Source organism: Lepisosteus oculatus, chromosome 12, assembly GCF_040954835.1.
Source record: "Lepisosteus oculatus isolate fLepOcu1 chromosome 12, fLepOcu1.hap2, whole genome shotgun sequence".
Classification (NCBI taxonomy): domain Eukaryota; kingdom Metazoa; phylum Chordata; class Actinopteri; order Semionotiformes; family Lepisosteidae; genus Lepisosteus; species Lepisosteus oculatus.
The window spans coordinates 7,037,184-7,317,815 of NC_090707.1; the positions used below are offsets into that span (position 1 = coordinate 7,037,184).

The following is a 280,632-nucleotide window of genomic DNA, read 5'->3' on the forward strand; positions in this document are numbered from 1 at the left end:
AATTAAGAAATTAAAACTTTAAAATGTGAAATGCTTCCGTAACCCCCTTCTGTCACTCATTACGGACGCGAGTGGGTTAGGAAGTTTAATCACGACAAAGCGCTGAAAAGTAGTTTGAAGCGAGATCGCCGGAGCGGAGCTGCCGGTCTCCAAAACAGCTCCTTTTCCACTTCATCTCAGGGCCACAGTCCGACAGACCTCAAGATGAAGAAAGTGTTCGCCGGCAAGAAAGGCTTCAAGCTGTGATGCGAGCAGGGCTTTCGCCACTCGCGAAGTAAAAAAAATAAAATCAAATCAAAGTTACACCGCGAGTACTCTCTCGGAGAGGGAGACAATAAGACTGAAGAGCCAACAGCCGTAACCCGGAATCCGCTGTCCTATTTTTAAAGGAAGTGAGCGGAACCACGCACAGAACTAAAAATACAGTTCACGGAGAGAGAAAAAAAAATGACAAAACATCGCAAACTCTGCTCCGCTCAGCCCTGCCCGCTCGCCCGGACAGCGGACCGCCCGGAGCCCCCGGCCAGCGAGCGCCCAGTCCACAGCGTTATTCACTTGCTTTAATCATTATCGCCGGCTTTAATTACGCCGTGCAAACAGGTCTGAGAGCGAATCGCTCTCTCCCTCCGTCTCTACCCCCCCTTCTCCTCCTCCTCCTCCTCCTTCTCTCTGCCTCCCTCCTTCCTCCTCTCTCTTTCGCGACAATTTCTGCCTTTCGGCGCCGCATCGCTCCTGCAGATGTAAAAACCGCGGTCATAACCTCTCGCCGCGCAGCGCCCTCGCGTTAAAATGGTCTTTACCTGGTCGACGAGTTTTAACACAGCCATAACGGAATCAGCCTGAACGCCACATCCACTCGCGGGACCGCGATGCACCAAATCCACAGATAAAACGATGACAAACCCGCTGGTCCGATGATGATGTTTTCCTCTCCTCCCTCTTTTTTTTTTATCTTCTTGGGGTTTTTTTTTTTATTTTCCCAACAGCGGAATTATTGTCTTGCCCACCCCGCTCTGCGCGTACAGTATCCCGTGCGCTGCCGATGCGCCTCTGTCCCCGGAGAGCCGTCGCTGCAGGGCCCGGGCTCCGTCCCCCGCGCTAGCCGGCGGTGCACACGCAGTCGGCGGAGAGCTGCGCTCGCTGTAGCCGCTGCCACGCCGCGGGAGGAAGAGAGACAACAGTCCGCATTCAACACCAGGCGTCCAGCCGATCTCTTCCTCTGTCATGCAATCACACACACACACTCGATCCCTCCCTCTCGGTCTGTCGGTCGCGCTGTGAGCTCGGAGCAGGAGCCCGTGTGTGTGTGCACAGGCTTGCAGGCTGGCCCTCGGTACAGGAAGTCCTTGCCTCCCTCAATCACTCCGCCACTCGTCGGCACAGAGTCGGCCCTGGCATCACGCCTACCTGACTGACAGCCCGCCTGACAGGCTCGCAAGCGCCGCCGCTTTGGCTCCCTCCGGTGGCCAGAGCGGGGAACAGCAGCCTCCTGCATCCCCACTGTAAATAACGTCGCACCAAGCTGGCCTGATTTTGATTCTCCCTTGTAAAATAACATAACATCACATCACTTTATCAGCCCTATACAATTTCCTGCATTTGGAATTCGTCTCTTCATATACCCCAGTTTGCTCTCCATGAGACAGAGACACACAGACAGAGAGAGAAGCTGGGGGTCAGAGCGCAGGGTCAGCCATTGTACAGCACCCCTGGAGCACTTGGGGTTAAGGGCCTTGCTCAGGGCCCAACAGAGTAAGATTCTTCTGCCAGCTGTGGGATTTAAACCTTCCAGTCACAGGTGCAGATCCCTAGCCACAGAGCCACCACTCCACCCCTAAAATATTTACTCCCTCTTTGCATTACATTTTCCAACAAATCTTAAGCCTTCCTTGTCATGTTATTGAATTTCTAAGAGTTATAAACAAAGATCCCGGATTGTCTTAATGAGCAAACTGTCTCCAATTTACTTACGCAAATGTATAGAGTGCGTAAGAAGAAGGCTCCACGGCCGAAACGTTGTGTTTTCTTTCTTCTCTTTTCAGCAGGAATAAACCTGTGACTTGTTCCTTTGCAGCCTACGCATGCTGACGCAGCTGCCCACCTGAATGTACAGTGTTTACTACTGTACTTGAATAGATTCTCTTAATACACCAATACAGTTCTGAGTGTTTAAAGGGTGCTTTAAGTGTTTTTGTGAATTGTAGTTATTGCGTACATTGTGTTTTATTCATATACTGTATGTGGCATTTCGAACTTGCTGTGAAAGCTGTGTTCTTTAATGTGCAGAAGCGCTTTTCGCAACGTATGGTGCTTTTGTTAGGTTGTATTAAAGCAAGTCATCTGGAGTAAACATCCACTTCAGAGCACCACTAAGCAAAGAAATGGAAGAAATGTCTTATCATAAGATTTATAGTTCGCTGCAGTGCGATGTCAGAGATCTACAGCACTGCTAGTAAACACACATTCACTAACAGTCCTATGCATCTGTCGGTCTCCTCTCAGGGGATGTGTCTCCTGTAAGCCAGAAGCCTTGAACCCTGCAGCAGAGGCCATCCGGTCCTGGGATCAGCAAGATCTACACAAGCCCTTCCTCTTTTAGGTGCTCTGTCAGGCTGGGTGAGAGATCTGCCCCTAACCCTGCCTGCCACTACAGTTCCTCCCAGCAGGCCTTTCTCGGGCTGTGGGGGGAAGCTGAGGTCTCCCATGCACACTGTTTCCTCTGCTGCAGGTGAACCCTTGGCTGAGGCTGCTGGGAAAGTGGACAGTCAGACCTGCCCTGTGTGTGTGCGCGTGTGTGAGGCAGCACTGCTTGCCTCTGTCTCATAGCTCTGTGCCATCAACGCACCCAGATCAAGGAGTCCGTTCTGCGCTACATTTACCGTACTTTTCTGAGCTGGGGAAAAAGGGGGGCAGGGAGGCCAGAGTGATTATGTCAAATAAACACTATTCCCCAACCCCGGGTGTCATGCCACGAGGAAACAGAAAGTCAGAAGCTGCGTGTCGAGCCGGTATGGAGACAGTGCTGTGTGTGTGTCTGGGGCCACCGGGGTTTCAGGGCTGCTTCCTGTGTGAGCTCCACCCACCCCCCCCCACACCACCTACAGGCCACACCCACACATGGGCCACACCCACCACCCAGTCTCCAGTGCTCCTTCAGAAGGTCACATGGTCACCCAGCAGCCAATCCTCAGCGTGCATCCCCATGTCACATTCACACCCCACCAGCCCTCACTTCCTGTGGCAACCACAGGTTCAAGATTCAGGGCAGAGGAGAATTACCTAGAACTCACCGAACTCGTCATGAAATTCATTGACAATGAACTACCTAGAAGCAGTGCTTATTTCGGCTGGGGAGATGGTAAAAGCTAGAAGAATTTTTTTTTAAATCAAGCACATTTATTTATATGCCGTCTAAAGTGTCTGTGGGAGTTCGGTGCTTTGCATGAGTGGTTAATGATATTGTACCAATATAAATGGAACCTGTCATTGACTGTGATGTTTGTCAAAAGCTACTGCTCAGAAATAAAATACAAGGGGCAGGGGGGTCAATAAGTATAGTGGGTTTGATGCAAATGCACTAAAGCCGTAAGGAGACCACCTCTTCATAAGGCCTCAGACACCCTCCTGACAAAGTGAAGGTGTCCAGTATTGGCTGTCAGACACTCACTGTCATCACTGAGGCTCTGATCTCAGTAACCCTGACCGCAGAACCGGTCCGCTTGACAAGAGAGTTTGGCACGGAGTTCGCTTATATAATTGCTGTTGAACAGCCTCCCTGCCCCAAATATCCGTGAGACAGCGCAGCTCTGAGGGAAAAACGGGCCCGATCCAGACCGAGGCATTCTAGGAGTTTCGTTAGCACCACGCAGGCCGGCTGCCATTCGGAACCCTGCTCTAGGAAGTACCTGGTGCCCGAGGGTGAAATGAAAACAAGAGAGTACTGATTTCTCTGGCTGAAAAAAAAAAGAGAGGCTCAGCATTTGCAGGCTCTCAAAACCTCCCAAACCACAAACCTCCTGCTTTCCTGCACTTTGTAAGATCAAAATACTCCAGCTATCTGCTTGATGTTTCACTCTCTACAGCATGACCCGCAGTCCTAAACATACCCTATCCTTAACTTGTTTGGGTGACAGCTCCAACACTGATCATGCCACATGATCGCTTTCCACATATGCTATAAAGAAAAACTTGATGCGATCAAGGCAGTGAATTAGTCAGAGCTGTGCTACAGGTCATCCTCGCCCTCCTCCAGAGGTGACTCGAGGAAGACATCCGGGGCAGCTCGCCTGCCTCTTCCCCTGGGAGCAGGAAAGCAGCCCAGAGGACACCTCTCTCCCCGGTGTGGCTGCTGGGTCGCTCCCTGAGCTGGAGACCACTGCCTTGGGCAGAGCCGTTCCACGTATCCGAAGCCTCCTCGGAGCCCCGTGTCTTCAGTCTCACTCCCGTCCCTCATTCAGGAGGTCTGGCCCACGAGACCACAGCCACTCTCCCACCCCGGCAACCTCCACTTCCTCCATGGCTGTTGGCTCCTGCTCCAGATCTCCGTCTGCCACCGCGCCTCACAGACCACGCAGGCCCCGGCGACTTCGTTCCAAGCTCCACCGGTGCTTCCAGAGGCTCTCTGGAATGCTGAAACCTTCCTGAGCGGCACTGCTCATTCCCACCTGCTGCTGCAGACAGCTTCCTGAAGGAGCGCAGTGGTCGGCACACCAGATATCACCCCCAGGCCTGCAGGCTGCATGGGTGATGTCTCGCCTGGCCCTTTTGACAGGCAGGTTAATGGATCTGAGGACCTCACCCAGATGTTCCTTGAAGGCAGCCAAAGAATTTGTTCCATCAACACTCAGGTTGCCCATGCCATCGGTTTAGACTCATTTTCACCACGGCCCCTTCACACACAGATTCCAAGCACCGGCAGCCAGCATTCCTGGAAACACGGCTGAAGGATGGCCCTCATCACGCACACCAGTGTCAACAGCGGGTCCCCTCCCGGGGTGCGATCTTCCATGCTTTACTGCAACTGCAAGCATTTACACGAAGCGGAGAACACCCCGCTTCCCTCACGTGCTCTGGCGGATTTACAGTACCACAAGCTTGTGAAACACACAAAACTCACAATATATGTAGGAAGGCCCCGTCCGATAAGATCCTGCACATTCCGCACCTTGCCCTAAAGGCTCTAATGGAACGTGCCGGTGGAATGTTAAAAGATTCCCGGCATTCCTGAGTTCTGACCTCGCCCGATTGAGGAAAAACAACGCAGGCAGCAGACGGGAGTATTCAGGGGAAACAAGGCGATGCATTTCAATATACATTCGGGAGCACAAACTAAAGTACTTGAATGCGATTTGTAAGATAGGATGATAGCTTTTCGGGACACTGGTTCCATCACGCAGCGTAAAAAAAGGGAGAGTTTGGGCAGCAGACTCACACGACCCTGGATTCCTCCCCCATTACAACTAATCTGCTATTCGATCCCTGGCCTCATCAAAAGACTGTTAAAACTACGAGCAAATGGGGAAAAAAAACTGGACAAAATCTTTTATACACAAATGTTTATTCTGCCAAATAAAGAACATCCCATTAAGAACAAAAAAAATGGAATATCTCAAACAGCTGATCCACAGAAAAAATAAGTCATGATCATAGAGTTTCTCACCGACGCCTTTCACAGCGGTGGTGCCTAAGCCCTCTAGTGATCCGTTAAAAAAAAAAAACTACAGGTTCTAGACCCCTTTAAATTATTTTTTTGCTTTTTTCCACTTTTTTTAAAAACGGCTCTGGGTGGCCACCACCCTGGCCAAGTGAAGGACCAATCAAATCGGACACATGGAAAGACATCGGGAATAAAAGTTGGGAATTCTGCATGGGGGGGAACGGATAGATGGGGGCGGGGTGGGGGGGCTACAGGAAGTACTCGAGCTCGAAGCGAATGTAGGTGTTCTTCTCGTCGTTGTAGATGCGGGGGTAGTGCGCGATCAGCGCATCCTGAGAGCCGATGTAGATGGAATTGTAGATCTTCCAGTAGACGTCCCGCACCTTCCTGGCCGGGTGGAACAGACCCTTTGGGGGGGGAGACAGGGAGAAGGTCAGTACAACAACGCCTCTACGCGGCCCCCTTCCCTCTCAGCCCCGCCTCCCCCACCATCCCCCCGGAGCACGGCCTACCTGCAGGCAGTACTGCAGCATGCGGCAGGGGCCGATGGCGACGCGCAGCCCCTCCAGTGCCCCCATCACGGCCTGGATGACGTGCGGCGAGGTCTCGAACACGTTGGGCCAGACGTAGTTGAGCAGGTGGTTGAGGGAGTCCTCGCAGCCGAAGCCGTAGACGCCCAGGGACATGTGCTGCACCACGGCGCTCGCCGTCTGCCTGTGCACCAGGTCCCTGCGGGAGGAAAACGGAGCAAAGGAGAGTGAGGGGGTGAACGAGCGAGAGCCCGGGGTTTCGAACGTCAGGGAGGAAGACGCTTAAAGGGATTCGCGGTGAGTGAGAGCAGCGAGGAGTCCGAGACCAAACTGAAGATCCACAGAGTTAGCGCTGAGAGAATTTAAACACAGAGATGAGGGTCCACACTGATGGCTGGATTTGGAGCAGAGAGATGGAACAAACTCAGAGGGGAGGGGGTGTGAAAGTCATGGTGAAAGAGGGTGAAAGCGGGACAGAAAAAAAATCACCACTGTGCCAATGTTAAAATGCAAGGCATTGAAAAGGAAGCCTCACCAACCAGTTCAATTCTGACTCAGGAAAGAGGAAATCTGTTAGTGCACTGACTCAGAGAGAGGAAGCATCGTCTGCCCCCGCGTGTTCACCACTCAGGACGTAGGAGGCACTGGGTCTGCCGGAGCCCAGCTCAGGCTCACCTGTCCATCAGTGCGTCCTCCAACAGCGGGGTGACGGCATAGATGTAGTCCTTGCCCATCTCGCCGATGTACTCGAACAGGAAGGAGAGGGACTTGAGCACGCCGTTCTGCACGTTGAGCTCGGGCACGCGGTACTCGTTCATCAGCGCCGGCAGCACCGTGAAGGGCGAGCAGGTCTCGGCCACGATGGCGATGGCCACCGTCGTGCACACGCGGTTCTGCCGCTCCTGGACCTTCAGGTTGTTCAGCAGCGTGGCCAGCACGTCGTGGGGGCTGCAGGGCGGAGAGAGACCCGTTACACCCCAGAATCATTCATCTGACAACCCCCCCCCCCCCTGAACTTCAAGCAAAGAGCTCTGGGATCCTCCCAGAAAACAGCCAACTCGCAAAAGGCAAAATTCTTTTACCCTAGGGGGAAACAATCAAATATGGAGGCACAGGGATTTTGAGAAGCCATCTGTGGTTCTGTTCTCTACCAAGCGGGACACCCAACACACGAGTACAAAGTAGGGCACTATGTGAAGGGTAGAGGGCTGAATTTTGAAATGACCCTGCCCCCAGGGAGCAAAGAACAGGCCATGCACACTGACCCGATAGCCTTGGCGATGTAACCGAAGGTGTTGACAGTGGCTCGGCGGATGGCCTTCTTGTGAGCCTTCAGCAGCTCCAGCAGCTCAAAGCAGATCCTCATCCACTCCCTGGCCGACACGTACTCCGCTCCCCTGTGGACAACAGACAGGCACGTCACCGGCGGCTCCTCAACCGGGACATTCGATGCGTCGGGAAGCGCAACGCGCCCCCACACACGCGTCTATACAGAAGCCGAACTGCATGCAGCCAGTTCCCTGATCGGCACACGCAGACCGTGCCAGCAGGCGGCGCCCTACTGACCTGTCCGCAATCCTGCCCACCAGGTCGATGCAGTTCTCCTGCACCTTCTCGTGCCGGTTCTTCAGGATGGGCGTCAGGCGGGGCAGCAGGTCTTTGATGGGAGGGGTCATCTTGTGCATTCCTGTCGAGACCAGAAGCGCATTGAACCTGGGCTGAGGGGCAGGCACACTTAGCTGCACACAGTCCTGGACAGCTGCTACACACATGGGTACAGGAGGTGGCCCTGCTTATCCACCCCTCCTAACAACTACTGTAGGTATTAATCACTGTCATACTCATACTGCCTGCAGTACCGCGATGTGTATCATGATTTTTGCATTATAACATGCAAACTGAAAAGGCACAAATGAGATTAGAATCATACCCACACATTCTGCATAATACTGTGATAAAAGAAACTGCCATCAGAAGAAATATCCTAGTTTAGAGCCGTCAGAATTGCAGCTGTGAAATGAATTAGTAGAATCTGAAACCAGTGTGTTTGAATATGGAGGGGGGCTCTAAGAATTAAAACATCTAAGGTTGAAAATGTAGAAGTTCAAGTAGAAACATATTTGGAAAAAGATGGTTAAAATGGGGGGAAAAAAAGTGTAGGATATCCACCTTGGTAACAGAACAGAGAATGATCCAGCAGACAAGGGAGATTGGGGATAATGTTATGTTTGAACATTACAACAAAGTTAAAGAAAGTGACAAAAAGAAGATAAGATAAGCTTATCAGCAGACTGGAAGTTCAGCTGAAGCTGTCTGGGCCTACAGGAGACGTGCAGGTCATACCAATGACGTTGACAATGGCCTTGAGTGCTCCCAAGATGCTTCCCAGGACTTCTGGGTACTCCTCTCCCAGATACTCATACAGCACTACACCAAGATGACCCATCAGCTTTTCCTGCAGAGAGGAGGAAGAGGAAAAGCGTCAGCAGGCCGTTAGGAGGAAAGATGTAACCGACGTAAGCGAGGTTTCGGCGCAGGTGAAACCGCTGCTGTGCCGAACCTGCCAGGCACCACTGCTCATTTTTAAAACAGTTTTCTTTTCTCTGCGAAGAACCTGTTTTTTTTAAAGCTGTTTGCTGACAAGAGCCCCATGAAGACTGTAGATATCACCCCCCCTCCCTCCCCCCGGGGGTCCCACTAGACCTCCTGGCCTCTCACCTCTTGGCAGGTCTTCATGACGACAGCCGTGCGGGAAATGAGATCAGCGGCCTGCTGGCGGACTTTGGCGGATTTGTTGTTGAGTCGCCAGAGGACCGTACCGCAGATCTGAGGCAGGTATGGTTTCACCCTCTTGCCCAGGGCGTTCACCACTGTGCCAAACCCGTTCAGCATCACCGAGTCCTGGAAAGAACGCGAAAGGGGGAACGGTTAGATGTCGTAATAGAGGGACGATAAAAACCCCACCTAGTCCTTAAATCCAATCAATGCGACTGACATCAAGTCTCCACCCTAGATGAGCCGAATGGCTTCCTACCCTCCATTACTCCGGCAAACCCCTCGAAACTCCCCCTCACCTCAGTGGTCTGCTCCTGGAAGGCGTAAAGGATGCCGTCGATGAGCTGCTCCTCCAGCTTGTGGTCGATGTCGGCGGCCCCCAGGTTGCCCATGATCTTCTCGATGGTCTCCATCACCATCTTGCGGTACTGCTCCGCCTCATCCTTCAGGTCGTCCACGATGCGCGAGATGATCTCTGCGGCCCCCACCTTGTTCGCCAGCTCCACTGTCGTGTCGACCAGCTGGGTGAGGGAACAAGGCCCACGGACGTTAACAACACTGCCAACACCTCTCCCCCACAGGCACACGCAGGACTAGAGAAGAGAGCGCGGGGTTGTGGGTACCTGTCTGTAGTTCCGCCTGTCCAGGGCCATCCTATGCTGCCAGAAGTGCTTGAAGAAAGGGGGCAGGATCTCCGTCTTGATGTAGTTAGCCTCCACACCATCTGTGCCACAGCACTGCTTCACCACCTAAGGACAAACAGGAGAAGGTCAACCTGGGACCTAAGAACTCCGAAGTGCCCGTAGGCCTCTCCGACATTCTGCTGGGAAAACACTGGGATTAGGAGCCGCAGGAGTCACGCAGGCCAGCCCTGTGGATGTGCTCAATGAATAAGACACAGGAGGTAACCTTACAACAGACAGCTCTCACGTCCCGCTAGACGCCGCTTCGCACGGATGCGATACTTCACTTCAGACCACAGCGCCGGTGCCTCTTGCTTACCTTGAGCACAATCTTTTTCATCTCTTCGTCGGGGGACTGGAACTCTCGAATGAGGATCAGCATGACCTCACGGGTGTAGTAATTGGCGTACTCGGCATCCATCAGAGGGATGAGGTATCCAATAGCCTTCAGGAAAGCAGCCAGACCCTGGGGGCAGAAAGTCAAGCCTGAGGTTTCTCCGCCTCAACTACTGACATCGGCTCTGCTCTTTAAGAACTTGAGATGCAATATTTTAACCCGAGCAACCTTGCACATCATGGAATATTAAAGTTTGCACCAAAACAAACGTGGTTAGTTCTCCCTGCCATTCTCTGTATTACACTCAGGGTAACAATCCAAACAGGTGGGGATGGAACTGGAATGCTAAGCTAGCAAACATAATACGTTTAAAGACCATTTATTGTGATTTCTGTTTAACACTTCACACACACGCAACAGTAGTATGTATACAAAACAGTACCAATATATAATAGACTAAAGGCAATGGAAAAGAGGTTTCAGTATAGATATGCACATTAAGAGCCCCCCCTCCACAGAAATGAGAAAAGCCCTTTTTCTCCACAGATCGCCTTTACCTTGCCTCTGTGCTGTCGGATGCCCTTCCACAGGGGCTTGAGCACGGAGTCGAAGGACTCGATGCCGTAGGGGGTGGCGGCCTCAGCCAGAGCCGCGATGGCCAGGGCGCTGATGGTGCGCACTTTCTGCTGCTCGTCTACCAGACCTGCGGCACACAGAGCACACGGACCACACCATCACAACACGGCCGCTGACCGCCATCTAAAGAGCACGTCTCAAACCTGCACACCGGGGCCATGTTTTTTTAGAGACAACGATAAGAACTGTTACAAACGAGAGGAGGCCACCCCCCCATGGTAGTTAGGAGAATTTATTCTGAGTATGCCATCCTCGACAACATGCCTGGGAGCTTATACAATTTTCTCAAACCTTTTGGTAGAGGAGGGCATCCTGTTCTCTGAAGCACGCGTCCCAGTAATTTCCACTTGTGCCCTCTGAATCGTGTTCAACTGCTCATCCTGGTGAGCTTTCTTCGCTGTTCAAGAAGCCCACTGGACCGCCACTCTCAATGCTTGCATTAGATTATGCCCACTCTTAACCTCTGCTCTTCCCCTCCCGACTGGTTTATCTTCCGTGTTAATCAGAGAAGCGAGAGCCCCGAGCCACACACTCACCGTGCTCAATGATCTCCACCAAGCTGCGCAGATGGGGCAGGATGGCACAGCCCATGAGGATGGCGATCTGCTGCACGATCTTGATGCCGGTGTGCCTCGCCTGCCACGACTTCTTGCTCTTGCAGACAGCCTTGAGGAAAGGCAGGAGGGAGGGGATGCCGAGCGCCGAGGCCACGACGGCGAAGGCGCGGGCCGTGGTGTTTCTCACGTACTCGTCCATGTTGTCGATGTCGGGGCGCATGGTGGAGATCATCGTCGCCAGCCCAGCTGCCTGCAGGGGGCAGACAAGAACAGAGCCTCCTCACTTTTTGAACACTTGTAAAAAAAATAATAAAATAAAAGACTCCATGGCGCACTAGCATATAGTCACTATCCTCTGGAAATGGTGGCAGTCTGGCCCCTTCAGTCAAACTAACAATTCTTGTTTTCCGTGTACCAGTGGATGGACTGAAAAGCAGCAACCAGAAAATGCTATATACTCCACACAGGCCATTTTAATTCACCCTTATTCCATAGGACTCCAGTGTATATCCCAAGGCACAAAAATTAGGAACAACTGATGATGATGTTATCCGGTCAGTCGGATCCGACTCTCGGCGATTCTATATATATATATCGCCACGCTTTCTGGTCTTGGACTTTCCCTTTCAGATGTTCGATGCCTAAGCCAGTGTCCGTTTTGATGGCGTTGAGCCACCATTTTCTCCCTCAGCACCTCATACCAAGAAAAAGTTAAATGTTTTTAAAAAACGATGTTCCACACCACAGTGGGATCAACACCCCTAGACTGCAGCAGCAGGGACACTCACCTTCGCCAAGTTGGAGATGATTTCCCTGCCCTCCACTCTGGCATAGTAATCTTCATCAATCAGCAAGGGCTCAATCACCACCAGGATCTAAGACCGCAAAAAGCATCACGTCACACACAGCATCACAGCACGTGCTCTGCCAAGCAGTCAAGATTTTTTTTAGAAGAAAAACATTTAACCTAGATTTTTTGTTTGAACAAACTTCACAGAATTACTAATAAAGAAACACCGATTTAACTTCATATAGTTGATCACATTCAAAATAACATTTCATTTGGAGCACAGAGTTGAGGAAATCAAAATAGGAAAACCTGGCAGAAGCTACTAGGCTTGCTTGCCAGAACTCACCCGCACAGCTCAGACTAACCTTGTGCACATAAGGTCTGACCAGGTCATCCAGCTTGTAGAGGATTCTGTCAATGACCTTAACCAGCAGGTGGCGCTCCTGGTCCTCCAGTGTAGGGGACATGAGCAAAGGCAGGATCTGATTGAACAGAGGCCCAGCGCCAAACTCCCGTGCCTTGTCTGTGATCTGACGTAGCGCTGCCTATGGAGAGACAGAAACACATTTAGAACAGACATGAAGTGACATTTGGCAAAAGCCAAGCAAAAAAAGCGCTACATGGAGAGGGGCGTAGTGTGTGGGATGAACACAGGGAAACACTTACCTTTCGCATGGGAGGGGTGCCATTTTTGATCTTCAGCAAGAGCTTCATGATCTTTCGCTCTTTCTGCTCCTCGGGGCTTAGAGTTGACTCATCTACCTCCACCTGAAATACAGAAGAGACAGTCAGTCACCTCGTGGCTCTTACTGCCAGCACCATAGAAACCCTTTCTCTCCCGTTCCACGGGAATAATTTAAAATCATTTTCACCAGTCACTGGTCACCCGTCTTCAACTCATATCAGATCATTTATCTTTTGCAAGCTTAGCTGGTTAATGCAAATACCGGCAGCCTTCACAAGCACTTCTGAGCACTGCAGCCCTCTGAAAACCAGACACTACTCATCTTTCCCCAATTTATCATCTTTATCTTATCCCACATCCCCATTCTGAGAAATCCATGATCCCATAATCCCCACCGCCCTGCTCACCAGCAGCTTGTCGAAGTACTGGATGTCGTCGGGCTTGAGGAAGGGCAGGTTTCCGGACGGCTGGTCGTTGACCGCCTTCATGCTGCGGTCCTCGGTCTGCATGTGGAAGCCTGTCATGCCCCCGATGGGCGTGGGCGTGGCGGTCAGCTTGCGGGCTGGCGTTCGGATCGGGACGTACCCCGCCGGGGGGGGCAGCACCTGGCCAAGGGGAGGAGAGAAACTATTTAAAAAAAACGCCCTTCACGTAGACTTCCCGTGGGAGAGGAATGGTCAACAGGCAAAGGCCGTGCGACTAAAGTTTGCAATCTGCCGAACGGGATGGTTCCACGTTTGTTTAATGGAATGGGAAAGGTTTAAAAAGAAAACTAAAAAAAAGTCATGGCAGCTCATTCCGATTTAAGTGCTCATTTAAGTACTGAACTACCCATAAGAACCATCAAACACGTATCTATCAAGTAGGTAGCTGCCTTTACTTATGTCTCAAGCTACAAAGGAACAAGTAAATGTTTATTCCATGTTGAAAAGAAGAGACAACGTTTCAGCTGCGGAGCCTTCTTCAGGTGTAGCCTTTAGGTCCACAGCCGAAATGTTGTCTCTCTTCTTTTCAGCATGGAGCAAACCTTTCCTTGTTCCTACCCATCAGAAACACCCTGTAAAGGTGAAGGGTTGCCTCTCCGAGCTGTGCAGACTAAGATGTACCTTGTAGCCCTCTGGGAACATTGCGTCCAGCTCCTCGTCCGTGAGGGGCCTGTTCCTCTCGTCGATCTCCCTCTCCCAGCGCCAAGCCTGCAGCTGTTCCGGCGTCATGCTCATCAGGTGACCTGTGGCAGGGCAGGCAAGCAGCTCAAACAGCAGCACACAGTGACCGAGCACTACGGACTTCTGTGCAGCCTAAAAGGCTGGCAAATCGAATTTTTTTTTCGGCCTTGGATAATCACAGGCAGAAAACCGTGGCCGAGGGTAAGGGTTTAAAAAACTTCAGAAAAGTACATTCACAGGATTCAAGCGATCAGCCTAACTGGGTGCTGGAGACATTACGAAAATCACTACATTGGATATTTTATGATTAAAAATCTTTGTCATTCAAAGCTAAATCTAATTTTTGATGCTACAAGCTTTTGAGAAGTGGTACAACGGCTCCATGCACAGGCACAGAAGGGGTTCGGGGCTCAGGCGGCCTACCTGGTGTAGGGGTGGCCATGTTCATGGCAGGCGTCCCAATGGGAGTCTTTCCCGGGGTGAGCAGGGGCGTGGAGGAGCCCATTTGGCTGGCAGGCGTCTCATCCCAGCGCGACTTCCTCTTGCTGGCCCCCGGGGTTGGCGTCTCCCCCACGGAGTCGCCCCCTCGGTCGGTGCGGGGGGTCTCAGCCCAGCCGCTGCCGTGGCCCGGGGTCTCTGCGCCGGAGAGAATAAAGGGATACTGTAGGAAGAGCGGCACAGCAGCTAACAGTGTTCCGAGACCGAAATGAGAGGGAGAAGGGGGAGGAGTCCGGAGGTCATGCAGCAGGAATGCACGCGGCGCTTCTAATGTTACTCGGTCTCATTAAAAGTTAGAAACGACGGATCTAAAATCAGAATATAATAGAATAAGAACCGCAAAGACTAGCGACAACTCAATGAGCACTTTGCAAACAATGTGCCTAATACAGCAAAGAGTAATAGCAGTGACCAGACTGAACCTACGTCCCGCTGAACTGAAGGTAATGTTAGCTAAAACAGCATGCATTGAGACAATAGCTTACTCCAGAGTCAACACAGAGCTTCACACTACAGAAGAGCAATTCTATCAAAAGAACACTTCTGAAAGTCACACTTTCAGCTGCTAGACGTTAAGTCCCCCCCCGAGCGCTGACCTCTCTCGGTCTTCGGCGTCTCATCCCAGCGGTTTTTGCGCACGCTAGAGGAGGCCCCTCCGTGGCCCGGCGTGGCGTGCCCTGGCGTGTCTCCGCGGCCCGGCGTGGCGGCTCCCGCGGGCGTGTGGCTTGGCGTGGGCTCCCACATGCGCGTGCTGGGCGTGGCGCCAGGAGTCTCGCTGCCCCGGGCCCGGCCGGGGGTCTCGTCCCAGCGGCTCTGAGACGGAGTGTGCCCTGGAGTCTGGGACAGAAAGAGACAGCTCCGTCACCTCTGGACAAGCCACACTCTTGTCCAACATACAGACTTCCACACAAGCTCCCTACAGATGTGACAACCACCACAAAGAGCCTTTAATCACGCACTAATCTGAAAACATAATTCACCACATCTGTCAATCTGCAAAAGCCACCCTATTTCACCCGAGTACCCCTTCAGCCAGTCTTGCTATCCCTGCGTCATTCTGCTACAAAGATTTATTCTGGCTTGACTGTGATCTCTCACTCGGCCCTGGCATCAGGCGCGCGCTCTGGAGAGAGACCGGCGCCCGTCCCCCAGCGCCCGTGCGTACCTCAGAAGCGGTGTCCGCTTGGTCCCAGCTGGAGGCCTTCTTCGGCGTGGTGCTGGCGCTGCCGGGCGTCTGGTCAGCCGTCTGATCCCAGCGGCGCTTGCGCTTGGCGGCAGCCTGAGACGCCGCAGAGCCGTTCACGGCTTTCAGGTCCCCCGACTTGGCTTTCTCTGCCAGCTGCTGGCGGATCTCTTTCTACAGCGGGCACAGGAACGCAGAGCACACAGCTCAAGAGCAAGCCCTGCTCACGAAAGCCCGCCATGCCTCGCTTATAAGTGTAAGAACAGATTGCCGTCGTTGGCTAATCTTTCTAACGTTGTCTCCTACAATTTCATTTACTTATCAAAAATATGACCAAGACAAAAGACTCATATAAAGTAGACTTCTATATAAAGTGAATCTGAATTGCCGCGTTCAGAATTCAATCCCCAAAGTCCCAGACTGAGGGTATTAATAGCGGCGTGTTGGGAATGTCAAGTGGAGGTGTGCTGGCCAGGCTTGGGCAGCGTGGGATTGCACAATGGCCTCCCACCCCACCTGGCCCACAGGCGCAGAAGGGGCCGCCTACCTCCTCCTTCGTGAGGTGCTGCTCTCTCATGACGTCCATGTAGGTTCGCGCCTGCAGCTTGGGGTCGGGCGTTTTGCCTCCTGTGGGTGAAAAGAGCAGCAACAGGACACAAAGAGGTGAGGGAGACAGGACCTGTAATGCCACTAAAATGCACAACACACACGAGCATGAGTATTCACAAGAATAATCAGCTGCTAACCTAACTTTTCAGCAGTCCATTTTTACTTTTTTTTAAAAAAAATTACTTTTGCAAACAAAGCGGATTAGCTTTTTAAATAATATTGCATATCAAAGACCTAAATACATAAATACAAACATTTTAAAGGCATAAGACTTGTCATAACATATTGCAGATACAACAAAAATGCTGACAATTATAAGAGGAGATAAGGAGAGGATATAGCCATCACTGAAGCTGGGGGTCCTGGGCTGTGCTCTCCAGAATACGTACACTTTCTGTGCCAGGGTCCTTCTGCAGTGTCAGACTTCAACCGGCAGAAAAGAAGCCTAGAAAATTTATCTCTTTACCATTAGTAACACTTTGGAAAGGGTTTGAACTCAAACACACAGCATACCACCTGTTATGTAACTTTTGAAACAATTTTAAACCCTCCTTGCACTTAACCACAACCATACCTAATTTATTTTAGCCTAGCTTCAAATTCAAAATCTAATGAGAAACTGAAAGTCCATTTTTGTTTCCATATTCCAATCTAGCTACAGCTATACTCAAACTGCACTCCGGGCCTTTTTTTCTTTTGTGGAGAAGGACACAAAAATTACGGCTCATGCTTATAAGTTGTCCGATTGTCTGAAAATGACGAATCGTGCAAAGACAAATGCTAAAAATCGGTCCCAAGTAAAGGAGATGGGTTTGAATATGGAAAAGTCAGAGCAGACAAACCGAAGGTTACAGTTATCCATCTGACAACCTTAGGAAACCTACAGCCCTGAAAAGCCAGAGGCTGGTCTTTAAAGGACCTGCCCTAACAGCCAAAAAGTGGGACGGCAGGGGTGCGAGAGGAGACGGAAAGCACCCTGTGTGAACCACTGCGACCAGAGCAGACCAACATCTGCTGCTCGAGGGACGACTCTCCTTTTACACCAATGGAGCCTGAAGAAAAAAAAAACTTTTCCATCCATAAGCGAAGCAAGAGAAACGGTCGGGTGTCAAAAGGCTGGAATGACAAAATACGCAGAGACAGCGCTGTGTGGCGCTGCATGTCAGCCACAGATGTGCAGAAACACAGCCGCCTCTCTGGAATAGCCTGCCAGCAGACCGAGAGATCTCCCCTTTTCTCAAACTCCATTGCTGAGACTGTACCGAGTACGACAAGCTCAGCTACTGCGCAGCCGAAGTGCTAGACAAGAGCTCACTCCAATTTTATCCACCTTTGTGAGGCGGCAGAAAACGGGTTCTTCATTTATCCTGCCAGCAAACTATTCACTTCACATCCTCCAGGGTGAAATTCGGGCTTTTTAGATCCCGAGTTTAATGTTGGAAAAATATGAGTCCCAGACTTGTCCTTAAGTGGTTCACACAGGATGCCATACATCACCAATTACTAACAAAAGGTAATAAAAAGGTTGCAAAAACGTTAAGCTAACATTAGGTCTTTGAAGTTTTTTTAAACCCTTAAACACTCTTGAAATTTAAAAGAGATGAACTATTACCATTTTTATGATCAAACAGCTGAAGGGACTTATCTGCGTCTGCTGAATGAGTATATACACACTATCGCCCCACCATGATGGACCATGTTAACCTTGGTAGTTGTAGGAGAATACAGAGAAGTTGTGGCTAAGGAGGTATAGGATCCCCTGTCATGCCAAGTCAGTGAGCCCACGGGCCCTGACAAACTAAGAACACTCCCTTGGGGGCAAAATCTTTTTGTGTTCACCATAACCTACACAGGATGTGTTGCGCTGCACTCATAAGAATGCAGACAGGACTGGCATAGCAGTACTGCTGTAGGAGAGAAATTAAGGACAGTTAGTATGGGCCTGTGGAATTGTAGTACACAGTTTTATAATTTCTTTACACAACAGTTTTTTTGCTTGTATGACAAAGACAGAAGTCCATTATAAGCTACATGCAGGCTTAGTAATTTAACCCTACCCCAAAGTTAAAAAGCAGCTACCCCCTCCTGCTGCTGTTTACTGATCTAGAACTGTAGCCTTTAGGCTGCAGGAGAACATGAATAGACTGGCTGTTTCTTGAATAAAAAAATGAAAATACCTCCACTGTGTTAAAGAGGAATGCACAAACTTCTGATGTTACTTAGTCTCATTAAAAGTTAGAAATGATGGCTCTAGCATAAGCTATAGGCCATTACAACAGAAGGGCTGCTGAATTTTCGTACAGTACGTACTATACAAGATTGCTGAAACACCACCCATTCAAACTATTTGTACAGTAATTATAACTACAGTGGAGGCACTCATATGCTACCACACCTCTTAAGAGCCCTTTTCACACTGGCAACCGGACCCAGGTCACAGCATGGTTCTAGCTGTCTGGGTCACCCTGACCCGGTTTGGAAAAGAGCTGACCCGGCTCATCAGCAACCCACCTCAGCAAGCAGGACGGCGGCAGGCTCACAGTTAAAACCTGCTTTCCCCGTTCGCTATTTATGATTTTGAATTTATTTTACAAAGCCTGACACCAACAGGTGCGACTGTGTTATACACCCTAGCTGAAATGTCACTTTCTGTCGCTCCCCTCTCCATTCACTGCGTTTTCTACAACAGCAAGCTCCACACAGTTGGTAGGCATCCCCCCCCAGAATTCTCTTTTAAAAGACATGACACCAAACAACACAAATGAAAAACTAAAAAGAAAATTATATTTGAGCTAGAAAACCTATAATTCTAGAAATGTTAGATTAAACCTCTCTTGCTCACATTACACTGGTGTGCCCTTATCAGAGAATGCATGGTTCTCAGTTGCACTTCTGTGGCAATATACCAATGGGCTTTTATATAAACTTCTAAATCCTTCTGTGTACAATGTTTATCACAAAGCACAGTGACGTATAATTCCTTCAGAGCCCCACTTTTAACACCTGGGGTAGCAATTCAGTTTGAAGACATCAATGTGAGAGTCTAAGGTTAAAAAAAACTGTTCCAATAGGCTGATCCTCCTTGATTGACCTTTAAGTTGAGAGCGGCCTAACTGAACCACATGACACCACGTCTCAACCCGGGGCTGAGTCTGGCCCAAGCAGAGTCTGCTACTCAGTGTGAAAGGGGCTGAAGTGTGCTTAACAGACAGCTTAGAAATGCAAGCTGCATGCAAAGGTCTGGAAACAGGAGCCGTGCAGTTCTGCAGCAGTCTGAAGGCTATACCCAGACACAAAAGTGGACTGGAAACCCCACATCGTGAACCTGTACACCTCTCACTTCCTTCAATCCTAAGTTTGAGGCTCCCTTTACTCTGTAGTGGTGCCATTTGTGCTACTGATGTAAGGTAAAACATGTGAGATACCCCGAAGATGTCTGCAGCAAGAGATCTCCCAAGGCCTCAGTCACAGCTGGGTGAATAGCTCTGTGCAACATGGTGAGAACTCTGTCTCCACTAAGACTATCTTTATTGACTGACTGAATGGGACACTGGGACAAACTGACTATGCAAACACTTCATTCATCTGTGTAATGCAGCTACTTTGCTCTCTGCCAACGTTTTGACAGTTTATGTATCCTGCAGTTACGGTAACACACTACTTACTGGCTTAGAACTCTGCACCAGGTCTGTCAACCAAGTCTTGGCTTTCAGATTCCTGAGCAAGCAGGTTCCATCCCAGTCTTATTAAACCGAGAAAAACTGCACTGTTCTGAACTATACCAATCCATATGGACAGCTTCAGACTAAATCTAAAGCTAGCATTTCCCAGGACACTATATCACTCTGAATACTCACAATCCTCTCACCTTAAGTGGAAAAAAAGAGCACATTGCTGATGGCAGACTTGGCCTGCTACAAGTTTTTAAACCAGATGCGTGTCAAAGTCTTAACTGTTCTTGTCATCTGCCTTAAAGTAAATCAGAACTTCATTAGGGGTTATTCGTAGAACTCCTGTCATATCACCCTGCACCACCTGACTCCAGTCTGTGTGTCTGAAGTAAGTCTAGTGTCAGATCTGTGCTGCGCTACATTTCTGTGCTTCCACCTGCTGCCGTTTTCACTCCCTCCCCCTCGTCCCAAAGAGTCTGGAGCCAACCGGGAGTAATGTACCATACTGACCCCCCTTGCAGCGAACGCCGCAGACCTCGACCAAGACCAGGAAGAAAAGGTGGATCTCGCCACCAACTTTCCAAATCAAAATAGTTGGAAGGCTCACACTGAAATAACCCAGCTGCTGCACACATACTGATCTGGGCAGTAGGCAATATAGTGCCAAATACCCACAGCGGCGCCAGCAAATTTCTGCAGGGACAACTAGGCCTGAACATGCTTTTAATCGCTGGGGAGCCCAGACTAGGCAGGGGGCATCACCACAGCACAGGGGGGGTGGAGCTGCATGCTGCAAAGGTGGGTAAATTATTCCCTGAAGGTGACTGCAGAAACCTTGGGCGATTCACAAACCCACTTCATTACCAACGTTACAATTTAAAGGTACACAGCTTTTAAAACAAAAAAAAAAGACCTAGAAAATCTTTACTTTGTGGCACATTTTGCACACCAGAAAAAGGCCATTAACCCTTCGAAACACACTCCATGGCAACCCAAATCACATGGCGTTGGTATGAACGCTCGATTGTCTGCCTCTCAAACCCATTTCAACTGCTGTGGCCAAGTGGCCCTTGTTCATCGTCTCAGGACCTCGGGGCAGGCCGGATTAAGAGAGAGCACAGCGCAGGCTGCACCACAGAGCCCCCGAGAAAGGCCGTACCCAACAAGGCAGAATTACCAGAATGCCTTGCCGCGGATTTGTGGGGCAGCGTCACAGGATTTGCAAGGAGAAATCTTTTGTCCGGCAAGTTGGGCTGCAGGGTGGTGCTCGAAGGGCTAAAGCCCAAGCAGGCTGGACTGGCGTGTTTATCCCTGACATGGGAGGACTGGGAAGGGGCAAGGGGACCTGAGGGGAGCGGGATGGCGGCGAGGCATGGAATTTACCGTCTGCGAAGGGGTCGAGCCGCTCGGGAGAAATGATCATCTGGCGGCGGCGAGCTTTATACTCGTCCTCCCTCTCGGCGATCTTCTGGGGCCTGTGCTCCGCAAAGGGGTCATACTGGGGGGCAAAGGGAGAGGCGGTCACTGGGAGAACACGCAGCAAGACACCCCCCGAGGCACGAGGAGCAGGAGAAAGCAACATAAACAGAACATCTGCATCACCCTCCAGCCCACAGCTGGCTCCCCGCTGAAGCTCACTACGTGCGAGCCAGGTCAGGACCTGGATGGGAGACCTCCTGGAAGAGGCGTTAGTGGGGCCAGCAGGGGGCCCTCACCCTGAGATCTGTGTGGGTCCTAATACTCCAGTATAGTCACAGGGACACTATACTGTAAAAAGGCACCATCCTTAAAATGGGACATGTAACCCAGGTCCTGAGTCTCTGCGATCACAAAAAACCCCAGGGTGTTACTCTGCCATCCTGGCCAAATTTCCCCCAGGCCTTTACCAATCATGGCCTCCTCATAATCCCCCTCTCTGAACTGGCTCCATCACTCTGCTCTCCTCCCCACTGAGAGCTGATGTGGGGAGAGTACTGGAGCATCATCCAGGAGGGGCTACACACTGGTGGCGCTTTGAGTAGTGTGCAGAATAAGTATATTACCGTTATTAACAACACGAAGCTAAATAAAACGGGGGGTGACAGCGAGCCACCAGAGGTACGGACCTGTTCTGCAGACTGGGGGATGTCGTTGAGCAGGGCCACGGGAGCATGGTACCCCGGCTTCTTCTGTCCCAGCAGGCTGGTGGAGGAGTCTTCCTCGTCATCCTGCGACCAACACAGAAAAAGCAACAACCTCATCAGTCCGGCTCTGCGGCAGCCCGCCTCGAGAGGAGACATGACACCACCTCCAGCGCCGACTTAAACATCAAACAGGTACGCAAAGGAACAAGGAAAGGTTTCTTCCACGCTGGAAAGGGGAGAAGAAACGGCGGTGAAGGCCTTCTTCGGGTGATAAAGAAGGATGGTCCAGTTTCTTTTCTTCTCTCTTCAGCATGGAATAAACTTGTCCTTGTTTGTTTGCAGCCTACGCAGCTCCCTGCTTGAATTAAACCCAACGGGTATGTACACTTTCACAAATCTTACACGGAAACACGAGAGAGTCTGCAGAAACACTGCAGGGCCACGCTACACACAAATCACAGGGCACTTTGCGTCTTGCTGTTCTAAAAAAAAAGGCATCGGACTTGTAACCGATGACCGTCAAAATACCTGAAAACATAAAGAGATCCTGGGAAAGCACACACAACTGAACGGATAGGGAGGAGCATCAGACCTTGGACGACTTGAACTGTTAAAGATCGTGCACCGGCCCTTCATTCACGCATCGCGAGTTAGCCTCGCGAAGCAGAAAGTCACGATCGCCATTTCTCCCCACAATAATAAACGCCGGGTTCCCTATTTAAAAAAAAAACAACTCACATCCTCGTGCTCGTTGGCGGCGATGGAGGTGACGTAGCCAGTGAAGCGACTGTCGCTGCCGCCGTAGATTTCCTGGTCGTAGTAGCCAGTGGAGTCCAGGCCCACGCCCCTCTCGCCCTCCTCCAGCAGGGCCGCCTTCATGCCCTGGATCTCCAGGATCTGCGCCTCGATGTCTGAGGCAGGCAGGCAGGCGGGATGGGGGGGAGTTGTGAAAGCAGAGAGGAAGAACCGGATCATCAGAAAGAGCACAGATGAGGGGAGGCCACTTGGCCCCTGGCCATTGCCCACCCCAGCAACAGAACAACAGAAACATCCCATCCTGGCCCCTCCCTCCCCTCAAAAACAAAATCTTGTTTTTTAGCAAAAACCCATGCACACAAGGCAAAATATGCGAACTCCACACAGATGGGTGCCCCCATCTCAGAATCAGATCCCAAATCACGAGGCACTAATGTCCCTCCCACAACATCACAGTGCCACCACACCAACAGGGCGCTGAGCAAAGAGACTTCGCTTCACTTCATATTTCACTCTCTCAGCACATCACACCCCAGCAAAGGCTCTGATCCCAACAATCACACCTTAACAACTGAGCCTTGAATGTGCATCGGGAATAAAGAATGGTCATTGAAGCGCAGATTTCAGAACACACCGAGAGCGGATATCAAGTCGTAACACCCACTGACACTTGTACGACAACATACGCAACGCCTGTTTTGTACTTCATGCTTGCTACCATGTTCTCAATAACATTTACAAAAAATAAATTTACACGACCAAGGCCTTCTGACAGAAAAGACCTTTGCACATGCCACTGAAGGGGCTCAAGATGGAAGATCACAGTGGTGTTTAAGCGTCTAGTGGCGTGCAGTACAGAAGGAGGTCACTGCCCAGGAAGAACAGGAGACGCTCCAGGGTCAAGACTTCCCCAATACAGATGTAACGGTACAAGCTCTTAGCATAGCATCAGCAATTAACAAGACAAGGTAAGGGAGGCTTCCCGCGGAGCTGGGCTAGCTCTGCCTCGAGTTTAAGCGCGACTCGTAGGACCGGCTGGACTGTGGCTCTCCAGGCCCAGCGCTGGCCACTCCTGCCCGCACCTGCGCGGAGACCGCGGTGCAAAACCACCCGATTCCCATCTGAACCGGATACCAGACCGCAGCCTGTTTCACGCCAACTATTTCGAAGGGGGGGGCGGCGGTTCAGGGAATCGGGTGAATTTAACCCGAGAGCCGGACTGTTAGCTCTGGCAACGCTGCGTCAGGGACCGAGGACTTGGAAAGTTTCAAACTAGCAGCCTAGACCAGCCTCGTTGTTGAAATGAACGACATGTTGCCCCCCCTGGGGCCATCGACAATTAAGATACTTCACGGGCAAATTTAGTTCCATTCACAAATGCACCCGAGAGGCGAGCCCGCATGAGCATGACTTTGGTCGCAGCTTGTGCACAGCTGAGTGGCCCTGGCTGGCGTAAACACTAACACGCCATTTTTATTCAGCCGGCGCTCGCTGCACCGCGCGTCTGATGCCAACAAACAACCCCCACGCCTCTCGAGGGGCGATTACACGAATGCCCTCCGTTAAAAGACGGCCGAAACGGATGAGCTCGCCTGAGCATCTGCTGTTCTTTCTGTCTTACGAAACGATGCCACATGTCCGACGGGCGCCTCAATGCGCATTTCGGAATCGTAGGGCTACCTACCGAAAACGCGCATCACGCAGTTCCCAATCAACCCTTTATACATTCGCGTGCAGCTACGGATATCTAGTCTAAAATTACGCAGGTTTTCGTTTTGGACAGGTTAAAAAACAGCGTCGTTTGAAATCATAAACTCCCTGCGGAGGCGAGTCTGCGGGCGCCATTATCTCTCTCTCGGTTCACAGAGCGATCACACTGCGCGGCCGGCTCCCCTCACACTCGACAAAAAAAAAACACCTAAACCTGCTACACATAACCCGACTCTGCTTTCGCAGGGTGCATTAGGATCTTAACCCATCCATATGAACGATTTACAGCGATTTACTTTGAGGATTTCCTCTTATTCTCCTTACCTTCGTGTGTTTTGGCGATCTTCGCCATTTTCGTAAATCCGAGAGTCTGTCCGGAAGGCCAAGCTCGAGCAACTTCCGCTCTCGCTCTAAAGGAGAGGTTTATGCGCCTGCGCAACGGGGAGGGGGGGTAGGAGGGGCTTAAGGCGAAGTGCTCTCGCGCTTTGGGTGCAAGACGCCACCTTGTGGTGTCCTGCTGTATCGCCGGGGTTCAATCTGTTAATTGAATAACAACGATGTTGATGTTCAGATCAAAGATGATCAGAGAAGACCGGCGCTCAAGCTCCACCAAAGAGATATTACATAATTAAACAGAAATGTGTATGTTCTAATTCATAATTAAACATAATGAACAGGTTTTTGAACCAGGACATAATAAACTAACCAGGCTCACACCCGGAGGCTGGATACACTGCAGAGCTAAATAACGAGTCTTTGTCTGTACCCCGATTGGTCTCGTGAATAGGGTAGTGAGAACCCGAACTTTTGTGTTCTCTTGAGTTATCGAACCTAAGCCCTCATCTGAACATCGTATCTGGTTCACAATAATTCACTGAGCATTAAACTGAGTGTAATCACTTACTGGGTCATTAATTCATAATTAATAATAATTGCTTACACTTATATAGCGCTTTTCTGGACACTCCACTCAAAGCGCTTTACAGGTAATGGGGATCCCCTCCACCACCACTAATGTGCAGCCCCACCTGGATGATGCAACGGCAGCCATAGTGCGCCAGAACGCTCCCCACACATCAGATATCAGTGGGGAGGAGAGCAGAGTAATGGAGCCAGTTCAGAGACGGGGATTATTAGGAGGCCATGACTGGTAAAGGCCAGGGGGAAATCTGGCCAGGACACCAGGGGGCACCCCTCTACTCTTTTCAAGAAACGCCCTGGGATATTTAATGACCACGAGGAGTCAGGCCCTCGGTTTTACATCTCATCTGAAGGACGGCGCCTGTTTACAGTGTCCCCGTCACTATACTGGGGCATTAGGACCCACATGGACCGCAGGGTGAGCGCCCCCTGCTGGCCCCACTAACACCTCTTCCAGCAGCAACCTTAGTTTTTCCCAGGAGGTCTCCCATCCAGGTACTGACCAGGCTCATACTGCTGAGCTTCAGTGGGCTGCCAGTTGTGAGTTGCAGAGTGATATGGCTGCTGGCTCATATATATTAGATATATTAGTATATATATATAGCGTTTTAATCATTTTTCTCTCCAAACCTAACCACTCGGGGTTTATTAGCATATTGTGCTTATTTTATATTGTAATCTCTTGTAAATGTTTGAATCCTATCGCCTTCCCTTAATTGTTAATTATACTGGGGGCCTTTATTACCATTAACCGTGGTTATGGTTTCTCATGAACCGTAAAAACACTTTGAAAAACTGCTTACAAACCATGTATTAGTATAAGAACGAAGACCTGTTGACATTCAAAGAATGTAAAAAAAAAAAGAGAAGATTGAGCGACTGACGCAGGGGGGACTGACTTTTACACAGTCACATTTCACGCACAATTAGATAACTCCCCGTGCCCTCACCCCAAATTTAGCCATAACCTTTACTTAGAAAGGCAGGGCGCCCGGAGCAACTCAATCCAGCATCTCGTGACAGGCCGGGGCACACAAACACCGCAGGACACACACGCGCCCCCCCCCTCTCCAATGACGGGCGGCTGGAGCCGCCAATGACGAGTCAGCGCTCCGGACCAGGGGCCAATCAGAGCCCCGGCCCTGCAGGGTGTGCTCGGAAAGGGGGGCGGGCCGTCGCTACAGAAAGTGTCGCCTGCGCTGGGCCTCACTTTGTTAAAGCGAAAATGGCGAGAGGCTGTAGGAGCCTGCGGAGAGCTGTTGCCGAATGTATCAATCAGTTACCGGCCGCCGCTAGCCGGGAGAGGCCACCCAGGAATGGCGTCAGGTAGGGTGTCACCTTTTTTTTTTTCCAAAAAAAAGTTTCTTCGCTCCTGCAGTCTGTGTAAAATTTCCGACCTCAAACTCTGCTGGGGTCAAGACGGTAAAACACATTCGCATATTTTTTGTTTGTTTGTTTGTTAAGAGCCGACATATGTTTTAACGAATGTGTACTCGCATAACATCTGCGTTTGTCATGGCCACTGGTTAGACGTCTTCGGAGTATGGAGATGTTTAAGTTCACGAAAACTCTGTGCACTGTGTTTTATTAAATAAAGTACTAACAGCAACATAAGGGACACTTTCGTTTTTAGATGATTTTCTCGCTTCTCCTTGAGATTTCGGGTGTCTTTGCAGCGTTTCGGTGAGTTTTAGCCCTGTGTTGAATAGTTTAAAAGTCGACAGCTGTATCGCTTGACTTGATTAACTGTGCGGAGGGGGAAAAACACTTTTATTTTTCCGGGTAGCTGGAGGACAGTACTTCGGAGAAATAGTTTTAAATCTGCAGTCACCTCTCGAGGCGGGTGGGGGGGTGGAGATTATACAAGACCTCTGCACGATTAAAACAGCTCAGGCGTACAGACGCCGGCCGAAACAAACAAACAATACAGTTATAATCAATTGCAAATATGGAAGACAGAACTGCATTTTTTTTCTAAAGAAAAAGGCCCCTCTCCAGAGTGCTAAATGCCGTGCATAGTTTCTCAGTACCGCATCTGGGAACATCTCTCTGGGAGAGCACGGTGCTGTGAATCGGTGGAGGAAAAAAAAAATTAACTAAACGATCTTAATCGCTTGTAAGATTAACGATCCGGATCAATAGATATACACGCCTGAGATAAGGTGGGGTTCTGTTGCGGTCAAGCAGAGAGCTGACGGCTGCAGGGACAAGATATCGCCGTCCGGTCGGTCCAGGCTCGGGCTAGGTCCGGTTCCCCTCCCCGGACCCCACGGGTCGACAGGGCTGCGGTGCCCGTGTGTGTGGGGGGCGGGGGGTGTAGTCTCGGTGCCGGGGTTCCCTTTATTAAAAAAACACAGCGGCTGGGAGAGGCTGTTACAGACCGGTCCGGTTAAGTAGCCAGTAACCAGCTGGGTCAGTTCGCCAGGAACCGGAAACGGCACAGAACCCCTCCCCCCGACCAGCGAGGAACACCCCTGGATCAGGGGCTCCGCACTTGGAATTTTTTTTTGGGGGGGTGGTCCTGGTGTTGTGCCAGTGGCCAAGCTTGACCTGCTCTCTCCAGCCCTGTGTGTGTCAGTAGTGACCCAGGGGGCAGCCGGGTGGGTCACTGCGTTTGTGATGTCGGTTGGGCCGATGGGGGGGACCCTGGCTCTGGGCAGCAGGGATGGGGGCTGCAGGGGCCCTCCGGGACTCTTCCGGGCCTCTCTTTCACTGGGGCTGGGGGATTGGGGGGACTGACTGGCTGGCTGACAGGACGGGGCCTTCTGGCGCTGTGAGCTAGAGGGGGGTCTTCTCCAGAGGTCAAAGGCATCCGGGGAGCCCCAATTTTACCATCCCTGGGGGGCAGGGAGAGCCGAGGGGCTCCACGCGGAGCTGGGGCGCAGGAAGAAAGCCCGGGTGTCGGCCGGGGCAGCCCTCAGGTGTGTCGGGGGGGGGGGGTGTGAGGCTGAGGAGTGCGGCAGCAGAGGTGTGGGGGGGGGGTGAGGACAGGAGCTTCAAAGAGATGGGAATCAGGCAGGCGAATTCCAGTGGCCGAGCGGAGCCGGGGATCTGGGAGTGCCCTGGAGGGAGGAGCTGATCGTTAGCGCGAGAGCCGGGGGGGAGGTGTGATCCTGCTGTTCGGGACAGCCGTGGTTCCTGCCCCGTCTGTGAAGCAGGAGCGGCGCCTGGTGTACTGCCGCAGGTGAAGCGGCGACTGCGTCTGATGTCTGTGGATTAAGGAGAACGGAAAGGTCGCAGACGAGGGGGCCGTTCGGTGCAACGTGGTTGTTTGGTCGTTCGGGGCTAAGTGATCCCGGGATCCCAAGCAGTAAGTTCTTGCAGGAATCCGGGGAATCCCCGTTGACAATATGGCTGGCCGGTTTGCTCCCTGAATGTGGTCAGCCATGTGTTTCCCCCAGTCCTGAATTCTGAAGTGTCCTTCTGCGAGATCTTCTCAGCTGTCCTGTGCTGCTTTTGCAGTGTTTGCTAATCCTCCTGTTTTGTTATGTGAGCCTGACTAGTTGATGAACTACATCACTATCAATGATCTACAGTGATATCAACAGCAGTGGTCCTAGTAGAGATCTCTGTGGTACGCCACTAATTACATCAACCCTGAATTGAATGATCATCACTGGTCTGTGCTGTGTTTGTGTCCATTAACCAGTTCCCAATCCAAACATCCCCCTAGAACCTTATGTAACAGAGGTAAGACTTGTTGATTCATAGTTAGTCTTTGGTTTTTATAAGTAAGAGGTACATGAGCAGTTTGCCAGTTCAGAGATATGATCCTGGTCTTGAGTGACTGGATCGCATTGCTGCTTTCCTTTCATACAGCTGGTAGAAGAACATCAGCTTCTGGACGTGTATACTGTGCTTTAATACTGCTGGGTATAAAACTTTTAAAATAATACATATAAAACTCTTTCCTGAGCCTGAAGTGGCCTCAGGCATGTTGTCAAGTTTCTCCCTGGTAAGCACCTGAGTACAATAATCCCCAGTATTTTCTCTGGCACGCTTAAAGGGGAACTGCAACATTATTTTTATATTTCGGGGTTTGAAAGAATCAGCATTGATGAGTGCATTTCAAACTGCCATGAAAGTACACTAACTTGTAAAAGCCTGCAGACTACATTTCCAGGTATGCGCAGCGCCGTGTTCTGCGATTCAGAACGAGTCAGGAAAATGTCTGGTAACGTGAAGTGGCCTTATTACATTGGAAATAAGCAAGCTTGTGAAGATATCTTTTTTTTTTTTAACTCGGTAGAAATATTACTCTTGACTTCAAGATGGTTTTGTCGATAAATACTGTTTAACTCTTAACTCTGCACGCAGATCGTGTTGGAAACTTTCTGCTGTATAGCCTGTATTTACACACTCGTGTGTCACATTTCATTCGTTATCAGAGTGACTAGTGAGCAGGAGGGGCCACATCAGGTCACGATTCTCACAAGCTCTCCGGGGGTCCCGGGGTTTGTGACAACATGGTGACTTTGAGTACTTTCCGAAAGTTCTTGTTTGCTCTTAATTCGAAATTTATTTAATTCATTTTGTTACAGAGATTTAAGAACTGGTCTGAACATATGAGGGCTGCCGTATGCCTTTAATGCTTCACCATTGTTTTGAAGTTGTATACTGAGAGTGTTATCTCCCATCTCTCTTGGACTTTAATATCTTCATAAACCTGTGCTTGAAATTCTTTGTACTCCATTTCTTTTCCTGCATGGAAAATTCGATTCTATTTTTTTTTATCGTTTTACAAAGTGCTTCCTTACACTATGGTGGACGTGCAGTAAGCTGACTACAAGTATTTGTTACACCTGGGCTCTGGGCACCCGTGCACGAGCCCACCCCACCGGGCTCTGGGCACCCGTGCACGAGCCCACCCCACCGGGCTCTGGGCACCCGTGCACGAGCCCACCCCACCGGGCTCTGGGCACCCGTGCACGAGCCCCGTTGTGTAAATCAAAAGCCCTTGTGTGAATCGCACTTGCTTCCACAAGAGGTCAAGGGTCGGGGGAAGCTGTGGCAACATGCAGAAGAGCCCTCAGACGGACGCGTGTCCTGTGGACGTCAGAGAGTCTCTGGCCTCAGTCTCTTTCTATCTCTGTCGGTCTGTCAGATTGTAATATTAACCCACTCGGAAAAACACAGGCTGTAGTGTGGTTAGACCACAACATTTGCCCGGAAGACTGTTCATTGCATTGAGCAATACTATAAGGACAGAATACATAAGGTGTCTTCATGGGTGGTTGTGCAGGAATATATACATATATGGAGGCAATTAGGCACAGTAATGTGTCTTTAAGGTCATAATAAGGGGTAATGCAGACCGTCTCTGATCTTGGTTTTCTCTTGTGTAGCTGTCGCTCATATGCCGGCTCTGGAGTAGGAATGTATAATGTATGTGATGGTGTGCGTCTGGGGTATCCAGTCCTGGTCCCGCAGCTTTTCCAATTCAAAGCGACAGGTCTCTGCAGAGCTGGGAGAAGCTGTTGAGCCAGTAATTAATCTGCCCCTTCAGGACCAGGCTGGCCCATGTCTGGATACACACGGGAATCCAGCGCGAAGCGGGTGGCTCTGCTCTCTTCCACTCCTGTAGAGTCTGGAGGGCGATAGCTCTGGGCTTGACTGTGCATGCCCAGCTTGAACCCAGGGCCCTGCATCTCGCCCGTGAGCAGCCGGGGGTTCTCGGTGCAGCAGGCTGACGTTGGAAGCTCCGGTTGTGATTCTGCAGCTCTCGAACCCTGGGCAGGGCTGAGGGTGGCCTGCCAGTCCCCGTGACCGCTCACCGACTGTTCCTCGGTAGGTGAGCAGGCAAGGGTCAGTCTGCCTGTCCTAGCCCTGCGGCAGCAAGATGAGCTGGGGAAAATTGCTGCTGGTTTTAATTGCCCCGGCAATCCCTGGCTGTTGTTTCAGCCAGGAATGGATGATGGGTTTGGAGGTAGCTCCGGTAATTCACCTCCGCATGATCTGGTCTTCCTCTGTCTGCCTGCTGTCCAGGTACCTGTCCTCCTGTGGCATCCTGATGACCCGAGGGGCGCCCCTCCTGGCGCCGCCGCCCGGGCCCCCTGTCCTCGCATGCAGGCGCAGCTTCCTGAACCTGGCTGCGCCCCTCATCAACAAGAGGAAAGAGTACTCTGAGAGGCGCATCATCGGGTGAGTCGCGTCTCTGGGCGGCACGGCACTGAGGTGCTGTCAAGCAGTCCCGCCGCAGTGTGCCGGGGTGTGGCTGGTGAGTGCGCAGGTGTTAGCACAGCGTGCGCTGGGCTGGTGAGTGTGCGCGAGGCCGTTAAGGTGGTTGGTGAGTGTACAGGTGTTAACAGTGCGATAAGGTGTGTACAGGTGGCTGGTGAGCATACAGGTGTGTGCGAGGCCGTTAAGGTGGCTGGTGAGCATACAGGTGTGTGCGAGGCCGTTAAGGTGGCTGGTGAGCGTACCGGTGTGCGTGAGGCCGTTAAGGTGGTTGGTGAGTGTACAGGTGTTAACAGTGCGATAAGGTGTGTACAGGTGGCTGGTGAGCGTGCAGGTGTGCGCAAGGCCGTTAAGGTGGTTGGAGAGTGTACCGGTGTGCAGGAGGCCGTTAAGGTGGTTGGTGAGTGTACAGGTGTTAACGGTGTGATAAGGTGTGTGCCGGGCAGCACGTCTACAGGTGTGTGCGGTACCAGCTGTGTAACGGCGGCGCTCTGCCCTCTCTCCCCAGGTACTCCATGCAGGAGATGTATGACGTGGTGGCGGGGGTGGAGCAGTACCTGCACTTCGTGCCGTGGTGCAAGCGCTCGGAGGTGATCTTCCGCAGGACCGGCTTCTGCAAGGCCCAGCTGGAGGTGGGCTTCCCCCCGGTGCTGGAGCGCTACACCTCCCTTGTCACCACAGTGCGCCCCCACCTGGTCAAGGTACGGCAACGCAAGGCCCCCCCGATTCCAAGCAAGGTTAGGTCTAGGAGCCTCAAACCCAGTCCCCACTAGCTGTGGCCTTGTAATTGTGAGTTTGACTCTTAGAGGGCTGCGGGTTGGGTCTGCTGCTTATTGTGATGTATTACCTAACAGGATTCATGTTCTGGGAGTTGGCTCTATAGAGAGGCCTTTGAGCCCCAAAAAGAGAGGCGCCTGGCGCAGGAGGAGGGAGTGGAGGTTGTAGGGTGTGTGGGACAGGGGTCAGAGGTTGGGTCCCTGAGCCGCCGCCCAGCTGGCCTGTCGCGAGCGCGTTCTTGAGCTGCCCCTGCCTCGTGCTCACCCTTCCAGGCGTCCTGCTCCGAGGGCAAGCTCTTCAACCACCTGGAGACGGTGTGGCGCTTCAGCCCAGGGATCCCGGGGTACCCGCGCACCTGCACCCTGGATTTCGCAGTGAGTGCGGTTAACCGGCCGGTGGAGGTGTTACTGAGTCCTTACTGACGGGGCGCTCAAACACTTGCACGTGCCATATTCACGGTCTTATCATTTTGAGTATCTACAGAACTGTAAATAATTGTGCATTCAAATTTGGCAGAAAGATGTCATGCTTGTCCCATATGAAGGTTGTCAACCTCTTTTCACTTAAGAGATGCGCCGAGATGGACACTTTGACCAGGGGGTGCCTGCAGCGTGCGGATGCTGCTGCCCTTTGACCTCTAACCTTTAACCCGCTCCCATCCCAGGTCTCCTTCGAGTTCCGCTCGCTGCTGCACTCCCAGCTGGCCACCGTCTTCTTCGACGAGGTCGTCAAGCAGATGGTGTCGGCGTTCGAGCGGCGGGCCGGCAAGCTGTACGGCCCCGTGACCACCATCCCCCGCGAGCTGATGTTCCACGAGGTCCACCACACGTAGCCCCCCCCCGGCGCCCGCGGGGGCAGAGGGGGGCGGGGGTGGGGCAGGCAGGCGTCTGCAGCCGCTGTCCCGACAGCCACGGTGGGACCGGGTCCCGAGTCAGGAGGGGCGGGTGGGGGGTTCATTTCTGCTCCCCCCGAAGCCCCCCGCCCAAGTGCCTCGTTCGCCCCACACATCCATCCTCCTCTCGCGCCTGCCCCACGGCAGCGCGGTCCCCGCCCACTCCACGGGACCGCCGCCGTGCCGCTGTCCTGCGCCTGCACAGAGTCGGCACAGACCGCCGGCCGCCGGGACAGCTCCCGCTGAGGGGCGTGCCGGGGCAGGGGGTGGAGGCGCGGACCAGTCCCTGGTGTGTGGCGGCGGGGGCCGGCTCGTGTTTTCTGAGCTGCCGAAATTTGTAAATGAGTCAACAGTTAGTGATGGATATTTGGAGTGTTGTCTGATGGCAAGGGTTAAAGACCAGTGCTGACATGTTCAGGGTGCAGGGTGGGGCACTGTGGACCCCCCACTGGCCCTGGGCACCCCAACACACCTGCTGGGTTTGGCTCTACCCAATAAGATGTTTCATCTGTTTGTAGGAAGTTGCTCATTTAAAATTCTTACACTGCTGTGATAACTTCATACTTCCATACTTGAGCAGAGAGGGAGGGAAACAAATTGCAGAGGTCCCAGCAAAGCAAGGTTCGTTCAGTGGAGGGCTCTTGTCGGCAAGAGCTTGGCTGAAGTGAAGCCCAGCAGGTGTGGGGGTCCCTAGCCCCAGCACTGGGAGAGCCAGGCTGTAACTCATCACAGTTTCAGTGCTGCAGGCTGAAGGAGAGCTTTGTGGATGGAGAGCAAGAGCTGCTCTCGAGGAGGTGCTGGGAACTCGGCCCCAGGCAGGATTGTGTTTACATAAGCTCTAGTAAGTGTTTGGGACACCAGATATCACAGTTGCACAATGCATGTTTGCATGTTGAGTGTGGCGAAACCGAGGGAACGCTGACTGCTGAATGTTGAGTGTCCGGTGGTTCCACACAATGGCAGGTGTAATTAGTTTTTGTTCCGCTCGGGCACAGACGCTGGCTGGAGTCTGTGGATGTGTCGAAGCCTGGGGACTCAACGGTATTGTCAGCGCTGGCGTCTGGGTTGTGCTCAGGATGTCGAGCTGCACAGGGGAGGGTCTGAAGCTGTGATCAGAGGATTCCTGACGTTCTCCTTGCTGGGAAGGGGGGGGGGGCGGGTGTGACCGTGCTGAAGTGTGCAGGGTTCTTTTTAACGTTGAATTTGGTTTTATTCTTGTACACGTCTTTTACAAACCTCGTGTCGGCGCCCTGCCCCCAGTGACCACTCTGTGATCCACGCGGTGTGCTGATTGTGTACTGTACATCTGTTGTTGTAGAAGACCAACATTTTTTAATACTGTAAACCTCACCCCTCTATAAACCCTTTCTGCCCCCCTGCTTGTACCCTTATTTTTACTTAGGCTGTATCTTGGCACCTTTGTTAATTTATTTAGTTCTTGGACAGACACATGTATATACAGTTATAAAGCACAGATAAGAGAGGGAGGGGAGACATGTTTTGTTGCCAAACTGTTACCTTTAATGTAATTAAGATGTTATGGATGAAGACACAAATGCATTCTGGTTGCATGGTATAATAAACTATTTTTCTATTAAAGTCTCCATACAATTTTTTAAATGTAATATAATGCATGAGTTTCAGAGTCCTTATTTTCTTCTGTAAATGTGAATTCATGTAAACTGATATGAGTGGCTGCTTGTATGTGTGCCCTACCTGGACGACAGGGGAGCGCACAGGATTGTAATGAAGTTTTAATTTCTTATTTTCCAATTACATTTCTTTTAAAACTAAACTTGGGATGGGAGTTTTATTTAGCAAGATGTCTTTCATCTTCATACCAGACAACTGAAATGTTCCAATTGTCTTCATTTGTGTGTTGTAGTGAGGGGTGGCTTGTCTTCAGGCACCTGCATGAACAGCCCCTTGCACATGGGACAGGCTGGACCTATGCAGCCATCTAGTCCTATTTTACAGGTGGTAGCTTTCTGCGAGGGTCCCTGCTGCCCAGAAAAGGGCGTGGAGTATTGTCCTTGCCAGTGCCATAGCTGTCTGTATTAATTTACCCCATTAGCAGACTGCTGCTGGAAGTTCATTCTCATGAACCCCCTGCACCCTGGCCAGGGATAATCATACAATACAAATCATGTTCCAAAAGCATGAATGTGGAGTGGACTTGCACCAATCATGGGCCAGTTCACCGTGGACCAACCCAGTCAAGACATCTAGTCCAGTTGGTAGGTAGGTTCCACATCCCCATTGCTGTGCAGTATCCAGTGTGGCCCAGCTAAGGGCTTCGTCATGGATATGAAATCTCTTATTGGGTAACTGCTTGCTTAATTGGCAGCTCTATTGCATACATCTGTTACTCTCATGCATTGATTCCTACTGTATGACACCTGGTGGCTTTGTTGGTGTATGTGGCATCTACTTTTCCACGATTCTAAAATCCTCTGCCTGTTTATAAATGCATGTGTTTTAAAAAAAGGAAAAGTTCAATGCATTAAAAAAACCTCAGAGCTGAAGCAACCCTTTCCCCCCCAGCAGTACAGTGAACAGGATCTTAGTCTTGCTCTAAAACTTAAGCCTACTTTGTACAGTTCAGAGGCAAATATTCTTTTACATTGACTTTTAAAACTGCAGGGAACAATCCTCCAGTCTGCTGTCAGGGGGATACACTCAAAGTGGAAAAGGCCCCCTATTCCTGCAAGAAGGATTTGTTAGATTTGTCTTGAATGGGCTCTCCCAGTTAGTCACATGGCACAGCTGCATCCAGCCCCTCAGTTTGGGAACTAGTGCTGCTCTGTTCCATCTAAAGGTCTAAAAAAAAAAAAAAAACCATGGTTGAACTACAATAAAAGTTTGGAAGGGTGAAGCACATAACTGTTAACATTGTGAAGGTGTTGGTCTGCAGTTGTTTCCCACCGGACATCCATTCTCACATCCAGGTGGTGATCATTGTAGGAAAATAACACAGCTGGATCTGTCGCACATTATTTGAATTTTATTAAATAAAAAAAACTGACTATGGTACAAAAAAAGTTTCATAACTTGCTCGCTCCCCCCACCCCCCAAAAAAAAAGTTGAAAGAAGTTACCAACGGTCTGTCGTCATGAAGTTGAACATTCAGCTGCGATTCCCACCTCCTCCTCCACACACGCCCCCCAGCACAGGAAATGGACTGAGGTGGGCAGAGTGTACCGGGGCTCCGACACCTGCTCCACTGTCCCCTCCCAGAGCAAGATCTCACAGGGCTCAGGCTGGGACAAAGGGCAGTGGCCTCCCCAGCTCATGCAACCCCATCTCCTGCCCCCAGCCACAGCCACAACTCAACTCCCCTCCAGGACAAACATGCTGCCGGATCAGGGTTCCATGCCTATCAACCCCTGACACGCCCAGCAGTTCAGCAAAAAGCCTTTCCTGTCCTGTATGTGCCCAGGCCTATGAGCCGTCCATCCCAGCTCCAACACGCCTGGTCCTATCCCTCAAAAAAAGGTCAGGGTTATCATCTCTGGGTAAACTGCTCAGGCCAGAGGAAAGTTAAAACTTCGCTTCAGCAAAGAACTGAGGGCCCCTGATACTCTACAGGGGAGGTCTCTTTGGCCCACAGTCCCCCCTACTCTGCCACAGAAGCCTGCTGTACACACAGCTCAGGGGTCCTGCTCCACGGTACAGAGCTTTGAACAAACAAGTCATTCAATAAGGCAGCTCTCCAACCTGTGTTACAGGATAAACACATACTTCAATCCATGCGCGTAAACAGCAGAGATTTAATGACAACTTGTGAATTTTAAGTACCAAAGAAAAATTGGGACAGTAGTGCACAAAACAAGTATTTTTTTTTCATAAACAGACAAATATAAAAAAAAAGTTACAGAAGAGGATGAACCAGCATGGGCAATGGAGGACAAGCCATTACTGGGCACAGAGGATCAGCCTGAAACTACAGTCTCAACCAGAGGCCATTCAACATGATCAGGAGCAGGGAGCTGTACTGGGTCAGCACTGGCAAAGCCCTGGGAGGGAGAAGAGACCACCTGACCTGGGGGGACGGGGGGCAATCTTCCGAAGCAGTCCTGGCTCACGACAGCCCCCCTCGTCCCAGCAGGGGGCAGCAGTGGGAAAGCAGAGGTGCGCATGTGGGTTGAGGGGGTCGCAGTTCCCCAGCAAACTCTTGGCCACCACGTCCGACAGGGAGAAGGCCAGGGAGCGACAGGGTATGAGAATACAGACTCCCTAGCGACCCCTGGCCACTGCCCCCCCCAGTCCAGTCAGTCCATCAGAAAGCAGGAAGGGGGCCGTTCCCAGTTTAGAACATGCCCCCGCCCATGCCGCCCATGCCACCCATGCCCCCTCCCATCGCGGGCTCCTTCTCCTCCTTGGGCACCTCCGTGACGACCGCTTCCGCTGTGGACAGCAGAGACGCCACCCCGGCCGCGTCCAGCAGGGCCGTCCGGACCACCTGCAGGGGGCGCCAGAGAGACGACGTCATCGCCGTGCAATGGGTGTGCAAAAGGGGTAACATACCGTCCATGCAAAACGCCCTTTACCAACAGCAACCAGGGAGCGCATCTAAAGTGGGGGGTTCCCAAGTCCTGGTGACCCCACCAGGAGAAGGCGCGTTTCAGGTCAAGTAAAGGCTTCAGTGAAGAAGTTGCTTCAATTGAACAATGGCATTTTAGTTCAGGATTTTCCTTACAAAGTGAAAGTTAAAAGATCCAACATTTGTAAGAGCTGGGAAGACAGTTCAACGAAGGGTTTGGCTGGAACAAAAACCAGCAGGTGTGTGTGTGTGTGGTCATTAGGACCCAGGACCAGCAACCCTGTGACAGTCCCTTTTGGACCAGGAACCACGGCTCAGTGTGCTACACAAACCCGCCTACCTTCGTGGGGTCGATGATGCCCTTCTCCACCATGTTGACGTACTCCCCCAGCATGGCGTCGTAGCCGATCTCCGCCCCGCTCTGCAGGATCTTCTCCACCACCAGCGAGCCCTCCACCCCCGCGTTCTTCGCGATGGTCATCGCCGGGATGCGCAGAGCCCGCCGCACGATGTCGATTCCTGGAACGGGGAAAGGCGAGCGGGACGGGTTGGCGCTGGCAAGCAAGGGGAGGATTATGGGAAGGAGGGGAGTACGCTGGGGCTGTACGCGTCTCTCCACTCACCGATCTTCTGGTCCGCGTTGACTGGCTTGATGCCGTCCAGGGCAGGGATGCAGCGCAGCAGGGCACAGCCGCCCCCGGGCACGATGCCCTCCTCCACCGCCGCCCTTGTGGCGTTCAGGGCATCCGTCACCCGGTCCTTCTTCTCGTTCACCTCCACGTCGCTCGTGCCCCCAACCTGACGCCCCGACGGGAACACAGACGTTTGCCATCAAAGCTCCTGGCAAAATCCCTCACCCTCCACACCCTGTCCCCTCCCAGAATTCTCCACTCTTCTTTTCACCTTCCACGAAGCGAGCCCCCTTTCTCTGCCCCCCATCTCCCTGGGGTACTCCCCATCCCACCCCCCCCTCGTTTCTCTCCTCCCCTCACCTTTCTTTCTTTCTTACCAAAAACCCAAACACACATTGAAAATCTCCCTCTACCATACATGTCAAAAGCTCCCTCCCCATCATTTCTATCCCTTTATTTTATTCTGTTGATGCATATTTTTGCACATAACCTGTTACTTTTTTTTTGTTGTTTTGCACATCGTCTGTTGTTGTTTTTTGCACACTGCCTGTTGTCTCCGTCTTTCTTTTGCTACACAATTGTATTGTTGTTGTGTTTTTTTTTCCCTCTTTGTACTACTTATGTTCATCTTCCACGAAGCGAGCCCCCTTTCTCTGCCCCCCCCCCCCCATCTCCCTGGGGTACTCCCCATCCCACCCCCCCCTCGTTTCTCTCCTCCCCTCACCTTGAGCACAGCCACCCCGTCGGACAGCTTGGCCAGCCTCTCGTTCAGCTTCTCCTTCTCGTAGTCGCTGCTGGTGACCTCCAGCTGCTCCACGATCTCCTGCACGCGCTTCTCGATGGCGGCCTTGTCGCCCTTCCCCTTCAGCAGCATCGTGTCATCCTTCGTCACCAACACCTCCCCCACCTTGCCGAAGTCGTGCGCCTGGATGTCCTCCAGCGCCAGCCCCAGGGCTTCGTCCCCGAACACCTGGAGGGAGAGGGAGAGGGAAACAGGAATGAAGAAGTTACAGTCTCTTCACTACAGTACTGAAGGAACTGGGTGGACACTTCCGGACACAAACACCAAGTCAACAGTAAAAAGAAGGTTGCAGAGATACTCTGACTGAGAGAAGGAGTAAAGTGCAGAGAGATGAGAAATCAGAAGGCAGACGTGATGGTCAAAGAAGAGAGAATCCGCAGAATTACATTGAATGTTGTGTGAGCACAAAGGATTCTGGGAGAGAACAGACAGCCTGACCAAGAAAGGAGGAGGGGCCTGGGTGGGATACTCACAGTGCCCCCGGTGGCGATGGCCATGTCCTGCAGCTGGTTCTTCCTGTTGTCTCCGAACCCAGGAGCCTTCACTGCCACCACCTGCAGCCCCACCTTGAGCCTGGGAGAAAGATCACACCGTGAGTCTGCGGTGACCCCCCGACAGCCCAGTGGGAGCCCTAACGACCCGAGAGACCGACACTCGGGAGCAAGAGAGGGGTGGACAGACGGACCTGTTGAGCACCAGCGTGCTGAGAGCCTCCCCGTCCACATCCTCGGCCACGATGACCAGGGGCTTGCGGTGCTGGTTGGCGATCTCGAGAGCCGGGACGATGGACTGGACACTGGAGATCTTCTTCTCACTGAGGAGGAGATAGGCATCCTGGAACTCGCACTTCTGACCTGGGGGGGGCAGAGAGACAGGACATTGATAAGAACACACACGAGCGTTTCTGTCGCTGTGCGGATGGGCTCCCCGATGACTCCCGTTTCGTTTCTACTTATTATTACGAAAGACGCTCAAAAGAAAGGCCACGAGGAAAGAGAAAACAGCCCAAAACAAACAGTTTACAGTTCTCAAACAGAAGCCACCTTGCAGAGAGGAAGTGTGGCGGGGACAGGGTAGGGCCAGGGCCTGGCAGAGCGCCCTCACCTTTGGCAGTGTTGATGAAGTACGGGGAGATGTACCCACGGTCGAACTTCAGACCCTCAATGATCTCCAGCTCGTCGTGCAGAGTCTTACCATCCTGAAAACACACATCCAAGAACACGGCATCAGCCGGCACACCGGACCCATCACACAGCTCACACACCTCTCTCCCAGGAAAGACCCGCGACAGGCTGCTTCCCAGATCACCAGACACGGATTCCCGGAGCACTTCTCCCAACTCGAGAGCCACAGGCTAGTGGAAAAGCAGTCACCCCCCCCCCCCCCGTCTCACTTCACCAGCTCCTTTAGAGCAACAGCAATGCAGAAGCCAGGAACACTGCTGTCGAACTACCCCGATCCGCTACTCTTCCTCTGCCTATTCCTGCAGGATTTCCAGGCTCTTTAATACATCAACTCTTACACTTCAGGGGAAGGTGAACAACTGAGCAACACGCTGTTGCTCTCCAGATCTGGATTGAGAGCATCATTCTTTCCAGTGGCCAGTGCTGTGGCCAATTCAGTTCCCACTGGACAGTTCCTAATGGACCTAATGGACATTTACTTGGATCGAACCCGGGCATGGAGCTCAGAGTGATGCCCCGCCCCACCGCCCCCTACAAAACAAGCCCCCTGCAACCCACCTTGACGGTGATGACCCCCTTGCGCCCCACTTTCTTCATGGCGTCGGAGATGATGTTGCCGATCTCGCTGTCCCCGTTGGCAGAGATGGTGGCCACCTGAAAGAAGGCCAGGAAAGAGAGAGAGAGGGCCGTCAAGCGGGGTACCCCTCCCTTTTACCCTGGGGGCAACGAGGCGCACCCCTTCCCTCACGCAAGGCCTTACCTGGGCGATCTCCTCGGGCGTGGTGACGGGCTTGGAGAGCTTCTTGAGCTCGGTGATGACCGTGTCCACGGCCAGCATGACCCCGCGCCGGATCTCCACGGGGTTGGCGCCTTTGCTGATGGTGTCGAAGCCCTCCTTGGCGATGGCGCGGGCCAGCACGGTGGCGGTGGTGGTGCCGTCGCCGGCCTCCTCGTTGGTGTTGTTGGCAACGTCCTGCACCAGCTTGGCGCCGATGTTCTTGTACTTGTCCTTCAGGTCGATGCTTTTGGCCACCGTCACCCCGTCCTTGGTGACCTTGGGGCTCCCCCAGCTCTGCTCGATGATGACCGTGCGACCCTGCACGAAGGCACAAGGCGCTCGAACCAGGACAGAATCTCAGGCCTCAGGCATCCATCTCTGCACAACATGCTTCAAACCCACAATCCATACACAAACAACCCACCGCTACACATTTCCTGCTGCACACAAACGTGTACACGCGTCACTGCCAAACAATGCGTATCACACACACACACGCACACACACCAGGTGTCCCACCCCCTCCTCCTCCTCTTCCGACCCCTCTCCTGCCAGGTGTCCCCACCCCCTGCTCCTCTCCCTGCCCCCCCCACAAGGTGTCCTACCCCCCTCCTCCCCCACCAGGTGTCCTACCCGCCCCCTCTCCTCTTGCGACCCCTCTCCTGCCAGGTGTCCCCACCCCCTGCTCCTCTCCCTGCACCCCCCACCAGGTGTCCTACCCCCCTGCTCCTCTCCCACAAGGTGTCCTACCCCCCCCTCTCCCACCAGGTGTCCTACCCGCCCCCTCTCCTCTTCCCACCCCTACCTTGGGCCCCATGGTGACGGCGACGGCGTCAGCCAGCAGGTCGACGCCCTGCAGCATGAGGGCGCGGGCGTCGGCGCCGAACTTCACGTCCTTGGCGTAGCAGCGCGTCAGGTGGGGCGCCAGCGCTCGGCACGCCGGGCGCATCCGTCTCATCACGGTGGGCAAGCGCAGCATTTCCTGCAGGGGTGCAGCAGAGACGGGCCTGAGCGGCGGACAGACGGCGATCCCGCGGATCTTGCTTTCCAAGGAGCAACAGGGGGGGGGGCGCCTTGGCCTGGACCTGTTCCGGCTCCAGACCCCAGCTGTGTACCCCGAGACGCGCACGCTCACCCCACTTCTGCCACGGCGCGGGGCTGCACTGCAAGCTCACCCTGCCCGGCCTGTCTCCATGGCAACACAGCCTGAGCAGGCGCAGGGGCCTGCTTCAGCACTAACACCCCGGACACGCAGGGCCAAGGTCGTACCTGTAAGGACACGGCCTTCCCTCGAAAACCCACCGCCGGGAGAAGGGAATCTGTGGCGATTAGACAGCTGTGTGGCGACTGCCGGATTATCAGAGCTCTTAACCGTGAAGGCACACAAGGCCAATGCACTGTAAATGCACGACCGGGGTAATAGGCTCGAAGCGGGCCGCAGATTACTCAACCACGACTCCTTGAGCGCCTCCTGCGCCAGGACAGACCCGACGCCCTCTTATTTTACTGTGTAATTACACTTTCAGCAGGTGTAATTTTAAAAGCTAGAAGTCGATGTGGGGGATAGGGCGGCTCGGAACGCAGAACTGTTCTTTATAAAGACCGTGTGGGGGGGGTCCTAACTGTTTACAGACAAGAAGCCAAAAAAAAAACAACAACAATCAAATCCACTTCAAGTAAACGCACTACAAACCACCCCTCAGTCTTGTGACAGCGCCTAATCTTTCACGGCGTCTTTTCGGCATGAAGGTCCGTCCTTCCGCCCGCGTGCGTGCGTGCGGGGGTCACGCACCACAAGGTCAAAGCCGTGGCTGCGTCGAGAGCGTGCCGGTGCGCAGCGGCGCACGCGGAGCTCGCTAGAACTGAGCTTCATCGGCGCCCCCCGCTCACGAGGACATCCCTGCTCGCGGTGGAAGCTACTATCTGGACAGCGCAAGACGTAGCAGAGCTTACGACTAATCACTATCCAGTGATGTGTTTTTAAGTTGACTGTCTTAATGAGAAGAGTACAATAACCTCCTTAACAAAGCGCAATCTTTGAAAACGTTAATTCCAACATAAAACCCCCCGACTTCTCCGAATACATGCAGTTCATTATCCTTCTAGCAGTAGAGACGTAGCCGTCTCTGACTGGGATGGCGAGGTTCAGTCAGACGCTGACGAGAACAGACTGGAGCTCTCACAGCACTACACGGTTCCGCAGAACCGCTCGGCTCGCCCGTTTCACGCGGCAGGCGCTTAACGCCGTGCTGGGCGATATTCGAGATGTGCAGCGCAGCAGCGGGCAGACAGCAGAATCTCTCCCCCCTCCACAGCGTCCGTTACAGATGCAAGCGCTCATCATTCATGTCCAGTCCAGCCGGAAAACTACAGAAGGACAAACGAGCCACCCCCAATCCCTCACCTCGGGGTGTAAAGTGGAAAACACAAATAGGCACAGAAAAGCGGACGAGTTACACCCGAAGCGGCCAAGGGCAGGCCCACACGAAATGAGGAGGTTCACGGCCACAGCCGAGCGAACCACCGCTGCAGACACGCGAGCAGGCACGCACGCACGCCCGCCCGCCGCCTTCAGTCGGCTCGAACCGAGCTGTAGCGCTCCGCTCCGTCACGGCAGAGACTGAACAGGCTCCCCAGGAGCGGCGTGCGGAACCGTGCTCCAGCGGCGAGCGAGCGAGGAAGGGGAGCCCGGGTACTTACTGTCGGGGTGGATGGGATGAGGTCAGGAGGGAACAGACGACCGCCGCGCAGTGGGCTCTGTCAGAAGAAGTAAGACGGCGAGCTGCGCTGCTGCCTAAAAGCGCCTCCTCTCCGGCCTCTGAGCGGCGCACATGGGCATCTCCATCCGGGTAACGCTGGGGGCCGCCCCGAAACCTGTATAACTGCACACACTCGCCCCGCTGGGGGGGGGCGCGCAAGACTGTGGCGGTGAAGACCCCCCCACACACACACACCTCATTGGGGCCCGCCCGTCGCGTTACACGGCTCCGGGAACGTAACTTTAAACGCAGGTGGGATAGAGCGCGCCAGGGGGGGGAACCTCCATGCTCGTTCCGGGGCAGGCGATTTCCAGAAACTTCTCGGACGCCATTGGAGGAGGAAAAAAAGTTCGAGGGGTCGAAGGTGAATGTTGTGTAATTTTGATGCAATGGCGGGGGGGGCGGAGATGCACGCTCTGCTGCCAAATGCATCGCTTTGAAACACATTGCACCCGTGTATGAAGCAGTAATTCCGCTGTATGCACTCACAGGAGGCGGGGGCGGCTGTCGGTTTGCGCGCTGGCTGCAGGGCGCGCGGGGGATCGTGTCGGGAAGGTTCCAGAAGGCTCTGGAACCCGGGACAGGGGGAGGAACCGGCTCGGGGGGGGCGCGCATGCGCTGTCGGGCGCCCGTATTTCTTCACGTGGGGCGGCGATTCTGGTGTGTGAGAGAAAGCCAAGTCTCACGCGTGGAGAAGCCCCGAGCGCAGGACACAGGAGGGTCGCGGTGGAACCACGCTGCTGTGTGTAGAAACGTTCATAGAGACACGTCGGCATGGTAAGACTCTCTGCTCCGTACGCAGGCCGTGCCGTAGGGCGGCCTGCAATGGAGCAATTTTAAAATGTCTGGATATCCAGATCAGAAGCTCCGATGCGCCTTCTCTAGTACTTTCTACTCCGTGTAAGCTGAGCAGCACGCTGGTGAGCGCGCTGTAAAAGCAGGTCCCTTGGACACTTGGTATAAAGCGGGCTCTCACTGGGCGCAGAGGTGGGGATACTGCTCCATACTGACGATAGGATCGGCGCGGTCGCAGGTTTTTAACACCTGCAGCCGCACGGACTGGGCCGGCGGGCGGGCGGGCGGGGGACTCCGGCGACACCGGAGACGGAATTCGGGCTTTACCGAACCGACAGAGACCCGGGGGTCAAGGTCGGGGCCCTCAGACCGGTGCTAGTGAGCAACCCGGCGGGCTGTCTTGCCTTTGGCATTAACGTTTTCCTTTTGGATTATTTTCCGTGTTCCTTCCTAGGTGACCTGACAGAATCCGGCCTTTAAAGTCCGCCCTCTGCTTCCTCGGCGGAGGCGTTTAGTTGTTACGTCCCTGTAAAACGCATGCATGTGTGAACCCCGTAGACCATCGACAGACGTCTAAATAGAAGTGTTGCTCTCAAAGATGGCTTTAAGAACACAATTTTTAAAAAAGGGAACTTAATTTTGTGAATAAATACGTTTTTTTTTGTTCATTCTTTGTAAATGCGTGTGTTTAAAAGTCTTCTTGATAGCTGCCGTACGTGTGTCAGCCGGCTCGGCACGCGTGCCCTTGTAATCACGCAAGTTGCTACACGGAAGAACAAACTGTGGCTCCGGTTTATCTTCAATCACATCCGGGGCAGATATGAAACGTGAACTCGGCGTTTTGGAGGTCCCGCTCGTCTCGGAAGTGACCTCCTTGCTCTTTCCGAGATAGTCGCACATCTAGGCCTTTAATTGAAGCCTTCCCAGTCTCCAGTAGTTACAGGGAGTTACGATGATCTCTTCAATCAAGTAATTAGTTAACCAGATGTGCTCTCACGCAGCACAGAAAGTCTGAGGCTGGGCTAAGTCTTAACACCCCCGGAGAGGGGCAGAACTTTCTGGGTGGACATTTTTAAAACCTGTGATTTTTACTAAAACACGACTTGCCAGTTCCAGTGGTGCAATTTGCATCTGAAGGTGCATGTCGCCTTGGTGACCCCATTGCACTTCTGGGATGAGGTGCTAGTGTGCAGGAGAGGAGGGGGAGGCCCGTGTCTCTGGCAGGATCAATGTTCCCTGCCCTGTGCTCTGCTGACGGCAATCATTAACGATGCTTCCTGTCTGGCTGCCTTGACCACGCGTTGGGAATTAATTCCCTACAGAGCTCACAGGCTGTTGGCAGACGGGGCGCCCCTCCCCCCTGCTCCGCTGTTGTCCGTGCCCTTGAAGTGACCTTGATCCAAGGTCGCGCGCACAGCCCTCCTCCTCCTCCTCCTCCTCCGCGCGGGCCAGGGACAGGACCTCGTGGATCCCTGATCACACGCCGCTTTATCTGTCTGAGCTGCGAGACCTCGGGCGCTCTGCGACATTCCTCAGCCGGCTCCTTCCCCTGTCTTTGCTCCCGAATTCCTCGGCTCCTTCTGCCGACTCATCGCGAGTGACAAAGCTGTTGTTGTCGCGGGTCTCGGCACCCGTGATGCCCAGATCGTGGTTTCATCCTCGTTTTTAACCTGTTGTTCACACCTCTGCGTCGGCACCTTCGGAGGAGTAGCTGAGCAACTCGATGTTTCTGCTCCTCCTCCTGGGCATCTCTCTGCTTCGCCACCCAGATGTACCGCTCGCAGTGAAGTAAAGGCGTGAACACGTGCAGGACTTCCCTCCATGCCCTGGGCCTCTGGGGGAGAGGGAGTGTGCTCTGCCCCCTGGTGGCAGGACAGCAGGACTTCCGCCCTTGGGGTCAGAGTGGCCTGCGCTCGTTGCTTTCCCACTCGGGACGAGGATGCTCTCTCTCCTGCCTCTCTTCTCTCTCGGAGTCGCAGGGCATCAGTGGTGTGACCAGTGAATTAGTGTTGCCAAACCAGATACAATTAACATACCATTTGCAGACATTAATTATTGGACATTTGCATTAAACATATAAAACTTTATTGAGAGACAGGCTCACTGTCTGTTCCTCAGGCTGGGACAGGAGATCACACACTATTTATTATTATTATTATTATTATTATTATTATTATTGAGAGACGGGCTCACTGTCTGTTCCTCAGGCTGGAACTGGAGATCACACACTGTATAATTATTTTTATTATTATTATTAATACAGTGAGTGATCTGAGTGATCTGTCCAAGCCTGAGGAACAGACAGTGAGCCTGTCTCTCAATAATAATAATAATAATAATAATAATATTGAGAGACAGTGTCTGCTCCTCAGGCTGGGACAGGAGATCACACACTGTATTATTATTATTATTATTATTATTATTATTATTATTATTGAGAGACAGGCTCAATGTCATCAGATCACACACTGTGTTGCAGCTCTCTTGAGTTTCTTCCCTTTTCTGATTCCTGTGGGAGTGGGAATTCTGCGATTGGATGTGTTATTTCTGGGAATGGCGCTAGTCTCATCTCTCCCCCCCTCTCTCTCGGACCCTCAGGCGTTCAGGAAGTTCCTCCCGATGTTTGACCGCGTGCTGGTGGAGCGCTTGGCCGCGGAGACCGTCTCCAAGGGCGGGATCATGCTGCCCGAGAAGTCGCAGGGGAAGGTGCTGCAGGCCACCGTGGTGGCGGTGGGGCCCGGGAGTGTCAACAAGGTGATTTCGGGGGTCCTGCTGGGGCGGTCCCGGTCCGCACGCATGAAAGTAGCGCTGCTTCGCTTCAGAAGGATAAACTGCTTTTTTTAAAAAAAATGTCAAAAGAAAAAGACTGAGGAAAAATGACATAGTGGATGACCTTTTAATCAAATTGTTAGGTATTTTGTGTTTACAACCAGTTGAGTAAACTCACATTTTTTTAAGCGTGTTTTTTTATGTACATTCCTAATTCCCATTAGGCACTTGTCTACAGGAGGGGCCCCAGGGCATTATGGGATGTGGGGAAGAGGCATGCTGCAGCTCGCGCTGTTGTGCACCACTGACGCCACCCCCTCTGTTACAGGGCACCTGTCGCAGTGTTAAAATGTGTCGCAGCTGGGTTCTAATAGACGAGATTGGGGGGGGTACAGTTCTTGAGGTGTACTAGATGACCGGTTTCCTAGGCCTCTTTAAATCTTGGACAGCTTGAAGAGGTGAACTACAGCTGGGTCTTGAGCTTTTGGAGATGGGCGGAGATCTGAAGGTAGCCTGAGGGACTGCAGGCTGGATGCCCTCGTGTGTTAAGCTCTAAAGCGGTCTATCTGCCTGTGCATCAGTGCAACAGAGTGGGCTGGAGATGCCGATACTCCCCTGCCTTTCTGATTTTAATCCCGAGAGGAGTCCGCAGCAGGCCGTGTGGACACCGAGCGAACATAAAGTCAGCGTCTGTCCGTCTCTCTCTCTCTCTCTGGCCAACAGAGTGGTCAGCTGCAGCCGGTCGGCGTCAAGGTGGGGGAGAAGGTCCTGCTGCCCGAGTACGGGGGTACGAAAGTGACGCTGGATGACAAGGTGTGTCCCCGCGCAGCTGCAGTCCTGGGAGGAGGTCAGGGGCCGAGTCTCTGGGCGGCGCGCTCACTGGAATGTGTGTTTCTGTTTTCAGGATTACTTCCTGTTCCGTGATGGAGATATCCTGGGGAAGTACGTGGACTGAAACTCCCTCTCCCTCTCCCCCAGCCCCCGCACCCATTCCAGCAGAGAGGAAGAAGGCTGCCCCGTATTTGTATTGTTTGTTTTCTCTTTCACTCGAATGTAAATACGAATTGTGTTTTGTTACCATAATAAAGCAGAACAGCTGGACCCGGCTGTGTTGTCTGCAGTCGTTGAGACCTCAACGTGTCGTTGTTGCTTGGTTAACTCTCGCGATCCTGCACCAAGACCCTGTGCTTGTGTTTCATGCACAGTTGTCGATTCTTGAGGTCTGTTGTTTTCAAAGCCTTCGTCGATGTTGCAGGGATACGTCTGCACAGGCCCGCTCAGGAGTAGGGCCACACTGTCGGGGACAAAATAGCTCCGGTTTCCTGGAGGAGTGAGCACCGTGGGCAGAGTACAGGTGTTTATAACTGTAATCACTAGGACTGCCAGTGAACGTAGCAATTAACTGTGAGCTCATAACTATAACAAAATGCCCTCTTTCGTTCCTGCGCTCTCGCCACCACCAGCAGCTGCTGTAGGGCAGTGGTGACTATGAGTCATCCCTCTGACCCTCTCCTGCCAGCCTGCTGGGGCGAACTGGATGCTGTGGTTTAATTTCCCTTTTAAAAAAAGACATAACTGTGCTTTAACTTCCTGACCTCCACCTCCACTGAAGATGAGTGGTCTTCGCTGCAGAACTCTCAGCAGTTTCATTCCCAAAATGTTACTGGTGTTACTCCTGCATGTTGAGCTTTTATTCCAGGTCGCTCAGGAAGATTGAGTGAGAACATGAACAGAAGAGATGACGGGGAACCTAAGTCTGGCTAAAACAAACTAGCGAATTTCCTAAACGTACATCAGATACATACAAAAAGGATTTATTAAGTAGCATTTGAAAACATACTTCGCAATGCAAATAAGCTCCACCATAAGGCAAGGCCATCAAAAAATTAATTTAAACATATACTGTTCCCCTCCATGGAAATCTTGAGTAATAGGGACCTTAATTCCCTTCCCTTGCAGCCTGAGATCATGTTCTTCTTTTGGCTCCCTCCAGTTCTGATAAAAAAAATCTCACTCTTGGATTTATTCATCTTTGCAGAGGAAGCCAAAGAGAACTGATCACAACACTGAGGCGTGGTCAGAGAGGAGGAGAGTGACGTCATCCCGGTACAGGGACGTCTTTACCCCTCCTCCCCCACTTCCAGGCACTGGTATCCCTTTAATTCAATTCAGCTTTATTTGTCATTATACTTACACAGGTGCATAGTATAATAAAAAAAGTGTTTCTCATTAGTCCCTCGGGTGCAGTGTTTATAAATATATAGAACAGCAGACGACAATAGGCAGTAAATGCAATAGCAATAACAGTGTAAACAACAGTATGGTACCAGTGGCACAGCACCCATATCTGTTAAACTAACTGTGCAGAAGCACACGAAGAGAGCAAACAGTGCAAACTAATACTATGATTATCAAATAGTAAAACTACAATCAAGTACAGTTTTAATGGTGCAAGGCACAGGCTAAGGGCTCCATAACTAACATGAATAACAAGGGGGATAGTGGGCAGCCCTGCCTCACCCCTGAACAGAGTTCAGAGGGGCGTGACCTATAGCCATTTACCATTTTCTTACTGTTGCTACGTGTGTACAGCAAGTTAATCCATTTACTAATTATGGGGCCGTAGCCGTGGCCTAATTGGCTATCGTTGTCGTCAGACCCTCTTAGGGCTATCTACCGCTAAGTCTTTGGTTTATTAGCTAACATGTATATTAGCCAAAACAAATGCGTATATCTACGTTTTTCAAAAAGCCGCCTGTAGATGACCAGAGCTGTCCCGAAACAAACAAGACACATGAGATGTTACAAGTTTCGGAATGCATGAATAACATAAAGATAATAAATATAAGTATAAATAAATATAACAAGTGAACGACTTTACAGAGTTAAAATACATCCAAAGTATGTATTTGACGCTTTTATTAGCAGACCATTCTTGCAATTAAAGGATGAATTGGTTAGCACTCTAATGCGACTATAACAATTCAGTGTTTAAGTCTTGTGGGAAGTCACAAATTTCTAAATTAGGTGTCTTTTGGCATCGAAAACAGAATACTAATTTCGTGGGTTTCATACAAGTTTAAAAGCATCATGAAGGATCAAACAAGATCTTAATATTTTAATACCTTCGCAGTTTTTATTCTCATGACGCCTCACTCGATATTACCGTTGGGTCGATGCATTTACTCCAACCGCTGAATATTTAAAGGCAAGTTAAAGGCTCCGTGAAGTTGGCTCCCTACAGACAGCACAAACGACGAAACCCACTTCTTTCATTAGTGCTACGTTTGTGCCGGTTTGTGCCGTTGAAAGTACCGTTTGTGCTGGTTTCGTTCCCGAGATACAGAGCCTTGTGTTTCCGGTGATCACGTGACCATGCACGGTGACTTTGACCTCCAGTGACCCCGTCTGCCGAGTTCAAGCGTCTGTTAAAGTTTAGCTCGTACCCTTAACATTTTAAAGACAATCAATATCGATAAACATATGAGCCTCCTTAGATGTGAATAATACTAAAACATGATGCATACCAACAAGTTAACCATCTATGACATAAACCTGTGGTTGTAATGTATGTAAAATCACCGTGATTGTAAGATCAATTGTAATCAATGTAAGATCAAGATAAAAGATCAAGGCACGTTTTCCTTATATATATGGACTTTGTGTCCCGACATGGGATCAGCATATCATGTCCTGTCGCAACATATGGCTCCATGTCCCGACATGGGAGCGGGGCATTTTGTTGGGGAATGTCATATCGCGATATATGGGGCTTCATGTCGCGACATGGGCGTGACAGTTTCTGTCATATCGCGATATAGGGGCTTTCATGTCGCGACATGGGGGCGGGGCATTTTGCCGGGGTATGTCATATCGCGATATGCGGGCTTCATGTCACGACATGGGCGCCAATGACATTTGTCATATCGCGATATGTGAACTCCGTGTCGCGACATGGGGGTGGGCGTTTTGTCGGGGGGGGGGGGGGGGGGGTACGCCATATCGCAATATATGGACTTAATGTCGCGACAGTGGAGCCATGACAGTGCGCCAGTCGCATTGGATATCGCGATGTGATCGTGTTGCGCGCACTCCTATCGTGACATGCTATCGGAGTCGTGAAAGCGTTGTGGATGTCATGACACTCTTTGTCTGCTATTCAGTTTTGACCTCAGTGCGACTTCTCTTAAAATGAATGTGTTACTGTATATCCAGCGTGCTCATACAGCACACACGGTTAAAGTACAGTATTTGGACCAAGAAGAACGTCCATCACCTGTGTATCTACATGTTCTCGGAACTTCCGCTGTGGCGCTGTACCCAATCAGAGTGTCGATTCTCACTCTTCACCCAATCGCGACCCGAGCTGTTCGGGGGTTTAGCCAATCACGGGCCTGTGAGCTGTTCAAGCGAGCAGCGCCAGGTGGATCGGCTTGTTTACTGTCAATGAGAATCTATTTTTACAATGCTTTACTTATTTGAAAAATAACTACATCGGCTTATTTTTTAACGTCTTTATTGATTCGCAATGTCCCGTACTCTCCGAAATAAATACATTTTTTATTTACAATAGAACTGTCTCCGCTGCTTTGTGTAATAAATATATGGTATTTTAAAATTTTTATATTTAAGGTAGGGGAAAAACCTCCTGCTTTGTACTTCAAAAATGAATAGAAATGTAAAGTCTTTGATTTTTATATTATGCTCGTGCTTTCAATTTGGTTTTTTATTGTTAAATTATATCGATCTTGGAACTAATACCTGAATATGGGCTCTCGTGTTGTACCTGCGGTAATTTGGAAACTGGTGTCTCTTCACCAATGAAAAGAGTACACAAGAAAAACATTTTCGAGAACATGGTTAAAAATTTAAAGAAAACTCCTTACCCAATGAACTAACATAGTAACTCCTCCCTAAATGTAAGTGTTTATTCGCGTAAAGGGGTCAACTGATCCAAATATCACAACTGAAAGATCTGGTGGTCGTGACTTTGCTGTTTTGTACGTCACAGAGTGACAGAGGAAACATCCACCCCACCCGAGCAGACAGACTCGGAAAACAAATTGCCCCCATTGTTTTCATCACAACCAGGAGTTCAAGTGCCGAGTTTGTTGGTACCTATAAACTTTCTTGTAGATAGTCACGTGATTACCCGAAAACCCAAGGCGCTATATCTCGGAAACGAAAGCAGCACAAACGCAGCACTAACGATTGCGGTGAGTTTCGTCGTTTGTGCTCTTCGACGGGCGGGTGGGCAACTTCGTGGAGCAGGACAAGCAAACACGTCTGAGTCTTTACATTGCAGACTGCACGTGAATCGTAACACGTCCTTGGTGCGCGTGTTTATTTTAGGAGACAGTGAGAAACTGATCATTGATGTTTAAAAAAGCACACTGCTACGAAGTATTAAGACGTGCTCGTTTAAGCCTCTTGTTAGAACATGCAAATGTTTGCTAGTGTTCGCTTTTTGAGACTACACCCGCAACTCTTCTGATTAGGGTATGTGATATTCGTGACAAACTTAACTTTCCTGCTCACAGAAACGCACAAAAGACACTGATATCAAATGCAAAATCCACCGCCGCCCCCCACCCGGGCAAATAGAGGAACACAATTGCAGACTGTTCCTCTCGCACCGGTAACAGACGCTTGAACTCGGCAGACGGGGTCACTGGAGGTCAAAGTCACCGTGCATGGTCACGTGATCACCGGAAACACAAGGCGCTATATCTCGGGAACGAAAGCAGCACAAACGCTACTTTCAACGGCACAAGTAGCACTAACGAATGAGGTGGGTTTAATAGTTTGTGTTGTCTGTAGGGGGGACAACTTTACGGAGCTCAAGGTAAGCCCTTGCCTGGTATTTTAAATAATATTTCGGACAGATTTGGAATCTTGCGTTTTGCAATAAAATCTTAACTTCAGTAAAGTAACTCGTAAAACTACTGAACAATCTAAAAGCAGGCATACGAAATACTTAGAACTGTTACAAGCAACAGGTGAAAATGAGCTCTTGCAGCTTTTCTTCAGCTAAAGACAAAGTCCTCATATGAGAGACTTTTGCAAACTAGCTGTCATTTGAACGGGAATTTGCAGACTCTCTAGACAGTGAGGAGATTATCGCCATATTCAATTCCAAGCCCCGATGCCTGCGTCTGGTCTAGAAGACCAAAACCTCACAACAGAGGTAGGCACTGATTGTTTTTTTGTGCGTCAGCCGTGGCACGGTCGTGTTCGGCAGCCTAGGTAATTGTTGCTTAACCTGTGTGTGTGAGTGAGTGACAGTATATATAAGGTTCCGCTAATTCTGCTGTTTAATTATACCGCTGGAGGATTGCATTGTAAATTGGAGGGGTGCCCCTCTGCTGGCAGGACAGTCAGTTAGAGCACAGGCCCACCCAGAAATCAATTCCTGGCTATGCCCCAGGTACTGATGGACGGATGTCTCTCTGAGCTGCCCACTATTGGAGACACCAGGCTGTGGTCACGTCAGGTTTGTGTGAACTTCGATATCACGGCTTGTACATGGAGGGTGTCAATATTTTATAATATGTCTTTGTTGTAAATGTCTGTAACATGTCTGTAGATTTTATTTTACTTCTATTTTTTGTCTTGTTCCATGTTAATTTTATTATTTTTATTTGCTTTGGCAACACTGATTGTACCCATCGGTCATGCTAATAAAGCAACTTGAATTGAATTAAGAGGGTGTTTTCACGCAGAGTTTCTGTGGGGTGTTTATCCCCCTTTTATGTAATCCTGGTGTGAGTGGATCCCACACTTCACTGTCATACAGGTGGAGGGGGTGGATGACACGCTCAGATGTTTGTAGCCAGATTTTGATTGGCGGGTGATGTTGTAGTAGGACTCCCTGCTCGCCTGCTCCTTCAGCGTCCTCACGGCCAGGTGAAGTGATCGTCAGTCCGAGGAAGGCGCTGTTGCTCAGTAAGACGTAGAACCTGTCTCCCTGAAATCTCTTCTTCTTCCTCACCTTCGAGACACTCCGAGTCTTCCAGCTCGTACGGGCTGGAAAAGCCAGGGGGCAACACAAGCTCAGAAAACAATTTAAAACACAGTTTCAGTATTTTTTCCTGAACAACGGCCTGTTTCAACTATAACCTAGAAAAAAACCTCATGAAGCTATTCGATAGCTATCTAACATCATCATGTTTAAACTTAACTATATTTACTTGCATCTGTTTTTCACAATATCAGGAAGCCCCACCGCAAAGCAGGGCGATCAAAAGATTGGTTGAAACTCATATTGTTCCTCTCCACGGAAATCTTTAGTAAAAGGCGAAAGATTTATACGATCTGAAGAGAAACCAGAGTGTAATGCCACTGTTGGCGGGCCGGAAGAGTCAGGCCATCAGGACATTCTTACCCTCTCAGGGAATCACATTTTTTTTTTCCTGAAACCGATCGGCCAGTTAGTCCTCCTGCGACACAGCATGAACCGCAGACTTTATCTGCGAAGGCAAAAAGGTGTTTTCGATCGGAAACGTGTGACTGTTGGATGATTATTTATCTTAACATGCTCCTTTAGCGCCGAGAGAAGTGCACTATGGCAGATGTATGCAAATGAGCTCTTAAGAGCCTGCCCGAGTGACGTCATCTCTCGAAAACTTGCTTCACGCATTGATGTGGTACAGTAACAGTGAAACACACAGGATTTACTTATTCGTCGCTTTTTAACGTTGGATTGATTAATGTACTGCTTTGTTTTGCGTACACGCTTGTCTGTGCTATTTTCAGCTTCTGCCTTGTTTCATTGTAAAGCGCGTTTAGAGGTGGTCCGAAAGATGCAGTATAAATTGAAGCTTATTTCTCGCGTTTTCTTGTTATGCGACCTGAAGAGAAGTGAATTATGGCAATAATTCACTTTCGTAACTTTTGAAAGCAGTTGTCACGAAGACAGATGCTAAGCAATCTCGAAATCCTGCATCACAGGTAGTCACAACGCGGAGGTTAACCCAGAATGGAGAAACAGTGCCGGAATCACCAACATCGACAGCTCTCTTCCTCCGTCACCGGCGAAGGTCAATCTTGCCAACTTGCAAAAGTGTGAAAATGAACCATCTACCTAGTCCAACTACAGATCATAAAATGCTCACGCTCAATTAAGAGCAGCAGTACCAGAAAAACATAACAATATTAATTATAACAACAACCGGAGAAAGCACTACAGCAGGAACGTTGTTTCCTTTTTCTTCTGCACTCAGCATAGGCAAAGACTATTGTTCGTTTCTTTACATAACAATCAAGTGATGTTGTAGAGTTCTTAACATCTCGTAAAGAGCCATAATCCATCTTATTTTGCACAGCCCTAATATGCCCAAAATACCAAAACGAAAAACATCAAGTCTCCTCCCACACACAATTGTACCCCAAATTGCAATAAAGACTTAAGCGACTCATTAGCAAAAGCTCCAGTAATATATATTCCCAAGGCAGATACTAGGTACTAAAACTGAACTGCAGAACTGTACTCAGCATCAACACTTGCAGGGGAGTTAACGTATTTGAGAGTTGTTACCTCTCATGCCCTGCAACTGTTCTATTATCTTGTTTCTGTCTTTTACAATATTGGGTAGCCCCACCGTGAGGCAGGGCGATCAAAAAAATTGGTTGAAACTCATATTGTTCCTCTCCACGGAAATCTTTAGTAAAAGGCGAAAGATTTATGCGATCTGAAGAGAAACCAGAGTGTAATGCCACTGTTGGCGGGCCGGAAGAGTCAGCCCATCAGGACATTCTTACCCTGTCAGGGCATCACATTTTTTTTTTTCCTGAAACCGATCGGCCAGTTAGTCCTCCTGCGACACAGCATGAACCGCAGACTTTATCTGCGAAGGCAAAAAGGTGTTTTCGATCGGAAACGTGTGACTGTTGGATGATTATTTATCTTAACATGCTCCTTTAGCGCCGAGAGAAGTGCACTATGGGAGATGTATGCAAATGAGCTCTTAAGAGCCTGCCCGAGTGACGTCATCTCTCGAAAACTTGCTTCACGCATTGATGTGGTACAGTAACAGTGAAACACACAGGATTTACTTATTCGTCGCTTTTTAACGTTGGATTGATTAATGTACTGCTTTGTTTTGCGTACACGCTTGTCTGTGCTATTTTCAGCTTCTGCCTTGTTTCATTGTAAAGCGCGTTTAGAGGTGGTCCGAAAGATGCAGTATAAATTGAAGCTTATTTCTCGCGTTTTCTTGTTATGCGACCTGAAGAGAAGTGAATTATGGCAATAATTCACTTTCGTAACTTTTGAAAGCAGTTGTCACGAAGACAGATGCTAAGCAATCTCGAAATCCTGCATCACAGGTAGTCACAACGCGGAGGTTAACCCAGAATGGAGAAACAGTGCCGGAATCACCAACATCGACAGCTCTCTTCCTCCGTCACCGGCGAAGGTCAATCTTGCCAACTTGCAAAAGTGTGAAAATGAACCATCTACCTAGTCCAACTACAGATCATAAAATGCTCACGCTCAATTAAGAGCAGCAGTACCAGAAAAACATAACAATATTAATTATAACAACAACCGGAGAAAGCACTACAGCAGGAACGTTGTTTCCTTTTTCTTCTGCACTCAGCATAGGCAAAGACTATTGTTCGTTTCTTTACATAACAATCAAGTGATGTTGTAGAGTTCTTAACATCTCGTAAAGAGCCATAATCCATCTTATTTTGCACAGCCCTAATATGCCCAAAATACCAAAACGCAAAACATCAAGTCTCCTCCCACACACAATTGTACCACAAATTGCAATAAAGACTTAAGCGACTCATTAGCAAAAGCTCCAGTAATATATATTCCCAAGGGAGATACTAGGTACTAAAACTGAACTGCAGAATTGTACTCAGCATCAACACTTGCAGGGGAGTTAACGTGTTTGAGAGTTGTTACCTCTCACTCCATGCAACTGTCCTGTTAGCTTGTTTCTGTCTTTTACAATACTGGGTAGCCCCACCGTGAGGCAGGGCGATCAAAAAATTGGTTGAAACTCATATTGTTCCTCTCCACGGAAATCTTTAGTAAAAGGCGAAAGATTTATACGATCTGAAGAGAAACCAGAGTGTAATGCCACTGTTGGCGGGCCGGAAGAGTCAGGCCATCAGGACATTCTTACCCTCTCAGGGCAACAAATTTTTTTTTTTCCTGAAACCGATCGGCCAGTTAGTCCTCCTGCGACACAGCATGAACCGCAGACTTTATCTGCGAAGGCAAAAAGGTGTTTTCGATCGGAAACGTGTGACTGTTGGATGATTATTTATCTTAACATGCTCCTTTAGCGCCGAGAGAAGTGCACTATGGGAGATGTATGCAAATGAGCTCTTAAGAGCCTGCCGAGTGACGTCATCTCTCGAAAACTTGCTTCACGCATTGATGTGGTACAGTAACAGTGAAACACACAGGATTTACTTATTCGTCGCTTTTTAACGTTGGATTGATTAATGTACTGCTTTGTTTTGCGTACACGCTTGTCTGTGCTATTTTCAGCTTATCATTGCAATAAAGACTTAAGCGATTCATTAGCAAAAGCTTCAGTAATATGTTCCAATTTAAAATTGATGCCCTGAGAGGGTAAGAATAGCCTGATGAGGTGAACTCATTAGCAAAAGCTCTAGTAATATATGTTCTCAAGGCAGATACTAGATACTAAAACTGAACTGAAGAATTGTAGCCAGCAACAACACTTGCAGGGCACTTATCGTATTTGCAAGTTACCTCTCATGTACTATAACTGTTCTATTAACTTGTTTCTGTCTTTTACAATACTGGGTAGCACCACCAAGAGGCAGGGCGATCAAAAAATTGGTTTAAACTCATATTGTTCCTCTCCACAGAAATCTTTAGTAAAAGGCGAAAGATTTATACGATCTGAAGAGAAACCAGAGCATTCAGAATTTGGCGACCCGGAAGAACCCTTTCATCAGGAGGATCTCGCCCTCTTAGGCCTTCAAATTCACCGTTCTTTTTCCTGAAACCAAGGGGCCAGTCAGGCCTCTCGCAACACGAATTGCGGCCTTTTTCTGTGATGCATAAAATGATTTAAGTTGGAATACTTGACTATAGGATGTTTATTTAACGTAACATACTCTTGTAGGCCAGAAGGAAGTGCATCATGGGGGGATTTATTCAAATAACCTCCAAAAGGGGGCCTCCAGTGACGTCATATCTCCAAGCGTTCTTCACGCGTTGACGTCATTCAATTTCACAGAGATTCATTGGATGTTACTAGTCAGCACTTTTAAATGTCTGATAGCTTAGTGTGTTGATTCGTGTACAGGCTTGTCTTTTCTGTCTTTTCTCGTGGTTTCTTGTAAGGTGTGTTGCGAGATGGTGTGGTGAAAGACGCTGTATAACATGAAGATTATTTCTCTGCCTGGACTTGTTGTGGTAATTAAAGCACATTCTTCCTCAGCGCCTTTAAGCGCAGCTGTCACAAAGCGGCCTGCTTGCTTCCAGGGTGTTCGCCACACCTTGTACAACTGTACCTCTGGCCTCTTCTGTCTGCACTTAAAAAAACAGCTGAGCTTCTCCCTTCACAGCCTGGCCGCAGGGGAGCTGGGCAGCCACAGCGATTTCAGAAAGGCCCGAGTTCAACTTTAAAATCCTCAAAGTGCCCGTTGATGAAGGCAGGGCGTGCCGCACAGACAATATCCTCACAAACGTGGACAGGTGAGAGAGAGGTCAGAAATCATGGTCCATCCTTTCTCTAGTGATGGGGCAGCCACGATCTCTCCTGGCAAGGGCCAGGCACAGGTTGGGATACACCCTGCGCAGGTGCAATATATAAGTATTAAATCATACTTACTTAACCCCATAATCATGAGATGCAAGAACTTTTGCTTGAGCTAAAGTCCAGATGTGTGCTTTTGATAATATAATATAAAGTTCCCTTCAGCATGTTCATATCTTATTTTTAACACAGCTGAGAAGCCCCGCCGTGAGGCAGGGCGATCAAAAAATTGGTTGAGACTCATATTGTTCCTCTCCACGGAAATCTTTAGTAAAAGGCGAAAGATTTATACGATCTGAAGAGAAACCAGAGTGTTATCGATAAACGCGTGGGCAGGAAGAGCCCCCTCATCACAAGCGTCTCGCACGGTCAGGGCTTCAAATTCACCTTTTCTTTTAAACTGTGCGCATAGTCAGCTGGTACATCAGTCAGAGGAAAGTGTTTTAAATTAAGAAAAATTGCTTGATTTGTAAGATATTTATTTCTCTTAAAACTCTTCTCCGGCTCCGAACGAGGTGCACTGTGGGGGATTTATTCAGATGACGCCGTCAACGGCTCCGCGCCGATGACGTCACCCCTTTAGCGCGTGCCTTCACCCGCTGATGTCATACAAAATCCTACCGTGGGACCCGTGCAGGCGGCGCTGAGCTCGTCTCCAGTGAACCGCAGCCGAAACAAATCGCTTTGTCAGCTGTTCGAAGTTCATCTGTTAGCACTGTGGACTTCATGACTGATTTTCCATCGTTTAAAACCTAGTCGCATCCTCCTCTATGCAAAATCAGATCAATATTAGCATTCTGTTGGCTGTCTGCTTGATAACGGCACTGATTCATATCACCCTGCAGCTCACAGCTGGCAGCCCACTGAAGCTCAGCAGCTGTGAGCCTGGCCAGTACCAGGATGGGAGACCTCCTGGGAAAGTTGAGGATGGTGTTGGAAGAGAGTTTAGTGAGACCAGCAGGGGGTGCTCACCCTGTGGTCTGTGTGGGTCCTAATGCCTCAGTATAGTGAAGGAGACACTATATTGTAAAAAGGCGCTGTCCTTTAGATGAGTGTTGGGTGAGTAGTTATCCACAGTGTCCTGAACAAATTTCCCCTGGCCTTTACCCATCATGCCCTCCTAATAATCCCCATCTCTGAACTGGTTTCATCACTCTGTTCTCCTCCCCACTGAGAGCTGGTGTGTGGGGAGAGTACTGGTGCATCACCCAGGTGGGGCTGCACACTGGTGGGGGTGGAGGAGAGTCCCTATGACCTGTAAAGCGCTCTGAGTGGAGTCTCCAGAAAAGCGCTATAGAAGTGTAAGGATTATTATTATTTATTACCTTTGTACACGTTTAACACTGTAGCAGTTGTCACTTCATGCCAAGTTATCTATTTTTGTTCAAATATACATTAGTTGCATATATCGTGTGTAGTACCACAGTGTAATTGTGGGTCACTGTCAGCACGTAGATTCACCATCCTCTTAGTGTCCCTTCGGTATCAATTTCAATTCAATTGGAGAAGCTTTAGTGGCATGAACAATTAATCAATCATTATTGCCAAAGCAATACAAATACAATCAATATGAAATCTTCAGACATTCACAGTATAGACGCATCCTAAGACATTTAAATACAAATCTGGAGCATTAGCATTACTCTCGGATTAGAGAAACATTCTTCCCTAAATTCAGATATCTAATCCCAGATTAACACACCTGCCAGAATCACAACGGGTCCCACTCCTACTGGGGGAGGGAGGAGGGAGCTCAATTGAACTGGCAGCCCAGTATGTGATCTCCTGTACCAGCCTGAGGAACAGTGAGCCTGTCTCTCAAAAATGCTCCATATGTTTACAGTATATGTAAATATATGATGTTATGTATTTTTTGTAAATGTCTGTAATATGTCTGTAGATTTTATTTTGCTTTTATTTTCTGTTTTGTTTCATGTGGATTTTTATTTGCTTTGGCAACACTGATTGTACCCATCGGCCACGCTAATAGAACACCTTGAATTGAATAGTGGGAGACAGGCTCACTGTTCCTCAGGCTGTGACAGGAGATCACATACTGGGCGGGCAGTTCAACTATGTTCCCTCCTCCCTCTCCCAGTAGGACTGGGAGTTGTTGCGATTCTGGCGGCGGTGGGAGTTCTGGGAATCGGAGTCTTTTGACGCGCCTGTGCGGCGGCGAGGGAGCCCCTAGCGGAAGGAAGCGGCACTGCAGCGGTGCGGGGGCTGCATCCGGGGATTGCGGCGAGATGGTCATGGCGGAGGGCGCAGCAGTGCTGAGGAGGAACCGGCCAGGGACGAAGGCGCAGGTGAGGGTCCGAGCCGCCGGACCGGACCGAGCCGGGCGGAGAGAGGGCGCACGCAGAGTGGGTGTCGTGCGCCGCGGTTCGGGCGGCGGGGAGGGGGCGGTGTTGAGCGCAGAGGTCCGCAGGACGGGTCGGGCCTGTCGTGTGTGCCAGGCAACAACAGTGAAGAGATCTCCCTGTCGGCGCTGCCGCGGAAAGACGCTGCCCCTTCGCGGTGTTTGGTCCCTTCTTGTGTGTGTAAGCGGGCCCGGCGGTGCTTCGTGCACGGTGCTGAGCTGTGAGGGACGGCGGGTGTCGGACCTGTGTGTGCGGGAGTCCAGTAGCAGCGACTCGTCTCCGGGTTGCAGGCCGGGGGTGTGTTCCCCGCATCGCTCCGCTAACAGTACAGGGTTTAAACCCAGACCTTGACTGCCCAGCGGGTTGTTTTTATTGTGTGTGTGTGTTCAATTCCCAGCTGTTTGCGATACTCGTGTCCCCACCGCCTCCCCCATGCTGCCACTTAAACACTTGGCAACGCGTGAGTCTTGACCGGTGACTGGATCGTTTTTACGGATCTGCATTGAGCCTGTATTCCGTGACCGACACCGACAGCAGACGGCCCTGTCGCCAGTCGACTCGGACACAGAGCTGGGCTTTGTTGTGCGTCGGGGCTGCTCGGTCTTGCTTGTACTTGTGCGGCGTTTGAAAGCAGTTGACTCAGCCCCCTGCGGTCTGTCTGTCTGTCGGTCTGTCTCTGCAGGACTTTTATAACTGGCCTGATGAGTCTTTCGAGGAGATGGACAGCACACTGGCCGTACAGCAGGTAGGGTGATGGGGTGGGGAGGCCCTGAACCACATCAACACCAGCCGGTCCTGCTAAACCAGCACAAATCAGACTCAACCACATTGCAGCACAAAGCACGCGACCCTACCTAAACACAGCTCACACCGAAATGCTGCCAGGCCCTAGAAAGACACATACTTTGGCTGATTATCTGACCAGGGTATGACAAAGTACAGGCACAATGTCCACACCCTGGCCATTGACACTGGGGTACACAGACATCCAGGACTGTCCAGAGACGACAGGTTCAGTGACCACAGTCTGGTTATAGACACTGGTCACAGGCAGACCTGACTGTCCAGAGAGGACAGGCTCAGTGACCACAGTCTAGTTATAGGCCCTGGACACAGGCAGACCTGACTCTCCAGAGAGGACAGGCTCAATGACCACAGTCTGGTTAAAGAGACTGGACACAGGCAGACCTGACTCTCCAGAGAGGACAGGTTCAGTGACCACAGTCTGGTTATAGACACTGGACACAGGCAGACCTGACTGTCCACAGAGGACAGGCTCAGTGACCACAGTCTGGTTAAAGACACTTGACACAGGCAGACCTGACTGTCCAGAGAGGACAGGTTCTGTGACCTCAGCCTGGAGACAGACACTGGGCAACATGGACAGACCTGACTTTCCAGAGAGGACAGGCTTAGTGCCCAGAGCCTGGACACAGACACTGGGCAACATGGTGACTGAGAGAGGACAGGCTGTGCTTCCAATGCCAGCAGGAAGAAGCGGAGCCAGAGATCCACTTTCTACTGCACTGTGAGAAATACTCCGGGATTTCCTAAAAATATACCTAATCCATCCCAGAATTCCCAGACTTGCTGGAATTGGGTCAGTTATCAATCCCACTGAGGTTGGGAACTAAATAGAATTGCAGCCTAGTATGTGATCTCCTGTCACAGCCTGAGAGCCAGAGAGTGAGCCTCCCAGATAGTAGTATGTTCGTGTTCTAAATGTTTGAACATATTCGCTAACTGTTATTGCTGTGGTGGCAGTGTAAGTCATCAGTCATGGTGATAGAGCTTTGGATTTGAATTCGATTGGGTGGACTGTGAGAATATAATAGAAGTATGGACAGGAAAGTGAAGGATGGGGATGGGGTGCTCTGTTGTTACTGTGAAGAATTAAAAAGACTTCAATTCAAGGACGAGGTCTCCTCCGAGAGCCTTGATTGTTACTGTTGAGGCCTTGAGCAGGAGCTGGAAAAGGAAGGGTGAAGATGGCACTGCTGGAATTCTTCTCGTTCCTTCTCTCCCCTCCCTTCATTTTCCCTCTCTCTCTCTCCCTCCCTTTTTTCCTTATCCTGTCTCTCCCCCACCCCTTGTCCACCCCTCCTCCCTCTCCCAGTATATCCAGCAGAATATCCGTTCGGACTGCTCCAACATCGACAAGATCCTAGAGCCTCCCGAGGGACAGGATGAGGGTGTGTGGAAATACGAACACCTCAGGTAACGCGCGCGCACACACACACCCCTTGTGCAGACACAAACACCGACACAAAGGCACGCCTCCCCAAGCTAATTGTGGTTCTCTGCGTTTCAGGCAGTTCTGCCTGGAGCTGAACGGGCTGGCTGTCAAACTGCAGGTACTGTGCACCCATGCACGCCCGTGTCTGTCTCTGTCCCCCGTGGTGTGTGTTCAGTGACTCCCTGCGCTTGTGAGCGCTCACCTGCGCTCTCTCCCCCCCCGCAGAGTGAGTGCCACCCGGACACCTGCACCCAGATGACGGCCACAGAGCAGTGGATCTTCCTGTGTGCCGCTCACAAGACCCCCAAAGAGGTGAGGTTGCCGGGCCGCCAGCTTCCCTGCCCCACTGTGCCGGCTCTGCCCACCTGAGGCCCGGGCAAAGCGAGGGATTTAGCTGCCTGGAAACGGAGTGGATTATGGGGTTTCATCTGTGCGTGTTTAATAACCGCACGAGGACGTCTCCATGGGACGGTAGTTTGGGAAGTGTTTTCTGGGACGTGGCTCGAGACGACAAGTGGCTGAGGCAAAGGTTCAGGAACGGACAGGAATTCCTCCAGGATTCTCGTTTTCAGGTCTCAGTTCCTGGTTCCTAACTGAAACTAGTTTTTCTGTAGTTGACGAAACTGACACAGCCTCACTGCTCTCTTGTGCGCACGTGCGTCGTCCTGAGCTCTGTCCAGTAAGCTGTCCAGCTCCCGATGATCAGATGAGTTTCTTATTGCATGACCTGGTGGTGACGTGTGTCAGTGCTGACCTGTCGTGGACTGTTTTTCAGTGTCCGGCCATTGACTACACCAGGCACACGCTGGATGGAGCCGCCTGCCTGTTAAACAGCAACAAGTATTTCCCCAGCCGGTGAGTCCTTGCATCCGCTGACGTCCTCCCTCACATAGTGCACTGACGTCCACAGCGGCGTCACACTCCTGCTGGTCCACACTGACGTCCACAGCGGCGTCACACTCCTGCTGATCCACACTGACGTCCACAGCGGCATCACACTCCTGCTGGTCCACACTGACATCCACAGCGGCATCACATTCCTGCTAGTCCACACTGACGTCCACAGCGGCATCACACTCCTGCTGGTCCACACTGACGTCCACAGCGGCATCACACTCCTGCTGGTCCACACTGACGTCCACAGCGGCATCACATTCCTGCTAGTCCACACTGACGTCCACAGCGGCATCACACTCCTGCTGGTCCACACTGATGTCCACAGCGGCATCACATTCCTGCTAGTCCACACTGACGTCCACAGCGGCATCACACTCCTGCTGGTCCACACTGACGTCCACAGCGGCATCACATTCCTGCTAGTCCACAGCGGCATCACACTCCTGCTGATCCACACTGACGTCCACAGCGGCGTCACACTCCTGCTGGTCCACACTGACGTCCACAGCGGCATCACACTCCTGCTGGTCCACACTGACGTCCACAGCGGCATCACACTCCTGCTGGTCCACACTGACGTCCACAGCGGCATCACACTCCTGCTGGTCCACACTGACGTCCACAGCGGCATCACACTCCTGCTGGTCCACACTGACGTCCACAGCGGCATCACACTCCTGCTGTCCACACTGACGCACCCAGCGACATCACTATCCTGCTGTCCACACTGACGCACCCAGCGACATCACTATCCTGCTGTCCACACTGACGCACCCAGCGACATCACTATCCTGCTGTCCACACGGACGTCTGCACAGTGCTCAGCTGGCTAAGATCTGTCTGTCTGTGCAGGGTGAGCATTAAAGAGTCCTCGGTAGCGAAGCTGGGCTCCGTGTGCAGACGGATCTACAGGATATTCTCCCACGCCTACTTCCACCACCGCCAGATCTTCGACAAGTACGAGGTGAGGAGGGACTGACGACGGTCCCGTTGCCCTTGCAGAATCAGTCGTTAGAATAGATGCTTCCGTTTCACACAGAAGCCGACGCAAAAACCCTACTACCATTGCAGACATGCTATTCAGTTACTGTGTCAAGAAATGCAATTGGAAATAGAGATTTTTGGCACTTTTCTGGGTATAGAGGTCATCCAGCAGGTCCACAAACTCATCTCCTAGTGTCACACTGTGCTTTAGATGTTAAGAGGTTCTGACTCTGCTTTTCTTTTTTCTCTCCCCGCTTGGAGTGTAGAACGAGACGTTCCTGTGCCACCGGTTCACGCGCTTCGTGATGAAGTACAACCTGATGTCGAAGGACAACCTGATCGTGCCCATCCTGGAGGAGGAGGTGCAGAGCGCCGCCTCTGGAGAGAGTGAGGCGTGAGGGCGGGGGGGCGCGCCTGGCACACTAAACACACACCTGCAGGCAGACAGACACTCGCCCAGGCAGACAGACGCTGTCCTCCCTGTAGCTTTTCCCCCGGCTCTGGGTTCGATTCCTGTCCTCTCTCTCTGTCCTCCCTCCTCTGTCTCTCTGACTGCGGGGAGACGCGATGAATTCCTGACTTTCTGCATTATAAGTTATTCTCATTGTGTTCAAGAGGCTCTGTGTAAACACCACCCTGACTGTTGGGGCTGTTTTGATGGATTTTAATTTTTTTTTTTAATGAACTAAAAGTTTATTATTGTTGTTATTTTATCATTATATATCTGTTAATAAAAAAGGAATGAGTTACCCTGAATTTTGTCCTGGTGACTGAATTGAACTGGAGAACAGGAGGCTTTTCTATGTCATTGTGACAGAAAAGCTTGGAGTGATGTGATCTAGCTGTGGACAAATTGTGGGAGAGCTGGGAGATGGCATGCAGAACACAGAAGTCTGGATTAACAGAAACTAAAAGCCACCCAATGTAGGATTGGGAAGAGGACCTTTTTTGCAAAGTGTTAATGGTAATGAGGAACAAATACCCCACCCATACCACCCAGACTGAGGCAGCAGTTCAAGGACTGCTACTGAGGCTCTGGGATTGATATGCTGACAATGTGATGAGCCTAATGGTTTCGCCTGTACCTTTATGATTTTCCACATTTATTTCCCCATTCTTTTTTTTTGCCTCTCAAATTCAGTCTCCCTCTCAGCCCTAACCACTAGCCAACACTGCCTCCCTCTCTCTCTCTCCCAGTGCCTCAGCTCTAACCACTAGCCCACACTGCCTCCCTCTCTCTCTCTCCCAGTGCCTCAGCTCTAACCACTAGCCCACACTGCCTCCCTCTCTCTCTCCCAGTGCCTCAGCTCTAACCACTAGCCCACACTGCCTCCCTCCCTCTCTCCCAGTGCCTCAGCTCTAACCACTAGCCCACACTGCCTCCCTCTCTCTCTCCCAGTGCCTCAGCTCTAACCACTAGCCCACACTGCCTCCCTCTCTCTCTCCCAGTGCCTCAGCTCTAACCACAAGCCCACACTGCCTCCCTCTCTCTCTCCCAGTGCCTCAGCTCTAACCACGAGCCCACACTGCCTCCCCCTCTCTCTCCCAGTGCCTCAGCTCTAACCACTAGCCAACACTGCCTCCCTCGCTCTCTCTCCCAGTGCCTCAGCTCTAATCACTAGCCCACACTGCCTCCCTCTCTCTCTCCCAGTGCCTCAGCTCTCACCACTAGCCCACACTGCCTCCCTCTCTCTCTCCCAGTGCCTCAGCTCTCACCACTAGCCCACACTGCCTCCCTCTCTCTCTCCCAGTGTCTCAGCTCTAACCACTAGCCCGCACTGCCTCCCTCTCTCTCTCCCAGTGCCTGTTCTAACTGTATCAAACCCCCTTTCAAGAAAAGGATACACCAGATCAAATTTAAAGGGCTAAAAAGTTTATTAAAAATGACAAATTAGAAAAAAACATCACTTGGAATAAACATATATGTTACAGCACTTAAAAGTTACAATACTGATGCATCAGGTCCTTAATACTGCTCAATGATGGTCCGTTTGAAAAACACCGGTCCCATGCATTTGTGGAGTATAAAAAAAGAACAGAAAATTACAATACCTTGTCCAGCATCTTATTTCTAATCATACAATGTATTCAGGATTTTGCACTGCATCCTCTTCCTTTCTCCCAGTAAAAGATTCTGTAAACAGAAGGTCTCCTCCATGACTGTCAGTTTAAATGTCCATTTCTTCAGGAAGCCGAAGGGTCATTTCTGCGTGTGGTGTTTTAAGAACACACGTGGTGCCCCAGCTCTAGTCCAGCTGTGCGCCCCGAGAGGCCTCTTCAGGGTGGGGGGGAACACAGAGAGTCCGGGCTCAGCAGAGAGGGAGAGCGTGCCCACCTGCGTAGCTTCTCCTTGTCTGTATGCCCATGAGAGAGAACGTCTGCAGGTCTAATCTGTCCACAGAGGCGGCGAGTGTGGGCTGTGGCTCCAGGAAATGTGAGTATGTGTGTGTGTGCGCGCGTGTGCGTGTGCGTGGAACACACACCCAGGAGGTGAGGACTCAGGGACTGTGCCTGTGGATTAAGACGTGGTTCAGGTGCAGAACAATAACAGTACCCAGCCATGTTCCTGAAGCCAAGTCCTCCTACAATCGACAGCCTGATGGCCTAGGATGGAAGAAGGCGCCGGGAACAAAGTGTCTCTCCTTCATTCGTGATGTGCTCTACGTGCAAATCAGGTGTGCCAGGTGCCCAGTTTTAAAAGACTTTTAAAATAAAGCTGGTTGCGGAAGTAACTGGGGATCATAACTGGGCAGGGGGCGGCATGGGGAGTCTTTCTGAAATCACCCGCACAGTTCAGCACAGCTGCCCCCGACCTCTTCCACTTCTCTCTGTAACAAGTAGGAGTGTGCCGATACCCCTACACTAACTACAAACAGGGTTAAACAAAGTGGGGTCACACTCAGTGAAGCCGGGGAACTCCGGCCCCAAGGCCCCAAGACAGGGGCAGTCTGGGGTACTAATTACAAACAGGGCTAAACAAAGTGGGGTCACACCGATCAGAGTTGAGGTGCCCTGACCCCACGGCAGGGGGGGTGTGGGGCACAGCTGAGGAAGACTACAGTGATCACACACACTCCCACCCAGTATCTAGGTCCGACTCCGGGGTCTTCGTCATTTTGTTCCTTCTGAGCTCCTAAGGGCATAATTGAACTCATTACCTGCTTAAACGCTGGACATTGTAACGAGGACAGTGAAAGCTGCCTGTCCCCTGGGCGGATCTCGCGGGGAGCTGTGCGCCGCGGGCGATCGCTTCACGGCCAGAGGAAAGCACAGCTCCTCTGTGCGTCCGTGTGAGTGTCAGGCAGGCTGTGCACCTTCTCCTCTTTCCTTAGCGCCGCTGGAGGGAACCTTTGAACGACCTGCTCTTCCAGACGCACTTCAGCATCACGGCCGCCGCCGCCGCCCCCTCCGAAAATGCCGTGCCGACATCGTGCAGGTCAGTCCCGGCAGGCTAACCCTCCCCGGAGAGCGCCCCCTGCCTGTACTGCGGGTGACAGCATGGGGCACAGGCGAGGGACTGGGGGCTCCCGGGGTGTCTCCATCTGTCAGCACGTTCGTGTTGGGGGGGGGGGGGAGGGGTCACATACAGGTTACCTGCGCCACCCCCTCGTCCTGCTCGAAGCCCCCTTCTTCCAGCTCCGTGAGGACACTGGGGTAACCCCCTCCGAACCCCGGGAATCCTCCTGTGACTCCGGAGCAGGGAGAGAGGTCCTCCGCCTGCAGCGCCCCGTCTCCGGGGCTCATCGGCTGGGCAGACGCCTCGCTGCAGGGAGAGCCGGCCTGAGAGGGAGGGAAGAGCTCAGTAAAATAAAACAGGTTTTTTTCCCCACTATTTTCCAGCAGCAATATCTGGAACAGCCAGTAGATGGCAGTATCGCCTATAGTGCGCCACCGGAGTTGGGCTTTGTGATTGGCTGTGCACTGTCCTGCTCTCTCCCTCCCTTGTAGTTTCCAGCTGGGCTGTACTGAAACTGCATTTAATCCTTTACCTTCCTACATACCATTCTAGAAACTCTTCCCAAGATCAGATGAAAGCCATTCACAGGAGTCTATTTCTAATGCCAGTGATTCCTAATGCGAACTGTTCCAATCCAATCCACTACAACCTGTCTTCTGATTATCTGAAGCGCTTTAGTCCTCTATTGCAGATTTATTGTATCTGTTCCCCTCCACCCCCCACTGACCCGACTGATGTTTACTTTACCACTGGGTTGATGTCTGGCTCGTACCTGGGGCCGCCGTGGAGGGGGCTCGGAGCACCTGACGGGTCTCTGCAGGAAGACCACCTGCTTGGTAGCCAGGTTCCCCTCACTGCAACAACACGACATGTTGTATGGAGTGCGTCATAATGGGCGCAGTGTGAGCCGCTGTCTGTGCGCGCAGTGTGAGCTGGGCGCAGTGTGAGCCGCTGTCTGTGCGCGCAGTGTGAGCTGGGCGCAGTGTGAGCCGCTGTCTGTGTGCGCAGTGTGAGCTGGGCGCAGTGTGAGCCGCTGTCTGTGCGCGCAGTGTGAGCTGGGCGCAGTGTGAGCTGCTCTTGGCAAGGGCAATGGGACCTGCAGTCCGGAGGATCCATACCTGTCGTGCCGGATGATGGGAGTGGGCAGCACACAGGTGAGCAGCCAGCCGAACTCTGCCAGCGTGTGGATCAGGGGCCCATAGTCTGCCTTCACCTCTGACCCCTGGGCAGGAGAATTCAACACAGAGACATGTGCAGGAGACCGTCTCACACAGACAAAGCTGTGGTTTGTTGGATTTGCAAGAGGAAAGAGGTGTGACAGGTGGTGGTGAAGGAGCTCTCCAGTGACTCACCTCGATGACCGTCCACTGCTCCACCACGATGGTGTCGTTGGCCACTGGGGGCGTGAGGCTGGGGCCCGGCTCCTCGTACACAAACAGCCCCTCCAGCGAGCGTGGCACAGGCTCTCCTGACACGCGACAACAGCGCACTTGTTAACCGCTTGACAGCACTGAGCTGCAACTTACTGCAGCAGCACAGCTGTACGAGTGCCTCTCCTGGTGTGTGTGTGTGTGTCTGTATCTCTGTACCTTGTCGTACAACTGTCGACATGTGTGTGCGTGCCAGGATCTGTGCCACCTCATCTGTGCCTCTCCTGGTGTGTCTGCAGATCTACAATGTGGTGATAAAGTAAGTATACCCCCTTAAGATTTTAATGGATTAACCTACTAAGACGTATTTGACCTTCACCTAGTCTTCCCCATGTCCTAATATAGATAAAACTGACCTCATTTGACTAACACACAATTCCACATATTTTTCACCACGCTGTATGTAATTCTGTGTGTCTGTGATTCCTCCTCGTGTTTCCTGGCTCTCTGTGGGCACGACCCCTATGAGCCAGCGCCAATGGCAGCTCTAAACAGGAAGTGAGGTCACTGGGGCTGGCTGGGGCGGTATAATTAGTAACAGGAGGGGAAGAGAGCAGGGAGCAGGCTGGGGTGGGGTAGGAGGAGGAGAGGGGGGAGAGGGAAAGAGGGCTGGGTGGGCGGAGTGTGAAACGGGGGCACAGAGAACGAGGGCGGGAGAAGCAACAGAAGCAAGACGAAAGGCGCAGGATACAGAGAGGAGAGGGAGACAGAGGCAGGAAACAGACACAGCAGCCTCCCCACTTCTCCCTGGCTGCTGACAGCGAGCAAGGATTTCACGATACTGTATGTTTAGCTTCACAGGGCAGCAGCTAGTGTGACATTTAGCTCTGCTGCCTCCAAGCATTTGAGTCCCGGGTTCCAGTTCCCGATTCCACAATGGGGTGCCCTCTGTGTGGAGTCTGCATGTTTCTCTGGGTCAGGGCTAGATGGGCTTGTGAACAAGGTGTCTGACGCTATGGGCACTGGGGCAGTGGCAAATGCGATTGGACCGTCACCTCTTGGGGTGTCCCAGTACACAAAGGAGTCCACCAAGGACCAGCCCTTGCGGTAGTAGGCAGCGGTCAGCTCAAGCCAGTCAGCCTCCAGTGCACTGACCGTCTGGCCCTTGCGGGACACCCGCATGGACAGCGCCCCCTGGTGGTAGGAGCAGGGCAGCGCAGGTGGCGAGCCCAAGCCGGGGGCCCAGGAGTGTAACAAAACCAGCAGCCGCAGATCTGAGAAGGAAGCAGAGACGAGCCAAGAGAGAGAGTGAAGGAAGGGAGGTGTCATGTTAACCGTGACGCATGTACAGCACTTATTACACAGGAGGGGGCTGTCTTCAGCCTCCACTGGAGCGCAGCCTGACCTGGGTGACCCACAGCAGCCTGCTGGGGTCAGTGAGCTGGCTCATCTGAAACAGGACACCGTGAGGCTCTGGGATCCTGACTGTGAGCAAGGTGCCATATATCCATCCCCTGTCTCTGCTATTTGCTACACCTTGACATATGTATGGATATATTATGCCATTGTGTTTTCCAAAGTTATGCAGGTGTGGGAGAGCAGACCAAGTTCTTGCATCTTGGGTGCGATTTGGGACTGGGGCTCCTTCTGTGTGGAGTCTGCAGGTTCCCCCCCACAGGTACATGGATTTTCACCCAGAAACCTCCCGCTCGTGCTGGGATGGGCGCAGGGCTGCTCGCCGATGCTGGATGGATGATGCTGACGCTGAACTCCGCGCTGTTTTAACATCAACACTGCGAACTCCGCAGTGTTACTTTTTCCTCACTCACCCTGGCTGCAGGCTGGGCCATCCTCCTCCAGCCCCCCCTCGCCCAGCCGGGCGTGGGCGGGGCTCCTGCTGCCCCCCCGGGGACTCGAGGCCCCCCCGTTACAGCTGCGCCCCCCGCCTCCTCCCTGCTGCAGCACGGAGCCCAGGAAGCGCACCCCGAGCCGGGCGCTGCGGTTCACCTGCGGGGAGGGAGGGAGACACGCGCCGGTCAGGAGGCGCACGCGGATCTCCCATCAGGCACAGCGCCTAGGGCCTACGAGGCAGGGAAACACGAGCCGGAACAACATGCTTGTGACCAGCCCTAGGCGCGCCAGATCAATAATCCGACGCTCTCCAGCGGCTGTTCTAGAAACCAGGAGTATCGAAGTGATGGTCGCTCGACTCGCACCGGAACAGTTTGAAGTGCGTCACGTCAATCGACGTCCCCCCCCCCCTCTTTCTGCACATTCGGGAGCGAAAGTGCCCGGCGCCTACGGGCACCACAGTCCGGCCCCGGTCACTGACCCTGTCGATGAGCTCCGTCACGCTGTCGCTGGTCAGGGCGTCTCCAGGCAGGGGCCACTCCTCCACCAGCAGCTGGGGGGCGCCGGCAGCCCGGGGGCCGGCCTGCTTGCTGGGAGAGGGACAGGGATTGGGAGGAATGGAGAATGCTGCTCTGTGACTCGGCGCTTTCCAGTACAGCACTACAGATCGCAGATCGCCACTAATCAGCAGATCCCCGACACGTTAAAATGAAACACCCGCTGAGACCTCACCTCTGTCTGTCTAACATTCTGTGCCCCGTGTCCAATACTAAGCATGACCTTTCTGTATGAGCATCTCTGTCAGGCCCTGCAGGATATCACTGTGGTGTTTGTGCCAGCTCCGTGTTAAGCACGGTGTTGTGCTGTAGCTGCACACACAGGCGGCGGTGACTGACAGGGGGGTTACCTGGTATGGGGGCGCGCCAGCACGGCCCGGTACAGCAGGCTGAGGGGCAGGGGCCGGGAGCGCCCCACAGACAGGATGATGGGGTGCAGCGCAGCCAGCTGGAACCCCTCTCTGTAGTGGGGCTGCAGGGCACCGGGTAGCTCACACAGAGAACTCAAACACTGCACTGAGGGACGGCTGGAGCCTGGGAGAGAGACAGGGAGAGGAGGAGGGGAGAGAGGGAGAGGAGCGACAGAAGGAGAGGAGCAGAGGAGAGACAGGGAGAGGAGGAGGGGAGAGAGGGAGAGGAGGAGGGGAGAGAAGGAGAGAGGAGAGGAGTGACAGAAGGAGAGGAGCAGAGGAGAGAGGGAGAGAGGGAGAGAGGAGAGGAGTGACAGAAGGAGAGGAGCAGGGGATAGAGGAAAAGGAGATGAAGGAGAGAGGAGAGGAGTGACAGAAGGAGAGGAGCAGGGGAGAGAGGGAAAGGAGGAGTGAGAGAGAAGAGGAGTGACAGAAGGAGAGGAGCAGGGGGGAGAGGGAAAGGAGGAGTGAGAGAGAAGAGAGGAGAACCAGAGGGAAAGGAGCAGAGAGGAGTACATCAGTAAATGATCTGCAAGTAACCTGTTTTTCCCCTCTGTGTGAGCTGTGGATGTCCTAGCAACAGCCTCCCGGCCACAGCGTGGTTCCCTCCCCCCCCCGGCAGCAGGACTCATGCCCACCCCACCCCCACCCCCACATACCAGAGCGCCTGTGGCTTCCTGTGCCCACAAAGGAGCTGCTGTTTCATACACACAGGCTGGCACGCTGCCCCCTTCACACCGAGACACCCCGAAACTCGCCCCCTCTCACGCCAGCTCCCGCGACAAAAACAGCCCCGCCGTCGCGCAGCCTCCCGAGGACAAACAGCACGGCGGAGGGGTAGCCCAGGAACACCGGGTCTCCTTAACCCCTCTCGGGCCGCAGCGCGCACACAGCCAGGGGGGGGAGGAGGAGGAGGTGAGGGGCAGTGCGGGAGAGGAAGAAAAATCTCATCAGAAATGATGGAACGGTGGTAAAGCAGCACCGCCTGATGGGCGCCTGCAGGCAGTGGTTATGAAGGGGTGCTGCGCAGTTACAGGGGCTCGGGGTGACTGTGCGAGTGCTGTTTAAAGATCATCTGTGGGTGGATCTAATCTTATATTTGTTTTTACTTGTACTGATTGCAGGCTTTTTGTAAGTGTGTGTAAAACATAGCTGCTTGGATGTGAAACAGCTGACTGAGAAACCAGACAGTAAAGTATTTCCATACCATACCGTACAGCCCCCCCCCCTGCGCCCAGGCTGGTTTCCACAGCCCATGTGCCTCTGCAAAATGCCTTCTGCCCCCTCTTTCTGCCCCCCGGAGCCCCGAGGTGCAATTCGCAAGGAGATCTCAGCAGCGCGCCTCTCCTCTCTCCCCCTGCCCTCACGCTGCCCGGCCCGGAGGCCGCAGGGTCCGATCCGGATTCTAGTTTATCGGGCATGGGCTCGGTGGCCCGGTGCCGGCCGAGCGGACCACGCCGGCCCAGGAGACGCCTGGACTTTCGAGACGGGGAAAAGATCGCAAGGCAAAAGGATCCGAGCAGGAGGTCTGGGGGAGCAGGACAGGACAGAGAAGATTCCCGCATCCCAGCACCGCGGGGGTTAACATCCTGCGTCGGCAGGCTCCGAACCTGCCTGGGCTTTCCCTCTCCTCGGGGATTCATTTATTGAAAGGAGAGGAAAACGGATTCACTGATGGGAACCTTAATCCCCACACTGGGATTAACATCTACGGATTACAACTCAGTGGCACATGTGGCCCTGTTATGCCCTCCAACTTCAAAGGCTCAGAGGCGAAGAAAAATATTCTGTGTATTTCACTTCTCTCAGGAACCCACATCTGTCTGTCTCGCAGGTGGGTGATCTCTCTGTCTGGCATGTATGAGGATGTATTTCCTCCTAACAATTCAGGGCATCAGAAAGCAGAAGTGGGCTTTGTGCAGTTAGCAGGACGATCAGCGAGGCAGGCTGTAATTTCACTGACCCCTTGGATCATCCCAGCAACGTCCTTTAGAGCTCAGGATTATTCTGACAGCACACAGGTCTCGTACATCCAGCAGACACCACCCAGCGGATGAGCCCTCTGTCCCCTCGCCCGCTGGGCAGCGGTGACACAGGCTGTAGGGGTCGTGCGTTTCTAGATTTATTTTCCTTTATCTAGACTGATCTCCAGGGTAACTGCATCTCCCCGCACCCCACCAGCCCCGAGAGTTTCTGCACCGTCCACATCAGCAGGCCGATTAAAAATTCAGCCCGTCGTCCGCTAGGACCAATTCCATTTTTTTCTTCTAAATCGCTGTTGTGTCTCACGGGAGGGAACATGAAACAAAAGAAGAGACCAGGAAGGACCAGAGGGATATTTTCCTGGGACAGGAAGCCCACAGAATTGCTCTGCGAGCCGCTGTGCTCAGACACAAGCCCCCTTAGCCTGCCCACAGAAGAGCAGGGGACACAGTGGACAGCACACCTGCCAGACAAGCCAGGCGTGGCCAGTGATGAGTATCGTACTCATTTAGCCCGAAGATTTAAGGAGCTACAGTAAATGGCAACACGTCCCCATTCTGCTTCGTGCTGTATTGCTGTCTAGAAGAAATTCAATGATATCTCTATGTGGACTCAAGAAAATGAACAGGACACCTCATTTTGCCAACCTGCTGTTACTGCGAGTGAGTTTGATATAGCTTGGCTGTGCCGTCTCTTTCTCCAGCTCCTCACACTCACTTCCACACGTTACTTTTATAGACCCTCTTTCTGCTAATGCGCCCCGCGACCCAGCCTTAACCGTAACCCCCAACCCTCGTCTTCTCACTAACCCCAGTGGTGCAGAACGCAGGCTGACCTTGACCACACAGCCCAGGAGGCCCAGCGTCTGCTGTTCCTCTTCGTGCTGCGAGACTGCAAGGGCATGGCAGCGCACCGAGAACTGAGAACGGGAGGCGCTCCTTTGCCCAAAGGGTGGCGGGAGAGTGGCACAAGCTGCCCAGCCGTGACGTAGAGGCCGGGCGTCTCTCAAGGAACCAGGATCTGGATGAAATCCTGGGATCAATAACCAAGTACCGAACAGGCCAGATATCGGTGATCTCAGGAAACCCAGGAAGTCCAGGGTGTGAATGAAGAGCCACTTTCAGAGTCAGTACAAGAGGTGCACAAGAGAGAGTCTTTGAGGTGGAAGGCGCTATATAAACGCAAGAGGTCACACCTGCTGCTGCCCTCTGCCCCACAGTGGAAATGCTCAGCCCAGAGCACCATCGCCTGGGAACCACAGGCCTGTGGAGCCAGTATTCAGTCCCGCTGGGGGGCTGAGCTCCCCCTCGTGTGGAGGAAATACTATCCGGGACAGGCCTGTGTGTGTGACGGGTCAGGTATCGATTTCTCCCCTCCAATAACGGCCAGGACTGCGACACCTCCCTGGAGGAGATCTCGGCCCTTGATTTCAAGCTGCACAACTCGGTGGCTTCTCCGCGGCCGGCCTTGTCCTCTTGTCCCTCTCCCGGAGAGGACTGGGGGCGGCACGCGTGCAGCTGCAGCCCTGGGGGTCCAGACTCGGTCTCTTCCCGAACAGAACGGGGTACCGTACTCGTGTGCGAGAGGCCTGTGCGCTTCACCGGGTGTGTGTGTGTGTGGTCTCATCAGTGTGATCTCTCTCTCTCTGTGGGAAAGCCGCACGCACACAACCTCAGCTGACCTATTTCTGGGTTCTAGGAGAAGGCTGTCTGCTCCGTCGCTGCCCGATAAAAGAGGGCATGTTTCCTCTGCAGCCCCCCCCCAGTCCCACCGTCTCTCCCTGCCCTCCCCCCCCCCCTCACCACACACCGACCCCTCTGCCGGTGCTCGCGCCGAGCGGGGAACCCCGGGGAGAGGGCGAGACTGCGCGAGCGGTCTGCTGCCATCATTCCTGTCGCGTTAGTAAGCGCTGGGTGACGAGAAAAAGACCACAGTAAAAAAAAAACAGGAAATGAAACGCAGTCAATCGTCGTTCCTGGAGTTTTTTTTTCTTTCCCAAAAAAGGAGAACTAGACTGGCGTCTCTTTCAGGACAGAATTACCCGGTGATCACTTAGCTAACAGGATCTTCGACTCCCGAAACCATACCGTGAGAGACCAGTCCACACGGACGCGCACGGCTTTACATGATCGCAACAGGACAAAACGACGGAGTTTGAATGAGCAGAGAAAGTTTGTTTGTTTGCGGTCAAAAGAATCAGAATTACCCCCCATCCACTCACCCACCCAGCAACAAGCCATGAGCTGCGGTCGGCGTCCGGCTCTCGGAGAGCCGCCCCTACCTTCCAGGCTGAAGTCCAGCAGCACGTACTCGTACGCGCTGTCCGTGCGGGTCTCCACCTGCGGTCTCTTCAGGGAGGAGTAGATCTTGCCGGGGCTGCTGTCCTCCGGCTCCTCCAGCTTCCTGAGCCCGCAGCCCATGGCGGCGCGACGGGTCCCCTTCGCCGAGCCTAGCGGGCTGACCTCTCCATCACCAGCGCCGGCGGCGGAATCCGAGCTGCGGGCGTCCGAGAGGCGAGAGCGGGGGGCCCCACCTCCGTCTTAGCACCGGGAGCGATGGTAAAGAGCCCGGGGAGTCGACAATCTTTTTTTTTTTTAGGAGCAGGAGGAGGGTTTTTCCAAGTACGCTCAACAGAACTGAAACTTCTGCACAACAAAACCTTGCCTTTTGCTGCTGTGCGTGCCACGTCAGTCCCGACCCTTAAAAGACAAACACCCCAAAAGCTCCGAGAACAGAGGCTGCTACTTCTCCAAAACGTCCCCTTACCGCGAGAAGGCGAGAAATGAACACTACTTTGCAGCGCATCACGGGACTCTCCTAAAAGAAAGAAACAACACACAAAAAAATCTGCCACAGTCCCTCCCAGCCACGACTGCTTCCGAAAATAAACCCGGTTCGGTTCCGTGTGCCCCGGCTCCTCGCGAAAACCCGATAGCGGCGGCCGGGGGGAGGGAGGGACGGACGGTGTGGGAGAAGCGAGTGTTACTTCTCTGAGTGGTCCGGGAAGCGGGCCACACCGAGGGGTGGAGGCAGCGCCTGCGCCGGCTCGGACACTCAAAAGGGGGCTGACGGACAGTCGGCCTTGCGCGCTTACTTCCAGGCAGGAAATCGGCCCTTTTCCGAGGAAACGGATAGGGTCTGATCGGGGGGGCAGCGACATAACTGATCCGACAGTGCAGGAGCGCGAACTGGGTGGGCCGCACTGCGTGTCTGTGAAGCGGGTCCGCTTCGGGTTTGTATACGAGCTCCCCGTTCGTATAAACAATCCTTAGCTCTTTTTTTTTAGGGCCGGCACCTTGCCCCAGCCGAAATTCGAGCTAAAACACAAAGGTGTCAGGAGTTCAAAGGGACTGCAGTGGAGAGGGTCACCAGCTTTGAGATCCTGGGGGTTCACACCTCAGAGGACTTCAGCTGGACCCACCACGCCAACAAACACCGTGGTCGAGACAGCAGGGCAGCGCCTGTTCTTTCTCCGCAGGCTGAAGAGGTTCGGCACGCCCTCGCATATCCAGGCCAGCTTCTACAGGTGCGCTATGGAGAGCATCCCGACTGGCTGCATCACTGCCTGGTGTGGGAGCTGCTCGGCCCGGGGTCGCAGAGCCCTGCAGAGGGGGGTGCAGTCAGCGCAGCTCATCGCCGGCTGTGAGCCACCAAGCATCCAGGTGATCTACTCAGCTAGATGTCTGAAGAAGGCCAGGTCTATTCTCAAGGACCCCAGTCATCCCAGTCATCCCAGTCACAAACTGTTTTCCCTCCTACTGTCCGGAAAACGGTACCAAAGCATTCGGTCCAAGTCCAACAGACTACGGAACAGCTTCTACCTCCATGCAATAAGACTGCTAAACAGCCAACCTGCAGCTCCTTTACCAATCACCTGTAATGGCTACATGGACACACAATTCTCACTATATTCAGCATAGCTGCACTACATGTATATATTGCACACACCATGGACACATAACAGCTCTACTCACATTGAGTTTTATTCAATTTCAAAAATGTCACCTCAATTTTGTGATTTTTGTGTTTTTGTGATTCTTGTCATTTTTGTGAGCTCGCAGATGAAGACATTTCATTGCCAGCAACTACTGCTGCACGCCGGATTGTTGTGCACTTGATAAATAAACTTTGATTTGATTTGTTCGGATCAATGTGGTGATCTAGGTTACTGGCGTCCTTTCGGCCCCTGCGTGCACATGGCCGACCCATCTCACTGGCAGTGCTCAAGCTGGACAACTGCAGTCCTACTGTCTGTATCCCTCTCAGAGTCCACCCTCAGTCCACTGGGCCAGCCTGTCTCACTGGCAGTGCTGCAGTGGCACAGACAAGCTGGACAACTGCAGTCCTACTGTCTGTATCCCTCTCAGAGTCCACCCTCAGTGCTCTGGGCCAGCCTGTCTCACTGGCAGTGCTGCAGTGGCACAGGTGACTGGCACAGACAAGCTGGACAACTGCAGTCCAGGAAGTGACCAAGAGATGAGGGGGAAGGGGTTTATAGCGCGGTGTAGTGGCCGAGGCTCTGGAATCTGGACTGGAGGGTTGTGGGTTCAAATCCTAGTAGGCACACTGCTGTGGAGCCCTTACACTAGGTGCTTCTGTCACTAGTCAAACTGCTCTGGCATCTTCTTCGCTGCATGCAATGAGCACACTCCCCGTCATCACTAAACACGAATATGCTATAGCCTTAAATACAGAATAAACAGGGTTTGGAAGGATAGTGTCCTTCTATAAAAAGTAGCTTGGGGGACCGTGCATCATTCTCACCAGCCACTGCCAACTCACTGTTTTAATGTAGCACCTTTCATAAAAGGCTATTGACAATAGAACAGCTTAACGCACACAGCACAGTAACACAGCACATCCAAACCTTTTAATCAGTTTTAACTACCCTGTTTATAATGAAGCAACATCCTTTTTCATTTGATTATGCACACCTTGTATTATCTCATCAGTGACATCAGCTGGTACTACCTCGGCAACCCGGTTCAACACTGTTTCAGCAGCAGATGGAGAAAAAAGGATTTAGGCCTTTCCCTCTACACAGAAACTGGCATCCGGCTCGCTTCGCAAATTTTTTCCGTCTACTTGCACGAAAACTGTAAAACTGTGGCAGTTATTCTTTCCGGGGCACGGGGGCAGGGAATAAAATCATCCCGCTGACCAGAGACGTCAGTCTTTACACCATCATGTGCTCGGTCCTGGTGCCGGCTGGCAACGAGCTGTCTGGAGTACAACGCAATCCTGCCCCTTGGGGTCAAACCTCACCCTGCCGCCCAGCCAGCTGCCCCCTGCCAAGTGTGCAAGGGTGAGGTGCTGAGGCCCCTCCCGCCAGCGCTAATCCTCACCTCCCCCCCCGGCCGATTTTTTCCCATGGCATTCCTGAAGAGTTGCATCGTCTAGGAGCTCCGAACAGACCTGCTTTATCCCCGTTTCCCAGGAACTCTCCGAGCACTAGCAACACGGCCTGCGCCCACGGGGGGGGGCGACACATCCATTGCGAGCGGCCCCTTCAGACAGTTTTACACACAGCTCTGCTTTGTGCAGAAGGCCGTCCCTGCTGCTGGAGACGCGGGCCACTGCGTGAGCAGGTCTCTCTCTATCCCGGAGACCGGGAGGATCTTAGAAAGGTTTAAATTCCTTGTAGAAGTACCCAGGGTGAATCTCCAAGCCTTCCCCCTCTGCTACTGGGCTTTGCTGCGCAAGAGAGACGAGATGTCCGCGCAGCCGCAAGCCGGCGCTGGGAGGAAGAGGCTCCTTTTGTCGCCGTGCGTGGGGACTCGACCTGTGATAACGGGGGGGAGAAGACGCACAGAACGATGGGGAAAGAGACCATCAGCTGCAAAGGTCAGGGGGACGCAAGTGTCCCAAACACTGCGGCCCTGTTCGGAGCAGGCAGGCTGGGGAAGGCCGGGGAGGCCGATGGTAAAACCAGTGCTGTGAGCTGCCAGGGGACCCTGCGGCGGACCAGCGGCACAAACACAGGGGAACACGCAGCACAGCAGCAGGGAGAGCGACAGGGGTTTGGGCAAGACACTCCCGACAGACGGCCGGCCGGGAAAACAACTGGGGACAGACGGACAGGAGCGCCAGGAGGCTGGCTGGTGATTGGCTGGTGGCATTCCCAGTCCCAGCCCCCCCGGGGGCCCACATGGGGCACGGGTGCATGAGGGAGGCCCCCCTCACTTCCTGTCTGCTCCAGCTTTGCAGCCCATGAAAGAGCCCAGACACGTCCACAGCAGTGCTCACCCCCGTCGGCACGCTCCTTCCAGAGTCACAGGAGCCTGCAAACTAGACACAGTGCACGAGAATGTATTTTACTTGCACATTGTAACACAAGTAAAACACCAGTAATCACAAATGAAACCCTGGAAAAAAAGAGTTGGATAACTGTATATTTGCATATATACAAGTGATTTCAGGCACTTGGGCCACAAAACGGGTTATTTTGAAAAGGATGTGATGACTCTATAGACACCGTATACTAACCACACAAAAAACACTGGTTTCGATAAATTTAACTTTATTTTTCAGTGTACAAAACGTTTGTGCTCAACAATACAGAAAATACCCTAACACTGTATTCTTCCACTTATAAACTTCCTACTCTCTAGAACAAAGAGATAACGGCTACATCTAGCCTTGAACAACTACAAATGTCAAAAGCTATTTATTCAAACTATGTATTTTTAAATACGTACATATCACAAAGCCACTTCAATGAAAAGAGCTAGTTTTCTGTTAAAATAAAAAAAATGTAGAGACAGATGTGCCAATGAAATTAACTCACTTTACAAAATACCCTGATTTGTTTAAACGGTGACCTGAATCGTTCAGTTTCCAGGATTTTATTCCTTGTCCATGATCAGACTTTTACATGCATCGATCAGCCTGATTTTCTTTCAGATTTTTTATTGGAAGGGAGGGCTGTGAGAAACGACAACATGAACAATGAACAAGAAAAAAGGAAACTGCAATTTTGTTTAATGTCTGAGAATTTGGGAAAAAATGCTCTTTCCACACAAGGATAGTGTATGAAATGTGCTGCCCATGACCACATGGTGAAGATATTCTTCTTCAAGGACAGTTCCCTGTTCAATATCCCAGCATACCTTCTAATTGCTTCAAAACGTCTTACATGAATCAATACTGAATAAAATAATAGTTTATCTGCAATGTATGTACAAAACACAGATCACGAATTTCACCAGTTCAGTTATGGGCCAGGAGCGCTGCACAGCTGACACTCATCAACAAGTGCACACTTATTAAACACCTACAAAAGACACGCGCTCCTCCGAAGGGCTGATTCACCCTGGTGTTGGAGCACAGGGTATTGTTTAGTGGTTAAGAGAGAAATTAATAAAAATCTGTTCATTCCATTTATAAAAAACCTCTTCCCCCACACATTCCTCGTTAAGATGAACTCAAAAGTAATGCAGGTCAAGTTCTGGTACTTTGTAAAAAAACGATCTATTTTTTCAGGTGTGGTGACCGTCCCTGTGTTGAGACAGAAGCACTTGTGGACAGTCTTCCCCAAGCAAACACACAGACATGCTTTCAGCCTCTTGACTTTGCTCCCAGAAGCCCCACACAGAGCGGTTTCACTCTGTCCTGGCTCTGTCCCCTCTGAGCAGGTCTCGAAAAGGAGAGAGGGTGTTTCTCTCTCGAAAAACCATGTGCCAGGCTATCATAACAGGATTCAACACTTTAGCAGAGTTCAGATGACCATTCTTGTACCTCACTGCACTAAAGGGGCACTATTTTTTTTAATTTTCTGACTTTTTGTGTCGTTTTTCTTTTTCAAAGTGTTTATCATCAGGTGAGTGTGTGTGTTAAAGCACCATGATTCTGGGGACACTTTTTAAGTCGGGTGTAGAAATTGCACCTCAACTGAAGCATATTAAGATATGCAATCGAACACCCAAACCTCAATTAACGGGATCAGCATCTCTTGCAGACTGCACAGGGCATGGGAACCGAAAACCAGCTGGGCCTTGCTTCGTCATTGGCAGAGGCAGACAGTGTTTTAAACAGGGAAACATAATTGGCTGAAGTCAAATTAAAAGCATGTCCATGTGACAGAAACTTAACACTGACAACGCAGGATACTATACGGTATACACAGCATTGAAAAAATCTAAGATCCTTGATATAAAGAAGCTGTAAAGTTTCAAAGAGCAACTGCTTATTCTGTAACCATGCATGGCCCTGGCCACTTCGCTGTTCATCTGTTCTCTTCTGTGGACTCTACACTGTCACGATGCCAACTCTGCCACGGCCTGGCCTGGGACCGGTCATACAGCCCAGACTGACCTCCGCGCCCGAGCCAAGAAGCGCGCTTCCTCGCTCCCAAACGCAAGCCAACTTCTTTCGGAAGGACTGGTTTCCTGCACGTCTTGTATGAGGTCCAGACTGTAAGCCCCGAGCTCCGCTCCACATTATAAGCTGTAGCTCCAGAACACACAAGCCCACACACACAAAAACCACAAGACTTCTGCTCTCAAGATACCTGCCACGTCAAGTCTGGATATTAAGCATGTACGCAACTGCAGCCTTCCACTGCTTATTATCTCCCAGCCTGCAACATGGAGCAAGAGCGTGATGCACATGGGGCCTACTGACTGGCTCAGCCAGCACAGGAGCCCTGTGATCACGGGTTCGAGCCGGGGTCCGGTCACTGACTGAGCGATGCCTAGGGCAGGGTGGGATGAGTCAGCCAGGGCCCTCTGACCCCCACAGGCCCCCGAGGGTGGTCGGGTCGGAGGAGTCTGCCCAAACCGGGAGGGTGACACCAAAAATAGAAAAACCTGACCGTTCTATATTTAAGCCAAAAGTCAAAGGGGATTGCAGAGAGGCTCGACCAGTGCAGAATGTGCACCGTGGCCCTGCTGTTGCAGGTTCGAGCCTGGTTCCTGTCTTTAACAGGTGTGCAGCGCCACCTGGGAGGGGGTGGTATTGTTGCAGTCCCTTTCCTCTACTATAGTGCGTCATCCCAAGTCTCATAGGGGCCCACTAGGGAGTGCTGTTCTGTATGTTCTCCCGCGGGGTGAAGCCAAGTACACTTGACAGACAGGGCGACACAGTCGGTGAACTGTGGGCACGAGTGCAGCACTGGCCCGCGGGCACAGCCGAATCCTCCCGAGACACACGGCGTAGCGGGGAAGCCTCCCACGCGCCGGAATACCAGAGAGAGGTCAGTCCGGTTCTAGCTTCACACGAACTCAAATTCTCATCTCGCAAATCACCACCCAGGGAACTTACAGGTCTTGCAAAACGTGAGGGAAAAGTTGTAGTTGTTAACTCCAGTGGCTGTAAAAAAAAGTTCCTACGGATACATCAGATTAAAAAAAAACAAACAAACCTTCACTTCTGTCAAAACAGTACTACAAATCTACAGGTGTGGGGAGACTGCGAGTCCGCCTGCTGCCGTCCCCGAGCGGACACTGGGCTGGCCGCAGCTCGGGATCACCGTCCGGGGCGCCGCAACGCGGGTCGCGTTCCCACAGTGCCTACAGCACGCGGCGCGGGGTCACCCTCTCCGCCTCCAGATCGGCTGTCCGGCGCTCCGAGACGGAGAGAGAACCGAGGGGCTCCGGCTCACCGGGATCGGGGGTGGGGGGGGACTCCAGCGCCCCTGCCCCCCGCCTACTCGGACAGGCCCGCGCTGGGCAAGGGGGGCGCCCTCGGGGCGTCGGCGCGGCGCTCCTGGTGCCAAGGCTTAAAGGGGGGGCTGCGGGCGTGCCGTGGCCTGGGAGCGACGGAGGAGGGGTGGCACTGCCGCCTTCTTCCCGGGTGCGGCCTCTGTCCCTGGGAGGGGGAGGGGGCAGCAAAGGGAGACGCACTTAGGGAACACAAGCCAGAGAAGGACAGGGGCGACCCTCCCCACTGCACACTGGGGGGGCAGCGAGCAGAACGCGCCGGTTTCCAGCTCGCAGAGAGCCAGACCTCCGGCCCTTTACAGAGCGCCCAGGAGGAGATGGGAGAAATTCGCGGCCTCCTGAACTCCCCCGTTTTGGGCTTTACAAGGTCCCACTTAATCTGCACAAGAGCAGTTTTTGTAACCCCCGTTATATACTTTATTAGTGACCACGATTCACCCCTTAATGTTTCCCGATACCTCTTTATATCTCTCATAGATTACACACAAGTGATTTATATTTCATGTTTTTTTAAGGAAGGGACACCACTGCCCCCTGGTGGCAGGCCTGTGACAAGCAGGGAGCTCTGACAGAGACAGGGCTCTCCGCTGGGCCAGGGTCCCACAGCAGGACTCGAGGTGTCCGTCCCCCGGGACCTGCAAACAGGGAGAGGCTGCATGCAATGAGAGCAGGTCAACAAGGCAGCAGCCCTGTGCTACACAGGTGTTCAGCACTTGCATCTTCTGTGTTACTGGCCTGCAGCCGCAAAGCACGCTGTCTAAATTGGGTCTGCGTACACCGCATGCGCTGTGTGAGGGGTGCAGGGCCAGCGTGCGGGCTGGCAGCGGGCGACGCACCTGAGGAGCCTGAGGGACTGCGGCCTCCTGTATGGACAGAGCCGGGTGGGCGTAGCCTCCTTCAGGGGGCGCCAGGTCCACAGGGCAGTACCGCACCCCAGAGGAGGGCACATAAACCAACTGGCCAGCTGGCGCTGTGGACTGAGAGACCCTTACTTTACCACACAGGGCGCGCACACACACAAGACAAAACATGCGTGAGCCCCCGCAGGGCAGACAGCCCTGCCACACCAGCATTCGACAACTACGACGACGACGTAGCCTACTCCCAGAGCGGCCCTCTCGCGCGGACCCGAGTGGTTTCGCTTATTAAGAGAGAAAATGTTTTTTTCTCTCTTGAATCATACAAAGTGTTTTCTTCAGAAACAAACACGGCTGTGTGGGGACTGCATGGAGACTCAAAGGGCTATTACTGCACAATAACCAGCCAGGGCTGGGGGGTGAGGTTTTTCCTGTCCTGTTTGCCCCCCAGTTCCGGGTCCGCAACACACCCACACGTCACTCCGGACTCCTTCTGGGATTCTGCACACTTGTACTGGGGCCCCTGGCAGTCTTTCCTGTTCCAGGTGAAACGGGATCAGTTCCTGCCGTCTGCCAGTGTAGGGCGTTATTCTCTTCATCCCCAGAAGGTACGCAGCTGCTCTTTTCCAGAACAGCCATGTCTTTTGAGTAACGTGGTGAGCAGAACTGCCTACAGAATTCTGAACGGGGCCTCACTGGCGCACCGGGCGATTTTAACAACACCTCTCTTGGATGTGAGGTCAACACCTCTGACAATGACATATCCGAGCACCGATTGTCATTTTAAGTCTCCCCAAGATTTCGTCCCACAGAGGAGTCCAGTGACGTGTTGTTAAATCGCCCCCTCCACACCGTGAGTGCCCTGCGGTGGGCTGGCGTGCAGTCGCGTCAGCCCGGTCAGGCCCCCCCTCGCCGCGCCCCTCCGAGGACAAGGCCATTACCGACGAAAAACGGACGGACAAAGAATTTAAAGGGGCTTTTTTAATATCTTGAAAAACAGCCGACGGGAAAACAAAGAAAACATAAAAATACCGACTGGTCTTGCAAGCCAGCCACCCCGCCGACGGCCTCCCCAGTGCCCACGCCTCGGAGCGCCTCCTTCGAGGAGGGGAGCAGGAGCACCCGAGTCGAGCTCAGCGCGGGGGCAGATCCGACAGAGCACACGCAAAGAGTCTCACCCACCTGGGCCTGAGGGGGGCTCCACGGCCAGTGTCCCGGGACGCACTGCGCTGGAGCCTGGGGAGGAAACAGACAACCGCTGCTGCGTAAGGCTTGCGAGAAAAGCGTGAGGTGCCCTACCGCTTCACAAACACACGACGGCGTCATGGGCACCCCCGCCAAACGGCATCGCAATGGAGCATTAAAACACACCGAGCTGAAAAAAGAGAAGAAAAGAAACACGACGTTTCAGCCGTGGAGCCTTCCTCAAACCTGAAGTTTTGGCGTTTTCTTTTCTTGCCTTCTCTCTCCAGCGAGGAATAAACCTGCACTTGCTCCTTTGCAGCCTACGCAACTCACGAACGTACACGATCGGCAGGTGGTTGGGGTCGAGCGACCCCAGATGAGAGAGAGGGGAGGGGGGGGTTGGCTTTCTCTGTCAGAAACAGCTCTGCTGTCGGCACCTGCCAACGACCTGCTGCTCAACAGCAACGCCGTTTTCTAACCGATCGCTCTCGTCGTCGGAAGGCTGTCCCGCGCTCGGCGCCAGCAGCTCGATGGGAGGGCAGCGATCACCCCTGCGGCCGGGAGGGGGGGGAAGGGGGGGGCGCGTGTGCAGGAAATCCGACTCGCGCCGGGTCCCTCGGGAAGGCGCCCGTGGAATCCCGTGCGTCAGCAGGCTCCTGTGTCACTCCGACAGGCCTGCCCAGAGCTGCCGTTCTTTCCCTGGGAGCGACCTGCGGAGCCAAGGAGCCGTCGGCCTGGAGGGTACAGCCGGGGGGGGGGGGTCGCCCCCGGGGTGAAAGAGGGGCCCCCCAGTTCTCTCCCTGCCCTGGGCTGAGCTCCTGGAGGATTCTGGACTCTGGGGTCAGGTCCCCTCACGTTCTCCTCTGGCCTGCCTCACCACCCCTCTGCACACAGCGAGACTTTAGAGGGGGTCCCGGCTGGCGGGCTTTAGCACAGGGGGATGAAGAGGGGGTCCCCACCAGTGCACTTCAGCAGAGGGGGAATGAAGAGGGGGTCCCCACCAGTGCACTTCAGCAGTGGAGAAATGAAGAGGGGGTCCCCACCAGTGCACTTCAGCAGAGGAGAAATGAAGAGGGGGTCCCCACCAGTGCACTTCAGCAGAGGAGAAATGAAGAGGGGGTCCCCACCAGTGCACTTCAGCAGAGGGGGAATGAAGAGGGGGTCCCCACCAGTGCACTTCTGCAGAGGAGAAATGAAGAGGGGGTCCCCACCAGTGCACTTGGGGCTTCGGGGGCTTCAGCAGAGGGTGAGCAGCGAGGAGGGACTGGAAGAGTGAGGGATCGGAGCAGGTCTGGGAACGTCACGAGAGAAAGAGACCTGTCCGCAAGGAGCAACAGGGAGCCAGTGACAGGAGACAGATCCTGGAGCGGGCGAGACAGACGGGGGAGAGTCCGTTTCAGGCGGACTGACCTGATAGTGCTGACAGGGAGCCTGCGGCAGAACCGCCTGGGCCTGGTGGGTCACCATCACTGGAGAGGCCGACAGGGACTGCGGCTGCTGCGCAGACAGACGGGCACAGGGTGAGCCGGGCGCACTTCACACACACAGGCCCGCAGCCGGGGCAGGCAGACAGGACAGGCGCATGCGCATACGCAGGGGAACGCACAAACAGGGAGAGGCGTCTGCACACACATACAGGCGGATGCGCATGGAGCATCACGGACACAGAACAACCAGGAAAGACGAAATGGCGGAGGGGAAACGGCCATGCCTCCACACACACACACGTACCCAGATAGGCAGCGGCTGCGCTGGACTCACAGGCCAAGGGGGCTGCACAGCGCCCACCTCGGGCACATGGAAGTAGGCCACCCCGTTGTGGAAGGTGTAGGGGTACCCGGTGGACGTGGTCAGGTGCACGGAGTCCAGGGGGTGACACAAGGGGTCCTCAGGGATGACGCCAGGTGCCAGCAACCCGCAGTCTGCTGCGCACACGCAGAAACAAGGCGCAGTCAGAAGCAGGGGCCTCTGCGCCTTGAAACGCATTTCTGAAATTTCTGAATTTCAACACTAAGAATTATGTTAGAAACAGAGCAGGACAGGACCGCATGAACAGGGTTAAGGGACAAAGGGAGGGGGCTGGAGGCAGCAGGAGACAGACGTTTAAGATAAACAAAAAAGAGAGGATGATTCAGTGTGTGTGTGTGTGTGCGAGAGGGTGATTCAGTGTGTGTGTGTGCGAGAGGGTGATTCAGTGTGTGTGTGTGCGAGAGGGTGATTCAGTGTGTGTGTGTGCGAGAGGGTGATTCAGTGTGTGTGCGTGCGAGAGGGTGATTCAGTGTGTGTTCGTGCGAGAGGGTGATTCAGTGCGTGCGCGTGCTAGAGGGTGATTCAGTGTGTGTGACAGGGGGATTCAGTGCGTGTGTGTGCGAGAGGGTGATTCAGTGCATCAGTGCGAAAGGGTGATTCAGTGCGTCTGTGCGAGAGGGACAGTCAGTGCGTCTGTGCGAGAGGGACAGGCAGTGCGTCTGTGCGAGAGAGACAGGCAGTGCGTCTGTGCGAGGAGGTACCTACAGTGAGGGACCACATGTTGCCGGCGGATGGCCTGGCCAATAATCAGCCTCTTGTCCCCGAAGTTGAGTTTATCACACTGGAGGAGGAAGAGACGAGAGCTCTGTGTCTGCAAACCTCTTTTCCTCCCACCCCTCGAGTGCTCTGCTCCAAAGCAGTTTTCTGAAAGTCAACTGTACTGGTCTGTACGAGTACAAATCTGCTGAACAAGTAATAAATAAACATATAAAGCTGAACAAGACCCCCTACCATTCCTCTCCCAGCCACATCAAATCAGTTTTCCTTTAGCGTTTAAGTACTTTGAAACAGGACAATTTGGCGAGTGGTGAACTCAGACCTTTAACGAAAACGGACAGCTAAAACTGAAAAGTTTCTGACCCAGTCTTGCCCCGATATTCAGATCCCAAACAGAGTACCTGATCTGATCCCACCCTGCCCAGCAGATCCCAAACAGAGTACCTGATCCGATCCCACCCTGCTGTAAGGATCCCATATGGATTGCCGATCCCACGCAGGTTACCTGACCTGATCCCATTCCGCTGTAAAGATCCCACACAGATTACCTGACCCAGTGCAGGACTCTGCTGCAGTGCTTTGCAGGATTAAGAAACTGGGCAGAACCGGGAAAGGGGGGTTGGGGTGAGGCTTACATCGCGCAGTATCTTCAGAGCGTCCTCCTGCGTCTCGAACGTCACGAAGCCGTACCTGGGCCGGAGGAACCATGAACACAGGTCTGTTAGTGCTGAGCTGTACAGAGATCACACTTTCACAGCAAACCGCACCAACATTGGCAGAGCTATTTCTCACCCCAATGTGCTACTACACCGCCTTTACATCCAACCTGTTGCCTTGTATACTTGCATATCTTTGCTAATTAGTTTTAATTATGATTAAAACAGACAAATCAAAACAAATACCCCCCCCCCCCCATTTTTTTCTTTAACAAAACACAACACTTTCAAGTGGCATAGTAAAAAGGCCTCTTGTATGAAAGACCTAGTGTGTGTCCCTACTGAGGTGGAAGAGTTCTGAAATTTTTTTAGTGACACATGACATTTCTGTCCAGTTTAGAGGGAGGGGTCTACTGTGTGAGTGCAGACCTACAGTACTGCTTCAGCCACAGCCACTGCCATGGCAACAGAGAAACATCCCCAGACTGCATGACCCACCCCCTGTCACAGAACACAGGTTTAATAGATACCTACTTCCCAAACCACTCTCAAATCAGCAGGAGGGTAAGGGAAAGACTATAAGGCTATAAAGGATAAGTCAACATCTAGCTAGTGTCACCTGCAGTTCAGGGACCTTCAAGGCCAGAAAGGAACCTAGTTTGCCAAGTGGTTTACTGGTTTACTGAGGGAATCTGCTTGTTTACCTTAGGTAATTAAGCTCTTGTTAAATCATCAAAGAGTCATCCACAGTCCAGGACAAACAAAAAAAACAATAAATTATTGGCTACATCTAAAAAACACCAACCAAAACTCAACACTACACAAACAAGGCCCTGCTGATCCAAGAGCTGAGCCCAACAAAGAGCCCTCTGAGCCAGCTGGTCCTGAAGGTCACTGACCTGAGCCACACTGACACCAGCCAGCCTCAGGACAGTTTCACAACTCAGATTCAACCACATCACAGCACAGATCAAAATGCAATATCTCACACACTGGGACACAAAGACACACAAACACAACATAAACTGGAATGCTACAGGACCCTAAACAGACAATACACACTAGCCAAGTATTTGGCCAAGATAAGAAACAGCAAAAGAAACAGACCCTGACAAAGTACAGGCTCAGTGACCACAACCCGGCCACAGAAACTGGGCGACACAGGCAGATCTGGCTGCCCAGAGAGGACAGGCTGTGCTCCCACTGCCAGCGGGGAGAAATAGAGACAGAGGTGCACTTCCTACTGCACTGTGACAGATACTCTGGGATTAGAGAAACATTCTTCCCCAAATTTACAAATCGAATCCCAGAACTCCCACCCCCGCCAGAATCACAACAATACCCAATCCTACTGAGAGAGGGAGGAGGGAACTCGGCTGAACTGGCCGCCCGGTATGTGATCTCCTGTCACAGCCCAAGGAACAGTGAGCCTGTCTCTCAATAATGCTCCATGTTTGCATTTAACTGTATTTAGATGTGTCTGTAGTGCAAAATGTCTGTAGATTTTATGTTAATTGTATTTGTACTATTCAGTCGGCACGCCAATAAAGCTTCTTGAATTGAACTGAACTGAGAAGGGCAAGGGAGAGAGGTGAAGAAGAGAAGAACATGCCGTTCTGTTGTTTTTGGGAAAACTGCGCTCTCCTGTATAGAGATGCCCCAAGTTGGAAACGGTCTCTCCTGGTCAGTGGGTGAATTTTTGGAACGTGGAGTTAAGTCTCCCATTCACTCTGTAGCTCCCAGATTTATAGAGAGAGAGATTTAACCGTAGGTTGTATTCTGTTTGGTTTAGAAGGCAGCTGTATCCCTCCTGTTGGGCATTATAAAGGATCTCTGAATACTCGGTAGCGGTCAGGGGTTGTTCTGGTGGATCAGGATGCGGGCCCCTGGCACACCCTGGGTGTCTGGTTGCAAATACAGTAACTTGCATGTCGTGGCTGTGGTGTGTGCTGTTGAGTGTTACAGTCGATGTTCATAAGGACGTGTTTATCTAGCTTGTGCCTTTCGCCAAAGCCGTGCCTGAGAACAGAGAACTCAAGTGCCTCTACACCAACCACTTGGGTATATTCTCAGCATATCTTTTACAAGCTGGGGGTTATGATGATTTAATTTGCTTATCGCCTAGACATTTACAGTCATTTCTATTTCTCTAAGCCCGAGGACACGAATCTCTCAGCTGCGGCTCTCCTGTTTTTACTGCTGCCTTTCGCAGACGCTCTAGTGCTGAAAGAGGGGTTTCTGGCGGAGAGTGGTCAGTGCGGTCACCACTGGCTCCTGCCCACTCCACAGGGGTCCAGTGGACACGCTCCAGCCGGGCCGGGGGGACGCAGCAGAGGCAGAGCTCACTGACCCCTTGGACACTCCCGCGCGGTCGCTGATGATCTTCACCTCCTTCACCACCCCGTGCTGGGAGAAGAAGCGCCGCAGGTCACTCTCGTTGATCTGAGGAGACACGGCACACTGCCTCACTGACGGCCTCCCTCACCCTGCCTGACAGCCACACTCATACTGCCTCACTGACGGCCTCTCTCACCCTGCCTTATACTGCCTCACTCACGGCCTCTCTCACACTGCCTCACCGACAGCCTCTCTCTCTGCCTTATACTGCCTGATGGTCTCACTCACACTGCCTCACTGACGGCCTCTCTCACTCTGCCTCACTGATGGTCTCACTCACACTGCCTCACTGACGCCCTCTCTCACTCTGCCTTATACTGCCTCACTGACACCCTCTCTCTCTGCCTTATACTGCCTCACTGACGGCCACACCCGCACTGCCGCACCACAGAGGCGAGGCAGCAGGGGGAGGGAGGGAGGGCGTCTGACCTTGAAGTCGATGCCCCCGACGAAGATGCGATTGGGGATGACGGTGCCGTGGCGCGGGGCGCCCAGCGAGGGCACTGTCCCGCCGAAGAAGCCCGGCACGGCGCTGGCGTCGGGGAGGACCTGTGGAACAGCAGAGCGGGTCAGGAGAGGCAGCGGAGAAGAAGAGCAGCCAGAGGGGGTCAGAAGAGAGAGACGAGGGGAACCGGGGTAACAGGGGGCCACTGAAGGGCGAAGGGAGGTTAGAGAATGTAAGAACAGATACCACCAGGCAGAGCTCAGTTACCCCCACTGGCCCGTTTACTAGCTCCTAGCCAAGGGATCTGAAGGTCTCATACAGCGCCTGCTGGAAGAGGCCAGGGAGATAACTTGGCCTGTTCCACACTCCCACCACCCTTTCAGTAAAGAAGAGCCGCCTGCTCTTGGATTTCATCCTTGGAGCGATGGAGAGAACATGCAAATGAATTATAATGCCCCTCATCATTGCAGACCACAAGCTGCCAGCAGCCATGTCACCCCTCAGCCCCCAGCTGGTAACCCCACTGCTGGTCAGCAGGTGTGAGCCTGGCCAGCACCTGGAGGGGAGACCTCCTGGGAAAGCTAATGTTGCTGCTGGAAGAGGTGTGAGTGGGGCCAGCAGGGGGCGCTCACCCTGCAGTCTGTGTGGATCCTAATGCCCCAGTATAGTGACGGGGACACTAGACTGTAAAAAGGCGCCGTCCTTCGGATGAGACGTAAAACCGAGGTCCTGACTCTCTGCGGTCATTAAAAATCCCAGGGCGCTTCTCGAAAAGAGTAGGGGTGTTACCCCGGCGTCCTGGCCAAATTTCCCCCTGGCCTTTACCCATCATGGCCTCCTAATAATCCCCATCCCCAGTTCAGATTTTTACATACATCAGTTGTGGGTTTTTTGTTATTTTTCAAGTTGTTAATGGAATTGAAGTAACTGCATTTCCATATTATAAGCGTTCAAGGTGGGAGTGGGCTTAGATTGTTTTGTGAATGTGAAAGCTATCCAGCATTACCGCCAGCTGAATTATATGTAAAACTTAGGTGCCACTTTTATCATTTTTCCGTATTACATCTTGCAAAGCGTGACGTTATATCACACCAAAATCTCACATTCACAGTCAAAATCCTCGCAGAGCTCCCGGCTCCAGAAGGATGACGTCACTCGTGCGCGAAGGGGTCGCGCGCGGTACACAGTCGCCATCCCGCTGGGCTCGTGCGACTAGGGGGGGGCTATGACGTCACTCACCCCGGCGCCGTCCCCGCCCCGACCAGGTGCGACGCCCCGGTTCTCTATTACCGATCAAACCCCCCGCAGCCTTTCATCAGCGCTGTGACAAACTGCGGGGAGGAAAGCCTGTTTATTTTTCACCCACGCATCAGAAAACAAACAAAGCGCTGTCCTCCACAGAGTCTCAGCTCGCCCGGCCTCCTGCGGCACTGGGCGTGATTTCGCCTCTTGGCGCGGCCGGGCGGGTCACGCGTGTGGCCGGCGTGGGGAGGCTGCGGATACAGTACCTCTGGAAGCGAGGCGTTTCCTCCAGAGGCCGACACTCGCTCCCGGACCGCCGGAACCAGGCGAAACCCGCGAACCGGCCGCCGCCGTCGTGTCGCCAACCGCCAAACACGCACTGTGGACGGTCCCGCCTAAAATCCGAAACCTCTGGTCCTCAGAAACCCCCCGCCAGGGCTGCGGGACTCGCGGCGTGTACTCGGGTTTCGGCCTCAAGACACGTCACACGGTCGGAGCACTGCCACGATCGCGCCGCGCCGCTTTGACACGCACGCCATCAGCGCGACCGCGAAACGTCCCATCTTTTCACGCAAACGCGGTAATCACACAATTTGAAAATGTTCCTATAGAAGAGTAAAAGAGCCCGGAGTCTGAACTCGCCCGGTCTCCTAGGGGCGCGACTACCGGACACTCGCTGGACCACAACACAAGAAAACGCCTGCGAGTCCCCAGGGAACGGGGCGGTCTGGGCGGCCGACGCCGGCGACGCCCGTCCTTACCGTCCCGTCTCCGGCGTCCATCCTCTCCGAGCGGGGTCGCCTCTCCGCGGCGGGAAGACCGGCGGGCGCGTTCACACCTTCGCGAGCGGCGGGTGCGTGGCGCGGGAGCGAGACGGCGAGGGAGCTCTTCCCCGAGGAGCCGCGAGGACCTGATCGCGTGCGCCACCCGCCCTGCCCTGGTGTGCGGCTCGAGGCATCGAGGGACCTGCGGAAAGACGGCACTGGGCTAGACCACACCGGCACGGGGGACGGGGGAAGCAGACTTCTTAAAACACCTCCCATGTACGGCTTCGGCAGCGGCATGATTCTTTATTTGTGTTTATTTGTGTCAGTTACTAACCTTTTAAAAACAGGTGATGCTGACTTATTTTATTGTTTCTTTTTACGTCGTCTTTCTAGGCCCAACTCACACCCACTCCCCCCTTGTACCATCCCCGTGTGATAATCCAGCGGCTGTGTGTGCGGAGGTCGTTGCCTTTGGCGGGAGATTGTAGGTTATTTATTACCGAATCGCAACCGCGCAGGACGTTGTCTCTCTTTGTGCTCACCCACACCCTCCCCAAACACTGCTTTGTGCAGAACAATTAGTGGGTTAAGTTGTTTAAAATGTGAAGTCATAAGGGTATCGACTAAGCGGAGGTGTTCGTACTGGAGGGTCCATTTTCTTTTGATGGGAAATGCGAAGTTTACTTCAACAGGCCCGCGACCCCAAACATCGCTCGTTTTACTGTTTTGAGGTGGATTAAAGTTCGGGTGTAGATCAGGTTGAACAAATTAAGGTTCAAAGGTGTGAAGCTGTAGTTCGGTGGATATCCTCAGTGGTTGATCTACGAACTACACCCGAAAGGCGTGAAATTGAGTAAAGGAGAATGACATTATCGTCTCCACCCAGCGTATTGTAACAGTAATGCGCGAAACCTGTTTTATTTACAAATCCTGCTATTTATTCTTTGTCCACATTCTACAAAATAAAACGACAGACCGATTAAGAAACCGCACAGACTGAGGTCGAGTTGGGGGAGCCCCCTGTAAACAAGTGGATTCGACAGAGGCGTTAGTGTGGCTCAATACCGACGGAGGAATAAATCGATATGGGCATTTTCTACAAACATGTAATATGTCGATAAAAGCTACAGCTAGTCGACGAAGAAATTAAGACATTGACCGCAGACTGGCGATTTTCACAAGAAACATTAAACCGCCGATCGAAAGTGTCTCTGTAGTTAGTTACCGTGTATTATTTCTGCTTCCCCGTTCCCTAGACTCTATCACTCCATGTTTGAGACTATAATTATACTAAATCAGCCAGACTGTTGCCGTTCTGTTACGGCCGAAACAGCTTCTCAACGAGCCCGTGAAGCCGTCGGCGCCATGTTCACATCACCTCATCTTTGATATTAAGGGTTTTAACCTTAATCTCTTAGGCTCTTGCCTGTATGCGGTGAAATGTTCCCGTTATTCGTCGTGGTTTTTAGTTCATGGGAAGAGTACAGTGGCCATGCAGCACTGGAGACCTGGGTGCCGCCCAGGGTGTACCCTGCCCTGTGTGCGTACTGTACGTGTGCCCTGTGACGGACTGGCGTACCCTGCCCTGTGTGCGCACTGTACGTGTGCCCTGTGACGGACTGGCGTCCCGCCCAGGGTGTACCCTGCCCTGTGTGCGCACTGTACGTGTGCCCTGTGACGGACTGGCGTACCCTGCCCTGTGTGCGTACGTGTGCCCTGTGACGGACTGGCGTACCCTGCCCTGTGTGCGCACGTGTGCCCTGTGACGGACTGGCGTCCCGTCCAGGGTGTACCCTGCCCTGTGTGCGTACGTGTGCCCTGTGACGGACTGGCGTCCCGCCCAGGGTGTACCCTGCCTTGTGTGCGTACTGTACGTGTGCCCTGTGACGGACTGGTGTACCCTGCCCTGTGTGCGTACTGTACGTGTGCCCTGTGACGGACTGGCGTCCCGCCCAGGGTGTACCCTGCCCTGTGTGCGTACTGTACGTGTGCCCTGTGACGGACTGGCGTCCCGCCCAGGGTGTACCCTGCCCTGTGTGCGTACGTGTGCCCTGTGACGGACTGGTGTACCCTGCCCTGTGTGCGTACTGTACGTGTGCCCTGTGACGGACTGGCGTACCCTGCCCTGTGTGCGTACTGTACGTGTGCCCTGTGACGGACTGGCGTCCCGCCCAGGGTGTACCCTGCCCTGTGTGCGTACTGTACGTGTGCCCTGTGACGGACTGGCGTACCCTGCCCTGTGTGCGCACGTGTGCCCTGTGACGGACTGGCGTCCCGCCCGGGGTGTACCCTGCCTTTTATTTTCCACTTGCTCAGTTGCTCGCTGGGTTAGGCTCTGGCTCCCTGAACTGGAAGAAGCAGTTAGAACACGAGCGGATGGAAGAGTAAAGATCTGACACGGTCACCCCTCCTCTAGAGGAGGCGGACGTCCGGACGCCTGCCTACCACCGGGCACAGGAGTGACCCGAGGGCACAGGCGTCACCACGGCGCCCTGACCTCTGAGTCCGGGGCTCGGAGCGCCTTGCCCCGTCGTGGTTTTATCCTGTCATGTTCCCGGTCCCAGTTCCCTGTTCCTGTTTTTAATCGCCAGCGCTTGTGTGTGAGACACTGCCATGCTGTTCAGTGTGTGTGTGTGTCACACCGTCATGCTGTTCACTGTGTGTGTGTGACACTGCCATGCTGTTCAGTGTGTGTGTGTGTCACACCGTCATGCTGTTCACTGTGTGTGTGTGACACTGCCATGCTGTTCAGTGTGTGTTTGTGTGTGTGGTACTGCCATGCTGTTCAGTGTGTGTGTGTGTGTGAGAGACACTGCCATGCTGTCAGCCAAGGCTATCGGCCCCCTACCTGAGTCAACAGCCCCAGGGGAGGGGACGTATGGGGCAGGAGGCCAGTCCCAGGCCACGGGCTCCAATTGTGAGATCCGTCCGTGGTGGAAAGGGCTCAGTCCAGGCCTTCTCCATGGCCCAGGGAGAGAGGAGGAGCAGGAGAGTGAGAGAGACAGCCAGAGACGGGCCTCCCGATCCCCTCTCTCACTCACATTCCAGGGCAGTATCAGTTAACGGTGAAGTGAGACTCTTGGTGCACTCTCTCTCCCCCCTCTCCCTCCTTCCTGCCCCCCCTGTTCTCGTCCTGTCACTCTCTCGGTCCTCTGTCCCTCCCTGTGCTCTCCTCTCCCCTGCTCTGTCCCCGTCCACACAAACCCAACAGGAAGTGCACTCACTGAGCCTGCTCAAGGTGGGCGTCAGGTCCCTTGTCCAGCGGGTGATCTCCATGGGCAGGAAAGCGAGGAGTGCACCCAGCCTGGGGACCTGAGGGCCGTTCCTCTGCTGTTAGGAGATGTTGTCCTCTTTGCCTCTCCCGGAGCATGGGGCTGTTCAAAGGCATCGAGATCCCAGTCAAGGCAGCAGGTAGCCTGGCCCTGTTCATCACCCGAGAGAACTATTACCTCAGAGATCTGTGGAGAGAAGGGAGGGAGGAAGCAGAAAATCTGTGGGAAATAGAGAGCATAGGTCAATATCTCAAGAAACTGCGAAAAACATTATCATGGTTAAGTAAAGAATGTGATTTGCACCAGAAAAAAAGAAAATTGTTGCTATGTAACTGTTACCGTGTCAAAATGTAATGAGATGTGATCATATATACTGTTTTAAGTATGTATATTAATGTAAAACTTTCTGATTTGTGATGTCCTGTATTTTTTTGTGAAAAGAAAATAAAGTTCTTAAAATCGGTTCAAAAAAAAAAAATCGACTCTGATCTCCGGGGCGTGCTGGAGAGTCTGAGGTCATGACCCCGTCCCGGGAAAGAGGGGCTTGCTCTCTCCGGGTGGGGTGGAGGAGATTAAGCACCTCCGGGGTCCTGGTCACGAGAGAGGGGAGAGGGGATCGTGGGATTGACCGGTGGATTGGCGCAGTGGCTGTGGTGACACGGGTGCCCGCAGGAACTGCAGGAACTGCAGCCGAGTTTTCGGCTGAAGCTCTCAGTTTCCCAGTCGATCCCCCGTCCCTGACCTCACCTACGGTCAGGAGCTTTGGGCAGGGTGGAGAGGAGCCAGGAGAGGTGTTTCGGGTCTCGGTGTCTGGTGAGGATGCCCCCCTGGCACCCCTCTGGGAAGAGCCTGTTACCACTGCGATGATGATGATGATGATGATGATGATGATGATGATATATATCCAGGTGGGTCTGCACATTGGTGGTGGTGGAGGGGATCCCCATTACCTGTGAAGCGCTTTGAGTGGAGTGTCCAGAAAAGTGCTATTAAGTGTAAGCAATTATTATTATTATTATTATTATTATTATTATTATTATTATTATTATTATTATTATTATTATATAGTACAGAACTACTCATAACCGAGTCCTAGAGATTAACTGAGTGGATTTTGGTGTGTCAGTGCCATCTCCTGGTACGTCCGCGCAATGACGTGTGATTCAAAATAAAATCGCCTGGAAAATCTCAAACCCAGAGCGCCACCAGCAGAAACGTCAAGAACATGCAGGAAGAAGGAAATGGTAATGGTGTTTTTAAAATAAGCACTGTTATAATCGGTCATGGCCGAACATACCTGGATTGCAGCTGCACCTTGAAACCATTCCTGCTGCCTGTCGTTCTGGCTCAGCGCTGGTCCTGACCTTAACTGACCCCTCAGTGCTAAACCCTTAACTGACCCACTGACAAGATTAATCTGAACTCTTTATGATGGTTAGTTTCCTCCAGTGGGTGTGCAAGCCAGGGCTGTCCAAGTCAGTGTGTCTGCAGCAGGAGTGTCCAGTCCTGTCCTGTAGGGAGGGTTAGTGTATCTGCAGCATGAGTGTCCAGTCCTGTCCTGTAGGGAGGGTCAGTGTGTCTGCAGCAGGAGTGTCCAGTCCCGGTCCTGTAGGGAGGGTCAGTGTGTCTGCAGCAGGAGTGTCCAGTCCTGTCCTGTAGGGAGGGTCAGTGTGTCTGCAGCAGGAGTGTCCAGTCCTGTCCTGTAGGGAGAGTCAGTGTGTCTGCAGCAGGAGTGTCCAGTCCTGGTCCTGTAGAGAGAGTCAGTGTGTCTGCAGCAGGAGTGTCCAGTCCTGGTTCTGGAGGGTCAGTGTGTCTGCAGCAGGAGTGTCCAGTCCTGTGTGTGTGTGTCCAGTCTATGAAGGAGAGTGGAGTGTCCATTCTGTGTGTGTGGAGGAGGGCGATGTGTCCAGAACACTCTGTTCATTGGCACTTCTCTGTAACTTTTGAAACCACCCCTTGAGAGGGACTGCAGTTTAATTCACAGCAGGGTGAGTATGTGTATCTCGGCTCAGTGGGAAACTACGCTGGGTTCCAGCAGCCCCTTGTAGAATGTACACTGGCTTCAGACTGCAGTCCTGGGCTGCACACTGAACATACTCCCACTCTCACTCAACCTGCTGCTGAGAATGTGATCCTCGCTCTAGGCCTGGCCAGAGCCCCAGAAACACCCCCTCACTGGCCTTGCCAGGGCCCCAGAAACACCCCCTCCCGGGCCTGGCCAGAGCCCCAGAAACACCCCCTCATTGGCCTGGCCAGGGCCCCAGAAACACCGCCTCTCTGGCCTGGCCAGGGCCCCAGAAACACCCCCTCCTGGACCTGGCCAGAAGTCCAGAGCAAACCCCTCTAATGGCCTGGAAAAAGACCTGCTCCAGCCTCTGCAATCAAGCCTATTTTTTGTTTTTTTAAAATGTCTGCATTAAGAAATAAGATTCCAGCACTGCTTGTGATTCTATAGCATGAAGGCCTTTTTCTTGTCACATAACCAGTTTACCAAGTTTACCATTATACCAAGAACAGGAAATGAACCCCTATTCCAGCAGTGCACTCACAAGTTTGCATACGTATATACACCTGTATTTTAAACCGCAGTGCGCGAAACTGAAGATTGAAAAACAGATTAAATAGAGATTACATCAGAGCAGGAAAGGCTTTTGACAGTAATATCCTGTAACAAATTATATTTCGGCTATTTACACCTCGTGTGCCAGACAGAAGTTGCCTTCTGGTTTTGACCTCTCTGGGCATACTGGGAAGGCTAGATATTCCTTTCCTCGGGTTTGGTGGAGCATTGTGGACTGCCAGCCTGATGACACCCTCTCCCTGCACCAGGACTGAATCAATCTGTGGTTTGTGCCTCTGGAAACTGTGCCCGGGGAGCACACTGCCAAACATCATTACCAGCTTCGTTTGAAACAGCGATGGCGCCGGTAGGCGGGACCGCCCTTCATCAGATTCCCAGGAGCCCGGCAACACACGGTCTGCGAGCATGATCACTCACACGCCTGACCACGCACGTGTATATGGAGTTGTGGCTCTTTTCCCAGATCAATCCTGTCCTCATAGTCTGTCCAGGGAACGTAGTTTCAAATAAAAGTTCAGGCCCTAATCTCATCCCCTCCCACCTGCCTACAAATCAATATCACACTTCTTGCTGACTCACCTGTGTTTCATGTTCACATCCCTCCCTCCTCTGGATCTTCACCCTTGCAGCAGCTCCCTGGCTCATTCCGCATTAAAGATGGGGGGGGTGTCCGACAGCCCTCCTCCTCACAACACCACGGCACCCTCCTTGACTCCTCCTTCAGAAATGGAATGGGGTGGGAGGGTTCCAACTGCACCCCTCCTTTGGGGTGAGGTGAGTTACCTCGATAATGCTCACAATGCGAATTGTGCCCCTTCTCTGCCCTCTGCCTGAGGGGTTTGACCAAACTACGGAATGAACAGTTTCTCGGCAAAGTGGGGGAGCTGTGGGGTTTCTGCCCTGCAAAGTGGCGAAGAGACTGAGGGTGTTCAGCTGGAAGACGAGGGAGGAGAAAGAGAGCCCCCCCCCTTACCCCCACCCATCCCGCTCCTTCTCCTCAAGGGCACCCCATTCTAGGCTTGGGGAGATATGGACACCCTATATAGGATGATCATGTCGACGTCTTTTTTCCTTGATGATCTGAACACAACAACGTCGCACACAACAGATACCCATCCCCGTTCCTGCCACAGGCGATCAGAAATGAGGTGTTAACAACGGCAGTCAGGTAGGGCCGTCCTCCCTTTCATCTGCAGTGCTCTTGTCATCTCGTTCCTCCCCCACCCGGCTGGACAAGCGCACTGAGGCCTCTCCTGAGTGGGCCTATGGCATCTTACAGGTTCCCAGCCCTGGTCCTGGAGGAGCCCCGTCTCTCCTGGGGTTCTCAGTGGCGGAGGCCCTGCTCACAGGCTCCTTCGTGTCACATCTTCCTGTCGGGGGCGACTCACCCGCCGATTTGCTCTCCGCTCCTGAAGCGCTGCTGAGCCGCCGGCTGGGTGTCGGTCCCGGTCCGATTCCGGAGCTGAGGGTTCATGCAGGCCTGTGCAGTGAAAAGGAGTCCGGCCGGCCGGCGCAGAAGGGAGAGGGCTCGGAGTGGGCGTGTCTGGCGCTCTGTCAGTCTGTTTCGCCGGGAGCCGCTCGTCGAGGAGAAGCTGCAGTAGGATCTGTGACGGAAACCCCTGGAAACACTGGAAATGGGGTGTTTTCTGCACCCAGGACTGAGGGCAGACACAAGTTAACCCACGCTTGCCTAAAGAATAATAATTATAATAATTGCTTACACTTATATAGCGCTTTTCTGGACACTCCACTCAAAGCGCTTTACAGGTAATGGGGATCCCCTCCACCACCACCAGTGTGCAGCATCCACCTGGATGATGCGACGGCAGCCATAGTGCGTCAGTACACTCACCACACATCAGCGATCAGTGGGGAGGAGAGCAGAGTAATGCAGCCAATTCAAAGATCAATAAAAGGCAGCAGTTAGCACTGGAGGTTTAGAGCCCAACTGGAGAGCAACCCAGCCACCAGAGGGGACCCCAGGACTACAGCTGCTGTCAGCTGCAGTGTCTGCTCTCCTCCTCAGCTCTCTGTGTGTAAGTGTGCGACTGTGTGTGTCTGGGTTTGTGCGCAAGTGTGTGAGTGTGTGAGTGTGCGAAGTGAGTGTGCGTGTGTGCGTTTGTGTGTGTGTAAAAGTGCGTGTGTGTGCCTGTGTGTACACACCCACAGCCCCCAGTTCAGAGTCTCACTGCAAGGCGCGATATCTCTCTGTGTAACGATAATGAGCCTCCTGCTGTACTCACCCCCACTCCACTCCACACTGTCCTCTCAGATCTCCACTCCACTCCACACTGCCCTCTCAGATCTCCACTCCACTCCACACTGCCCTCTCAGATCTCCACTCCACACTCACACTGCCCTCTCAGATCTCCACTCCACTCCACACTGCCCTCTCAGATCTCCACTCCACACTCACACTGTCCTCTCAGATCTCCACACTCACACTGTCCTCTCAGATCTCCACTCCACTCCACTCCACACTGTCCTCTCAGATCTCCACTCCACACTGCCCTCTCAGATCTCCACTCCACTCCACACAGCCCTCTCAGATCTCCACTCCACTCCACACTGCCCTCTCAGATCTCCACTCCACACTCACACTGTCCTCTCAGATCTCCACTCCACACTGTCCTCTCAGATCTCCACTTCACACTCACACTGTCCTCTCAGTCCTCCACTCCACACTGTCCTCTCAGATCTCCACACTCACACTGTCCTCTCAGTCCTCCACTCCACACTGCCCTCTCAGATCTCCACTCCACACTCACACTGTCCTCTCAGTCCTCCACTCCACACCGTCCTGTCGGTGTCGTCTCAGGCCGAGGACCTGACAGAGGAGCAGCTACGTGTGATCTCCCCGCCCGCTCGAACACGCCTCTTACCCGCTGCTGAGGGACAGTCACGCACGAAACTCTGACCGGCACCGAGCGACTGAGTACAATGTGCTTTTCTTTTCAAATGCACGGCACGATTTCACAGACGTTGCCCTGCGGGTCTTCAAGGATACAACAATACTGCGGCTGTATCCTCAAGGACACCACAGCAGTGTCACGGCTGGGCTGCGAAACCACAACCTGCTGCTGAGACTATAACACAACACACATGAGACCTTGTGGATTTCAATCGTCCCCAGGCGTTGCATAAGTGTGCCTTTGATTTATCTGCAGGCGTCTGGCCGGCACGTCTATGCAGAGCCATTCATAAGGGTCAGAATGAGAGGACTGTCGCGGGGAATCGGCGCGGTTTCAGATCATGGGGGAATGACGCGCTCTGTGCAGGTTTGCCTGCTGTCGTCGGCCTTTTTCAAGCACAAGCGCTGGGCAAGGGCCTTCCTCGTCAAGACCACCCGCCGAAACTGAAAAGCAATCGGCAGCAGGACGAATTCAGCTGCTCTGTGTCAGTCGTCAATGATCTCTTTAAAAGACGGGTTTCCCGTCAGGATCTATTGATGTCTATTGATCTATTGACTCACTAATGTCGTACAACATTAACCCAACTCAACAGCCAGCAGAGCTCCTTCTTCGATTCGAAAGGCCGTAAATGAGGTCGCAAGCAAGCGGAGTTCGTTTGACCCCTCGAGCCCGCCTGGTAGCTCGTTGCTAAGTGGCCTGTGGGTCTCCTGCAGCTGTTTCTTGAAAGAAGCCAGAGGATCGGCTGGCTAGCCTGCTGTCTTCTCCCCGAACGCAAGGCAAAAAACATATTTGAGCCGCGTTTTTATAAGGACGGCACGGCCCATATGCCCAGAAAATGGTGAGCGTGCGTACAAAACAGCGCTGTGTCCCGTGGCAATACTCTTCAGGGAACAGGCTGTGCGTCTTGGAGCTGTCAGGGGTCCAGCAGCAAGGCAGGAGCCAGGGGGGAAGGGAGAAACGACCGGGACCCCAGCACTGCTCCGTGAGGGACACCTGGGAGAGAGAGACCACAGGTCGGAGAGGAAAGGGGTCAGAAGGGAGAGCTGGGGGAGTCGGTGGCAGAGAGAGGGGCAGTTTCTACAGAGCAGAGAACTGCTCCATTGCTCCAGGAGAAAAGGCCCTGTCCTTTCGGAGAGACGAGGATCTCGTACGGGAAGGAAGGGTGGGGGTGAAGACAAGGCATTTTGATGAGGGGGGGGAGACAGAGTCAAGCGATGTAAAAGGCCGGAGCAGGAGCCACAGACCGGGGAGGAGACAGAAAAGACAGGGCATAAAGGAGCAGAAAATACCGGTAAGCAAACACCCGTCTCTGCTCGTCTTTTCAAGCGTTACATTGATATCTGCATGTGAAGCAGATTCTTTAATCGTCACAGAGATTGCATGCTCTTATGACGGTGTTTGCGATAGAGAGAAGGGTTCTTTTAATGGATTTTGCCAAGGATTAACGTCCATAAAAAAAGTCTGTTTGCACAAAGACGGTGCCAACTCAAAGCATGCCGTCTCCTTCATCCTCGCTCACAAGCTGGGCTGAGAGAAATCTGCTGCCCAAGGCAGTTCCCCCGATGGCGGCGTTGAGCCCGGTGCACCTGAACTCCATGGCTGGTGCCATCTTCCAGCATGTCCCACCAAGCTCCCAGGGCCCACAGAGGCCCCCCCGCCTCTGTCCCCTCTATCTAATCTAAAGACTCGGATCAGCCGCCTGGTGGGCAAACCGCTGGACAAACAGCTGTGTAACGGGTTGTGCGTTTGCCGTCTGTCGCTCTTGGCCAAGGGGTCAGGATATGTCTGGCCTCGATCTCGCCCCCCAGGGTGGCATCCACACGAAACAGCTTGAACGGGACCGCGAGAAGGCCGTGCGGATCGCTGACCTGGCCGGAGCGGGGACGAGCCAGTGGGCACTTTCCCAGACCGGCAAGGAAAACCCCCCCCCGGGAGCCGGGCTCTCTGCTCTGGCTTCAGCCACGTGTCCGCAGACATCCCAGTTTGAAAACAAAACAGGTCCGAGTTCTCTCTCTCATTCATAGCCAGCGGCTAGATCACCTGCCAGCCCACTGCAGCTCAGCAGGTGTGAGCCTGGTCAGTACCTGGAGGGGAGACTCCTGGGAAACACTAAGGCTGCTGCTGGAAGAGGTGTGAGTGGGGCCAGCAGGGGGCGCTCACCCTGTGGTCTGTGTGGGTCCTAATGCCCCAGTATAGTGACGGGGACACTAGACTGTAAAAAGGCGCCCTCCTTCGGATGAGACGTAAAACCGAGGTCCTGACTCTCTGTGGTCATTAAAAATCCCAGGGTGTTTCTCGAAAAGAGTAGGGGTGTAACCCCAGCATCCTGCCCACATTCCCCCTGGCCTTTACCAGTCATGGCCTCCTAATAATCCCCGTCTCTGAACTGGCTCCATCACTCTGCTCTCCTCCCCACTGAGAGCTGGTGTGTGGGGAGAGTACTGGCGCATCATCCAGGTGGGGCTGCACACTGGTGGGGGTGGAGAGGAGTAAAGCGCTTTGAGTGGAGTGTCCAGAAAAGCGCTGTACAAGTGTAAGGAATAATGATAATAGTGATATGCCTGTGGCCATAGTCTTGCTCAGCGGTTGATTCTCTCGCTCATGTTCATGTGTATGGGGTTTTCTTTGTGTTGTCTGCTGCTGTGAATAATAAAGACACACTCTCTCCCTGGTGATAATAAAGACTCCCTCTCTCTCCCCCTGGGGAACTGCATATCTTCCATCCTTAACAAGCCAGACCAGGGACCTGATCCAAACAAAGAGTTCCCAGGGGGCAGCACGTCACAGCGACACAGCACACGAGTGGAAAATAACGCAGAAGGCGCGTTGAAAACACGAACGGGGGCGCGTCTTTACGCAGAGGGTGGTGGGAGTGGGGAACAAGCTATGCTCTGCCATGCTGTTGAAGCCGATACCCTGGCTTCTCTCAAGACACGACTGGAGGAGACTCCAGGCTAGAAACTACAATTTGGATAAAAAAAAGACAGCGGGGAAGTGAGCACAGAAAATGCGTGGGTAAAAAAAATGAAATGAAAAAATTAGAACGGGTTTTGCCAAAAAAAAAAGTTTATACGCAGTAATAGCCTCAAAGTTGGGAATCCCGTCGTTTTCAATCGGTTCTGGACTCGTGCGCCGCGCCCGCCTGTTTGAAGAAGCCGCATCCGCAGCACCCCGGCCTCGGGACGGTCCGGTTAGCCGCTGTCCCGTGCTCCCCGGGTCCTGGGAACGCTGGAATGCTGGAAGGTCTCGCGCCCCGCCCCTCTCCGAGATCGTCTCTTTCCCACATCGTCCTGCCCCGGGACGCCTGGAACCCCTCTCGCGCTATTATCCCCCCTCCCACGCGCCGCTCTGATCCTCCCCTCCTGGGTCAGTCGAGCTGGAACGATTCCAAAAGCGTGAGGCATTCCAGAACCTTTCGGCCAGCAAGGTCCTGTCCCCGCCTCCTGCCCGAGCGTGATTGGCCGGGGGAGAAGCCCCACGGGGGACGTCGGCAGCCCCGCTTCGGTAGCCGATTGGTCGGAGGAGGCGTCCATCGCGAGGAGTGGGCGGGGCGGACGAGGTGGAGGCGGGGCGGAGGAGGCGGGGGGGTGGCGCTGGCGGAGATGTTCCTCATTCTTGTCAGAAGCGGCTGGACTCGGGCTGATTCCTCGCTGCCTGCGCTCCGGTTGCTTCTCCTTCTGCGGGAAGGGCAGTGGCGGCAGGGAGGGAAAAAACGAAGCGCGGAAAGAAAGCACCTGATCTCTCTCTCACCCGGCCCGCGTCTGTGAGCAGCCAGCCCGGACTGAGTGACAGCTGACGGACCGGGCGCCGGTGGGCTCGGGTTGGGGTGACGGGGACACAGGGGGACGGGACCCCCCGCCACCCCTCTCCTGCCTGGGTGATGGCGCGGCGCGCCCCGCTCGCTACTTTCCCGGTGTGTCCTGCAGCAGGCACAGCCGAGCCGAGCCGGCGGGAGAAGACTTGTTGATCGCCTGGACGCGACACCGCTGGAACCGAGGATCGGCTGCGAAACCCCGAGAGCCGCCCGTCGCCCCGGCTGGAAAACTTCGGACCTCCCCCCCCCCCCCCCGGGTGTTGAGGTTCAGCGGGGGTCCGGAGCCGCACCCGGCAGCTCCCCGGAAGGCTCCCGGTTGGCGGCTAAAATAAACTTTAAAAAACGAAGAAACCCGAGGCTGCAGAATGACACGCTAGCGAGCAGGCAACCAGCACGACCATTAAGACGGGTCTCGGTCGGAGGGCATGCCCCGTCCGGGTAGCCTGTAGGCAGCGGCGCCTCTGAGCGGTTTCGGCTGGCCATGTCGGAGCGGGAGCGCCCGGGCACGGCGGACGGGCTGTGCGGAGACGGGCTGCCGGCCGAGCCCCCGCCGGCGAGGGCGCAGCGGGCCGGGCGGCGGAGCGGCGTGGCTGTCCACCTGCCCGAGCGGGGCGGCTCGGCGGACCCCGAGGCGGCGCTGCTGGAGGCGGCGAAGGCGGCTCCCCGGCGCAGCAGCATCATCAAGGTAGGAGCCGCCGGCGGGCCGGGCCGGGCTGGGCTGGGCTGGGCTGGGCTGCGGAGACCCGGGTCCCCCGGGCGTCGCTCGAGCCCGAGGCGTCAAGGCAGCCTGAGGAGTGGCAGAGCGGATCTGGGGTCACAGGGTGTAGTTTACTGGGGGAGACGGTGCACACGGTCTGGGCGAGGCGGCCGGGACAGGCGGGGTCGCCGAGGTGCACGGGTGGGGCAGGTGGCGAGCAGGCAGGGCGGCTCAAGCAGGCAGATGGGTGAGGGGAGCCCCGCTGGCGCCGTTGTTGTACGCGGCTCTGTGCGCGCTGTCGGCGCGAAGGACAGCGGGCACCGCCATGCCTGCTCTAAGCATGACGGTGTCCTGGAAGCTGGGTGAGTGCTGACGGACAGCCCCCTGCCCCAGGACCCCTGGGGGGCAGTGACACACGAGCCCCGTGGGGTAGAGCACACGCCCCTGTGGCGGCCTGAGGCAGAGGCCCAGAGACCCTGAGCACCCCTGCTCCAAACCCGCGTGTGGCGAGCTGGACTGCCTGTGTGAGAGCGGGGGTACCGGGGGGTACCCCTGTTGTGAGCCCCTGGCGGGGTGCTGGGCTCCTCTCCCTTCTGTGTGAGGGAGTGTGTGTGTGTGTGTGTGTATCTGTGCATGTGTAAGGGAGTGTGTGTGTGAATTGGTGCGTGTGTAAGCGAGTGTGTGCATGTATCTGTGCGTGTGTGTGCATGTATCGGTGTGTGTGTAAGGGATTGTGTGAGCATGTATCGGTGTGTGTGTAAGGGATTGTGTGTGCATGTATCTGCGTGTGTGTGTGTGCATGTATCTGCCTGTGTGTGTGTGTGCATGTATCGGTGTGTGTGTGTAAGGGAGTGTGTGTGCATGTATCGGTGTGTGTGTGCAGGTGTTGGCTGCGGTGTGATCAGAGGCTTCAGAGTGTTTTGGGGGGATTGCGAAGAAGCACCGGGGGGCCGTGGGGCTGCAGTCAGACGCTGGGGTCCAGCAGGTGTAATGGGGGTGGTCCCAGCGCTGCGCCAGTGATGCCATCTCTCCGCCAGGCTCCCCTCTGAGCCCCGGCGTCCTGGGGGCGGCGAGAGAGAGAGCTCCGTCCGGCCGAGAGTTTTATCTCCTGTGCGCAGGATGGGAAATGGCAGAGCGTCCCCCTGCTCGGCGCACAGAGGCAGAGATGCTTATCTCCGCGCAGAGACGGGGACAGTGCTCAGCTGTGGAGGCTTAGGCTGCTGGCTCACGGTGTGTGTGTGTGTGTCTTGTCCCGTCACTGTGCTTCTGATCTCTGTGTCAAGGCTGTTATCGGCCGAGCGCTGCGGGCCCGACTCTCTCGGCCCGCGGGCGTTTGTTTACTGGTATCCTGCTCTCACAGCGGGCTCTGGAGGGCGGCCAAGAGCAGGGACAGTCGCCGTGTTCCTGTCGGTCCCTGCGTCACGCTCCGCGGGCGGAAGGGGGGAGGGGGCATGGGAATGAGCACTGCTGAGGTACTGGTCCCAGTGCAGCCCAGTGAAACCAGCTCCTGCGGGGGAGGCGTTGCTCGGAGACGGGGGAGAGAGGAGGGCCAGAGAGGAGCAGTATATGGGCCGCTGTGGAGAAGTCAGGGACAGGACCTCCGGCCTCCACTGGCCCCCTCGGCCGGCTGGTTCTGAAGCTCGCTGGCGCCACCCGGCCTCAGGACAGCACGGCTACAGCAACACGGATCAAAGTCAACCAATTCGCAGCCCGGGCCCAACAGCACAGCCCCACTGGGACACACACAACCATGACACAAACTGGCCATGATGCCCTCAGTGCTGTACTGTATCAGTGATCTAGTGCCCTCAGTGCTGTCCTGTATCAGTGGTGCCCTGGTGCCCTCAGTGCTGGCCTGTATCAGTGATCTAGTGCCCTCTGTGCTGTCCTGTATCAGTGGTGCCCTCTGTGCTGTCCTGTATCAGTGGTGCCCTCAGTGCTGTCCTGTATCAGTGGTGCCCTGGTGCCCTCAGTGCTGTCCTGTATCAGTGGTGCCCTCAGTGCTGTCCTGTATCAGTGATCTAGTGCCCTCAGTGCTGTCCTGTATCAGTGGTGCCCTGGTGCCCTCAGTGCTGGCCTGTATCAGTGATCTAGTGCCCTCTGTGCTGTCCTGTATCAGTGGTGCCCTCAGTGCTGTCCTGTATCAGTGGTGCCCTCAGTGCTGTCCTGTATCAGTGGTGTCCTGGTGCCCTCAGTGCTGTCCTGTATCGGTGCCCTCAGTGCTGTCCTGTATCAGTGGTGCCCTCAGTGCTGTCCTGTATCAGTGTCCTGGTGCCCTCAGTGCTGTCCTGTATCAGTGGTGCCCTCAGTGCTGTCCTGTATCAGTGTCCTGGTGCCCTCAGTGCTGTCCTGTATCAGTGGTGCCCTCAGTGCTGTCCTGTATCAGTGTCCTGGTGCCCTCAGTGCTGTCCTGTATCAGTGGTGTCCTGGTGCCCTCAGTGCTGTCCTGTATCAGTGGTGCCCTCAGTGCTGTCCTGTATCAGTGTCCTGGTGCCCTCAGTGCTGTCCTGTATCAGTGGTGCCCTCAGTGCTGTCCTGTATCAGTGGTGCCCTCAGTGCTGTCCTGTATCAGTGCCCTCAGTGCTGTCCTGGATCAGTGGTGCCCTCAGTGCTGTCCTGTATCAGTGGTGCCCTCAGTGCTGTCCTGTATCGGTGGTGCTGGACCGAAGTGTGTTCAGCAGCCTGGGGTGAGAGGGTTGGGCCCCGGTGTGTTCAGCAGCCCAGTGTGAGAGGACTCAGCGGGTGTGTTCAGTGCAGTTCGGGAGAGTGGCAGGCTGTGAGGTGGAGTCTCATGATCCTGCATGACTGCTTTTAGCTCGCTGCTCCGCGAAGCGAGATTTTGATGCCGATAGCATACACCATGGCAACGCGTGTGCCCGTCTCCGAGCCAGGCTGCAGAGACGGAGAGGCTGGGGTACCCTTGGCCAAGATTCGAGATTAGCCCTGGTGATGATATTGCCTCTTTCCTGAGAGCGTCACGTGAACGCCAGAGGCAGATGTCCTTGAGGAGCTGTGGTCAATTAAGGTAAGAACAGACAGCGAACACAAGGACCTGTCTCCACCTCTCTCTCACTCTCTCACACCGGGAGGGAGGTGAGGGGGTTTGTAACTGCAGTGGTAATGGAAGCAGGCAGCGCTGGGGAGAGCACTGGGGAGAGCACTGGGGAGAGCACTGGGGAGAGCACTGGGGAGAGCGCTGGGCAGGGCGCTGGGCAGGGCGCTGGGGAGAGCGCTGGGCAGGGCGCTGGGCAGAGAACTGGGCAGTGCTGGGCAGAGAACTGGGCAGAGAACTGGGCAGCGCTGGGCAGGGCGCTGGGCAGGGCGCTGGGCAGGGCGCTGGGCAGGGCACTGGGCAGGGCGCTGGGCAGGGCGCTGGGCGGTGCTGGGGAGAGCGCTGCGCGGTGCTGGGGAGAGAACTGGGCAGTGCCGGGTGGTGCTGGGCAGTGCTGGGCAGTGCTGGGCAGTGCTGGGCAGTGCTGGGCAGTGCTGGGCAGTGCTGGGCGGTGCTGGGGAGAGAACTGAGCAGTGCTGGGCAGTGCTGGGCAGTGCTGGGCAGTGCTGGGGGGTGCTGGGCAGAGAACTGAGCAGTGCTGGGTGGTGCTGGGTGGTGCTGGGCAGTGCTGGGCAGTGCTGGCTCTGCAGGCCCTGTGCCGCGGGGTGGGTTAGGGTTAAGGCACGAGGGCACGGCGCTGGGCCCCCCTGGCTGGGCTGCGCTGGAGCAGCAGGAGACTGCTGTCCGTGGAGTAGAGTCTCGGATCAAGCCTCGCTAATGAGATCAGTGTTTAATCGCCTCTGCTGTCCCTGAGCTCTGTTAGCGGGCCTCTCGGCGGATCAGGAGGCGAGAGAGAGTGGGTGTGGGGGCTGTCCCGAGACCCCAGGGGTGGTGGAGAGCGAGGGGGGAGGCGGGAGCGTGCAGGGGTGTGTGCGAGAGAGAGAGAGGCAGAGCCCTCATATGCACGTTTTATCAGACAGGAGGCGGGATAGGTTCTGCTGCTCGTAGCTGGGGGCCTGGCTTTGACCCCCGCTGCCCCAGGCTCTGCGGTGGTGCACGTTACCCCAGGGCAATCTGCTTCGCTACAGCTAGAGTCACCGCTGGAGGTTCACGGGGTCAGCGGTGTCACCCCAGGGCAGCGTGTCCCAGCACCGCGGTCACGCCTGGAAATCAAAAGCAGGTGCACTTAGGATTGAAAATAGGAGTCTCTTTTTTTTTTTTACACACAGAGTAGCGGGGGACTGGAACAGCGGCACCGACCGGAATGTTGGGATTGATTTCTAGGAGAACGGGCCTGTGTACCGGCTCGTGCTCTTGAATACCATCGCTTTGAGGTTGGTGTTCAACAGCTTCGTCACTACAAAGCTCTGCGACATTTCCAGAAGGGTAATGAGCAGGCAGTACTGTCCCCTACCCCTCAGCCCACCCCGCTGCCTCAAGGCTGCCCCCTGCTGGCTGGACAGTAGGAGGAGACAGGCCTGGGGCCTGAGCTAAACCATCCAGTTATCGCGTCTGTCGATTTTTAGATGCTGTCAGTTCCTTGTTGCTTGGCCTGTTGTGTAGCTAGCTCTTGTTATTTACGAGGGGTGTGGTGAGTTTTGGAAGTTCTGTGTCAAAAAAGGAAGCGATTTCCACTGTAACAAAGAGCGCTTTGGACTGAACTGAGGGAGGGGGGGGGATGCGCACACACACACACACACACACACACACACACACACACACACACACTTGCGCTGGTGCTCTCGTCGTCACACGGAAACCTTTCTGCAGGAGCATCCCGCTGGGCGTCCCCGCAAGATGACGCAAACGACCTTGGCATCTTATTCATATGCAAACAAGGCGTAATTAAAATAATTAGCGGTTCTTTAGTGTCAGATGTTCCTTGGCGCGGCATGTGTGCGGCGGAGCGTGCTGCAGGGATCAGCTCACGATCAGGGGGCTGTTCATCTGATCTGAGCCACGCCGTCTTATGCACTCTGCTGCGGCCAGCCTGGCGCACGCACGCACGCACTCACACACACACACACACAAGCACGTGCACGCACGCAGACACACAGCTGCCACGGCACAGCAGGAGCTGACAACACTAGACCTTGGTAGAAACAGCGCAGGCTGGGTCTGGCTTCCACAGCATGGCATGTTCCATGCTCCCACCACCCTTTGTGTAAAGAAGCGCTTCCTGTTCTCGGGAACACCCTGCACTGCCCCCTTTTGTCTTGCTGTCGATCCTGAAGACGCCCGCTGGGCAGACTTGTCAGTGCCTGTGAGGTGTTTGGAGTTTGTGTACTTGTATCGGGAGTCTTCCCTGGTCGTGATTGAACAGGTTCAGCTCCTGCAGCCCCGTGGCTTCCTGTTTCTCTGTGGAGAGGGTGTCTGATGGTATCACTCCTTCAGGCCCGCTGTCTCCCGCCCTGGGGCTGAGAGCGTGGTGCCGCTCGCTCGGTCCACAGACACCTGGGCTCGGCACTGTGCCACCCGGGTCTCCGAGAGGGACTGGCAGAGACTGGGCAGCACTGGGCATTGCCGTTTCACACCAGAGCAGTCCAGAAGAGTCTCACACAGTACAGTCAAGCCAGGAGAGTGCAGCCTTCTCTTTTCCTTCTCCCTCTCTCTCCTGTTTCTCCCTCTCTCCTCTGCCTCTCCTGTCCCCTGGTAACAGTCTTTTCCAGTGGAGGCTGACTGTGCCCCTATTATGCAGCCTATTGACTATAGACTAGGTTAGCTGGGTAATCGAATCAAGCCAGCACGCACGTCACACAGGAGCTAATAATTGTATTATACCTGCTCGATAAGATGCGTCTTTCAAACAAGACATTGCCTGAAAGGCCAAGGGTTTGTCTTTTTTTTGTAAAGGCTTTGTAAATCCACCCCCCCCCCAGATCTATGTAGAAGTAAATCCAATTAAACAGCCCAGTAAAAGACAAAAGGCTAATCTACCCATCTGTTCTTCCAAGAGAAAGAAATCCACCGGTCCTCTGGGGCAGACCAGCGAGACTCCCCCACCCCACTGTCTGCACCCCACATCCCCAGCTCAGTGGCTGCTTGGCTGAGCCGAGACCCACACGTTCTCTGCGATCTCCTCTCCCTCTGCTGTGTTAACATACTGTAGGCCCGACTGTAGCTGCAGGCCGGCACTAAAGCAGAGTGTAGGGTGTCTGAACATGGATCCTGCTCCTCGATGTCGTCTGCTGCGTCCTTCCTTTTAGGAGCCCAATTCATCGATCGATTGTCTGACCCATCGGGCCGAGAGCCTTGTCAAAAACCCAGTCCCGGCCCGGCTCAGCCTGATCGCTCAGAGGGCTGGCTGTGTCCGACGGGTGTCTGATATCAAAGACCTCGGCACCGAGTTGGGTTAAAATCTGTGACCCACCCGATCAATGATTCCAGCACCAGCACCTGCTGCCGGGCACCTGCCTGTGCGGAGTTTCCTCTGAGCAGGCGTCTCCGATGTCATCCTCGAATAATCGGGCTGGCCTGTACGGCAGCGGAGGTCCTGCGGTCAGCTCTGCGGGGGTCCGGTGGCGGGGCTTGGACTGACCCCCCTCCGGCACCCTGCGGAGAGTCCTGACCTCTCTGTCCCCCTCTGTCCCTCTCCCTGGAGCGCTGCAGACATGTTATTGACATGAGGTGATGAGTCTTGCCCAGGTGACAGCCTGTACCCAGACAGAGTAAACACTCTCCTGGCAGTGCGCCTCGGGCCCTGGGGCAGGACAGCGCCGGGCTCGCTCTCGGTATCGGGGGTCCCCTCTCTCACGCCCCACCGAGGAAGGGCCCCAGGTGAGGCCCGTCGTCGGGTTCAGTTTCGGCGATCAGAACAAGGAGATAGTGTTACTAACAGCAGGACAGTCCCAACAATGAAGCGTGCTCATCTGGGAGGCTCGGTGTCTGTTCCTCACACACTGGGCTGCGGCTCTGAGCTCCCTCCCCCCTCTCTCCCGGCAGCATTGGAGGCTGTCCTGATGCTGGCGGGTGTGGGAATTCTGGGCTTAGATTTGTTATTTCGATGAAGGATGTTTGTCTAATCCCGAAGTCTTTCTTGCAGTGTAGCATAAAATGCATCTGTGCTTCTCCCTGCTTGGAGCACAGCCTGTCCTCTCTGCACAGTCAGGGCTGTCTGTGTTGCCTGGTTTCGGTGTCCAGGCAGCGGTCACCGAGCCTGTCCTCTCTGCACAGTCAGGGCTGTCTGTGTTGCCTGGTTTCGGTGTCCAGGCAGCGGTCACCGAGCCTGTCCTCTCTGCACAGTCAGGGCTGTCTGTGTTGCCTGGTTTCGGTGTCCAGGCAGCGGTCACCGAGCCTGTCCTCTCTGCACAGTCAGGGCTGTCTGTGTTGCCTGGTTTCGGTGTCCAGGCAGCGGTCACCGAGCCCGTCCTCTCTGGATAGCCGGGTCTCCCCATGTTGCCTAGTATCGAGAGCCTAGGCCTGTCTACAGTCCCTGAGCCAGTACTTCGTCAGGGTCTGATGTCTCTCACCCTGGGCAGATACCTGGCTTGTGCGTGTTGTTCCAGTTTGTGTTGTTTGTGTGAGGTGGTGTTGAGTGGCTTGGTGCTGGAGCAGTGCTGTCCTGGGGCTGGCTGGTGTCGGTGGGGCTCCGAGGCTGAGGGGGCCCCTCAGCAGGGCCTTGTGGGGGTCGGAGGTCGGGTCACTGCCTTCTAGGCATCGCCAATATTGCATTGCCCTCCTCTGTATAATAATGAGCAGGGGGCATCAGCCTAGCTCAGCCCTGCAATCCCTGCTTGGCGTTCCACACTGAAGACATCTCTCCGAGCCCAGATTCTCCCGAGACTGCTCCTGCGATTGGGCTCGGCTCCAGTTCTTTCGCTCTGCCCCTGCCGATCACTGCTCCGAAGGCGGTCAGTTTTATTTCTCTCTTGTCACTTTGCCCTTGGAGATCAACATTAAAAATGCAGGAAATGTAGCCTTTAAAACTTTAGCTTTAAACTGCGGTTCCGAACCTTGAGAGGACCCTGGGCTCCCCCAGGTCCTGCTGTCCTGCCGCAGTCTGTCGAGACGTCCAGCGCTGTGTGTGTGTGTGTGTGTGTGTGTGTGTGTGTGTGTGTGTGTGTGTGTGTGTGTGTGTGTGTGTGTGTGTGCGCGCGCGCGCGCGCGTGTTGGCGCTAACAATGTGCTCCGTTGTCCCTTGTCGGCAAGGCTCCGGTTTCCACGGCGATACTGCGGTGTCGCCTTTCTGCTTCGGGGCGCACCCCGCATCCCGGATTGAAATTCAGGCTCCCCTGTCGCTGCGGCGGGGAGACGGGGAGAGGCACGCCGCCTTTGCGACCTCTCCGGGGCCGGAAGTGTGACTCTTCCTGCTCGGGGGGGGCGCTCTCTGGCCCGGGCATCGGACCAAGGAGAACCACGTGCCACGCCCTCTCGCTGCCAGGAGCCGGGGAGTGCCAGGCACTGTGGGCACGGTGGGGTCACGCTGTCAGGAAGCACAGAGGGGTGCAGAGGACCAGACAAGGGCAGCCGGCTGCATTCTGCAGCTTAACGCAGCGCCCTGCGCTGCCGGGCTGGAGGACTGAGCCTTCCTCGTCTCTCTGCCCTGACGAGACGGAGAGGATACAGGCGCCCGAAGGCACTGAGCAAGTGGAAACGACAGGGAAGAGCCCGAGGCAAGGGATTCTCTTTACACGGGGAATTCGGCGAGCGTGGAGCGAGCTGCCCTGCCCCGTTGTCGAAGCGGGTACCCTGGCCGCTGGATGAGATTCTCGGGGCAGGGGCGACTGTTCCTGGGAGAGGATGAGGATGGCATGTGGTGACCCGCCCCTCGACCCTGGCCGACTCTCGAGTCCAGGAGAATGTGCTTGGCGGTGAGAACACCTGAGCGTGTACTGAACACCGGTACTGGCAGTGGGAAAACCTGAGCATGTACTGAACACCAGTACTGGCAGTGGGAAAACCTGAGCATGTACTGAACACCAGTACTGGCAGTGGGACTACCTGAGAATGTACTGAACACCAGTACTGGCAGTGCGAATACCTGAGCGTGTCTTGACACCAGTACTCGCAGTGGGAACACCTGAGCATGTACTGAACACCTGGCAGTGGGAACACCTGAGCATGTACTGAACACCTGGCAGTGGGAACACCTGAGCATGTACTGAACACCTGAGCATGTACTAAACACCTGGCAGTGGGAACACCTGAGCATGTACTGAACACCTGGCAAGGGAGAGTGAGACAGTGCTCCTCTAGGTGTCTGGACAGTACAAGCCGCCGGTGGAATTTAGCGGGACCCCTTGTCTTGCAGACTGAGCCCTGGGTCCTTTAATGACCCAGTAGCCTGGAGCTCTCGTCTGAAGGGTGGCGCCTCCTCCAGCACTAAGGCAGTGCTCCGAGTTCACAGCAGAGGCACAGGAAGAGAGGCAGGGAGGCAGTGCAGTTTAAGGCCCGTGCAGCTCTGTATTTGTGTGTGTGGACTCCACGCAATGTGGGAATATATGGCTGTTTACCATTCCCACGATGCTTCTTGTGCTCCCTGGTGTTTGCCATGGGGAAGGCACATCCTGCTGGAGGCTGGGAGTTCGTATATTGGTGCAGGGTCTGTGGGAGAGGCTGGCCCTGCACAGGCTGAGCACTGAGCACTGCAGCTCATCTCTCAGGGGAGGGGCTGGGCTGTGATGGGGGGCTCGCACACGTTACATAAGCAAATTAAATTACGTAATACTATGCATATTTTAAAGACGCAAAACAAAAGCCTTGCAGCTGTTACCTCTCTCTCTCTCCCAGTGCCTCAGCTCTCACCACTAGCCCACACTGCCTCCCTCTCTCTCTCTCCCAGTGCCTCAGCTCTCACCACTAGCCCACACTGCCTCTACCTCTCTCTCCCAGTGCCTCAGCTCTAACCACTAGCCCACACTGCCTCCCTCTCTCTCCCAGTGCCTCAGCTCTAACCACTAGCCCACACTGCCTCCCTCTCCCCTCCTCAGCTGTTGGCTCTGACTGCGGTGGCTGGGAGTGTGAGCACTCTCCATTACAGGGCAGATCTGAGCTGCGGCCGTGACCCAGATACACTCCAGCCTGAGCCATGTGCTCTCCATCTTCATTTCATGCCATCGGCATCAGCACCGCCCCTCTAGATGTGACTCTCTAGGTGTGTGTGTGTGTGACAGAGAGAGTGGGGGTGTGGATGAAAATATTTTCACTCCTCCCCAGGGCCCTACACCTGCAGCCCAGTGAAGGCGTCATTAACGCCTCTCGAGCTGGGCGCTAGGGCGCTAACGCTGCGCGGAGGGGCGGTGTAGAGGTGGCAGGAGCCGGGTCCCGCAGCGCACTAGCGGTGCTGCCCACCCCACGCCCGCGGCTCGCGCTGCCCCCGGTATCGCTGAGCCCGTTTCACCGCAGGGCCGGTCCTCTTCCGCCACTGATTTTTCACCGCTTTGTCCCGGCCTTTGAAATCATTATTTTTATGGTTATTACGTGTCCCGTGTCCCGGGCAGCGCTGGGCATGTCCCCAGACCCCTGTCCTGGGCAGGCTGCTGAGATCCTCTCCTGGGAGCTGGTGCAGACTTGGGTCCGAGGACCATCACCCGGGGTGCTCAGGCGCCCCCCAGTGGCCGCCCGGGAGCTGTCGCTTCTGACTTGAAAGCAGCGGCAGGCGTGTGGAAGGTTGTTTATGCAACGGTTGATTTCCCGACTCCTGGAGCTATTTACTGGCTGTGTGTTCCAGATCCCTCTCTAAAATGGTAACGCTGGAACTGCAGACTCCCTCCAGTGAGGGCCCGCCCCGGTGGAGCTGCGTCACGCTCACCAACGCCCCTGCCCTGCAGGGTAGCTTTCCATCTGGCGTGTCATGCCAATCGGGCCCGTGCGTTCTGCTTTACTGCACTCGTGAGCCTCTGAACGTTTCGCTCCGGTGTTTACATCAGAGCTCCGTCCCCCTGCTCTCGCTCTGCCCCACAGCTCCCAGTGTTCCCAGTACTGCACTGGAGCCGGGACTGGGAGCTGCCCTGCCCTGTGAGCGGAGCTACAGGAGCCAGACTGGTCGGTACGATGTGTGAGTGGCGCTACGTGTGCACAGGCGTTTGCTCCCAGGCTGTGTGAGAGGTGGTCGGTCTCGGCTTCTGTCCAGTGTCCCTCTGTGGTTCAGAACAATCCACTCGCAGCCGGGCCCGGGCCCTGGAGTGCCGTCCAGTCTCCCTCCCTCCCTCCCGGACTCTCAGGCCGGGCGGCTCCTCCGCAGCGCGGGAGAAGGAGAAAAAAACCCACTCGGCAGAGAGATTAAAGGATTAAAAGCGACGCATGCCCTTTTAAGCCAGATCTGTGCGTTAAGAGATCGGCTCTTCTGTGGAGAGCCCGGCTCGGGGGTGCGGACGTTGCCATGGTTTCGCAGCGCCGACCCGAGAGGCCCGGCCCGCGTGGAGCACCGGTCCGGCTGCAGCTGCCTGCGGGCCCGCCGGAGATCAGCTGCCCCAGCGCCCGCCCCTCAGAGCTCCAGACTGTCCTGCAGGGCTGCGTTTCTCAGCCTCTCGCCTCCAGGGATACAGAGGTCCTGCTGCACCCCGAGAGCCCTGGGGCAGGTTCCTCGGCGCAGGGCAGCAGGGCAAGACAGCCTGCTGGGAGAGAAACTCCTGCTTGGAGATGGCTCTCGGATGGCCCTGGTGTCTCGCCTTGATTGGCCATCCTGGGGGGGGCGGGCAGTGGCGACAGGTCGTTTTTAAAGACAGGTGTGGTTTAGAAATCCGAGGTGTCGCCTTCGCCCATGTGTCCACACCTCCTGCAACTTTCCTTTCGCCAGCAGGCCATTACCACTGTGTCTGCTGGATCAGTGCAATGCACCATGACCAAGCTGGTACGGCTACATTACCTACATAAGACAGGTCACAGACAAGAGGGGCCGTTCGGTTTGAAAGTGAGCGGCTATCCCAACATCTCGTCCATCTGCGTCTCGATCTCGGCCTCAACAACAGGGCTGAGCAGCCTGTTGCACACCCCCACCACGCTTTGTGTAAATAAGCAAGTTTTGAATGCTCTGTTATTTCCACTTGTGTCCTGTGATTCATGTTTCTATAGTGTATCTTCTTCAATCCAATGCAACATACGTACAGTATATATATAATAAAACATCAATGCGTACGTAAGAATTTGGAAAGTGTGTCCTTCTTAGCCAGGCGGTGTACTCATGTGAAAAGCACGCCTCAAAGGTGGCTGTTGTTTTGGATGAGCAGCGATCAGGGGGTCTGCTTACCACCTCTCCCACCCTGTTCGGAGGACAGCGATGGGGCCTGGCCAGTCTGGGGGCGCAGGGGAGCCCCGCCAGGGGGGGAGAGAGGGGCCGGAGGACGGGGAGGGGTTGGGGTGCAGGGGTTGACTGGGGACACAGCCCCCTCAGTGTGCCAGCGTGTGTTTGACGTCGGGGGGGAGAATGTTTCTTCTGAGCCCGAACGGAGGAGGGGCAGGGGGGCTCTGGAGCTCCTGGCACACCACGTGACCTCCTCAACAGATGTTTTTCCAAGCGGTTTTATTTTTTTGGAAGGAGGGGAGGGGTTGTTTTGTTTCTGCTGGTTTCATTCAGACGTGCAAAGACAGGCCGTGGCCCCAACAAGGAGAGTCCCGATAGCGATCGGGGAGAGTCGCCGCTCGCTCGTGGAGAAAGTGTCTGTGGCGCAGGCGAGCTGTGGGGGCAGGCGGCTGTGTGCAAGGCAGGAAACATTTAGATTTAATCACCAATGAATAGTTTCCTTGCGGAGCCCAGAGAGCCCCGTGTTGGTGGCGTTTTGGATGGTGTTCGGGGGCTTTTCCGCGCTCCAGCCAGTTAAAGAAACAGAGGAAAGGTGGCACTGCTTTACACAAAGTGTGGTGGGAGTGGGGAACAAGCTACCGATGCCAACACCCTGGTCGCTTTCAAGAAATTCCCGGGTCTATTGGCTACAAGCAGCCAGACGAGTTACAGGAGCTGGGGTGAATGGTGTCTTGCTTGGAACCTTTCTCCGCACAAAATAAACCCCCGGACACCCAGAAACAGCATGACCCCCTCCCTCCTGCGTGCCTGCCGGTTGACTCTGAGGAATGGGGTGGCTGGGACCAGGCTGGGTATCAGTTGGCACCCCTTCCTGGAGAGATTGTAGCGCGGGAGATTTTTTTGGGGAAAATGTGCAATCGCCAGTATTTTAACAACTCTGATCTTTGAGCCTTTCTGATTTTGAAGCGATTATGCCGCGACGTGTTGGGAGGGGGGAGGGTTAACGGCCCGGGAAAGCCAGAAACTGGGCTGGAACAGAGCCGGCCCTGGGTCACAGGCACAGCAGCTGAAGTTTAATGTGCGGTTACTCTAGAACAGCTTTTGCAGAAAAACGGATGTGTTGCGTGCAGGCAGGGAGAGCTCAGGCTTTGCACGCCAGGAAGACCCAAGAGTAGCAGGGAGGTCAGCTGGCAAAAAAACAAGTCACAATCAGAAGGAGCCATCAGGCCTGTTTAATAGTTTAATAGTAGCTACTTGACCAGAGGCTCTCTCCTGCAGCTGTTTCTTGAGAGAAGCGAGAGTATCGGCTTCAACAGCCTGTTCCACTCTCCCACCGCCCTTTGTGTAAAGGAGAGCTGCCTCCTGTTCCCAGTTCTCAGTGCACTTCCCCTCAGTCTTAGGTTCGGCGCTTCTCTGCATTACTCGGCAGCTGTCTGGTGTGTCCCCAGTCTCGAATTTTGGGGTTAGGGTTTTCAGCTTTTACAGTGCTAACTAATCCTCCTAGTTTACTAACTGTGCCAGGCTCCAGGATTTTGACATCAGCGCGTAAGTGCAGGTGGTCCTACTACAGCTCTCTGGGGTACACTGGGGTACTCTGGGGGTGTTTGTGGCTGACGCCAGCTGAAACGCACACGGCGGGCTGATGCCTAAAGTCGGAGTGTGTTTCCAGCACCAGTGTCGCGCTTCTCCGCGGGTTTTCACAGGCTCCTCCGCTGTCTCCTCCTGCCCCAGTGCCCGGCGCCACGGCGATGCCCGTCGGGGCCGTGAGGGACCAGCGCCGTCCGCTCGATACCGCTTCGGTCTCACCGTACCTCTCCCTCTCCCTCTCCTGCTCCCCCCTGACCCCTGACCCCCGACCCCAGGACCCCCAGGCCCAGAAGGCCGCGGGCAGCCGGAAGAAGACGGTGTCGTTCAGCAGCATGCCCTCGGAGAAGAAGGTCAGCAGCGCGGCGGACTGCCTGGCCTTCATGCAGTGCGGCTGCGAGCTGAAGAAGGTGCGCCCCAACGCCCGCCTCTACAGCCGCTTCTACACCCTGGACCCCGACCTGCGCTGCCTGCGCTGGGAGCCCTCCAAGAAGGAGGGGGACCGCGCCCGGCTGGACATCGCCAGCATCCGCGAGGTGCGCACGGGCAAGAGCACGGACACCTTCCGGCACCACGGCCCGGCCGAGCAGCTCGCCGACGAGGCCGCCTTCTCCATCATCCACGGCGACGGCTACCAGTCGCTGGACCTGGCGGCGCTGTCGGCCGACGTGGCCAACATCTGGGTGACGGGCCTGCGCTTCCTGCTCTCGCACCCGGGCCCCGGCGGCGGGGAGGCGCTGGAGGGCAGCCCGGGCAGCGCCATGCGCGCCGCCTGGCTGGCCGAGGAGTTCCGGCGCGCCGACGAGGACGGCTTCGGCATCGTGCCCGAGGACACGGCGGTGGGCACCGTCTGCCGGCTGTGCCCCGGCGTCAAGGAGACCAGGGTGGGTCGGCGTGGGGAAGCACTGGAGCGGGCACTGCGAGCACTCTCCTCTCTCTTACTCCTCTCTCTCACTCTCCTCTCTCACACTCCTCTCTCTCACTCTCCCCTCTCTCACACCCCTCTCTCTCACTCTCCTCTCTCACTCCTCTCTCTCACACCCCTCTCTCACTCCTCTCACCCCTCTCACTCCTCTCCTCCCTCCTCTCTTCTCGTCCCTTCTCTCCTCACCCCTCTCTCACTCCTCTCTCCCCTCTCTCACTCTCCTCTCTCTCACTCCTGTCTCACTCCCCTCTCTCTCACCTCCTTTCACTCCTCTCCTCCCTCCTCTCTTCTGGTCCCTTCTCTCCTCACCCCTCTCCCTTCTCTCCTCTCTCTCACTCCTCTCAATCCTCTCCCCTCTCTCTCTCTCACTCTCTCCCCTCTCACTCCTCTCACTCCTCTCTCTCTCCTCTCTCTCTCACACCCCTCTCTCACTCCTCTCCCTTCTCTCCCCTCTCTCACTCCTCTCTCCACTCTCTCACTCCCCTCTCTCTCACTCCCCTCTCTCACTCTCCTCTCTCTCTCACTCCCTTCTCTCCTCACTCCTCTCTCACCCCTCTCACCCCCTCTCTCTCCTCCCCCAGGTGCGCCGGAAGTTCAAGGAGATCCAGTGCCAGAAGGAGAAGCTGACCTCGCGCGTGACCCTGGAGGAGTTCCAGGAGGCGTTCTGCGAGCTGTGCACGCGCCCCGACGTCTACTTCCTGCTGGCGCAGCTGTCCAAGGAGCGGGAGAGCCTGGACGCCCAGGACCTGCGGCTCTTCCTGGAGACGGAGCAGGGCCTGGCCCTGGCCACGCCCGAGACCTGCCTGGACATCATCCGGCGCCACGAGCCGTCGGCCCAGGGCCGGGAGCGCGGCCTGCTGGGAGTGGACGGCTTCACGCGCTTCCTGCTGTCGCCCGAGTGCCAGCTGTTCGACCCCGAGCACCGGCGCGTGTGCCAGGACATGGGCCTGCCCCTGTCCCACTACTACATCAGCACCTCGCACCGCAGCCACCTCGTGGGGGACCAGGCGCAGGGCGCCCTGGACCTGGCGGGGCTCGTGCGCGCCCTCAAACTGGGCTGCCGCTGCCTGGAGCTGGCGGCGAGCGACGGGGCGGGCGGAGAGCCCGTCCTGGGGGACCGGCTCCACCAGCAGCAGCACCAGCGAGCAGGGGCCAGCGTGGCCCCCGTGGGGCTCCGCAGCGCCCTGGAGGTCGTCAACAAGTACGCCTTCCTCTCCTCGCCCTTCCCCCTGCTGCTGTACCTGCGCCAGCGCTGCTCCCCCGGCCAGCAGCGCGCGCTGGCGCGGCTCCTGCGCGAGGCCTTCGGCGGGCGGCTGTACGCCCCTCGCGCGGGCGCGGGCGCCGGGGCGCTGCCCTCCCCCGAGCAGCTGAGGGGGCGCGTGCTGCTCGTGGGGAAGAAGCTGCCCCCGGAGGAGGGCGGCTCGGAGGGCGAGGTGTCGGACGAGGAGGAGGAGGAGGAGGCCGGGGCGCGGGCGGGGCGCCGGCTGACCCTGCAGGGCGAGGGGGACCCGGGCGCGGCGCTGGTGGCGCCGCCCCCCCCGCCGGAGCCCCGCCGCCTCCGTCTGCGGCGGGAGCTGTCCGACCTGGTGGCCGTGGCGCGCGCCGGCAGCCGCGCCTACTCCAGCTCCTGCCCGGCCCCGGCCACGCCCTCGCCCCCGGCCACGCCCGCCGGCCCCGGCCCCGAGGCGGGCTGGGCGCTGTGCTCGCTGGGCGAGGGCGTGGCGCGGCGGCTGGCCAGCGACACGCCGGGGGAGCTGGTGGCCTACACCAAGCGCCACCTGAGCCGCGTGCGGCCCAGCCCCGCCCGCCTGGACTCCAGCAACCCCAACCCGCAGGACTTCTGGAAGTGCGGGTGCCAGCTGGTGGCCATGAACTTCCAGACGGCGGGCGCCATGATGGACCTGCACGCCGGCCGCTTCGCGCCGAACGGCGGCTGCGGCTACGTGCTCCGGCCGGCCGTCATGCGCGACGAGGTCTCCTACTTCAGCGCCAACTCCCAGGGCTGCGTGCCCGGGGTGCCGCCGCAGACCCTGCGCGTCAAGGTCATCAGCGGGCACAGCTTCCCCAAGCCGCAGGGCGCCGGCGCCAAGGGCGAGGTCATCGACCCCTACGTGGTGCTGGAGCTGCACGGGATCCCGGCCGACTGCGCGGAGCAGCGCACCCGCACCGCCGCCCAGAACCAGGACGACCCGCTGTTCGACGAGACCTTCGAGTTCACGGTGAGGTCGGTCGGGAGGGAGGGGGCGGGCTCGGCTCGACAGAGCCTGAAGACAGCCGGCTGTCCGGCAGCGGGGCTGGTTGTCTAATCGGCTTCTCCAGTTGGAACCAAAACTGGAGACGCCAACGTGTGTCCAGCAGGACAAGCCTTCCCTCGTGCACCGAGCCTGTAAGAGCCTGGCCTGCCAGGGTAAAGACATGTAAAAGGTGTTTGTTAACAGGCAGTGGAATGAAACACGTGCTTGATCAGTATGAGCTGGGCCCACGCAGCTCGTCGCAATAACAGTGACGACTTTTAACGTGGTGGTGCTGATGTCTTTTAACTGAAGGGCTCGTGTCCGTCCGCAGGTGAACCTGCCCGAGCTGGCCCTGCTGCGCTTCGTGGTCCTGGACGACGACTACATCGGCGACGACTTCATCGGCCAGTACACCATCGCGTTCGAGTGCCTGCAGCCGGGGTACCGCACTGTGCCGCTGCTGTCGCTCACCGGGGAGCCCCTCCCCCGCGCCGCGCTCTTCGTGCACGTGGCTGTGACCAACCGGCGCGGCGGCGGCAAGGCGCAGAGACGGGGGCTGTCGGTCCGCCGGGCGCGGCGCAGCCGGGAGCACGTCAGTCTGCGGCACACCGGGATCCGCCCTCTGGACGAGGCCTTCCGGCCGGCCGCCACCCCCCTGAGGGAGGCCACCGACCTGCGAGAGAACACGCAGGTCAGACACGGGGCAGGGAGAGGTCGACACGCAGGTCACAGGGCAGGGAGAGGTCAACACGCAGGTCAGACACAGCAGGGAGAGGTCGACACGCAGGTCAGACACAGGGCAGGGAGAGGTCAACACGCAGGTCAGACACAGGGCAGGGAGAGGTCGACACGCAGGTCAGACACGGGGCAGGGAGAGGCTCAACACACAGGTCAGACACGGGGCAGGGAGAGGTCGACACGCAGGTCAGACACGGGGCAGGGAGAGGTCGACACGCAGGTCAGACACAGGGCAGGGAGAGGTCAACACGAGGGTCAGACACAGGGCAGGGAGAGGCTCAACACGCAGGTCAGACACAGGGCAGGGAGAGGTCGACACGCAGGTCAGACACAGGGCAGGGAGAGGTCGACACGAGGGTCAGACACAGGGCAGGGAGAGGTCGACACGAGGGTCAGACACAGGGCAGGGAGAGGTCGACACGCGGGTCAGACACAGGGCAGGGAGAGGTCGACACGCGGGTCAGACACAGGGGCAGGGAGAGGTCGACACGCGGGTCAGACACAGGGCAGGGAGAGGTCGACACGAGGGTCAGACACAGGGCAGGGAGAGGTCGACACGCGGGTCAGACACAGGGCAGGGAGAGGTCGACACGCGGGTCAGACACAGGGCAGGGAGAGGTCGACACGCGGGTCAGACACAGGGCAGGGAGAGGTCGACACGAGGGTCAGACACGGGGCAGGGAGAGGTCGACAAGCAGGTCAGACACGGGGCAGGGAGAGGTCGACACGCGGGTCAGACACGGGGCAGGGAGAGGTCGACACGCGGGTCAGACACGGGGCAGGGAGAGGTCGACACGCGGGTCAGACACAGGGGCAGGGAGAGGTCGACACGCAGGTCAGACACGGGGCAGGGAGAGGTCAACACGCAGGTCAGACACAGGGCAGGGAGAGGTCGACACGCAGGTCAGACAGGGCAGGGAGAGGTCAGACACAGGGCAGGGAGAGGTCAACACGCAGGTCAGACACAGGGCAGGGAGAGGTCAACACGCAGGTCAGACACGGGGCAGGGAGCGGTCAACACGCAGGTCAGACACAGGGCAGGGAGAGGTCAACACGCAGGTCACAGGGCAGGGAGAGGTCGACACGCAGGTCAGACACAGGGCAGGGAGAGGTCAACACGCAGGTCAGACAGGGCAGGGAGAGATCAACACACATGGTCAGACACAGGGCAGGGAGAGGTCAACACGCAGGTCAGACACAGGGCAGGGAGAGGTCAACACGCAGGTCAGACACAGGGCAGGGAGAGCCTCAACACGCAGGTCAGACACAGCAGGGAGAGGTCAACACCCAGGTCAGACACAGGGCAGTCAGAGCCTCAACACGCAGGTCAGACACAGGGCAGTCAGAGCCTCAACACGCAGGTCAGACACAGGGCAGTCAGAACCTCAACACGCAGCTCATAGACAGCTTCCATTTTTATACTTCAGTGTAGGAAAAATCCATTCTGTTCATTTGGTTGACGCTACATATTGCCTCTAAAGTCTTATCCAGACATTTCCAGACAGGAAGTCAGCTCTCATTTTCCAGGTTTGCTACCTGAGCAAAGGTGGGCTTGGAGGGGAGCTGTCCAAGCAGCAGGGCAGCCTTCACACAGCGGGGAGCAGAGGTGCTCCTAAACACTGGTCATCGAGCACCGGGGGGTCCTAGAAGGCATTTGCACAGACACACACACAGACAACAGGCAGGCCTTCAGCAATGCTTAATTGTCCTGTGCAGCTGCTCTCCTTCCAGCTGGGTGATCAACTGTCTGTCTCCCTAATTGCACCCCCCCTCCTCTCCTCTCCATTACACAACACTGTCCCCAACTGACTCTGCTGCTTAATTAACACGCAGAGAGCAGCACAAACACACACACATGCACACACGTTCAAGGCCGGAACGGAGGGGCAGAATTAACCCCTTCTCAGAGAGGCCTTGCCGTGGACGTGTGTCTGCCCACCGGGAGTCAGGGCTGCTGGGAAGGGCTGTGCTGGACATTGATGCCTCTCTTCTTCCTCTGTCTCCCTCTCTGTGTGTCTCTGTGCAGAATGCCACATTGTGTTTTAAGGAGCTGTGTGGGCTCCCCCCAGCATCCAACTTGAAGCAGTGCATTCAGAGCCTGGCGCCGCGGCTACAGACTCCAGAGGGTCCCCCCTGTGCCACCCTGGTGTTGAAGGAGGGGTACCCCTGCCTGGAACCACTGGGCAGTCTGTCGGACACCACACGGAAACTGCTCACTGCCTATGACACGGTAAATACCCTGAGGCGCACTAAATGGTCCTCTAAGATAAGTAAGTAAAAGTAATAACCCATCCCTTCGTTGTAACCACTAGCCCACACTGCCTCCCTCTCTCTCTCCCAGTGCCTCAGCTCTAACCACTAGCCCACACTGCCTCCCTCTCTCTCCCCCAGTGCCTCAGCTCTAACCACTAGCCCACACTGCCTCCCTCTCTCTCTCCCAGTGCCTCAGCTCTCACCACTAGCCCACACTGCCTCCCTCTCTCTCTCCCAGTGCCTCAGCTCTAACTACTAGCCCACACTGCCTCCCTCTCTCTCTCTCTCCCAGTGCCTCAGCTCTAACCACTAGCCCACACTGCCTCCCTCTCTCTCTCCCAGTGCCTCAGCTCTAACCACTAGCCCACACTGCCTCCTCCTCTCTCTCCCAGTGCCTCAGCTCTAACCACTAGCCCACACTGCCTCCCTCTCTCTCTCCCAGTGCCTCAGCTCTAACCACAAGCCCACACTGCCTCCCCCTCTCTCTCCCAGTGCCTCAGCTCTAACCACTAGCCCACACTGCCTCCCTCTCTCTCTCCCAGTGCCTCAGCTCTAACCACTAGCCCACACTGCCTCCCTCTCTCTCTCCCAGTGCCTCAGCTCTAACCACTAGCCCACACTGCCTCCCTCTCTCTCTCCCAGTGCCTCAGCTCTAACCACTAGCCCACACTGCCTCCCCCTCTCTCTCCCAGTGCCTCAGCTCTAACCACTAGCCCACACTGCCTCCCTCTCTCTCTCCCAGTGCCTCAGCTCTAACCACAAGCCCACACTGCCTCCCTCTCTCTCTCCCAGTGCCTCAGCTCTAACCACAAGCCCACACTGCCTCCCTCTCTCTCTCCCAGTGCCTCAGCTCTAACCACTAGCCCACACTGCCTCCCCCTCTCTCTCCCAGTGCCTCAGCTCTAACCACTAGCCCACACTGCCTCCCTCTCTCTCTCCCAGTGCCTCAGCTCTAACCACTAGCCCACACTGCCTCCCTCTCTCTCTCCCAGTGCCTCAGCTCTAACCACAAGCCCACACTGCCTCCCTCTCTCTCTCCCAGTGCCTCAGCTCTAACCACAAGCCCACACTGCCTCCCTCTCTCTCTCCCAGTGCCTCAGCTCTAACCACTAGCCCACACTCACTACCTCTCTCTCTCCCAGTGCCTCAGCTCTAACCACTAGCCCACACTGCCTCCCCCTCTCTCTCCCAGTGCCTCAGCTCTAACCACTAGCCCACACTGCCTCCCTCTCTCTCTCCCAGTGCCTCAGCTCTAACCACTAGCCCACACTCACTCCCTCTCTCTCTCCCAGTGCCTCAGCTCTAACCACTAGCCCACACTGCCTCTCTTTCTCTATGCCTGTGCCTCAGCTCTAACCACTAGCCCACACTGCCTCCCTCTCGCTCTCCCAGTGCCTCAGCTCTAACCACTAGCCCACACTCACTCCCTCTCGCTCTCCCAGTGCCTCAGCTCTAACCACCAGCCCACACTGCCTCTCTTTCTCTATGCCTGTGCCTCAGCTCTAACCACATGTATTTGTCTCACTTGTCTCTTTAACAGCGTTGTTCACTGCTGTGCATGTGCAGCCACTGTTCTCAGACAATCAGGTCCATTTGATTTATTTAGCAAAAATCCTGAATATTTATAAGATCCCAAGAGGTTAAGAAGGAGAGGAGACGGCCCGGCCCGTCTAGTTCCCCTGCTTGCTAGTGGCCGATTGATCTCAGGAGCTCCTGCAGCTGTGTTTTGAAAGGCGCCAGGGTGTCAGATTCAGTACCGTGGCTGGGCTCTGTGTTCCAGACATCCACTTCTAGGTCTTTTGAAAACGCAGCTGTAAGTGTCAAGCTTCTTCTCCTTTGCTAATAAGATTGCATCCGACAGGCAGTGTGGGAGCAGGGAGCCTGAGAACGATTGCGACTTGGAGAGAGGGGAGAGGGGAGGGGGGAGGGGGGAGAGGGTTCGGGAGAGGTGTCAGCGTGGGAACGCTTCAGCTCTGAATTCAAGGGCTGGGCAGCACAGACGGAGAGCGCCAGAGCCGAGCTCCCGGCTGCCACTAGCTGGGGCCAGCCGGTCGGGCCATCCTGGGGCTCGTCCCTCTCCGTCCCGGTCCAGCTGGGAGATGAGGGAAGTTCTGGGAGGTCTGGAAGCAGACGCGGGTTATAGCGACAGTAATGGCTGCTTCCCATAACTCCCTGCCCGCAAGAGGGAGCCCAGGGAGCGCTGTTCCCGACCCGTGCCTGCTGCGTCTGAACAATCCCCGAACTCCACAACATCCCTTAGGGTCCTTTAAGGATCCTGCTCCAATTAGCGCGGAGCCCCGCCGCGTCCTCCCCCCGGAGTGAGAGCATCCGGGCATCGGAACAGCTGGATCCAGCTGCTCCGGCTCCTGCTCTCCTCCAGCAGGTGGAGAAGTGGCTCCTGTTCTCGGGCCTCGGACAGCTCTCCTCTGACTCGTTCGTCCGCGTGGCAGATCCAGCCCCAGCAGTCCGCGCGCTCCGATTGAAAATGGGCCATCGCCCGAAAGAGAGCGCTTGTGCTTGAGGAGACTTTTATGGGTTGTGGGAGTGTGTACTCATTGTAGGACGTCTATCGCGGAGCAGTTTATTTTGATAGGAAATAAACCCGAATGGCGCGCGTTAATCGCAGAGAGCAGACGAGCCCGCGGTTGCAGAGCTCGCTGGGAGACGCGTCCCGTTCGGGGCAATAGCGCGCTCTGTCAGAACGAGGCGAATAGAGACCGCCCCCCCTCTCGTAGAAGGGCCAGGCGTTCTGACTGTTGCCGTTTCGGCGATGATGATGATGATGATGATGATGGCCATGTCTGTGGTTCTCAGATGATCGCGGAGCACAAGCAGCTGATCGAGAACGCCGACGGCGTGTGGGAGAAGATCGCCCAGGTGCAGAGAGACGGTGAGGGGGGAGCGGGGCTGGCAGTGTTTGGATCACTGTGATGTGTGTGTGTGTGTCAGGTAGATGTTGTCTGTTCGCGTGTCAGTGTGTGCACAGTGAGTTGGTGTGTGCACAGTGAGAGAGTCATTTGCTTTGGCAACACTGATTGTACCCATCGGTCATGCTAATAAAGCACCTTGAATTGAATTGAATTGAGTCAGTGTGTGCACAGTGAGTGTGTGTGTCAGTGTATGCAGTGTGTGTGTCAGTGTGTGCACAGTGAGTGTGTGTGTCAGTGTGTGCACAGTGAGAGTCAATGTCAGTGTGTGTGTCAGTGTGTGCACAGTGAGAGTCAATGTCAGTGTGTGCACAGTGAGTGTGTGTGCACTGTGTGTGTCAGTGTGTGCACAGTGAGTGTGTGTGTCAGTGTGTGCACAGTGAGAGTCAATGTCAGTGTGTGCACAGTGAGAGTGTGTGTCAGCCTCTGTGAGCACAGTGAGTGTGTCAGTCAGTGCACAGTGAGAGAGACAGTGAGTATGTGTCTGTTGGTTTCTGTCAGTGAGTGTACAGTGTGTGTGTTTCAGTCAGAGGGTGCACAGTGAGTGAGTGTGTCAGCCAGCGTGAGCACAGTGAGTGAGTGTGTCAGCACACGGCACACGTGCAGGGTAAGATCTTTTGTCAGTCAAGTCCGTTGGAATAGTCCAGAAGACCCCCACACGTTGGATTTTGATTCAGCCAAGATCCCAGTTGGGTAGTCATAAACCTCAATTAACCTGATCATAGGATTCGTTTTCATTTCTTTTAACATGTTCTTGTTGTATGCTTTATTTTGCCCAAGGAAAAGCGCAGAGTTAGCAAAGTCAGCCTTCTGAAAAGCACTTTCGTTAGAGGCTCAGCCCTCTAATGAAGGCACAGCTGGCCTGGGTCTCTGTGCGAGGAGCGTCTCATTAGCTGGCGTGTGTCTGAAGCAGTCAGAACAGTAAACACAACACAGAACGCACACACACAGACGCGGAGAGGTTTGGGTGCCAGCTGGCAAGAGCTATTGCCCATAAGTGGGGAAAATATGAAAGTACACGCCGATTTTTTGTCAAGATAGCTGCTGTTCTGGAGCTGCAGACGTGGAAGCGAGGATTCAGGAGACCTCGGCCTGCTGTCTCAGCTGGTTTCACCTCCGCCTCTCAACTGGGCATCGGAGACCTCAGCAGAAGGGCGTGACTGCCCCCTGCAGGCGATATTGATCAGTGCACCCACTGAAAGCTGACACAGAAGCCGCCTGCAACCTAATATAACTGTCTGTATCTTATCTCTGTCCTTCCAGGGATGGAATTTCACGAGGAGCTCCAGAAGCTGGGGGAGAGGGAGGGGCTGAAGGAACGCAAGCTCAGCAAGGCTGTGGAGAGCTTCACCTGGAACATCACTGTGCTGAAGGTCAAATGACGTAAAGAGGCAGCGATCACTGCTTGTACACAGACAGACACAGGGCAACACAGACACAGGGCAACGCAGACAGATTTGAATGTCCAGAAGGAATAGATAGATAGAAGAGGTTATTTGCCATTTGTACACGTACAGTGGGATTCTTATTTGTGCCGTTCTCTCAGGACATGCACAGTACAACAGATAAATCCCACAATCCTACACAATGTAGACAGTACGTTAAAAAACGGTAAATAATAAATAGTGACTCAATGCACAGACACAGGGCAACACAAACAGACCTGACTGTCCGGAGAGGACAGGGTCAGGGACCACAGCCTGGACACAGACACTGGACACAGACAGACCTGACTGTCCGGAGAGGACAGGCTCAGTGACCACAGCCTGGACACAGACACTGGACACAGACAGACCTGACTGTCCGGAGAGGACAGGCTCAGTGACCACAGCCTGGACACAGACACTGGACACAGACAGACCTGACTGTCCGGAGACGACAGGCTCAGTGACCACAGCCTGGACACAGACACTGGACACAGACAGACCTGACTGTCCAGAGAGGACAGGCTCAGTGACCACAGCCTGGACACAGACAGACCTGACTGTCCGGAGAGGACAGGCTCAGGGACCACAGCCTGGACACAGACACTGGACACAGGCAGACCTGACTGTCCGGAGAGGACAGGCTCAGTGACCACAGCCTGGACACAGACACTGGACACAGGCAGACCTGACTGTCCGGAGAGGACAGGCTCAGTGACCACAGCCTGGACACAGACACTGGACACAGACAGACCTGACTGTCCGGAGAGGACAGGCTCAGGGACCACAGCCTGGACACAGACACTGGACACAGACAGACCTGACTGTCCGGAGAGGACAGGCTCAGGGACCACAGTCTCAGTCTGTTAGCCTCACTCTGCCTGTTCCACTCCCCCCAGGGTCAGTGTGATTTGCTGCGCAGTGCCAAGACAGAGGCCCTGGATGCCCTTCGCCAGCTGACACTGGCCTGCCAGTCCTGTGGCCTGAGAGCCCCTGCTGACCCTCCGGCCCACGGAGCCACAGCCGCTGCCCAGCACAGCGCCCACCAGCACTGCGCCCTGGACCAGGGGATGCAGGGAAACGGACGCGTCTGACCCGAGCCGGGCCGGGCCGAGCCGAGCCAGGGGCGACCAAGTCCGGGAGCCAGGACAGTTGCACGCGGACTGAGCTCCTGGCGGGGCGGTGTGCCTGGATCAGGGGGTGTCCAGGTGTGAGATACCCTGGACTGGGCCGGACAGGGCTGGTGTCTGGCTGGGGGTGGTGTGAGCTGGTGAGAGTGTGTGTTCGGACGTGTAAGAGAGAGTGGAGAGAGGAATCTCTGGGAAGAAACAGCACTAGCCCAGGAGTCCAGAGCGGGCCGTGAAGCTCTGCTGGACCTGCTGGACCTGCTGGCCCTGCTGGGGACGGGAGGGGGAGGGGGGGCTGTGTAGGGTGTCAGGGGGAGAGGGATGGCTGAGCAGGAGGGAGTTATACCTTCGGTCTTAACAATTAACAGCTGCAACTTACCAGAAGAGAGCCGCTGTCTCGTAGAATTCAAAAGTAGATTCCAAAATGACCGTGTCTTAATAAGATTGCACATGCTTTTGTCTCACTCTGTGCACCGTCCCACTGTGTGTGCAGCTGCTGTACTCTCCCACACTCCAGTATTTACACATGGTGAATACAGTCCAAGGTCGTGGACTACAGGACTGCTGTACAGTTGTACTGTTGTATGCAGAGCTACTTGTTCTTATTCTGGTAATCCCTCCCTCCACCAGGGGGAGCTGTAGTTACCCACTTGTTTGAAAAGGGAATTGCTTTATTACCTCAAAATCACTGCTGGTGATAGTGCTCTGGGGGGGGAGCGAGGGAATTAACAGGGACAGGTGGCACAGGCCCAGAATGCTTTGAGAGTTGTTCCGGCAGCGCTGTTACCTCACCCTGCCACAGGGTGGCGACGTGCGCCGGCTGCAAGGTTCTGCAGGGGGCTGTGGAGGGGAAGTGTTTCAGTGCCGCTGTGTGCGGCACAGGTGCTCTCACGTCATGGCTGTCCCTCTGTGCACTGTCAGGGGACAGGACCTCTGAGCGGACCTTTCTGTCTTCTCTAATTGATACTGAAACCAAGAGGGCAGGGTTTTGTATGTTTGTGTGTTTATACCAGGGAGTCTGTGTGCGTGAGTACGCTCTGTATTTATGTTGGAGAGTGTCCAAGTGTGTGTGGCATGTGTTCACTGTGTCTCAGTGCAGGGTTATGGCCTGGCTATGATGATGAAGACCAAGGTGCTAGGCTCACTAGTGAAGCACCTTGTCTGTCTTTCAAACCTCAACGCCATTCAGTCAGAGGGCACAACTCAGAACATGTGAACCAGGCCATTCTGGCACCACTTCTGTCTCTTTGGCGTGGGAGTTTGCCTAAGAGCAGTTTCAGAATACCACATTGCTGCTCTAGAATACCAGGGTATTGTTCTAGAATACCACAGTGCTGTTAGAGAATACCAAAACGCTGTTCTAGCATGCCATGGTGATCAAACATCTGTCGAGGGTCTGATTCCAGCACCGTGGCATGTTTCCAGGCCTGTCCCAGTCTCTGCACCTGAGGGCACCCATCAGCTTGAGCAAAGAGCAAAGACACTTTAGCCTGGGCTAGGGCTAGGGAGTCCCTCCGGGCTGTCCCGTTCTCTCCCTCCCTCCCTCCCTCTGGGAGCAGAGTCACAGGGACCCTCTGGGCTGTCCCGTTCTCTCCCTCCCTCCCTCTGGGAGCAGAGTCACAGGGCCCCTCCGGGCTGTCCCGTTCTCTCCCTCCCTCCCTCCCTCTGGGAGCAGAGTCACAGGGCCCCTCCGGGCTGTCCCGTTCTTTCCCTCCCTCCCTCCCTCTGGGAGCAGAGTCGGGAGAACCCCTCTGGGCTGTCCCGTTCTCTCACTCTCCCTCCCTCTGGGAGCAGAGTCACAGGGCCCCTCCGGGCTGTCCCGTTCTCTCTCTCCCTCCCTCTGGGAGCAGAGTCGGGAGAACCCCTCTGGGCTGTCCCGTTCTCTCCCTCCCTCCCTCTGGGAGCAGAGTCACAGGGCCCCTCCGGGCTGTCCCGTTCTCTCTCTCCCTCCCTCTGGGAGCAGAGTCGGGAGAACCCCTCTGGGCTGTCCCGTTCTCTCCCTCCCTCCCTCTGGGCGCAGAGTCGGGAGAACCCCTCTGGGCTGTCCCATTCTCTCCCTCCCTCTGGGAGCAGAGTCGCGGGAGTCACTTCCCAGCGAGCGAGCAATAATTAAAATAACGGGGATGACCCAGCGTCTGTTGGCGCTGGCGGCTCTTAAACCCTCGGAAGCCGGAAGCTGACTTTCCAGTTTCAGAAGCAGGCTGAAACCGGTCGCCTTTCCTGGAATTGCAAAATTCCATTTTCAGGCGACGTTTTCCGTGCAGAAGGCAGGAGTGAACGTAAGACGTCAATGAGGCAAGGCGTGAAGGAAGGCAGGGGAAAGTGAGAGCACCCCCAGAAAAGGAGCCTCCCCTCTTCCTCTTTAGAGAGGAGTTTTGGCGCAGTCCGTCGGCCCCGAGTTTCCCGATTTCGCTGTGTTTCCATGAGTATTGGCAGACCACCTGAAGGGGTCGTGGCTCAGCATGTTTTTTGTGCTGCGTGTGGCGAGAGAGCTCCACACCTGTTGTCATGGTATGCGTGTTCAAAGTGACGGTTGGAAAAGGGGGGTCCCCAGGCACCGGTAACCCCAGTACCGCCCCTGGATAGCGGGTGAAGACCTGCAGTGGCTTGTGTGCTGGCTGATCTTTTGCATCACAGTGTACAGCACTGTTGTAGCAAGGCCCTGAGGGAGGTGACTATAGGATGTGCACTTTCTAAAACATTAAACCCATTATTACTGATATTACTACTCTGTTTACATTTATTGGCATTACTTATGAAGTCTTAACTTGTCTGTGTGCTGATACTAGTGTGTTTATGGTTCCTGTGACTTAATCAGGGGGTCTCCCAGCCCTGGTCCTAATTAAACCCTTAATTTACTAACGAGATGCTTGATTTGAACCTAGGAGTGTTTTTTTTTGGAGACCTTGCAATTACTCATGAAACACTAATTAATGGTGAAAAGGAAGCCTCTGATATGTTCAGGAAACAATTTTGTTTAGTTTCTTTTTTAAAGAACTTTCCGTTTCACAGGTAGATACAGGTGTGTTCGGGAAACGAGCGCCTGTCCGGGTCAGTCCTGTTTGAGGCTTATTAAGGGTTCGGTTACGAGAGGGAGCCCAGCGGATGTGGGGGTTCCCTTGTGCCGCTGGTGGAACCCGTGTTGATTCTCCTCCCTGTGTGCCCCCGTCTTGTCCAGCTGATTGTGTGTCATGTCACGTGTTTGTGAGTAACAGAAGAAACACAATATTTATTTGAAACAAAAAAACAACACAGAATCGTTGCTTTTATTTTAAAAAGCTGGTTTGTATTCTATTTGGTTAACAAATGTAACTGACGTGCTCCTGACTAAATATAGTTACCTTTTCTGCTGACCTTGTCTCGTTTCATTTTCTCTAATGATGTGACCCCACGGTTGGGGATTTGGGGTGGGGGGGGGAGTTGGTCTCTGAGTCTTGCCACACGAGCAGACACAAAGCCAGGCCCACAACAGCAAAGCACAGATGGAGAGCAGAGCCCAGCTCGCCTGCAGGCGGGAGCCTGGTTGTGCTTTCTGCTATGCAGGGCCTGATGTCGATGAGGAGGTCTGCCTACCAGCACGATTATGTAAGTACCATCTGCACATAAGTCTGAGTCTTGCTGAAGCTGGGCAGTGGTTTGTGACTGATTCTCCAGGCCTTGAACACCACTGCCAGCTGACTTTTTATAAATCTGTTTCGATTGCACCCCAGCTCCCAGCTTATTCATCAATTCTTTTGCAGATATAAAAGAGAACTGCTTTCGGTAGCCCATTTAGCTTTTGTACAAACCAGCTGCCTGAAAAATGTAAATGGTTGAGCTGTTACTCAAAGTCAGTGTGCTACCTAATAAATAACTCGAAGTACTCAATTTCTTATTCATTAGGAGCATAAGTTACTCCACAGATCTTAAACTAAAAGCACAATCACATAGTCATCCGTTTTTCAACAATTTTACAAGCCCCACCGCAAGGCAGTGCAGTCAAAAAATTAGTTAGAACTCATATTGTTCCTCTCCACGGAAATCTTTAGTAAAAGGCGAAAGATTTATACGATCTGAAGAGAAACCAGAGTGTTTAACGTCTTTGATCGAGCTGGAAGAACCCCTGTATCAGCTAAGGCTTTGCTTGTCAGGGCATCATATTCACTTTATTTTATAATCATGCAGCCAATCAGACGTCCTGCAACAAAAACCACCCCTTTATGTGTGATGACATAAAATGTAATAAATCATACATGCGTGACCATAAGATGTTTATTTATTTGGACATACTACTCTAGCGAGAGAGAAGTGCATCATGGGGGATGTATGCAAATTCCTTAAAGAGCCCGCCCAATTACGTCACCTATTCAGAGTTCACGCGTTGATCTCGTACAATAACCCAGAGACTCACATGATCTTACTAGCAAGCACGTTTAATAGTTTAGTGTATTGCCTCATGTACTCGTTTGTGTTGTTTTTCTCTTTTCTCGTGCTTTATTGTAATGTGTGTTACGAGATGGTGTCGTGAAAGCGGTAACAATTATCAAGATATTTACAATATGACCATACCTCTCCGGACGGTCAGGTCTGTCTGTGTCCAGGCTGTGGTCACTGAGCCTGTCCTCTCTGGACAGTCAGGTCTGTGTAAACTTCATTATCACGACTTGTACATGGAGGATGTTTTTACACAGAGTCTCTGTGGGGTGTTTATCCCCCTTTTATGTAATCCTGGTGTGAGTGGATCCCACACTTCACTGTCATACAGGTGGAGGGGGTGGATGACACGCTCAGATGTTTGTAGCCAGATTTTGATTGGCGGGTGATGTTGTAGTAGGACTCCCTGCTCGCCTGCTCCTTCAGCGTCCTCACGGCCAGGTGAAGTGATCGTCAGTCCGAGGAAGGCGCTGTTGCTCAGTAAGACGTAGAACCTGTCTCCCTGAAATCTCTTCCTCTTCCTCACTTTCGAGACACTCCGAGTCTTCCAGCTCGTACCGGCTGGAGCAGCCAAGGGGCGACACGAACCAGGAAACGATTTAGATCAGAAAGAGCTCAAGCAAAATCACAGGTAGAAAAACTAGTAGATTATTAAGAATGTTATTAGTAAACATCTCAATATCAACAGAGTGTGAGTTTGTATTCCAAACGCAAGTTGTATCTGTTTTTCACAATATCAGGAAGCCCCACCGTGAGGCAGGGCAATCAAAAAATTGGTTGAAACTCATAATGCTCCTCTCCACGGAAATCTTTAGTAAAAGGCGAAAGATTTATACGATCTGAAGAGAAACCAGAGCATAATATTCAAATAAACGAGCCGGACAAGACCCTATATCAGGAAAAGTTTTTCCTGTCAGGGCATCATATTCACTTTCTTTATTTTATAATCATGCAGCCAGTCAGACGTCCTGCAACAAGAACCACCCCTTTATGTGTGATGACATAAAATATAATAAATCACAAATGCGTGACTATAAGATGTTTATTTATTTGAACATACTACTCTAGCGAGAGAGAAGTGCATCATGGGGGATGTATGCAAATCATTCCTTTAAAGAGCCCGCCCAATGACGTCACCTATTGAGAGTTCACGCGTTGATCTCGTACAATAACCCGGAGACTCACATGATCTTACTAGCAAGCACGTTTAATAGTGTATTGCCTCATGTACTCGTTTGTCTGTGCTGTTTTTATTTTTTCTCGTGCTTTATTGTAATGTGTGTCGGCAGATGGTGTCGTGAAAGCGGTAACAATTATCAAGATATCAAGCCAGAGGGCGACACAATCCAGGAAACGATTTAGATTAAAAAGAGTTCAAGCAAAATCACAGGCAGAGAAACTACCAGATTATCATGAATGTTATTAGTAAACATCTCAATACCCACGCAATATCAACCGAGTGTGCGCTTGTATTCCTAATGTATGCTTGTATCTTCTTTTCACAATATTAGGAAGCCCCACCGTGAGGCAAGGCAATTCAAAAATTGGTTGAAACTCGTATTGTTCCTCTCCACGGAAATCTTTAGTAAAAGGCGAAAGATTTATACGATCTGAAGAGAAACCAGAGTGTTACTAAAAAACACAGGAGCCGGACAAGACCCTATATCAGGAAAAGCTTTTCCTCTCAGGGCATCATATTCACTTTCTTTATTTTATAATCATGCAGCCAGTCAGACGTCCTGCAACAAGAACCACCCCTTTATTTGTGATGACATAAAATGTAATAAATCACATATGCGTGACTATAAGATGTTTATTTATTTGGACATACTACTCTAGCGAGAGAGAAGTGCATCATGGGGGATGTATGCAATCATTCCTTAAATAGCCCGCCCAATGACGTCACCTACTGAGAGTTCACGCGTTGATCTCGTACAATAACCAGGAGACTCACATGATCTTACTAGCAAGCACGTTTAATAGTGTATTGCCTCATGTACTCGTTTGTGTTGTTTTTCTCTTTTCTCGTGCTTTATTGTAATGTGTGTTGCCAGATGGTGTCGTGAAAGCGATAACAATTATCAAGATATCAAACCAGAGGGCGACACGAACCAGGTAACGATTTACAACGGAATTTCAGCACTGCAAGCAATACAACTGGCTGTTGAACTATAAGTATAGAACAAAAAGTCATGAAACCACTCTACAGGTATCGGATATCAACCGTGTTACAGTCAAATGTTTAAAAGCTACATCTGTTTTTTACGACGCTTGGAAGCCCCGCCGTAAGGCAGGGCAGTCAAAAAATTAGTTGAAACTCATATTGTTCCTCTCCACGGAAATCTTTAGTAAAAGGCGAAAGATTTATGCGATCTGAAGAGAAACCAGAGTGTTAATTGAATGTTGGCCGGCCGGAAGAGTCGGTTCATCATAGACAGGCCGCCCTCTCAGGGCCTTAAATGATAATTTTTCCTGATACTGAGCTACTAGTCAGATCCTCCTGCAGCACGAACCGAAGCCTTTATTTCTGTTGGAAAAACGTGTTTTAAATCAGAAATGCGTGACTGTAAGATATTAATGCACCTAAACACAATACTCTAGCTGCGAGAGAAGTGCACCATGGGGGATTTATTCAGATGGCACTTTCACAGAGACCGCGCCGGTGACGTCAACGTCTGGTAAGCGTTCTTAGCGCAGGGATGTCCTACAATAATCAACGGCGGAGTCTTGCTGGCGGCCATGAGCTCGTTTTAAACGTAAGGCAATTGAAATAAATATCCAGGCAGACGTACGGACATGGTCTCTTAGTACTGGAGACTTCTCTCTTTATTTAAACTTCCAGAATCAGGCTCGGTGTGCTCTGCACCAGCAGCAGAGCTCTGAAAGGATGATAAATATTCTTCTCACCAGTGAAGCGTGAAGCCCAGCGGTCACAGGGACAGCGAACAGGGCCTGCAACACGAAACCGCCCCCCCCCCCGTCCTCACCTCGTCTTCCTAAAGCCAGCCCTTGTCTCTCGGCTCGGGCTCCTCTCCGCCGCGGGGCTGGTTAAAGTTTTGCACGAGTTTATTTTATTCGATTTCTCTGACGTTGTTATGCAACCTTATTTGTTAACCTTAATTTTGTGAGTTTTACCCCCACCCCCCCAGTGAGCTCGTAGTAAAGACATTTCACGGCCAGCAACGACTGCTGCTGCACGCTGTATTGTTGTGCATTTGATAAATAAACTTTGATTGATTGATTGATTGATGGAAACAAGCGGAACTGCAGAGGAGAGGACGCCACCCAGCCTGGCCCTTGGCACGATTTCGATTTTTAAGAACTTTATTTTCTTTTCACAAAAAAATACAGGAAATCACAAATCAGAAAGCTTTACATTAATATACATACTTAAAACAGTATATATGATCACATCTCATTACATTTTGACACGGTAACAGTTACATAGCAACAATTTTCTTTTTTTCTGGTGCAAATCACATTCTTTACTTAACCATGATAATGTTTTTCGCAGTTTCTTGAGATATTGACCTATGCTCAGGGCTCATCCCCTCTCCGCCACCAGGTGGCAGCACTCGCCCGCAGACGCGCTGTCTGCCGGAGCGGAGAGTCTCGCGAGCCGGGGGGGTCTGTTGGTTTTGTTTGTTTTTTTTCTTGAATTTCCACAGACGCTCGTTGTCGGTGAAAAGCGTGACGAGTCCATTTCAAAACTGAGCGCAGCTGGGCGGCGGGGCGCTGCCCGGAGGAGGTGACGCAGGGCGAGCAGCGGCTCAAGTCGCGTGGGAGTGGAGGCAAGAGAAGGACAGACCCGGGGGTGTGGGGGGGGACCCCAGTGTTGGCTGGGGCTTGATCCGGGCGTCGCCTGACCCTGCAGGCATTTCATTCCGCACTCCGGCCACTGGGGCCGGTCGGATCAAGCCTGCCTCGTCCCTGGGAAGTGGGTGGAAACTCCCGGGGAAAACCCAGGAGCCCACGTAAACATGCAGACTCCACACCGGCTGGCGCCCCCTGCTGGTGGCCCCCTGCAGTGGCGCTGACACCTCTCCTGTCGCACTGCAGCACCTTCTGACGTGTTTGTCAGGAGTGGGGCGGTGGGGAACTGGGGGTGCTCAAAGGCATCGAGGCTCCCGTCAGGGCAGCAGGTATCCTGGCCCTGTCCGTTATCAGAGAGAGCCGTTCCCTCGGAGGTCTGTGGAGAGCAGGGAATCTGCGGGAAATACAGGGCAGAGGACTGCACCTCAGAAACCTGGGATATCGATTATCAATGAAAGGAAAAAAATGGCATTTGTCTTTTTGGGAAGTGATTCCTAATGACACGTGGAAAAATGCACCCGAACCAAAGTAATTCTCATTATGGAACTGTTGCCTTTTCTGAACCATATGGAGATGTGATCGTACAGTAGATACTGTTTTAGGTCTGTATAATAATGTTAGGTTTTCTGCTGTGTGATTCCCTGTATTGATTTGTGAGAAAAAAAAATCAGGTTCTTAAGAAATCGAAATCGGAGCGCCGCTGAGCCAGCACTGGGCCGGCGCGGTGTGGGCAGGTCCCCCGCTCGGGGCCCGAGCTGTGCCTGCTGCTGACTGGCCGCCCTGCTGTCCCGCTGTCCCGCTGTCCCCGCGGCCTGCGTGCCGGACTGACGACTCGCCCGCGGCGCCCAGGACGCTGCTGCAGTGCGGCTCCCGGGTGCACCTGGATGAGGGGGGTTGAGAGTGTGTGTGTGTGTGTGTGTGTCGGGGGGGTCATGCACCCTGTCACAGCGTCCCTCGAGACGGGGGGGGCGTGAGTCTGATAGGGCTGAGAGCGGTACATGACACCCTGTCAGCTGTAAGTGCACAGAAACATCTGGCTGCTGCTCTGCGTTAGAGCACGCTCGGATGGCCCGGCGCACCGGGGGGAGAGGGCGATGGCGACAGGAGCCGAGTGTGCGGGAGTGAGCAGCGTGTGTAACTCAATGTCAGTGCAGAGTGGGGTCAGTGAGGAGCTTGTGGGTGGCCCAGCTGCAGAAGAGCACTATGTCTGTGTCCTCATGAAGAGCTCAGGCCCTGTGGTCAAGCGCCTAGAGACTAGTGCCAGGGCGTCCCAGGGCTGCCTGTCCACAGGGCTCTGGAAGACCAGCAGGGAGTCGGACAGAATAAAGAACCGCACCGCCCCCTGTTGTTACGAAGCTGACCAGCGGATGAGAAATCGGGAGCTCCGTGAACAGACATCACAAACAATAAAACCCACCTCATTCGTTAGTGCTACGTTTGTGCCGGTTTGTGCCCTTGAAAGTAACTTCCCAGCTTCTTTCTTTCCCGGGATAGAGCGCTTTCTTTTTGGGAGGTGTGACGTCACTCAGCCCCCCTACAACGTCGTAGGGGAACCGGACCGGTCTCATTCGTTAGTGCTACGGTTGTGCTGGTTTGTGTCGTTGAAAGCAGCGTCTGTGCTGCTTTCGTTTCAAAGATATAACACCCTGTTTTTCCGGTGATCACGTGACCATGCACGGTGACTTTGACCTCCAGTGACCCCGTCTGTCGAGTTCAAGCATCTGTTGCAGTTTAGCTCGTACCCTTAACATTTTAAAGACAATCAATATCCATAAACATATGAGCCTCCTTAGAAGTGAATAATACTAAGACATGACGCATGCCAACAAGTTAACCATCTATGACATAAACCTGTGGTTGTAATGTATGTAAAATCACCGTGATTGTAAGATCGATGTTTTTTATTGTCTAAGGCACGGTCTCCTTTACTTTCCCAACCGTGACACGCTGTTGCCAAACGCGTAACTGTGGGATACCATCGCGACAAGACCTCCGCAGCAAGTCATGATAGGAACCCCATGTATATCGCATGTATATCGCGGCAGTGTATATCACGACTGGTGCCTTGCTTTCATGCCACTCTGGCACAGCTGTCGCAACAAACGTCTCATATCGGGACATGGTATACCCAGATAGGACGTGTCGTTATATATGGACTTTGTGTCCCCACATGGGGTCAGCATACTCTGTCAGGGTATGTCCTATCGCAACATATGGACTCCATGTTGCAACATGGGGGCAGAGCATTTTGACGGGGTATGTCATATCGCGATATACGGGCTTTCATGTCGCGACATGGGGTGCGGGCTCTTTGGCTGGGCATGTCAAATCGCGATATAGGGCTTTTCATGTCACGACTTGGGGCGGGGCACTTTGGCGGAGTATGTCATATCGCGATATGTGGGCGTCATGTCGCGACATGGGTGGCGGGGCGTTTTGTCGGGGTATGTCATATCGTGATATGTGGGCGTCATGTCGCGACATGGGGGGCAGGGCGTTTTGTCGGGGTATGTCATATCGCGACATGGGGGGCGGGGCGTTTTGTCGGGGTACACCATATCGCGATATATGGACTTAATGTCGCGAATGTGGCGCCATGACAGCGATGTGCCAGTCACAATGAGTATCGCGATGTGATCGTGATGCGCGCACTCCTATCGTGACATGCTATCGGTGTCGTGAACGAGCTGTGAATGCCATGACATTCTTTGTCTGCTATTCAGTTTTGACCTCAGCGCGACTTCTGTTAGATTGATTAGTAATTGGAACACAATGGATGTGTTACTGTATATCCAGCGTGCTCATACAGCACACACGGTTAACCGGGGCTACAGTATTTGGACCAAGAAGAACATCCATCTCCTGTGTATCTACATGTTCTCGGAACTTCCGCTGTGGCGCTGTACCCAATCAGAGTGTCGATTCTCACTCTTCACCCAATCGCGACCCGAGCTGTTCGGGGGTTTAGCCAATCACGGGCCTGAGAGCTGTTCAAGCGAGCAGCGCCAGGTGGATCGGCTTGTTTACTGTCAATGAGAATCTATTTTTAAAATGCTTTACTTATAATAACTATTATATGTTTATTTAAAGTTATAAATATTTAAATATGATCATTATATTATTATGCTCGTGCTTTCAATTTTGTTTTTTATTGTTAAATTATATCGATCTTGAAACTAATACCTGAAAATGTGAATATGGGCTCTCGTGTTGTACCAGCGGTAATTTGGAAACTGGTGTCTCTTCACCAATGAAAGGAGTACACAAGAGAAACATTTTCGAGAACATGGTTAAAAACTAAAAGAAAACACCTAACCCAATGAACTCATAGTAACTCCTCCCTAAATGTAAGACTGTTTATTCACGTAAAGGCTGCGAAGTCTGGGATCAACTGATCAAAAGATCAAAACTGAAAGATCTGGTGGTCGTGACTTTGCTGTTTTGTACGTCAGAGTGACGTCACAGCCAGGAAAAGAAGGCGCTATATTGAAATATATTGAAACATCCACCCCACCCGACCAGACAGACTCGGAAAACAAATTGCCCCCATTGTTTTCGTCACAATCAGGAGTTCAAGTACCGAGTTTGTTGGTACTGTACCTGTAAACTTCCTTGTAGATAGTCACGTGATTACCCGAAAAACCAAGGCGCTATATCTCGGAAACGAAAGCAGTACAAACGCTACTTACAGCGACACAAACCGGCACAAACGCAGCACTAACGATTGCGGTGAGTTTCGTCGTTTGTGCTGTTCGACGGGCGGGTGGGGAACTTCATGGAGCAGGACAAGCAAACATGTCTGAGTCTTCACATTGCAGACTGCAGACGACTCGACTTCACCTGAGGATGTAACACAGGCACCCATACCTGTGTCTTCAGAGGGCAGGTGTGCCCTCCCGCTGTATTCTACACCAAGGACTGGCCGGAAACACAAAGATACAAGGACTTCATCGCTTCATGTTTCTCGCATAAGACCCCTGTAAATACAAACACACGGATAATGAGTTTATTAAAGAATTCAGATATATGTTCACTTCTGTTATGTGAAAATAAAAATATGTTTCCAATATTGCCGCGGTCCGCAGGTGTGAGACAGTGGACTTTCCAGTGTTGCTTTTCGGATGTGTTATTTACTACCCGCGACAACCTTGCACGTAGTGCCTCTTAAAAACACCCTGGTTCTTTTTCACGTTGACGAATGTGCTTTGCATAAATAGTTCAGCAGCGGTCTTGTTGTATGTAAAGTTGCAGATTCAAGACTTTTTGAACACGTGGCTCGACTGACTGGTCGAATCTTTACACGTCCCTTGGTGCGCGTGTTTATTTAAGAAGGAGACCGTGAGAAACTGATCACTTCAGATTTTTAAAAAAGCACACCGCTACGAAGGTGGTAAGTGTGTCGAACCCGGGCCGGTCTGCTCTGTGTGTGGGGTGAGTGTGTCGAACCCGGGTCTGTCTGCTCTGTGTGTGTGGTGAGTGTGTCGAACCTGGGCCGGTTTGTTCAGTGTGGGGTGAGTGTGTCGAACCCGGGCCGGTCTGCTCTGTGTGTGTGGTGAGTGTGTCGAACCCGGGTCTGTCTGCTCTGTGTGTGTGGTGAGTGTGTCGAACCCGGGTCGGTCTGCTCTGTGTGTGTGGTGAGAGTGTCGAACCAGGGTCTGTCTGCTCTGTGTGTGTGGTGAGTGTGTCGAACCCGGGTCTGTCTGCTCTGTGTGTGTGGTGAGAGTGTCGAACCCGGGTCTGTCTGCTCTGTGTGTGTGGTGAGTGTGTCGAACCCGGGTCTGTCTGCTCTGTGTGTATGGTGAGAGTGTCGAACCCGGGTCTGTCTGCTCTGTGTGTGTGATGAGTGTGTCGAACCCGGGCCGGTCTGCTCTGTGTGTGGTGAGAGTGTCGAACCCGGGTCTGTCTGTTCTGTGTGTGTGGTGAGAGTGTCGAACCCGGGCCGGTCTGTTCAGTGTGGGGTGAGTGTGTCGAACCCGGGTCTGTCTGCTCTGTGTGTGTGGTGAGAGTGTCGAACCCGGGCCGGTCTGTTCAGTGTGGGGTGAGTGTGTCGAACCCGGGTCTGTCTGCTCTGTGTGTGTGGTGAGTGTGTCGAACCCGGGCCGGTCTGTTCAGTGTGTGTGGTGAGTGTGTCGAACCCGGGCCGGTCTGCTCTGTGTGTGTGGTGAGTGTGTCGAACCCGGGCCGGTCTGTTCAGTGTGGGGTGAGTGTGTCGAACCCGGGTCTGTCTGCTCTGTGTGTGTGGTGAGAGTGTCGAACCCGGGCCGGTCTGTTCAGTGTGGGGTGAGTGTGTCGAACCCGGGTCTGTCTGCTCTGTGTGTGTGGTGAGAGTGTCGAACCCGGGCCGGTCTGTTCAGTGTGTGGGGTGAGTGTGTCGAACCCCGGCCGGTCTGTTCAGTGTGTGTGGTGAGAGTGTCGAACCCGGGCCAGTCTGCTCTGTGTGTGTGGTGAGAGTGTCGAACCCGGGCCGGTCTGCTCTGTGTGTGTGGTGAGGGTGTCGAACCCGGGCCGGTCTGTTCAGTGTGTGTGGTGAGAGTGTCGAACCCGGGCCGGTCTGCTGTGGGCTGTGCGGGACTTTGTCACAGAACAGGCAGGGCAGCAGGTGGCACAGGTAGCGCTGGTGGCGTTCAAGACGGCAGCATTAATAAACCCGAGTTAATTTTAGTCCTCTGCGCGTGGAAGAGGCACTTTGTATTTAATTACAGGCTTCCTGGAGCAGTAATTTCTCTGCGATTGACGAAAGATCACTCTTAAAAGTCTGTAAATTACATCTTATTTTTTTCTTTTAACCACAACAAAGAGAAGCCAACAATAGCACTGTATGTTTCCAGAGTGGGAACCAGCAAATTACTGCGGCCATTATCTGTAATGTATTAACGACAGGCAGGGAGCCTGGCGCTGTGATTGAAAAGTTTAGAGACAAACTTTCCCTGACGAGCAGCGGCGATGACTGTTTTCCTTGTCTCCTTCCTCGTTCCTGTTCTGCATTTCCTTCTGCCTCTGCTCCTCCGGCTCTCGAAAGCATGCCCTGTGTGTTGAGGCCTCTGTGTGTGCGCAGAGAGAAGTTCAACAGCACAGCGGGCAGTGACGTCAAGCTGCTCCTGGACACAGACGGACAATTTAAGGGCGATTCCTTTGGTGTCAGGTTGCCCCCCAAATCAGGAGCAAGCACCTCTGAGCCTCTTGGGGTACAGAGCCTTCCGTTTTTCAGTTTTAACTGCTTGAGACCACCTACCGTGAAACGGACCATGTAAAAGTTATCATTCACGGCGGTAATGAGCTCTGTGACCACAGCCTTCCAGGTACAAATCCAGAACCTGACCACTGCTCAGCTTGTCCTTTTTAACAGCAGCTCCTGACCTCAGCGTCCAACCGGAGAACAGAACTTTATTTTCCTTTTACAAATAAATACAGTTAATCACAAAATAGAAAGCTTTACATTCATGTACTGTATATACTCAAAACAGTGAATATGAACACATCTCATTAAGCTTAGACAAGGTAACAGTTACATAACAATAATTTATCTTGTGCAGGTGCATTTCTTCCAAGTCATCACTTCCAAATCAGGACAAATCCCTTCGGTTATGTTTACATGATCATCTATGATCCCAAAAGACTCGCGGACTGGGTGGAAATCTGTCTTCAGGTCTTGTTTTTCAGTGAGTCTGTTGTGCACAAACACACTGGCTATGGTGTGAACCTGAGTGTGTGTGTCTGAATGCCCGGTGATGGGCTGGCGTTCCCTGCCTTGCTGCCCGGTGCTTGCTGGGATAGGCTCCGGCTCCCCTGCAACCCTGTACTGGACAAAGTGGTTTACAACAGGACAGGAGACGTCCTTCAAAGTCACATTTTTACATCTGCGGCCTCGCAGCTGGTGAGGAAGAGGAGGACAGGGAGGAGAGCTCACTCTGAGGCGAGATGGGCAGCAGTCCCAGCAATCAGCCTGCACACCGAGCGCCATTGTCTTCCAACACGCTCATAGTCGTCTTTATTCATCCCGCTTCTTCCTGCTTGTCCCATCACACCCTACCTCCGCCTCCCCCTCTCCCTTCCCTCTTCCTCTCCATCCCTCAGCCTCTGCAGCTCTGATTCCAAGCAGAGAGCCTGAGAACTTTATAGGCGCAACTTGTGAATGAAGGGGCTGTCAAAGTCATAAGCATGAGCAAGACAGTTACAGACATTTGCGAACACTGAAAGTACGACTTGAGAGGCTCACTCTCTGCACACAAGCTCGTCTTCCTGTGCGCGTCTCTCTCTTTTCCATCTTGCTCTGTCTCTCTGCATCTGTGTCTCTGTCTCTCAGGATCTCTCTCTCACTTGTACTTGTATTCCTGCCCTTGGGACTGGTCTTCCCAGGCTAGGGAATCAGCACACAGTGGAAAAGACACTCACAGACAGACACACAGACTCACACAAATCCACTCACAGACAGACACACAGACTCACACACATCCACACACAGACTCACACAAATCCACACACAGACAGACACACAGACTCACACACATCCACTCACAGACTCACACAAATCCACACACAGACAGGCACACAGACTCACACATCCACACACAGACAGACACACAGACTCACACACATCCACACAGACTCACACAAATCCACACACAGACAGACACACAGACTCACACACATCCACACACAGACAGACACACAGACTCACACACATCCACACACATCCACACAGACTCACACAAATCCACACACAGACAGACACACAGACTCACACACATCCACACACAGACAGACACACAGACTCACACAAATCCACACACAGACAAACACACAGACTCACATCCATACACACACAGACACGCACTTACACACACACAGAGACTCACACAAAGACACACAGACACGTGCACAAACACGCACTCCGACACTCACACAAAGACACACACAGACACAGAGACTCACAAACACGCACACAGAGACTCGCGCGCACACACAGACACGCACTCACGCCCCGTTGTTCTGTCCCAGTCCCCTCCCCCAGCGCCGTCTTTCTTTTTGAACACTTGTGAAAACGCTAATGGCGGCGCTGGCTAATTGGTGCCGGCGAGTGCCAGCTGGGGCTGGGCTGTGTTAAATGAACAGGTACCCCCTCATAATTACCGCAATCTTCCCGCGGCTCCGCTACACTTAGGCAGATGAAGTTGTGCGCTCATCGCTGGCGCAGGAAGCACCCTGCTGCCGCCACAATAAAGGAAAATGGGTAAAGAGAAAGAAAAAAAATTACACTGCTTGCTTAGCACACCGAGAACCACTTGTAATAACCAGTTGCTTGGCTGAGGGGGGCTAGGGGAGAGAGCTATCTATCTTTAATTAAATAGCAAGACAGGCAATTTGGGCTCTCTTCCTAATCAGACTGGCAGAACTTTCTCAGTGTGTGCTGTACTGTATGTGTGCTGTATGGCCGCTCCACACCACTGCACTGGGAAGTTGTTTATACCACGACTGCTCTCGGCTTTCTGCAGTACAGACAGTGGACTCTGCTGGTCCAGTCTTGCCCAGTAGTGGCCTGTAGCAGTGTTGTGGCCTTTGTCTGGCCTGGAGTTTGGAGGAGAACTCGAGAGGTTCTCGAGAGAACGCCGTACGCCCAGCGCGTTCCCTCTCTCCTCCTCTGCTCCTGAGCTCTGTCTTCTGCCACACCGTGTCACTGTCTCCTCACTCACGCCGCTGCAGCACGCTGACACAGCCTGCTTGTCTCCAGCTGTCGCTGCTGTCTGTCCTGAGGCAATGTGTCAGCACAGAGTCCTGTTTGCTAGGCCTGGGACAATGTGAGCTGACACCTGACAGCTGTTGTAGTCACACAGCACTGCGCAGCACTCAGACACACAACACTGTACGGCACTCAGACACACAGCACTGCGCAGCACTCAGACACACAACACTGTACAGCACTCAGACACACAGCACTGCGCAGCACTCAGACACACAACACTGTACAGCACTCAGACACACAACACTGTACAGCACTCAGACACACAACACTGCACAGAACTCAGACACACAGCACTGCGCAGCACACAGACACACAACACTCTACGGCACTCAGACACACAGCACTGCGCAGTATACAGACACACAACACTGCGCAGCACTCAGACACACAACACTGTACGGCACTCAGACACACAGCACTGCGCAGTACACAGACACACAGCACTGCGCAGCACTCAGACACACAACACTGTACGGCACTCAGACACACAGCACTGCGCAGTACACAGACACACAACACTGCGCAGCACTCAGACAAACAACACTGTACGGCACTCAGACACACAGCACTGCGCAGCACTCAGACACACAACACTGTGCAGCACTCAGACACACAGCACTGCACAGCACACAGACACACAACACTGTACAGCACTCAGACACACAACACTGCGCAGCACACAGACACACAGCACTGTACAGCACTCAGACACACAACACTGCGCAGCACACAGACACACAACACTGCGCAGCACTCAGACACACAACACTGCGCAGAACACAGACACACAGCACTGTACGGCACTCAGACACACAACACTGTACAGCACTCAGACACACAACACTGCGCAGCACACAGACACACAGCACTGTACAGCACTCAGACACACAGCACTGCGCAGCACACAGACACACAACACTCTACAGCTCACAGACACACAGCACTGCGCAGCACTCAGACACCAGTGAGACAGTAGAGATAATGTTAGCCACAGGAGCAGGAGATCTCAGAAATGTTCCCCAGTCCCGGGCTGTGAGGCAGAGCAGGCCGGCGTGTGTGCTGGGAGAGAGAGGGCCGGGCTGTGCAGGCTGCCCTGTCCCTGTGCAGTTTTAGTGCCGTGAGTGGGCGCTGACCGGACAGCTCCTATATACACACTCTGGTGTTTGTTTAAACAAGTGCCGGCCGCGGAGGAGCTGTGTGGAGCCGGGCGAGCCGCTGCCGGCACCAGATGGCCCGTGGAAATTGTTCCCAATCCTCAGAGGGCAGTCGGACTCCGAACCTGCAGACTGGGAGCGGGCCGGGAGGAAGCAATCACAGCGCCCTGCCGCTGTGCGCAGACCGGGGGGAGTCTGTTCTGTATGAGCCTGCTAGGGCCCTGCCAGTCACTGGCACACGGCTAATTTATTAAACCCGGTCTCTAATATAAACAGCAATTCATTTCAGCTGCTGACAGCAGGGGTCTGGATTATGTGAGGCAAAGAAATATGAATCATAAAAAGGGACTCCCTTCCACCCAGCACCCCCCACTTAACCCCCCAACACTTCAGCCGGCCCCAGTCCCCTCATCCCCAGTCCAGCGCCCCCCTCTGCACGACAAGGGAACTTCAGCCTGACCCCTGCCAACGCCCAGCACGCCTGTCCGCCTGGGTGTGGGCGGCTGGGGAATTGATGATGTACAAACCGAGGCGGCTTTTTGTTCCTGAGTCCTGCTTTTGAAACGCGTCCCATGACTTCAGTTATAATAATAATAATAATAATTGCTTACACTTATATAGCGCTTTTCTGGACACTCCACTCAAAGCGCTTTACAGGTAATGGGGACTCCCCTCCACCACCACCAATGTGCAGCATCCACCTGGATGATGCGACGGCAGCCATAGTGCGCCAGAACGCTCACCACACATCAGCTATCAGTGGGGAGGAGAGCAGAGTAATGCAGCCAATTCATAGAGGGGGATTATTAGGAGGCCATGATGGGGTAAAGGCCAGGGGGGAAATTTGGCCAGGACACCGGGGTTACACCCCTACTCTTTTCGAGAAGCGCCCTGGGATGTTTAATGACCACAGAGAGTCAGGACCTCGGTTTTACGTCTCATCCAAAGGACGGCGCCTGTTTACAGTATAGTGTCCCCGTCGCTATACTGGGGCATTAGGACCCACATGGACCGCAGGGTGAGCGCCCCCTGCTGGCCCCACTAACACCTCTTCCAGCAGCAACCTTAGTTTTTCCCAGGAGGTCTCCCATCCAGGTACTGACCAGGCTCACACCTGCTTAGCTTCAGTGGGTTGCCAATTGTGAGTTGCAGGGTGATATGGCTGCTGGCAGTTATCTGGACTGACTGTCTGGAATTTCGGGGCTGAAGCAGCAAAATCAGACTTTTTCACTACTAGTCACTACTACCTCTAGAACTATTTTTTTTTTCAGTAATTAGATCCTCAGACTCCCCACAAGAGCAAACACACACCCACGCCCTGCAGGGGTCTGTTGCGTTGCCGTGCTGGCTGGGGATTCTGAGCAGCTGCCCTTCGGAGACTCAGCCACAGGGGTAGTTCCGCCAGCTGTGATGAGGGAGACAATCATGGCCTCCCCCACAACTGGGGCGCACCCCTGTCCGGAGAGGGGGTCTCCCTCACTTGAACAGGGCCACTTTCCAGTCCTGCTCCCTCCAGTCGCACCCCCACCCGAGATCTCCCCCGGGGGTGTCAGTCGGGGCAGGAGGCTGGTGGGGGGTGAGGGACCCAGCTCTCCAGGAGACACGCGGCCGTTCGCTCGCCGCCAGGGATGTGGTCCTGAGGCACGATCCCGTCCCGGCCGACAGCTGGACAGTGGGCGCACGGGCACTGGGCCTCAGCCCAGCGGCGGGCCGCGGCCGCCTGCCTGTCAGCCGTCAGGCGCTGGCGGTAATGCTCTGTGACACGGGCCCAGCCTCTTCGCGCTTTTTGAGTGCGTGTACTGGCGTGAGACACTGCAAAAAGCAACAGATTCCGTTTTCCTGCTGCATGTTTGCAGCTCTGAAAGCTTGCTGTGGTAGGGGGAGCCCAGACAGCGCGCTGCTCATTAAAGCTTAACGACCTCCTGCATTCATCGTACATGACAGTCCTTTTACTTGGGGTGCCCGTGCCTAGAGATTAACCCGTCAACAGCGGGCACACCTGAGCCCCTGAGCTGGGGGGACAGTGGGGACTTGCTAGTGTGTGCTCATTCCTTGCATCTCTTCGGGGACATTCCCATAACGTCCCTCTACAAGCATCATGCTGTTGTCCACCCATCGGCCCTTTCACTGCTTAACAAACCCACCCTTCGCCTGAAAGACCCCAGTACTGGTGAGGGCTGCATCCACCTGGTACCCCTCATGGAAGCACAGGGCACATGGTGGGGCTGCGGGAAGCACACACACACACACACACACACACGCACACACACACACACACGCACACACGCACACACGCACACAGACAGGGATAATTGAGACGTGCCAGTTAAACTGGGCAGCGGGTCTCTGGCTGCCAACTGGATCAGCCAGAGGAAGCCCATGTGGACATGCAAACTCCACCCAGAAGGATCCGCGCCGCGCCTCACTGGTGAAGGCAGAGCCAAAGTTGGGATAAGGCAGCTGCGGCCTCGAGTGGTGGGACAGGGAGGTGCTGTTCCTAAAGAACTCCCACTCAGTGTTTTAGAAGCAGCCCTACACCAGGCTTCCGCTGTAGGTGAGCAGTTTGTGTGCGATGCGCCTGACTGACTGAAGCCAGGGTGACCACATTTCTTCAGGTCCACTCCACCTCCCGCTAGTCACTGGCCAGGCGAGGAGGGGACCCCGGCAGGCCCCTCTGGACCAGCAGGTGCTGAGTGCCCACCCTCACGGGTTAGCACACAGGGCTTGAGCCCCAGACCCCGGGGGACCTCCGAATTGGGGCTCAGGGAGCTGCAGCCCCCAGATCTGACTTCAAAACTAGGCAGCAAGAAATTAAAAACAGCATTTTAAAGGGGTTTCAGGATAAATCCGATTCTCGGCTGCAGGTGGCTGCTCCTCGCCTCTCAAAGCAGAGTCAGGCTGTGCCCCGGGCTGGCGAGGGGTGGGGGGGAACTGGCACCTCATGGGTTACAGTGCAGCAGCTCTCCGGGCCCCCTGCCTGCCTGGGGGCTGGGAGTGAGAGAGGAGAGAGGGGCTCTGTCAGCTGTCACTCCTGCACTCTGTCCGTGAGTGACGAGACACGAGCTCCTCTCTCTCTGTGTTCCTGTACTCTTATGAAATTTTAAGGGACATGCATGGCTGGGTCCTGGTGGAGGCACAGGACCTTTCCTTAATACCATATTTGACACAGCGTTGCTATAGGTCTTGCAACAGTCCTTCCTCTCTGCACCTGCTCTGTTGTAAGCTATAGGCTCAAATCCACAACTTAACGATTCTACTGTTTTCCCAGTGTGTGTGTTTGTCCAGGCTTATTCCTAATAACACCAACGCTCCTGTACGCATCAACAGCAGGCTGACAGGATTCATCCTGAGGTGCTTGTGCAGTTTTCCTGTCCTTGGAAGACAGATACACATGCAGGGGAACAGAAAGACACACAGACAGCCAGGCACACAGCCACACACACACACACACACACACACGCGCGCACACACATACACACGCAGGTAATTCTGTGGCGCAGGAAAGTGCCTTAGCTAGCTCGTCTCTTCAGTCTCCCTGCTGTGACAGACAGATTTTCACACCATGAGCCTTTAGATCCATTTCCCTCATCAAACCTCAATCACTCTGCGCCCCTCCGCTTGCTACAGCCCCCTACTGACCCAAGAGAAAGGGAGGGAGGGGGGAGAGAAAAACAACTCAGTATCAAAAGACAGATTTGTGCAGACTGGAAGGGAGCGGTCAGCCAGAGGCAGAGAACTGCAGACTGTAAATCCCCACAGAGACAAACACATGAAACCTAGTAAATGCTTGGCCAGCACAGTGGTGTGACAGCTCATACTATTGCCTTCTCGGTCCAGGGTTCAGTTCTGGCCCTGGGCGTCTGTCTGTGTGGAGTCTGCATGTTCTCGCTGGGTGCTCTGGTCTCCTCCGAGCTCCCGGAGGCATGCTGGTTAGGAGTGATGGTCTTTTCTGCACCGCCCCTGCCTGCTGCCCTGCACTGGGCGGGCGAGGGGAGCAGCTATGTGCCCTCAGTCCCATCAGCACCCTGGAAGAGTGCTTGACCGTACTGGAGATGTCCTTCTTGCCAATAAGACTTCACGTCTTCTGCTTTGAATTTGACTGCCAGGTAGACAGACAGAGGGATGGACAGATTGTACTGTATTGTAACCTCTATATTGTACTGTACCACACTGTACTGTATTGTACTATCTTATACTGGACTGTAGTGTCAGCTCTATACTGTACTGTACCACACTGTACTGTATTGTACTATATTATACTGGACTGTAGTGTCACCTCTATATTGTACTGTACCACACTGTACTGTATTGTACAATCTTGTACTGGACTGTAGTGTCAGCTCTATACTGTACTGTACCACACTGTACTGTAATGTACTATATTACAATGCACTACAGTAAACCCGGGGTCCTGGCTAAATTCGAGTCCGTGTTTGTGCAGTGCGCTCTTCCTTCGTTTCCTCTTCAATTCCCCTGGCCAAGCCGCGTCTCTCCTTTTGCGACAAAAGCCGTGAAATAAACGCCATGGATCGTGAAGCAGTGTGGCCACAGGCAGGGACCCCGCTCAGGCCAGACAGGCGACCGGGTGGCCAGGCGGAGGACGCAGAGCCCAGGGCAGCAGAGCCCAGGGCGGGGGATGGCCCCGTGACCCAGAAACCAGGCAGAAATGGACATCCTTAGAAAAGAAGAGAAGAAACACATTAAGGCTGTCACATACTGTATCTGTTTGCTTTAGTAAAATGAGACAAGGCTGGGTCACCGACTGACCTTGAGCGTCCTAAAAACGCTTCGGAGCGAAAGTACAAATAACCGTAACTTTGTTTTTTGCAACTTTTGAATTCAGCATAATCAATTGTAAAAAGAAAATGGGAGCTCGTCAAACTGGACGTAAAACTGTTTGGCTTTAAAACAAGATGCAGAGAGACGGATTAGACCGCGCGCGATGGGAAGAGGACAAACACGATCGTGATCAAGAGCAGTGCAACGATGAACCGCGGTCTTCAAGTCTCGACGTGTGTTACGCTTCTTTACCACAAGAGGGCAGTGTGTCAACACCGCCGGGGAGTAAACTGTCCCTTCAGCACGAGTGGTGGAAACGTCCGGACCGACCGGCCCAGTCAATCAGCAACACTGTCACACGCAAACGTTGGCTTCAGCCTGACTGTCTGGTTTGACCAGCCTAACAGTGAGAGGTGTCCTTTTGTCTTTCTTTGGTGTTCTGCGTTTCGTACGCCTGATCCCTCTCTCTAGATGTACATACGGCCCTTTAAATGGTCTCCTGTAGTGTTTTGTCAGCCCCTCAATGATCAATTGTCTGCCCTGCGCATATGAAGCCGGTCTGGAGTATTCTGTGAGCGAGTTGTGTGGCTCCGACTAAGTCAGACAGCGATTTCCTTGTGAATCGTCTGCTCTCGACCCCCGGCAGCAAGGCAGCGAGTTTCCGTGACGGAAGTGAACATTTCGGGAATGTGGGTGTCCTTGCTGTCATAACCAGGGATATACAGCCCTGGCTTCGAGGTGCAGGAGAGCCTCACTCAAGCCTCACTCGACTGTGTCCTTTATTTCCTTGTTTGCAGCAAATTCACACCTTTCCCTGGCCCATCTGCTGTCCATCTCCTTGACCTGACTTCCTTTCCTTTCATGGGTATGGCTGTGCAGGCCCGTGTGTGTGTGTGTGTGTGTGTGTGTGTGTGTGTGTGTGTGTGTGTGTGTGTGTGTGTGTGTGTGTGTGTGTGTGTGTGTGTGCGTGTGTTTCAGTGTGTGTCAGTAATTCAGTGTGTTTCAGTATGTCTGGATCAGTGTGTGTATTAGTTATTCAGTGTGTATCAGTATGTGTTTCAGTGTGTCTGGATCAGGGTGTGTATATCACTAATTGGTATTGTGTATTAATGACACAGACCTGTGCCCTGCTACACAAACAAACACACCGACAGATGTGACAGTCCTACACTCCTGTGCCCTGCTACACAAACAGACAGATGTGACACAGTCCGACACTCTTGTGCCCTGCTACACAAACAGACAGATGTGACACAGTCCGACACTCCTGTGCCCTGCTACACAAACAGACAGATGTGACACAGTCCGATACTCCTGTGCCCTGCTACACAAACAGACAGATGTGACACAGTCCGACACTCCTGTGCCCTGCTACACAAACAGACAGATGTGACGCAGTCCGACACTCCTGTGCCCTGCTACACAAACAGACAGATGTGACGCAGTCCGACACTCCTGTGCCCTGCTACACAAACAGACAGATGTGACGCAGTCCGACACTCCTGTGCCCTGCTACACAAACAGACAGATGTGACACAGTGCGACACTCCTGTGCCCTGCTACACAAACAGACAGACACACAGACAGGGTTTGTCTCAGTGGCTTTCAGCTAAACATCACTTACACAGGAATCTGTAATTAGCCGCTAAAATTACCATTTCTTTTTTTCAAACCATGGCTTTCTTTTAAGGACGGCAAAAAATAACGAAGGCATTCCTTTGAAAATACATCAAGAATACAATAATGGCACACAGATCTCCAATTAATGGTTTAAAGACAATCCCAGCGGCTGGCCTGCTGCACCCTGGCAGCCTGTTTCCTTCCAAACCTCCCTTCTATCAGATTCCTCTGCTTCCCAGACGTCTCTCCTCTCCCATCTCAGTGCTGCTCCAGTGACCAGACTGCCTGCTCCAAACAAGCACTTCACTATCGGGACACCTCTGTAACACTCTGTGAGAGAGTCTTTTCAGCACCTGCTTGGGAGGCCTGACAGCAGCCAGGTCTCCCTCATCTCTGCTGCCCTGACTCCTCATCCTCTGTGATGTCACTTCCTGAGGAGTGACCACTCCCAGAGTTCCCTCCTTCTTTCTCACTGTCTCTCTTCTGATTTGATCCCCTCCTCCATTTCCACCTGCGAGGGACAAATGCTGCTCTTGACCAGCAGCGCTGGAGTGGCATTATCCTGATGGATCTGACCTGGTTCTGTCGGAATACCCAGGAGCTCAGAATTACCCAGAAGGAAACGCAGGAGCGTGTCCGTCTGCGCCTGAGGGTGTGCAGTCTGGGGACACACTCTGCATCTCCATCTGCAGGACCTGGACACTGATCCGGTTTGACTACTGTTTTCCCAATTTTCTGGAAGGAACAAGAGGACCTCCTTGCCCTGCAGCTTGGTCAGTCACTTGGGATAACTCTATTATCGCCTATCCCATATCCCATATTCCATATCCCAATTCCATAACCCATATTCCATATTCCATATTCTATTTCTCATATCCCACATCCCGCATCCCACTTCCCATATCCCATATCCCATATCCCATATCCCATATCCCATATCCGAAATCCCATATTCCATATCTCATGTCCCATATCCCAGCCATCAGCGTCAATGGCAGGCTGTGTGTGGTTGTGTGTGGGGGGCCTGGGGTCTCCGCGCTGGGAGAGCACCGTCTCCGTCTCCAGGCGTCTGTGTTGGTGCCGGCGCTGGGGGTTGGTGCCCCGTGTGTGTGTGTGTGTGTTGGCACTTCCATAGCACCTGACCAACATGGCCAGTCACTGGGCGGGTCGGGCACAGGGCACACCCCCGAACACATGGATTCGTTGTGGGGGACAAAATGAAAAGAAGAAGAGGAGAGAGGGAGGGAGACAGGACAGCATGTGTTATTTATTTCCTCAGTAAACAGAGAGAGAGGCAGACGTAATCAATAGGAAACTCAAGACTGTAAATAGGCCCTTTAACAGTCTAAACACTCGTCACTACGGTTACACAGAGACATCACAGAGAGGACAGGCTGGGCGGCTGTCGTTCGCCAGCTCAGAGGGCGGAGGGCAGGGCCAGCAGGCCGGAGACACGCCGCCCCTGGTCCAGGGTGCGAGGGCGCATGGCCGAGCTTGTGCTTCCCCTGAGGTCCTCTCGAACCCGGGACCTCCGCGGCCGCCCCCCCAGGCTGTCCTCTTCATTTTTGGCAGCTGCTGATCCCCCCCAGCACCCTGGCGTCGTGGGAGCAGTCCTGACGCCAATGCAACAACAGCCCACAATCTCGGGCTCCCGGGATCGCGCGCACAGCGGGAGAGGAAGAGCAGACCCCCGGCAGGCTGGCTGCGCGTGTGCGGAGGTTTTGGGAATTGGCCACTAAGCACCACAGCCCAGGCAGGGAAAGACTCCGCACTCCCTTCAGGTTCTGGTTCCGGTCGGGCTCTGTCACAGTATCACATAGGATGCTTCCCCGCCTCCCGCTGGGACCCTGTCCCCTCCTTCGGTCCCGGGCCGATCACAGACCCTTTCGCTGCTCTGCACCTCCGCCCTGCCGTCTCTTCAGGTTCAGGTTCTGGTTCTGGTTGGGCTCGGCCACGGGATCATAATGGATCCATTCCCGACTGCCTCTGTGACCTCGTCCCTCCTTTCAGCAGTGTGCGGCTCTGACCGCGGGCCGACCCACTCTTCCCTACCTGTGAGCCGAGACTGCAGGTATCGCCAGGCCATGAGCATGTGCAAGAGCACGCCACTGGCACAGGCCACCTGGGAATTCTGCACAAATAGACATTAATATCGACGCACGCCAGCCTAAAGCTGTGAGTTTTAATTTCTCTGTCCACTCAACTTGACAGGACAGAGTTTACATCTGCCCAGCCAAAGAAGGATTGCTGTGACTGACATTAAATATCGGGCTGGCTCTTCTAACCCATTTGCACAGAGTAATCTGGGTACAGCTCACGAGCACGACAGTGATTCGAACCCGCAACCTCCCAGCCCAGGGCCCTCGACCGCTCCTGCACACTGCTGATGTGTGATGTGCCTGCAATTCGCTCTTTCTGTCCTCCGCCACTGGGTTGGGTTCCCAGCCCAAAACATGAAATGTCCGGCAGAAAAAGGATCCAGCGGTCTCCTCCCAAGCTCCCAAGACAGAAGTGCACACACACACACACACACACATTTAGATGTGCTCTCCCAGTGAGGAGACCATAGTACCACACACATACAGACTGGAGTACGCCCAGCTGGCCAGGGCTGCAGTCGTGCTCGTTGCTGGACCGGTCAGTGACGGGCAGCGGTGAGTCCCGCAGGCTGCGAGACTCGTGTCTGCATGCTGACGCGGCGCTGGTGCCCTGTGTTCAGCCTCTGCCTCTGCTGCCCCCTCTGGGGCAACAGTGTGGCACAGTCGTCACAGCACAACAACAGTGTGGCACAGACCTGTAATTGGAGGGTTGCGGGTTCGAATCCCAGGTGCAACATTCCACAGAGGAAGCCTCCTTTGTGAGGAGTTCAAGTGCGGAGGCGTGTGCAGAACTGATTGGCGACTGCTAGGGCTGCTGTTGAACAGTGTTCGGTATGAAGGGGGCTGTGGAGAAGTGGAACAAATCGGGAACAAGTGCTTCCTTACACTTCCGGAGGTGGGAGTACGGAACATGTTGCCAGGGCTGAAATGAGTGGATGAGGTTCTTGGATCGACTCACTGGTAGTTAGTTACAACCTATCAGACAGTCTCCACTTGTCTGCACCCTTCATTATGTTCTTTCGATAACCTCAATTCCTTGTTCTGGAGTGCCCCTGCTGCTTCTGGTTTTTGTTCCAACTGAGTTCTGGAGAAACGAGGCTTATTAAACGTTGAATTGAACTATTTGCTTTTTTAGATCAGCTTCAGGCCTGGAGCAGTAAGAGGGTCTGTGCCAGGAGCTGGTTTCCCAGTTCCTCACATGTGGGTTTATTGTTTCTAGGTGGAATTTAAACAATAGAGCCTGTCCATCACTGAGAATGCTTACAATCTGACACACTGTCCCTCCTGCCTATATATCATTAACTGGTATCCAGTTTTACAATAACTATTGTAGACTTTGTGGAAACAGAGTTCTGTTTGCAACATTTCCTGGGACATAAATTAAAGAGATTATTGCTGAACCCGGGACCTAGTTGCAGAATTGAGAAGTCCAAAATCAAACAGTTGCCTCGGCATTTAAAAATAAGGTGCACCAAGCTAAATGAAAGAAGAACTAAGCTGAAACAAATGCCGAAGGAACAGGGCTGCTCCAGAGCCTGGGAAACACTGCTCCAGAGCATTGGCCAGGTCTAGAGTAATCGTCACATTCTGCCACGTTCTGGTGCTCTAGGTCTGTGATCTAAACAGTCGGTTGTGTTTTATTTGCAGAAATGCTTTTATGTTGTTTTTTTTTACCATTTTCTTCATGCAAACCTGTTCTTCAGTCATGTTTTTCTCCTGCTGCACAATGCGAGGGTTGCCCACAGCAGCCTGCGTGAAGCATCAGTGGTGCTCGCTCTCCGTGTCAGGGGCTCTGCGCGTCGAGCTGCCCCCTGGGTGGCCAACAGAGGGCGGTAGAGGCTTGGTAAACAGCCAGCTGTCCCTGCTGCTGCAGGGCTTGGGCAGCACTCAGTGTGTGCTGGACCGGCTCTATCTTCAGACAGCCCGTCAAAGGCCCTTTTCTAACAGTCAGCTGGGAGCCCCAAGCGGCAGGGGGCCCGAGGAGCGTGTCTGCAAGGTGACAGGCCAATCAGAGCGGGGGACGGGACGCTGTGATGGAAGTGCTCAGCTGTGGTCTCGGGGTCAGTCTCGGGGACCGACTGGACGGATGCTTGTCACCTCCCGCGTTTTCTCCCCCTCTGGGGCGCGTGGGCGCTGGGTCCTGCCCGGAGCCCGCGCCGAGGTCCGCACCATCAAGGAGGAATGGAGGCAGGAGAGGAAGTCCCTCCCCCGCGGACAGGCCGGGCCCTATCCCCGCCAAGGAGCCGTCCTGGGAAGAGTCTGTCAGCACCGCTGTTTAGAGAGCGCGCAGATCTGAGCCACATGTCCCTGCCAGACCCACACAGGCAGCACTGTGCGCGCCGGAGCGGAGGGGGTGCAGGGGGGGAACCGGGCTTTTGTACATCAGAAACTGCTGGATTGTGCACACAGACTAAACACACACAGCGCGCTGCCCTACAGCAGAGAGTGGGCAGGCATCTCTGCTGGTGCTGAGGCTGGCTCCCCCCCCCCGGCTCTCCTCCAGCTCCACCCGCTCCCCTGACGTGGGGGGTGGGGCAGGGGTTCCTCCAGCCAGCGCAGGGCAGGAGGCTCCCCCCCCCCCATGGAAAAGCCTCGAGTGTCACACAGGATGCCGGGATTCTGCAGGGAGACTGGGGAGACTGTGCCAGTGGGAAAATGTCTTGCTGTGGTGTCTCTGCAGCCCGGGCTGTGCTGGGTATCGGCAGCTCTCCACTGCCTGCAGAAGGGGGGCAGCCGAACCTGGAGCCAAGCAGCCAGCGCAGCCCGTGGCTGCCCCCTGCGCAGACGCCGCCGACCTGCCCAGGTGTGCTGGCGTTGTGCAGGTTCTCCGAGATCCTTTCCCTCCGCCAGATCAAGGGGCTGCCCTGTCCTACAAGCCTGGAGCGTCTGCCCCAGTCACTCCTGGGGGACTCCTGTCCTGGCCTGTCTCGGCTCAGCATGGCTTACTGTGCCTTCCGAAAACACACTGTAGGTCACAGCTGGCCTCACGCACCAGAATGACATTCTTATTCTTATCATCATCAGGAGTGCTCTGCCAGGTTATCCAGAGAGCAGGCTGTGAAAACAGAATCTTCCCACTGTGGCATAAATGTCAACCTTTGATGTGAGCGTCTGCATCAGGCCCTGCTGCAAGAGCTCAGCAGGCGTGGATGCCACCGTGCTTGAGTGTGCAGATGCACAGCGGGAGTGCTGTTGTGGCGCGGGCGTATGTGTCAGGTCCAGGTACTCCCAGCAGGGCTCTGTCCACTGTCCTGCGCTGCTCCTGCGTGTGTCCGGCAGTCCAGCTCCAAGCAGTGGGCCCTGAGCCCTGCGGAGACAGAGGTACCAGGTGGCGGCGGGGGGGGGGCGTGGCGGCCCTCACGCGGCGCTGCGATTTCGCTGACTGGACAGCCGGCCAGCGGGCGCTCTCTTTTCCAAGAGGCAGTAACACATTCCGCTTCACAGCCACAGAGGGCAAATTACACCCAAATTACAGACAAATAAAAAAATAAAATAGCACCAGCAATTACCTCTCTAAGTATAGGAGGCGTCTGGGCTGGGTTTACAGCCCTGCGAGTGTGCCGAAGCGCGTTTGTGTGTGCGCGAGGCGGGTTCGCGCAGGTCCTACTGTGGCTGTGGAGTCCGGCGAGCTCCGGGGACAGGCCGGGGCAGCGGGCAGTGGGCAGCGGGCACTGGGCAGTGGGCAGTGCTGTGTGTTGTAGGGTGTCTCCAGCGCGCTGCTGAGGCCACATTCCGCCGGCTGGGCCTGGCGGGGGGTAGTGTAGAAACGCACTGCAGCGCAACCCTGCGATCGGGGAGCTTCCTCTTCCTGTCCGCCTGCAGAGCTGTGGGCTGCTGGCTGGTATGCTGGCTCATTGGCGTATGCCCCCGGTCAAGTGCCCCCTGTCGAGGTCAGGTGAGTCCCTCTCACCTGGGCACCGCTCACCTGACCAACCTGTGCCTGGACACAGGTGTCTGCACACAGGCAGGGGACTCCCCCTGGCCTCTGGACCGCATCGGTCCAACCTGCCTTCAGATCCTGCAGCCGGGAGGGAGTCAGCTGCAGCAGCCCAGGGTGTGTGCTGCAGTCCTCCACTGGGAAGCCTCTCCAGCCTGGCCGTGGAAAAGCTCCGGTCATGTGCCCGCTCCGTGTGAGGATTAGGCTAACGCTCAGATGTCGGGGTATGCTTCCGACTGTGGGTAGGGAAGGACAGGGCTGTGGTTAGAGTTCGGGCTGGATGCTCCAGGACCTCAATTCGAAAGGAAGGATACCGGGATGAATTCCTGAGCCACACTAGAGCAGAGGAAGTTGGAGGAAGCTGGGACTGAGGAAGTATTCCTCTTGTCCTGTCTGCTGGCGTGCTCTGGGCATCCGGGATCCTCATCCCTGCCTGCAGGTTCGCTCACTCCATTATGTCAATGCTCACAGGGCTCTCTCTCATTAGGCCCCGATTAGTTCTGCAAAGCTGTTCCCTGTTTACGGAACAGAGAACTCCGTGTGATTATGCTGTTATTCAGTGGTGGGTCAGATAATGATCGAGATGGTTTTTAATTTCAATGAATTCCATCACAGGAGCTCCCGAGGAAGATGTAAAAATGAGGAAAGGCAACTTTCCAGGTTTTCCATAGGTGCTGTGTCTCAGTGTGAGAGCGGTCAGCAGCTGTTTTTTCAGCGAACAGTTTACACCATAGAGATGGGTTCTTTCAAAACATCTTAAAAAAAGATCCATTTCCATGTCATTTTCAGCCATGCTCTCTCACTCTCTGCCTCTATCCATCCCCCAGTCACTGGCTCGTATTAATGGATAATGACGACAGTATAAAGAAAGAATGCTAAAACAAAGAATAGGCAAAGGAAAGCGCTTTTTTATTGCAATAAAACCGCAATCATTACTTCTGAGAATCCGGTTCCAATGGTCGAATGGTTTTGTACTTAGATCACATAAAAATAAAATGCACTCTCCTCCCTCCCTTAACTACCAGGGACCTTGAAGTTGGATGTTGAGGGCCATCATGCAACACACAAGAAGCACATGACACAGGACACACACAAAAAACAGGACACACACACTGTCCACAGGACACACACCACATAGGAGACACTCACTGTCCACAGAACACATACCACACAGAAGACATACATTGTCCACAGGACACACACCACACAGGAGACACATACCGTCCACAGGACACACACCACACACGAGACACATACCGTCCACAGGAGACACATACTTTCCACAGGACTCACACCACACAGGAGACACACACTGTCCACAGGACACACACCACACAGGAGACACATACCGTCCACAGGACACACACCACACACGAGACACACACTGTCCACAGGAGACACATACTTTCCACAGGACTCACACCACACAGGAGACACACACTGTCTACAGGACACACACCACACAGGAGACACACACTGTCCACAGGACACAAACATTGTCCACAGGACACACACCACACACGAGACACACACTGTCCACAGGAGACACATACTTTCCACAGGACTCACACCACACAGGAGACACACACTGTCCACAGGACACACACCACACAGGAGACACACACTGTCCACAGGACACACACCACACAGGAGACACACACTGTCCACAGGAATCACACCACACAGGAGACACACAGGACATCAGTGGGGCAGTGCAGAGTCTGATCCCTGCTCCTGCCTGTGCCCATCTCTGCCAGTGTGCGTGCTGTCTAGTTTCCCAGTGCCGATGCCCTGAGCGGCCCTAGTTGACCACCACACCCGCCACCCGCACCACCCTGACCACCGTGACTCCTGGCTCCCATGTTGGTGGCAGTGCAGCCTGCAGGGGTCGGTCCCGGGTTCCCTGCTCCTCCAGCGGGCACCGGCATGGCCTGAGGAGGGGTCAGGAGGTCAGCTCAGTGGGTTTCTGGGAGTTCCAGTGGCTGACATCTCTTCTGGGTACTGCCCGCCCCGTCACTGGCCAGTCAGGAGACATGAAAGTATAACCCTGCAGTACCGTAATGCCAATGTGAACAGTAGTCAAACACATTCAGGAAGAGCCAGCAGAGGAGATACAGTGTTGCAAAGGCTTGCAGAACAGCGCAGTGTGGGGAGAGCATCTCTCCAGGGCCCTGCTGACCGGAGGGCTGGCTGAGGGGCTACTGTGGGAGAGAGGTGCCTCTGATGGCAGAGATATCGACACTAATAGCAACACTGAGGCCAAACGAGCCCGGAGGAGCACATGACTGAGGCCGTTAAACAGGCCCAGTTAATGATCGGTGAGAACATTGCCTGCTTTATGGCCACTGCCATAAATTCCTCTTTAGATCTGTGAAGATAGGGTGCTCTGGGAGCCTGGCCGATGGGGTGATAAGGATCTCCGGGATTTATGACATCAGCCTTCACCAAACAAGACACCAGTGACCTCGGATTCATTCGGCTCAGCAGCGCTGCTCCAGTGGACTCTCCTGGCTGGCTTCTGGCTTCGCCCGCTGCCTGCACGCCCATTAATTCATTCTCATTTATTCATTTTTGAGTGATGATTTTTTTTTCATTTATTTATTTAGAGCCACATTCAATAATGCATTTATTTTCCTGTTTGATTTCGCCTTTATTTTTTAAATATTTCTCTCCGCTCCTCGTGGCGCGTCCCGCCCGTGCTCATCCTCCCTCGCTCCTGTCATCCCTCTGCCTGCGCCCGGGAGCCCAGCCTGGCCCCTGTGTGTTTATGGCACAGGCTGGGCTTTCTTCCCCTGATAAACGCGGGGGCCTCTGTGGTGATTATTGTAACACTGGAGCACAGTGCAGAGATGTGGGGATGCTGCCTCCCAGCCTCCTGCATCCCTGAATCTCCTGAAAGTCCTGATCCATCCATCTTCTTACCCAGAATCCAGTACAGGGCTGCGATTGAGCCGGAGTCTGTCCTGGCCTGCCAAAAGTCAACTAAAGAGGAGTGTCTTTAAGAGAAGTAGACATTTCAGTGATCCCTATCCGTATACAGTATATGTTACTGAGGGCCTCGTTAAGGCATCATTTTTAATCCATCCACCCATTTTCTAACTGCTTCTTCCCATGCAGGATCATGGGGGAGCCAGAGACTGTCCCAGCAGGCAACAGGCACAAGGCAGGCTACACCCTGGGGTGCCAGTCCATCACAGTGCACACACACACACTCACACCAGGGCTTCAGAAGGCCACCTTGGACTGTGGGAGCAAACTCAAACAAACTCCCCACAGACAGCGCCTGAGCCAGGTGTGGGGCCGAACCCAGGGCCCCAGCACTGCAGGGCACCACTGTGCCACCATGCCCTCTAGCTAGAATACACATATAATACAGGATGCGGTTTTTGTTCCACCATGCTGATTTTTTCATTTCAATGGTGGCCAGATTGTTTTCTAGTGCACGGCCTGCGGTTTGACGCCGCGAGGAGCTGGTCAGTCCCCGGCCCGGGAGCCGAGGCCGCCCTATAGCCTTTCGCCGAGCCCGCGGCTGTGACTCGACACGCCCCCCCCTCCCGCGCGAGGCCCGCCGGTCCTTGTTCTGCCCTCTGCCACGCGAGGGATCAGCAGGTCCCTGCGCTCTCACCTGAGAGAGGGTGTGAATCCCTGCGGCCGTATAACTACCGCAGTATTTTAAAAATGACTCCAATAAAGTTTTTTTTTTTATTATTATTTCTTCTATTTTACAGTTGCAGTAAAACTTACCGAGAGCTCTGTGCCCTTTGCAGTTTGCTTAGTTAATACGTTTTCGTTCTGCTATTTCCGCTATTTTATTGACACTGGAGAGGTGACCCTGTTCACCCTCTTCTACAGCAGCGGGGCAGTTGCTCAGAGGAAGAGAAAAAGAGCTGGCAGGGCTGACTCTCTGTATTGTAGCCCTAAAACGCAGCACAATAATGCCAAGTGTTTGGAGAGCCGCCCTGATGTGCAGAACTTCTCTGCACACTGGCCACAGCTCCCGCCCTCTACATAGCAACATAAGTGCAACATGCGTGTAATGTGTGAGCAACATCTGAACAATGTGCAAGCATTGTCTGAGAAACATGTGAGCAATGTATGTGCAACATATGAGCAGTGTGCGTGCAACGTGTGAGCAACATGTGAGCTACTAGAGCAATGTGTGAGTAATGTGGGCGCACTGTGTGAGCAACATATGAGCAACGTGACCAGTGCATGTACAATATGTGAGCAACATGTGTGCAACTTGTGAGTAATGTATGAGCAGCATGTGAGCTACCTGAGCAATGTATGAGAAATGGGAGTCCAGTGTGTGAGCAACATGTGAGCAATGTTTGTGCAACGTGTGAGCAACATATGAGCAACATGTGAGTCCAAGCTATGAGCAACAGGTGGTCGCAGAGTGAAGACGGCCCTTCAACTGAGGCTCCCACCTTTGGGCGGCAGAGAGGGGGTACTGGGGCTCACCACACGAGCACCACTGTCTCACTTCAGGGATGAATTGAGGGAACTTCACAGCAGCCAGGACCCGAACATCCGTGACAGCAAGCTCGTAGTCATTGCAAGGATTAAACTTTGCACTGCCTATAAAAATGTGGGAACGATGAATCCAGAGTCACTCACTGCACTCGTGAAACTGCTGTGTGACCAGACGGGGGCTCTGGAGGGGTGGGTCTCGTGACGGAGCGAGAGGCAGGGAGGGGTGTGGGTGGGGGGTCAGTTTTGATCCTGCGTCAGAGCTCAGATTCCCCCCCCCCCCCCCCCACGCTGCAAGGGGGCAGTAAACCGGGTTGCTGCGTGTCCTGGGAAGGCTCAGGAAGGCACGGGGTGCCCACTGCGTCGGGCAGGGCCCCGTTATCCAATAGGCACAGCGGGCGCAGTGGCTGGGGCCCATGAAAACCACAGGGCCCAAGGGACATTTTTCACCTTGCTTTTTTTCTGTTTGTATGATAGAAACTGTCACAAAGATCTCTTCTTGAATAAGTATACTATATGCAGCAAGGACAGGACACAAGAGAACGTTATCGGAGGTGATTTTGATCACCCACCCACAGAAATCCATTCGCCTCCTCCCACAGGGCCTGAGACACAGAAGGGCCCGGGGCCCGCAAGAACCTTCTCCTGGCCCTGGCAGAGTCCCGCTCACCCGGCCCAGCAGTCTCTGCGTCCTCCGCTGGGCGCTTTTGTCAGCTCACGCCAGGACTTCCTGTTGTCCCGGCAGGAAGGGGCGGCTACTCGTGCCCCTCTTCGGTGGGGGGGGGGGGGTGGGTTCGGGTCTCTCTCTCTTCCCAGCCCGCCCGGCGCGGTTCGGTCCAGACCCCGCCAGACTCCGGCGGGCAGCAGCGGAGCCTGCTGGGAGCAGATGCCGGAGTGTCGGCAGCCTGGTGCCGCCCGAGCGCGTCATTGGCTCCCGCCTCGCTCGGGGGGTTCTTGCGGAGCAGGGGGCCGCCCCTGGCTCGCGGGAGCGGGTTCGAGGCTGGCCCGGAGGCGGCCTGGTCCGGTTTTCCAGGTTTTGAATGTGACCTGGCAGGGCTCCGGAGCAGAGACCCCCTCTCCGGCAGACCCCCGCTGGGAGGCTTGCAGGGCCCTGTTTTCCTCTGCGAGCGCACTGCAGGCAAACTGCCCACTCCTCGCTAATTGAATTAGATGGGCAATTTGCCCAGCGTTTACCCACTGTGGAGAATCGGGCCCTCTGTTGTAAATGACTTCAGTTTGTCATGCACATTTTGTTTTTTAATTATGTTTTTTTTTCCTCATAGGCCTTCGGAGAAATCTACCGTTTTAATGAGCGGTTTTGTCACACATATGTAGGTCTGATTCAGATGACATTTGTTACCAATGTTATTATTATACTGCAAAATACTAGAGGTCTGTACTCTATATGTGGTGTATTATAATTATCATCATCATCAAAAATAATACATGTGCAATGTAAGAATAAGACATTTGTCAGGTTTTGGTCGATTTCAATTTCCAGCAATGCCTTTGGTAGTACAGATGGGGAGGGGGGTGTGTCTGTGCGGGAGATCACGAGGATGACCTGGCTGCAGTTATGATGTCATTCTTCTGTCTGACGTCATAGTGATGTGCTTGTTTTTGACGAAGGAGTGTGGGGTGTCAAACATGGTAAACCAGGACACATCAAGGGGGAGCTCTGCAGAACAGTGGGGCTCAAGGTCCAAGGTCACCAGAGTGAACACGAGTGTGTCCGTATACACACTGTATATGAGTGTGTCTTTGTTCCTGTATCCTCGTCATAGTGAGATGCACTACAGTTCACCATTTTTTTACTGTGATTTTGCTGGTGAATGCCCTGGGATATGCACTACAGTTCACCATGTTGTACTGTGATTTTGGTGGTGATTCCCTGCAATATGCAGTACAGTTCACCATGTTTTTACTGTGATTTCGCTGGTGAATGCCCTGGGATATGCACTACAGTTCACCATGTTTCTACTGTGATTTCGCTGATGAATGTCCTGGGATATGAACTACATTTCACCATGTTTCTACTGTGATTTCGCTGATGAATGCCCTGGGATATGCACTACAGTTCACCATGTTTCTACTGTGATTTCGCTGATGAATGCCCTGGGATATGCACTACAGTTCACCATGTTTTTACTGTGATTTCGCTGGTGAATGCCCTGGGATATGCACTACAGTTCACCATGTTTTTACTGTGATTTCGCTGGTGAATGCCCTGGGATATGCACTACAGTTCACCATGTTTTTACTGTGATTTCACTGGTGAATGCCCTGGGATATGCACTACAGTTCACCATGTTTTTACTGTGATTTCGGTGATGAATGCCCTGGGATATGCACTACAGTTCACCATGTTTTTACTATGATTTTGCTGATGAATGCCCTGGGATATGCACTACAGTTCACCGTTTCTACTGTGATTTCGCTGATGAATGCCCTGGGATATGCACTACAGTTCACCATGTTTTTACTGTGATTTCGCTGGTGAATGCCCTGGGATATGCACTGCAGTTCACCATGTTTCTACTGTGATTTCGCTGATGAATGCCCTGGGATGCGCACTCCAGCTCAGCACGTCTTTGCCACGGCCTCACCTGAGAGCAGGAGTCAGAGAGGCGCTGCGAGCGAGGCTGCTCGTTCTCGGGCTCGCGCGCCGCTGAGCTCCCACCAGCTGTGCGCAGGAGCGCGGCGCAGCGGAGGCGAATGCAGCCGGGCTGGTGCTGCGGAGGCGGCTGGTCCCGCGGTCTCAGGCCGGCTTGCTGGCGTCTTCAGCAGCCGGGGAGCCGCTCTTCGAGCCAGCGAGCTGAGCCCCAGCCCCCCAGCGCCCCGCGGAGGCCGCGGCGGGCTGCGCGGCTCATCTGGGCGGAAGCGCTGATGAGAGCTTAATGACGCGTTTATTTACAGCTGTGCAGCTCAGCGCATCTGAGTGCGAGAGCCCCCGCTCAAGGTGCAACAGTGGAAGCTGTTTGCTTGTTTGCTGTAATTCTTCCTGGAGCCTCTCTGCAGCTCCTGTGCTGGTACAGGACTTGAACCGCGTCCTGTAGCCTTTGGAGGCAGGAGCTCAGACGAGGAAGCCGGACAGGTAACATCACCTGGATCTTAAGTCTGTTTTAATTGGCAGTTAGTGGAGAAAATGCTTTAGCATCACCTGCAAAGAAGATGCATTTCACCCACGAGAAATCTATCACACCGTGCACGTGTTTGGCAAAACAAAAGTAAAGGAATTGTGTTCGACGTAGTTTTGACTGATCCCTCATTCCTGGCTGTGACACACTCTAACGTCTTTGACTGTTGCACCAACACCACATCACTCGTTAGTGAGAGAGCCGACTGTGCTCAGGTGATGAGACGATTTCACCTGGGGAGAGGCCAAACTGGGGAAAGTCAAGGCAGGAAAACACAGAGAGGGATCAGCATTGCATAGGTCATACAGACTCCCCAGTCTCTGAGGTGAAAGAAAGATCATATTCTCACGTGTTGAATCGATGAAGATTTCAACTAGGTAATTAAGTTCCATTGGAATAGATCTTTGTTTCTACACTTTAAGGTCTGCGGTCCTGGTTCTGCAGGGCTGTCGTGTTTAAAAGTGTTCAATCTAGCGGGTGTTAATGAGCAGAATCAGCTCGTTATTGTCTTAATTGGATTAGTTTAACAGCTTCTCCAGCTCTTCGGGTCGACCTGATTTTAAAGAGACCATGAAAACCACCAGTGAACCCAGCCCTCTAGGACCAGGACTGGATATACTGTAAAGAAATACTGTACAATACTTGTGCAATACATCCATGGTCATCATATAAATGCATTTGTATTTAGAAGATCAGAAAAGCTACAAATGAGAGGGGGCTTGTCTGGCCCATGTGTTAGTAGTTAACAGATCTAAGGATCTTATACAGCTGTTACTAGAAAGAGCCCAACAGCGTGGCAGGACAGCTTGCTGCAGACTCCCACAACCCTTTGGGTAAAGTAGTGCCACAGCTCATTTAGATGTTTCTGGCTGGTTTGACTTTGTCAGTGCCTTGGAGGATTCTGGATGCCTGAATCGGGTCCTTCCCTGTTCAGGAATGAAAAGGATCAGTTCCTCCAGCCTGTCAGTGCAGGACACTCTGTTAAGCTCTGGGTTGTATCTGCTTGCTCTTTGCTGGACTGATTCTAGAGCAGCAATATAATTTCTAATAATGTGGTGACCAGAACTGTACACAATAATCTAAATGAGGCGTCACTAGTGTGTTATACAAATTTAGCGTAAAATCCCTTCTTTGACATTCTGAGTTTTAAGTGGTATACCCTAACTTTTATTTTTCCTTTTAATTGATTCCCCTCGTTATCCTGAAGATGTGCACGATGTGTCAACATGACCACCCAAATCTTGTTCATCATCAGCCTCTTCCAGCTCAGGGATTCATATGTTGTGTTTATAGTCCGTTTTTGCTGCCTGTGTGCATGTTTGCCCAATTCTTCACAATCTTTTTCCATGTTATTTGCTGCTTCCGCGGTGTTTGCTGTAGAACTCGGTATCATCTTGACTGGTTTACTTCCAGCGCAGTGCCCGAGTCCAGACCGGTGCCACAAATCAGGAAGAGCTGTGGTCCTAGTACAGATCCCTGTGGTTCTCCACTCGTTACACCTCCCCAATCTGAGTATTCGCCCCTCACCTAGACCTCTGATTCCTGTTTCATAACCAATTCCCAAAAACCAGACACCTGCTTTTTCCTCAACGCCCAATGCCTGCAATTTGAGAATTCATCTTTTAATGGAAACTTTCTTCAGACGTCTTCAGAAAATCGTAATACACCAGATCACGAGCTCTGTGCGTATCCCTTAGGTCTACGTCCAGTTCAGAGAACTCTAACAGGTCGATCAGACAAAATCTGCCCTTTTCTCAAACCATTTGATTAATTTCCCAGGATGATATTTCTGTATAGGTGATCTTCTATCTTGGTTCTAATATTGTTTTTCGTGCAGCAGTCAGGCTTACTGGTCTCGAATGACTTGGTTCACTTTTCCCTCCCTTCCTATGGAGGGGCACCACAGCAGCTCTTCTCCGGCCCCGGGTGCAACCCCTGCTGGAAGAGTGGCGTCAGTGGCCTCTGAGAAACTGGTTTCCCAGAGTGCAGTTGGGAAGATGCCCCTGGGCCCAGCAGTTTATACACACATACTGTTTGTAAATATAAGTCTGTATCTGTGCCTATTGGAACATGCGAGCTGCAGCTCACTGGAGCCGGGCGAAGTGGGCTCCTTTATTTATTTATTCATTAAACTGTTGATTTTTATTTGTAAATAAAGCTAAGTGCTGTGATCAGGCGGGATTTACAGGATGCCGTTTGGCAGCCCGTCGCCTCCACTCTCCATTTATCAGCCTCGCTGGGGCCGCGCTGGAAGTGCAAAACCATGTCGCTGAGCGCGGGGCTGTTTACAGCGCGCCACACGCTGCCGGGTCATAAATAATCCACACAACAATCGGGGAGAGGGCCCTGGGCATCTGTGTGTGTGTGTGTGTGTCGCCCGTTGTGTTATCTCCACGCCTGCTTGTCCGCTTGGCGGTTCTTGGAATGACTCGGGGGACTTGACTCTTCGGCCCGCTCGCCGGGGGCGACGCCTGTTTCCTGACCCTCCGCATGCCTCCTGGCGAGCCGGCCCACCCTTCAAATAAATCAGCCGTACAGCGGGCAGGGGACCCACAGGGATCACCAGAGAGGCGGGAGGGGGTCCCACGCCTCTTGACGGTGCTGTGGCTACCCGGGACCCCCCGAAGGACAGAACTGGGGCCCAGCGGAGCCCCTCTCTCGTGACTGCAGCCTGCCAGCTCCGCATCGAGACAGATCCACAGAGCGGGGCAGGAGCCCCTGCAGACATCTGCCCCCCAGGAGACTGGACACTCCCGGGCCCCGGCTCGCAACATCGCCGCAGGACTGCGCTCTGTGCCGCTCGGCCACGTGGGCAGCGGTCTTCACCCATCCCGGTCAGTGAGCTGCCCTGTGTGTTGAAAAGCCTTGTGGTCCTGGCAGGATGGCTCCCACAGTGCCTCCGTCCAGAAACCGTGGGCACCGGTAAAGGTTGTTCTAGTCGTTGCGTTCGCGAAAAGTCAACCCTTGACTTCTGCTGTTATTATGAGCAAAGTCACTCTTTCACAGAGCGAAAGGTCACTCTTCTCTCAACCAGGGGACGGTAGGGTGGGGTGGGGACAGTGCTGTCAACTTCCACGGCTCCACTCTCTCATTTTAACACGCAGCCCAGCACGAGGGGCTGCGAAGAGTTAAATAAAACACGGAAAGGGCGAAAAAGGGGGATGTATCCCTTTATTGTTGGGTTTAATTAAATTTTAAGCTCTAATTACAATTAAGCCACTTAGTATGTATAATAATGTTTGCATCACAGAGCAGCACAGATGCAGTCCATCACCACAATTAAATATTAAACTCACAGAGGGTTTATTAATAGCTGTGTGCACCACCGAGCCTGCCTTAGCATGCCAGGGCAGCCAGGACACTCCTGCAGGGCTGTCTGGAGATCCGGCCCGCGTCGGGCCGCTGAGGTTTACGGTATATGACCTATATATTTGCTGCACACATTTAGCGGAAGGCACTGGAGAAAATAAATGCAGCCGAATATTCCTAACTGTGAATCGTTAGTCTAATGCAGGATTAGTGTTATGACACGAAATAATTCATGAAACTAAAAATAAGTGGATTTTAAGAGGAAAAGAAAAATTACTTGATGCCTCTATTTCTTTCTCTCTTTCTTCCCCCACTTGCCTCTCTCTCCTGTTCTCCCCTATCACGGTGTACTGCATTATTTACAGCACCCAAAATAACAAGTGACAGTTCATTGTGGCATGAGACTGGACTCTGCCTATTCTAATCTCCTGTCACCCCTGTAGTGTCCAGTCCATACTCTCCATTCACACACTGTCTCTCTGTCCCTCTATCTACACTGTCACTGTCCTCACACTGTCCCTCTATCTACACTGTCACTGTCCCCACACTGTCCCTCTACACTGTCACTGTCCCCACACTGTCTGTCTGTCTATACTCTTACTGTCCCTCTATCTACACTGTCACTGTCCCCACACTGTCCCTCTACACTGTCACTGTCCCCACACTGTCTGTCTGTCTGTCTGTCTACACTCTTACTGTCCCTCTATCTACACTGTCACTGTCCCCACACTGTCCCTCTACACCGTCACTGTCCCCACACTGTCTGTCTGTCTGTCTACACTCTTACTGTCCCTCTATCTACACTGTCACTGTCCCCACACTGTCCCTCTACACTGTCACTGTCCCCACACTGTCTGTCTGTCTACACTCTTACTGTCCCTCTATCTACACTGTCACTGTCCCCACACTGTCTGTCTGTCTACACTCTTACTGTCTCTCTACACTGTCACTGTCCCCACACTGTCCCTCTATCTACACTGTCACTGTCCTCACACTGTCTGTCTGTCTACACTCTTACTGTCCCTCTATCTACACTGTCACTGTCCCCACACTGTCCCTCTATCTACACTGTCACTGTCCTCACACTGTCCCTCTATCTACACTGTCACTGTCCCCACACTGTCCCTCTATCCACACTGTCACTGTCCCTCTATCCACACTGTCACTGTCCCTCTATCTACACTGTCACTGTCCCCACACTGTCCCTCTATCCACACTGTCACTGTCCCTCTATCCACACTGTCACTGTCCCTCTATCCACACTGTCACTGTCCCTCTATCTACACTGTCACTGTCCCCACACTGTCTATCTACACTGTCACTGTCTCTCTATCTACACTGTCAGTGTCCTCACACTGTCCCTCTATCTACACTGTCTCTGTCCTCACACTGTCTGTCTATCCACACTGTCCCTGTCCTCACACTCAGTTCTTCTGACAGTCAGGTCAGATAGATGTTGATTGCCTGTGGTCAGTGTTTTGGCAGGCCTGGAGTCGTGTGCGCCTGTACAATAGCGTTCAGTGTCCATGGCGGTGGCGCTTCTCAGTCACCGGGTACAGTCAGAGGCGTCAGCCAGGGGCTTCCTGACCGTGGGAATCGTGGGAGCCGTGCCTCCCGGCGAGCGGGCTCCGCCGAGCACACAGAATTAAACAAGTGACGCTGCGCTTTCTCTATCCTCCCGCCGTGGACCCTGGAAAGGGTCAGTCTGCTTCCGCTTCAGCTTCCCTGCTGCCCGTCCGGAGTCCCCGGGGGTCACGCCCAGAGCAGCCCTGCCCTGCCGCCACCTGCCAGGTGTGTCGCTACCGAAGAAGCCCTCCTCCCACTTCCTCTTTCCTCTGCGTCCCCGCGTCCGTCTTCTCGCCGGCCCCCTCTCCTGCTCCGCGCGCGCTCCCTCTCCCTCTCGGGCTGCTGATGCGAGGGATCTGCGTGTCCCTTGGCAGGACGAACCAGGGAATTATGGTCAGGGAAGTATGTGGCCTCTCGGTGATGTTCAGTGCAGTTCAGTTACGGTCTTGGCAGCGGCAGCGCATGCCTGCTAAATATAGAGGCCGTAGCTTGAGGGTAAATATATGTCTTTTTTCGGGGTAATAAATGGGTGTCGCTAGCTAAACTGCAATCGCACATAACTCAAGTTAAATATTCTTGAAAACAAAAAATAAATGGAGGAAAAAAAACAACAAACAAAAACCAATCAGGTTAATTTGGCAGGGGCAGACTCCCAGGCGCGGTGCTGCGCCGTGTGGCTGGGCGCAGCAGGGCTATGTGGATAGCGGGGTGCACGTGGCGGATGGGGTACAGTGACCCCAAGGTGAGAGGGCGCTAACGGAGTCTGAGTCCGCTTCGAGCTCCTAACGCATTGTGTGCGACTCTATACACAGGCCTCTCGGCACCTAAAAAATTCAGGTCTTGCAGATTATTCATTCATGGAGGCACAGCACTGCACAAGGGTTCGAGTGGGTGGGTTTCAATTTCTAGGACCCACGGCACAGCTGGACGGACTCTCTGACCGGGACTGGGGGCAGGGACACAGCAGTGACGGGAAAGCAAGGAGTCATTAAACCAGAGCTCTCAGCACCTTCATGATCATTCACTCATCACTTAGTCATTTGTATTTCCACGTGACAAGTCCTCCCCAGTGCCTTAGCTCTAACCACTAGCCCACACTGCCTCCCTCTCTCTCTCCCAGTGCCTCAGCTCTAACCACTAGCCCACACTGCCTCCCTCTCTCTCCCAGTGCCTCAGCTCTAACCACTAGCCCGCACTGCCTCCCTCTCTCTCCCCCAGTGCCTCAGCTCTAACCACTAGCCCACACTGCCTCCCCCTCTCTCTCCCAGTGCCTCAGCTCTAACCACTAGCCCACACTGCCTCCCTCTCTCTCTCCCAGTGCCTCAGCTCTAACCACTAGCCCACACTGCCTCCCTCCCTCTCTCCCAGTGCCTCAGCTCTAACCACTAGCCCACACTGCCTCCCCCTCTCTCTCCCAGTGCCTCAGCTCTAACCACTAGCCCACACTGCCTCCCTCTCTCTCTCCCAGTGCCTCAGCTCTAACCACTAGCCCACACTGCCTCCCTCCCTCTCTCCCAGTGCCTCAGCTCTAACCACTAGCCCACACTGCCTCCCTCTCTCTCTCTCCCAGTGCCTCAGCTCTAACCACTAGACTGAACTGTCACTGCCTTATTTCTGTCCCAGACAGAGATCCAGACTGAGATGAAAGTCTGAGGTGGAGGGAGGGGTGACGTTCGTGTGAGTGGAGGGGGATCATGGGTAGACACCATGACAGCGCTACATATTCTTTTTCCCCAGTAATGGGCTCCTGACAGCCACTCTAATCAGTAACCTGATTTCAGGGCAGGGATGGGGCTACCCTCAGGGGTCACAGCCCTTGACCCTAGCTCTCCCGAGCGCAGTGATGTTGGGGGCTGGGGAGGCTGCCTGCAGACCTCTGCACTAACACCCCCTGACAGGCGCTGACCTCGAGGCACCCTGCCCCTCACCTGCCTGTGGCCCTCACAGACGTCCTCTCCGATCCCTGGCCCCGCAGAGTCAAAGGGGTCCCGTCAGCTCAGAGACACGGCTCTCTGGTGCTGCAGGTTTCAGGCCTGAGCCCTAACTGCTGCCGTAACCTGTGCGCTGTGGTGCCATAGGCGATGTGCCTGACACCCTGGCATGCTGCCAGTGTACCCAGACTGATCAGTCTCAGCGCCCCGGCTTCAACAAAGCAAAGCCTGCCCGTGCGTTTCAAACCCGAGCCTGCCTCCTCATCTTCGCTGCCGTGCAGTGTTCCCCAGTGCCGTGACCCGAGCCCGCCTGTTGCCGAGGCTGTGGTGCTGTGGGCGGCCCGGGGCGGCTGGCCCTGCTAGGCGAGTGGTTGAGGCTGCTGCTGGAGACCCCACGGACCCCCTGCACGGGCAGAGGCGTGTGCCGGTCTTGATCGAGCGCAGGGGGGTGCCGAGAGAGGCAGAGAGGGGTGCTGTGTGCGTCCGTGCGTCGGGCGCTGGCAGGCGCTGAGACAGTGATGGGTTCTGACAGTGTGTGTGGGTGGGGGGGGTCGGGTTACACTGCAGGGCTCCGGGTCTCGGCTTTCAGGTCCCCTGATTAGACTGCCGATAAACCCATCTCGCCCGCTGCGCCCCCTTACATCAGATGACATCAGGAACTCATAAACACAGTTTTTAATTTAAACAAACAACAAAAAAAAAAATCAGGCCGATTAGCCATGCTTTCAGAGCCCTGTACACATTTCCCAGAGTCAGGTTACAGCCCACCACAGCCCCCCCTCCAGTCCGCAAGCACAAACACGCTGCGTCTGCGTGGGGTCCAGCCCTGCTTCGCATCACCCTGTGAGCCCCAGAGACCTGGGACGCAGGCCGGACCCGGAACTCACCGCTCCAGACCCTGAATCGGGGGGGCCGTGCCGCGCCCCGCCGGCTCCCTCAGCAGTGGTAGAGACACCAGGCCCCTGTGGTCCAACAAGCTCTGGCTCTGGTCTGGCTCTGGTCTGGACCTGGGCTGTGCCAGGGGCTGACTGTGACCGGTTCACGACCGGCCTGGCATCACGGCGTACAGGCGAGGGGTGCCCCTCGGACCCTTGTCAGGGACCCATTGACGAGAGCTGTGCCTGTGCTCCCTCTGACTCTCCGGCTCGCCCTGGGGGAAAGGAATTGCTTTGCAGTGCTTGTAGGCTGCTCCCACTTTCAGGGGAAAATGTGTTCTTTCCTCTCAATGCAGCCCTCGGCACAGCTGGTACTGGACGCAGACCGGCAGAGGCGATCCTGGGAAAATGAGTCGGAAGCAGGAAGGGCAGGAATATGCAGGATGGATAATAGCCTCACCACTGCGGGGAAGGCATGACTGTCCTGGGTGAGAGGCCCCTGGCCAGTTGCAGATGTTCCTGCGCCTGATCCTGATTGGGTCTTGATTTCACTAGAAGAGTGGAGTGGGGATACGGGATACCCTTTTCTCTTCCCTTCCCACGTTCCTCACTGGCCACTGGTTGAAGAAGACGGTGCCTCGGTTGGGCCGCAGTTACGGCGGCCGTGGTTAGAGGTGGCGTCTGTGTGGAGGATGCTGTGTCTTGGTTAAGAAATCTCTTTTCTCAGAGCTCAGGCTCTGCTAGTTTTCTTAAGTTTTTTTTTTTGTAGTCTACTGGAGCTGGCAGATGCCCATGTCTGCTCTTAATTAGCGCAGTAATCACCCCTTATCTGCACAGTAATCAGTGTCATCTGCTGCCTTATCACGCACTGCTCTCTGCTAATTCACGCTGTTCAGAGGGGCTGAGGTTACGGAGAGGGAGAGGGAGGCTGGGGCAGGGGCGGTACTGGGAACAGGTTACAAAGCTTCAATTGCTTGCGAACGGCACTGGTGTTGGTCGATCAGATGATGCCTCTCTCTGCGTCCCTCTGCCAAGGTAAGGCGATGGGACACAGGGCCCTGCAGAAGCAGGGTGTTGTCCTGAAGGTGTAGTGTTAAGCTCTTCTGCTTGTCCAGCCCTCGAGCTGTACTCGTTGATCTGAACCACCATCCGTCTCAAGCACCTCAGCAGGACCCTGAACACTGACCTCCCAGATAAGCTTCACACCGACAGGTCTCCAGGGTTAAGTCAACTCTGCAGGCTAGGACGTGACATCACCAAAGCAAGCGTTAAAAGTGTTAAACTGTGCAGGCTAGGAAGTGACATTACCAAAGCAAGTCTTAAACTCTACAGTCTAGGAAGTGACATCACCGAAGCGTGTTTACCCAATACAATGAGGTCATACGCACAACTGAAGCTTGCTTCCAGCTCTTGTGGCTCCAAGCTACAGTCCATAGAAGCACAGCTCTTTCCCTGTGGCTCAGGATACTGTGGAAAACATTGCACTGGCGATGTCTTGTGTTCTAGAGAACCATGCTGAGGCGATACCATGGATACCATCGTCAGCAGGGGGCCTGGCCATAGTTTTCGGACCCGTAAACGCTCAGCCAGAGGAGCTCAGGCGCGCGCGCACCCGTGTTACTGGAGCTCGTTCCCCCCAGGGCTGGTGAGCTGGCGACCGTGTAGGCTCGGGTCCGAGTGCTTGGGTTCAGCTGGCGTCTGCGCGAGTGCGCAGTTGTGTATCCGAGAGGAGAGCGCGAGAGCGCGTGTGTGTGGTGTGGTGTGTGCACTGTGGGGTGTGTATTTATTGTGGGGATTATCCTGATGGCACTGCTGTGGACAGCTTCACCGAAAGTCCAAAGAGCAGCTTCAGCCCTGGCACTGCTGTCCTGTGTCTCCTCTCATCATTAACCTATAACTACTTAATGATATTTTCCTTTGCTGGGTTTATAGCCACTGATGGCTTTATTTCCCACAGGCAGTCCTTGAGCAGAGAGAGGGAGAGCAAGAGGAGGAGGATGAGGAGGGGACAGAAGCTGGGGAGGGCGACACAGGTGGGGGGGTGGTTATGGCGCAGTGACCTCTGCTGCCGCTAGGGGGCGGTGTGGGCACACCGGCCTGTGCTGTGGCTGCAGGTTCCGCCTCAGTGCGGAGTCGGCACTCACACAGCTGAGCTCCACCAGATCCGCTGTCCTGCTGGCTTTTCCTCGGCCTCCCGGTCCCCCTGCCCTCAAAGAGGAGGTCGGGGCTGTTAGCCGATGTCAGTGTCCCACCTGCATCCCGGTTAATCAAATCCAAATCAAAATGTATTCATCAAAGGCACAACAATACAGGGTGCAGCAGCAGTAGTTGCTGGGAATGAGATGTCTTTTCTTCGAGATCATTGGGGGGGGATAAAAATCACAAAATTAAGGTTAAAAAGAAGGTTACATAACGATACATAATAGTACAATAGAAATTGAATAAAAAAAACTCTGACAAAACTCAATATGAATAGAGCTGGGATGTGTCCAGGGTGTATGCGATATATTATGTCCAAGTAGTGCAGTGTGATGAACACAGTGAAGACTGTGTGTCCGTGTAGCCGTGACGGGTGATCTGCTGAAGGAGCTGCAGGTTGGCTCTTTAGCAGTCTTACTGCTAGCCTGGAGGACTCGCCAGCACACAGCTTGTTTCAGAAAACTGAGGCACCTCGCCTGCAGTTGCACCCCAAGACTGCGCTGTAGCAGGCGGCGGGGTTCGGGGGTGAGGCCGCAGGCTCGAATCACTCAACACCCTCTCCCAGGCTCCCGGGCCGCAGTGTAGGCAAGGTCGCCTGTCCCGGAACGTCTTTTTCGAATTCTGCGTGCTTAAGTCACACATTTTCCAGCGGCCGCAGGCGGACGAGGGGCTTCCGATGAAAAGAAGAAAGGGCTGGCCGGTTTGTGCTCCTCGCTCGCGTTTCAGGCTTTTTTTTTCCCCCGGTGAAATTTATCCCGCAGGTCTTTTGTGTGAGCGGGAGCTTCAGGAGTGTCAGCCAGATCCCGGTCAGACCCGGCGATGACCGGAGGGCCCCGAGACTGACCCGCAGCCCCCCTGGTGTCGGGACTGGGCCGGCCAGCAGAGGGGCGAGTGGAGACGGAGCTGCCCGAGTCTTGGCACAGGCCTCCCAGCTGCCTGCCCGCTCGCTCGCGGCTGGGGCGCTGTAATTATGTCACTGTGTCGCCTCTGACCTCGCAGGGCTCCGTCTCCCGCTCGCTGGCGGAGGTGAAGGCCTGCCCCCCCCCGCAGGGCGCTATATTTATCCCCAGGCCGGGCTGGGAGGGGCAGGGCTGGAGACGCCGTAAGTGGCAGTTTGGTCCCGGTGTGGTCGGCTGCGCTGTCTCCTCCCGCACCGTTGTCTGCGAAAGGGCCACTGGGCCACGCCGCCGCCCTCCAATCTTTATTTCCAAAATCGCTCCTTACCTCTAATTACACCTCGCCGGGGCCGCGCGGCGCAACGCAGGGGAAAAAAAAAAAAAGCTTATTCAACAGCGCCGAGGACGACAACAACAACAACAACACAAAAAAAGAGAGAGAAAGAGAAAAGAAGGGGAAAGTAAAAGGAAAAAAAAAGCTTTTCCCACATTCCTATAAATAACAGCCCTCAGCATTCCAGAGAGGCTCTGTTTTTCCGCGTCGGAGCGGAGATCCTGCAAGCGGAGGATGTTGAAAGCTCACGCTGTCTCTAATTGGCAAGGGGGCTGGGCCTCAGCTGGCTCTCGGGGGTCTTGGCCTGGAGGGGTCGGGCCTCACCTGGTGGGTGCGGAGATACAAAGGTGACAGCACAAGCACAGGTCCTGCGCGGGTCTGGATGCAGATCACCGACTCCACAACCTCTTCAAGCTGCTTCCTTACGTATCCCAGTGAATCACCCTGTACTCTGGGCAGTCATCTGTCCCAAAAACACACCACAGAGGGCACAGGTGGAACCTACCAAACCAAAAACAGGAGCGAGCCGCTTCTTTACGCAGAGGGTAGTGGGTGTCTGGAACAAAGACAGCCATGTTGCTCCCCTCTGCCCCTTGGTCTAAGTGGAAATGTACGAACTTGTTTTAACAGTTTAATGGCCAGATCTGTCTATCTGTCTGCACATTTGTAGAGAGAGGTAAGAGTGCCCGTTCCACTGTCATACTTGCTCTGTGTGTGCAAAACATGCAGACAGCCTGGGCCACGCCCCCAGCCTTGTTGTCATGGTGACTGGAGAATGATGACTTGTGGACCTTCTAGAACAGCAGTTCCCAGCTGTGGCCCTGGGGTCCCCTCTGTTGGCTGGGTTGCTCTCCAGTTGGGCTCTAAACCTCCAGTGCTAACTGCTGCCTTTTATCGATCTTCTTTAGGCAAGCGTGGGTTAACTTGTGTCTGCCCTCAGTCCTGGGTGCAGAAAACACCCCATTTCCAGCTTCTCCTCGACAACCGGGGAACCTCAGTTCTAGAATATTCAAGAACGTTCAGCAACACAGAGGGCACGCAGGACGCTCAAGAGGAAGCAGGTCTGTGTTTTATTCGTGGGATTGAAACACAGGGTATGGAAAGCAGAAAGAAACTCACAGCTTTGAGTGTTGACATTCAACCAATCTGTCCCCACCGAGTGAGCTTCAAGTGGACTGAACAGCACACAGCAGATACCACAGACAGACACACAGAGACACACACACACACACACGGGGAGCGAGCAGCGAGCGAAGCAAAATATCCCTCTGTCTGTCAGCTGCTCAGTCGTGGATAATTAATCCGCAGATGTGAGTGACGGAGCTGATCCGAAGCAGTTTACTCACACGATAATTATTAATGCCAAAGACACATGTGCTGCCGTTTCTCTGCGCTAACTCATTCGTCCGTTCCGTTCGGCGCGAGTGTTGTTTACCGGAGCGCGGCCGGCGCTGCGGTGGAGCTCTGCGTGCTCTCCTGACCCCTGCTGTAGCGCGAGAGACGCACCTGCCTGCTCGAACCCGGGCCCAGCTCCCGTTCCTCAGACTTCCCAGGGCTTCCAAACTGGCAAACCTGTGAGGGAAATGTGTTCAGTCCACCCTGCAAGGAAAGGCCTGCAGAGGAGACCAGGGCACTGGGCCCATCTTGCAGAGGTCTGTTGCCTTGTGATGGGAGTCACTGGATCGGTTTCTTCTGCACAGTGAGGAAAGCTGCTCCATGCATCCACCACTCACTGGGTAAAGGGTTAGCCGTCCTGTGCCCCGTGTCCGGTTGGTCGCCCTAAAACTTGTTTGGGTGAAGGATATCGATCATTTCAGTGCAGCCCCTGTTTTTACGTTTCTGAAGGATATGGCAGAGATGATTGTGCAAAAAATCATTTTGCGTAGACTATTACAAAATGTGTTCCCCAACTCTTTACAGGACAGCTCAATGGGCTGTTGTCTTTTACAGGGTTGCAGCAGTCAGATTATTTATTTACTCATTTCTTAACGACTTGCTTTGCCTGCACAGCTCTGCGAGGTCACGCTTGTGGAGAGCGGCTCTGGGAATTTGTCTTTTCGCTCGTTCTGCTCGGCGTTTGACGCGGAGCGTGTCTCCGGAGTTTGCAGGACAGCGCTGATGAGAGTGAGCCTAAGCCTTCCCTGACTCAGCAGTGCCGGGGAAGTCGGTCCTGTGCTTCATCCCAGACTAGGGTGCCCTGTCCTGCCGGGGGTCCTGTCTGGCGGATGCGGTGGAGCTCGTGCACCAAGGGCGCTGCTACTGTGCATTTCTGGATGGGCTGACTCTTTCCCAGAGCCTGCTGCCTGTGCTGACTACCTGCCTCCACAGCTGTGCTGTCCCAGTGCTGGGGATTTTTAAGTGATCATTTTTACCCCCCCGCCTCCTCTGCCCTTTCTTTATTTTCTCCCGATCTTGTCCTCTGGCCCCTCTCTCTTGACGCCTGCAGGGATTCTCCATTCTTCTGCAACGCGGAGGTCTGTCCAACAAGGCAAGGGGCTCCAGTCCGACTCACTCTGCTGCTTGGATGGAGCCCTGAGGAAACTCTGCTCCTTGCCTCCAGCCCGTGGGCCAATAAACAGCATGTGCCACTTTCCCCACATCTCTCTGTATCTCTCTCCACCACCCTGCCTTGTCCTTGAGCCTCTGCTCCTCTCCCTCTTTTTTTTCTCCTTGCCCAGCTCCCTGCTGCTCATCGCTCCTCTCCTCCTCAGCCCACTCTCTCTATCCCTCCCTGCTCCCCCCTCCTTTCTCCTTCCTGTCCTCCATTACGGACTCTCCCCTTATCTCTGTGCAGAGCAGATGCCAGTGTGTTGAAGGCAGTCCCCGAGGATTCACAGTAACATATTGGTTTATAATTAATGAAATTAGTGGAATTATCTGTTGTGAAGATTGGAGCTCTGGTGCAGGTTTGTCTGCGAGGGTAAGGAATGAGAAGGGAAAGGAGCAGAATGATGATGGTGAGTGCAATGATTGGGAGTGCTGTTTATGGCCGACACCGACAGGCTGACTGACCAATCCCGCACAAGCCAGGAGACGTGGAATACACTCTGGTCCGATGTGCAAGGTGTGACCGGGCCCTGACCTATTGTGCCTCATCCAGTAGCGTGTCGGGCTAAGCACAGAACAAGCAGTGTGGTCAGCTCTGAACTGGAGTGTGGGTGTGACCAAAACCCATCCTGATGTGATGGTATGGCCACATTCCCTCTGAGTGGGTGTGACCAAGCCCTATACTGCTATGGAGGTGTGTCCAGCTTCCTTCTGGTATGTGACCAGAACCTTCCTACTGTGTGGATACGACCAAATGTTATTTTATGGTGTGTGTGTCCAACCCCTCTCCACACTGAGGTGTGGGTGTGGCCACAATTCCTCCTGCGGTGTGGGTGTGACTTGTACCCCTTGTTGTGTGGGTGTGACCTAAAAACCCTCCTGCTATGTGGGTGTGGCCTTTACCCCCTGCTGTATGGGTGTGACAAAAAATCCCTCCTGCTGTGTGGGTGGGTTTGGCCTATATCCCCCCTACTATGTGGGTGTGGCCTATGTCCCCCTGCTGTGTGGGTGGCCTATACCTCCTGCTGTGTGGGTGTGGCCTATGTCCCCTTGCTGTGTGGGTGGCCTATACCCCCCTGCTGTGTGGGTGTGGCCTATGTCCCCTTGCTGTGTGGGTGGCCTATACCGCCCTGCTGTGTGGGTGTGGCCTATGTCCACTTGCTGTGTGAGTGGCCTATACCGCCCTGCTGTGTGGGTGTGGCCTATGTCCCCTTGCTGTGTGGGTGGCCTATACCGCCCTGCTGTGTGGGTGTGGCCTATGTCCACTTGCTGTGTGAGTGGCCTATACCGCCCTGCTGTGTGGGTGTGGCCTATGTCCCCTTGCTGTGTGGGTGGCCTATACCGCCCTGCTGTGTGGGTGTGGCCTATGTCCACTTGCTGTGTGGGTGGCCTATACCGCCCTGCTGTGTGGGTGTGGCCTATGTCCCCTTGCTGTGTGGGTGGCCTATACCGCCCTGCTGTGTGGGTGTGGCCTATGTCCACTTGCTGTGTGGGTGGCCTATACCCCCCTGCTGTGTGGGTGTGGCTAGTACTCACCTGTGACACAGCTCCCTGCTGCAGGTCTCCGTAAAAAGTGCGCCATTGTCACAGACATCTACTATAAAGCGTAATGAGTGTTTTTATATTTTATTTTCAGCTAAATCTGTTCTGACCTGTATCGGGGGGGGGCAGGAGGCGAGCAGGGAGAGGAGTGAGAGAGAGCCGGAGGGGGCGTGGGGGCAGCGAGAGCCTCTGATGCTGTTAAATCAGGACACTGCACCCCAGCCGAGCCGCAGTGTTCGTGGAAATAATAAAAAATAAATTAATAACTGCGAAGCCGGAGTCTGGGCTGGAGCAGCTCCAAGCTCAAATCCCAGGAAAGCACCCTAATTGCTCCAGCCTGCCTGGATGCTAACCTCGTTCTGGCCTATCTAGTCCTCACAGTTAACTAATTGGATTACACATTATTTCAACTTCGCATTCAAAAACTAATATAATAATGGCTCTCCCCATGCCAGTAAGCCCATAAGCTAATTTCTCCAGTCTGTTTGGGAGCTGGGTCTGTACCTCTCCAGGCCTCGGCAGGGTGGGGGGGGCGGAGGTGGGTTGGAAAACAAACAAATTGAAGGAGCTTGGGGGCGGGGGGCTCTTAATTGATGATCATGGAATGGCGGCAGACTCCCACGCCCTGCCACTAGGAGGCGCTCTGCGAGAGAAAAAGCAGTGCCATACATTCAGAGCCCGAGGTCTTGCGCCGGGGGGCAGGGCCTGATGCAGACGGTCACTGGCACGGCCCAAGGGTGTTGCGGTGTGAGCGATTGGGGAAGGAGGAATATCCTGGCCACGTCCGCCAGCACGTTCCCCGTAGAGGATACGCAAAGCTGTTCCTCTTTCCTGCCGACCGGGCTGCAGTCGTCACCACCAGGGCACGGACGACAAGGTGATAGGGGGTGGGGGGAGGGGCAACGTTGTGTCCCATACAGGACCGACGCCCGCTGTTCTCGGGGTCACCCGGAAGGAATGGGGTGATGGGGTGACTGGGTGACAGGGTGATGGGGTGACAGTGTGACAGAGTGACAGGGTGGCGGGGTGATGCGGTGATGGAATGATGGGGTGATGGGGTGACGGGGTTAGGGTTGATGTGCTGATGGAGTGACAGGGTGACAGGGTGATTGAATGATGGAGTGACAGGGTGACAAGGTGACAGGGTGATGGAGTGACGGGGTGATGGGGTGATAGGGTGATGGGGTGATGGGGTGATAGGGTGATAGGGTGACAGGGTGATGGGGTGATGGGGCAGCAGGACTCTGCAGGATTCTCGAGGTGCTCCGGGACGTTTCCTTGCCTTCGAGGGAATCCTCACGGTCCCAGTATTCGATGACATCCGCCCCCCTTCCATGTTTAAGCCCCCAGTCCAGACCCTGACATGTGCCGACTTCAATCAGGAGGTCACAGGAGTTTATTTAGATTTTCTTGTGTGTATGTGTGTCTGATGGGGGGGGGGGCTGAGGGGTCTGGGGGAAAGGAGGGTGGAGGGAGGGCAGTTAAATGAATACTACATTTTTTTATTTAGTTTTTTGAAAAGCTTCTATAATTAATTCAAAACCTGGCGGCAATCCAAACCAAGAACTCCCCTTGTGCTGAATCGAGAGGGAGAGCGAGAGAGAAGCTAAACAAATACGAGGAAATACAAATGTAGAAATGAGTTGAAAAAACGGCATTCTTTCTGTCTCTCCCCCTCTGCGTTGGTCGCACGCTATTAAACAAACACTCTTAATATTTGGGCAGGCTGGCAGTTTAAATTTCATCTCATAAACGCATCTTGTTTCTCTCAAGACTCGACTGTTTTGACATTTTCTTCGATTAAATTATAAACAAGCAGCTCTCTTGATGGCGATGCTGGAGCCACTAATTTTCCTAATTGTTTGCAGTTGTCTGGGCTGCAGCAGGCCGGCCTGTGAGGGAGTCGGTGATTACAGGTCTAAAGACTTCCTCTGTGTGTTTACGCACCCGATAGGCTTCAAACACTGCGATTAGCCAAATTACAGATCGGGGCTCTCTCTGGGAGAGGGCTGGCCCTGCGCACTGCCATTCTCGCCAGGGCTGGGCTGGGCTGGGCCGGGCTGGGCCATGTTGGGTCGTGCTGGGCTGGGCTGGGCCATGCTGGGCTCGGTCGAGCTGGGCTGGGCTGAGCTGGGCCACGTTGGGACAAGCTGGGCTGGGCCGGGCTGGGCCGTATTGGGCTGTGCTGGGCTGGGCTTGGCCAGGCCGTGCTGGGTCAAGCTGGGCTGTGCTGTGCAGGGCTGGGCCAAGCTGGGTCGTGCTGGGTCGTGCTGGGTCGTGCTGGGTTGGGCCGGGCCGAGCTGGGCCAGGAGGCTGGGAGAGAGCACGAGATGTGTGTGTTCTGAAACGGCGAAGGACTGGGGACCTTGACTGCGTCTCACTGGCGCGGCCTGCGTCCAGGCAGCCCCCGCAGTCCCTGAGGGACGCGCGCGGCTCTGAAGGGCCAGGAGGAAGTCAAAACCTGCAACGCCAACGGCACTCTTCAAGCTGAACGCCCGCAGGCACGACAACAAATGTAAAAATGGACTTAGAGGTTGGCTCTCAGGAGGTTTTGAGACCAATCCCTCTCCCTCTCAGCCTGTCTCTTCTTCTCCGGCTCTGTAGCTTCTACACTCCAGCATCTCGCAAGAGAGACCTTTCCCCTCCTTCACCCTCCCCTCCGCTCTGCACGCCGGGATCATCCGCCCGTTAATGATCGCCGGGCCGGTTAGCCATGCAGCGCCGTGATTAGCAGTGACCGCGGGGGCTGGGCTAGGAGTGTCGCCCTGCGCGCCGCGGCCAAAGTCTGCGTGCCAGAGGCCGTGTCACTGTCGCACGCCCGGGCGACTCCCACACCCTGGTCCCCGTTCATCATTAACAGCCGGACCCCCGAGCCCCGAGCTGTGGCAGCCCAGCGGGTGACAGTGGGGGCCCACACTGGGGTCCCGGAGCCTGTTGGTGCTGCCGAAGCCCTCGGGGGGGGGGGGTGTCGAGGGGGTCAAGCTCATGGCCCAGTGCATGCAGGGAGCCCGCTGGCCACAGGAAGGCCTGCAGACGCAGCCGGGACCTTGTGCGCCCAGAGCTGTGGCCCATGGCACCTCGTCCACCCTCCCGGTCCCTTCAGTCCCATCTTCTCCACAACGGGGGGACGCTGCTGAAGAGGCAAGCAAAACGCCTGGATGGAGTTAAAGGTGTTGAATTTAATTCAAGGGATGTGATGTGGAAATTGTGTAACACACTACTAAAGCCTCGTTTAGAATATAGTGTACAATTTTGGTCATCATGTTATCAAACACTTTTTGATAATGTTTTCCTTAAAACTTTTTTTTTACTGTTTAACTGTTTTTTGTCAAGTGCTTAACGACAGTTAATTAAATGCTATTTTCGAAGGTGCCCGTACTTTACTATTATTATTATTATTATTATTATTATTATTATTATTAAACAAGTGGAAACTACATGGAAATGCATTTATAACCATTATAGAAGGCACTGACCCCGTCCTCTCTGGACAGCCATGTCTGCCTGTGTCCAGTGTCTGTGTCCAGGTTGTGGTCACTGAGCCTGTCCTCTCTGGACAGTCAGGCCTGCCTGTGTCCAGTGTCTGTGTCCAGGGTGTGGTCACTGAGCCTGTCCTCTCTGGACAGTCAGGTCTGTCTGTGTCCAGTGTCTATGTCCAGGCTGTGGTCACTGAGCCTGTCCTCTCTGGACAGTCAGGTCTGTCTCTGTCCAGTGTCTGTGTCCAGGCTGGTCACTGAGCCTGTCCTCTCTGGACAGTCAGGTCTATCTGTGTCCAGGCTGTGGTCACTGAGCCTGAACTTTTACAGTATCTGTTTTTAAGAGCACGGGCTCTGAACCACACGGCGCCCCCTGTGGTCTTCCGGGCTCCTGCAGGCTTGCGGTGCTGCCGCTGAGGTCGGGCCTCTCCGGCGATCGGCTCTCCCTGGCGCCCTCCGTGTGAATGGACGAGTGGGCGTGCACGTCTGGCTGCGGAGACACGGAAAAAACACGCACCTGGCTGTCCCCGATCGGGTATCACTTTACAAAAGTCATCTCCCTCGCACTCGTTTCCCGTGCGCCGGAGTTGTCCTCCAGTCATGCTGTGTGGGCCCTGAATACCTGGAGATGTACAGATCCCTCCTGCAGCTGCGGAGCTGTGGAGATGAAAGCCGCGAGGCGCCGGGTGGATGGTATCAGCGCTCCCATCACCAGACAGCCAGCCCCGCGGCGCTGCCAGCCGGGCCGGGGGCTCAATGCTATCGCGCGGCCCATCAGCGAGCGCCCGCCGCGCGGAATGCCCTCTCTCAAAGAGCTTCAGAGGCGCGGGGCTGCGCGCACTCATGGCTTGCTAATTGAGCGTGTAGGGGCAGGAGGGGGCGATGGCTCTGGTTGTGGGGCACAGGTGAGCCAACTAACATGCAAACAGTAACAGCTTCCCGCCTGTACTCTGTACTGCTGAGACCAGCTAGGGGGGCTCGCACAGGTGAGAGAGAACGAGCTCCCAGTGCACATCCCTCACGCCGGAGTGGTACTGTAGTTGTCTGCTGACGTCTCTGCCTGGTGTCTGATCCCCTGTGGCAGCTGCTGCACTAAGGCCTAGGATGCTGTGTAGGACCCAGAGAAACAGGGGCTCGGTTGCAGCCAGTGTGCTTTGCGAATTGGAAAAACCCTGCACCACTGAATAGCCGGTAAAATGATGAGACAGAGAGTGCTTCTTAAGTGAAGCAGCTCACAAACATTTGCACATGGGCCCGGTGAGGGGTTCAGAAGCACCCTGCACAGGCTCTGAGATAGCTGACACTCGGTTGTTCACCTCTGGCGCCGTCGACTAATTGGGTGCCACTGCTTGAGGAATCCTGATCACAGTCCGCTAATGACATAACCAAGACGTCAGCAATCTGTATTTCTTGCACAGCACTTTATCGTTGCAGATAACGAATGATTTAACGAATGAGAGCTATCTGACACAGAGTGCCTATGTGATGGAGCTGTCGGACACATAGCAGTGTGTGATGGAGCTGTCTGCCACACAGTTGCCATGTGTGATGGAGCTGTCTGCCACACAGTACCTGTGTAATGGAGCTGTCTGACACACAGTGCCATGTGTGATGGAGCTGTCTGACACACAGTACCTGTGTAATGGAGCTGTCTGACACACAGTGCCCTGTGTGATGGAGCTGTCTGACACACAGTTGCCCTGTGTGATGGAGCTGTCTGACACACAGTACCTGTGTAATGGAGCTGTCTGACACACAGTGCCCTGTGTAACGGAGCTGTCTGACACACAGTGCCCTGTGTGATGGAGCTGTCTGACACACAGTTGCCCTGTGTGATGGAGCTGTCTGACACACAGTGCCCTGTGTGACGGAGCTGTCTGACACACAGTACCTGTGTAACGGAGCTGTCGGACACACAGTACCTGTGTAACGGAGCTGTCGGACACACAGTACCTGTGTAACGGAGCTGTCTGACACACAGTACCTGTGTGATGGAGCTCTTAGGCTTTACTCTCCTTGTGATCTCTGACAACATGCCGTTGGCCCAACACAGGACTCCTGCAGCACTGCAGAATGGAACAGGCAGGAAAGACAGAGCTGACAGCCAGTGCCACACTCGACCACGCCTGGTAGGGCTGCAGGCCTCTGATTTCCGAGACGTGCTGTGATGACGAGGCTCCAGCACCGGTCCAACTATGACAGAGCTCGTGCACTCAGTGTGTGTGTGTGTGTGCATGTGTTCGGGGCTGCGCTGCGTGTGGGGTGAGGAATGCTCAGCTGGGCACGGCGGCAGTGTTATCGCTGGGATCTAAAGACATGAGATATTAATGCTTCTGCGCCGCCATGCTTATCACCAGACCCTCAGCAGGGAGAGCGCTCTGCCCCAGCCTGTCCACTGAAGCGCTTTCTCTCTCTCGTGCTGTGTGATCAGCTGTTAATACTGTCCTAGGACTGTTGTGACTCTCTGTTCTGTCCTAAGGTGTATTTGTTTAGTGGGGGACTCTCTGTGTTTCCCTTCCTCAGGAATCACCAGCAGTTCTATTGTTATAACTCTGGGAGTCAAATACAGGACAGAGGTCATTCGCACACAGTGGTGGACACATGGTGACCTGGCACTGCACGGGGTCAAACCAGGCTGCAGACAGAGGCCAGGCAAGGAGAGGAGAGAGCAGGGCTGCAACAGATTGTTGGCACATCAGAGACCAGGAGAGATGCCCAGCTGTGTACCCCAGTGCCACAGCAGAGACAGAGAGAAGTCCAGCTGTGTGCCCCAGTGCCCCAGCAGAGACAGAGAGAAGTCCAGCTGTGTGTCCCAGTGCCCCAGCAGAGACAGAGAGAAGTCCAGCTGTGTGCCCCAGTGCCACAGCAGAGACAGAGAGAAGTCCAGCTGTGTGCCCCAGTGCCCCAGTGCCACAGCAGAGACAGAGAGAAGTCCAGCTGTGTGTCCCAGTGCCCCAGTGCCACAGCAGAGACAGAGAGAAGTCCAGCTGTGTGTCCCAGTGCCCCAGCAGAGACAGAGAGAAGTCCAGCTGTGTGTCCCAGTGCCCCAGCAGAGACAGAGAGAAGTCCAGCTGTGTGCTCCAGTGCCATAGCAGAGACAGAGGTTTGTGTTTTGCAATCCCATCTGGCAACATCTGTTGGCCCTCTTAGGCCAGTGACACACCAGAGCCTGCAAGGAATAACGTGAGAGGTGAGGATGAAAATGGATCAGTATGGATCAGCCCAGAGAGATCGGATGCATGGAACAGCCGAGGCAGAAGGAGAGAGAGAATGCTGGAGATGGAGAGAGACAGAAAGGAGGTATAGAGAGAGTAAAGGCCCTCTGAGACCACAAAGAGGTAGATGAGAGAGCAGCTGAGTTCTCAGTCACGTGCCCACAGGAGTAGAGAGGCAGCCTAACAACTGTGCAACTGTGGCTTCTCTCTGTCTCTTTCCTTTGTACTAGAAATGCAAGAAGTGAATGTGTGTTACAGGACATGTGGGTGACACAGTGGCATGGAGTTCGGCTCTGCTGCCTCATAGCTCTGTGGTCCCGGGTTCGATTCGGGTCTCAGTCTGGTCTGTGTGGACCATGTATGTTTTCCCTGTTTCCATCCACTTTCCCAAGGCATGCTGGCTCCGTGCCTCTGACTGTCCTGGTGTAAACGGTCGCTCTGTCCCCTCAGTGACATCACTGCCTCGTGCGCTGTGCTTTCTGCTCACGGCTGGCTGAGCGTTTTTCTTGCACGCACAGTAAGTGGCATTAAAACAACGGGAAAACCCCTGTATTCACCCCCTGAGCCCGACAGAGCGCCAGGCTGATTCTCTCACAGCACCCACTGCTGAAGCACATTTCTGCCTTTGCCTTCATGTAGTTGACAGTACTGAAGGAGGCTTTATTTACAGCTCATTCTGAAAAAGTCTAAGCTCCGTCTTGCCCAGTCCTGGGGGTGTCCATGCTGCGAGTGAAAAGCCCTGTTCTGAGGATACCGCACCATGCCCTGCTGGGGCAGATTTTACTGCACCTCCCTCGGGCAGTGAGGAATAGGGTGGCCATTTGTCTGGGTTTTGAAGGCTCTGTCCTGCGTGGCGCCAAGACGGACACCAGCCTGTCCCTTCAGGACGGTTGTGCTCAGCTGAACGGGTTTGTTCATATTAGTGGTTGTTTCTCAGTGTTGTTGTTTCTTAGTGGTTGTTTCTCATGTCATCAGTGTTGTGTTTGTATTGGGCCTTCGGATGCCAACACCGGACACTGGACACATTTCTCTTGTTTTTGGTGACCTGTTACGTCTTGTTTATAACCCAGAATCATTTTTACAAGTCATTTACACAAGCTGGGCAGCGCGTGGGGCCTGGGTACAGTAGGAGCAGGGAAGGGCTGCCACAGTGACCCCCCTAAGCAGCACGGTGCCCCCTGGCTCAGCCGGGCACGGACAGCGGCGACAGGACTGGGCCTCGGACCGGGGACCGCAGGACCCAGCCCCGTTTCAGCCTGCGAGCAGCGGAGGAGGCTAATAATCACACAGACTGCCCCGGGGCCGTAATCCGATTTCGAGCCAAATCAGAGAATCAAAAAGATTGCGCTGGGAAATTCGGCAGTCCTGCAATAAAACAGAACGGCGGCACAATATGAAACAATATTTGTTGATCGCATTAATGTGTCGCTGCCGGCCGGCTAATTCGCTTTGGAGGACGACTGTGCCCTCTGCCAGCCGACGGGCAGAACTGCCACTGCTGAGGGCTCGGGGGTCCCAGCGCCACAAACCCCACAGACCCCAGGTGGGCGCGGCGCAGCTCTGAGGGTGCGGGCGTGCTGTCTTTTACCCATGAGTTCCCGTGCCTTAATAAAAGAGCTCCTTCCTCACTCTGAGTCTGAGCTGCTGACTCTGTGGACACGCCTGTACAGGCAGCACCGCAATCGCAGCACCCCAGTCCTGACACCCCAATCACTGCACCCCAGTCCTGACACCCCAATCACAATACTCCAGTCCTGACACCCCAATCACTGCACCCCAGTCCTGACACCCCAATCACAATACTCCAGTCCTGACACCCCAATCACTGCACCCCAGTCCTGACACCCCAGTCACAGCACCCCAGTCTGGACACCCCAGTCACAGCACCCCAGTCTGACACCCCAATCACAGCTCCTTTTCAGATAAAGGATGTTTCAAATCAGGAAGGAGGAAAGATCACATTCTACCTCTGCTCTTTTTCATCGCAGGTTGCAATGTTGGCCTACGTTGTTGAGGGCAGAGGTGGGAGATCCTGTATGTTGTAGCATTGCCTGTGTGCTGTGAGGAGTGCAGAGCGCAGTGTGGACCTTGTGGGGTGGGCAGTGCCAGTCCTGGGCACTGTGAGGAGTGCAGAGTGCAGTGTGGACCTTGTGGGGTGGGCAGTGCCAGTCCTGGGCACTGTGAGGAGGGCAGAGCACAGTGTGGACCTTGTGGGGTGGACAGTGCCAGTCCTGGGCACTGTGAGGAGTGCAGTGTGCAGTGTGGACCTTGTGGAGTGGACAGTGCCAGTCCTGTGAGGAGTGCAGAGCGCAGTGTGGACCTTGTGGAGTGGACAGTGCCAGTCCTGTGAGGAGTGCAGAGCGCAGTGTGGACCTTGTGGGGTGGTCAGTGCCAGTCCTGGGCACTGTGAGGAGTGCAGAGCGCAGTGTGGACCTTGTGGGGTGGTCAGTGCCAGTCCTGGGCACTGTGAGGAGTGCAGTGTGCGTCCTGTGCAGTTGGCAGTGCCAGGCTGGCTCCCGGCCCGGGAATGAAGCCCCTTGTGCTGGGGGCTCAGCTGGCGTCCCTCATGCGTGCAGATTAACCGGTGCTCACGTGGCGGCGAGCTCTGCCTCATCGACACGGCCCCTCCGTGTTCTCCGCCGTCACCCCATTAACAATTCATCAGCTGTCAGCAGCTGCCTGCTAATTGCTGTGCTGTCGATTGGGAGAGAGAGGGGAGTCGCTGCACTCTCTCCCTCTGTGTCTCTCAGAAGTATGACCAAAGCATTTAGGGAAAGGGCAGCATTACAGACTGTAGTTCATTTATCGAAACTTTATCTGAACAATGGTCCTACCAAAGCGAAACCAACTCTGCCCCAGCACCCTCTGTGTGAAGGGTGTCGCACGTCTGCTGTCCAAGGGGCTCCCAGGGGTGTCCTGAGACGGGCGGCCGGGGACGGGCTCTGGCGAGGGGGTCACGTCCTGTTAAATCCCTCTCCGCGGCAGGGCTGTGCTCCTGCAATGATTTACAGCCCAGAACCAAGGGCCCCGAGCCAGGGGCAGACGAGTGAGAGCAACACAGTGGGACCGAGCGAGGAAGGGTTTTACAGCACGGTGCGTAAACACATCGTTAATGCATCATCATTTTCAATACGTGGCCGGTGGGATGGAAAACGATTGAAGTAAGTTTGAGATTAATAATTAAACGCCACAGACAGGCGTACTGTATAGCCGGAGAGATTGACATTGATCTACAGATTGACAGGCAGGTCTGGAACAGGGAGGTGTGCTCACTGCTCACCCAACCACCTGCTGATACCGCCATGCGCACCTACGGCCACGAATGACAAACTGCAAACCTATTGAGTAACTCGTCCAGTACTTCATCGCTAATTAAGCAGAATAGGTGAGCAATGCATCAGCATCCTGGACAAATTTAAACTCGAGGGCTCTGCCCCCAGGGTGGAGTATTGATAAGGGGCCGGTCTCTGCGCTGGGCTGCGAATGTTTCCTGCGTCCTGGTGCCCACAGGTGCCCAGAGGTGCAAACGGGTCATCACCACCGTCACCTCACACGACGGGGAAGAAGCAGGGGAGCAGAGGGAGAGTGTGCTGCCCAGGCCAAACTGCCAAAGGCAGAGACACCGGGTCAGGGAGTCACCCCAAAACATCACCTGCACCAGGGGGGCCACAGGCCCAGCTCGAGAGGGCCACAGAGCAGTCTGAGCTGGACTGAGCCTGACTGCCTGACTGAGGTCATGCCCAAGTAGCTGGACTATGCTAAAAGCACGCGCTGGGCTTAAATGAGTGGCCATTCAGCACGACCGCCCTGTACGTACCTGGCCCAAAGCAGGCTTCAGGCCTCCTCCTGCAGGGTCGCAGTGCACCGGATGCCGGAGTGGTTGGGGGTTTAACTAAGACGCACATCACAGGTGCCCGAAGCCTGGCGGTTTCTGGGTGCCCAGTGGCGGGGGGCGCAGAGTGGGCACCTGCAGCAGGACCCGGCCCCACGCCAGCCTGTCAGGAAGCATCAGCAGCAGGCAGGGCTGACGGCACCGCCACGGGGCAGCCCCCCAGCGCCAGGCCCCCGACAGCTGGCGCACCGCTGGGCACAGCCCGAGGGACTGGAGGAATTCTGGGAGGCTGACAGGACGGCTCTCAGAGCCTTTTCACTGCCTCTTCAGTGCAAACCCAGCTCACTCAGTCTGGCAGCAGGCAAAGCCCCCGCTCTTGTTTAAAAGCCACAGAAAGTTGAGTTTTGTCTTAGATACTTTTGTCTTTGAATCTGAACGCCTCACTCTCTGGTAATCATTTTTAGAAACGAGGCGTCGGACTCGTGCCTGTCTGCGCTCAGCACCTGGAGAGCTCTGGTACCTCGAACCCGGACCAGAGGATGAAACCCTAAGCAAGCCTACACAGCAGACGGGACTCCAAGCCTCGCTGAGGTTACCCGGAAAATAAATCATTCTTTTACAGCTGCTGCCTGCTCCAGCTCTTTCATTAACTGCCTGTCTCACCCTGACTCAGTTAATAGACCTCCTGCTAGCTGCGTCCAGATGTGTCCACATGTGTCTCCCGAGATGCACATTCTGTGCCCTGGTCCCTGAACTGTGCTTTTCTATCAGTCTTGTATTGACATTGCTATGACACCGGGACCAAATGATTAGACGTTTTACCACTGGATTGCAACCCAAGTCTTCTTTAGGAAGCCAGCTCTCTCAGTTCTGTTGATCACTCTGTCCTGTGCAGCAGAAATGGGCTTGTGAAATACAATTATTATTTAGTGATGACAAATTAGTAGAAGTCAGTGACAGGTTAGCACTGTGTAATTACACGATGTCATGATTTACCTAGGTAAAAAAATCTTGGTTATCCTTAAAACCCTGCAGTTGTTCTAAATTAGTATCTAGGTTTATGTACGGTGCAGTATACTAGGCAGAACAGTGCAGTACTGGACCTGTAGTCCAATGTGTTTGGCGCTTAGGGTTAAACACCTGTCTTGTTCCTTTCCCTACCCTTTGTTTCTGAGAGAATTGCACAGGTGAAGTGTCTGTGTGTGTGTGTGTCAGTGTGACAGTCCGTCTGTGTGTGTCAGTCTGCTGTGTGTGTCAGTGTGACAGTCCGTCTGTGTGTGTGTCAGTGTGACAGTCTGTCTGTGTGTGTCAGTGTGACAGTCCTGTGTGTGTGTCAGTCTGCTGTGTGTCAGTGTGACAGTCCGTCTGTGTGTGTGTCAGTCTGCTGTGTGTGTCAGTGTGACAGTCCATCTGTGTGTGTGTGTGTCAGTGTGACAGTCCGTCTGTGTGTGTGTCAGTCTGCTGTGTGTGTCAGTGTGACAGTCCGTCTGTGTGTGTGTCAGTGTGACAGTCTGTCTGTGTGTGTCAGTCTGCTGTGTGTCAGTGTGACAGTCCTGTGTGTGTGTCAGTCTGCCGTGTGTGTCAGTGTGACAGTCCGTCTGTGAGTGTGTCAGTCTGCTGTGTGTGTCAGTGTGACAGTCCGTCTGTGTGTGTGTGTGTCAGTGTGACAGTCCGTCTGTGTGTGTCAGTGTGACAGTCCTGTGTGTGTGTCAGTCTGCTGTGTGTCAGTGTGACAGTCCGTCTGTGTGTGTGTCAGTCTGCTGTGTGTCAGTGGACATGGACAATTACACAAGTAACCTCCACACCGCCCCACCAAACAGCACCAGCTCCCTCCTGGGCACTATTGCCACTGCCCCGGCCTTCGTTAGCGTGTCTTTAACGAGGTGCGGCAATCGCTGGCAGGGCTGTGGCTGTTCCTGCCTGGGTCTGTGGTTGCTGAGCCGTTCTGTCTAATTATTCCAAACTCCTCATCCCGGGAATGTAAATAGCTGATCAAACAGGGCCTGTGATCCGTGTGGGGGGTGCGCCCCCCTGCCTGCTGTAGGTCCTGGGGAAAGGGAGGTGGTGCCGCTCCGTTTTGAACCCTCTGATTATGGGGCAGGGGGTAGCGGGGGTTGTTGTGTACAGCGCAACACCCCGAGTGTGTCGCTGTGCATTCTTGGGCTCAGCCACAGGCTCCGTGTAGGCCTGTGCCACAGCCAGGCTCTGTGGCACGACTGCAGCCCAGCCATCGCGCCCCCCGAGCGCTGGCTCTCTGTTCCGCGTTCCAGTTTCAAATTCAATGACGTTTCTAGTTCACAGCATTTTATTGACAGGATCCACATGGAAAAGTGTTCCCAAAACACTCTCTCTACCCCTCTGTCCCCTCTCTCTGTCCCTCTATATCTCTCCCTATATGTCTGTCCGTCCCCCGTCCTCTCTCTCTGTGTCCTTCTGTCGCTCTCTGTCCACCTCACACACCTTCTCTCCCTCCTGTGTGTCTCTGTCCACACGTCCCCTGTCTGCCCTCTCTTCATGCCCTGGACAGCAGCGCAGGACAGAGGGACGGCGCGTTAGTGATGACACCTCCGTCTTTGACTCATCAGATCAGCGCTTCTGCGCCGCTGCTCTCAGAGTGTCTGAGTCCCTGTCCAGCCTCTGCACCTCTGGGAGCAGAGCTGGGAGCACCTCTGGGAGCAGAGCTGGGAGCACCTCTGGGAGCAGAGCTGGGAGCACCTCTGGAAGCACCTCTGGGAGCAGAGCTGGGAGCAGAGCTGGGAGAACCTCTGGAAGCACCTCTGGGAGCAGAGCTGGGAGCACCTCTGGAAGCACCTCTGGGAGCAGAGCTGGGAGCAGAGCTGGGAGCACCTCTGGAAGCACCTCTGGGAGCACTTCTGGGAGCACCTCTGGGAGAGAGCTGGGAGGGGGGCCTCACAGAGGGAGCAGGGCGAGCAGCAACACTGGGTCCTCCTCCATTCAGGAGCTCCGGCCTGCAGCACAATGATGCCTTTTATTGTGTCCGTTAAACCATGGCCATATGGGCTCCAAAAGTTTCCTGACATGCAGTCGTTTGTGGTTTTTAATTATAAACAGACAATATTTACAGGGGAGCCTGGAGAGGGAGGAGCACAGCGAGGGGGTGGTGACAGTGGCAGTGGCGGCGGTGGTGGCACTGGGGTGGGAGAGATGCTTCCCCTGGCCTGCTCCAGCTCGGCTCCGCCACGCCCCCCTGCCCTGTGCCGAGCCCTTCGCTGTGCCCTTCAAGCTGCCCTGTGCCTCTCCAGTCTCTCTGCTCTCCTTCCCCGGCCTGGTTACTTACCTCCCTCTCTCTGCCAGGTTCCAGCAGGCCCAGTGTGTGACCCTGCGCTGCTCAGCCCAGCTCAGCCCAGCGCTGCTGACTCTCCTAGGCGCTGAGGCTGATGAACTGCAGCTGATCTCCCCTCCCCGAGCCCCCAGGGCAGGAAAGAGTGGCTCTTCGGATTCATTCCACTCCCCAGGAATGCAGTCCCACAAAGACATCCGTCACTGAGCAGATCCTTATCAGCCCAGTATTAAACAAACCGAGTCGCTGGGAGGAAAGGGGCTGAAGGGGAGACTGGAGCACCGAGGCACGGCAGAGAAGGTGACGAGCAAGAGGAGAATCAATCAATCAATCAATCAATCAATCAATCAATCAATCAATCAATCAATCAATCCCCCATCCTGAGCTTTATTGATTCAGACTCGCACACAGACAGATCCTACAGAGGCTTTTCCTTCTTCCAGGCCTGGCCACCCCATCACAACTTGGCGTGTCTTTTGCGATCCTCAGAACAGCGCAGGGAATGAAATGGCCATGAAGCCCTTTATCCCGGGTCCTGAGAAGATAGAAAAAGAGCAGAGGCTGAGCTCTACCGGGGGAAGGTCTGGGATTGGGATGCCAATCTCCCTCTTGATCCCGATCTCGATCTCGACCACTCTGCGTTCTAGTCTAGAGCAGAGGCACACTGATCCTCCTGTCTGCGCCTCCTCTCCTGGCGGGAGAGCGGGAGCCCTCAGACGGCCGGGAGACAGAAGGCCCTGCAGGTGGGCTGGTTTCCGATCTGGATGAGTGCTCGTGTACTTAGTAACCCCCAAACTTGACCTATTTGAGTTTTCAGTTCCTGCACTGTTATGTATTGGAAACTACATGCTCCTTTTTTGTAAAAAAGTTTTATACCTAATTTGTTTCTTTGTCAGGAGTATGTGGGGAGCATTTGAGAAGTATTATATGTCAGGAGTATGTGAGTAGTATACTAGGAGTATGTGAGAAGTACTCCCTGTTACGAGTATGTCAGGAGTAAGTGAGTATTATGTTAGGAGTATGTAAGGAGCATGTGAGAAGTACTGTATGTTAGGAGTATGTCAGGAGTACATGAGTAGTGTGTCAGGAGTATGTAAGAAGTACTGTATGTTAGGAGTATGTCAGGAGTACATGAGTAGTGTGTCAGGAGTATGTAAGAAGTACTGTATGTCAGGAGTAAGTGAGTAGTATGTGAGGAGCATGTGAGAAGTACTGTATGTTAGGAGTATCTCAGGAGTATGTGAGTAGTGTGTCAGGAGTATGTGAGAAGTCCTGTATGTTAGGAGTATGTCAGGAGTACGTGAGCAGTGTGTCAGGAGTATGTAAGAAGTACTGTATGTTAGGAGTACGTCAGGAGTAAGTGAGTAGTATGTTAGGAGTATGTGAGGAGCATGTGAGAAGTACTGTATGTTAGGCGTATGTCAGGAGTATGTTAGGAGTATGTGAGGAGCATGTGAGAAGTACTGTATGTTAGGAGTATGTCAGGAGTATGTGAGTAGTGTGTGAGGAGCATGTCAGGAGTACCGGGGGTGCAGGTTAAGCTGGCAGTCAGGTACTCATCTTCTAGTCGTTCTGCTCTGTCTCGCTCCTCCTGTGGAAAATGAGAGCAGTGCAGCATGGGAAGCTACACAACTAATACGTTTAGGAGCTCTTTGGGTTTTGCACACACAGCATAATATTTACTGTATTTAAAATGTGACCCAGGTTCATAAATAAATCTTCTAGGAAGGATCTGTTTTGCATACACAGCTGAGTTTCTCTCTGCAGTAATATTGCTCAAACCAGCCCAAAGCTATTATACACAGTAAATGAAATCCTGCAGTGAAGACACCACCAAGGAGTCCCACTTGCAGAACTTTTTTCCCTGTTCAGCGATGACAAGTGTCCGGAACTGTGGTCTGACTTTCGTCTAGGTCAGGGGTGTCAAAGGAAGCTCCCACAATGCCTAGCGGCTCCATCTCCTCAGTTTGATTGCGGGGGGGCAGTTTTTACCCCCGCACTATCAAACTGTTAAATTCCCAGCCTCTCTCACTCTCACTCTCACCTCACACTGTGATCTGAACCTCACAGTGCCTTCTTCCTTTCTTTCTTACCAAAAACCCAAACACACATTGAAAATCTACCTCTACCATACATGTCAAAAGTTCACTCCCCATCATTTCTATCCCTTTATTTCGTTCTGTTGATGCATGTTTTTGCACATAACCTGTTACCTTTTTGTTGTTTTGCACATTGCCTGTTGTTGTTTTTTGCACACTGCCTGTATTTGTTGTTTTGCACATTGCCTGTTGTTGTTTTTTGCACACTGCCTGTATTTGTTTTTTTGCACATTGCCTGTTGTTGTTTTTTTTGCACATCGTCTGTTGTTGTTTTTTGCACACTGCCTGTTGTCTCTGTCTTTCTTTTGCTACACAATTGTATTGTTGTTGTTGTTTTTTTTCTCTTTGTACTACTTATGTCCGAGAGCTAGCTAAATAGCATTTCGATATACCATATATCATGTATATGAGTGTAATGACAAGAAACTTGAAACTTGAAACTTGAAATCCTTGAAACTCCTCACTCCCTTAATCGCTTTGATTATTTGACTTAATGGAGAAAGTGATCAATTTCTACAGTAAGTACTACTCCTTACATAAATGATGTGTCAGTATTATGATCAATACAAGTACTGTATGTCAAAATGAAGCAATATCAAATGGCCTCAAAAAATGACTTTTTTTTAATCAGTTCAGTTCAGATTTTATTAATCAGAAACTATTTGAAAACTTGCGTTGGCATGAATATGTGAACTCCAAGAATACAAGTCTGTGGCCTTACAAGCACCTGAATTTTTAAACACTTTGGGAAATTAAGTTTTCATTTTCTTTTCACTGACACGATTATAGCTGTGAAGGACTGAGGTCTTTCTAATAAGCAACATACAGTATGTGCAATCCATCCATATTTTTAAACATGGGCATTTGTAAAAGTGATTTATAGCCATAAATTCTGAATCTATATGTTCTGCTCTAATAATAAAGTGCTGTATGCACTGTAAATACCTAAAGAAGATTTTCAAAGTTGATAACTTTGATAACTCTATGAATTGGCTACATTACTCTGCTCTCCTCCCCACTGATAGCTGATGTGTGGTGAGCGTTCTGGCGCACTATGGCTGCCGTCGCATCATCCAGGTGGATGCTGCACATTGGTGGTGGTGGAGGGGAGTCCCCATTACCTGTAAAGCGCTTTGAGTGGAGTGTCCAGAAAAGCGCTATATAAGTGTAAGCAATTATTATTATTATTATTATAACTTGCAAGAACTTGGCATCTTCCTTAGATTGTATGACACCTTTTGTTTTGTCCGATATTTGAAATTTAAGGTAAGCTTTTAGACTCTTTAAGTTGAAATGTGCAACTTTCAGTTGCTTTTAAAAACTTCTTTTAAAAGCAGATCTAGACTCATTCAATTAGATTGGTAATATTTTGAGAGATCAGATGGGACTAGAATCCTACAAATTACTGGATTTTATGAACCATTTTAAACCCTGATCCAGCGAGGAGAAGCTAATACGGCAAGATGTCCCATATCACAGTCCAGAAGAAAGAGCAGTGCTGAGCGAGATGATTTTCTACCCAGAATGAAAAATGACAGAAAAAGACAAAATACTATTGGTCAACTTCTGCTTTTATTATTGAATGCATTTCAGTTTAAACAACAACAACAATGAATGCATTTCAGTTTAAACAACAATGACAAAAAAAAACAATCTAAGAGCCTAACAATGCACATAAGTTAAAAATTAATTATCACTTAGTGATAACAAAGATGAGATTGATTTACATGGAGAAAGAAAGGACCATTCCAAACATATTAAATCCCCATTCACATTGTTGATAATTGATGATGATGATGTTCATTACAATTAAAAAAGATGCAATTTAATTGTCATCTCACGAAAGGAGGAGGAATATTGTGCTTTGTTGAGAGGCACTACAAGGAAATTAAAATTCTGCCCCTGGCCCTGCTCCTGCCCCAAAAACCAACTTCAACTTCTTAGATCTGCTGTGTGGACTGCATTGACCCAGCCTGTTCAGAACAGGCCAGTCATGCTGTTGGAACTGGAAAAAAACTGTATTTCAACATTACAAATCAACACACAAGACACCCGAGTGGCAATCCTGATCAAAACTGTCACGAACCTTAAAAGGGCTCAGCTCAGTATTCATATACTGTATGTGATTGTCTGTGGCTCAGAGACATCAGGATTCTTCAGGTCCAGTAGTCAGATGGTCTCAATTTCCTCAAGTCCCCCATCACTTCCCACACTATTCTGTCCAACCCTGCCTCACTCCCCATGTTATTCTGCCCAATCACCTGTCACCCCTCCACATTATTCTGTCCAATCACCTGTCACCAGCCATGCCTTTCTGTCCAATCATCTGTCACCGGCCATGCCTTTCTGTCCAATCATCTGTCACCGGCCATGCCTTTCTGTCCAATCATCTGTCACCGGCCATGCCTTTCTGTCCAATCTCTTCTCACTAGACACACTATTCAGCCGCTGTTCCACCAAATTAGTGGAATTAACTGCATAATTGTAACATTTCTAACTTGGATCCGCGACGATTTGTAGCTAACTGTACCATTACTAAAGTGAATGTTTTGAGTAATCGACCTTACATGTTTTGAGTAATGGACTGTAAAAGAAAAAAGAAAATCCTACATATGGGTGAATGAGGAAATACTTAGGTTAATTGTTTAATTGACTGTTTAGATTGGAACACAAACACGAAGACACAAGGCCCTCCAGGAACCCTGAAATAAGGTGAAACACATCAAGGACTGCTAAGTAACGTAATATCTGTTGTACATAAATGCAGTTTTACTTTCTGTCTCTCATGATTATTTCAGTTTTAATAGTCATTCCAGTAGTCCAGACTCAGACACCTCATCTGCAGGAGAGTCTAACCCAGGTCCTGGAGAGCCGCAGTCCAGTTAGGCTCATAGGTCACCTGTTTCTAAAGATAGCGAACAACAAAGGATTCATCTGTTCAATTAAGAGGATTCTGGTTCCTGGTTCCTTGAAGAGTGCTAAGTTATCACTAAATTATTTAATTTAAGTCATCAATTAATTGATCGCAATGGAATCCTCAGAGGTCAACTGGTGTTTTAATGGTGACCTACAAAAGCCGCTGGACTGGGGCTCTCCAGATCCAGGCTTGGAGATCCCTGGTACAGAGCATTAGGACGAAAGCTCTGTGCCCTTCATTTCTAAACCAGTTCCGCACATTTCTCTGGATTCCTCTGGACCATCAGTCCCGAGCTTCCAGGATTGCATCTGCTGTGCTATTCGGGCTTGAATACTAGCAGTCCTGTTTTTAAACAAGCTTTAATACTTTTTCCCATTTTCCACTGTACTTTTACTGTGAGGAGTCCTGAGTGGAGAACAGCATCACTATTTCAAGGGAAGAGGCAGAGGCTAATTTTGGGCCAAACAGCAAAAAGAAAACAAAAAGTATGGGCTGCCTGGGCTGCACAACTGAGGCGGCTCCACAGCCGCAGTGCTGCATCGATTCATCTTTCTGCTGCACTCAACGTGTTCTCTTGCAGCTTCACTAAAGAAGTTTCCGTGTCAAAACCTCCAAGACCGAATAAAGCAACAGGACATGAAGCCACAGGTGACTTGCCGGTCTCCGATTTGTAAATATAAATGCACCAATCAAATGACATTTCCACGCCATTTGTGTTTTAACACACAGGGTATATGATGGGAAATTGCTGCTGTCACACTGGAAGGAAACCAGGCTTAAAGCAAAGGCCCCTGTGAGTCACCGTGAGTTGTAATTAATTTTTCTGCACGGTACATTAGGCTGACAGTCTGGACAGATCTTTGGGGAATGTGTTCACTCCCTGCGCGACCCTGACTCTGAACGGACGTATGGGTGATCGGGCTCCTTTTGATTGATGAGGCTGGCCTGTAAATGCATCGCAACCATTAAAAATAAATACAAAATAAACAGCTGGATCAAAATGCAGCTGTGCTGGAGTGATCGGTGGACCGGTGGAGTGGCAGCGGGCTGGGGAGGGAATCCGGGGGCTTGATGGGAGAACCTGCGACCCCCGTGGGACAAGAAGGCAGCCCTCCTGGATTCCACACTGTCCTGGACGTCCGCAGCCCCTGGGGACCGGGCGGGGGTCTGGGGGTTTATACTCCCCGATGGCGCTGTGAAGGGGGCCACACCACGGCCACAGCCCCCTCCTGACTCGCCCGACAACCCGCCACAGACCCCCCGATGACCGGCACAAGCGGAAAACCGGGACCCTACCCATACAGACATAGTGATGACCGCAGCAGTGCTGCCCCCCTGTCCTGAGGAATGAGAGCAGCAGGGAGGCAGGACCAGTACTGAGAATAAATCCCTCTGCCCTTGGAATACCCCTATTCCTGTCTCCGATCGCGGCACGGACAGCTCCAGCTTCCACCGGAGAAGCTGAGACTGCCAGAGTGCCCTCACACGCATTTCCCCAGAGCCGGGATTCTAGTTATTGTTATTTATCACAAAACATTCCTGGCAGAAGAGGACGCTGCAGCGCAGGTCAGGCGGGTTGGGGAACACGCCCTCAGTCCTGAGCGGATCTCGTTACATGTTTAATATCTTTCCAAGGCATTCTGGAGTTGATTGGAGAGACGCAGGCAGGGTGAGGGATGCGGCTTCTAGAACCTTTTCAGGACTGGCAAGAAACTTTGGCTGTTTTAGAGCAATCAGGCAAGGGAGAGCTCAGGGACAATGAAGACTAAGCACTATGCGCCCTTCCGGGAACTGAACTGGACATCCCAGCACTGGACTGACCCCCTAACCTCTGACTCTTTCCATTCACTGGCAATTTTTCTTAACAACCCATTGACTCTTGTACCACCAGGGCTACAAACTCTGATTACTGTTTAACTGGAGGCCTTCCTTGACCCACATGACTACTGGACTTAAATGGTCAGGATGACCCCATATTCCAAGTATATAGTGACTGATGAATCAGTGAGACCTTTAAATACTGCAGCTGTCCAGGACCAGGACTGCACAACCCTGTTTTCAACATTTCTATCTTGGAAAGAAGGATTAATCACAGCTGTAAATTAATCCAGGTTACTTTGCGGAACTGTGCTGTTTTCCTTGTTTTACTCTGTGCAGTGCCGGAGACGAAGCGATCCCTTGCTCAACCAGCGCCTCAGTTACTGCGTTAACACTGCGCGGAGGAATTGACCCCCTGCTGGAGGTCAAAGACATGCCGTGGGAGAAAATAGACGGCTACATTTATCCTTTCCCAGGTGGGAAGAAACTGATTCCTGCATAAACATGAGAAAATTAATTGCTCATCAGCACGGGAGACCGATTACGCCCGACGCGATCCCTGGTCTCCTCAAGATCACGAGGTGGGTTTGGAAAAGTCCAGGATGGGATGCCACACTGGAAGGAGAGGCCCTGAATAATCCCCCTGCTAGTCAGGGTGTCTCCAAAGGCCTCCCGTTTCCCCACAATGCCTCTCTGATTCCCCATTCTTCACAGTGCTTGCTCGTGCCTCGCCGTGCTCCCCCAGAGCTGCAGAAAGCTTCAGAACCGAGCCCCTTAAAGAGGGGGCATCAGCGCTCATCAGAGCAGTTTGTCTGCTGAGTGGTGGGCACCACTGGGGGGGGTCAGGGGTGACCGCGGAGCTGCAGTTGTAATGAAGGGCCTCACGAGTCTCGCTTATGTGAATTTTGAGTGGCAGGTGTAAGTGCAGTTTGCGGGAGGCCAGCTGTGCAGGTAATGGGAGGTTTGGAAGTCTGAGAACAACAGTGGGGGAGCTTTCTGAGAATGAGAAGACAGGCAGGGCCCTCCTGCTACTCTCTTTGCCAGATGATACCACCTTCCCCTCAATAACTGTCTCTAAGTATTTCCAAAGTCCCTTGGGGCTTGTCACAGGTAGGCATTCCACACCTGATAGGAAGAGGCACAGTGCACCCAGAACCAATGGAGAAATGTAAAAGTCCCATACATGCATACTGCTCGATCTTGTGAGTTCACAAGACTGGAAACCAGCATGGTCAAATGATGGCGGGATCATGGGCAAAACCACGCTCTGTTCCGGTGAGTTAATGTAGATAATGACAATGAAAGCGTGGGCTTTCAAACACGAAATTCAGCTTTTCAGAATTTCTTGGAGAAAAGTGTCCTGAAGAGACCAGCTGGCTATTTCATTATTAAACACCAGAGAGCAGTAGACCTGTCTGGACCAGCCGGTCTCTGGAAATATTCACATTAAACAAGAACACACGTACTACCTGCACACTGGACTCACAAGTGGTCACTCAGCTGCACAACTGCACAGCTGGATATACATGGAAAGTCCATTCCAAGCTGAAGCCCTAGGAGCCAGGATATTAGCAGCAGTAGCTCCAGCAATAACATCCTACAGAGCACAGGCCCCCGTTCCTCTTCATCAGAGCTGTGCAGGAGCACCACAGGTATCGGCTCAGAACTAAGGCGCAGGTCCACATGAGAAATAGGCAAAAGTTGTTTCAAACCACATCCAGTGCCCGGGAAACATTCTCCTTGGTAGGGCTAGGATAGTATGAAGTACAAGACCAAAAGATAATTATTGTGCATGAAGCAAGATCTCCTTCATTTTAACATCTTTAAATAAAAAATAGACTGAGCTGTCTGGTGAAATAACCCCAACAGGCACGGCTACCGGACCAACACAGAGATCGAGATCGATATCCCTGATGGAATGACTGACAGGCACAGCTACTGGATCAACACAGAGATCGATATCCCTGATAGAGTGACTCCGTCAGGCACAGCTACTGGATCAACACAGAGATCGAGATCGATATCCCTGATGGAGTGACTGACAGGCACAGCTACTGGATCAACACAGAGATCGAGATCGATATCCCTGATGGAGTGACTCCGTCAGGCACAGCTACTGGACCAACACAGAGATCGAGATCGATATCCCTGATAGAGTGACTCCGACAGGCACAGCTACTGGACCAACACAGAGATCGAGATCGATATCCGTGATGGAGTGACTGACAGGCACAGCTACTGGACCAACACAGAGATCGAGATCGATATCCCTGATGGAGTGACTCCGTCAGGCACAGCTACTGGACCAACACAGAGATCGAGATCGATATCCCTGATGGAGTGACTCCGTCAGGCACAGCTACTGGACCAACACAGAGATCGAGATCGATATCCCTGATGGAGTGACTCTGTCAGGCACAGCTACTGGACCAACACAGAGATCGAGATCGATATCCCTGATGGAGTGACTGACTGGCACAGCTACTGGACCAACACAGAGATCGAGATCGATATCCCTGATGGAGTGACTCCGTCAGGCACAGCTACTGGACCAACACAGAGATCGAGATCGATATCCCTGATGGAGTGACTGACAGGCACAGCTACTGGACCAACACAGAGATCGAGATCGATATCCCTGATGGAGTGACTCCGTCAGGCACAGCTACTGGACCAACACAGAGATCGAGATCGATATCCCTGATAGAGTGACTCCGACAGGCACAGCTACTGGACCAACACAGAGATCGAGATCGATATCCGTGATGGAGTGACTCCGACAGGCACAGCTACTGGATCAACACAGGGATCGAGATCGATATCCCTGATGGAGTGACTGACAGGCACAGCTACTGGATCAACACAGAGATCGAGATCGATATTCCTGATGGAGTGACTCCGTCAGGCACAGCTACTGGATCAACACAGAGATCGAGATCGATATCCCTGATGGAGTGACTCTGTCAGGCACAGCTACTGGACCAACACAGAGATCGAGATCGATATCCCTGATGGAGTGACTCTGTCAGGCACAGCTACTGGACCAACACAGAGATCGAGATCGATATCCCTGATGGAGTGACTCTGTCAGGCACAGCTACTGGATCAACACAGAGATCGAGATCGATATCCCTGATGGAGTGACTAACAGGCATAGCTACAGGATCAACACAGAGATCGAGATCGATATCCCTGATGGAGTGACTCCGACAGGCACAGCTACTGGATGGACACAGGGATAGAGATTGAGGCTAATAGAGTACCTGTTATGGCCATAGCAACTGGAATGACACAGAGATTGCTACAGTCTCCAGGCCAGTAAACAAACTTCCAGTTATATTTATTTTTATTATTTAGAAAGAGAAAAGAGACCCATCTCTTTTAACAGGCTTAGCAAAGTATCGTCAAGTTCAAGTTGCATTTTTTGGATAAATCTTTCATCTTCTAAATAGCAACCGGTGCATTCTGTTCTCTTTGGAAAGATAGATGAAATTTGTTGGAATGAATATACAGAATATTAGTCTTTTTTTTCAGTAACAATCCTTTTCTGCCTTTCCTTCTGGCAGTGGTGATTGAGTTTTTTTTTCTTAAAATACCTCATTTATGTCCAGCAAAGCCACCAGACACCAGACAGGAAGCCACTGGGACACATCGAAATAAAAATAACATCATCAACGGCAATAATAATAAAAACGACGACAATAATAATAAAAATAATAATAATAATAATCGAGGATAAAGACGGAAATAAATAGGGATCAGGAGCGAAGTGCGGACTGTGGGGGGGGTCAGGGATTCTGCACTGACCTCGCTTCCAGCCTTGCAGGGGAGGCCTGATCCTGGGTGCAGCTGTGGCCTCTGCTCGCTGCCTCTGAGCAGAGCATGCTGGCTCTCCTGCACAACCACACAGGCAGTGCGAAGCAGAGAACTTTTCTGTGTGTACTAAACTGGGTCACGTCAGGAAGAGGAGGAAACCCCACATGTACCCTGACTGGGCTTGTAAGGAGAGCTGCTCTACGTGCCTCACTAAGGAGGCTCACCCCCTCGCAGTCTGCAGAGCCAAACTGCTGGCTTGTACAAGTTCTCCTGTCCTGCCATGCACGGTTACTGTACTGGTCCCCTTCGCTGGCTCCAGTTTTTCATGTGTCTTGTTTCTTTTCCTGGATATATTTTGTTTAATTTGTTAAGTGGCAGAGAGCAGACCGAGCCAAATGTGGATCACAGTAAGAGAGAGAGAGAGAGAAAGAATGCTTTGGCAAAATGCGCACAACCTTGTCATGCCAGTAAAGCTATATTGGAATCTAAAATGGTGAACTTGAAAGAGAGGTCTTTGTCTCACTGTGCCCACAGTTGGGCTGGAGAAGGGAGGGAGGAAGAGAGGGGGACGGGAGGGTTTTCCGGGGAAGCAGAGCTGTAGCTGTAGGGTGCAGATAGTGAGGCTGGAGGCAAGGAGTGAGGCACAGGGCCGGGAGCAGGATCTGAGGCAGGGAGTGAGGCCTGGGGCAGTAAGGGAGGACTGGGGTGGGGCAGAGCAGTAGGCCCAGGGCAGGGAGCTGGACATGAGGCCGGGAGTGAGGCCTGGGGCAGTAAGGGAGGACTGGGGTGGGGCAGAGCAGTAGGCCCAGGGCAGGGAGCTGGACATGAGGCCCGGGAGTGAGGACTGGGGCAGGGAGTGAGGCCTGGGGCAGGGAGCTGGACATGAGGCCTGGGGCAGGGAGTGAGGGCTGGGGCAGGGAGCTGGACATGAGGCCTGGGGCAGGGAGTGAGGCCTGGGGCAGGGAGCTGGACATGAGGCCCGGGACAGGAAGTGAGGCCTGGGGCAGGGAGTGAGGCCTGGGGCAGGGAGCTGGACATGAGGCCTGGGGCAGGAAGTGAGGCCTGGGGCAGGGAGCTGGACATGAGGCCCGGGAGTGAGGACTGGGGCAGGGAGTGAGGCCTGGGGCAGGGAGCTGGACATGAGGCCCGGGACAGGAAGTGAGGCCTGGGGCAGGGAGCTGGACATGAGGCCTGGGGCAGTAAGTGAGGCCTGGGGCAGGGAGCTGCCAGGCGAGATGCTGCCTCATGGATGAGAATGGTAGTGAAGTAAGGAAGTAAAGGGGTAGCACATTACTGGGGTACTGTTGCATTGGTGTACTGATCACAATGACCAGGCGCTGTGACTGGAGTCTTCAGAGAGCAATGGAGCAGCAGTGATATCAAAGATATCAAAGTCATATAATTTTTCATTGTTCCTTAGAGTTTTTAAAACAATAATTTTGGGGAAGGAAAGTGAAGCTCAGAAACATTGAGGTGCCTCTTCACTGGGAAAACAGCAGCACCCAAGAGGGCCGATGTCTTGGAGCAGAAGTAGGAAGCAGCCGCCTCAAAATGTCTTGCACAATCAGTGTTCCTTTAAAACAGGAGAATATCTCTGCCTCGATGAAGTCTTCTTTTGCTAGTATAAGACTGACAGCTATTCCCTCTCACCCCTCTAGCTACAGTATGAAAGGAAAAGAATAATGGGCTCCTAAATTATGATTGGCTGTGCCGACTTCCTGCCCACACTGAGATCCTGGCTTCTCCTGGTCAGTTACGTCCCAGGTGACCCTCAAAAGCTGGGATAGCCAATCAGAGGCTGGTGTGAAATGGGCGGGCCGGACCCTTGGTTTGGTGACAGCTGCCACAGAGATTGACTCCTCCTTGCAGAAAGGGCGGGAGCTGCAGGGGACAGGAGATGCTGATTGGCTCGTGTCGTGTCAGACATACCCCCCCCCCAGCCTGCATCATCGTGCATCTCCATCTCCAAATCTGTGGAATGCTCGATTTCCCCTCAGCCCCTCTCCCTCCTGCCTCTCTGTGTAACGCTACTATTTCTGTTGCAGCTGCTCTCTCTCTCTCTCATACACTCTGACTTGTTCCCTGTCGTATTTTCCATGTGGCTCATCCCTATCTTTAAGCGTCTGAGGTATCATGTTGGTGTGGCTGCCCTCTTCTCGGTCAATGCAGGGCAGGATGCTCAGCCTCGGTGTTTACTCTCTGTTTGGACCCCCAGCACCCCCTCCCCATCCCTCTCGTTCTCTCAGCTTCTGGGACTGGGGTGCAGTCCCTCCCTCCCCCCTGTGTGTCGAAGGTGTGGGGTATTATCTCTGCTGCTCCGTGGTGTCCCTGGGACTGGGGGAGGTGTTGCAGGGGGGCAGGGAGTTGGGGCGTGCTGGAGGGGGGTGTCCCTTGTCCTTGGCGTCGTCGGGCGTGGTGTCCAGGCTGTATACGTCCTCAGGCCCGTCCTCACTGGACTCGGTGTCCTCGGAGCCGGACAGCAGCTCCTCATCGCGGTACTCCGAGACGTCCACGCCGCCTGCGCCCGCGTGCTCCTTCAGCTTGCCATGGTGCTTGACGTGGTAGCGCTGGTTCTGAAAGAACTTGATGATCGTGTGCTTGGGCAGGTCCAGCTGGGCCGACAGCGTGTGGATGGCCTCCTGGTCGGGGTACAGGCCCACGTCGTGGATGAAGCTCTGCAGGATGCCCAGCGCCTCCAGCGAGATCTTGGTGCGCGACCGCGGTTTCTTGCTCCCGCCGCCCGCGCCCCCGGCTCCTCCTCCGCCGCCGACCATGCCCCCCTCCTCCCCGGCGCTTGGCAACGCCACCTGCACGGGGTCCTCGCGCATCGGGGAGGTGTCCTTCATGGGCTGGGAGGGCTGCCTGTGCAGCACCTGCACGGAAAGACAAGAACACAGAGCCGTCAGCGCGCCTGGCTCGGGCCTTCACAGTGCAGACCGGATCCACACGAACAATGGGCAAGCCTGAGCAGCTCGACCCAAATCACACACACGGGCCATTATTCACAGAGCGTGTCAAGCCGTTGAAGGCCGTTAAAAAAATCCTAATAAATTTAAAAGGCGGGTTTAAACAAGATACATTTGCAGCTCAGATGATTTGGAAAGATTTATGCAGCAGTTTAAAACTGCGCTGCGTGTGTGTGTGTGCGTCAGAGAAATCTTGGTGTAAGGGTAACACATCATGACTCATTTGCTCATTGATCTTTACTGCTAATTCTTCATCAAGAACACAGACCGGCCCAGAAAAGGAAAGATTATCCATCCCAGACCGCCACACATCTCACACTGGGAGAGCAGTTGGCAAAGGCGAGTTTAAAGTCACACGCGTCCCGCTTGCGCTCTGCTTGGTTTATTCAATCGCGCCAGTTGGCAGGGCCGCGGGGCGCTGGCCTGAAGCGCCAACAGTCTAAAGCACCTCCATGACAGAGGCCTGTCCAGGGCTGAGGGCAGGAGAGCAGCACCGTTGTCACTGGTCAACTAGGGTGCAGAGACTGGGCTCGCCTAGAAAAACCTACAATGAACGTGAACCACAATCTGCCAATTTGAAGAAGGGAGGGGGTGGGTTTCGGAGGGGCCAGAGGAGGACAGAGAGAGGGAGAGGAGGAGTGAGAGTCCTGCTGGAAGGTGAGACATCTCCCAGCCAGCTATCAGGACTGAGTGAGCTGAGCTGGTTTATTACCAGGGTGGAGTGCTCAATGCCTAAGCTCTGGTATGCTAAACTATAAATCTGTGGTACATTAAAATTAAAGGACCCACATAAAGATAATAGTAATTCTTTTTTTCCTTCAATAATAACAGGGTATTTTTCAAATAATATTGAGGTCAGGCCAGACCATGAAATATTTCTAATTTCTCTTCTGGGGGCTGGTAAGGCTAGCACTAGCAGGAAATGTGTAGGCTTGTCTTTTTTCCCTCTCCCTCTCTCCATCTCTGTCTCTGCTTATTATCTTTTTTTATGTCTTTGAGAAACAAACAGCAGTCTGGAGGAACAGGGGCTTGCGTGAGAGAGGGAAGAGGGAGAGAGGGCAAGGGAGGGAAGGAAAGAGAGAGGGAGAGAAGGAAGACAGGGAAGGAAAGAGAGAGGGAGAGAGGTTGGGAGAAGGAGGAATCGGCTCAAGTTCGATGCCTCCTTCCGTGTCCTTGTGGCCTTTGATGTTCCTCCCACTGCCCTCTGGGGAACCTGGGGACCTCACACACAGCCCGTGGATCCCCCAAAACGCAATAAAAAAATCAAGTGAAAAGGCTCTGGAGGCTTTCCTCTCCAGAAGGATTGCAGATCAGGATTGAAGGACAGACTGACTAAATGTTTGCTCTGGGAGGGAAGTGTGCTCTCCTCTTGGTTCCAAAGAGAGTTGGAGAAAGGTGGGCGAGAGGAGCTGAACACCACTGGGAGGTTCCGTGCACGTGGTGCGTCCCCAGGGCGACACCAGCAGGTCCAAAACGACCTCGGAGCAACGCGTGGGGCACGCTTTTCCCCTGATGAGGAACAAAGCTTCGGAGCGGGGCTGTCTGCGCGCCGGTCCGGGAGCGGACTGGAGGTGGGGGTCCGGCAGCTTCGTGAGCTTCTGGGGGTCTGGACAGGCCTCGCCAGGTGGCTCCGTCTGTCTCCGAGGGCCGCCAGGCTGCAGCGCAGACGCCACGCCAAGCCGATTTCGCTTGTGGTGTGCTGCAAGCCGTGCCTATTAACTTTTCGGAAAATGAGATTTTAGCATCAATTGAGGATGACGTGATCATGAGGCACAGAGACATAGCTCCCAACTTCTGCCTCGGTACTGCTGTACTTGTGTGTCCATGTGTTCTTTTTAAATTCATGGCTTGCAGCGCGGGGATGAGGACATCAGTAGTGTGCAGCACTGCGGGCAGAGCCAGCCAGGCTGAGCTGGGTTTCTTAGAGACGCTTCAGAATATTTTCTCTAATGCCGATTTTGATGAATCAAAATTGAGGCTCTTCAGAGAAACCTACATTGTTCCGCAGAGTTTTTCCGTACTGTAAATCCTACATTTTCAGCATTCCGGCTCCAGGGTAAAAAAAAAAAACGGATGCGGAAGAGAAACGTGTCTCGGCGTTTGGTGGCTCTGCTGCTGGAGGGGGAGGTGGGGGTGAGGGAGAGACACCATTAACGCGCTGATAAATACGTAATGATGTGGAATACATTTTTCTGGTTCCGCGTCACTTCATCTCCAATGTAAATCTGAGCCTCTGCAGCGCTCTGCTCTTCGGGCTTCCGAAATGCTGGGGAGGAGAGGGTCCCAGCTTGGTGTCCCTCTGGTCGGGCGCAGGGACAGAGCGCGCTCCTTGTGCAGCTTTTACTGGAAAACTCCCAGGTCTCAATGCACAGAGGAGGGGCCCAGCGCACTGAACACCAGCACTCAACACGTCCGATTGAGCAAACAATGACGGAATTATTCATTAGAGCTGGGGTGGCTCAGAGGAAAAATTAGCAAAGAACCGCACTCTTGGAGGCGCAGGACTAAAAAAAAAAAAAGACATAAATATAAAAAATAATAATAAATAAGTAAAACATTTTTACAGTGCTAGGTCACTCATGAAGAAATGCAATTTGCTTTCCGCATGTACATCCATATGGCCCATCACTAATTAACACCAGGCATCGGCCCAGTGCTGCTCTGCTCTCCAGGAGCGGCTGTGCTCAGATTGGGATTACCCACGTGTTACCCACTGACCTGAACACTGCTGCACGCACAGCCTGAGTATCGCTCACCACACACAGAGCCGCCACCCTCTGCATCCCAGTACACCCCAGCGCAGAAGATCACACTGTCCCCAGAAACAGAGCTCTGAAGCCGGGCTCGCATATTTTGATCCACCACAGCTGAGACTGCAAGACCAGCTTCCAGTTTAAAGAGGGGTGAATCCGGCACAGCTTCGATTAGGATCAGCAAAATCAGGCATCAGAAGGTATCGATGAGTCGCGTGATCTCGCTTGGTCACAGAGTGTACGAAATGAGATAAGCATGCCTTAAGGGGCACTGCGCTGTCCGTCTTACAGCGAGGAAAGAATCAGAGCAGTCTTTGTCCCTCAGCTATAATAACGCAGGGCAGTTCTGACAGCCTGAACTACCTTGCCCTTTTAACTCTCAGTCCAGAAAGACTGGCTTCCAATATCTCTCTGTGCAGAAGTTGCAACTTAAGACATCGGACACACCTTTTAAGAACAAAGTGATAGATGTAGGACAAAAAGGGAACACTTTGGAAGAAGAGTCACCTGTAAGCCAGGTGTTACGGATGAATGACATTCTATCCTTCAATCTGTTTATCCCAAGTCCCTTCATCCTACAGTGGGGCATGGTGAGCCCGAGCCTGACCTGGCAGACTGTCAGAGTCTGGGGCTGCACCCTGTACGGGCACAAGGAGGGACTGCCCTGAGAGAAGGGCACACACACAGGGACACAATCCAGAGACAACATTCATCTGGAGGGCGAACAGAAACAGGACCACCCAGAGGAAACCCATGTCTACACAAGAGAGACATGCAAACTCCACACAAAAGACACTTCAGCCTGTAATCCAACCCAGGATCCATGAGCTGTGAATGACATATTGCCAATTAACAAGTGATGGACAACAGCAGTGTTCAGTAATAAAGTGTGAACTGGCCAGCACTGTTCAGGAAGAAAGTGTGGACTGGTCAGCAGTGTCCAGGAATAAAGTGTGAGCTAGCCAGCACTGTTCAGGAATAAAGTGTGAATTGGCCAGCAGTGTTCAGGAATAAAGTGTGAGCTGGCCAGCACTGTTCAGGAATAAAGTGTGAATTGGCCAGCAGTGTTCAGGAATAAAGTGTGAGCTGGCCAGCACTGTTCAGGAATAAAGTGTGAATTGGCCAGCAGTGTTCAGGAATAAAGTGTGAGCTGGCCAGCACTGTTCAGGAATAAAGTGTGAATTGGCCAGCAGTGTTCAGTAATGAAGTGTGGACTGGTCAGCAGTTTTCCAGTTATGAAGTGTGGACTGGTCAGCAGTGTTCAGTAATAAAATGTGGACTGGCCAGCAGTGTTCCAGTAGTAAAGTGTGGACTTGCCATCAGTGTTCAGTAATAAAATGTGGACTGGCCAGCAGTGCTCCAGTAGTAAAGTGGTAATAGGTACCTTAAGGGGTTGTCCTGTTCTGAAGTGTTACCAATACAAAATATCCACAGTTAATGATAAAACACCAAGTGTCTCTGCTGCCTAGATGAGCAGGCACAGGGTTAAGTTCTGATTTTTTCCCACATAAAAATCTTCCTGTGAGCTTTCTAAAAAAATACCACAACCCGAATCCCACAGGATTCCTTTCACACAACAGAATAGAAGTGTTAGGAGTTGTGTAGTACAGTCTAGTGGCAGGACTCTTCTCGAGTCGAGGAGTGGAGTCCGTAGGAGTCACGCTCCGTTCTGCCGCGTCAGGAGGCCCCTGCCCGTCCCCTCTCGGAGAGCAGGGCGAGCGAGGGCCCCGTGCGGGCTGAGGGCCCGCTGGAGGGACCTGTGCATGTATTGCAGTGTGGACGTGTGCGTCTCTGTGACAGTGTCCCGCCTTGTGCTGTGTGTGCCGAGGCAGCTGGGAGCCATGTGTGTGCTGTGGTGGCAGGCAGGCTGGAGCCTGTGGGGGGGGGGTTATGAGCAGGGGAGGGGTCCCGATCAATGGGAAGGAAAGAGGGGTATTCCCAGGGAGAAACACAAGTGAGGTGGAAGGAGGGGGGAGGCAGTGAACCTCCATGTTCGCTTGGTACAGTAGCTGAGCTGAACTACACGGGCCTGTGGCAGGCGACACACATAGCCGCTCGGAGACGGGGTGGGTTTGCCGGCTCGGTGAAGCCGAGTTGCGAGCCTGGCCCCCTAAACCTCCGGCAACGAACGGGTTCAGGGCTCGGCTCAGACGAGGTCGGCAGCCGCCCTGCACTGCTCAGCGTCTCAAATAATAAACCCCTATTCCTCATCTCTCTTTCCATCGGTCCACTCAATTTCTTACACACTCTTAGGCTAGAGTACACTTAACTCTTGTTAATTTTCCTTTCCAGATCTTTCGTGCCATTCCCATCTCTCTCCCATGTCTCGGTGACTAGCTACCCCCATCCTTCCTCCTCCTCCTCCTCTCTGTCCCTGTCTGGGGCTGTGCGTCTCTGAGTGCAGTGGGTGCTGGGACACCCTGAGACTTTATTTTTAGCTCCTTTATGTCCTTCACAGCCCCAGTCTAGGCTCCGTGTCAGAGGAACAGAAGAATGTGTTAATGGGGCGACCGCAGTTTCCTTCCTAAGATGCTTATTTATTAAAAACATAAAAAAGAAAAAAAGAAAGCTCAAGGAAAGGGAGAGAGAGAAACCGGGGCTGGGATGTTTGGCTGGTGTCCCAGTAATTATGGCTAGGCTGTGTCGCCTGCTGTACGAGAGGCGTTTTTTTTACGCAGTGGCAGTGAAACATGGGATTTGGCTCCATGCTCTAGACAGGGCTGGGGCTCTGTGCACTGCAGCCTATGGGGTCTGGACACCCCACTGAGGGACAGAGAGGAGTGCTGGTGACCCCATAACTGTTCTTTTTTCTTTTTTTCAAGTGGTGCATAGCTATTTGATATGCAGATGCATTTCAGCCGTTGCACTCCCAGGCTGGGACTGGCGGGACAGGGGACCTCTAGGGCCAGTCTGCTACACCTGGCAGCTTGTCACCTGAGACAGAAGGCACGGGCTCGACCAGGGCAGAAATAAGGCTACAGCCCTGGCACCTGGCTCCCACTGAAAGATGCCCCTCACTTAATCTTTTCCAAGTGTTTACAGGAGGGTTTGGAAATGCCCCTGTTACGTGTGTGGGCTCTATTAGAGGACTAGAGGTCTTCTAGGGTGAACCTCACTGCTGTGCATGCGTGCTTAAAGGGTCTGTTTGCTCTACTACGTTCCTTAATTATTTTGCTTAATTAAGTTCTTTATTGTCTCTCTAAGTCACACTGTACTAGAAGCCCGGGGTGGCTTTGCTAGCCTTGGTACCTTATTTCATTGTGAGAACCCACCGACATATCTAGTGTCTATATTCACATTGGGGTAGAATTGAGGTGCTCACTGAGTCACAGGGCCAATTAATGTCTTAGAAAAGAGAGGTTGTTAAATGTTTTATGTAAAGCGCATCTAGAGGGGGAGCTGTGGGACAGTGTGTACAGCATTCTGCTTGTACAGTGTGGGAGAGGTACAGTATGTACATTACAGTATTCAGTGTGTACTGTGCCTGAGCAGTGTCAGGGAGGTGCAGTACAGTGTGTACAGTGTGAGTGTGTACTGTGCCTGAGCAGTGTCAGGGAGGTGCAGTACAGTGTGTACTGTGCCTGAGCAGTGTCAGGGAGGTGCAGTACAGTGTGTACAGTGTGAGTGTGTACTGTACCTGAGCAGTGTCAGGGAGGTGCAGTACAGTGTGTACTGTACCTGAGCAGTGTCAGGGAGGTGCAGTACAGTGTGTACAGTGTGAGTGTGTACTGTACCTGAGCAGTGTCAGGGAGGTGCAGTACAGTGTGTACAGTGTGAGTGTGTACTGTACCTGAGCAGTGTCAGGGAGGTGCAGTACAGTGTGTACTGTACCTGAGCAGTGTCAGGGAGGTGCAGTACAGTGTGTACAGTGTGAGTGTGTACTGTACCTGAGCAGTGTCAAGGAGGTGCAGCACAGTGTGTACAGTGTGAGTGTGTACTGTACCTGAGCAGTGTCAAGGAGGTGCAGCACAGTGTGTACAGTGTGAGTGTGTACTGTACCTGAGCAGTGTCAGGGAGGTGCAGTACAGTGTGTACAGTGTGAGTGTGTACTGTGCCTGAGCAGTGTCAGGGAGGTGCAGTACAGTGTGTACAGTGTGAGTGTGTACTGTTCCTGAGCAGTGTCAGGGAGGTGCAGTACAGTGTGTACAGTGTGAGTGTGTACTGTACCTGAGCAGTGTCAGGGAGGTGCAGTACAGTGTGTACAGTGTGAGTGTGTACTGTACCTGAGCAGTGTCAGGGAGGTGCAGTACAGTGTGTACTGTACCTGAGCAGTGTCAGGGAGGTGCAGTACAGTGTGTACAGTGTGAGTGTGTACTGTACCTGAGCAGTGTCAAGGAGGTGCAGCACAGTGTGTACAGTGTGAGTGTGTACTGTACCTGAGCAGTGTCAGGGAGGTGCAGTACAGTGTGTACAGTGTGAGTGTGTACTGTGCCTGAGCAGTGTCAGGGAGGTGCAGTACAGTGTGTACAGTGTGAGTGTGTACTGTACCTGAGCAGTGTCAGGGAGGTGCAGTACAGTGTGTACAGTGTGAGTGTGTACTGTACCTGAGCAGTGTCAGGGAGGTGCAGTACAGTGTGTACTGTACCTGAGCAGTGTCAGGGAGGTGCAGTACAGTGTGTACTGTGCCTGAGCAGTGTCAGGGAGGTGCAGTACAGTGTGTACAGTGTGAGTGTGTACTGTACCTGAGCAGTGTCAAGGAGGTGCAGCACAGTGTGTACAGTGTGAGTGTGTACTGTACCTGAGCAGTGTCAGGGAGGTGCAGTACAGTGTGTACAGTGTGAGTGTGTACTGTACCTGAGCAGTGTCAGGGAGGTGCAGTACAGTGTGTACAGTGTGAGTGTGTACTGTACCTGAGCAGTGTCAGGGAGGTGCAGTACAGTGTGTACTGTACCTGAGCAGTGTCAGGGAGGTGCAGTACAGTGTGTACAGTGTGAGTGTGTACTGTACCTGAGCAGTGTCAAGGAGGTGCAGCACAGTGTGTACAGTGTGAGTGTGTACTGTACCTGAGCAGTGTCAGGGAGGTGCAGTACAGTGTGTACAGTGTGAGTGTGTACTGTGCCTGAGCAGTGTCAGGGAGGTGCAGTACAGTGTGTACAGTGTGAGTGTGTACTGTTCCTGAGCAGTGTCAGGGAGGTGCAGTACAGTGTGTACAGTGTGAGTGTGTACTGTGCCTGAGCAGTGTCAGGGAGGTGCAGTACAGTGTGTACAGTGTGAGTGTGTACTGTACTTGAGCAGTGTCAAGGAGGTGCAGCACAGTGTGTACAGTGTGAGTGTGTACTGTACCTGAGCAGTGTCAAGGAGGTGCAGTACAGTGTGTACAGTGTGAGTGTGTACTGTGCCTGAGCAGTGTCAAGGAGGTGCAGTACAGTGTGTACAGTGTGAGTGTGTACTGTACCTGAGCAGTGTCAGGGAGGTGCAGTACAGTGTGTACAGTGTGAGTGTGTACTGTACCTGAGCAGTGTCAGGGAGGTGCAGTACAGTGTGTACAGTGTGAGTGTGTACTGTTCCTGAGCAGTGTCAGGGAGGTGCAGTACAGTGTGTACTGTACCTGAGCAGTGTCAGGGAGGTGCAGTACAGTGTGTACAGTGTGAGTGTGTACTGTACCTGAGCAGTGTCAGGGAGGTGCAGTACAGTGTGTACTGTACCTGAGCAGTGTCAGGGAGGTGCAGTACAGTGTGTACAGTGTGAGTGTGTACTGTACCTGAGCAGTGTCAGGGAGGTGCAGTACAGTGTGTACTGTACCTGAGCAGTGTCAGGGAGGTGCAGTACAGTGTGTACAGTGTGAGTGTGTACTGTACCTGAGCAGTGTCAGGGAGGTGCAGTACAGTGTGCAGCCTCTCGCTGTGGTGGTGTCGAGACTCCTCCTCATACACCAGGTCCCTGTCAGCCTGTGGCAGGCTTAGAAATCTGCGGATTGTGCAGAGATTCTCCCAAAGCGTGCGATTCTCCGGACTGGGGCTCTCCTTCCATCGCAGCAGCTCACACAGCCAGCCCTGAAACAGGAGAAAGAGAGAGTCCTGAGAGAGAGGAAGGAAGTGACAGATGAGCCATCTGCACTGAGGGACTGAAAGAGACACAGAAGGGGATAGTCTGCATTGGGAGTGAGGAAGAGAGAGAGAGAGCCTTGGAGTATAGTGCCCTATTCAAACAGAACACACAGGTGATGGGACCCCATTGTGAAGCATTGCTGCCCTGTTAGCCTGTCTTCAGGTGTGACTCCAACTCTCGAGTCTCATCTAAGTCCTCTGTAATTTTCCTCTCAGCTAAGACCTCTGTATGTGCAGGTAAGAAAGGAGAACGAGAGGGAGAGAGAGGAAGAAAGACAGCGGACAGGAAGAGGGGGAGTGAGAGAGAGTGAGAGAGAGAAGGAGCAAGGAAGAGACAGAGAAGGGGAAGATTTGATTATCTCCGCTAGAGTGGCCCAGGCTGTGACACCAGCTGTTGTGCATGCAGAGCGCGGTGTGTTAATAACCTGATCTACTCTCCTCCTTCCCCAGCCCCCCCCAGCCCCTCCTCCTACTGTAGGGGGGCAGCCAGCTGCAGCAGCTGGGGTCACTGAGCCGTGACCCCAACCCCGCGAGGGATCACCCCAATCTGGAGCCGAGTACACACACAGACGCGCCGGCACACACACTACAACTTCGCTACCACAGCTACCTCACACCACCTGCCTCCCTCCTCCCTCCTTCTCTCACAAACTCTCGCCTCTCTCTTACCCCACACTGCCTCCCTCTCCTGCCCTCTCTCTCAGCCTCCCAGATCATCTGTTCATAATAAATCCTATTACACAAACAAAAGCAGAACCTAAATCCCACAAATGTGTGAAATGCATCTTAAAAAAAGAGATATTGTGGAGTAAAAACAGCTTGTGAGGTTACTGTCAGCTCACTACACCCTGATAAAAATATTGATTAGAACAACTACAACAACTGCCACAAGACCAATATCTATTCATTATACCATAGCAGTAGTTCTGTAATAAAATAGAAATCCTCCACAGAATCTTACTGTGCGAGCAAAAATGACTCATAATGCATGCCTGATCTTTTCATTTTATAAACAGAACTCTGGTGTGGGGTATGGAATATATTTTCTCTCTTTGATGATATTCTGCTGTGTAAACTAGCCCCCCTTTGGTATTCAAACTCATTTTTATCTCCTGTTGCATCCCGGCTGATTGTATTGTTAATCTACGCCAGAGATGTGATCAAATAGAGGATTTCAGCAATGGGAACCCGCTCACAATCAGATAGGAAGTTTGAAAAACATGCCACTGTGCTGCTGTTATCTGTCGCTCCCTGTGCACCTTCCTCATAAACACTCGTGTTTATCGTATTCATTTGTATGCATTCAGCCCCCACATGCACACACTTGTGTACAGCATATACACAAAGACACTCTTGGAAGAGACTTAGTGACAGAGGACAGAGAGGAGTAGTCTAATCTGAACATGCAGCGTCTAGAAAAGGGAAGAGGTGGAAGAGCAAATCGTATTACAAAAATGCTCCACAGGCACAGGAATCTGAACAAAATGTAAATATTTCGATGTGCATATGGGCTGACCACATGTACAGGTAAGGCAAGGTGCTTATTCTGATGAGAAGGCTAGAGGCCACATAACATAGACACCAAGGAGAAGACTTTGTTGTACTGTACACTGTTTTTCTAGCAATGAATGTGCCAAACTAGAGACCATACGTGTGGGACACTTCAGCTTCCAAAACGCAGGTTGGAAAAGCGATTGCACATCTGACTGCATAATGGTATTTTTCAAATATATTTTAAACACAAAACAAAAAATATATTTTTGAGTCTACAAGCAAAACTTACATTTAAAAAAAAAATGATTCTGCAGAAATTACAGTTTCAGAAATTACATCGAGGTCAAATAGATTTAGTTCAGCAGGGAACAGAACGTTAAAACATAATTTAGAAGTACAGTGTTTGAGGCACAGAGCTCAGGGAAGGTTCAGTTCAGAAGTATGGAGAAAAAAAGTAAGACATCTACAGCAGCATAAAAGCACATTTGTAAATCGTGTAAGGGCACGCTATTATAAAGCAGCAGCAAACTGATGAAACAAAGTATATCAGAGAGTTTAAAAGTGACTTTTTTACAACCTATACAATCATATGACCGCAGAAAGAACAATAATAAAAGGCTTGTCTGAAAGCTCACAGTGCATTACTAATCCAGACTGTGGTAAAGAAAGCCCACTTGTTGAATTCCCAGTTCAACAAGTTCCCAGTTCCCAGTTCAACCAGTGGATACAGTGATACAGTAAGTGAATATGTAAAACAGACAAAGGAGCCGGCAGCAGGTAACCTCTGACCTGAGGTATACTTTTAAGTGGCTGGAGAAAAGGGGGATCGCCCCTGGATAACCTGAATTCCTGCATCCTGGGAACCCCAGCCTGTTGTTTATTCATGGACTGCCAAGCAGAAACTCTGCAACAGTGTGAGGCCCCTGACCCCTGGCTGACCTGGCTCTTGTTGGCGGCCACCTTGGCGAACAGCGCTTGTGAGACCTTGGCTCTCTTCATCTCTTGCTGGATCTCGTCATAGATGGCCGATGTGATGTTGACCAGGGACTCCACTTTGAGGGGCAGCTCAGGGCTTGGACCTGGGGGCTTCGGCTGAGGCGGAGGGGAGAGAGACAGAGCACACCATGAAATAAGACAGATCTCAAACGGCATGCGCTTTGCTACTACTGACCAGAATCGGCGATGGATAGAGAGGAGAACAGCTTGGCAGACATCCGCACACGATGCGACGGGCCATCGGCAGTTAATCGTGTGCAATGCTTTTCGAAGTGGATACTCAATTAAAACCTCATGCAGGCCTTTCAGGAAATGTGCCAGAGCATGAACAACAAGCCTTCATTTCAGTGGAATGTCATCCCTTCATGAGTTTCACACACACACCTGCGATAGTCTGGAAAATACAGTGGGTCTGCGTGACTGTGGAGCAGAAGCCACCGGTGACTCTGCTGGACGCAAAGAATTCCTGGCTCGGCTTTAATTGTCCGTGGGCCATACAGAACTCTGATAGCTCTTATTGCATTCTACAAACAGTGGACCGCTTCACTTCCTGTTGCAGGGGCATTCCCTTTCAAGTAAGTGGTGCCGTCAATGTCAGACGAATGGTAGACATACTACATGACTTCTGAGATGCCCGTCTTAAATAACTTGAATATCTGCCTCATGCTTTGAAGACGTAATGTCAGGCCACATTGGGAAAATGGAGGTCTGGCAGTAGGAGTCCGGGACCCATCCTGCACACTTAGCAGAGTGCCACCGGGTAAGGGTGCGAGTTCGCTCTGTGGGCCACTCCTGGAGCTCAATGGGCACCTGCGGGTTTACCATGATGCCTGCATGATGCCTGCTCTACTTGGCACTAGCTCCCCTGGAGGGAGCCACATAGCCTGCCTGCCAAAAGACCAATGTCTCTGATATGTGGACATGTGAGAGAACCATGTCTGCAGGTCATCATTCTCCTGTGCAATACAGGAATGGAGCCATAAAGCTGAGTATTGCACAGCTGGCAGCTCCAAACAGGGTAAATAGTAAAGTCAAATTTGTGAGGAAGGACTGTGAACTAAGGAGCTGAGCTCCCGCGCAGTAATCTGTTCCAGCAGGGACACAACAGAAATATTGTCCAGCAGGATGATGGGACCAGGATATCATACCAGGATACCACACCCAAAGAAGGCTACACAGCCAAAACGTTGTGTTTCTTTTCTTCTCTTTTCAGCACGGAATAAACCTTTACCTGCTCTTTTGCAGCCTACGCATGCTGACGGAGCTCCCTACCTGAACTACCATGCATCATGATCTGAAATTCCAGAACATCGCTCCTGACTTGTCCGTCTAATCATTTACCCACCGATGCATGGGCCTGCCTGTCCTGGAGTTTATAACCGAGCCATTCCATCTGTCTTTCCCATTGCCTGTTTCTCGAACTTTCCAGCTGTGATGGAGTGCACACACAGCCAGCACCCTAGGGAGCCTGTGTCTGAGAGCATGTCCCGGACGCAGAGACACATGCACGCAGAAGAGACACACTTGCGTTGTCCCGCAGACACACAGACAGAGCCGGGCACGGGACTGGGGCCGCGCGGTGTACCTGTGTGAGCCTGGGGCCCCCCGGGCTGGGGGCGGAGGAGGGGGGCAGCCCCGAGGGGGGGTTCATGCTACGCTCCCGCTCCTCCTGGTAGATGCGGTCCCTCTCCGCCTCCGGCAGGTTCAGGAAGTTCTGCATGGCCTTCAGGTTCACCAGCAGGGACTGGGAGGCCGAGCGGGGGTCCTCTTCCTTCCTCAGGATCTCTGAGAGCAGGCCCTGGCACACACAGACACACGCGCGGTGAGGGAGAGCAGCTGACTGGCGCAGGCCCTGAGGCGCTGGGCTTCCAGACTTAGCGGAGGGGGCCTGCTCTGTAAGCAATCTGCAGACTACAGAGTACTTGCGCGCACAGAGAGCATCTCTGGCTAGAACACAAAACCTGTCCATCCGACTGTGTGTCAGGAGACCAGTTTGTGGGAGAGTGGCTCGTGCGAGCTCTGACCCCTCGAGGAAGGAGAGCTAGCGAGCGTACGGGGAGCGGGGAATGTGCCGTGACGCCCACAGCGTGTCACACAGCCAGCCCCTGCCATGCTCATCGCCTTCCACCCGTTACAGGTCACGCTCGGCTGGCCTCTAATGAGGCGGAATTTATCCTTGCAGAATCTCAATACGCCAGGTGTGCATGCTGCTGTGTGTCTGCGTGCGCGCAAGGCCGTGTGAGCGCACGCACGTGTGTCGCAGAGCCTGCTGCAATCCCGCACTGGCTGTGTGTCCCGGGACAGGACTGGCTCCAGGACGAGAGGCATGTGCTGCATGCCTGGCCGCCGTCCCTCCTCTTGCCCAATCAACGCCATCAGCTCACTCTCCCTGACACTGAAGACACCCGTCCCCTCAAACACAGGCCCGGCAGCTCTGGAGCAGCAGGATCACTGCAGTTGTGTGCCTTACTGCTGCAGAGCTCTACAGCGCTTCACTGCACAAACACTATCTGTCCGTCCTGAGCTCTTCCAGCATGCTACGCTGCTCTGCACTAACGTACTGTGGAGCAGAACTGTGCACTTCGCTAACGCAAAGCAAGTTGCACTTACATACAAGTACAAATTTAGATTTCTTGAAATACTGTACAAAATAACTTTTGTACAGTACTCAATGTCCTGTACTGCAGGGCTCTACAAGGCTGCTTGATTACAGTCTGAGCTTCATGTCTAATTCCCCCCCAAAACAGCTCGGCACACAGGCGTGCTGCATATTTCATGAGCTTATCCTTAATTCCCCATCAGTGTGAGCAGTCCCATCACTGGCCTACTAGTGCCAAGGCTCGCTCACAGAGCCAGGCAGCGGGGTATAAGGAGGGCCCTCCGGGTCCACTGGGACTCTCCTGGGGGGAGCAGAGGGTCCCCATTCTCACTGCCTCCTACCCTCTGCCCACTGATCAGACAGCACACACCCCCCCCCCCTGGCACAGCTGCTGCCTTTCAGAGGAAAGGACCCACACACCCTGCTCCACATGGCAGAGCTGGATACGTTACCTCCCTGTGATCCCACCCCCAGAGCCCCGCCAAATGAAAATGAGCAGCTCTGACACAGCAGCCTGGCTCGGGTTTTTATTTCACTTCTTGAGTGCTTAGGTGAACTCAAGAGTTTGTCATATACAGATCAGCCGGGGGAACTAAATCTCTTCAGTCTAGAACAAAGGTGACCGAGATGAGATTTTATTCCAGAATATAAAATCTTAAGGACTGTAAAAGGGTCAACACAGGGCACTATTGCACTATTGGAAACAAGGATACAAGAGTCACAGCTGGAAACTCAAAGGAAACAGTCCGTCCTCCATGAGGTTTGGGTGTTTGGAACAGGCTTTCTTGCCAGGTGGTTTAACCCTTCCTTACGCTCTCAGGGTGTACAATTTGATTGAACTGTTCACTGGATTAAAGATATTTTTCTTAACGTTTTCTGGTCTAAAGCTTGGGGTCAGATGGGGCCAGAACAGTTTTTGTTTTTCCATCTTTTCTACATTATGTAAAACTGTGGAATAAGAGCCACAAAACTAGTTAAACGCGAAAAGCGTTCTAGTGGGTAGTCATGTAGCGAATGGATTTGAAATGAATTGATTCTCTGATCAACTTGTCTTGTTTCCTTGAACACACAACAACGTCAATCAAGACTGATCCAAGACCGTGATTTGATGGACTGCAGCAGTGATGACTTTTTCTACAGAAGACTGTCAAATTGAAATCCACAGATGAGATGTAATCAAGGAAAAAGTATTATAGATGGCATATTCAGAAACAAAGTTCAAAGAAGAACCATCAGAGTAATTCCCAGTCTCACAGAGATCACCTTCCTGCACAGAGCAGACCCACAAGAGAACCTGATACAGCAGTTCAGAATCCTCACTGTTAGAAACGCATGCAGGACTGGAGATGGAAGGAAGGCACTCCTTCACAGAGAAGAGGATTGGTTTCTTGAAATCAAATGAGCAAAATGGCCAAAAGGTCTTCTCTCCTCCTCTACCCAACCTTTGTTCTTAAATTAGCATTAACAGTGTCCCGAGTGCCAGTTTCACAACTGCCCTCTTGAGTTACAAAGTGACAGTTACCTGGTGTGTGACATTTATGCATCTGAGGCTCATGCTAATAAAAATGCTTACAATGGCTGTGTTTGAACATCCCTGGTACATCATTAACTGGGGACCTGTTAAAGGTTGTTTGCATAGCTGTAGCAGAGCAGCGATTTCTTAAATATGTCTAGGGCAGAATGAACAGGGTTTTATTTGACAACTTCTTCACATCCACGGCGAGGTATTTTAAAACCCAAGCAATTCAGAAAACAGTTCAAAAAGAGAAGATGCAGCAAAGAAGTCAAAATGTCAGCTAGGTGTAGTAGTCTAAGATAAGCAACCAGGGCACAACACCAAAAACAAAGCAGAGCAGACAAAGACAGCAGCAGGTTGGACTTGTCCTTATGTAGCTACACATGCACCCTACACACCTGTAATGTGGAAAAACTAAATGGTATTTCTGTTTCTTTGTATTTGTCCCAGGTGGGTGACAAGTTCTACCTATGTGGGTGCAGTGCTGTTCTGGGGAGGTGCTGTCATACCTGTGCAGGTGTAGTGTAGAATCACGACAGGTGCAGTTCTGTAACTTTGCAAGTGCAGTGGTGCAGCTGGCAATGTCCAGTGTTTTGCCTGGGCAGATACAGTGTTGTGCCTGTCCCTGTGCAGGGTTATGTCTGAGTCTGTGCATTGTTGTGTCTGTTCATGTTCAGTGTCGTGCTTGTGCAGTGTCATACCTGTGCAGTGTTGAGCCTGTGCAGTTTTATACCTGTACATGGGCAGTGCCTGTGCAGTGTTGTGCCTGTGCAGGGTTATGCCTGTGTCTGTGCAGTGGTGGGCCTGTGTCTGGGCAGTAGTGTGCCTGTGTCTGGGAAGTGTTGTGTCTGTGCATTGTTATGCCTGTGTCTGTACAGTGTTATGCCTGTGTCTAAGCAGGGTTATGCCTGTGTCTGAGCAGTGTAATGCCTGTGTCTAAGCAGTTTTTTGTCTGTGTACAGTGTTGTGCCTGTGTCTGTGCAGTGTTATGCCTGTGCCTGTGCAGTGTTGTGCCTGTGTCTGTACAGTGTTATGCCTGTGCCTGTGCAGTGTTGTGCCTGTGTCTGTGTCTGTGCAGTGTTGTGCCTGTGTCTGTGCAGTGTTGTGCCTGTGTCTGAGCAGGGTTATGCCCGTGTCTGTGCAGGGTTATGCCCGTGTCTGTGCAGGTTTATGTCTCTGTCTGTGCAGTGTTGTACCTGTGTCTGTGCAGTGTTGTGCCTGTGTCTGTGCAGTGTTGAACCTGTGCCTGTGCAGGTTTATGCCTGTGCCTGTGCAGGTTTATGCCTGTGTCTAAGCAGTGTTATGCCTGTGTCTGTACAGTGTTGTGCCTGTGTCTGTGCAGGTTTATGCCTGTGTCTGTGCAGTGTTATGCCTGTGTCTGTGCAGTGTTGTGCCTGTGTCTGTGCAGTGTTGTGCCTGTGTCTGAGCAGGGTTATGCCCGTGTCTGTGCAGGTTTATGTCTCTGTGCAGTGTTGTGCCTGTGTCTGCATAGTGTTGTGCCTGTGTCTGTGCAGTGTTGTGCCTGTGTCTGTACAGTGTTGTGCCCATGTCTGTGCAGATTTATGCCTGTGTCTGCAGTGTTGTGCCTGTGCAATGTTGAGCATGTGCAGTGTTATACCTGTACATGGGCAGTGCCTGTGTAGTGTTGTGCCCGTGTCTGTGCAGTGTTATGCCTGTGCTTGTGCAGGTTTATGCCTGTGTCTGTGCAGTGTTGTGCCTGTGTCTGTGCAGTGTTGTGCCTGTGTCTGTGCAGTGTTGAACCTGTGCCTGTGCAGGTTTATGCCTGTGCCTGTGCAGGTTTATGCCTGTGTCTAAGCAGTGTTATGCCTGTGTCTGTACAGTGTTGTGCCTGTGTCTGTGCAGGTTTATGCCTGTGCCTGTGCAGGTTTATGCCTGTGTCTGTGCAGTGTTATGCCTGTGTCTGTGCAGGTTTATGCCTGTGTCTGTGCAGTGTTGTGCCTGTGTCTGTGCAGTGTTGTGCCTGTGTCTGTGCAGTGTTGTGCCTGTGTCTGAGCAGGGTTATGCCCGTGTCTGTGCAGGTTTATGTCTCTGTCTGTGCAGTGTTGTGCCTGTGTCTGTGCAGTGTTGTGCCTGTGTCTGTGCAGTGTTGTGCCCATGTCTGTGCAGATTTATGCCTGTGTCTGCAGTGTTGTGCCTGTGCAATGTTGAGCATGTGCAGTGTTATACCTGTACATGGGCAGTGCCTGTGTAGTGTTGTGCCCGTGTCTGTGCAGTGTTATGCCTGTGCTTGTGCAGGTTTATGCCTGTGTCTGTGCAGTGTTGAACCTGTGCCTGTGCAGGTTTATGCCTGTGCCTGTGCAGGTTTATGCCTGTGTCTAAGCAGTGTTATGCCTGTGTCTGTACATTGTTGTGCCTGTGTCTGTGCAGGTTTATGCCTGTGTCTAAGCAGTGTTATGCCTGTGTCTGTACAGTGTTGTGCCTGTGTCTGTGCAGGTTTATGCCTGTGCCTGTGCAGGTTTATGCCTGTGTCTGTGCAGTGTTATGCCTGTGTCTGTGCAGGTTTATGCCTGTGTCTAAGCAGTGTTATGCCTGTGTCTGTGCAGGGTTATGCCTGTGTCTGTACAGTGTTATGCCTGTGTCTGTGCAGGGTTATGCCTGTGTCTGTGCAGGGTTATGCCTGTGTCTGTGCAGTGTTATGCCTGTGTCTAAGCAGTGTTATGCCTGTGTCTAAGCAGTGTTATGCCTGTGTCTGTGCAGGTTTATGCCTGTATCTGTACAGTGTTATGCCTGTGTCTAAGCAGTGTTATGCCTGTGTCTGTGCAGTGTTGTGCCTGTATCTGTACAGTGTTATGCCTGTGTCTAAGCAGTGTTATGCCTGTATCTGTGCAGTGTTATGCCTGTGTCTGCGTAGTGTTATGCCTGTGCCTGTGCAGTGTTGTGCCTGCGTCTGTGCAGTGTTGTGCCTGTGTCTGTGCAGTGTTGTGCCCGTGTCTGTGCAGGTTTATGTCTGTGTCTGTGCAGTGTTGTGCCTGTGCCTGTGCAATGTTGAGCATGTGCAGTGTTATACCTGTACATGGGCAGTGCCTGTGCAGTGTTGTGCCTGTGTCTGTGCAGTGTTGTGCCTGTGTCTAAGCAGTGTTGTGCCTGTGCCTGTGCAGTGTTGTGCCTGTGCCTGTGCAGTGTTGTGCCTGTGTCTGTGCAGTGTTATGCCTGTGTCTGTGCAGGTTTATGCCTGTGTCTAAGCAGTGTTATGCCTGTGTCTGTACAGTGTTGAACCTGTGTCTGTGCAGGTTTATGCCTGTGCCTGTGCAGGTTTATGCCTGTGTCTAAGCAGTGTTATGCCTGTGTCTGTACAGTGTTATGCCCGTGTCTGAGCAGTATTATGCCTGTGTCTGTACAGTGTTGTGCCTGTGTCTGTGCAGGTTTATGCCTGTGTCTAAGCAGTGTTGTGCCTGTGTCTGTACAGTGTTGTGCCTGTGTCTGTGCAGGGTTATGCCTGTATCTGTACAGTGTTATGCCTGTGTCTGAGCAGTGTTATGCCTGTGTCTGTACAGTGTTGTGCCTGTGTCTGTGCAGGTTTATGCCTGTGTCTGTACAGTGTTATGCCTGTGTCTGAGCATTGTTATGCCTGTATCTGTACAGTGTTATGCCTGTGTCTGAGCAGGGTTATGCCTGTGTCTGTACAGTGTTATGCCTGTGTCTGTGCAGGTTTATGCCTGTGTCTATGCAGGTTTATGCCTGTATCTGTACAGTGTTATGCCTGTGTCTGAGCAGGGTTATGCCTGTGCAGTGCAGTGTTATGCCTGTGTCTGAGCAAGGTTATGCCTGTGTCTGAGCAGGGTTATGCCTGTGTCTGTACAGGGTTATGCCTGTGTCTGAGCAGTGTTATGCCTGTGTCTGTGCAGGGTTATGCCTGTGTCTGAGCAGGGTTATGCCTGTGTCTGTACAGTGTTATGCCTGTGTCTGAGCAGTGTTATGCCTGTGTCTGAGCAGTGTTATGCCTGTGTCTGTGCAGTGTTATGCCTGTGTCTGAGCAGGGTTATGCCTGTGCAGTGCAGTGTTATGCCTGTGTCTGAGCAAGGTTATGCCTGTGTCTGAGCAGGGTTATGCCTGTGTCTGTACAGTGTTATGCCTGTGTCTGAGCAGTGTTATGCCTGTGTCTGAGCAGGGTTCTGCCTGTGTCTGAGCAGGGTTCTGCCTGTGCAGTGCAGGGTTATGCCTGTGTCTGAGCAGGGTTATGCCTGTGTCTGAGCAGGTTTATGTCTGTGTCTGTGCAGTGTTGTGCCTGTGCCTGTGCAATGTTGAGCATGTGCAGTGTTATACCTGTACATGGGCAGTGCCTGTGCAGTGTTGTGCCTGTGTCTGTGCAGTGTTGTGCCTGTGTCTAAGCAGTGTTGTGCCTGTGCCTGTGCAGTGTTGTGCCTGTGTCTGTGCAGGTTTATGCCTGTGTCTAAGCAGTGTTATGCCTGTGTCTGTACAGTGTTGAACCTGTGTCTGTGCAGGTTTATGCCTGTGCCTGTGCAGGTTTATGCCTGTGTCTAAGCAGTGTTATGCCTGTGTCTGTACAGTGTTATGCCCGTGTCTGAGCAGTATTATGCCTGTGTCTGAGCAGTATTATGCCTGTGTCTGTACAGTGTTGTGCCTGTGTCTGTGCAGGTTTATGCCTGTGTCTAAGCAGTGTTGTGCCTGTGTCTGTACAGTGTTGTGCCTGTGTCTGTACAGGTTTATGCCTGTGTCTGTGCAGGGTTATGCCTGTGTCTGAGCAGTGTTATGCCTGTATCTGTACAGTGTTATGCCTGTGTCTGAGCATTGTTATGCCTGTATCTGTACAGTGTTATGCCTGTGTCTGAGCAGGGTTATGCCTGTGTCTGAGCAGGGTTATGCCTGTGTCTGTACAGTGTTATGCCTGTGTCTGTGCAGGTTTATGCCTGTGTCTATGCAGGTTTATGCCTGTATCTGTACAGTGTTATGCCTGTGTCTGAGCAGTGTTATGCCTGTGTCTGTGCAGTGTTATGCCTGTGTCTGAGCGGGGTTATGCCTGTGTCTGTACAGTGTTATGCCTGTGTCTGAGCAGTGTTATGCCTGTGTCTGAGCAGGGTTCTGCCTGTGCAGTGCAGGGTTATGCCTGTGTCTGAGCAGGGTTATGCCTGTGTCTGAGCAGGGTTATGCCTGTGTCTGAGCAGGTTTATGCCTGTGTCTGAGCAGGGTTATGCCTGTGTCTGAGCAGTGTTATGCCTGTGTCTGAGCAGGGTTATGCCTGTGTCTGAGCAGGGTTATGCCTGTGTCTGTGCAGTGTTATGCCTGTGTCTGAGCAGGGTTATGCCTGTGTCTGAGCAGGGTTATGCCTGTGTCTGTACAGTGTTATGCCTGTATCTGTACAGTGTTATGCCTGTATCTGAGCAGGGTTATGCCTGTGTCTTAGCAGGGTTATGCCTGTGTCTGTGCAGTGTTATGCCTGTGTCTGAGCAGGGTTATGCCTGTGTCTGAGCAGGGTTATGCCTGTGTCTGTGCAGTGTTATGCCTGTGTCTGTGCAGGTTTATGCCTGTATCTGTACAGTGTTATGCGTGTGTCTGTACAGGGTTATGCCTGTGTCTGAGCAGGGTTATGCCTGTATCTGTACAGTGTTGTGCCTGTATCTGTACAGTGTTATGCGTGTGTCTGTGCAGGGTTATGCCTGTGTCTGTGCAGGTTTATGCCTGTATCTGTACAGTGTTATGCCTGTGTCTGTACAGGGTTATGCCTGTGTCTGAGCAGGGTTATGCCTGTATCTGTACAGTGTTGTGCCTGTGCCTGAGCAGTGTTATGCCTGTGTCTGAGCAGGGTTATGCCTGTGTCTGAGCAGGGTTATGCCTGTGTCTGAGCAGGGTTATGTCTGTGTCTGAGCAGGGTTATGCCTGTGCAGTGCAGTGTTATGCCTGTGTCTGAGCAGTGTTATGCCTGTATCTGTACAGTGTTGTGCCTGTGTCTGAGCAGGGTCCTGCCTGTGCAGTGCAATGCCCGTGCATGCGCAGTTCCGTACCTGCGTGCGGTTGAAGGCCACGCGGGCGAACACAGCCTGGGAGACGCTGGCCCTCTTCAGCTCATCGCGGACCTGCTGGTAGATGTCGGGGGAGACCTCCGTGGGGGCCGGGCTGGCCCCAGGCTCGCTGGGCTTCGAGGGCCGGGGCAGGGGAGGGTGGTTCAGGAACTGCTGGTTGATGGCCTGGGGGTGCTGGTGTGCCAGGAGCCGGCTGACCGCTAGCTGCTGGTTGATGAGGTGCGCCATGGCCAGCTGCTGCCGCACCAGCTGGGGACTGAGCTGAGGTGACAGCAGCCCCCCCGGCGTCAGCAGGGGCTGCAGGGCGGCTGGCGGCGGCACCTGGGCGCGCAGCGGGGGGCTGTGATGGAGCTGGTTGTGGGGGGACAGTTGTTGTTGCTGTTGCTGGGATTGCTGCTGCTGCTGCTGCTGCTGGGACTGTTGTGTCGGGGTCTGAGGCTCCCCAGTTCCTCCGGCCCCCTTGACCAGGGCCCCCCCACCGGCCCCCAGTGACCCAAGCTGTGCCAGGCCTGACAGGTGTGGGGGGCGCTGGCCCAGGACGCAGAAGTCAGCCAGGCTGTCCCGTTCCACTGCGAGAGGAAGGAGAGATGGGAGAGCGTCACACTGTCCCTCCACAACTGAACTCGATCCAGCATGCAAACGACGAAGCACCAAGGAACCAGATCTTCGAACGTTTCCTGGGACAGGCACTTGGGAGGGGCCGGAATCTCACCTTTGATCTCCGAGTTCTCCCGTCCAGACCACATCTTCTCCAGATAATCCCCTGAGGAGAGGAGAGGGTGAGACAAGGGAAGGAGCAGCAGGCACACGCGCAGAGCACCGCAGAGTCTGGGCCATGAGCGCAGTGCTTGTGAGGACCTCTCACTGACACTCATTATCTTCTCATTTGCCTTTCCCACTGGACCGAAATCCAGAGTGGTGAAATCAGACGACATCGTCCCGGCTGAAATGACTTAAATAATGCATGTTCGATTTGGAAGACCCCCAAAACTTTTTTTTTGTTAAAGTGAGGATGTTGCCTCTTCGTTTCTGCAGTTACTTACTGGAGAGCTGCACTGAGGGGTTTCGATGCAGCTACGGGGCTTGATAAAGGGGGGGGGTGTGATGGACTGGGGTCTCCCAAATTGTTCGTGGCCACGCAAAAATAAAAAATTACCCTGCGGCCACAGCTGTATCACGGCCATCAGCGGTTAGCTCCACACTCAGGGGAAGGGGCGCGATGTGCACCACACAGGAGGAGCGTCCAAGCCAGTGATTCAGGAGTTTTATCAGCACGGCGGAGGCTGACACGTGGGACAGCCAATGAGGTCGCACCAGTCGGGCCCTGCAGCTGCGTGCTCCAATGACACTCCTCCCCCCCCCACCCTCCTCCCCATCAGCCCTCACATCTGGCCCTGCGCGGCTGACAGCGCGGCGGGGAGGCCTGTTTTCGAAAGGCACAGACCAGAACTAATACTGGCGCTCTGTAACCCGACGCTGCCTGTCAGAGCGCCGGGCTTTTATTCTGTTTGGGGTTTCTGTACTGACTTTGATCTGCTCTGCTGCGCAATTGCTCCATTTTTTTTTGGGGAAAAGAAATAATTTCTAAGTCGAAAAAAAAAGAAAAGGCACATTCTTCAGCAGGCCGGCCTATATATGGCCGCGTGTAACAGGACCCCCGAGTTAAACTGGGGGAAGCACTGGTTTTGATTAGGGAGAGGAGCGTTTAGTTCCCACTGCTATATTAAGGGAGACATTAGCGGATAATGCAAACCAGGCCTATCTGGGCCCTGGCTGTCCTGTCTGCAGTTCTCTCTCTCTCTCAGAGCATCCCAGCCCCCCTCAGCTTCACGGGTCACCTCAGGAGAAGCAGTCAGCAGAGATGCCGTCAGGCCAGCAGTGCAGGTCACTCAGTCTGTCTGGTTGCCCCCGTTCAGCAGCCTCACCTTTGATTTTCTTGTACTTCTTGTACCATCGGCCAAACTCCTGGCACTTAGTGGAGGACACATTGGCGTAGTAGGTGCTGTTCACGATGGAGGAGATCATACTCTGGACAGAAGGAGAGAGTTGGAGTTGTGTGTCAAAGAGAGGTACTGCAGAGCGAGGGGGACATCCTGATGATTAATTCCCACAATAAACTCGAACTCTAAAGCTCTTACTACAGAGAACACATGCTGGCCAAACCCAAACATCAGTGTTGTTCAATCACAGTGTTTACAAACTGCCTATTGAAATAGGATGGTACAGAGCACAGTAGAGACAGAGAGAAGTCCAGCTGTGTGTCCCAGTGCCCCAGCAGAGACAGAGTGAAGTCCAGCTGTGTGCCCCAGTGCCCCAGCAGAGACAGAGAGAAGTCCAGCTATGTGCTCCAGTGCCACAGCAGAGACAACGAGAAGTCCAGCTGTGTGCCCCAGTGCCCCAGTGCCCCAGCAGAGACAGAGAGAAGTCCAGCTGTGTGTCCCATTGCCACAGCAGAGACAGAGAGAAGTCCAGCTGTGTGTCCCAGTGCCCCAGCAGAGACAGAGAGAAGTCCAGCTGTGTGCCCCAGTGCCCCAGCAGAGACAGAGAGAAGTCCAGCTGTGTGTCCCAGTGCCCCAGCAGAGACAGAGAGAAGTCCAGCTGTGTGCCCCAGTGCCCCAGCAGAGACAGAGAGAAGTCCAGCTGTGTGTCCCAGTGCCCCAGTAGAGACAGAGAGAAGTCCAGCTGTGTGTCCCAGTGCCCCAGCAGAGACAGAGAGAAGACCAGCTGTGTACCCCAGTGCCCCAGCAGAGACAGAGAGAAGTCCAGCTGTGTGTCCCAGTGCCCCAGTGCCCCAGCAGAGACAGAGAGAAGTCCAGCTGTGTGTCCCAGTGCCCCAGCAGAGACAGAGAGAAGTCCAGCTGTGTGTCCCAGTGCCCCAGCAGAGACAGAGAGAAGTCCAGCTGTGTGTCCCAGTGCCGCAGTGCCCCAGCAGAGACAGAGAGAAGTCCAGCTGTGTGTCCCAGTGCCCCAGCAGAGACAGAGAGAAGTCCAGCTGTGTGCTCCAGTGCCACAGCAGAGACAGAGAGAAGTCCAGCTGTGTGTCCCAGTGCCCCAGTAGAGACAGAGAGAAGTCCAGCTGTGTGTCCCAGTGCCCCAGCAGAGACAGAGAGAAGTCCAGCTGTGTGCTCCAGTGCCACAGCAGAGACAGAGAGAAGTCCAGCTGTGTGTCCCAGTGCCCCAGTAGAGACAGAGAGAAGTCCAGCTGTGTGTCCCAGTGCCCCAGCAGAGACAGAGAGAAGTCCAGCTGTGTGTCCCAGTGCCCCAGTGCCCCAGCAGAGACAGAGAGAAGTCCAGCTGTGTGCCCCAGTGCCCCAGCAGAGAGATACAGACTGGGACACAGTCCCTCCTGCCCTGTGAAAAACACAGATAGCTGAGAGAGTGATGCACCCTCACACTGGCAGACAGGCCAGAGCACATCGTGCCCCAGAGAAACCAAAGTCTCTCCAGGAAAAAGCGAGAAAAGAAGGAATTTGCAGCTATTAATACCAACCCCCCTTTTAATGTAACAGCTCCTTTGATTGTTCTGCTATTCCTACAGCACTTATCGCACCACCCTTTCAACCAGTAACCTTAATTAAGCCCTCACAAATGAGCCTGAGAAAGCAGAAGGTGAATGCTGGAGCGTTAAAGAAGGGAAGACCCCTGCAGAGAGAACGCGAGACTGAGGGAGGGGGGAGAGAGACAAGCGGTGACAGAAAACGAAGATCCCTGGTAAATGAAAGGATGGGCCACAGGAGATGCTCTCTCCGCTGTGTTCTGTATGACCAAGAGGGATCTCTTATCACACTGACTAGATGCCTCTCCGCCCATCTCTCTTCTCTCTCGCCTCCCCCACTCCCTGCACCCTCCTTCTCTGAAGCCAGGTGTCCGATTTCTCTGAATTGCTCGTGATGACTCTTATTGCACCAGGTGCCGACTACTGTACTGAACCTACACTGCAGCTCGTTCACAGCGCAGGCACAGTCAGTCTCAGAGAGGGGAGGCCTAATTGTCTGGGTGCAACTTCAGGAAGCAGTCAATTTATACCCTGTGGAGAGATCTTCCAGGAGAGGAAGTGCACTCCATCTATCAGCTGGACTACATTCCAGTCCTCCAAGACTAACTGGCCAGGCACAAATCAAAATCACTGGTTCTTATCAGAGTCCTGCTGTTGTTTTCGAATTGCCTGTTGGATTCAGTTTTATAATGCTGTTAGTTTATTCTGTATTTTCTGTTCAGTTTTACCAGTGGCCTGTGTGACATCATTCTGTTTGCACTGGTCTCTTGGTGTTAATGTGGGTTCTGCAGTCTTGGTCCTGGTCCAGGGCTCTTTTAATGCAGCAAAGCTTGAAGAGCTGGGAGATTCCAGCAAGTCCAGCTAAGTCAATGAGCTGCTCTTGGTTGTTAAGTGTAACGCTGGAATGGAAAACCAGCGGACCTACGGTCATCTTCCCAGGAATGGCACTGGAGACCCCGATTTAAATACTTCGACAATTTTGGCAAACGCCATGTTACACTTGTAAAACTCTTCTTTCACAGAAATCTGAAACTGAATCCTGAAGAACGTGTCAGAGCATCAGTTCTTTCTACTCTCCAGGCCCCTGGCCTGAGAACCCTTTGTCTTCCAATCCCTTCCATAAATACTTTCTCCACGTTTTTGCTTCCCCAAAAACTGACGGGCGCAGACACACAAAGATGAACATAAGCTCTGAGAATCCCTAAATGTCTCCCTCCTCCGTGTCTCTGTGCGCTTCAGTAGAGGCACAGTAGGTACAGTAAACCCTCAGTGAGGGACAGAGCTGCAGCACAGAGCAGACCTCACATGCCACAGCAGTGCGAGAATGAGAAAGACCGCATTTGGGATTCCTGGGAGACACTGAGCACTGTCCCACTCAAGTGATATATTAACCCCCACGGGAGGGGTCACCATGGGCTCTGCACATATGGTGCGACATTACTCAGAGTCTACGTGCTTCAGTGTTGCACTGATTAGATATTGAAGCTTAACCTTCTGGCTGCTCCACTTTCTCCATTTGATTATGATTGCTTCATTTATTTTTTAAATGAAGAACATACTTATATACTTGCACTCACTGGACTGTCACACTACACTGATACACAAGCACTCACTGGACTGTCACACTACACTGACACACAAGCACTCACTGGACTGTCACACTACACTGATACACAAGCACTCACTGCACTGTCACACTACACTGACACACAAGCACTCACTGGACTGTCACACTACACTGACACACAAGCACTCACTGGACTGTCACACTACACTGATACACAAGCACTCACTGGACTGTCACACTACACTGACACACAAGCACTCACTGGACTGTCACACTACACTGATACACAAGCACTCACTGGACTGTCACACTACACTGACACACAAGCACTCACTGGACTGTCACACTACACTGACACACAAGCACTCACTGGACTGTCACACTACACTGATACACATGCACTCTGCCTCACTACACTGATGCACATGTACTCTGTCTCACTACACTGATACACATGTACTCTGTCTCACTACACTGATACACATGTCTACACTGCAGTGACATACTACACTGATACACATGCACTCTATGTCACACTACATTCATAAACATGGATTCACTACAGTGACACACTACACTGATGCACATGGATTCACTGCAGCGACACACTACACTAACACACATGGATTCACTGCAGTGACACACTACACTAACGCACATGGATTCACTGCAGTGACACACTACACTAACGCACATGGATTCACTACAGTGACACACTACACTGAAGCACATGGATTCGCTGTCTCACTACACTGGTACATATTGTGAGAGCTCTGGTAGGGACCACATTCCCCAGATTCCTCTGAGGAATGAGCTGCTGTTCTGCCACCTGACCAGTTGCAGGAAGACATCTGGCCAGGTGGATCTTTTAAAGAGCAGAAAGAGGAAGCTTCCAGGGTCAGTCAGTCAGCAGAATGATGTGCATTTCCTTAAGGACTGAAGAACTGAACTGGGACCAGAGGAACTGTGTGAGCTTCTGGGAATGAAATTAAACAAACCCGCAGTTTTTCTTGAAACTTTGTGAAGAGTCTTGAAGAGAGACTGTGTCTGAGAATTGTTTGTTTTTGTTGCTGTTTAGCTGCTCGGCTGTGTAAGACAGGGGCTTCATGAAGAAATTTAGGTAGGAGCTCGATGAAGAGCTTAGGCTTTTGTTTTTTTATTTGGTTATGGTGTTTTGAGTTTCACTGCACTGTAAATAAAAGGCACTTCTAAACAGGGTGATTGTTTTAACCTCACAGCTGCATGTGTGTGTTTCTGTGGGCCTGGACCCGCCTGTCTTAAAGATCACGTTTATGACACACCCACGAGTACGTCACAACATGCATTCACTGCACTGCCGTCCTACCTACACACATGCATTCAGTGCAACACTACACGTGCACTATTCACATGCATTCACTGTTACACTACAGTGCACACATTCATTCAGTGCACTGTCACACTTCAAGAGTATCCGCATGCATTCACTACACACTCCACTTACACAGATGCACTCACTGTCACCGAACAATTATACACATGCAGTCACAGTACTGCCACACTACACTGCTGCGCGTACATTCCCTGCACTGCCACGCTGGAAACCCTAATATTAATGCCGGGTTAGTGTGTGGGTTAATGCACATCAGGACTATAGGACCCTAAAATAAATGATGCCCTGGCTTCTGCCAGGGTGCTAAGAGTCTGCCTGTGAACAGAATGCGCTTGCTCATGCCGCACCTGAGAGAGAGGGCACTCCTTGGCCAGTGTGCTCTGGTTCATCTCCTTCAGCAGCTCCTTCAGGGCGTTGCGCACAGTGGCATGGTTCCACTGCTCGGCTGGCAGGTCTTCGAGCTTGGCACAGCTGCAACACAACACCAGTCACTCCCTGTCCCTGGTACCCTCCCCCTCCCCGCCATACCCCAGTTTACACTCCTGCTTCCCCATGAGCAGCAGCAACTTGCTGCTTCCAGTTTGCACTTCCTGACTTACTCCCAGATCCCTTGATCCCCCTGTTCTATCTCCTTATTCTCCTCAGCCTGAGCCTGCGGCACGCTCCCCACTTGGTGCCCCTACAGTCCCATACCTGTCCCACGCCCCCACCCTGCCCCCCTCGGGCAACACCCCTGCCCTGCTGACCTCTGCAGCTGGATGCGGAGAGTGACCATGTGGTAGACGTCCAGCAGCATGTCAGCCACAGTGGCCTCAGGGGCATCAGTCAGGTAGTGGATGGGAAGAGGGTTCCAGCGCCCCACCTTGATGATGCCTGCGGGGAATCAGAGAGAGAAGGACAGAGCACGTCACCTCCGTGCAGCAACATCAGCACCGTTACATTCAGGCTGTGCTTTACCACGGGTCGCAAAGGCATTGCAGCATCACACCTTCAAAGCAAGGCTATAACAGCAACAGCTCACCATCATATCAAGTGGAGGAAGTGACAAATGAAAACACACTTTGCGTGTTAAAGATCCTGGTTCGCACTTTTGTGCTGCAGCAGTGATCCCATCATACAGGTCCCAGTAAAATAATTCCAGTGCCATGCAACAGGACTGAACCCTACTATTAGGGTGAACAACCACAACTCCTGGGCTAGGATAATCTGGAGAGTGTCCCAGTCCCAGTCATATAGAATTCTTTAAAAAAATTTTGCCTACCATTCATAAATCCATTTGTGGTTCAGGACTTTTAGAATTGCAGGATATATTGGTGACATTTACCCCTGCTTGAAGCAGAGGATTGGAACTCTGAACTCCCAGTAAAATTAAAAGTAATATATATCAATGGGACATGCCCCTACCCGTGCAGCCCCTCATCAGCAAATGCACAGATGTTAATCCTTTAGCACAAATTATAATAAGATGTATTCTTGAGCTGAACTAATTCTTAGGATAGTGGCTGCTGTTCGCATTTGTATTGCAAACCCCCTGGGTAGCCTTGCATACCCATATTTCTCTCCACAAAGACTTCGCTCCCACCTCTAGCTCCCGGGAACTGAGACTGCGATTGTTATGGCACAGTGGAGCTGGTCTGTAGACAAGGGTATTACAAAGGCACAGGAGATGCCCTCATACCATTCGGCAATGTATTTTTTCACTGACTTGGAAACTGTACTGTATGTATTATGGATACAAAACACCTTGGAGAAAGCCAGTAACACTCAGTGTCCTGTGCAGGCTGAAGAGATCCCAGTCTTCTCTGTTTTCTGCAGAAACTGCATGAGAGGCACCAACTTTCTGCACCCAATCCCTGCTCTCAATCTGAAGCTAAAAGACTAGAAACAACTGGCTGTTAACCTGCACTAATTTACTCCTTATCACAGGGAAGAGCCTCTCCCTTTGACACCTGACACACAGACTGAGACTTGCTGCCATTAACCATAAATAAGAGACCCAGTGACAGCGCTTTATAGCAGGAGAGATGTCCAAAGAACAATTGCACCCTTGAACAAAGACAGACAGTTCAAGGTTTAGTGCTACGTCACCATCAATTAATTGATGCTAGTAAATAGCTTAATAATTGCATAATAAATGCTTCCATAAAACCCTTCCTTGTCAGAACTGGCAATAGAATTTGCTGAGCAATGAGACGTCACCATCAATTAATTGATGCTAGTAAATAGCTTAATTATTGCATAATAAATGCTTCCATAAAACCCTTCCTTGTCAGAACTGGCAATAGAATTTGCTGAGCAATGAGCAGTCGGGGATGACTGTGCACAGACAGAAAGGTGCTAGAAAAGAGAGAGATCTGCCAATCTGTCAGGATCCTGATTCCTCCTTCAGGTCTTCCCCTCTTCTATAAGAAGAGAACATTGTGCTTCAGCAGTGCTCCCCTCACTGTGGGATAACCCCAGTCCAATACTGTTACTGTGGGAAACAACACAACTCAAGAGCTCGGGCAATTCACAGGCTATATGTCCTTAGTGCCGATCTCTATGGATCAGCCTTGCCACTCTTGTAGACGACACTGTGTGTGGCTAGGGTAAAGAACCACTTGAAAGTGATGTGAGCCTAGCAGTCTAGCAAAAACAGCAGACACATGTCCACTTTCGGGCCTATCTCATTTTCTCAAGTGTACAGACTAACCCTGACGCTTTGATTGGGCAGAGATAGTCAAAATTCCGCCCACTCTAAAACAAGCACACTTCACATAAAGTAGCAGGTAGGTCCGTATTCCAGCAGAGCTTGTCCTAGTTTAAGCTGAAGTTAAGGTACCTTGATCAATGAAAAACAGCGGAGTCTGCTGCAGGGACTTGAACCACACTTACCCACCATGCTACAAATGTAAAAATAACATGAAGCACAAAACTGAGAGGGCACAAACACCCTCTTACTGCAGGTCATCCAGGAGGCTGCCGTCCAGCGGGAAATCCAGACAATTCCACTATTGTTTGGGGGAGTTCTCATTTAAAACACTGCATAATGACGAGGTTCTGGAAATAGTCTCTCGGCATCTTCATTGTTGAAGTGGGACTGTCTGGTTCCCACGATGGATGTGCTGCCTGTCTGTGTGGTTGGAAGAGCCTCTGGCAGACAGGCTGAACTGCTCAAGGCAGATCACACAGTATAATACTGAACAAATGTTTAACTAGCTGAACGCCACCATTCAGATAATACGGCAGAGGGTTCAGTCATTGACACTTGTTCCACAGCCTCCCCTTGAAATCGGGAGGTTACAAAGTAGCAGAAAATATGGCTGACACCCTCTGCCCCCCAGTCCTGACTGCTTTTTACATGTTCTTTAGGAGCAACCCCCAAGGGCTTCTATAACACCCAATATTGTCCCCTCGGCTCAACATGCTGTGAAAGGTGTGAGTCTCACAGACCCTACATGGAGTGGCTGCGTGCAGTGATGACAGCTCTGCATAGCAGCGCAATTAAATCAGTAACTCTGAAGAGGAAAGCTGAAGGCAGCCCTCTTCCCTGGACTCTCCTGCTTTACTGGGAAGGGGGAGAACGGGGAGGAGAACTGGGATAGGGCGAAGAGTGCACCTGGATAAACACCCAGATACCTGTGCAGCCCTCACCAGCCAGATCTGACCCTGCAGCTAGTGGATCAACACAGACACTCCCAGACTGCAGCCAGCAGGGCACAGCAGATGTGAGAAAGAGCAAAAAAATGCCGTAATGGGAGAAACCGGGTGGTACAAACTATACTTTTAAAGATCTGAATCTCATTGTCCAAATTATTTCGTCAGAATGGCATTTTTGAATTTGTATACAGAGCATTCCCTGGCATTGCATGTCCCCTCTGAGACGGAGACTGGAACTGCGAAGCTAAACAACGCTAATCACATTACGAGCCGCTAAATCAAACGCAGGCTGGCTGGGGATTCTGTTTCACCCTTTTCAAAGAGAGACCTTCAGGATCTCAAGATCCCCGCTGGAGAAGTCAGAAGAGATGCACAAACATCGGGCACCCGGGACTCCCAGTACCTTTAACTTAGTGCGTGTGCATGACAAGCAGTGCATGCTTGTTAAAACGACACACCTGCAGACAGGTAAGCAATCCCTCTACAGCCCACCATCCTGTGTGATGAGCAGGGGGAGCTCCTGTCTCCAGGAAGCTCTGAGCAGGGTATTACGGTAAACATGAACCCACTCGGGTAATGCAATTGCATGGTTCACATGTGTTTGGAATGTGAAATATTTCTAAGACTATTTGACTTTAAATGTCTCTTGTGCCAAAAGCACAAATCAATTTAAGAGAAATTGACTTCAGTGAGACTCTTTTCATTGCACACAAGAAGCAGCATGCTAACAGGCACACTCACTGCTCTGACAGGTCCTTCTGCCTGTGTCACTCGAGTGCCAGAATTAGTTAAACTGATTGTTTCTTCATGCATTGCTATTGGCTGTGTCTAACAATGGCGATCATCTATTATTTATGCAATATATAATAATGGTGCGGCCAACTAAGCCCTGCTTACTTTTAGAGCTAGCTAGAGAGGTAAAACAATCTTTGCACTCTTCAGTTCTATGTCAAACTTTAACTTCGCAATCCGGCCTTGATTTTAAAATGGTTTGTGTAGGCGTGAGCCCCTAGAGACGGGGAGTCTCTGGAATCGTGTGTTTGCATGTCTTCTGAGGTCCAGTGTTATGTGTCAGTGTGAGCTGGCTGGTGGTTGGCAAGTGAGTGCGGGTGTTTTGACAGGGTGAGATGTCTGTTTCCTCCCATCACAGGGCAGCGACCGTGAATCACCATCAGCCGGGAACATGGTTATTCCGGACACCTTTTCAAGCTCGCACATCCCTGCACACTGCCGAAACACCCAAAGGGACAAGTATAGACCTCAGGGTTCCTTCCAGCAGCATAGCTCTGTAGCAGTGCCCCCTGCCCACCGCGCCCGCTGCCCCAGTCTTCTCCACCGAAGACTCCCTGTGAGGAAGCATTTCCCCTCTCGCTGTGGTTGCACAGCCCTGTCCCCTGGGGCGTTCTTCCTTCTCCTCCTTGTTGGAGAGCAGAAGCTATTGCGCAATTTTAAACACGCAGTCCCTGGCTGGCCAGCCACGCTGCCACCAACCCAGAGCCTGCCTGCCCGTTCTCTGGCTTAGAAAAAGCCCGTTCAATAAATCAGTGGAGCAATGCCGATAAGCAAACATGCAAATACCATCTTTATATAGATAGATAATCTACCACCAATGCCCGTTAGAAATACTCTAGTGTAAGGGTAATTAAAGGCAACACTTGTGAGTATCCAATACACCCCTTACTTTCACTGTGACAATGTCATGGTACTTGTACACTATAAAGGCAGGGAGTGGATACAGACACACCTCACCCCCCCTCCAAGTGAAAGACACCTCCCTGCCCTGGGCTTCCTCTATTGTCTTAACGAAGACCGAAGACAGACTGCTGAGCCCAATGTGTGCACGTGGCACGTTTGAAACTCTCCTGGTCTCCGAAACCTCCTTGGAGGGTTTCTGAATTGATCTCCCAAATGACAGAGAGCTCCATCAGTCGCCTCTCGCCGCCGAGCCAGAACGACACCTCCCAGAGACGTTTACAGGCGAGACAGAATTAAAAAGCAGCACGGACAGGGATCAAAGCAGCACACAATTCCCTTCCAGAAGAGAGACATATAAATAATAAACACAGATCTATGCACACTTACAGACTGTGTCTTATTTTAAAAAGGACAATGCCCAGTGTTGCCTTGATGTCAAACATATGGCAACAACAATGCACACTCAAGAAAATTATTACCAGTGTTAATTGTCTGAAGACTAAAAATATATATCTGTACATATGCTTCTATAAAAGCCTTTAGACCCTTATAATTGAAATAAACAATATCTCCCAGTTAATTATTGGCTGGGTTAATTAAAGAAAGGCTGAGCCGCTTTGGGGAGAGTTTAAAAATACCGCTGGGATGCAGTTATGCAGGACACAATTCAAACAGGGAAAAAATAGCAGGGACTCTGTATAATTTTGGTTGTAAACCACAGAGGAAAAATGTATAATTTAAGCCAGAAATTATTCATTTAACATAAATGCTTATTTTAAAAAACAAAAAGTATTCATTTCATAAGAATGGAGGGGCCGTGGGTGTAGCGGGGCAGTTTTATGTGTGTGTTTACAGGACGGAGCAGGAATGCAGGCAGGGGGCGAGTTCTCTTTTCTGCACTTCTCCTCTCGGCCCGCTCCTCGCTTGCACCTTCGCTCGTTGGGATTCGGAGGCGCCTGGCGAGTCCTCAGGCGTTTCTTTTCCTTCCCCACCCCCCCGTTTGAAAACGCCGCCGTGTCTTCCCAGTTTCGCGGCGCGCGTCCGGACCAGAACTCTGCCACACGGGGGGCCCCCGTCTGCTCTCCTCCACCCCGACCCCTCCAGCACAGAGCCGCCGCGGCTCCTGGGGTAGGCGCTGCCATCGCCACCAGCTTGCCAGGTGTGCCCCCTTGAGGCTGAGACGCCTCTGTCAGGAGAACAGCGGCCACAACCTTGAGCAATACTCTCAACAGCTTTGGCTTTGGAAGAGCAGGTCTCCAGTGTTTACCTTCCTGTAAATTAATAATCTGAGTGCCGATGCATGAGCCTCTACAGCCTGTTATATATTCTTTATTAGCATTGCAGCACTTACTTTTTAAACTCCCTGGGCCCAATTTTCCACGACGGGTGAACCTCTCACGTAATTCATTTACTCTGCGGGCGGACAGCTGGACCCCAGACTACAGGACAGTTCTCTTCACACGGCCTGGAGGTCTGCCGCTGAGTCCCGGAACCACTGACCGTGTTCCGGGGGGCTCCCTCTCCGGCACGGCCTTGTTTCAGTGTGGATTTACGCCGGGGACCTGCCCGGGAATCCTGAGCACAGTCGGAGTGGGATTTCGCTCTGCTCCCAGATCACTCACGCTGTCTCCAGAACCCGAGAGTCTCTCTGGGGACTGGTGTAGTGCCAGCCGCAGAGTGAAGGGAAGATCTTCTCCCCACTCCCCTCCTTTCTCCCTCCCTTCCAGCCCCTCCCTCTGTCTCACCTTGGGCCTGGGCTGCAGAGCTGTGGGAGTACCCCAGGGCCAGCAGGGCGGTCTCTACCAGCTGGGTGAACAGCACGTCCTTGCGCACCAGCACGAACTCGGCGTGCTCCTCTCGGCCCTCCATCTCCCCGGCGCTGTCCGCCTGCTCCACCACGCAGAACACGGGGATCATCAGGCCTGCCCAGAGAGCCAGGGAGGGAAAGAGGAGGGGTGTTAGCCACAGGTCACAAAGGGGCCTGTTTTTACCAGGCATGGCCTCCTCTGCTGTGTTCTGTTTGGACTGAAGACCTGAGGAAGGAGAGAGACAGCTTGACACACAGTAGCACACTGATAATGCTACAGTAACAGAAGGGGTGAAGAAAGAGAGGAGACAAGGGAGGCAGGGTGACAGATGAGACTGCATACCACAGTGTATCACGCTGCGATATGGGTAATAGCGAACAACGCAGTGCCCAAGACCTGACTGCTTAGGTTCTGTTCACCACAGAAAGATCAACGAGCCAGAGGCACCCAGCTACGCATGGGGCTCAGGGCTGTCAAGAATCCAAAACTCACAGGGTCATCTTGAGACCAGAAGAAAGACTGCTGGGCCTTCCTGGCTCACTGAACTGCTGCTAATGATAAGGTGTGGGCAGCCAATATGGCCGCACCGTCCCGGGACTCCTGAGTCACCCCTCTGACTGCGTCTCTTTCCCAGCCAGTCTGCACTACAGAGCAAGTCTTCTCACTGCAGGCACAGTCCCGCTCCTTGGCGCCGATGCCCGGAGGAAGGACACTACTGACGTCTACCGGGCATGACCTCCTGCTCAGCAGGAAGTAACAAGAGGGAGCAGGCCCTGTCTGTCGTCGTCAAACCCCCCAGCATTCACAGCTGCTCCTGCTCACCTCAATGTGGACGCAGCCCAGCCACAGAGCAGCCAGCGCCGGCTCCAGGCCCTCACTGCCTTCTGCTTTCAATTCCACCCTGAGATCTTAATTACCTAATCGTTCTAATTCTTTGCTCCATTAGCCCAGTTTAACCTTTCTCTGCCCCAACGCCTGATGTGGCTGGCCCCGTCCCCCCCAGGACCCAAACTGAGGACCCCAGAGGGGCCAAGGGGGCAGAGGGGCCACAGCTCTGGACGGCAGGACCACGCCGAACACAATGGCAGGCAGAGGTATAAAAAACAGGAAAGGAAAGAAGGATTGATGCCGTCATTAAAGGAGGTTAATTAACGTTTTATGAAACCAGACCACTGAACTGTCTGTTTTAGTAAGTAATGGTTTTGTTGTCATAAAAAAATCTGGCTAATGTACATAATCTAAATAGAAATGCTGTTTTGTAGAGAACACCATCCCGACACTGAGCTCCAGGTCTGCTCCATGGCACAGAGCCCTCGGGGACTGCAGCAGGGCACTGCTCGATGGGCACACAAATGCAGATCGGGCCTCCGAGCACAAACAGAACAGAAATCAACTGAGCCTAACAAAACCCAAACAGAGGAGTAACCAGCTCTCAAGCACTAACATGCCTTTGAAAGCAAAGACAATAAATGTAAACGTTCCAAGAATACATGCTGAAAAATATGGATACTAAACCATATGATTTAGTCCGAGCTGTCAGAACAATATCTGATGGACAAGTGAACAATATTAGAATGTTATCGTAGAATGCTATTATTTTGAAATGACAAAGTTTTCCACTTTAAAGAAACTAAACCAAGTCCACTGGTGGAGCATAATAACAAATGGATAGATATTAGAGGAATGAGTATGAATGAACTCTTGCCATCTCACTTTCTACATATATAAAGTGAAAGTCAGCAGCCACAGACAGCTGGTACTGCCCATCAGCATAACATCACTAACTTCAGCCAGAGAAATAGACACTTTTCACAACTGTGGTGGCTTGAGAAAGAGCTCATTAATCTTAATTCATAGCAACTGCATTCTCTTAAAAAGACACCAAAAAGCACAGTCCTTTTCAGACAGATACTGTGCCTGAGTGCGTACGCATGGGCAACACTCAGCACATTTCTGGCATCCAGTGGATATAAATGCAGTGCCTGATCCACCGATTTGAATAGCAAAGCCCTGCAAGTCTGTGGCCTGTCTGTTGTCAGGGTTTATTGCAGTGCAGACCTGAGAGACCTGCAACAGTTTGGATTACCTAGTACTCACACATCATCACAATGAACTAACCACAGAACACTCTGCTCCTTTCCCTCAGCTCTAACCACTAGCCCACACTGCCTCCCTCTCTCTCTCCCAGTGCCTCAGCTCTAACCACTAGCCCACACTGCCTCCTTCTCTCTCTCCCAGTGCCTCAGCTCTAACCACTAGCCCACACTGCCTCCCTCTCTCTCTCCCAGTGCCTCAGCTCTAACCACTAGCCCACACTGCCTCCCTCTCTCTCTCCCAGTGCCTCAGCTCTAACCACTAGCCCACACTGCCTCCCTCTCTCTCTCCCAGTACCTCAGCTCTAAGCATGCTGCTGAGGGATGGGCTGATGTGCTGTTGTAATGGTGTGGCACGGTATAGTACAGTGCCATTTGGTGTACATCTCTGTAAACAGCTCACATTCTTGATATCCCCCTGTTTAGAAAGGGTGCTTTGTTCTGCAGCCTTCTGTCGACTTTCAATTAATTTTAGTCCTTAAAAAAACCATAGAAGAGCAAAATATTACGAGTCCGGCACCAATAATAAAAACAGAATGAAATGAACAGAGAGCCCCCGCCTCCCTGTTTTAATCAGTCAATTCCTATATTTCTGTTTCCTCCCCATTAATCATCCCTCTCCCAGTTCAGAGCAGTGTTATGGAGTGAATTACAGACTGGAGGCCCGTGCCAATTCAAGTAAGTGAATTTCCCCCAACAGGGAAATATAACTGTCAACACGAGCCGCTCTCAGTGGCTCGCTCTCTCGTTCCTCACCACCCTCTGCTCTCTCTCGCTCCCTCTCCCCCTCCGGTGGTCTGCGCCCCACTGTCCCCCCACTCTCCCCGGCGTCGTCTCCCTCTCTTTCCTCTCTGTCATCCCCTCTCTCTCGCCCTCTTTCTTCCCTTGCCGCCCCCCCCCTCTCTCTCCGTTCTGGCCTGCCCCTTGCTCACGTGAACATTTCTATCTTCCGACACGAGCCCTCGTGCCTGCCTGCCCACCCGGTGCTGTGGAATTATCCCGGGTGCAGACGGGCTGCGTGTAGGAGTGCCCTCCCATAGCCTGCTTGTGATTGCCTCTAACACTGGGCCGAGCTGCGCGCAAAAAAAAAACATTTTTTATGGAGAAATCGTCGATCAGAGGACAGTCGCTCGATTGGGGTGGTAAGGGAAATATGAAAGCACGGGGCACGCTAGACGGATTCCTTTCACCATTTCCAGTCCTGGTGCCGAGCACCAGCAACCTGCACCGGGCACCCGGTAGCCCCGTGCATAACATCCAGTGCCAACGGGACGGGACAGCTTCCAGTTTTATCAGCTCCCTCCATCCGTGAGATTGCAAGATCTCGTTCGTCTTGTCCAATTCAGTCACAAACTGAGCGCCCGGGGGGGATGGGAGCCGGAACTGCCAGTGGCTGTGTCTGATTCACGCTGGGAGGCAGACCCTTTGCAGGCCGGCTCATGCGCGCTCATCACGGCACTGACCGCGCTGGAGCTGCTCCTGTGTGCACTCAGACAGGGCTGCCCCCTTGCCCAGAGTGCAAAATCCACTGCTATATTCATATCTATATTAATAAGATCCAGTATCTTTATTGATAGGATAATAACAATAGGACATCCTGATATCTGTCAACATTCCCCTCACCCACAGGTGGCTCTTATCACACAGCCGCCTCTACGAGGGCTGCAGGGGGGCTGGCAGTGTGTGGTCTGCTCCCCACTGCTCCGCGCGGCCGCCCAGCGGCTGTAAAGACACAGGGAGTTTCCTGAACTTCAGAGGCAGCTCCCGTGAATGCAGTCAGTCCACACGCGCTGCCTGCAGGCCTGCTGGAGCTGGGATCTGCTTCTTAATCCCCCGTCCGGAGCACCGGCGCTAGCTCTGCACACAGCGGGCACGCGGGGATCAGCGAACCGCGGGCAGGGACAAGAGGGGCTTTCCTCCCTGGTGCAGGAAGAAACTGTCCAATGAGAATGATGTCATCAATCCTTTCTGGCGTCCGGGAAGAACTGTAACCGTGCTGGACCAGGGTTACAGGGTGGAGAGACTGGCGATGAACGTGTCCTGACACAGCTGTATTAAGAGGACCCCTCTCCCCATGTTGTTTCCTTAGAGGTCAGTCATTCAGCTGACAGTCATTCAGCTGTAGCACTACACTACACTACACTATACTGTGTGACACTGAAATGTACTGAATTGCTAAGGCAGCCTTACCTCCGAGTGGGCGTAGTGTGGCCCCATTGTGCCGGGTGCGTGGTCCTGGGGGGCTCCCGTTCTGCTCCAGCCGCCCCATCTTTCCTGGCGGGGGGCCACTGAGGTCTGGGCTGCTGCCCCTGCGCTCTGGACTGTCCCGCAGGCGGGGGCTCTCACTGCGGCGCTCCATCCCCCGCCACCCAGCAGGGGGTGCTGCCACCAGAGAGTAGGGGCCTGCCGGGAGAGAACGGGAGAGGGTGAGGGCCCGTGGCGTGAGCAGCAGCTTGCTGACTGAACGAGAAGGAGGAAGAGGTGTTCAGCCCAGGGAGCCTCACATCCCAGCAGCACGCGGAGCAGAGCAGCAGCCTGGGCAGGCGCCGGAGAGAGAGGAGAGGAGCACGAGACATAGGGATGTGGACGGCATGCGTCCACGCGTCTACATGACTTAGAGTGTGTGTGGGGCTGTGATTGGAGACAAGTGTGCATACCGTGCTTAGAAAAGCCTTAAATAGCCCATCCCCTATTCCTGCGCCTGCTGAGAAGGTAAAGACGTGTTCAAGCAGTTTCTCTTGATTCATTCTTGCCTGGGTGTAGTACAGAAAGGTTTCCAGGTGTCCTCACTCAGACCAAGGGGGGGGAAAGTGATGTCTACTCGTGCGCTGGCCACTGAGCCACAGTGGGAGAAAGCTCTGCTTCCTGGACAGCCTCCTGTTTGTTTTTACAAGCCAACTATCGAGAGCAGATTCACTTCTCAACAATAATATTTTCAAACTGCGGTCTCCCAACTGTTGCTGTTGACATTAAAATACTTTTTCGGGTTATTTTTGAAGTTAAAGAACAGCAACTATAAAAAAAAAAAATTCCCCTTGGGCCCACAGCGCTTCTTTTCTCTTTTTTTAAATTTTTAACAACAAGTGAATAAATGAAAAACATTACAGCCGGTGCTTGATGGAAAGTTTAATAATGGGCTGCCGATGAACTGGCTCAACACGTGTGAATTAAGGCAGGGCAGAAAGTTCCCGATGGGTGCTGGCCCTCGCAGACACACTGCCGCTCTGGAACTGATTATTGATTATTGATTATTGCTACGAGGAAGATGGGACGGGAATTACTGCCAGACCGGGGGGACAGTGAACGATGGGTGGGAGAAGCTCTCTATCAGATTGTGAGCTCACGCACCCCACAATCCCACTCACTCGCACTCATCAGTAAGATACTGTACGTCTAAAAGCTTGTAAGAGCAGCACCACTAGGCTCTTACAAGCCACTATCTATATTACAATCGTCAATCACCAAATTTTTGCATTACACAGATCAGAAGGTGGGCTAGCGTGTGGCCGATTGCATCTCTGGTTCTGGTGCAAGACAAGAGCTGATGATGGGTCTAGGGACCCCAGCGTACAGGAGCAGGTGACTTGACCGGACTCTGCACCACACAGAAGGTGTCTGGCCTCTTAATGAGGTACCAGCGAGAGGGAAGCCGTGGTTGTAATTAAACAGGGCAATCTGTTAGCAGGACTTGGCTCCCACCCACTCAGTAATGACCACGGCCAGCAGCAGTGACTCTCAGGGAAACTGAACACTGAGAGCCACAGGGAGAAAGAGCGCGATAGCTGCACTTTACCACACTGCTTCCTGAGCTGAGACCTCCAACATCATCCTGATGCTGTGGTTTGATTGCCAGCTCAGTAGGCAAACACATGGGCAGCCCTATTCTTTTCTAGTAGAAAACTAAAAGGAGAATTTGGCATCAAGTATTTTAGCTTCTGTCTTCCTCAGGGCATTGTGCTAACACTTGTTCCTTTTAAGGTCATTCACGTCGCAGTGTTTTTATGTTGTTTTAATTGAACCAAACCCAGATATAATTTGGGAGAGAAGTGTAGCGTGCATGTGTAACTAATACTTATAAATCTTAATAACTTCGACTAGACGCAGTTTTTCAGAGACAAAGAGAGTCTGCTTTTAATAAACACGTTTGCACGGCATTTAGAGATCCCAGGCCGTGAATTAGTGGGCTGTGTTTTCCCCTCTGCAATAATAAAGCCATTAATAGCTATAAATGAGTCCCAGGCGTGCCTTGGGAATCCTCTGCTCTCTCACAGGATTGTCGCCCAGCACATCAGCCACTGCGCGTTCACTTCATGTCTGTCTCTGCTCCACAGAGCCTCACTTTGTCATCCGATACAGGAGAGCAGAACCGGGCCCTGGAGCGCGGGCCCACTCCCAGGTAGATTTCAATCATTCCCGTCCTGCTGCAGACCATGGGTATGTACTGCGGCCCTTTGTCGCAGAAATGGACAGGCTGGGTTCTGGCCTAAACGGCTTCGCCCTCCTGCCAGGTGGTGGACAGTCTCCTTCTTGGAGCGAAGGTTAGGATTTATCTGGATTCTACCAGTCTGAAACTATGGCGCTGAAACTATGGGCATCCTCCCAGACTCTGCAATTAGCTAAATGAATATGAAAAGAATAAAACAAATACCAAATAGCTCAATAAAATGATATTGGTATCTGGGGAGGAGCTGAATTCTCTTCTCACTAATTAAATGATCACTCAAAAGGAGCTGTCTCAAAAATGACTAAAGTTGCACACTGTTCAGACTTAACATCTTTTTGCTGTCCATACAAACTGCCACATCCTTTTATCAGCCTTACCTAACAGGAGAAACCTCTCTCATCAGTCATTCATTATTGGAGAGCTGCATATTCCTGGTAAGGAGCTGTCTGGACAAGGGCAAGGTTACAGTCCTTTGAGGCCCCAGAGAGCCCCAGAGAGCCCCAGAGAGCCTGGGCTTTTCCTGGTTCTTGCAGTGCTGGGAGATCAGAGAGTATAAATCTCTGTTAGGATGGGACCATATAGTCACTCCCAGTTCTTATGCAGTCTGGCTATCTGAAACAATCTAGGTCCAGCACTTTAGGAAGGATTGAAAGTTGGGTCTTGAGCTCACAATCTGCTGGCAGTGGGAACAGAGCCTTTAACACTACTAGTGCTTAGACCCACAAAGTTCTACATCACCACACTGTCCTGCAGTACCACACAGTGAAGCATCACTGCAGAGTTCTGGATCACCATGTTAACCAAGACTGGCAGTGGGGAGAGCAATGTGTTGCATCCCATGGCTTCAGTCTAGAATATTAATTCCTTTGGAGGCCATTCCGTTAATTGTGGCTGCTGGCAACAGATGTTGTATCAGATGTTATAACACGTTGGCATTTCTTACATTTTTACACTTGTTCTTTGCTGAAGATCAAATCTATCCAATAGGATCTCCAACAATACCAGTCCCGTCTGCACGAATTAAGCTGGCAGCCCCTGCCCCTGCACTCTCCCACACTCCTTCAGCCTGTGTCCAGCTCAGCACAAGGCACCTCTCTACCTCCGGCACCCAGATCTACCCCTGGAAATAGATTTTACACAGGTCCTTGGGTCTGCACATTCTTTTCAGCAGCCGCCTTCCGAGTAAACCTCAGCACGCTCAAATTCGCAAACCCTAACACTCAGGCTCATTCTCACTTCTGATGGCAGGCTGAGCGGGATCCTGCCACAGGAGCTGCCCTGCTCCCAACAGCTGTGCGGGATTACTGCACGGCCCCTTTGGAAGCTTCCCAAAAGATATCGACCCAATCTTGTACCTTATAATCACATTGCTTTCTTACACATCTCTCTGAGCTCGACTGCATTTGCACCACGACTGCACCACGGGCTGTACCACGGCGTACGGGGGTGAACTGTCCCGATGCCTGCTGGGGCAGACCTCGGGGCCTGGGAGAGTCTCCCCGCAGGAGGGAAAGCCCCAGGATACTCTCCAATGGATTGGGAAACGGGATCCGTTTCTGAGAAGAGATGCTGTGTGTTTATTTCCCTTCTGTACAGAGTTTGCCAGACCGCAAGAGCAAGTCAAGTTATACATATTAGTTTATATAAATAATAAATACAGATCTCTTATTTAAACTCCAGGCTGGTCCGTGAAGGGCATTAAATATTTACACAGCATAAGAATCTCAGAGCTGAGTACCGTGAATCTTTACACAAATCAAGTCTTTTGACGTTACTTTTTAAGAAGTGAATTTGTAACTCCAGAATGCAAATGGCCTCTGTAAATAAGCAGGCTTCATCAATGTTGAACACAGTAAATCCACATAGTAATTTCACATGTCTACCATGGATTTTAATTTGTTTACTGACGTAATTACATGCTAACACAACAACATACTGACACAAGGACATACTGATCCATGGACACATTGACACGAGACACACTGACTCAACGATGTGCTGACACAGTGCCACACTGACACATCAACGCGCTGACTCAAGAGCTTCAGGAGATGACAGTTCTTACTAACAACTAGCCTTAATGTATTCCTCTGAGACACAGTACCTGAAATCCTTAGCAACAAAACTTTTAAAAACCTCTGAAGAAGAAATGGCAATTGTGTTGAGGCATACTCTAATCCCCACACAAGATAACATTTTAAAAAGATTTCAAACAAAAAGAAAATTAATGAAAATACCGTGCATTTTACATTGCTGCATAAAAGGTCAAAATCAGACAACTGGCCATTAAATAAGCAAAATGGTTGAAAATTTACATACGTTCTTATTTTAGAGTTCTTCTGGCAAAAAAGATAAACGTGTTGCATCTTTAACTAATTCCGGACAACAATGTTTTGTTTTTTTCTTTCATTCAGATACAAAAAACTCACAAATGTAAGGAGTCAAAGTGTTTTTGCGACTCCTTTATTATTGTTGATGTGTTTGCTACTCCCTCTAGTTTAGTATAATCAGCAGATTTGACAAGTTTGCTAGCTATCGAGATCCAGAATGTAGATCGCTGATTGTTGATATACTGTAGATCAGGAAGAGCAATGAGCCTAAAATGGATACCTGTGGCACACCTCTACTCACCTCTGCCCAGTTAGAGGTTATACCTATTAACACTCAAAGACCTGAACTTGTGTCACATTAACACAATAGCAGGCTTTTCACTGTCCAGGATCAATCTCTGACATGAAAGACTATAAAAGACAAGATCTTTACCAACATGTCCATCATCAAGAACTTGAATACAGACAGATTTCTGATGCAATGTGCAATGTTTCAGCTGTTGAATTTAGCTTCAGAAAGACAGAGCGAAGGGACAGACAATAGAATAGCTGTCTTACCCAACACTATACAAACTGTGCTGTAAAGAGCGCATGTCAGGAGCATGCTATACCACACGCACCGATATGACAGCAACTAAAGCAGTACTTTATCAACCTCCTCAAACACCAAACACACAAAATCCCATCACCCAGAACCATAATCAAGTGAGAATAATTGTTAAAAATATTTCTCATTCTGTTTATCAAATCTGGCTCCTTCTAAACCTGCACTCTTAAGCTCTTAGAATGATCTTGAGGAAAGAGGAATTGTTTGCACCATAATGGTATAAAGAGTGCTGTTTTCTTTGACAGCCCTTTCTCTACAAGAGCACAACATCTCACCCTCTACAGCCTCTAATGGACAAAGCTGAACTAGCTTTCAGTCATTACACCAGTAGTATAAACAGTTTTTCTCTCTATATATGAGTTTAAGTTATAAAGTTCATAAGAGTTCATTAATTTATTCAACCCTATAAAGGCTTTTAAAGTAATTAAAAAAAAATACTTGGGATGGCTCTGTTGCAAAGTATTTGGTTGTAAAAGGGAGTTTGCTTATTTTATCCAGATTGGTGAAAATACCCTTAAAGGATTAAAATAACCTTGAAAAAGGAGGGATTTCTCCCAATGAGCTGATGCTGCATTGTAACTGTAACTATTGTAATAACTCATATTGAGCAGAGGAGCTCGAGGAAAGGCCTGAATGTCCTCCTGTCTCAACGGGCTGCTTTGAGTCCTATTGTAGCGACAGCAGACGTGTGTTAATTGCTGTGACTGGTCCCTGCGAAGGTACCGGTCACAGAGGAAAGTTGGGAGTGGATGTGGAGGACAGGGAGAATGTGGAGAGGGTATAATCAGTGCTCAGGGCGATTACAGCAGGACTGTAAATTACAGCCGGCCAGCCTTGTCATCTCCGCGCAGTGAAATACACAGTCATCAGAAACCATCCATTTACCAGGAAAAAAACCCCCAACACGTTTCATTGCATATTGTAATAATATATATTCTAATCATGGGTTATTATGGGCAACAAGTTTCCCAGGCATCCAAAACTGCCATCTCTGCCTGTCCTTAAAGAGCGGCACTGTTCGCAAACCACTGTGGCTTTACTGAACCTGAGGGACACGCAGGAGGCTCCTCTCCCCTTCTCTGTCTGTCCCGCAGGCCAGGAAGAACGGACACGGTCAGCTGAGCCCTGCCCAGCTGCCTCTCTCACTGAGCACACCACACCACCGCCACCCCTCGCCGTCTCTCCTCGGCTCTGCACAGGCCGAGATTCGACCCCCCCCCTCACCATGGCCTCTGCCCTATGGATGGAGGGAGTTTCACAGTGAGGGGACTTCTCTCCATACTCTCGCGAACTGCTTTTGACTCCTCCACAAGGAGGAGAGCTCTCTCCGCAGGCGAGCTGAGGGAGCTGTGCTGAGCGGGTGGGTTCGAGGGGCTGTTTCTCAGCGCTCGGCCGCGATGGTGCTGCCCTGCTGTTAACGGCGACTGTTGCCGCGCCGTGTCGCCGGCGGTAAACGGCGCCGGGCTGATATGCGGGCACTAGGAGCGCCGTGCCAGCCGCGGAAGAGGGAGGGAACGACGGGGTACACCCCTGCGCCTCGAACTCTGACGCTCGTACCTTCTTGAACCCGGGACCCCTTGCCACTCGGTCTCCAGAAGGATCTGCAACACACTCTCGCGGACCCTGCAGGGGAGAGCAGCCTCCTACCCTCCGACTCCAAAGCACTTCATAAAACTCATTTTTTAACACGCCAATATCGATCAGTAAGTGAGCTCGTTCACTCACGAAGCTGGTGGGAGACAACAAGCACTAAAGAACACTGTTGCCCTTGATTCAGTCTACCAGTTTCCCCTTCCGGAAGGGCTGCTGTAGATTTTCAGCTGGCGTGGCTGACAGGGCTGATAGCTCCTTATCAAAGTCTTAGTAAACCGCTGGCACTGGAGAGCTCTGGTACACACGATAGTGCCCCCGGCTCGGCTGACGACAGGCAGGGGACTGCGGGAAATGGATCGCGAGGGAGGAACGATTAAGATTTAATAAGGAAATGCGGCTCGGCTTCATGGAAGGCCATCCTGACAATGTGCTGCGACTGCCTCTGACTTTCTGTTCCGTGCTCCACAGGAATGCTGTGGGCTTGTGTGTGTGCCCACTTGTTCCTCCGAGGGAGTGTGTGAGCATGTGTGTGTCGGGAAGGGGGTGGGGTGGGGTTACTGCTCCTCTGGTGAACACGTTTAGCTCCCTCTCATAAACTTCAAATTTGATAATAAAAGATAAATAGTTCACAGCAGGTCTTTATTACTCAGCGCTGCGGCCTCGTCTCTCCCTGCCCCCCCAGGCCCTGCCAGGGAAACACCGACACCACACACAACGCCGGAGTGCCAGACCCTCGTGGAAGCAGCAGAAAAGCACGGGGAGCCTACGGGGAGGGGATCGCCGGAGCTGTCCAGAGCACCTCCCTGTGCCCCCTCTGCCCAGGGTGCTCCCAGCGAAAGCCTTTCTCAGCAACAGCAGCGTGCTCTGGGGACACCCCCCCCACCCTGCAGCAGCACAGAGGGTGTAAGAAAGAGATGGTCCTCCCTTCCACAGTGCACTCTCCACACCTCCTCCCTGAGCACCCACTGGGCTACTGAAAGCACCTCGTTCTGAAATGGGTTCAGATGAGAACGGCATCCAGAATGTCCTCCCAAGGGTGTTTGCATATCGCTTTCTCTGCCAGCATTATGAGAGCAGTGAAGTAGAGCTCATTTTCCTTCTTGCAGCTTGTGGAGTAAGAAATGCAGAGTGGCCAGCTTGGGCCAGCACTTTCAATCTGGAAGTATGGGCACAGATTCTGAACCATCTGTCAGTTATGCCCACAGGAGTCTGTGCCTGCCTGAGCCGAGCCCCGGCTAGCCACAGTCCAGGCTGCGTGTTTCGCCCTCATTCTGACAACAGCTAACTCTGTTTTAGCAGGACCTGTTCACTGGAAACCCCACCTGTGCCAAGCTACAGCCCCCTAGACCAGGCGCTATCATCTCCGGCGTTCTCCTTTAACCCTGAGCTGGGAAGCTATGGCTGAAGACGTTACAGGAAACAGAAAAAAAAGCTTTAAAAATGTTGATGTGCATTCCAATAACAAACAGACCAGACTGCAACAGGGTTTCTGTTTTGCTCATATCACCGGATGCGATTAGCATAATCACAATGCACTGCACATCCCAGCACTGCCCTCTCTGACAAGCACATATATTCCAGTCCTTTTCTTCCCTGGTTTTAACGACATGTCCAATCTGCAGGTGCTGTATATCTTAAATTCACTTGCACTGGCCCTCCTGAAATGCATTCTAAAAACATGACTGCTGATTTAGCATTTGAGATCTATGGGATGCCATCCTATTTAAATGCTTACAGAATTCCTGGAGTAAGTATCAATCATTATTTTTATTTCGATTTATTTTTTATTTATATTCTGCAAATGTTTTGGAGAGGCTATTTGAAGTCGCCTTTCTCATACTGCTTTACAAAGTCACAGTGAAACGAAACTAGCTTTTACTTAGATAAACAAAAGGCCAGAACAATAAACACTCAGCTCTTCCTGCAGAGACATATTTCGACGTATTTTAATTTCTATAACTTTCTGAGTTTTGAATCAGAAGACTCAATGTCATCACACTCAAAGTCTACTTAATGCTGGAATTGCTATTAATTTCAGTTTCCATTTTTAGTGTGCTATTTTGCTAGAATTTGTAATTGTATTGCACAGAAAAACTACTAAAACAAAGTGTGGCTGGGATTGTTACAGTAATATATTAGCCATATTTGTACTTCAACAAAAAACACAGAAAAGTTTTAAAGAAATTTTTTTTTTCAAAATTGGTTTGCTTAAACAGCCATGCTTGGATACCCATTTTGTAATAGGCTGGGGAAAATAGTAGACATAAGTAGAAAATCTAGAGTATATCAGATCAAACCTAATGTACTCTTAATGCAAAAGAGTTTTTTGGCGTTATAGAGTTTGTGTCTCACCCCTCCACTGGTAATCTGCACTACTCTCATCTGGGAGACCATTCTCCAAGGAATAAATGAACTGGATTTAGCAAATATTTATTCCCCCTGCGATTTAGCTGTCAATACTATAAAATAATTGTCTTTTACATTATTACAGTTTTCATGGGATATGTTTCTGACTTATTGTTTATTCTGACCTTTCAGTGAGGGTTTTTAGCTGGATTGTTATATCGGACTGTGCTGCAAAAAAAACTCTTCCCTCATCAGAACGTTTTAAGGTTTGAGTGTGGCTTGATGGTCACTTATTGGTCAAGTGGCCTCCTTTAAAATGGCGAGAGCTTTTACAGAATGATAACGGGACGTGCACAACACCTTTTCAAGTGATCTGGCGTGTCTGGAGTGAACGGGGCTCAGTGGCCCATGCTAGTTGTACGATTGACATACACTTCAGCAGCCTGTTGCTCTGCGGCCAGAGGAAAAGGGAAAAGGAGGCTCAGCTTCCCCAGGTCTCCCTCCGCGAATCTTGAGATCTAGCTTCAGCTCTCCTGGGATTCCATTGCACAGTGTGAGTTTGTGCCACTAGGTCTTTTAACCTTGAAATCCACCTTTTAAAAGAAGGCTAAAATAACTAATGACGCACTGATGGAGAAAATAAAATAACATGTGTCTTTGCACGGCCACATTGAAGATAAAGGAATGGTTTTAGCAGCGATGATGACAGACTCGAAAAATTACTGAGGAATTTTCATAGCTTTTCACTCCAGAACGAAACTTCCTCACTGCCTTTTTTTTTTTTCTAAGGTAAAGTGCAGAACTTCACAGATGCAGTTTCAACAGGGGACAAGGAAGTTATGGAGAAAGAATTAGTGAGTTCTTCTGCACACACGTACATGGTGGAAAATGAACTGGAATTTATCTGGAGTTATAAAGAGTGGAGCAAAATTCCCAGCTGAAGTCTTTAGCCCCAAGCAAGGGATTGTTATCATTCTTGACCATTCTCAAAATGCCTTTGACCTCTGTGAGTAGCCTCAGAGCAGGGGAAGATTAAATTAGACTCTCACTTGTAGCCTCATCCATTGAGAAAAAGGGAGAGGAAAGGGGGTGGGTCATATTTTAATTTAAGACCCCTTCACAATTTAACTAGTGCTTGCTTCTGAGTTTCTTTTAATGATCCATCCCAGCCTGATGTTTATCGTACCAGACATGGAATGAGCCTGTGAGTCTTGTAGGTTGACACAGCTTGTGCTGTACACATGGCAGTCCTGTGCACTCTTTACACAACAGGGATAAACTCATTACTCACCCCGAACCACGTCTTTGAGGAACAGAAACAGTGCTTAAGATGCACGAGCATCTGTATTGATGTAACAGATCTTGAAAGCCATGAAAATAAATCAGAACTGATGCCTGCTGACAGAGAAAGCCAACTCAGCCCATATGCACACTTCCTTACTCTGGCCATTTCCTAGAACAGCCTCCACATTGTCCATTCTGTGCTCAGAGAAGCTGCAAATCTCTGGAATTCAGAAAGTAACCTTGCAGACACCAGACTCGGGGAGGCCGACAGACGGAGTGCAACTGAGATTATTTTTTTTCCCCCCAGGCTAGATTCTTATTTTCCCATAGATTCAACGCAGAGTATTAATTATGACTCCAGGACCTGTTGGTAATCATTTTGAACGATCAAAATATCAAAATATCATTCCGCTTTTCTTTCTACTTGACAAAAAAAAGGTAGTTTTCGTTTTAATTTCTAAACATGTAGTGCCCCACACTAATAACCCTGCCCTGTTGTTAATCTAATCTGCTGTTTAATAACCCTGCCCCACCCTGCATATCTGCTCACAGATAGCTCTGCTGAAGCACACAGGGATGAAAGAAAGGCAGAGAGAGTGAGATAGAAACAGAACGACAGACAGGACAGGGGGCGCAGTGGGATGCCCCCTGACGCACTGTCGTTCAGGCGCAGGCGGGGGACGGGGGCTCTGTTCTTTCAGGATGGACAGGGGGCCGTGGCGGAAACTCAGGACGCACTCTCCTCCGAATCTGCCATTCTGTGTACGTACAGCTAGATCTCTGTCCTCCAAGGCCAACCGCAAGGGTGGACAAAAGACAAACCGAGCAAGTATAAAATAAAGGCAAAGAAAAGAGCTGAAAGGGCCACAGAACTGGGAATAGATCGTTTCGAGTTAATCATTAAATTGTCGTGTTTTATCTCTGTTGTTTTCTGCACATTAATGGGCATCTTCGTACCACTGAGTTACAAATTGAACAGAAGGCTTTCCTGTGAGTGGCTTTGAGAATTTCCTTTCCATATTTCCATTTCACATCCTGGGCTAACTGCTGGAGATTATCTGTGCTTTCGGATAATTGGAGACAGTGATTTTAAAACTCTTGTGGACTTTATGGTTAACTTTGGGTCAATTGCTGTTAACTTCTTTCCTGTGCTGAGGGCTGACTCAGAAAGCCGGGACCACGAAGCTCGATTTACACTATTTTTTGCACATACTGTATAATGACAGTTACTTTCATATATATAAAACGCTTCAGTACAAATGCCCTCAGCTACACAAAGGGCTATGAAAGAATGCAAAAGGAGCCAGAGCCAAATCTCACTCTCTAGCTTCAGCTGCTGGCACTCTGCTCACATGCACTTTCTCAGGGTTCATTTATTTCATTCAGACATGGCAAAACACTTACTGAGGCAAACGCGTTATTTTTTTTTTTAATAAAACGGATTTCTGTTTTATGGAAATGTTCATTTGGCAGATTCCGTATTAGTTGCACACTAACAGGAAAACATCTGAAGACTTTCCTCCAGGCCAGAATTTACCAAACCTCCTCCTACTCCAAATGTAACTCCAGATCATTTTTCCCAAACTGCATTCGAGTGAAGAGAAATCATTATGTCATTTCTCTTTCCCGCTGCTACACTCTGTCTGGATTTGCACCTTTCAGCTTGAACAACTTTTTTTCTATTTATTCAGAAAATGAGGAGCAGATTTTGGACTCGAGGGGTTCTTATAGCGCCGGCTTGAAATCTCATTTTCGGAAAAAAAACCAACAAATCCTCCTCATTATTTTCAACTGAAGATTCACCGAGCAAAATGAAATGCCTATAAGTGCTCTTGAAGTGCTGACAAAAGCCCCAGCAATTCTACACAATACTAAAGTCTCTCTTAAAATGGTGAGTACTGTACCGAGATCTGTACGGTATGTGCGGCTCATTTAAAGCGCCGCAGCGGTAGATCTGTGCTGGGCTGCGATTCCTGTATCTCTGGAGCTGCGCGAATCCACAGACGGGTTCAGTTTGCAGGAGCCGGGGGGCGGCTCCGTACTTCGGTATATTGCAAAGTACATCAGCCACTGCCCACAAACACTCATGGCATTTTTAATGTCATGTTCGTTCTATCCGAGGGAACAAGTGGTCGCTGTTTTAATTTTAATTTTATTTTTTTGTTTTTGTTGTTGTTGTTACAGTCCTAGCGTTCCGTTGAAAGGGGCGATTCTAGTGTCAAGTACAAACACACGGAATCACAAACGCAACTGTGCCGGTGATTCCAATCCTATTCCGGATCTCCCTGTTCCCACGCACGAATATAAACATCATGTTGAATTTATTTTTGGATTTCTTCAAGCGGAATTAAGTTGAATTTTTAAGAGTTTTAATTCTTGAGACTAAAAAAAACCTAAGTAACATTTACTGGAAATCTGTCGTCGCACGAGAGCTGGTGAACTGACGCCTAAAGAAAAGAAAAGTTTGCTTTGTGAGCGGAGGTCAAAATTATAATGACTTCATATAAACAACTGGTGCCTGTGACACTGTGGTTTTGATTTATCGAACTTCAAATACGGATTATTTTTCCGTCAAAAATTAGAAATGTGATAAATGTGATAGAGTATATTTTTATTTTTTTAAAAAACGTCTTTGTTGAGGACGCATTATTACCTTACAGGCGATATTGTGTTATTATTTGTTTTAACGGAAAATAGCGTCAGAAGAAGAAGATTCGTTTTGGTGACCGGTCGTCTCGGCGCAGCAGGCCGCCAGTGATCCGCGCTCTGTATCTTTCGAAAAACAATAAGTAATTGCTTATATTTATTAATAAGTTAATAAACCATTGAAGAAAATTCACCACCGATTCGGAAAGTTCACTTCTAACTGTAAGAAAAGCCCGGTGACTACAGGAGATCCGGTCTGTCGAGCTTGCTGTGACCTGTCCACGCGTTTTTGTAGACAGGGTCACACGCGTGTTCGGACTCCCGGCACTGGTGAGCGCACTGCATTGTAAAATCACCCACCTCACAACAGTCCCTGCTTACAAAACCTTAAAATGTTTGACGGCGCGCATTCACACGCATTCGATTCCACCCGTGTTGAATTTGATATTGGAAAACTTGTCGGGTATTTTATCTGAACCCGTAAGGGGTGTGTTGGAAGTTCTCCTCTACAAAGCGCTTTCCATTCTCCTGGGTGTGCTATAAACACTGTAATAGTTTCCTGCTAACGATGCTTATTCCAAGGCATCGTTATTGTCCCTTGAGTCACGACGAACCTGGAGTTGGAAAGTCGGGGCTACACGCCGACAGCACCCCCAGAGCGCACTGGCGCTCGGAGCCTGGGCTCGGGGACACCCCACGGGGTCCGCCACGCGCGACTGGACCCGCGCAGCCCCGCCGCCAGCACGCGTGAACACACGCAGTCAGGCGCTTCCACTTCAGAGCGGAAAACCCGTTCTCTGAACTTGACAAATACGCGTCCGGCATTGTTGTCTGCCCGACAAATCCCACATGTTTTTTTTCCCTACCCTCACAGTCATTTCGTTGTTTAGCAGAAAAGCGAAACCAAGATTTTCACGAGCACGCTCATAAAATCGAGTTTCAGCTCTTCTGTCGCGTTTTCACAACCCGTTTCCAGTTGATAATAATAATCCATGATTCAGTTCTCAGGTTGTTACGCAGTTCTCCGCTTGTCCAGGTGTCGGTAATAATAATAATAATAATAATAATAATAATAATAATAATAATAATAATAATAATAATAATAATATGTCGTGTGCGAATTTATACAGAAATATAATACTGTAACGCTTAATACTTAAGGTTTAAGGTTAGACGTGTAACAGGTTAGAAATAGGAAGCCTGTTTAGTTCTAATTAGTGCTAATAAGAATTTCCATATTTATATTCATTAGTGATTCCGATATTCCGTCTACATTCTGCAAGGCATCAGTCTAACCTGGCTGTTGAAGGTAGTAAAATACCAGAACTGAGCACTGCGAGCAGTTCGCTTTCTGGGGGGACTGTGCTGAGTCGTGGGCTACAGAGCTGAACAGCGTCCGCGTGTTCCCCGTTTTCTGAAACACAACCATTTCCCATCGGCTGTCGCGATCGGCCGACAAAGCCCAGCTCGGTCCCTGTGCCAGTAATCTCACCCGGGCTCGCCGGTGCCGAAGAAGGCCGGGGGCCCGCTAGCCGCCGCCGCACGACGCTGGAGAAAACGCTCATGAGAACACACCTCGAGTGAAAATACAGTATTCCGAAATAAAACCTGGTTACGGCCTAAAGGAGCAGAGGTGATCATGAATGTCCTGACCCCTGTAACGCTGCGAAATGCTACAGAACTCCTGTCTGTATAAGCCTGTGCCTCAGGGGTGTAAATCTGACAGAAAATGTCTTTCTTATGAAGAAACCCTAAGATTCGAAATTCTTCTCACAATTCTTCGGAACACAAACTCCGGAGCTACAGGCGTGTGCGTGTGATTTAGAAAGTCCAAGTCCAGTGTGCGATTCTATCTCTAATCTCTATCTCTATCTCTTTTTTCCCCTCTGCCTTCGAACCCGAATCCGGCCGGCAGCTCTGGGTCGCCGTTCCCGGTTTCTCTCGCCGCCCCTACCCGTACGGAACGCGTACCCTCCCGGCCAGGAGCCGCGGCGAGGCCCGGGCAGGGCTGGACGGGACCCGGGCGCTCACAGGCCATCGGCAGGTAGATCCCTGGCCGTTTTCGATATGCAGCCGATTTCGAGAACATTACTAATTTCGTTGAAAGCCGCAAGTGCAGACTATTAGCGCCAATGACCGAATCGCGGGGATGCGCGATGGATTGGTCTGGTAAAATTAGTTATTTTAGATTTAGCTTTACAGCGCTGTACTGGGAGGCAGCAGGTCAAATGTTTTGATGGATGGCGCGCTTACTGACTGCCTACTGCGCCGCAGTATAATCGGCGAGACTGTGGTGTCTTGTTGTAGGTGCAGTAGCTGAAAAACAAGCGAACCGTATCCGGAAAGGGGAACCCTAGAACTGGGAAAGCGGGGGACACCAGAAATCCAGCCCTGACCGAGTGCTCTCTCCCCGGAGCCTTCCGGCCTCGCTGCAGTGAGAGACTTCTGTTTACTCCGAACGGGCTGTGTACAGTAAGTCACTAATAAAAACAACTACATTGAGGGAGTAATAGATTAATTAATTAGGAATCCGTTAAAAGATCCGAAAACTTAAATTGTTAAATTCCAACAGGTTCTCTGTGGAGATACACATATGCGCTGAACGCCAAATATGCAGTCCGATATAAAATGAGAGGAAGATTACAGAACATTTATCTCGATCTATCTTGACCAATTCTCAGTTCAGGAAAAAAAAGGGATTTTTCATTCTGTAGCCTTTAGTTAATCTTAAATTGTAAAAGTTTTAACAGCAGGGCAAGCTGTTACTAAATGTATACTAAATGTATGACTAAAATGTGTAATAGCCCACCGGTATTTCAGTAGAAAAGTTCCCGACTGCCAGGTTCACAGGTTTACCGTTTTATTTCGCTTGCAGTCGAAATGTAATGAATTCGTTAATAATAATAATAGTATTAATAATACAATTATGATCTATTTGGGTATTAAGGATTGCAAGCGACTGAATACAACCTCTTCTGAATTCCCTCTATGCATTATTTATACCGATCAATAAAGTCGGAAACATGTTTCTGGGATTTCTCTGTTTTCATGACTGAGTGCCAGGGCGTCCAGCGAACAAGTGGAAGAGTGAACGATCACCAAAAATAATATTAGCGTTAACCAACACAGAAAGACCCGGGAAAATAAGTGGGGGAAATAGATGCGCAGATGTTAGGAAAAAATCCGCATTAAAAAAAAAAGGTCTCCTTCTTACTTACTGCTTATGGTGTGTCTGTACCTCGGCTGGTTGGGGAGAAGGCTCTGTCCATTGATCAGCAGTATTGAATCCAGGGCTGGGGTTCTGGTGAGGTTGTGGCGGATCTGCTGGGCTCCCGAGCTCGACGCTGCTTCTCCGTGCAGTGCGCGTGTCAGCGGGTGTGTGAGCGAGAGAGAGAGACAGTGTGCACGAGTGTCGCTCGGGCTGGCGCGGCTCCGGGACGCCTCGGGAACACACACACACACCGCCGTGAGCGCGCAGCCTGACAGGGGTCCGGCCGGCCGGTGTCGGTCGCTCCGCGCTCCTGCTCTTTCACTTTATTGGGCTGTCTTTGGAAACGGCCCGGGGGACGAGGGCCGTCTTCCTCTTCCTCTTCTTCTTCTTCTTCTTCTTCTTCTTGGACTCTCACCTTTACCGGGAACAATAGGAGACACAATCAACACATCAGAGCCGGAGGAGCGAAGGAGGAAACGGAGGCAGCCAATGACAGAGCCGCCGGCTCGGGCTCGGGCACGGGCACAGCGCGGCACGCACCGGACAGGGCTCGGGCAGGCGCGCCGTCGCTGTCGGGGAACCGAGGGCAGCAGCCGGGACCGGACTGTTGTCACTTTCAATCTGTCTCCTGTGCCCCGAGCGTGGACTGACAGAGGGCTCCCGGGCGAGAGAGGGAGAGGGAGAGAGAGGCAGAGGGAGGGAGAGAGGGAGGAGAGACCGAGTGTGCAGGCTGGAGAGAGAGAGAGAGAGCGAGAAAGAGAGAGAGAGAGGGAGGAAGCGGTTATAATTATTAGTTACGTTGAGCAATTCATTGCAGGCTCGGTCCCTCAGACTGAATTAATACTTTTTGCTTCACACATGCACGAACGGACGCAGCCTTTTTCAAACCAAAGTACTCAGGCGGCACCTATGCGCTCACACGCAAGAGCACGCTAAAACCCCGAACATCAGGAGACCGGCAGCTTATGCTGCGTTTCTGAGCTCAAATACACACACACACACACAAAAAAACAGGAACAACAAAACAAAATCTCATTTGTTCGATTTTCTGAGAATAAGTGCCCGTGTTCCCCCTCCCGCCTGAGCCGTGCAGCCAGCAGGAGTGTCTCTTGCCTATTTCTATCCGGGCTCGTAAGGTCTGAATCGGGCTGATCGCTGGGAGACTGCGAGAGGGACTGCAAAACGTTCAGGCATTTATTACAGATAAAGGCACCACATGGTCGAATAATTGCGGCCTGTCTGGGATTCTCAATAGGGGAAGATCGACGCTGTAATTATTCTTTGACCTGGATCCAACCTTTTCTCCCGCTCTGACGTTGCCGCGATTGCAAAACCGCTCTCGCTTTCTGTCCTGCTTTACCTGGCCAGCCTCGCAAGAGCCTGCATCAGGGGGACCCACATAACCATTCTGAAAAGCCTTTGCAAAAGTTCACCGTCACCTCTGTAAGAGCTGTAAGGACGCCGTGTTAATGAGTAATTCGGCGAATCTCCCTCGCCCATGACTCTTTTATTAGATGTCTTGTATAAATAAAACAAGTGCACTGTCAGGTACAATTAGTTAATAATAAACCGCATTCTTGATAGACAGATGTCATTGGCTTTTAATAATTTATGAGACTAAGTTTATAGGGAAGGTTTCTCGTACCCCGCCAGAGAGGGGAGGCAGAAGCCGGCGCTCATAATTACCAAACCTGCTCTCTTAATATTTAATAAAGCCCCGGTATTCCTGTGTCTCTCCATGCCGGAATATAAATACAGGTTTGATTAAATTAGTTACAGCTGCGGGTCTTGCCTAACGCGCTGTTAGTGTTTAGTTGGGATCGGAAGGGGAGGCTGCGGGGAAAGGCAGGTCCTTCTTAGAAAGTTAATTCTGTGGATTTTACGAGGGTTTCCGTAATAAACGTTCGCAGGAGTAGAGGAAAAGACGGCAGCCCGCCTCTCTCGTCCCTGGAAGCCGGGGAGTCTCGGTGCCGCTCGGAGCCCGTCCCGGCCCGCTCCCCCGGCCACACGCTGTCCACAGCCTCCTGAGCGCCTCCGGCTCCGTGCTAACCGTCCTCGCTTCGGAGCACGACAGCTCCCGGGCTGAGCTGAGCTGAGCTGAGCTGCGCGGCGCGGCGCCTTTGACGCGCTGTAACCCAATACACCGCGTGGTTTAAATTATTCGCCTTAAAGTCGCTGGCTGCACCTTCACTTGTAAAGCGCCCTGGATAAAGGCGTCAAACAGACGGATAAACAGTGATAAAAACTCACATTATACGGTATACGCGCCTCTGGACTTATTCAAAGCGAGCTGGGGATCTGCTATTTTTTTTTGCCAGTCGTTGTCCATGAACTCCACTCGAGACGGTATACATGTGCAGATAACTTCTTCCCCCGTGGGTTACTTTAGCCTTTACACCCTGTTTCTCTGTGGCCGGAGCAGATGTGCACGACACCTTTAAAACCGTAAAGCGAGCGGCGGAGTCCCTTCCATGACATAGAAATACAGAATTTAAATCACTAGAAACCGAGCTTCTGGAAAGCACTGCGTCGGAATTCCCTCGCGCCTCTGGCTCCGTGGGTCTCATTGCCATCCACGGCGTGGTTATCTGTCAGTGCCCCCGCATGCAGGACCCCCCAGACAGAGCTGCTGTGTCAACACCCACACCCCGCGCTCTGTCCCGCGCGGGACAGTGACAGTCGCGCTCGAGACCCCCGGTGTGCAGGGTGGCGCCAGAGGGACACGAGGAAGCGAGGACCGGAGCCGAGAGCCCCAGGCCGATGTCAAAGTCCCGCTACACCAGCGTCGGCCGGGGCCGGTGGGCTCCCTGCAGGACGTGATCGCTGTCGCGCGTGGGAGGAGGACGCGGGCTCGGCGGAAGCGCACGGCGGTAAGGACTCCGCTCGGTCGCCCCCTGCACCAGCCTGCGTGCCGGGCTCTCTCGGCCAGCTGCCCTCCGGCAGGCGCGATCTGCGGGTCTGTGAGGAAGACAGACAGCTGTTGCTTTGAGGTCGCCCGCGCAGCTTCGGTCACGGCGGCTGTACTGTTCATCTCGCTCTTACTTAAAAAAAAACCGACCAAATTCAATATGAGCAGCCAATCCATAGTTCGTCAGCTGCTCGCTAGTAGGGTAGGTGGTTAAAGAAGTGATGACCGACCCCCCTCGTGTAACCGATAACGTGGAAATATGTAAATGCAGAGTGATTTAGAGTGTAAAATGCATCTATCACTAACTGCGACGAATTATACACATGGCTAGAATATATCGACCAAGAATATTACGATTCGGTGTCTTCAGCGACTGAGCCTTCACGTGCTCGTTCGGACGGCACGCGAGGGCGAGAGACCCGGGAGACGCGCGCCCGGTCCCCGCGAGCAGAGCCAGACCAGCGGGGTATCGCGCGCGGCTTACCTGGTCTAGGGGCAGGGAGCTCGAGCCTGGAGCCGGGCGGGCAGCGCGAGGTCCCCGGGCTGGACTGTGATCTGTAATCACCGAGCTGCGAGGGAAAAGCGAGCTACCCCGGGACACGGCGGCCTCTCCGCTCACCTCATTCGTCACTATTATTATGTATGATAATGACGATGATGTAGATCGCCTGTGGGCAAAGTGTGTGTATGTGTGTGTGCGTGTGTGTGGACATACTTGGTGTGTCCCGAGCACACCCCAGAAAACAGTTCTAAAATGCGCCTGGGTATAGAAACTGAAAATCGGTTTCTCACAAACTGTATACATGGCACACGTGTGTGTGTCACCTGTAGAGAGCTCCATCAGAAATATTAATTGAGCCTGATGGCAGATGACTGGTGTGAGCATCTCTCGCAGTGAGTGTCGGGCCTGGACAGGGAGAGGGGCGAGTTGGTCACTCGTGTTTGTGTTTCCCCGTGTCTGCCCTGCCGGAGCCTGGCGTGCGTTAGTTCACACGGGCCGGTCATGTGAGAAAGACACTTTTAAACTTGGAATTGTCTTGTTCTGCCACTGGCCCATTATTATTATTATTATTATTATTATTATTATTATTATTATTATTATTATTATTATTGTTGTTGTTGTTGTTGTTGTTGTTATTATTATAGGTGAAGCTGGGACTTTGCATTCGCCTTTGATAATGTCGTTCTTTTTTCATTCGTAGTGGAATGACTTCATCAAGCCTAGAACACGTTTCACTGTTGCGAAGTTAAAACAGCGCTTTTCCGATTTACTGACATGGACGGCTAGAACTTTCGCCCCCGACCTCGTATCGCCATCCTCTTGTACAACACACGGTGCATATCGCTTTTTTTTTAAGAGAGAGAAAAAAACATTTACTGGGGACTTGTCTGGGGCTCCAACACGAATTAATTCGCAGTCTTCTCGGTTTCAGTTGGTTTCCGTTCAGACGGTTCGCAGTTGAGACGATATTTGCGCACCGTACTAATAACGTGTTTAGGATAAAACACAGGAGGGGAAGCGACTCCACTTGTGCGACATTTCATCCGACGCCCCGCGAAGCTGTTTATAATTAACTATCTGGTTTTATTTCTGATCCGGGATCTTTGACACGTTTGTCACGGGATCTGCGATGCAAGCATATTAAAAAATGAATTTAAGCTTTCCACACACACAAAAAAATGCTTTTACCAACGTCCACAACTACCAGCAACAAAAATAACAATTACTGCGACCACTAACTGCACTCGAACATAAAATAATGCAAGGCGGAAGAAACTGCACTGTACCCTGCCTTTCATAGAAGCTGGAAATCGTTTTTTACTTTACAATTAGAACGAAATTGTCCGACATGAGTCCAGACCTTCTCGCTTTCACAAATATTATTATTCCAAATAATAATTACAATTCAAAAGGAAGAGTTCTAAAGTCTACGACATGATTATTATGAATTCGTATACAATTTAAAAACGACCCTCGTCGTATTCAAATACCAACATTTATACACTTCATACAATTCGTGGTATTTTAATTGTAATATGTATTTTCTTTCTGATATTTAAATCTCTTTCGCCTGGTTCCTGCAGCGACGTGCGGTTTCGGTCCGAGCGCTTTTCCCGGTGATTCTCGGCGGCGGAGCGCCGGGTTTCGGCGAAGTTCAAGTCGGCAGAGGTGTTCACAAGACAGGCGGCTTTTCGGTCCGCGGGGCGACGACTGCTTTTATTTCTAGAAACGCAGAAAGCGACGAGCTGTAAATATTTCATACAGCACCGAGGCTCTGGACGTAAGTGCGAGCAAAAAACGAGATCAGTAGTGAGACGGTCGCTCCGTTCCTAGATCAAATGTATTGTGCAAGTGTTGTTACTTAAGAACAGTTCGGGCTCCACGCGTTTGTTTGTTCGCTTGCCTGCTCTTGCTAGTTTTAACAACTCCACGAAAAACGGTTTCAGATTTGCAGCCAGCCCGCAAGTCGCCTCGTCCTCGACCAGGAGTGTGAGCGACACGGTGGGGAAAACAAAACGCGAAATAGCGCAGGCCTGGCGATTTCACTCGTGGGAGACTGCCCTGTTGGGAAATAAAGAGCTGCCCCGCAGGAGCAGGCCGGTTTTTTTTTGGGGGGGGGGGGGTAGACAGCAGAAGGACCGCAGGGGAGAGAGACACGGAGGACGCCGGTGTCAAACCCACGCAGCCGGTGCGCCTGGTGACCGCGCGGCCGCCCGCCTCGCCCCGTCCGGCACGCCGGGGCTCTCAAGTTCACTCCCGGCCCAGAAGCAGCAGGAACCCCAGAGGTAATTAAAACCCTTTGCTTCCTCGCTGCCCTAGCACGTGGGCTCCAAACGCACTTTTTTTAACTCCTGGTGCCTTCAGACGATTAAACAGTTGCCCGTGCAATTAGCCAGCCTTGTTTTTGTTTTTGTTTTTTTATTTGAACATGCCGAACCAGAGAAGGGCGCATCTAAATGATCGGTGTGCAACATTCCCTACTCCTGTCGTGTTTAAGACAGCGGTCCGGAGGACACAGGGGGGGCCAGAGGTGTCAGGCCGGCGGGGCAGTAGGACCCCTGCCCCTGTGCCCACGGCCTCCTGCTCGACCCCTGAGCAAGAATAAGCGCTTTCTTATTTCAGCTTCACAGCCGCGCGATTTTATCGGGGGTGACGTGGTGATTCTACCCAGATCTCCATCAGAAAGCTCATTTGAGCGCAAGAAGTGAATGTAATAATTTAGAAAAGAAGGATGCATCTGGAGATTATCAGCCTGATGGAAGATTAATAGCTTTCTCGTCGCCGATCTTTTGAAGAGCAGCAACTAGAAAGCGCCACTCGAAACACGGGGCTCCGTGACAAGACCCTTCGTGGGTAAACAAACGGAACCTGCTCCCCTTCACAAAAGAGAATCTGGACCTTATAAATGAAACGCTCTGATACAGAATAAACACGTGTGGGAGAGCGAGCCGTGGGGTGGTACGCAGGCCACACATCACACAGCCCAGGCTTGCTCTCTCTGTGGTGCAGAGCCTTGTGTTCAAGCGTTTAACTGCACTGTACATTGGAACAGCGTAACCTGGCGGTTTGTGTCGGTATTGCAACGTAGTCTCGCACTGAGCCCCGGGGCCTGCTCGGTTTGGAGATGGCGTTTTTATTTAGTATTAAAAAAACTGTTTAAATCGAGACTATACATTGAATTTAAGTCTTCCAATACGATCCAGCAGAGCAGACATCGCTCAGCGCTTAACCTTAACTGAAGCCTATGTTTTCTGGCTCCGTGATCTGCGGCGATTTAAAAGTTTCGTTTTCCTCACAAGTGTTCCTCGTCTTATTTGCACGTGTTCTCGGAATTGTCCCTTAGTGCTCCCGAATCCTTTATCTCAATTTGTTACACACACAACGCTGATCACTATATAATCACAACTCCGCGAGGAACTGCCCCTAGAGACAGTGTCCAAGACTCCCCACGACGACTTTGCGCGAAAATGTATTGAACTACTGTAAAACTAAGAGGTTTGAGAATCGGTGATTACATATGATCAGTTTATATAAAGTCATGGTCCTTTTCCAACCCCCGCCTTCTGAAGTGTTTCTCTATAGTCACAGACTTTAGTCAACGATTAATTCATGTCGTAAGTATTATTTGATAAATGTCCTCCTATATTAGAATTGGATCGATATATCTTCTATAGCAAGTCAACATAATTCATTATTTTACTGTTAAGAATGTTTTATAGATGAATAATAGGATGTTGACTTGATATAGAAATTCCATCAATCTAATTCTTATTATCAAATGTAAATTTTCAAAAAGTAGTTGCGACGTAATTTAATTGTTAACTGGAGGCTTCTGTGAATACAGATTTAACAAAAAAAAAAACTTTCCTAGCAATTCAGATAAGTTGAAAAGCTAAAAATAGAGGACCAGAAAATACGTTCGTATCCCCGTTGCTGAAAGTACAGAATTTAGCCGTGAAAACCTGAAAATGTCACAGCGAAGCGAAAGGGGAACAAGACGTGTTGATTTCTACTGACCCCGCTGCCCGACTGCGGCGACACACAGCAGTTTCGAGTCGAAGGAGCGCGCAGCCCCTTGTCGCCGCACTGTCGCGCACAGCAGTGAAACCCTGTCACTTTCTTGTGCAAAGTCAGGGATCCCAGCCAGTGGAACTGGGAAACGGCTGAAATTCCCCTCAGCTTCCCGATATGTTTCCCTTGAGATAGCTGTGCGACCTGTGGAGCACTGTAAGTACTCCAGTGTCACTGGAGGCTTCAGACTCTCGTTTCTTTTGAACTATGCATGGCTCACAAGTAGAAAGATAAATGATTCGCATTTCAGGGACGTGCTCGACTGAACCGTATTAGGACAGACTGCTCGAGCTCGGCGCCGGGACCCGGACTCGCCCTGAGGTCCGAGCCCGACCCGGGACCCGGCGGCAGGCAGAGCCGAGCCGAGCCGCGCACGGAGAGAAGCTTCTCCTTCTCTTTCCACTTCTCAGCGAGGAATTAACTCTCTACGGCTTCTTACTTTTCCCCCTTCCGTTTCTTACACACTGTTTGCACTTCCACCGCGTTTCTTACACACTGACATGCTGTGTATCGGTCTAGGATTTTGTTTATAATCAATATCTTATCATTTCTGCTGACACGGGGCCCGATAACAAGAGTATTGTCATTTTAGGAAACATGCGTCTCTTATCTTCTATCCTTCAGACGCAATTCTAAAGAGCAAGAAAAATGCTTTCGATCGATTTTCAGTGCTTTCAATTTTCAGGAGTAAAAAGCGACATTTTCGAGACCTTATTCCGTCTTGTTTTCATGAAGGGCTTTACCGACATGGCCTTACATACTGTATTATGACAATTCCGTTTGCGCGGTTTAATGTGCGCTGAACCATTAGTCAAGAAGATGAGGCGTGTAATTGGATTTAATAAAAAACAATAATTCCTTTTTAGAAGATTAGATCGAAAAACGGAAACGTATATATTTTTTAAATTTTCCAGAAAGTCGAGGCGACCCAATCGAGCAGTTACCGACTAATAAAATGGTGACTTACTGTAACTGGACAGTCATGCGATTTTAGCTGGAAACCGAAAATTCGGTTTTCTGAAAGAAGATTTATTTCTGCGTGTCAACAACTTAACACGGGTTCGCCTACCTTCTGGAAGGAGAAAATATAAAATGATATAAATATTAAAACATAAAAATATGTTTCGAATGGAAAAAGATGGTTTATCGTTATGGGTATCCAGGTGGGTGGGCGCTGTTAAGATTTTGCACTAGAAAGTGTTACCTGTACAGTACAATTGAGCTATTTACTCCACCTGTCTAGTCCCGCTCGGCACTGAGATATTTTCTTCACGGTGTCACCCGCATGAGAGAAAGATGAAGAGAAATAACGCGTCTGATGTGCGCACGAAATGGACCAGTCTGTTATTTGAAAGCAGTGTTTGTATTTTCCCCAGAACACCGCTGGGACATCACCAGCCTAATCCGGCATTTCGTCCGTGTGTCCGCTCTTCTGTGTGAGGCGCAACCTTCACAGGGGAAAACGTGCAAAACACATTGAAATTAAAACCGGCGGAGGGCGTGGATATGTAACAACAATTTTATAAAAAGGCTGATAATCGGCTCGACGACGGTTCCTCCGAGATAATGGCTTCTATGCGAAAGGGCGCTGCCGACTCGCACCGCGCACCGGTCCGCTGCAGACGCGGCTCGGGGAGCGCTCGGAAGCCGGCGGTGCGGCGCGCGGCGGCGGGCTGTGCTCGGGTGGGGGGGGGGGGTCTGGGCTCGCGGGCCGACCTGCTTCTCCGGCACCCAGCACCCCACGTGCTCAGGCGCTCAGAACAGCAGCATGAGCTGCGATAGACAGAGGGAACACTGTGGTGACCCACACCGTGCCGCTCAACGTTCACGAAACGTTGTGCCATTTTTATAGGACTGTCGGTGTAATATGTAATAATTGTATATTCTTTGTAATGATAAAATGCCACGACAGAGACGATTATTTTCACTATTGTGCAAAACACTGCAAGGAGAGGGTAAAGTTAATGATTCTTCAGCAGTATATGCGCTGCACACTGTGATATGCTCGTCAGCCTTTCTTTGAGAAAACCCACAGGCTGCGCCAATCTTTAAACACAGATATCCAACCAAACATTTGTAATTGCTGTGTATGGTGTGGTTAAAATCACCTTTAATTAGAAACGAAATGAACTAATAGAAAACAAATGTTTTTCTTTAAATTTTCGTAGCAGGACAGCGCCGTTTTTATCGCCTGTTGAAATGCAAAACAAACCATGAATATCCTGCGATTTTATATCAGAAATGAAAACATGAATACTGTGTTTGAATTGCTCGAGTCTGGAGAAAGTAGGCTATGAACGAATTCATATCCATTTTAAAGATAATCTTGCCGGCCTGCACGCTTTAGTTGATCTCTCCTTCTTCACAGCCCGATGTGGTTTCAGTATCATTTCGGCCGGGATAAAAAGTGCTTGTAAGAGCGTTGTTAACCTGATTCTGACAGGAGCTGTTTTTAACTGGTGTTTTGTTTTCGTCTGAATATAATTTCCGTACTACTGCCAATGAACGAAGGCCAAACGATTTTAAAACCCCGTGCGCCTCTCTGAATTTATTTCCGGTTTCGAGGGTCAAGAGGTGAAAACGAACAACGCAAACCACACTAAGAGACTCTTAATCATTGTGCGGGAGATTTCTCCTTGAGATTGGCAGCAACATTTTGAAAAGGTGAACTGTACGCTGGCGTTAGAAAGAAGTGATACAGCCACTGCAACGAAGGGCTTTGGGTGTTGGGCTGTTAGTCCTGAAAAAATGGACAAACAATTTACAAAAAAACAAGCGCAGTATTGACACAAAAAGGCAGTTTTACTCGTGGTGTTCACATCACTAACACAGCTGGGTTTTTATACTGGGGGCTTTCGTGGGGATAACTGGCAGTTTCTTGAGCATGTTATCGTAAAGGTCGTCGAGATGAGGCGGCAGAATAAAAACGGTTGTGACGGTGATGATGGAATCTCATTATAGAATGCGTGTCGGGCTCGTCGGTAGAATTCGATGCCGACAGAAAATTCGACAGGGAAACAAAGGTAATAAGAAAGTATCGTTTGAACAGCAAGGCTGTGTGCTGCGGGCTGGGAGCAGGGTGCCGGGAGCGCATCGAGCCGGATTATAGGGGATCGGCTTTCTTTTCAAATCAGCGTGTATGATTATATTTAGTTTATACGTTAACAT

The 280,632-nt window shown here is 52.5% G+C and overlaps 10 protein-coding genes, 1 long non-coding RNA gene and 9 other non-coding genes across 28 annotated transcripts in view; 4 read left to right on the top strand and 16 right to left on the bottom strand.

The window, feature by feature from the left end:
• ankrd44 (ankyrin repeat domain 44) overlaps window positions 1-1,380 on the bottom strand; it is a 34,110-nt gene extending 32,730 nt beyond the window's left edge. The window contains exon 1 of one of the 3 annotated variants that reach the window (XM_069196465.1): window positions 801-1,380. In XM_069196465.1, coding sequence (XP_069052566.1) covers window positions 801-827 — 27 coding nt within the window. In that variant the 5' untranslated portion in view covers window positions 828-1,380. The remainder of the gene's footprint in view (window positions 1-800) is intronic. The other 2 variants (XM_069196470.1, XM_069196468.1) reach the window with 2 other exon arrangements.
• A 4,160-nt stretch (window positions 1,381-5,540) lies between these two features.
• sf3b1 (splicing factor 3b, subunit 1) lies at window positions 5,541-24,783 on the bottom strand. 2 transcript variants are annotated; one of them, XM_006636286.3, is made up of 25 exons: window positions 24,690-24,783; window positions 22,638-22,810; window positions 21,882-21,983; window positions 21,160-21,274; window positions 16,044-16,123; window positions 15,479-15,670; window positions 14,910-15,150; window positions 14,239-14,451; window positions 13,756-13,877; window positions 13,057-13,254; window positions 12,631-12,732; window positions 12,330-12,509; window positions 11,963-12,049; window positions 11,154-11,424; window positions 10,539-10,684; window positions 9,964-10,110; window positions 9,585-9,710; window positions 9,261-9,482; window positions 8,905-9,087; window positions 8,530-8,641; window positions 7,753-7,873; window positions 7,452-7,583; window positions 6,862-7,134; window positions 6,169-6,385; window positions 5,541-6,063 (listed from the first exon to the last, which is right to left on the bottom strand). In XM_006636286.3, the coding sequence occupies exons 1-25, from the start codon at window positions 24,715-24,717 to the stop codon at window positions 5,905-5,907; spliced, it is 3,942 nt and encodes a 1,313-aa protein (XP_006636349.1). In that variant the 5' UTR covers window positions 24,718-24,783; the 3' UTR covers window positions 5,541-5,904. The 2 variants fall into 2 exon arrangements, with proteins under 2 accessions (XP_006636349.1, XP_015213985.1); XM_015358499.2 differs by lacking the exons at window positions 21,160-21,274; window positions 21,882-21,983; window positions 22,638-22,810; window positions 24,690-24,783 and adding an exon at window positions 16,495-20,989.
• A 1,695-nt stretch (window positions 24,784-26,478) lies between these two features.
• On the top strand, window positions 26,479-34,927 carry coq10b (coenzyme Q10B). Its single transcript, XM_069196479.1, has 5 exons — window positions 26,479-26,612; window positions 31,272-31,427; window positions 31,972-32,164; window positions 32,513-32,614; window positions 32,905-34,927. Exons 1-5 carry the CDS (start codon window positions 26,512-26,514, stop codon window positions 33,070-33,072), a joined length of 720 nt encoding a protein of 239 aa, XP_069052580.1. The 5' UTR covers window positions 26,479-26,511; the 3' UTR covers window positions 33,073-34,927.
• Window positions 34,928-36,116: 1,189 nt separating this feature from the next.
• hspd1 (heat shock 60 protein 1) lies at window positions 36,117-43,906 on the bottom strand. 2 transcript variants are annotated; one of them, XM_015358613.2, is made up of 11 exons: window positions 43,772-43,906; window positions 41,877-42,053; window positions 41,054-41,389; window positions 40,852-40,947; window positions 40,214-40,307; window positions 39,795-39,963; window positions 39,583-39,682; window positions 39,032-39,277; window positions 38,299-38,473; window positions 38,016-38,194; window positions 36,117-37,594 (listed from the first exon to the last, which is right to left on the bottom strand). In XM_015358613.2, exons 2-11 carry the CDS (start codon window positions 42,048-42,050, stop codon window positions 37,442-37,444), a joined length of 1,722 nt encoding a protein of 573 aa, XP_015214099.2. In that variant the 5' UTR covers window positions 42,051-42,053; window positions 43,772-43,906; the 3' UTR covers window positions 36,117-37,441. The 2 variants fall into 2 exon arrangements, with proteins under 2 accessions (XP_015214099.2, XP_006636350.2); XM_006636287.3 differs by lacking the exon at window positions 43,772-43,906 and adding an exon at window positions 42,758-42,776.
• Window positions 43,907-44,427: 521 nt separating this feature from the next.
• hspe1 (heat shock 10 protein 1) lies at window positions 44,428-48,530 on the top strand. Its single transcript, XM_015358644.2, has 4 exons — window positions 44,428-44,607; window positions 47,224-47,379; window positions 48,118-48,207; window positions 48,299-48,530. The coding sequence occupies exons 1-4, from the start codon at window positions 44,605-44,607 to the stop codon at window positions 48,347-48,349; spliced, it is 300 nt and encodes a 99-aa protein (XP_015214130.1). The 5' UTR covers window positions 44,428-44,604; the 3' UTR covers window positions 48,350-48,530.
• A 5,486-nt stretch (window positions 48,531-54,016) lies between these two features.
• LOC138242032 (uncharacterized) lies at window positions 54,017-57,696 on the bottom strand. The gene is made up of 4 exons (XR_011191307.1): window positions 57,531-57,696; window positions 56,155-56,240; window positions 54,779-54,863; window positions 54,017-54,420 (listed from the first exon to the last, which is right to left on the bottom strand). It is a non-coding gene; the product is annotated as an uncharacterized lncRNA (long non-coding RNA).
• LOC138242110 (U5 spliceosomal RNA) lies at window positions 54,612-54,728 on the bottom strand. The gene has a single exon (XR_011191365.1). It is a non-coding gene; the product is annotated as a U5 spliceosomal RNA (small nuclear RNA).
• On the bottom strand, window positions 55,987-56,104 carry LOC138242114 (U5 spliceosomal RNA). The gene has a single exon (XR_011191369.1). It is a non-coding gene; the product is annotated as a U5 spliceosomal RNA (small nuclear RNA).
• On the bottom strand, window positions 57,364-57,480 carry LOC138242104 (U5 spliceosomal RNA). Its single transcript, XR_011191359.1, has one exon. It is a non-coding gene; the product is annotated as a U5 spliceosomal RNA (small nuclear RNA).
• Window positions 57,697-58,188: 492 nt separating the features above from the next.
• On the bottom strand, window positions 58,189-58,302 carry LOC138242117 (U5 spliceosomal RNA). The gene has a single exon (XR_011191372.1). It is a non-coding gene; the product is annotated as a U5 spliceosomal RNA (small nuclear RNA).
• A 1,040-nt stretch (window positions 58,303-59,342) lies between these two features.
• On the bottom strand, window positions 59,343-59,459 carry LOC138242102 (U5 spliceosomal RNA). The gene has a single exon (XR_011191357.1). It is a non-coding gene; the product is annotated as a U5 spliceosomal RNA (small nuclear RNA).
• A 1,881-nt stretch (window positions 59,460-61,340) lies between these two features.
• On the top strand, window positions 61,341-66,377 carry mob4 (MOB family member 4, phocein). Its single transcript, XM_006636288.3, has 8 exons — window positions 61,341-61,450; window positions 62,187-62,249; window positions 63,621-63,721; window positions 63,816-63,858; window positions 63,966-64,052; window positions 64,516-64,595; window positions 65,490-65,601; window positions 65,888-66,377. Exons 1-8 carry the CDS (start codon window positions 61,391-61,393, stop codon window positions 66,017-66,019), a joined length of 678 nt encoding a protein of 225 aa, XP_006636351.1. The 5' UTR covers window positions 61,341-61,390; the 3' UTR covers window positions 66,020-66,377.
• Window positions 66,378-67,477: 1,100 nt separating this feature from the next.
• Window positions 67,478-78,543, bottom strand: rftn2 (raftlin family member 2). Its single transcript, XM_069196476.1, has 9 exons — window positions 77,531-78,543; window positions 73,207-73,390; window positions 72,781-72,889; window positions 72,278-72,455; window positions 71,504-71,722; window positions 70,431-70,546; window positions 70,197-70,300; window positions 69,851-69,932; window positions 67,478-69,401 (listed from the first exon to the last, which is right to left on the bottom strand). Exons 1-9 carry the CDS (start codon window positions 77,667-77,669, stop codon window positions 69,201-69,203), a joined length of 1,332 nt encoding a protein of 443 aa, XP_069052577.1. The 5' UTR covers window positions 77,670-78,543; the 3' UTR covers window positions 67,478-69,200.
• A 3,358-nt stretch (window positions 78,544-81,901) lies between these two features.
• LOC107078726 (protein boule-like) lies at window positions 81,902-98,079 on the bottom strand. Of its 4 annotated transcripts, none has more exons than XM_069196631.1 (11): window positions 97,832-98,079; window positions 94,978-95,182; window positions 92,959-93,078; window positions 92,483-92,574; window positions 90,112-90,166; window positions 89,465-89,540; window positions 88,682-88,872; window positions 88,361-88,447; window positions 86,948-87,001; window positions 85,745-85,885; window positions 81,902-85,056 (listed from the first exon to the last, which is right to left on the bottom strand). In XM_069196631.1, exons 2-11 carry the CDS (start codon window positions 94,996-94,998, stop codon window positions 84,895-84,897), a joined length of 999 nt encoding a protein of 332 aa, XP_069052732.1. In that variant the 5' UTR covers window positions 94,999-95,182; window positions 97,832-98,079; the 3' UTR covers window positions 81,902-84,894. The 4 variants fall into 4 exon arrangements, with proteins under 4 accessions (XP_069052732.1, XP_069052731.1, XP_069052734.1 ...); XM_069196630.1 differs by having other exon boundaries at window positions 88,361-88,444; window positions 88,682-88,875; window positions 97,832-98,078; XM_069196633.1 differs by having other exon boundaries at window positions 81,902-85,050; window positions 88,682-88,875; window positions 97,832-98,077.
• A 9,247-nt stretch (window positions 98,080-107,326) lies between these two features.
• Window positions 107,327-136,997, top strand: plcl1 (phospholipase C like 1). Its single transcript, XM_069196463.1, has 8 exons — window positions 107,327-108,247; window positions 122,295-122,900; window positions 123,523-125,160; window positions 125,507-125,866; window positions 127,940-128,143; window positions 130,981-131,056; window positions 132,357-132,466; window positions 133,417-136,997. Exons 1-8 carry the CDS (start codon window positions 108,044-108,046, stop codon window positions 133,609-133,611), a joined length of 3,393 nt encoding a protein of 1,130 aa, XP_069052564.1. The 5' UTR covers window positions 107,327-108,043; the 3' UTR covers window positions 133,612-136,997.
• Window positions 136,998-137,602: 605 nt separating this feature from the next.
• Window positions 137,603-137,716, bottom strand: LOC138242109 (U5 spliceosomal RNA). The gene has a single exon (XR_011191364.1). It is a non-coding gene; the product is annotated as a U5 spliceosomal RNA (small nuclear RNA).
• Window positions 137,717-138,799: 1,083 nt separating this feature from the next.
• LOC138242115 (U5 spliceosomal RNA) lies at window positions 138,800-138,916 on the bottom strand. The gene has a single exon (XR_011191370.1). It is a non-coding gene; the product is annotated as a U5 spliceosomal RNA (small nuclear RNA).
• Window positions 138,917-139,569: 653 nt separating this feature from the next.
• On the bottom strand, window positions 139,570-139,687 carry LOC138242116 (U5 spliceosomal RNA). The gene has a single exon (XR_011191371.1). It is a non-coding gene; the product is annotated as a U5 spliceosomal RNA (small nuclear RNA).
• A 646-nt stretch (window positions 139,688-140,333) lies between these two features.
• LOC138242103 (U5 spliceosomal RNA) lies at window positions 140,334-140,450 on the bottom strand. The gene has a single exon (XR_011191358.1). It is a non-coding gene; the product is annotated as a U5 spliceosomal RNA (small nuclear RNA).
• Window positions 140,451-205,490: 65,040 nt separating this feature from the next.
• Window positions 205,491-270,296, bottom strand: satb2 (SATB homeobox 2). Of its 2 annotated transcripts, XM_069196457.1 has the most exons (12): window positions 269,991-270,296; window positions 253,713-253,925; window positions 249,367-249,543; window positions 243,034-243,160; window positions 242,635-242,758; window positions 237,778-237,880; window positions 236,565-236,615; window positions 235,835-236,421; window positions 227,324-227,536; window positions 225,682-225,834; window positions 223,000-223,194; window positions 205,491-214,355 (listed from the first exon to the last, which is right to left on the bottom strand). In XM_069196457.1, exons 2-12 carry the CDS (start codon window positions 253,879-253,881, stop codon window positions 213,786-213,788), a joined length of 2,469 nt encoding a protein of 822 aa, XP_069052558.1. In that variant the 5' UTR covers window positions 253,882-253,925; window positions 269,991-270,296; the 3' UTR covers window positions 205,491-213,785. The 2 variants fall into 2 exon arrangements, with proteins under 2 accessions (XP_069052558.1, XP_069052557.1); XM_069196456.1 differs by lacking the exon at window positions 227,324-227,536 and having other exon boundaries at window positions 269,991-270,073.
• Window positions 270,297-280,632: the final 10,336 nt, after the last annotated feature.

Bases quoted from the DNA above. Each gene is read 5' to 3' on its own strand.
- hspe1 (XM_015358644.2), top strand. The intron at 47,380-48,117 runs GTGATTTCGGGG...TCTGGCCAACAG, and splicing joins GGCCCGGGAGTGTCAACAAG to AGTGGTCAGCTGCAGCCGGT. The intron at 48,208-48,298 runs GTGTGTCCCCGC...TTCTGTTTTCAG, and splicing joins AAGTGACGCTGGATGACAAG to GATTACTTCCTGTTCCGTGA.
- sf3b1 (XM_006636286.3), bottom strand. From the start codon at position 24,717: ATGGCGAAGATCGCCAAAACACACGAAG. The intron at 22,811-24,689 runs GTAAGGAGAATA...TGCCTGCCTCAG, and splicing joins GATCGCCAAAACACACGAAG to ACATCGAGGCGCAGATCCTG. The intron at 14,452-14,909 runs GTCAGCGCTCGG...TCTCCGGCGCAG, and splicing joins GACGCCGAAGACCGAGAGAG to AGACCCCGGGCCACGGCAGC.
- hspd1 (XM_015358613.2), bottom strand. From the start codon at position 42,050: ATGCTGCGCTTGCCCACCGTGATGAGACGGATGCGCCCGGCGTGCCGA. The intron at 39,278-39,582 runs GTGAGTATCCCA...CTCTCCCTCCAG, and splicing joins CCATCGCCACCGGGGGCACT to GTGTTCGGGGACGAAGCCCT. The intron at 38,474-39,031 runs GTGAGGGGAGGA...TCGGGGCGTCAG, and splicing joins ACGGGGTGGCTGTGCTCAAG to GTTGGGGGCACGAGCGACGT.
- mob4 (XM_006636288.3), top strand. From the start codon at position 61,391: ATGGTCATGGCGGAGGGCGCAGCAGTGCTGAGGAGGAACCGGCCAGGG. The intron at 63,722-63,815 runs GTAACGCGCGCG...TCTGCGTTTCAG, and splicing joins TGGAAATACGAACACCTCAG to GCAGTTCTGCCTGGAGCTGA. The intron at 64,053-64,515 runs GTGAGGTTGCCG...ACTGTTTTTCAG, and splicing joins CTCACAAGACCCCCAAAGAG to TGTCCGGCCATTGACTACAC.
- LOC107078726 (XM_069196629.1), bottom strand. From the start codon at position 94,998: ATGGACGCCGGAGACGGGACG. The intron at 85,886-86,947 runs GTGGGTGAGACT...AGGGTCTCTCAG, and splicing joins GGAGCCCCCCTCAGGCCCAG to TCCACAGCGCCAGCTGGCCA. The intron at 85,057-85,744 runs GTGCGTCGCCCG...TCCCCCTCCCAG, and splicing joins CAGTCCCTCAGGCTCCTCAG to GGACAGAGGCCGCACCCGGG.
- satb2 (XM_069196457.1), bottom strand. From the start codon at position 253,881: ATGGAGCGCCGCAGTGAGAGCCCCCGCCTGCGGGACAGTCCAGAGCGC. The intron at 249,544-253,712 runs GTAAGGCTGCCT...CTCTCTGGGCAG, and splicing joins CACACTACGCCCACTCGGAG to GCCTGATGATCCCCGTGTTC. The intron at 214,356-222,999 runs GTACAGTACACA...CTTTCCGTGCAG, and splicing joins ACCTCCCTGACACTGCTCAG to GTGCTGCACAGGCAGCCCTC.
- plcl1 (XM_069196463.1), top strand. From the start codon at position 108,044: ATGTCGGAGCGGGAGCGCCCGGGCACGGCGGACGGGCTGTGCGGAGAC. The intron at 108,248-122,294 runs GTAGGAGCCGCC...CCCCGACCCCAG, and splicing joins GGCGCAGCAGCATCATCAAG to GACCCCCAGGCCCAGAAGGC. The intron at 122,901-123,522 runs GTGGGTCGGCGT...CTCCTCCCCCAG, and splicing joins CCGGCGTCAAGGAGACCAGG to GTGCGCCGGAAGTTCAAGGA.
- rftn2 (XM_069196476.1), bottom strand. From the start codon at position 77,669: ATGGGCTGCGGGCTCAGGAAGCTGGAGGAGCCGGAGGACAGCAGCCCC. The intron at 72,456-72,780 runs GTCAGTGACCGG...CCCTCCCCGCAG, and splicing joins TGACGGAGCTCATCGACAGG to GTGAACCGCAGCGCCCGGCT. The intron at 69,933-70,196 runs GTATGGATCCTC...GTGTTGTTGCAG, and splicing joins CCCATCATCCGGCACGACAG to TGAGGGGAACCTGGCTACCA.
- coq10b (XM_069196479.1), top strand. From the start codon at position 26,512: ATGGCGAGAGGCTGTAGGAGCCTGCGGAGAGCTGTTGCCGAATGTATC. The intron at 31,428-31,971 runs GTGAGTCGCGTC...CTCTCTCCCCAG, and splicing joins TCTGAGAGGCGCATCATCGG to GTACTCCATGCAGGAGATGT. The intron at 32,615-32,904 runs GTGAGTGCGGTT...CTCCCATCCCAG, and splicing joins CCTGCACCCTGGATTTCGCA to GTCTCCTTCGAGTTCCGCTC.